This window comes from Anabrus simplex, chromosome 1 (assembly GCF_040414725.1).
Source record: "Anabrus simplex isolate iqAnaSimp1 chromosome 1, ASM4041472v1, whole genome shotgun sequence".
Classification (NCBI taxonomy): domain Eukaryota; kingdom Metazoa; phylum Arthropoda; class Insecta; order Orthoptera; family Tettigoniidae; genus Anabrus; species Anabrus simplex.
In genome coordinates, this window is record NC_090265.1 from 1120889714 (window position 1) to 1121178071 (window position 288358).

The following is a 288358-nucleotide window of genomic DNA, read 5'->3' on the forward strand; positions in this document are numbered from 1 at the left end:
AATACTAATAATAATATTGATATATTATGGGAGAGTGAAATCACTGTTCCTCTCTACCTATAAATCCCTACTACATTCCGGGATTTTGAAATGGATGGACCCCGAAATCTATCTTCAGGTAGGTGGATTCTAAGTATGATGTTTGGTTGACGTGTATGTTTTCAGTTATAAGAAATTAAACAAACAAACAATAAACAAACAAACAAACACCAAAGATGAAAAGCCTGTAGTCGGTTATTATTTCACCTGAAACAGATGACTATGAGAAAATTTCGCCTATATAATCAATGCACAGGCACACGATCGTTACTATATTCTTTATATACCAGGTGTATGCATACGTTTTTGCCGGTTGTTGTGGTGAAGAAAACACGTAATTTTCAATGGAAATTCATTTTTTTGATTATTCAAAATATTGACCATCGGCTTCTACATACTTCGCCCATCTTACAGGTAGGTTATGAATACCACGCCAGAAGAGCTGCTTGACTTTTGCGGCAAACCATTCGACGAGCCATTTTCCAACTTCGTCGAAATTGCTGAAGTGCTCTTCTGCGAGCGCGTGCCCTATTGATGGGAAGAGGTGATAGTCAGATGGCGTCAGGTTGGGGCAGTACGGCGGATGCGGAAGGATGTCCCATCCAAGCGATTTCAAAGTAACTTTCACTGGTTTTGCTGTGTGAGACGGTGCATTGTCGTGTAACAAAATCACTTTGCAATGTCTTCTGGCCCATTACGGTCGTCTTTCCAACAATGCCTGATTTAAATTAATCATTTATTTTTTGCGATAGCGCCATGGGCGCCCGCAAGGGGGGGGGGGGCAAGGGGGGGGGGCGCTTGCCCCCCCCCTGGAATTCTAAAAAGTTTATGTTCAATTGTTTAATATCATACCAGATTATTTCATAAACTGAACTTACTGACAGTCATCTAGCATCTGTTATATTCGCAAATTTCTGTAAACAATTTAATGTTGCTGACGTTATAGTGGTATTTATATTCAAGAAAATTGTTAATGTGCCCCCCCCCCCCCTTGGAAAAATTCTGCGGGCGCCCATGGATAGCGCTATGCATTAACGGTTTCGTTGGGCTTCAAGAGTTCATAATACACAATACCGCTCTGGTCCCACCAGGCCAAGCGATTTGGCTTTGGTATTGAAAGATCGGCTTCGCCAGGTGAGAGCTATGATTTTCTCCGCTTCGGGTTTCCAAAATAAATTCATTTTTCGTCACCCGTTACAATTTGGTACAGAAATGATTTTCTTTCGTGGCGTTGAAACAGCATTTCACAAGTTACTTTGCGATTTTCCATGCGCCGTTCATTCAAATCGCGTGGGACCCATTTACCGAGTTTACTGATCTTCCCCATTGCTCGTAAACGTCTGCTGATTGTTTCTTGGGACACATTTAATGCTTGTGCCAATTACTGTTAAGTTTGAGTCCAGAGCGCTCACTGTCTATCCCATTGAAATCACCGTGTATCAACGATGGAGCGTGCTCACCATATATTTCTACCAACAAACGATGACTTTCAACAGTCTTTTCCTTTTGATTAAATAAGAAAAGCAATGCGTGCCTCATATATTCTTTTTCAGGCACAAGCGTCGACATCATCACTGAAGTATACAACACAGATGCTAGTGTTTGGCGGACTCAATTTGTGTGGACCGGGCGAGTTGGCCCTGCGGTTAGGGGCGCGCAGCTGTGAGCTCGCATCCGGGAGATAGTGGGTTCGAATCCCACTGTCGGCAGCCCTGAAGATGGTTTTCTGTGGTTTCCCATTTTTACACCAGGCAAATGCTGGGGCTGTTCCTTAATTAAGGCCACGGCCGCTTCCTTCCCATTCGTAGGCCTTTCCCGTCGCATCATTGCCATAAGACCTATCTGTGTCGGTGCGACGTAAAGCAAATAGCAATCTATGTGGGTTGGAAGGTTAATGTCAGAGGAACAAACTGACGTATGTGTCAATTTCATGCGCTGCGTACTCTTTGCTGGCGCCATCTCTTAGTGAAACAGCAAAATGCTAATGCTATACGGTACCTGGTAGGCTACAATTGGGAGATATCCCGATGGCAATGTCGACTTTCTGTGGTATATCAGGGAAATTAAATTAAAGCGTAAATTGTGTAACAATAAAAATATACAGTAAGCAACGTTACGCGACGACAAAATATTCCAAGGAATAATACGAAAACAAGAAATTTCTTGTTATCGAAACCGACTTTTAACCTATTAGGTCGTGTTACGTATATTTAGTACGTATTGAAGAGATGTTAAGTACAGAACAAAAATGGCCAACCGGACACCAGTGGGATCCGAAACCACAACCTCCCGATTTCACGTCGGTTGTTCTACCAATTGAGCTGTGGTGGCTTAGACTATCTTTGTTCTGTTGGAAAGAATCTAAGCTACAGGTCTGGTACTACTGCCATCACACTGCAGAGTGCGTTTAAGTCGCCCGTTGAGGGCCAAGTCAATGAATACTGAATTTTCACGACCGCATTGTAACCGGTTTCGATTACAATGCGGTCGTGAAAATTCAATATTCATTCAATTTCTTGTTAAAGAAAGGAGAAGGATAAAGGTATAGAACAAGAAACAAAAAATACATGACTATTTACATTTGTAGTACCTGTAGCGTAACTAAAATAGGAAGCAATCGCATAATTTCCCGTCACAGAGTCAGGTGTAGTTGTATAACCATTTTGCCAAATCTAGTAAAATACACACACTTAACAGTGTAATTTCCTAGTGTAAGGAATGCTATTCTTAGTTTCGTTCATGCGTCCACAACGTTCATAATATAGCAGCAACAGATGAGACAGAGACCAATCAATGAAAGAAACATATGTTTTTCTAACCCACACGAAAGGAGAGAATGTTCTCTGAGTACGGTACCATGTGTCATGGGGATAAATGTAAATACGTATAACTGTAGTAATAGTAGTTCCAACTCATTGAAGATCGAATAATCCGCTAATTCGTCGACAGAAATATGACATTAAGGTAAGATAAGATAATATGCTGGATATTTGAGGTCTCCAAAGGTCTAGCTACTAGCTCTAATGTGGAATAGTCAGCGTCTCAGCCTTCAATCTAGGGGGTCCCGGTTTCGATCCCCAAATGGACCAGGGTTTTTAACTGCGTCAGGTTAATTCCTCTAGCTCAGAGACTGGTTATTTGTGTTTTTCTCAATACGTACCTTTTCATGAACACACCATACTACCAACAACCAAAGAAACATAACATCTGAATATATCCCTCCACATAGGTTTAGCATCAGAAAAGGTATCTGGCCGTAAGACAGGTCCAAGTCCACACATGTGTAGTGTGTCTGTGTGTGCGCGACACAGTTCACACCTGTGATCTCACAAGAGTGTGGGGAAAGCGGCGGATAAGGTGATGTTTCTAGGTCTCCAAAGAGGTATCATAAACGAACAGTTGTTGACCGAAGGAGTGATAGGATCTAGAACAAGTGGAATGGAAACAATGTGAGAATTATGCGGATGGTGTGATAACATGTCTCATCTAATATGAATCTCGAGTAGGAACTTGGTGAATTTCATTAACACCTAATCATTTTAAAATAGATATGTCTTCAGTTGTGATGCACTGAATTTAATAACTTGTTATTAATATCCAAGTTCCGTACTCCATATAAATCACTGGAATATTGCTAAAATTCGTGGTGATTTCAGAAATGATCATTTTAACTGCATTCTTTGTCAATATAACAAATCTGAAACACCGTAAATATACTGATTTATGAATACCAAATCTGGCATAAACGTTGTCACGGCCTCGCTGATCCATACTAAATCATGTGTTTTGCATCTGTCATTGGAATGAATTGTCGTTGATAAAATGGTGTGTGGCAGAGATTGCGATCGGTCGTACGTTATCTCCGGGAATGCTGCAATGTCACGCGCAGCCTTCAACCTCGCGAAATAAAACACAACAACTCGACAGCCTCTAGGAAAGAATCCACGCATGCCATCTCCTCATATCCTCTCCAAAGCACCAGCGTTGAGTGATTTCAACTTCACTACTTTGAGGCCTATCTTCTGACTTTTCCTATAAAAGGAAATCCAGTCAATAGCTATAATTCCATGTACTTATCCGTGAAGAGTAAATCATTCTGAGAAAGCAGCATATTTACATTTTATTATTACATTTTGGTAAACAGTGATATGTGGAACATAGATACTCTACCTGACAAAAATACTGAGCGCACTCTTGCACTCCAATCTATATATATATACAATAAGAGTTTTGTCTGTACATTGCTCAGAATTTGAAAAGAATGGTATTTCTGTATCGGTCATGTCCATAGTAACAAGGAAATGCAATTTTTACCTTTCCGTAATGTCTGTCTGTCTGTCTATCTGTCTGTCTGTCTGTCTGTCTGTTTGTACACGCATCACGAGAAAACGGCTGAAGAGAATTTAATGAAAATCAGTATGTGAAGTTGGGGGATGAACCACTACAATCTAGGCTATAAATAATTTAACTCACGCTGAGTGATATGGTAGTTTAGGGGAAGGCCTAAAATTTAATTCTCGAATATTTATATTATTAGTGGTCCTATCGATAAATACTGTATAACGAAAGTTGTACAGAATTAAATTTCCGATCATTTATGTCATACATTGTTACCGTATCGGCTTAGATTACACAGATATTCATGAATTTGTATTTTTGTTACCAAATCCATATCCACACCGAGCCACGAGAAAATGGGTTAACAGAATTTAATGAAAGTCGGTATATAGAGTCGGGGAATAAGAAACTACAGTCTAAGTTATAAACAATTTTATTCATCCTGGATGAAATTGTAGTTTAGGGGAAGGCACCTAAAATTTAATTTTTAAATAGGGGACCTATGTTATTGGTCCTATCGAAAAGTACTGCATAACAAAAGTTATAGAGAATACAATTTCGACCATTTATGTTTTATTCAGTTTTACCGTATCGACTATGATAAAAGTGGTATTTCAGAGGCGAAAGGAAACTAAATGTGAAGGCCTACAATACTGAAAGCTCACAACATTGATCAACAATAACATTATATTGACCATTGATTGTTGTGATGTTCGTCTCTTATGCTGCCGCTCAACTCAGATAAATGGGATTACGGTGGTTTGAATGAGCAGTGTGCATACTCAAGGCAGAGGCTCAGGTAGTAGTAGTAGTAGTACCCGGTCTAGAATTACAATTTAGGCCTATTCCAAATTCTAGCGCTACAATTCACTAAATGACTCAAAATTCAACGCTGAACAGAGCCGTTTCTTAAGAAAAACTCCTTTCACTTTTATTAAATTCTACATTCATTTTATTCTAAATTAGCAGTGAAGAGGGGGTTTCTCCTCTGGCTTGGAGGAAAAGTTTACCTCCATATCAGATAGATTTTTCCGCCACCTGTGCCGTGAACTGAGATTTCCCGACTCGTCGAGTACTCCTAGGAAACATATTAGTAAAAGGACATATTTTTTGCCCTGGGAGTCTCTACAATTCGACACCCCCACCCGGCTGAAATAAGACGAAGTGTGTTCATGGACCATGGCTTTCTGCGGCTTGCTCATTCCAGCTTTCGAACTTTGGACTGTTAGATCGGCAGCGTAGTACTGTTCGATAAAAGTGAGAAAATGTGTGCTTTTTCATTTGATCGAGTATGTCATATGAAAACATTGCTCTTAATCGGCCATTCCTACTGACGTCTTTGTAATGACCTATGTTCATTTCAGTTGGGAAATACTAGGACGGTCTTTCTGAGGATGTAAAAAGGCAGGTTGAGAGTGAGTGTCTGCTATTATAATGAAAACTCCCCAACCTGATTGTGACTGATAGTAGGCAAGAGGGCCTACCATTACAATGAAAATTCCCTAACCCAGTCTTCATATGAGAAAAGATGTTTGGTGACTCCCCCGTCGGATTTCTATGGTAACGTTAAGTGCTATGCAATTTAATATAATTTGCTCACAACGTGTATACAGTGTAGAATTACGTAGCGAAGCACGGGTACATCAGCTAGTATAAAAATACAGCTTTAGACATTCCTTCATATTCCAAAATAGTTTTTTACTTGTACTATAATTGGCGTCAGAGCTTACGTAAATGGTTTCTTTCCCTGATCTTCAAACTCGGGACGTAATCAAAATAAGTGCCATAACAAATATCCCCCTCTTCTACAGAGCAGAATAATCTCCACGCACTCTTCAGTAGTCATCATTACTCACAATATAGATGTTTTTATTACGATTCGGGAATTTTGGGTCGCCCTGTATATCTCACTCCATGATACGGTCTTTCGTAATACAAGATTTCTTTTTTATTCTTTAACAAGCATGTATCCGAGGTTTCGCCCTCGTTTATTAATTCACCCGTTAGATGTAACCATTTATTTAAAAGCAATATATATATATATATTAACACACATCCTTTGTACATAAATTGTATGAATTACATTATTTTATTTTTAATTATATTGTTTCTTTCAATGCTTAAGATGCCGGACTGGTGGATGGTACAAATAATAATAAAACCGAATTATATACAAAACAAACTAACTTTTCATTATAGAGTTTCCGCATAAAAGTTTTTTCTCTTTTTTGAATTTGCTTATCGTCACACCGACACAGATAGGTATTACGGCGACGATGGCCAAATCAAGGAGTGGGAAGGAAACGGCAGTGGCCTTAATTAAGGCACAGCCCCAGCATTTTCCCGGTGTGAAAATGGGAAACCACGAATAACCATCTCAAGGGCTGCCGACGGTAGAGTTTGAATCCAATATTTCCCGGATGCTAGTTCACATCTGCGCGCCCCTAACCGCACGGCCAACTCGCCCGGTGTTAAACTATTTTTAGTGTCCCTCCATTTGGAGCTAAGATGTGCAGTGTGTTTGCTTTTCCAACTCTTTAACAACCCACGTACACTAAGTTACAGTTAACCATGGGAGAAGCACGGACCGGGCGAGTTGGCCGTGCGCGTAGAGGCGCGTGGTTGTGAGCTTGCATCCGGGAGATAGTAGGTTCGAATCCCACTATCGGCAGCCCTGAAGTAGGTTTTCCGTGGTTTCCCATTTTCACACCAGGCAAATGCTGGGGCTGTACCTTAATTAAGGCCACGGCCGCTTCCTTCCAACTCCTAGGCCTTCCTATCCCATCGTGGCCATAAGACCTATCTGTGTCGGTGGGACGTAAAGCCCCTAGAAAAAAAAAAAAAGGAGAAGCACGGTTTCTGAAGACCTAGTCCTATAACATAATACGATTGTACTTGTGCCTTGTTGATGCTCATAGCGAAACTCAAAAGAACGGGAAACTGCAGACGTCTAAATTGAAGCGGTATATCCGAGTGGATGATATGAATCCGAGAAATGAAAATTATTTCACCCACTTCATGATCAGTCATGATGGTGGCTTCAGTAATATTAGGCACTACAGCCCTTGAAGAGCCTTGGCTTACCAAGTGACCGCTGCTCAGCCCGAAGGCCTGCAGATTGCGAGGTGTCGTGTGGTCAGCACGACGAATCCTCTCGGCCGTTATTCTTGGCTTTCTATACCGGGGCCGCTATCTCACCGTCGGATATCTCCTCAATTCTAAAATAAATACCTGACCTGGCCGGGAATCGAACCCCTGGCCTCCAGATAAGAGGCAGGCACGCTACCCCTACACCATGGGGCCGGCTATGTACTATACATTTCCTCTAAATAAAATAATGAACTATAACATTGAGTTAGTTTAACGTTTAATTGCTGGTATGGCAACATTCACGTATTCCCTAAAATTGTAAGTGAATCAAATGAATATCGGGTAAATATGAAATAAATAAATAAATAAATAAATAAATAAATAAATAAATAAATAAATAAATAAATAAATAAATAAATAAATAAATAAATAATAATTAAAACGATTGAAAGTAATAACGAAAGCAGGTATAAAGATTCATCCAAGAATATGCCTATATGCCGTAGATTTGGCCAGACATCGTACACATACACACGGATCAACAGTTGCGGATCTTACGGCCTGAATGTGGCACCTCGTGTCGGGGACCGAAAATGGCTTCCTACGCCATGGACGTAAAATGGCTCCTAGACTAGTATTACCTATCTTGTGTACGTTTCTTAGCGACTGTGAATCTATACATTTAATCTTGGTGACATAACGATGGATTCTCATATCCCAACACACATTTTCAGCCGGTTTTACGATCATAACTCACCAACGAAAGCGAAAATTAAAACTCCAGCTTCCAGGTGCATTTGAACCCTCTTCCCATCATCTAGGCTAGGAAAACAACAGATAGGGAAGCCATCACCTGGACGACTGCCCTAAATGCAGATAAGTATTGATTGATTGATTGATTGATTGATTGATTGATTGATTGATTGATTGATCTATGTTAAAAATTTCAGATCCCTACGTGCCGTAGGTTTGGCTGGGCATTGCACACACGCACACACTATTTTATTATTATAGCAGATATATTGTCGCTGTTCGGGCAAGAGGTCATATCTCACCATGCTCTTGCTCTCCATAATTTTCCTTAAAACTGGTCACGACTCCTAGCCACATACGCATATGCAGTCCATCAGGGCAATTTTCGATGGGTTCATTTTCATATGCCAACGTGTAAAGGAAAAATGAACTCTAAGTACATCATACTGTAGGAGTGCGTAAACAAGTCGTGCAAACACACATTCCTAAATTGCGGTACGGTATACGATATATTTGTCCAATACTTATGTTATCGACCTCATTGTTGTTCTTCTGCTTCTTCTTGTTTTTGTTCCATCCCGTAATAGAATGTTGGTAATATGATGGAGTGATTCTTTTTTTCTATTTTGCGTTTTTGCGTATCAGAGTTGCCGTACCGGGGACGTCCAATCACACTCGGAGTCTCTTTCCTTTTTCTTTTTTGCTCTCTACAAATCAGTAGTATCAGACTGTATTTGGTATTTCGGCAGATGTCTCCGAAATAGGTTGATTTCCTGAGTTTTACATCTTCATAATATCTCCGGGCACAGTGGAGAAACTCCTGCTTACTCTGCCGATAGGCATGCGTAGTTAAGATATTTTGTAACATGTGTCAGCCAGCCTTAGAAAAAGTTCTAACAAACATTATACCTTAAACTTGTTCTAAAAGCACAAAAGTGCACCGTTTTATGGACAAAGTGTACCTAACCTTCCCGTGCTAACTAGCCAAGAAACCTTTATGAGCCGGGCTGAGTGTCTCAGACGGTTGAGGAACCTGGCCTTTTGACCCCAACTAGGCAGGTTCGATCATTGGTCAGTCCGGTGGTATTGAAGGTGCTCAAATACGCAAGCCTCGTGTCTGTAGATTTACTGGCACGTGAAAGAACTTGTGCGGGATTAAATTCGGCACCTCGATATGTCCGAAATCTTTAAAAATAGAGAGTGGGACGTAATGCCAAAAGCATTATTATTATTATTATTATTATTAGGAGTAAACTCGTATCCTCATTTATTGAGATGGTGCAAGACTTTTCAGGCACAACTTCAATGGAGGTGAGTAAAATATACAGTCGCTTAAATAATAAATGAGAGCATGATATAGAATGTCTCCAGTATTCACCAGGTGTATACAAAGTCTTTTCCGGTTTCACTAAGAGATGGGGTCAGTGAACAGTACGCAGCGTATGAACTTGACACATACAGTACGTCTGTTTGTTCGTCCGACATTAACCTACCAACACACACAAGTTGAGTCCGCCAAACACTAGCATCTGTATTGTATCGTTCAGTGATCATGTCGACATTTGTGCCTTAAAAAAGTACATATGGTGAACACGCTCCATCGATTAGAACATGTGAGACATGGTTTCGACAATTTAAACGTGGTGATTTCAACGTGAAAAACAATGCATGCTCTGGTAGACCACAAAAGGGCGAAGACGAGCAACTGCAGGCGTTATTGGATGATGACCCAACTTAAACTCAACAGCGATTGGCAAAAGCATTAAATGTGTCACAAGAAAAAAACCAGCAGACGTTTTGAGCAATAGGGAAGATCAGTAAACTCGCTAAATGGGTCCCACACGATTTGAATGAATGGCAAATGGATAATCGCAAAGTCACGTGTGAAATGCTGCTTCAACGCCACGGAAGATAATTTCTGTACCAAATTATGACGGATGACGAAAAACGGATTTATTTAGAAAATCCGAAGCGGAGAAAATTGTGGCTGTCACCTGGCGAAGCCGGTATTTCAACACCAAAGCCAAATCGCTTCGGCATGAAGACCATGTTATGTGTCTGGTGGGACCAGAGCGGTATTGTGTATTATGAACACTTGATGCCCGGCGAAACCGTTAATACACAACGTTATCGCCAACAAACGATTAATTTAAATCACTCATTGTTCGAAAGACGACTGGAATGGGCCAGAAGACATGGCAAAGTGATTTTGTTACACGACAATGCGCCGTCTCATCCAGCAAAATCAGTGATAGGTACCTTGAAATAGCTTGGATGAGACATCCTTCCACACCCGCCGTACTGCCCCGACTTGGTGCCATGTGACTATCGCCTCTTCACAACAATGGGTCACGCATTCGTAGAGCAGCACTTCAGCAATTTAGAAGAATTTGGAAAATGGCTCGACGAATATTTGGCGCAAAAGACAAGCCATTTTTCTGGCGTGATATTCATAACTTACCTGAAAGATGGGCAGAGCTGATGGTCAATATTTTGAATAAACAAAAAATAAATTTCCCTTGAAAATTACGTGTTTCCTGTACCACAAAAACCGGCAAAAACTTACGCACACACCTGGTAATATTTCATCAGACATAATTATAATCAAAATATAATACACCTTTATGTTGATACAAACCTTGGATACCCACAAATATTATATCTATAGGTCCAATTGTTTCTGTGAAAAGTGCACTGTGCATTCGTTATTTTCATACATTTGAAACCACATACTAACCCTCCCGCTAATCTTAAATCTCTGACCATCTTGAGAATCAAACCCGGGCCTCCGAGAATTACAACTAATTTAGTAGTTCGCGGTTTTTTGTCTAGTGGTGTACAAAAGAATCCAGAGTATAAGGCTAACATCAGCAGATTCTCTGACATTAATCTTTAAATTTTCCAAACCGAGCAAGTGATTGTGCTGTTTGGGACACGTGGTTATCAGCTTGCGTTCGGGAGATATTGGGTTCAAACTCCACTGCCGGCAGCCCTAAAGATGATTTCCCGTGGTTTCCCATTTTCACACCAGGCAAATGCTGGGTCTATACCCTTCCTTACCACTCATAGGCCTTTCTTATCCCATCGTCACCATAAAACCTCTCTGTGTCGGTGTAACCCAAAGCAAATTGTAACTAACATACATAGTGTCGACCCCAAGTAATAAAAAAAAGACGTCGAGAAAAAAATTAAGCCATTTTTCCCTTTTCGAAAATCAAATTATCATAAATATGTCCTCTCGGTCATTCTCATCCATCAGAGATTGCTAATTTGAGATGACCGCCTGCCGTAAGACATAGCCTGCGCGGTTGCTAGGTTACTTCCCTCACACACTTGATGTCGCTAATTTCGTAACGCAAATTTTTAGATAGGCTAACACCCCAGCTATTAAGACATATTCATATCCAAAAATAGAAGAAATTCGAATAGCTCATTATCTGAATTTTAGCCTTATTATTAACTTCCATAAACCGCGAAGCTCACTATGCTGAATATGAAACCATCTTCATTTGCTACTCTAGAAGGTTGGCATCGCAAAAAGTGAAAAACAATCACAGAATTTTCAAAACATTTTCTTGCTAAAATTTAATACTGATTGGAGAGTCCTGGGACGTAGAAAGTGAATTCAATTTAATCTGTAATTGGGTTCACGGATGTATGGGGCATTGGAAACGTTGTTCGCTGCGTTCTGTGTTTGTTTTATTATGAAGTAAAGAAATAAATAATACCACATTTTTTTATGATTTTTGATCTCCTCGAGAGCTCAACTTTTACGCGAAGCCCAAACTAAGGTGATGTAATTTTATTTTGAAAATACAAGAGGCATTGGCTATGATTTATTCATTGGATGTGGCATGCTGATTGAAGTGGTATGTCATATGTCTTGCCGTCTCAGATATATTCACAGTAAGACGAAGTGTTTTCAGTGCACTGTATCTTCTGGTATAGGCAAAAATTAATGTGTTATTCCCTTTGACCTGCTCCACAGCCATCCTCGGCGTCGACAATATCGGAGTGAGTCGGATAGGAACGATGCCAGTAATGTCATTCCTTATACAGCCGGTCCCTGTTTTGAACTGTGCGAACGGCCGAATTGTGTGAGAATATCAGTAGGAATGGCAGGTTATTGTGTAGTAGCGCCTTCTAATTCAATGAGGAAAGCACAGAGAAACTATTGTATCTCACCCCTAATTTCTCTTGTCTGTCGGCAGTCCTGAAGATGGTTTCCGTGGTTTCCAATTTTCACACCAGGCCTTAATTAAGGCTACGGCCGCTTTCTTCCCACTCCTAGCCGTTTCCTATCCCATAGTCGCCAAAAGTCCTATCTGTGTTGGTGAGAAGTAAAGCAAATTGCAAAAAAATAATTTCCATAGGAGGGCCTATGCCTCTTTATTGACACCTAGGTTACCTGTGACACCTGATTGTGCAACTGTTGATATTCCAACCACCCCTCTGGATTTCAACTGAACAACAAGATACGTTATCCAATAGATGTTTCCCACTTCTTATCAAGATGAAACTGCTGTTCAATCCTTTGAAGTGACCTGTTACTGCTATTTTTTATGCTTAATCATATTGTAACTAGAGCTTTTTTCTTTCATACCTGAATCGGAATAAAACGTGGGCAACTAGAAAAAGGGAAAACAACAATATTGCCGTGCAGACAATAGCAATAATAATACTAACTGGTCATCCGATCGTTACGCGTTCGTAATGTATAGAAATAGAAATAATCCCTGAAGAAAATACACACACTCAATAAGGTGCAGAATTGTTTCGGCGTGCTTTTTGATCCCAGTGCAGTGCCATCTCTCTCTATCTTGCCCTCAGCCTGTTTGGTGAGATGGAGACGTCAGCTGTTTGAATATTTAAGTCATTCACGCCACTGCTCGAGAATTTCATTTATGAAATATTACGGTCTTAACTCCGGTACGAAAGCCGGTCCGTTGCGAGGTAGCGTGAGAGAGCTCTATCGATGTGGGAAACAAACCCAGCAGTCGCTAAGTCTTCATTCAGCAGCGCGCAACTTAAAATCCACTGTATCGACTCTTGCGGCTGTCAATGTCGGAGTTGAACTATTTTCTGGAATAGAATATCCTCTGATGGAAATAAACTGACAAACACCTCGATGAAACAAAGTTTCTGAATGGATGCCATTTCGTTCAGAGGTACGGCAGCAAGAGATGTGTGGAGTATCAATGAGAAGCGGAATTAGCTGAGTACATTAGAACGGTCAAACATGAAGGTAGGTAATTTTAGTTGAAGTCTGTGGCTACTAAAGTATAGTTAACTATCAGTGAACAGCTGTAACACGATGTTAACATGTCGGTTACTGATCTAATAGTTGTAAGCAGTTGTTGCATCAGTATGTCGTAATGTTACATATATGCGTGTTCCTCAGCCATGCAATGATATAATATTAATCCATATTGCACCCTACGGGTCAGGGTAACCACAGTATTTCCCAACTAGTCAGTTATATATCTCAGGGTATTCATGCCTCCAGAAAAATGGTTAATTTTTCTATGTTTTGGTTTAACGTGTGTTCAAAGAGAAAGTAACGGTATCATACGCGGTTCAGAATTACGTAATTCAACGCTCAGTAGTAGATTTTGTGAACGTAAACTTCAGTCAACCTTTCAAAAAAAAAAAAAAAAAAAAGAAACATATCCGCATAACGAGAACCTTACTCACTAAGTACAACTACTGACTACCATTGTAAATGAAAACTCATTCCATTATATAAAAATTAATCAAGAAACACATTTATTAAACTATCAAGATTCGCGAAAGAAATGGTTAATGTCAAATATTGCTCATAATCTTCCAATTATCAACCTAATAAATAAATATTTTAATTACTGAATCAAATATTCTAGGTCAGCGCTGCCTTACTCCTAAACTAAGTTTACATATCTTAACATTTTGGGTCGCGTATTCCTGAAATGAATTGTTGCTTTGTTTCATCTTCCTATTAAAATTTACATCTGGTCACTTAAGTATATTACATCACAGTCTTCAGACCATGGTCAAAATTTGGTATACCAATAAGTTATTCCATCACTCACGGTGTTAATTATACACCCTCATCAAAAAATACAACCATAACATTGTTGAAGTTATCGGGGAAATGAACTGAATTTGAATAAAGTGTCCTGAATAGAAATATCAGTGACCTAAGTTACATTGAAAATTATCTGAGTTCGTTGGTGCAGACTATAGTGAAGAAAATGAAATATTGAATGACGCACTAAGTTTCTCGGTCCGATTGCCACTTAAATTACGGCTCCTAACTAAATATTCGCTCTAATAATATTTCAGATTAACAAAACATCGATGATATCCTACGAAAATCTCAAATAATTTCCCTACTCTAGCTAGATAATTTCTTATGTAACGTATTCCAGTTCAATATACACATAGCCAATAAGCATTTTTCATATATAGATGTGCAAATGCCTACACAAAGATATTTCAATACTACATTATCATACTAGTTGCATACAAGTTTGATCTTCCACGCAATTACCATTCATTCAGAATATGATACAATCATGTATTCATTTACCCATCACCGGTTGTTATTATTGTCAAACCACTTTCACACTTCATTAAAATATGCGTAATTTTATTGTCCATACCTTGCTATAGTTCCTTCCTGGGGCATACTTATATTCCGTAGTCGCTTTACATGTGCTCCTACATCGCACATTATATAAATCATATACGTTTTACTCCCTGTTAATCTGCGCAATATATCATTTAAAATACCATATACACTTCCATTATCTCATTATTAACCTTCAATTCAACCCATATTTAATTCATTTAACATCTATAATTACCGCGTTTAACCTCCAATATTAATTAAACACAACGATACGTATCTCTTCAATAGCGCAGAATTCGTTCCTCAAAACGCATTTTGTCATACAATCCAACATATAACCCCAAATTCAGTGTCTATTCTTTCAATATATTCACACAGCAAAGAGTATGGTAATTTAACTTAACTAATTCTAACATGCATCCCTCTGTGACGTAACTGGGTTTGACTGGTATTATATCACTCATGGATCTTTCTAACTAACCGGGATTCTTTGAAAACAGCTGTTACACTATGTCACATTTTTAAATCGTATTCCTTCATCCTTGGATAAAATAATGTAGTAAACACGTTACCATTCTGTCACGAGATATCGTCTAAAATATTTCACACTGCACTTACTTATATTCACAGCACACTTAATTATCTCACGCTTAGGCTATTCAGATCTATTGCATATACTGGTAATACTCTACATAAGAAATTATACTACTTAATACTATTACTTAGCTCGCCATTCAATATCTAGGGCCTTAGTTGCTCGTCGGTCTGGTCGTAGGCCTTGGATTGGGAATTGGGCAGGATCTCCACCACTGGTATCTCAGGTAGAGTGACCTCCTCCACACGGGTCGGGTGGTTTTAACAGCCAGGATGACATCTCCCTCCAGGTTGGTCTATGCCGATTTAGCAAGCCATCATCTGTTCAGGAACACAGTAGACAATATGCGTCGATTCTGGAAAATATGAATTCATCATGGTTCTGCGTAATATATATATATATATATATATATATATATATATTTTATAGTGATTGCTTCTTTATTTAGGCTGTCCTTGCTATTATTTCCACTAAATATATAGCTCAACCTCGAGTTCTCACGTCTCAATCAACTTCTTGTTTCCAAATGACTTTGCGTCTAAGTATTTGGACGGACTTTTCAAAGCTTCTGGATTTTATTCCCACTTTACGGTATTTCAACCATTATCTCTTCGTTTCGTTCACTATTTCCGTCCACTCAGCTTAAAATTTCACGTTAGATATTGCAAATCTTGCTTATTTTTGAGAACGATGTTCAGGATATCTTGTCCTTACCACGTCAATTTTTTAAGTCAGTTTTTTATAATAATCTGTTTGATCCTTCTTATTTTTTAAAAAACAATTCTGTCGATTCTACACCATTGTACACCGCCTTCATAGTGGTAGGTTTAAGTTAGTTATTGTAAACAAGGTTGGGTTTACAAAAAGCACAACTTCTTTATTTGCTTCACATGTAAAATTACAATATTTACACTAACAAAACTGAAAGTTATCTCGAAGCAAATTGAACTATGAATTTGGAGAAAGAGTCTGTCTTTGTACACTATATACACGTTGGAGTATTCACGTTCACTACTATTTCGGAAAGATAGTCCTTGTGACATGAAAAGTTCTTGATAGTCGAAAACTATCAGAAGCACTGACGTAAATATCTCAGAGAGTCCTTCCTTGTTGAAGTGTCTGAGTTCATTAACGTAAGTTCAATGACTGAAGAGTTCCTACTTAGCGAAATTAAGTCGATAATGGGAGCTTGCATTAGCTAGGGAATGATAGTGGCATATAATGGTAAGACTGGGCATGGACAGCGGAATAGGCAAGAGGAGCGGTGATCCGAGGTGAGACCTCTTACTGCCAGAAATTCAGTCCACCTGGCCGAAGCACATTTTCAAGAGGAGTAGCCTCCGTGCTCGACGTAGGGTGTATTCTGGAGCTGGACACCGGGGTCAGTGGGCGTCTGGACAGGCTAGGAGTTCCTTTATATAGCCCACACGACGTTCCAGGCACGCGCACTGAGGGCTGCGCGTCGAGGCTCGAAGAATAACACACTGACACGCGTGTAGCTGGCTGGCGGATCGAGAAGGAAGCGACGGACATACAACACCCTCCCCTCCTAAATACGCCGGTACGGCGTGAAACGGCGGCGGCGCTGGCGGCGGCTGCGATGCTGGGCCGGAGCTGCTGATGTCTCTGTTGTATGGTCCGGAGCTGGGACTGGGCGGAGTGGCGCTGCCGCGTCCTGAAAGGAACCCATGGTTATTAAATGGTCTAAAGCTCGTTCAGCAATAGATTTATCTGGCTTAGCAAGAGCATCAATAGCTGGACATGGGCGGTAGCGCAGACGTATCTGGTCTTGATGGCGGCAGATACGTTTCTCCGTAGTTTGTATCTCGTAGAGACGATGACCCAACGATCTGGAGATGACTCCAGATATCCAGAGTGGGTTGGACTTGAATGTCCTGGTGTAGACCTTGTCGTTGACTGAGAACTTCGGTGGTGAGGTCTGTGGCTGGGCCGGAAGAGGCTGCAACAGAGAAAGTAAAGTTCTGTGAGGTCGTCCATGGAGCTTCTGTGCAGGAGTGATATTATCAGCGCCGGCAGAGTTCTGTAGTTGCTTAAGAGTTGGAGCAATGCTTGTTCTTTAGTTAAGCCTGAAGAGACAGCTTTATTCATACTTCTCTTAAATGTTTGTACAAAGCGTTCAGCTTCACCATTAGATTGAGGGTGAAAAGGCGGTGCTAGGATATGACGAATGCCATTATATGTACAAAAGTTCTTAAAAGCAGTAGCTGTAAATTGAGGTCCGTTGTCCGAAATGAGTACTTGAGGTAAACCTTCTGTAGTAAATATTTTCTGAAGAGCACGAATGGTAGCCTCTGTCGTAGTAGTTGAATGCATATCCACTACATATGGAAAGTGCAATAGTGAATCGATGACTATTAACCACATGGAACTGAGGAAAGGACCTGCGAAATCGATGTGAACTCGTTCCCATGGAGTAGTAGCAGGAGGCCATGAAGCTAGATCAGAAGACGGGGCGTTCTGATTCATTTGACATTGTTCACAATGACGGATGAGTTTTTCGATGGCGGCATCAATACCGGGCCAGTAGCAGTGTTGACGTGCTAGTTGCTTTGTTCTGGATATACCCCAATGGCTTTGGTGTAATAATTCGAGAACCTGTTTCTGTAGGCTAAGTGGGATAACCACTCGGAAGATGGTGCCTGTTTCTAGGAGTACGACTCCAGCACGAGTCGTGAGACGATGCTGCAGACGATAAGGTGCAAGGTGGGCAGGAAGCTTGCTCTGAAGAGGCCAACCGTTGCGGATGTAAGTACGCACAGTAGCAAGTGTACTGTCCCTATCCGTAGCTTTAGCTATGCAGGTAGCATCAATAGGAAAACTGGATACAGTATCTTCAAGTTCTATGTCCAACTGAAGACATTCAGATTCCTGAGAATCGAAGGCAGTATCAGGACCAACTGGTAAGCGTGAGAGGGCATCAGCATTACAATGCTGGGATGTGGCTCGATAGACAATCTGATAGGAATAATCAGAAAGGAACATGGACCATCTTTGAAGCTTGCGGAGGGAATTCTCAGGGATCTTATTACCAGGGTGGAATAAGTGTACGAGAGGCTTATGATCAGTAATGATCAGGAAATGGTTGCCATAGAGATATTCATTGAAACGGCGAATACCAAAGATGATGGCTAAAGCTTCTTTCTCGATCTGTGAGTATCGACGTTGATGGTCATTAAGTGTTTTCGAAGCGAATGCGATGGGGCGTTCCTGTCCATGACGATCCTTCTGGGAGAGAACGGCACCGACACCGTAGTCTGAAGCGTCAGTAGCTAGCGTGATGAGCTTGTCGGGCTGAAAATGAGTGAGTTGTATAGCTTGAATTAAGGCGTTGTTGATGGTTTTCCATGCCAGTTGGCATTGCGGAGTCCACTGAAATTTAACACCTTTTTTACGCAGAGCGTTTAATGGAGCTGCCACTGTAGCGAAGCGGGGAATGAACTTATTATAGTAGTTCGCTTTGCCTATGAAGGACTGGAGCTGCTTGAGGTTCTGAGGTGCCGGTATGTTTACGATAGCTGAGACATTCTGTGCACTAGGGCGAATTCCAGTCTTATCAAGTATATGTCCTAGGTAGTGAACTTGAGGCTGAAAGAATGTACATTTAGCGAGATTTGCTCGTAGGCCATTGTCTTTCAATTTCTGGAGAAGGAGGCGTAGATTGGTTAGATGTTCCTGATGATCTTTTCCAGTAACAATAATATCATCCAGGTAGTTAGCACAACCGGGAATGGAGGCGGTGAGTTGAGCTAAATAGCGCTGAAAAATAGCCGCTGAGGATGAAACACCGAATGGGAGCCGCTGGAGCTGGAGCAGTCCGAGAGGAGTGTTGAGTGTTAGAAATTTCATAGATTCTTCGTCTAAAAGTAGCTGGAGATAGGTTTCTTTAAGATCAACTCGAGAGAAGAATTGTCCACCAGAGAGACGACGGAATAAGTCTTCTGGACGTGGAATAGGAAAGATATCTGTGTCGATGTGTGCGTTGACGGTAGATCGAAAATCTACACAAAGTCGAACATTACCATTAGGTTTCTTGATGACCACTAGTGGAGTAGCCCATTGACTAGAAGTAACTGGTACCACAATTCCAGTTTGTATCCATCTGTCTAATTCTTTCGTGACCTGGTCTTGAAGCGCTAGGGGTACTGGACGTGCTTTGAGGAAGCGAGGCTTAGCTCCGGATTTCAGCTGTATGTGAGCTGTATAGTCTTTTGCTGTTCCGAGCTGAGAGTCGAAGACTTCAGGAAACTGCTCTAGGAGAGCGGTAACGTCAGAAGGAGGATGCAATGTAGATACGATGTTAATGTTGTCATGTATCTGGAAACCAAATAAGTTAAATAGACCCATGCCCATAATGTTGGAGGCAGTGTAGTTGTTAACTACGAGAAGAGGAACGGCCTTCTGAATTCCTTTATAACTAGCCTGAAGCTTGATGTGACCTTTAATGTCAATTTTCCTTTTGTTAAATGTCACGAGCTGGATGTCAGCTGGAGAGCATGCAGGTGAACCTAAGTCATGGTATGTAGCGAGGTTAATAATAGAGACAGGTGATCCAGTGTCTAATTGAAAATCGACAGATCGATCAGAGAATGAGAGAGGAACGATGATCTTGTGAGAATTCTTGGTAGGAAGAATAAGATTGATCTGATCAACTTCCATGTCATGGCGGGGCTGTATATGCTTCCGGCGTGCTGCAGGAGTCTTAGCAGGGCGGAGCGAACTCTGACATACAGTCTGAATGTGTCCAAGTTTATTACATCGTTCACAAGTGGCTTTGAAAAAACGACAGTCACGACGTTCATGATGCTTGAAACAGCCTCGGCAGGAAGGCAGCAGATTCGAGTTGCTTTTAGAATTGGGCTTCCTTGTAAAATTACGAGAGAGACCCGTGCGAGAATGCTTGGTAGAGAGCGCCTTGTCTGCGCGGTTCACTGTAGCAGAGGCTTTGTGGGCCTAAGGCGAGACTTGAGCAACTTCGTGTGGAGAAGCTATGGCTGCGGCAGTCTTGGTAGTAAGCTCATAAACCGTAGCAATACGCTGGACGTCTTCTAAAGAAGGGTTACTCTTCTTGACAGCGTCAAAACGTATTTTGTCCTCAGGAGTATGTAAAATTACCATGTCCCGAATGAGAGAATCAGTGTAGGGTGAACCACAACCGTCCTTGGAGCATATGAACTGGCAGGGTTTAGCTAGACCACGCAATTCAGTTATCCATTCAGTATGGGTCTGATGGGGTTGCTTTCTGCTCTGAAAAAATTTATAGCGAGCAGCCACTATGTGAGGAGCTTTGGCATAGTGTTCAGTGAGACGGGCCAAGAGCTGTGCGAATGGGACCTCAGAGAGGTTTTCTTCTGGACTTAATTTACGTAGTAATTCACACGTAGCATTGCCAACCGAACTAAGAAATAGTGCTCGGCGGCGTTGATCATCTGTGACAGAATGGCAGATGAAATGCTGTTGTAAGCGGGCTAAATAAACTGACCATTCTTCCTTAGCCGGATCAAAAGCAGAGAACGGAGGAATAGCTGATGGCTGTGTAGAGACAGAAATAGCTTGAATAGCCTGAATTAAGTCTGTCTGTTGTTGTTGCATAAACTGTTGTTGTTGCTGCTGTAAGGCCTGGAATACTGTAGCGAGTTGCTCAGCTGTAGCCATTGCGAGATGCGTGCAATAAAGAGCAAGTATAGCTGTGTGTCAGAACTGGTTGGATGCGAGACCTTGACCGGTATAGCGGGAGTGAGAGAGAGAGCAAGCAAACACGCTGGACCGTGCCACACAGGGGGAGCGCACGACAGAGAGCTGTGGAATGTCGGCTGACGTTCCGGAGTGTGAAGAAGTGTAATAGCTTCACTTGAGAAAAGCGAACTGCTGTGATAGGTCGTACGGGCGCCAATGTGGAATGATGATAGTCACGTAGTATAATGTCACTGTGCCCATGAGTGGACAATATCCCGCAAGAGTTTGTTGGTCTGTTGCAAATGAGTTGATAACCGAATGGACACAGGCTTGCACTTTGTTTCGACCGAGTGGGCGACACACTGAGCACTGATTGACTTCGTCGCCAATGTATAAGTGTCTGAGGGCACAGAGTTTGCTGTATCTCGGTGTGAATGAGTGGATGACGGGGCCTATAAAGTTCGTGCTGTGTCTCGTCACCACTGAGTGTCGATTGGGGCAGATGAATTGCAAGTTTGTTATCCCGTCGCCACAGAGTTGGCGACTGGGGCCGATGAAGTGTAGTTTTTTTTACCTCGTCGCTACAGAGTTGTGTTGTAAACAAGGTTGGGTTTACAAAAAGCACAACTTCTTTATTTGCTTCACATGTAAAATTACAATATTTACACTAACAAAACTGAAAGTTATCTCGAAGCAAATTGAACTATGAATTTGGAGAAAGAGTCTGTCTTTGTACACTATATACACGTTGGAGTATTCACGTTCACTACTATTTCGGAAAGATAGTCCTTGTGACATGAAAAGTTCTTGATAGTCGAAAACTATCAGAAGCACTGACGTAAATATCTCAGAGAGTCCTTCCTTGTTGAAGTGTCTGAGTTCATTAACGTAAGTTCAATGACTGAAGAGTTCCTACTTAGCGAAACTAAGTCGATAATGGGAGCTTGCATTAGCTAGGGAATGATAGTGGTATATAATGGTAAGACTGGGCATGGACAGCGGAATAGGCAAGAGGAGCGGTGATCCGAGGTGAGACCTCTTACTGCCAGAAATTCAGTCCACCTGGCCGAAGCACATTTTCAAGAGGAGTAGTCTCCGTGCTCGACGTAGGGTGTATTCTGGAGCTGGACACCGGGGTCAGTGGGCGTCTGGACAGGCTAGGAGTTCCTTTATATAGCCCACACGACGTTCCAGGCACGCGCACTGAGGGCTGCGCGTCGAGGCTCGAAGAATAACACACTGGCACGCGTGTAGCTGGCTGGCGGATCGAGAAGGGAGCGACGGACATACAACATTAGTCATGGCCTTCTAGCATATATCAATATCGATACCCTATTACACATTTCTTTGCCTAGGCTGGCCTCTACCTTCCGTAGGCGCCATTTTTAATACGTCCAGTAAATGCATCGGGTACAATATTAAAGCCGATATTTAAATCATTCCTGGACTCAGAAGACAAGGTAATACACTCTCTGATGAAAGGCATCGTCTGTATACGTACACTAGAGCCTAAATGTCTCTATGACCGCCGCTGGTGCTATAAAAGGCCACCGAGGGCTCAATGCTAGTCCAGTGCTTCGAGATATTTGCAAAATGGGTGGAACAAGATAGCTTAGTGACTTTGAACGTTGAATGATTATATTAGTTGCCACATTAGTAATTAGTCAAGGTAATTTACGCCCTTGTTATATTGTCCGAGTCAACTATTGGGGACGTGATTGTAAACTGGAAATGGAAAAACGCAACCACGACGAAACCACGGCCTTGAAGGAGTTGCTACCGAAAAATGCATTAAATAGTGTGATAATATCATCCGCGTAATCCACAGTAATACTATTTGTGCAGCTGACACCGTGACTTTGAGCCGAAAGATACAAGGACTGGGGTTCAAGGCTCAGGCTCCCATCCAAAAACCGCACACTTTGCCGGTGAACACTAAGCGCCCCCTTCGGGAGTGTAAAGAGCGCTGCCACTGGTCTACGGACGATTGGAGCTGCACTCTTTGGAAAGACGAATCACGCCTTACTATGTTGAAGTGACTTCAATCAATCAATCAATCAATCAATCAATCAATCAATCAATCAATCAATCAATCAATCAATCAATCAATCAATCAATCAATCAATCAACGATCTGCATTTAGGGCTATCGCCCAGGTGGCAGATTCCCTATCAGTTGTTTACCTAGTTTTTTCGTAAACATTTTCAAAAAACTTGGAAATTTATCGAACATTTCCCCTGATAATTTATTCCAATCCCTTATTCCTCGTCCTGTAAATGAATATATGCCCCAATATATTCTCTTGAATTCCGACTTTATCTTCTTATTAAGATCCTTCCTACCTTTAAAAGCTGAGCTCAAGCTTATTCGTCTACCTATGTCATTCCACGCAAACTCCGTGTGTGAAGTAGGCCTAGTCAATCCATAAACATATATATATTTTGCTAGTAGCTTAACGTCATACTAACACATCAAAGGTTTTCGGCAATGCAAGGATGGGAAGGAGCTAGATGTAAGAAAAAAAATCCTGAAAGGAACAGACTCTACCAAATCCGTTCCTTTTCTTTTTTTTTGTTGTACATTCTCTTAATTAAGAATGGCTGGTTATGAAAAAGTGAATATATATATATATATATATATAAAATTCCTTGGGCAGTCAAAACTTGACAGCTAAGAGGAGAGGAAGTGCAATAGATAGAGTGCAATAAAATAAGTTCAAAACCATTGCAACATATATTAAGTCATTGAATACGGAATTTTAATATAAAATATTTTTGTACTCGTACTTGTACTTGCCTTCAAAAATAAGAACAGAGGTTACATCATCGACCCCACTGTCCGCTTTGAAAGCTATAAGTCGCAGTCCTCAGATGTCAGCCTTGAGAAGAGGAATATTTACCTATCAACGATTCCTCACTATATGGAGAAATACCAGCCAGAGGAAATCGACACAATGGGTCTGATGATTGGAGCAGGGGTAACAATTCCCGTTTTTTGCCACCAATTTTTGGAAACAGATGTCTCTGCCAGTTACAACGTTAGGCGAGATTTCCATCATAGCCTTAAGGGGCTCATTAATAATGCTAAGAAATCATTGTTACAATTAGGTTACCATCTAAATTTTTCAAGTATATTTCTCTTCTAAAAATGAATGTAATAGTATACCTTGTCTCAAGGCAGCCTGTACATGAGAGGAAGTATTTCATAAAATAAAATAAAGTGCATGCATTATTAATCAATAACATTTACAAAAAAACACACAAACAAATAAAAAAGAAGAAACGAAAAAGGATTTGATAGAATCGAATGATGTTCTCCCAGAAATGAAATATTCATTCTGTTGACTTCGAAGGATTTGTGCGAATGCCAAGTGAACGATAGGCTATAACTTATGTCAGCTTGTGTACTTACCAAATTGACATTGGTGAAACGGCTGCAGTGTAAGAGTGTTTTCCTCTCGGGCACTTCATAACTCGTTAAAGACTGAAGGATATGAGGACTTTTTAACCAGCTGCATAGTGTCTACTGTGGAAGACCAGTTCAGAGAAGATAAGCTTTGTGTGTTTCATCGTCATGATGATCCTTGTAATACAGGTAGAGCCTGTTCGTGAGTGGTATGTGGACAATAAGGTTCTAGAAATGAGCTGGTAATCCCAGAGCCATGATCTCAGTCTTATCAAACACTACTGGGATTAACTAGAACGGTGACTTTGGTTCATATCCCAATGGATCACAGCACTACTGCCACTGGACAGCAGGAAAATGTTCTTCCATTCCACAGGAGACGTTCAGTCACCTGCAAGACATTTTTTCTCACGGATTTAGTGTTGTAAAATTCAAGGGTAGGTCCATCTCGTATTAACACCCGCTACAAGACCGTACGTCTTAGGAACACTCAGAGAATTGTTTCGTGTAGCTTTCGATCATTTTTGTAAGGATATGTATAATAAAATAATAACTTAAATACGGGAGCGCTGGTATGTGGTTGAATACGTACGTGCAGCTCGCCTCAATTGGAGTTGTGCCTAAACACCTCGGTATGAGGATACGGATTTACTTTTTTACCAGTTTTATGGATTTTTTGACGATATGACTAACTCTGCGACCCGTCCGTCTCATTTATAGGATTGAGATTAATTTTTCAGAGAATAAATCGCTAGACTGTGTCATACAGCGAAATGCAGGTAAGTACGAACGAAGAGTTTAGTCCTGTTCCTCTGTTTGAGGTTTGACCACACTCCTTGCTATTCTAACTCCCAGGCTATTCGTTTGTACAGTTATTCCTTAAGAGCTTTGGTTTAAAAATGGCGTCAACACATACAATTTTCTTTGTTTTTCTTGCTAGTGTCTTTACGTCGCGCCGACACAGATAGGTCTTATGGTGACGATGGGAGAGGTGAGGCCGCCCGGTATAAAACTTTCTACCCGTATATCACATATGCAACCAATGTTATTTTATTAAATCTTTGACGATATAACTACCTCTACAACACCAGGCAAATGTTGGGGCTCTACCTCAATTAAGGCCACGGCCGCTTCCTTCCTTATCCTATCCCTTTCATATTCCTTTGTTGCAATAAGACACGTCTGTGTCAGTGCGGTGTTAAACAAATAGTAAACTGTTTCTGTACATTGTACCTTATGTATATTAACCGGTTACAATAGTTATAACTATAACCTAAAAATGTTTTGTACTCTACGGAATGAATTACGTTCTTCACTATTATACTGTATTTGAAGAGGGGTATTATTTAGAAAGTTTGTCCCCTTGGCTGATTAGTCAGCACAATGGCCTTCAAGTTCAGAGGGTTTCGGGTTCGATTCCCGGCCGGGTCGAGGATTTTGGTTGCATATAATTATTTCCTCTGGTTCGGCGGCTGGGTGTTTGTGGTCGTATTAATACATAGCTTCATCTACGTACAATACATTCTACCACCCACCACCAATCTATATATATAATAACTTATCCTGAGTGATTCATCATCGCCGAGCCAAAAATATTGGAAATAAAGAAATGAAATTATGGGGACACATTTATATTACAATTTAGGTGCTCACAAAGGGAGGATTTTTAGATATTATGTCGCACAGGGGGTGAAAAAGGGGGTGAATTTTAAAAAATGAGTGTATCTATATCTTGAAAACTGAACAGTTTAATGACTTGAAAATTGGAATTTGGAATCTCCTTTAAAAATAAAGAAAACCATACTTTTTTGTTTTGGGGCAATCCTGTTAAGGGGAGTGAAAGAAAAGTGAAAACGGGAATGAATACCTTTTACGTGGATACTTACATGTCAAAAGCTGATTATGTTACAGTCATGAAAATTGGCACATAGAATCTCCTATAAAAATAAAGAAGCACGTATTTTGTTCTTTTCGGAAAATCCACTTAAGGGACTGAAAAGAATTGAAAAAGCGGGTGAATTTTAAAATGAGTACCTGTATATCTACAGTAGCCAGCTCCGTGGTGTAAGGGTAGCGTGCCTGCCTCTTACCCGGATGCCCCGGGTTCGATTCCCGGCCAGGTCACGGATTTTTACCTAGACCTGAGGGTTGGTTCGAGGTCCACTCAGCCTACGTGATTAAAATTGAGGAGCTATCTGACGGTGAGATAGCGGCCCCGGTCTCGAAAGCCAAGAATAACGACCGAGAGGATTCGTCGTGCTGACCAGACGACACCTCGTAATCTGCAGACCTTCGGGCTGAGTAGCGGTCGCTTGGTAGGCCAAGGCCCTTCAAGGGCTGTAGTGCCATGGGTTTTTATTTTATATCTACAGTATATGTCAAAACCTTAACATGGTACCGACATGAAACTTGGTATTGGAAAGTGCTTTAACAATACGGGAACACGTATGTTTTTGTTTTCGTAAAAGACATTTACCAAGAGTGAAAAGAAGTGAAAAAAAGAGTTGAATAATTTTTTATGAGAATGCTTATACCTCAAAAACTGAGGATGTTACACACGTGAAAATTGGTAATTGGAATCTCCATTAAAAATAAAACGTGACTTATCCACCTTAGTACAGGCCACAGACGATTGGGAAAGGCCAGGAATAAAATAATATAAAATGGGTATGCTTTAAAAACATTCCTAACATAGTAAGGAGTTAAGCGGTTAAGCTGTGGCTCGTGGTTGCTTGAGTTGAAAAAATGTGATAAACTCACCAACAGTCCGGTCATGTTTACCGGCAATGTCATTAGTTAGACTATTTACCGGGCGAGTTGGCCTTGCGGTTAGGAGCGCGCAGCTGGGAAACAGTGGGTTCGAACCCCCCTGTCGGCAGCCCTTAAGATGGTTTTCCGTGGTTTCCCATTTTCACAACAGGCAAATGCTGGAGCTGTGCCTATTCCTTCCCATTCCTAGGCCTTTCCTATCCCATCGTCGCCATATGACCTATCTGGGTCGGTGCGACGTAAAGCAAATTGCAATACAAAAAATAGTTTCAGACTTAAGCAATAAACTTGGTGAATTATATGAACGTATTACGGTTAACTGAATGAGTGACATAAATGCTAATTTTCTTAGAACAAATTCTGTCATTTCCATCGAAAAATTGCAAATCGTAGATTGCACGTTTAAACCTCATATATTTACACACTGTAACAAGAACAGTTTTCTTTGAATGTGTGAATATAGGAAAAGGAAACCATGTCTGGGGGCCGATGACCTAGATATTCGGCCCCTTAAAACAACAATCATCATCATCATCATCATCATCATCATCATCATCATCATCATCATCATCATCATCATAACCATGTCTGTAAACATCGAGCGCGGTATAAATCAAACACGAATATTGAAGAAAGGATTTTTCTTGCCCTTATAGTGTCGTTTTAATACTGTTCTCCAATCAACATTTCGTTGAAAATGGTGTGAGGATAGCTTTGTAATTACAATCGAACGTGACTGCTCCTGTGCCACGCCGAGTGTGTTCGCTCCCTCTCTTGACTGTGACATGTGCTTGGCACGTTAACTGACAAACATTTCAGTGAAGCCAGACTGGGCGCTTTCTTTGGGCGTAAGCGTAACGATGTCAGTAGAAACGGAGGCATTTCCATTATTACCAAGGAAAGCTATAATTGCGGGCAATTGGAATAATAATGAAGATGAATGTAAACAGGGGAATGGATGTTAATGAAGGGTGAGGTATAGAATGAAGGAAGATGAGTATCGGTACCTGTTGAGACATATTAACATGATGGGGAGGCAATGTAAGTTAACACATGTTCTCCACAATATTTATCTTCACGGTATTCACTTCTCAGCATCTGATATTAAATAGCCTCATTTGATGAATGTGATAATTTCGGGCAGGCAAGTTATCTTCATTCCTCATTTCATGTGATTCACTCGTGCATATACAGAGTGGTACAGTTCTCCCTATTTTCCCTCGAAAATATGCAACGAACTAGGAATTAAATGCCTCTTAGTCCTATCTTACGCAACATCTTTCAGAAATTTTATGTGTAGTTTGGACGATATAGACTTCCCGCACAATGCAAAAACGGTACAAGAGACAGTGAGTGAGGCCCATCTTGAAAACACTACCATTTTATGTAGAGCTGAGTGCAATGCTCTAGTCATTTCTACGAAATGTTACTGTACTGTACAAGCCATAGCCACTCCTATAGCTACCGGTACAGAATTGTGTACCTGATTGGTCTAAGAGGCCATTTTCTTTTGATAGAAAAGGGCGGTCGCGATGTCATTGAAAACGTGATAGGTTAGGCTCAATTACAGACATGTCAAGTCACCGCCATTTTGTATAGTCTCATCACATCGAAATTGATAGAAACGTGTTTTTCACAGTATGTATAATCTATGGCACGCAAATGCTGTACAGCAGACGTGATAGCATACGCCATGTAATTACTACCGTTAGAGAGTTCAATAAAGGCATGAAATGGCGTATGGCTTTTAGTGCCGGGAGTGTCCGAGGACATGTTCGGCTCGCCAGATGCAGGTCTTTTGATTTGACACCCGTAGGTGACCTGCGCGTCGTGATGAGGATGAAATGATGATGAAGACGACACATACACCCAGCCCCCGTGCCAGCGAAATTAATCAATTAAGGTTAAAATTCCCGGCCCTGCCGGGAATCGAACCCGGGACCCCTGTGACCAAAGGCCAGCACGCTAACCATTTAGCCATGGAGCCGGACAATAAAGGCATAAAACCGGCCTATAAGGCTATAGCACATCAGTAAATTTTTCGAAGCAAGTACTTTCGCCCTCCTCTAGAATAGAGAGTTATATGGGTTGAACTTTCACGCTGGAAGTAGCTGCGCAGAATTACGCGTGGTAGATCTACCTGAATAGACTTCTTAGAGCAGTGAGGGTTCAAATCTTTACTGGGTCATGCCTTTCTTCAAATTTTTATTTCGTACTCGCTTAGGCATCCTTTACGAAGACTTGATTTTTCTGAAGTCCCATATCATATTGTAAGGAAGTTACAATAAATATTGCCACGTAAGCACCTACTATGGACAAATGCATTGTGAATATCACCTGAAACATTATGCTGGACTCATTCAACGAAATAACAGGTACATGCTCTATACGTAGGGAATGGTTGCAACTACCTGGGCTTAAAGGAGACATGATTCTTTACCACACTGTGGATTTTGCAGCAAGGTAAACCTGTCTGCACATTCGAGTTCAGAAGTTGTAACACACAAAATGAGTTTCGAAGTGATAGCCTAGATTGTTCCATTAGTATAGAGTTACGAGACTTACTGTTTGTCGCCTAGAGTGGCTGCATGGTGCTAATCGCAGCCAGCATGCTATGTGTTCCAGGGATTCAGAGTTTGAATCTATTTACGAGATTTTCAATTTTATATTATACTCGTAAAGGCATTTCGTGATTAAAATTTATCTTCCTTAAGTCTCAAAAGGATCCGCCTCTGTGGTATAGTGGTTAGTGGAATTAGCGTGTAACGGGGTCATTTCATACCATCTCCTCCGTTCAGGATGCTCCAGTGACGTCTGGAAATAACGGAGAAGCTCTTCGAAAATGCAATAGCGTAAAACCCGTATACAAGCTCACGGGCCATTGGAAATGAACTTACCGGGCGAGTTGGCCGTGCGCGTAGAGGCGCGCGGCTGTGAGCTTGCATCCGGGAGATAGTAGGTTCGAATCCCACTATCGGCAGCCCTGAAGATGGTTTTCCGTGGTTTCCCATTTTCACACCAGGCAAATGCTGGGGCTGTACCTTATTTCTTTTTTTGCTAGGGGCTTTACGTCCCTCCGACACAGATAGGTCTTATGGCGACGATGGGATAGGAAAGGCCCAGGAGTTGGAAGGAAGCGGCCGTGGCCTTAATTAAGGTACAGCCCCAGCATTTGCCTGGTGTGAAAATGGGAAACCACGGAAAGCCATCTTCAGGGCTGCCGATAGTTGGATTCGAACCTACTATCTCCCGGATGCAAGCTCACAGCCACGCGCCTCTACGCGCACGGCCAACTCGCCCGGTGTGTACCTTCACGGCCGCTTCCTTCCAACTCCTAGGCCTTTCCCATCCCATCGTCGCCATAAGACCTATCTGTGTCGGTGCGACGTAAAGCCCCTAGCAAAAAAAAAAAAAATGAACTCAACACGTATCTGTACTGCGCATATTGCACCGCCATAAATTCCACCCCAACCATCAACAACTACACCAGGAACTTCATGGACGTGACTTTCAGAAATGGATAGAATTTTCGCAATGGATATTGCAAAGAGTTGAAACTGATGTGGATTTCTTAACGGACATCCTCTTTCGTAATGAATCCAGATTTCACAACAACGGAACTGTTAATCGTCACAACCTACATTACTGGAGCGTTGAAAATCCTCACTGGATAAGGAGAGCTCGATTTCATGTACAATGTGGCGTCAACGTGTGGTTCCGCATAATAAATGACAAGATAATCGGACCATATTTATTCCATGTAAACCTCAGGAGACGACGCATCTACAATTTCTTCGTGAATACCTCCCGCTGTCATTTGAGGATGTGCCGCTTATGAAACGGGGTTCCAGCAGAATGGAGCTCGTCACACTGACAGTACGGAACCACTTGCATAGGACATATCCTGGACGACGAATTAGACGAGTGGGGTTCTGTCACATTTGCCGGCTAGATCACCTGACTCTTCTCCACTAGATTTTTAAAGGAAAGAGTCTATGAACAGGAGCCAGAGAGCCTGAAACATTTCCGGCGGCTCATCTCTGAAGCCCGCAGGCAGGTTACACCACACACGTTGCAGCAAGCAAGAACGTCCGACCTCCACCGTGCCCAGATTAGCGTTAGGGAAGGAGGTGGTCATTTTGAACATTTGCTTCATTAATCTAATGACCATACACAAGCCCATTGTACCTCTGTTGGTAATAGCTTATTTTACTGCAATGGCTCTTTTAAGAGCTACTTAAAACAAACATAGCAGCGTACCTGCAATATGAGAACTGATCATGATTAAGACTTGCCTTCAACAACGCGACTCACACGAATATTAACAGCGAAATAAAACTATTCGTCCTACATCGGACTCGAATCCTCGACTAACGAGCACCTGTTTCCTCCTCTAGCTTTCAGCACGCTCGGCTATCGCGAGTTGTCACTGAGTGCTGTTATATCCATACTACTTCTAGTCATTCAGCCATTCTATTCTCTGTGCATGCCTTTGCTGTGATCCAGAATTTTCACGACTCATTACCATCATTCGGTATTTTATCACTAATGCCAATTTGGTTCATACGAATAAACGAATTATAGGAAGCGTAGTAAGATCAGACATTGGTGTGAGTAGCCAAGGTCAATATTTTTAGGTTAGAATGTAATCTGCGGGTTGCGTAAAACTGGGTGAATAGCGGCAGCTGTACCGAGCAGTATGTAGGGTTGTAATTTTCATGGGGAACAGCGGGGGTCGGGCAACTGACTAATAACATAGGGAGCGACTAACAATGGAATAACTAAACAGTTGAAGTTTACATTATGAGTTGATCTGGGATTTCCAGGCGCTTTAGAATAAACTTTCTGACACCTAACATAGTCTCTAAAGTCATCAAGTTGGCAACAATATTACAGTTATGGCCATTTAAAGTACACTTTCACGCAGCTAAACCTAGAATTTCACCCATCTAAAATGTGACTCAACCTATTCGTATTAAAATAATTACAGTTTAATAATGCATTTAATTAGAGCTAGACATTACTATGTAGAGACGAAATAGTAATTTATAACAACAAGTGCCTTTTCACAGGTGGGAAATTAAATGCACGAGCCGTAGGTGAGTGCTTTTAATCATACGAGTAAAGAAAAGAAAACAAAACAAAACAAATAGCAATTATTGAGTCACGAATTACTATTTACATCTTTCTTTCCATCACAATGTACTTACGAAAAATGTAATAACCGGGTAAGTCAGCCCTGCGGTTAGGGGCACGCAGCTGTGCGCTTCCATTCGGGAGATAGTGAGTTCGGACCCCACTTTCTGCACCCTTGAAGTTGTTCTTCCGTGGTTTCCTGTTTTCACACCAGGTAAATGCTCGGGCTGTTACCTTAATTAAGGTCACAGCCGCTTCTTTCCCACTACTATCCCTTTCCTATCCCATCGTCGCCATAAGACCAATCTGTGTTGGTGCGACGTAAAGCAACCTGTCTGCTTGTTGTTTGTCGACCCTATAAACCGTTTCTTGATATGAAATTAGAATGAGGTGATATGAATTTATTTGGCATGTTCGTACAGCTGTGTGCCCCTCCTGAAGTCAATCTTCGTCGAGGAAATAAAATGGACGAAATAAATGATTGTCAATGAAAATTGTGTAAGGAGGTGGAAGGAATCGGCTGTGGCCTTCGAATAGGAACTGTCCCGGTGTTTAGCTGGAAGAGAAAATGGGGAAACCACAGAAAACCATTTTCAGGACAATCGATTGTGGTCTCAAACCTACGCTTGGCTCAATAGCTGCAGAGCGTTAACACGCGTGGCCACTCGGTTAAAACAACCTAACTGTATACAGAATATTTAGATACTTTTCCATTAGGCGTTGGCTGTAAGCTTTAATGATCTGCAATGTTATCAAGAATCCTATCAGTAACGCAATATATATGAATCGAATATTTCCAGAACTGTTCACTTTCGCATTCTAGGAATTAATATAAAAGGAATATTTAATATTAATAGTTCCACGAATATTAATATTCCTTAACAGTTAATATCATTTAATTGAAACAATGTACTTTGAAGATATACTGGTTTGCTTCTAAAGTAATTATATTTGCACAGTTTTCCTTTACACCTTGAAAATTTTTCTATTTTAAAATATATATAATGTCATGTGAGTAAAATGTCCGTTTGAGGTAATGGTGATAAAAGAATGTTATTATTTTATTGTCCTCATTGCCCTGCGGTTGGTGATACATTAATGACCATACCGGAATTAATGGAAGGGCTGATTAAAAACATGATGCAAGTGGCAAAATGAAGAAAAAGTATTTTGTCGTACCGGTTTATGAGTAATTTCTGAACTAAATGTGATAATAATATAATGCAAGGGATGTGCACGAAAACAAATGGAAAAAATAAATTTGAATAGTGCCCCACTAATTTAAACGAACATCAAGTACATTTTAAGAATCTTTTGTACTGTAACTTGCATTACATTTTTACAATGGCCTTGCATTATAATTGAGACTTTCCAAGAATGTATTCCTTTCTACAACCACATTACAGCAGTGTCTTTGTAAAACACCTTCCCTACGATATTCAAAACCTTCCATTTCATTGAACATAAAAAGCATATTTTTAGACCTTAAAATCTTTTAATATGGTCACAATAGTAATTTAAGACACCATAAAACCTTTTCGAAACACTCATGTTTTATATAAAGCTTGAAGACAATAGAATAGTTGTAGTTTAGTCCTATGGAGAAATGGACTTTTAGGAGGAAGTCCGAGGTATATTTATGAGTAACTTATTGTAACTGAAATAGTGTTACCAAAATCCCACAGCCACGTTTTCTTAAAAAATGTAACTAAATATCTTCTAGTAGATTACTGCCCCAGCATAGTCACTTTCTCACGCTAAGCTTCTTGTGGATGGTTTTCGCCAAAACGGTAAGTCTTCAAAATTACTACAGTTATCAGAACGATTCGCCTAAAAATGTGAAGTCTTCAAAATTACTTAAGTTATCAGAACGAAGGGTAGAAAATGTCACTTTTACGGCAATGAAGAACTGTTTGTTTAATACTTTTCGGTTACTGTCATACCTAAAACCTCGTTTTTCCCAATGCTCTTCCTATTATATTCCTTCCTATTATATTATATTCCTATTATATTCCTTAAAACTGGTCATGCCTCCCAACCACATATGGATCTGCAAATTATCAGAACAATTTTCGTTGGGTTCATTTTCCTATGAAAAAGTGTAAAGAAAAATGAACCTTTAATACATTATATTGTAGGTGTGCGTAAATTCACTTACAAACAACATCCCTACAATACGGTACGTAAGGTCTATTTTCCTTTACACCTTAGCACAGGAAAATGAACACAACACAAATTATTCTGATGGACTGCATAAAAATATGTCGTTGAGCAGCGTGACCAGTCTCAAGGAATATAATGGGTAGGAAGAGCATGGGGACATACGAGGTTTCAGAAGTAAGCTATCGATATGCTGCTGGCTCTGGTATATTATTCATTTTTGATCCATAGTAATAACTATTTCTGATCTTCAGATTGCTGTGTATGGAGCTTCTGAATGTACCATTCAAATATTCAGAATAGTATATGTAGCTCACCTCCATTGGGGGTGTGCCTGGAAAGAGCTGCACCACCTCGGGATGAGGAGGGCACGAGTTTTAGTCCGACTCGTTGGCTGAACGGTCAGCGTACTGGCCTTCGGTTCAGAGGGTCCCGGGTTTGATTCCCGGCCGGGTCGGGGATTTCAACCTTCACTGGTTAATTCCAGTGGCCCGGGGGCTGGGTGTTTGTACTGTCTCCAACATCCCTGCAACTCACACACCACACATAACACAATCCTCCACCACAATAACACGCAGTTACCTACACATGGCAGATGCCGCCCACCGTCATCGGAGGGTCTGCCTCACAAGGGCTGCACCCGGCTAGAAATAGCCACACGAAATTATTATTAAATATTCAGAAGTTGCTAATCTGTTCAACCACTAGGCAGTTTGTAACTGATGCCGAAATGGAAATATTCATTAAAATAAATCTAAACTTGTTCGAAAGTGTACTGAGTTATCATGTACTGTAGGCCTATACGTGAGCAAACGCAGGTATCAGGTAATTATAGCAACACAGACACATCTACTTGCGCAGAATAAATAGACCTAACCTAAATAGGTGATCTGAATACACGGTAAATCTTGTAGGCGTAAATGTTCCCTGTAACTTAGAATATACAGTATAATTATTTTGTCAATTTTATTTAGATCTAAATTGGTTCCCATTTTTATTATTTGGAAAATATTCCAGGTCTCTCCTAAATCTTTTGAGTACCAGCTGATTTTACATGTACCCCTGTAAAATACCAAGGTATTTCAACCAACAGAAAATATTCTTAATATCTTCAGAAATATTAAAAGCCTCTGTGGCTCAGGTGGCAGCGCCACGGTCTCTCACCGCTGGGTTCTGTGGTTCAAATACCGGTCACTCCATGTAAAATTTGTGCTGAACAAAGCGGAGACGGGACAGGTTTTTCTCCGGGTACTTAGACTTTACCTGTCATCTTTCATTCCAGAAACACACTCCAGTATCATTTCACTGCATCTCTCAGTCATTAATCATTGCCCCAAAGGAGTGTGACAGGCTTCGGCAGCCGGCACAATTCCTAACATCGCCGCTACGTCGGGACTTCATTCATTTTAATCCTGACCCAGTCGAATGACTGGAAACAGGCTGTGGATTATGATCTTGAGAAATATTAGGTGTACCTGCGTGTTGTTCTGAATGTTTCAACTGAAGAACTATTTCATGACTAAGTGCACACATTTTAACGTTATAGAAAAAATTCAAAAATTGAAAACTTGTTTTTCTGTATTCTTTTCGGTGCAAGAAGTAAGAATTATGTTCATGAGATTCTGTCAAATAACGCTGTATTTCCTGGCATTGCTTACCGATAGACGCCATTGCTTGTTTATATTCGCCATAGATATGCCTTCTATGAATGTTAAATTCTTATTCCTTCAGAACAACCCATACGGTCAAAAAAGTTAACCTGAACCTCCTAATTGATACTGAGTAATGGCACAGTTATAAATGTCTATGAATTATAATGATGGAGAAATGTCATTAGAACCAATTAGGCGATTGGTCGTATTTGGCATTCTACACCACATGTTTAGTGCAGAACAGCAGAGAAGAGTGTGTGGTACTGTTACAAAATAGCAGCTGAGATGATAATGACAAAATTGAAGAATGAAAATTTGTTACATATTCGCTGTATGATACATTTATTTCATTAGCTAATTAAATACATTTTCCCAAATTGAATGGCGAGCAAATGAAATCATGGGCGCCATATGACAGTTTGTGGGGGGGGGGGCAGACCTGGGGGTACGTAGTATTTTAAATATTTTGGAAGATAAATGGCGACTTGTATTCTGCGGTAGAATAACCCACGGTATCCCCTGCCTGTAGGTGGGGGACGGTACTAGCGCTTCGACGTAATAATGACTTTTAAATCATTTTCTTGGAAGGTAAACACCTGACTACACTAGATTTTTGCCTTTCCCTGAGAGCTAGAGGGGGGGTCGAGGCCCCACCTTGCCCCCGGGTATGGGCGCCCTTGAATGAAATCATTAATTACTATCCATTTTCATTAGTGATTGCTGAATTAATTAATTAAGTGTTCAATTCGTACAACTAAGACTGAGAGAACGTTCAAGTGACTAAAGTATGACGTGACTCTCATAGAAAACACGTGCTTTCTCATATAACCTGCTGGATTCCTCTGACAGTTTAATGAATTCGCAATATTTGAATACATATCTAGAAATAAGAAGAGGCGATATTTTACAGTAAAATCTGTTTCACTGAAGTAGTATGTGAAAGACACGGATTACTTAATGTGTGAGAGTTTAAATATGACCACCCCGGGACTCGAACCTGAATCCCCTACCCTCCAAATGATTATACAAAGGTGATCAAAGAGCTCACTTTGAATATTTATTTCTGGATTAAATATAATTGATATCATTTCAGAATGTTGGAGTGAGAGAACAAAAGCCTTCTAAATTTCTCGATACTGCGTTTATCCATTTCCTTAAGAGATGTGTCAGTTGTGATCCCTCAAGAACTGTACTGTTGAAAAGTGAAACTGCAACGCAAAGAAGGACGGTGAACCATCAGAACATGTTTATTGTGCAGTAACCCATGATACACACGGGACAGAACCGCTGCTACACGACGCGGCATTGAGAAAAAGAATTTGGATATTCGTCTGCGGTATCTCCGCCGTACTGCTTCAACGCGTGGCCAAATTTCATTCGTTGTTGCCAAAGATGTCCTGTTTCAGTCCGCTCGTCGTCTGACCTTAGACCGCACGTTTACGAAGGGGAAGAAATCCGGTGAACGCGCAGGCCAAAAAAGCAATGTAACATTGTTGTCATCCACGAACTGTACGACGCTCTATACCACATGCGTTTGCGTGTTGTTTTGTTGGTACAGGACCCCAGGATAGCCTGAAGATGACTAGTGATGTGCACTAGGCGTGAGCAGGACTGGAATCCGATTACATCCCATACTGTAACTCCAGATGCCGGGTGAGTAAGAGGGTGAATAATGCAGGATTCTCCCACCGTCAAAGGCGGAAATCTTTTCATGTGGTTGTCATGTTCTATCCGGTACGATAACTCCGTTCGCGCACACGGCGGAGAAACACAATGTCACTATTCTATATTACTTATATCTGTGCCGTCATTGGCCTGCGCCTTCATTGCCCCACCCTTCTCTACGCATATCTACAACGCGGGATCTATCAAGTGTTTGAGTTTTTAATGTCCAGCATTGGAGATCATATCCATAAAAATTTAACGTATTTATTTCATTACTCTGGTCGGCATTGATTTCTCGATTATTAATATCACTGTCATTTTGTTCAGAAATTTTCGGATATAAAGTTTGTGCTCAACTTCAGTGCTCCGTCATACCTACCATTTAAGACCAAAATCCTCACTGAGCGTCCCGCTCTGATTACAGATTATCGAGGTACTTCGCTCTCATAGTTGTGCCATGTGGAACGAATTGATTCGCAATCACACCTCTGACGTCGTAAGCCATAATGTATATCAATGTCCGACTCGTTGGCTGAACGGTCAGCGTACTGGCCTTCGGTTCAGAGGGTCCCGGGTTCGATTCCCGGCCGGGTCGGGAATTTTAACCTTAATTGGTTAATTCCAATGGCATGGGGGCTGGGTGTATGTGTTGTCTTCATCATAATTTCATCCTCATCACGACGCGCAGGTTGCCTACGGGAGTCAAATAGAAAGACCTGCACCTGGCGAGTCGAACCCGTCCAGGGATATCCCGGCACTAAAAGCCATACGACATTTCATTTCATGTATATCAGTTTTACGGAAGAACGATTTTGCCGTAACTTCTGTATTGTGGTGATCCTGCACGTCGCCATTCTGCAGACTGACGTTTAAGTTCTTGTTCATACGTCCTGGCTCAAAATTCACTCGTGACATCCATTTTGCAGAGAGCCTGCCTCACTACTGCTGTCTGATCGTTCTGTGCGTGGTTATCTGTCCAACACACCTCGTGCTGTGTCGATGTACTGTGAGTCATGCTTTTCAGGATGTATGGCCATTGTATGATAGCACCGTGCAAACGTGAGGGAAAAAAGTAGTTGCCATGATTTACAGCCCAACCCTGAGATGTGGGTTATAGAAAGGAGCTTCAAATATTTATAAATGGAACAGAAATAGACTGTCAGCATTGATGCTTTCACGGCCCGTACTTATAGACATAATTATGAGCTTTTGAGCTTATGTCGTGTCCAGAAAACAAGGAAGACGCGGAGTAAGGTTCTCTGTGAAACGTAAAGTGTTTCACCTTGTTTTCTTGACATGGAATAAGCTCAAAAGGTCCATAATTATCATGTCTAGAAATAGACTGTGTTATTTGGCCACGGTTTTCAATCAATCTCTACTGATTTGCATTTAGGGCAGTCGCCCAGGTGGCAGATTACCTATCTGTTGTTTTCCTAGCCCTTTCTTAAATAATTTCAAAGAAATTGGAAATTGATTGAACATCTCCCTTGGTAAATTATTCCAATCCCTAACTCTGCTTCCTATAAACGAGTATTTGCCCCAATTTGTCCTCTTGAATTCCAACTTTATCTTCATATTGTGATCTTTCCTACCTTTAAAGACACCACTCAAACTCGACGCGTGGCCAAATTTTATTGGCTGTTGCCAAAGGTGTCCTGTGGCAGTCCAATCGTCGTCCGACCGTAGACCGCACGTTTACGAAGGGGAAGAAATCCGGTGAACGCGCAGGCCGAAGAAGGTATGTGACATTGTGGTCATCCACGAACTGTACGACGCTGTATATCACATGTGATTGCGTGTTGCTCTGTTGGTACAGGACCCCAGGATAGTCTGAAGATGACCAGCGATGTGCACTAGGAATCCGTTGACACCCCAGATGCGGGGTAAGTAAGACGGTGCGTAATGCAGGATTCTCCCACAGTCAAAGGCGAAAACATTTTCATGTGGCTCTCATGTTCTTCTACGCAGCATAATAACTCCGTCCGCGCACACGGCGGAGAAACACAATGTCACTATTATATCATTTGGGCTCGTCAGTTGGAATGGAACCCTTAATAATCCAACCTGTGGTTGTTTCTTTTCTTTATCTGCGGCCGTAAAAACCTTCAGTTATGTTTCTGTGGCTGTGTACGGTGTCCCCCGTTGCTTTTGGGGACAAATGATTTAGGACACTAAATATACTTAACTCTTCATCATACTGGGAAGCGGAAAAGGCTAATATTACTGATATTGACTGCTTGGTAAAACTGAGATCGTTAGAGTTTCGGAAGGCATGACAGCGTCGTTCCTAAAATCACTAAGTTTGATGGCACGGCACTCCTGCATAGTGACGAAATGATTGGCAACGCCAGACTCTCCTCTCCAGAACTACTTTGTTTACTAGAATTTCCTATATTCAAAACATGAGCCATGGTATTTCCCTAGAAAGTTCTAAAGCTTACTTTTATGCTTTGACATTTTCATCCACTGATATACAAGATTTCCTTTCGTGAATAAAACATACTGGTAGGGGATTCACACGAGAGATAGCTTTCAGCATTTGGAAAGAGGATGGCTTCTAAAGATGCACTCCGACATTAAATAGGTCTGAATCTTCAAGGTAAGTCGGTATCTGTTTCCAATAAAGGCTTTTACAAGAAAATTATGAAAAATCTACCAACTAACTACTGTGTTTGTTGTGTCATACTGGGATAAAGAATAACATGGCCATTTGTCATTTGTACTTATTGCCTGTGTTAATCGTGTGAAATGGCTTTCAGTGTAGGAGCCTGCCAGCGTAAAGTAATTGGTTCCTCATTCGTGTCCTATTTTGTAGGTTTAAGGATCGAATCCTTGCACAGTCAAGTAGTTAGATAAGGGGTCAGTTCAACGGGTTCAAACCCCTCGCATTATACACAGAACATTTAATACAATGGCCATAATTAAGGAAGACAAGTAAAGAAATTGAAAACAAAATTGCTGTAAAAAAATCTCGTGTGATCACCACGACTTCGATGTGCCAATTGCAGGAATAATAATAATAATAATAATAATAATAATAATAATAATAATAATAATATGAATATGGTAATGCTGCCAATAGAGGGTGTTACAAACGTCTTACGAAGTCGGTCGCGGTTGAAATCCCGATCTGTGCATGTAGGATTTTTGAAATGAAATATATCATCCTTCTGGTTCAGAATGGATCTAAAACTGTAGGTCCAGTGACTATTATCATAGTGTTATCAGTGAAGTAAAACTGCATGCTCTCTAATGATGGTGTTGTGACAGACGAAAGACAAAAATCGAAGCGCATTGACCCTTAAAGACGTTAGCTTGCCGGGACTACTGCCCCTCGTGCCTGTAGAGTAGGGTTCAGGAGAGAACCCGTCCCAGTCGTCACTTCAGAAGTAAGAGTCCTTAGACTGACCGGAAATCTAATGCTAGCCTTCAACGTAAGAGGCAGGTACGCTGCCCGTATATCATGGTGCTGGTAACGTAACAAATAGCACTTCTCAAATAATCTCGATACATTTACGCACTCTTGAATGGAGGTAATCCTCTCCTCACAAAGGCTTACAGTGACTAATATCCACAGGAACGAAGCTGTGAGGGGCGCTCTTGATGTACGGAACCTCTTGCCCCAGACTACATAAATCGTACTCGCAGTAAAGCGCGTTTTTACAACCAGGAGGCTAGCCAGCTCTAAGCCTAGTTGAGCTTCAACAGCTACATTACAAGTTTCCACTCGCTCTGAACTGCTTGACAACTATCAATAGCAAATTGTGACTCTCAGACCACGTGAAGTAACAACTTTGTTAAGTCCTCTTAATACGGCAAGCTTTGTCGAAAAATGACCACATTTCTTTTTATGTTTCTACATTCGAGATTTTAGCTGTTAATTCAGTGGCCAGTTACACAGGGAGTAAGTCTGGTGTGTATTGTGTTGAAATCGTTTTATTTATCGTAATTCAGTTCTCTGCTACATTATGAAAGAATTACTCCCTGTTTCTAAGTTTAAAACCTACAAGCATTCTCCATTAATGACATGTCTTTTAAGGTATACGCCCTATCGTAACTGGACATCGAATTCTCGAATTTTAGGCTAAATGTCCATATTTTTCTATGGGACTAAGCTAGTTAAATGCCTTCATGATTTATACAAAGTACTGTCGGTTGATGCGGATTGGGTAGTATCTAAAATACCCATTTTACCTATTGTGAACTTAAATATATGTATTTTTGTTTGCTTCTGTTTTCATGCAAAAAATAAATGGACAATTTTGAAAACAATACAGTGGGTTTGTTTCAAAGACTTGTAAGTGTTCTGTTATAGGAGTGAAGAATTCATAGAAAGTGGCAGTTGTATTGAAGGACTTAGTAAAGAAGAGTGGTAAAAGTTCTAATCAAAAACATTCGTTAAAAAGTACTTATAGTACGAGTATGCTTAGAATGGTATACTTACTTGCTCTGAGCTTGCATGCGGGAGATGGTGGGTTCGAGCCCCACTGTCGGCAGCCCTGAAGGTAATTTTCCGTGGTTTCCCATTTTCACACCAGGCAAATGCTGGTATGAATGTATGTATGTATGTATGTATGTATGTATGTATGTATGTATGTATGTATGTATGTATGTATGTTCAGTCCATCAGCGATTCCGCTGGTGGGATCCTCAACAGCTCTGCCATCAGCTGTCATAGCTGCCCTAGGCATCACTGAAGAGGCGTACTAGGGAAACGAGGACTGAGGTAGTTTCCCGTTGCTTTCCTCACCGAGCCAGAGTTGCTATTACATATCAGTCTGCCAAGCCCACTGAAATGCATACATCAACCGAACCTATGAGCAACATTTTCACACCATTCGTAACAGGGACTGGCTGCATAAGGAATGGCATTACTAGCATCGCTCATACTTCAGTCACTTTCATATTGTCAAAGCCAAGGATAAGACAGAGACAAATCTATGAAAGTAACAAAATTGATCTAGCCTATACCAGAAGATATAGTGCACTGTAAACACTAGGTCCTGCCAGCAAAGGCATGCAAATGCTGCGGCTGTTCCTTAATTATGGCCACGGCCGATTCCTTCCCACTCCTAGGCCTCTCCTATCCGATCATCGCCATAAGACCCATCTGTGTCGGTGTGACATAAAGCAAGTTGCAAAAAAATTACCATACATTTTACAGTTGTTTCCATACATACATTATTTCCTCCTCCTCATTTTCTCCATTTATTGTCGGCACTTGATGTGGAGTTGGCATAGTTTTATGGTCGGATGCCCTTCATGACGCCGACCCTATGTCAAGGAATGTACTTTTTCTGCTGTTTACAATTTGCTTTACGTCGCATTACGGCGACGAGGGGATATGAAAGGGCTAGATATAGCCCCAGCGTTTGCCTGGTGTGAAAATGGGAATCCACGGAAAACTATCTACAGGGCTGGCGACACTGGGGTTCGAACCCACTATCTTCCGAATGCAAACAGATATGAAGAAATGTATTTACTATTGCGTGTTTTTATGGTGGTTGATAGTATGGCGTGCTGTGTGCATATGAAGAGATGTACATTAACAACCATTCCCCGAGCTGCAGGAATTAACGATACGCAGTTAATATCGACGGCCCCGCCGAGAATCGAACCCGGCCACCTATGAACCAAAAGCCATTTATCTGACCTTTCTACCAATTTTTTCATACATATATCTTGTACTATAGTTTAATCATCCCTTCAATTTATTGCTAAAATAATTGTTTAAGTGTAATATTGACATAAATATTTCGCCACTAAGCGAAATGGTTACGCATTTAGGGTCTAGTAGCTGTGAATTTGCTTTAGGAGAATAGTAGATTCGAATCCCACCGTCTGCAGCCCTGAAGTTAAGATGGGTATTCATCGTTTCCAAAATTTCCTCACGAAACAAATTCTGAGGATGTATCTCAGTAAAGGCCACAGCTGCTACTTTCCCAATTTTAGCTTTATACCATTCTTGCGTCGTCGAAAACTTTCGACGTTGAACCAGTATCAAATACATTACCAAACACAGAGCAATGGAGTGGGTAGAAACACATTTAAGGTGCCTTTAAACTATATTTTAGTGCCTATTTGACAATGTTTTAGAGTCAATCTTAGGGACTCATCATCCGACGTTACTATAACTTCTCATAGTTTTCGAATTCAGTCTTGTTCAGATTGTATGTCCATATTTAATTATTTAAAATGCTTTAAAGAAAGGTAATTATGCGTGGTCCGGATATTAAGTTCATTCACTGGCTTTTCACAATTACTGTAGTGCACTATAACGGATAACTTGTGCCACGAGATGGCACCGCGTCACGTCTTCTCTCGTCTCAGCAAGAGACAGTTAAGTGTATGCAGTATAAATAGAATTACAGCCTCTGTTGTGAGGGGTAATTGAATACGAGTTGCGAAATTCCAGAATGTCACAGTTTGAGTAACGGGCAAACAACTACATCTGGCATACATTAGACAAATCTTCAACGGAACTTTTCAGATAATCAAACAAGTGTAAGGCAAAGAACCCCTGGATTGTAGTGCTTTGCTTAAAGGGCATGAGTGTTTTGCACAGAAAAGAAACATAATGAGTGTCGGTCAAAGGTGGTCCAAACTGAATGGAAGATCGAAGAAGTTGCAACGTTTGTTTATGTCAAACGCTCCCAATTGGCACATGATCTCGCTGCAGTAGCGTCACCAGTAGGTGGTGATGGCGATTATTATTATTATTATTATTATTTTAAGAGGTGGTTTTCCGTGGTCTCCCATTTTCACACCAGGCAAATGCTGGGGTTGTACCTTAATTACGGCCACGGCAGCTTCCTTCCCATTCCTAGGCCTTTCCTGTCCCGTCGTCGCCATAAGACCTATCTGTGTCGGTGCGACGTAAAACAAATAGAAAAAAAAAAGAGGAAGTACAACTGGGGAACCGTCCTCTCAGTATCAGTAGAAATTAACCAGGCACTTGGGTTGTTCTATGTGATAACCTGAACATGTTGCACGTTACCCAGGCTACTGTCTTCAAATATGTTCCTTTCATTTTTTTTTTTTTTTTTTTTTTTTGCAAGTTGCTTTACGTCACACCGACACAGTTAGGTCTTATGGCGACAATGGGACAGGAAAAGGCTAGGATTGGGAAGGAAGCGCCCGTGGCCTTATTTAAGGTACAGCCCCAGCATTTTCCTGGTGTGAAAATGGGAAACCACGGAAAACCAACTTCAGGGCTGCCGACAGTGGGGCTCGAACCTACTATCTCCCGAATACTGGATACTGGCCGCACTTAAGCGACGGCAGCTATCGAGCTCGGTCTTCAAATATGTGTGAAGTGTTTTGTGACAATATGTACAAGGAAATTAATGCAAGAATAGGGACAGCCACTGAAGCGTTTAACATATAGTGTATAAAAAAGTGCCTATGACATACTAAGATTTATTGTACAAACAATGTTATCCACCAGTTCTGAAATACGTAATAGGAGCATGGACGTGGATATTTACAGAACGACGGTACAGCAAGATCCAGGCTGAAGATTTGAAATTTATCAAACATGATGGGGGTTAAATCAGAAAAGACAAAATTCGGATTGATAAAGATAGTTTCTACTTGTTCAATATCGCAATAACACATCGAAGGTTTTCGGTGACGGCTGAGATTGGGAAGGTAGCGGTCGTGGCCTTAATTAATGTACAACAGCAGTATTTGCCTGGTGTGCAATTGAGAAACCACGAAAAACCATCTGGAGGGCTGTCGACGGTGGGATTTCAACCCACTACCTCTATCACTATACTCAGGGAAATGGGGTGGCCTAGGGAGCGGTGAAAAGGGAAGAGGGAACCGGAAGTCAAGTAGGGATGAGATAAAAATGTTAGTGCTGAACTGTAGAAGTATTGTAAAATAAGGAATAGGATTACGTCATTTAATACTGTAGATACGTACTTACCAGATATTGTAACAGGAGTTGAATCATGGCTCAGGAATTATATAATTGATGCAGAGATATTCTCACGGAACTGAAGTGTGTATCGTAGAGATAGGATAGGAATGATGGGAGGGGGAGTATTCATTCTCGTGAAAGAAGAATTTGTAAGCTATGAAAAGTTGAAGATGACAAACATGAAATTCTAGGTGTAAGGCTCATCTCGAAAGATGCAACTTGATGTCTTTGGAGTGTACAGAGCGGGAAAGGGGAAGCGCTGACGGTGATTCAGAATTATTTCATGAGGTAATCAGCTATGTGGAAAACGATAAGGAAAGGAACCTCATTGTAGCGGGTGATCTCAATTTACCAAATGTCAATTGCTAGTTGCTTTACGTCGCACCGACATAGATAGATCTTGTGGCGACGATGGGACGGGAAAGGCCTAGGAGTTGGAAGGAAGCGGCCGTGGCTTTAATTAACGTACAGCCCCAGCATTTTCCTGGTGTGAAAATGGGAAACCACGGAAAGCCATCTTCAGGGCTGCCGACAGTGGGGCTCTAACCCACGATCTCCCGGATGCAAGCTCATAGCCGCGCGCCTCTACGCGCACGGCCAACTCGCCCGGTCAAATGTCAGTTGGGAAGGTAATGCGAACGACAGGAAGCATGCCCAACAAATGGCAAATAAGTTAATATGGGAAGGGCATCTGATTCAGAAAGTGATGGATCCAACTAGAGGGAAGAATATACTGGATGTGGTGCTGGTAAAACCAGATGAGCTCTATAGAGAAACCGAAGTAATAGATGGTATTAGTGATCACGAAGCTGTTTTTGGGTTGTTAAAAATAAATGTGAAAGAGAGGAAGGTATTAAAACTAGGACTACTAGGCAGTACCATATGGCTGATAAAACAGGCATGAGGGAGATTTAAAAAAATAACTATTATCAGTGGAAAACGGTAAATGAAAACGTAAGCAGACTCTGGGATGGGTTTAAAGCAATTGTTGAGAAATATGAAGATAGGTTTGTACCTTTAAAGGTGGTAAGGAATGGTAAAGAGGGAGGTGCATATTGGAAAGAAATAGTTAGAAATGGCTGTGGAAGTAAGGAGAAATTGAAGGAAATTACTACGAAATTGAATCTAGAAAAGAAGTCAGCTAAGGATAACATGATGGCAAGCATAATTGGCGGTTATACAAATTTTAATGAAAAATGGAAGATTATGTATAGGTACCTTAAGGCAGAAACAGATTACGAGAAGGATATTCCAGGAATCATTAATGTACAAGGGGAGCGTGTATGCGAAGATCTTCAAAACGCAGAAGTATTCAGTCATCAGTATGTAAAGATTATTGGTTAGAAGGATAATGTCCAGATAGAAGAGGTGACTAATACTAAAGGAGTATTGAAATTTACCTATGACAACAATGACATTTAGAGTAAGATACAATAGTTGAAAACTAGAAAAGCAGGTGGAATTGATAAGGTTTCGGGGGATATACTAAAGACAATGGGTTGGCATATAGTACCATATCTGAAGTACTTATTTGATTATTGTTTGCATGAAAGAGCTATACCAAATGAAAGGAGAGTTGCTATAGTAGCCCCTGTGTATAAAGGAAAGGGTGATAGACATAAAGCTGAAAGTACAGGCCAGTCAGTTTGACATGCACTACATGTAAGCTTTGGGAAGGCATTCTTTCTGATTATATTAGACATGTTTGCGAAATTAACAACTGGTTTGATTGAAGGCAGTTTGGGTTTAGGAAAGATTATTCCACTGAAGATCAACTTGCAGGATTTCAGCAAGATACAACAGATATCCTGGATTCAGGAGGTCAAATGGACTGTATCGCAATTGACCTATCTAAAGCATTTGGTAGGGTATGCCATGGGAGACTACTGGCAAAAATGAGTGCAATTGGACTTGAGAAAATAGTGACTGAATGGGTGGATATGTTCCTAGAAAATAGAACTCAGAGAATTGGAGTAGGCGAAGCTTTATATGTCCCTGTAATAATTAAGGGGGGAATTCCTCAAGGCAGTAATATTGGACCTTTATGTTTACTTATATACAGATTGAACCCTATAAGGTCCTTCGTAGGATACCTACCTTCCTTACCTATTAGCAAATTGGCATTATATCTTTCTCTTGGGTAGTTTACGGGGTCTTCGTCACTTGCTTAGGTAAGAGGCGGTTTTCAGTAATTTAAACTATCTACTAAATGAGAGGAATCGAGTTAGAGAAATGGTTGTTTATTGACCATTGACGATGAAGTCGAAGAAACACATGAAATTTTAGCATCACTACACAAAGAACTCAGTCTTGTACGCAAAAACTAACAATAATAACTATGATGAGAGATACTGGCTTTGGAGGCCTTTACTCAACTGCCTGAGTGGCACCATTACTAGAAACCACTGTCTTAAATTAAGAGTGAAATAAAGAAAGTCTGGAGATCCCTAAGATCTGCTTCCATATGAGACTGCATGTACCATCATAATGATTCGTGATGATCCAGCCCCCGTAGCACGAGCTCTGGACTCTTGGTATAATTAAGGCAGTCCAATCGGTATGTACCACACACTGGTTATACGGCATGGACCCTTAATTAAATCGATGTAACTTGCGACTATGTCATGGACCAACATCTATCTTTGTGATTTACGTTAAAGTCATTGTGGACGATGACCGTAAGGAAAATGACGCTATAATGGCAGGTGGCCCTAATCTAAGTCACTGAGGTTGATGACCCATGACCATCCAAATTTCTAAGCTAAAGGCTGAACACAATTAAGTTATATTAGTTGATGACAAAGGTTTCCACATTAATAAATCCCCAGCACATCTGATGCTCAACAAATCAAAATTAATAACAACAAAAACAAACGCTCGCAACATTTGTGGCAATAAAGTACCTTGCCATCGGACATATCCCCTTAATCGTTACGTTAATAAGCTGAGATTTCCCAGCAAATAAAAGTAAGAATTTCACAACACACCTTCAAGTTGGTCACTTGGTTTTAATTCAATTCTCAAAATACGATTTCACTGAATTTAATAATTTAACAAATGAATTAATCTCATAATCCTAATTTAAAAAAATATCTACCCTGGGCTAATGGTTTCTTTGTAATCCCTAATCATTTTAATTACATTATTGTTTTATTGCTCGTACTTTCTTCATTGACGCTAAAAACGTTTACATTGTCATAATTACCAGTACTATTTATTTATTTCACGACGTCATTCAACAAGCTTACATTATAACTCTAACAGTTATTAAGGAACTAGCTTGGGTAAACCTAACATTAAATCCTACTATCTGCGCAAAGTAAACAAATACCTGTCACATCGCTCCGTGACACTGAAATAAAACTATGTACACCCTCAAATGATATCAGGCAACTTTACTACCGATTCTCACATTTTGACATCCCGTCAACTGGGGTTACTTTGCAACATTTTGCGTCACCTTAGCATTTCTTTATGAAACTTTCAAAGGAGTTATTTTCCTGTAAGTTGGGGTATTTAGGTAGGCAATATAGGTTACAGTGATGAATGTGTAGCTGATTTAACTGCATGCAGAGAATGGAAGTACTCTTTTTGTGGCGTAAAATTTTGGAGCAATGTATACCATAGGAGAGGGAAACTTTGCTCCACTTTAAAAACTAATTTTGTTTCCACGGCCTTCAGCGAGTTGTATCAAGTTACCCACCATAGCGTATCACATTGCTCCAAAGTATTTCAATCAGGGTATGGAAAATAAGAAACAGAGCCCATAACAACAGCATGAACCAAATTAAAAGGTATAAGATAGGATTGATTCTTGATAATGGTACTTCATATAGAAAATAATAATTAATGAGCATAAATTTATCACAATAAGAGTCATTGAAACCTAATATTATATTATCACTTTACAGACCCTTGTTCATCAAAGACAGTCAAGTTCTGGAACCGAAAATGTCCCCTCTTTTAAACCATTTTTGGCGGGTTTATTCCACCAATAATATCACCCATTTTTAGAACATCTCGCCTTTTCGGGATGGCCATTTCTAGCATTTGCAAGAACGAGACATTGCACTAGTTATTGCTCCCTTATCATTAGAGTCAGTTATTATAATTCCTGGATATAACTCATTATCATAAGAAAGGACCACGTGGACACCAACAGCTCGTTAAAATTCCCCTTACCGGGCGAGTTGGCCGTGCGCGTAGAGGCGCGCGGCTGTGAGCTTGCATCCGGAAGATAGTAGGTTCGAATCCCACTATCGGCAGCCCTGAAAATGGTTTTCCGTGGTTTCCCATTTTCACACCAGGCAAATGCTTGGGCTGTACCTTAATTAAGGCCACGGCCGCTTCCTTCCAACTCCTAGGCCTTTCCTATCACATCGTCGCCATAAGACCTATCTGTGTCGGTGCGACGTAAAGCCCATAGCAAAAAAAAATCCCCTTCTTCGATTTCCTCTTCAGCTTCGCGCAGAACTTGTGCCTGAAACTCAGCCATGCTTAAGTTTGAAGAGCTGGAGTGCAATTACATGTTATCAGTTGACTCTTCATCACTACTTGTAACAACTGTTTTTGTCTTCTTTTTAGACAGTGGTCTTAAAGAAGCAGCTCAACTTTCCTGGGTGTGACCATTTGCAGCCGCAAACTTATCAATGATATCTTCATGAACAATGCTCATTCCAGCTGGAACATCAAGTCGCTTTCTCCGTTTCTTAGCAACCATTACATCAGTAGACTTACTTACTTGACTTAATTCCTGTTGTTCCTTGTGGAACATAGGGCATCGACAAAGCATCTCTATCTGAACCTGTGCTAGCCAACCTCTTCACCTCTCTCCAGGTCTTGCCTTCTTCCATTGCCTCCATGTGTACAGATCTTCGCCACGTTTGTTTGGGCCTTCCTCTCCTCCTTTTATCCTGCGGGTTCCAAGCCAGTGCCTCTCTCTCAATGGCTCATTTCCCTTTCCTCAAAGTATGCCCTATCCATTTCCATTTCCGCCGCTTTATCTGTATGGCCATCTCGGTTTCACCCGTCCTTATCCATAGTTCATGATTGGAGATTACTTCTGGCCAGTAGATGTTTAGAATCTTCCTTAAACAGCAGTTGACAAAGGTCTGCAACTTGGAGGTAATCACTTAGTCACTTTAAAGGTAGCGGACCCAAATACATAGTAGAACAGCCTTGACATTACTTCGGAAAATACGAAGTTTGGTCCTGATAGATATTTTGTTGTCCTTCCATACCGGATAGAGCCGAACAAAGGCACCATTTGCTTTTTGTATACGTTGAGGAACATCCTGTACTGCTCCTCCATCTTTGGTAACTATACTGCCTAAATAGGTGAAACTATCCACATCCTCTATAGGTTCATCACTGAAGGCAAATGGGTCTAGTTTGTTGGTGTTCATCCTTAGAGCCTTGGTCTTCTCTGCGTTGAACGTTAGTCCCACCTTTTTTCCTTCTTTTAACCAAAACCAAACCAAACCCCATGGCACTGCAGCCCTTGAAGGGCCTTGGCCTACCAAGCGACCGCTGCTCAGCCCGAAGGCCTGCAGATTACGAGGTGTCGTGTGGTCAACACGACGAGTCCTCTCGGCCGTTATTCTTGGCTTTCTAGACCGTTTTCCTTCTTTTACCACGTCTTAAATCTTGATTGCATTTCATCATGTGCCTCAGACAGGAGACACACATCGTCAGCGAAGTCTAGGTCTTCTATACTATTATCCAATCCCTACTGGATACCACGTTTCACATTTCACGTTACATTCCGCATTACCACAGCAATCACCACCACGAACATGGTTGGCGAGAGGATAAAACCTTGACGTACTCCTGAACGTGCACGTATAGGCTAAGATACACGGTCCTCATGAATGACTCTGCATGTATAATCACGGTATGTTTCTTGAAGGGGGTTGGTAATTCGTGATGGCACTCCATACCACTTCACTTCCTTCCACATAGCTTCTCTGTTGATAGAATCAAAAGCTGTTTCGAAGTCGATGAACACTGCATAAAGGCGAGATGACCACTCAGCACACTGATCCAGAATTATCCTCAAGGTGTTTATTTGATCTACAATTCCATAAGTAGACTCTCCCCTTTTTACCTGAAGGTGTTCAAGATGATACATCCACAGCTTCCCGAAAACCTCTAGGAGAAGGGATTCTTTCCAACACCTCAGATGCATTAGAAGGATATATCCCACACTTGCAAAATCCAGAATTCAAAATTCAGTCACCTCACTGGAAATGGCTTCCATCAACTCTAAGGCCAGTCCTTACCCATTTTTATCCCAGCCACATTAAAAACTATCAGTGTGATATTTTAACTAAAAGAAATGTCGCTGTTTTCTGAAGCCTAAGAAGCGCTGACTAAATCATTGCATAATTCTGTAACGAGCGTAAAAACCAAGGTATCTGAGAATGTTCATTTCAACCATTATATTCCTTTAGTCATGCCTCTCAGCCCCGTACGGATGTGAAGTTCATCAGAAAAATTGGAGTGTTCGTTTTCGTATGCTTATGTGTACGGGAAAATGAACCTTACATACATTATACTGTAGGAGTGAGTCATGCATACAATCCTAGTGCAGGTGTACGGTACAATGTATGTAAAGTTCATTTTCCTGTACACATAAGCATATGAAAATGAACACAACGACAATTGTTCTGATGGACTGCATATCCGTACGTGGCTGAGAGGCGTCTTAAGGAAAATAATGGTTTGGAAATTAATTGTCAGATACCCGGCATTTCACGCTCGTTTTCACGCTCCATAGAAACAATACTTCATCTGAGATATAAGAAGTATTTAAGTATATATGTATATAAATATATAAATAAATATATAAATAAATCTATATATATAAAATAAGAGTTTTGTCTGTACATTGCTCAGAATTTGAAAATAATGGTATTTCTGTATCGGTCATGTCCATAGTAACATGAAAATGCACTTTTTACTTTTCCGTAATTTCTGTCTGTCTGTCTATCTGTCTGTCTGTCTGTACACGCATCACGAGAAAACGGTTGAAGGGAATTTAATGAACATCGGTATGTGAAGTCGGGGGATGAGCCTCTACAATCTAGGCTATAAATCATTTTGTTCACGCTGAGTGAAATGGTAGTTTAGGGGAAGGCCTAAAATTGAATTCTCAACTATTTATGTTATTAGTGGTCTAATGAAAATCGGTATGTGAAGTCCGGGGATGAGCCTCTACAATCTAGGCTATAAATCATTTTACTCACGCTGAGTGAAATGGTAGTTTAGGGGAAGGCCTAAAATTGAATTCTCAACTATTTATGTTATTAGTGGTCATATTTTAAAGAAAATGGGTATGCAAAGTTGGGGAATAAGTTGCTACAATCTAGGCTATCAATAATTGTATTCACGCAGAGAAAAGTGGTAGTTTAGGGGAAGGCGTAAAATTCAATTCTCAAATATTGTTGTTATTAGTAGTCCTATCTTGATGAAAATCGGTATGCAAAGTCAGGAAATAAGTCACTATAGTCTAGGCTGTAAATTATTTTATTCGCGCTGAGTGAAATGGTAGTTTAGGGGAAGGCCTAAAGTGTAATTCTCAAATATTTCTTATTAGTGGTGTAACCGATGAATGCTACATAACTAAGGTTATATAGTATTAAATTTCCTATTATTCATGTCTTATACATTGTTACCGTACTGGCTATGATCACAAAGATATTCATGAATTTGGATTTTTGTTACTAAGTACATATCAGCGCCGAGTAACGGGAAAATGGGTAAACGGTATTTAATGGAAATCGGTATGTAAAGTCGGTGAATAAGAAACTACAGTTTATGGTATAAAATATTTTACAAATCACAGAGTCGAAAGAAAATTAAATGTGAAGGCCTACAATATAGAAAGCTCATAACATTGATCAACAATAACATTACATTGACCATTGTTTGTCGTGATGTGCTTTGTGTCTTCTGTTGCCCCTCATCTCCGGTAGATAGGATTACTGCTGCGTACAGAGTATTTTTCATTTGATTTACGTTGCACCGACATAGATAGGTTTTATGGCGACAATGGGATAGGAAAGGGCTAGGAGTGCCTTAGACCTTAATTAAGGTACAGGCCCAGCATTTGACTGGTGTGAAAGTGGGAAACCACGGAATACCATCTTCAGCGCTGCCAACAATGGGGTTCGAATCCATTATCTCTCGGATGCAAGCTCACAGCTGCGCACCGCTAACCACACGGTCAACTCGCCCAGTCGTACAGTGTGTAACAGCCTGTCTGAATATTGATGGGAAGTAGCTGGGGAATTAGATAACTTTCTTCTTTAGCATGCCATTCCCCTGGTTTATAAATTTTCTGATACTACTGGTACGTAACACACTGGATCATCATAGCATTCGGGCTATTCAATCCCTACTCTGAGGCAGTGATTGGAATGAACAGTGTGCATATTTAGCGGAATAATGGCAGATGAGTGTTCATGGCAATCTGCGGCCTGGTCATCCCAGCTCTGGAACTTTGGACTGTTAGATTGGCACAGCAATCTAACCGCAGCACTGTTCGTTAAAAGTGATAAAACGCGCGGCTTTCCATTTGATCGAGTATTTTATATGATAGCATTGCTTTTAATCGCTACATTCATACTTACGTTTTTGTAATGACCTATGTTGATTTCAGTTAGGAAAACCACAAAGTCAGTCTTTCTGAGAATCCCGTAGCGAAGCACGGGTACATCAACTAGTAAATAAATATGTGAATAAATAAATAAATAAATGACTGTACTTTTGATCAACATCTTCGATATCAACTGTTCCAAAATTTAGTTGTTAATTTGTAAGAAGAAGAGGAGGAAGGGTTTGAAATAATATGCCAAGGGTGATATCTGATGAATTTCAAAAGAAAAGGCTAGGTAAACAACCGATACGGAACATGCCACCCGGTTACAGTCCAAAATGCACATCGGTGATTGATTGATTGATTGATTGATTGATTGATTGATTGATTGATTGATTGATTGATTGATTGATTGATTGATTTTAGAATAGTTCAAACATTATTGGACGTAACTGTCCAATACTTCATTGGTTGAATATTAATTGAGACGAGTTCAAGTGATGTAATTGCTGCTACAGTTTAGGTTATATGTGAGCGCTAACAACCTTGCATAACGTGAATTATATACGGTTCCATGTGTGATAGTTTGATTCAAACGTGTTTTAGTGTTAGCTCCCGGAACGAGTATTGTATTTGTCAGTTCGATCGTTCACCCCTCTTCATCGAAACATTGACATTTTATGTCATAACGTCGTCCAAGTCTAAGTCTGCCTTCCTGATTAAACGCTTCTTGCGTGGTACGAAAGTGGACAGATTACCAGGAGAACAGTACCGTCGTAAATCATGAAACAAGCATTTTTTGCTATGTGTGAAACTTCAGCAAATCTCTACATGTTTGTTAATCTAGTACATTAATCTCATGTGGGATGAATTTCCCCGCCCCGCTGGAGTAAAGCTGTTGAGCCTCCCAACATGATGCTTTGTTCAGCTTGCAATATATTACTTGGTTATTGTGTTCATTCAGCACGGCGCACTGGGTAACTAGGTTTTATCCTCGTCATGTGACCCTTTCTACTGAAGACGAGGGAACATAGGAAGGCTGGATCACTAATTGATACGTCTGAGGACACCAACCTCTCTATCTGAACACTAATCATAGCCAATTATAGAACTTGTTCGTTAATTTCAATGCACGTGTCATATATTAAACAAGAGATGCGAGATCCATTTTCCGATAAAAGGGGTTCGTTTACCGACCATCTAAATATGTTTTTTGAAACTTGTTTTAAGAGTACAATGAAGTTGTTAAACATTGATGAAGGCAGTAATGACTGTAGTATTCGTTTGCTCGTGCTTTATTTTATGACTGTGAACGGGTACACCGGCACGTGACAGCTAATTCCGTACGGGGAGTTACACAAGCTATTATTAGTTTGTACAAGGGATTAATACTGGTAACGGCAGGTATTACAGCCCATGATCACAGGGCTGGCTCGCACTATAGCAGGGAATACATCAGACAAAATGGCTGGTATATGACTCCACGAGAAGGGCTGTATTAATCCATCACTATCATACAACTGCCTTCGATCTCATCACTATGCGTAATGCTTGTGGTTGATTAATTCTTGAACTACCAACTCGTCTCATTTTACTGAAAAAGATGAAGAAAACCAATCAATCAATCAATCAATCAATCAATCAATCAATCAATCAATCAATCAATCAATCAATCAATCAATCAATCAATCAATCAATCAATCAATCAATCAATCAATCAATCAATCCAAGTGAGCAGCTTATTTTAGTTCGATGTATGCAAATAAATTTTAGGATTTAGCATATTTCCCGACTTACCGCAACTCATTTCCAAATACACACCTACCGATATTGCGTGAAAACGATCTTGTTCGCTGAAAATGTTAACAGGCTGTAGGCCTACAGTATAGCACCTAGAGCTGCAACATTCAGGGCCTGGGGATTAAAACAGGTCCGGGTGCGATTCCCGGCTCTGCCACGAAATTTGAAAAGTGGTACGAGGGCTTGAACGGGGTCCACTCAGCCTCGGGGGGTCAACTGAGTAGAGGTGGGTTTCACTCCCACCTCAGCCATCCTGGAAGTGGTTTTCCGTGGTTTCCCACTTCGCTTCCAGGCAAATGCCGGGATGGTAACTAACTTAAGGCCACGGCCGCTTCCTTCCCTCTTCCTTGTCTATCCCATCGCAACTTCCCATCCCCCGCAAGGCCCCAGTTCAGCATAGCAGGTGAGGCCGCCTGGGCGAGGTACTGGTCATCCTCCCCAGTTGTGTCCCCCGTTCCAGAGTCTGAAGCTCCAGGGCACTGCCCTTGAGGCGGTAGAGGTGGGATCCCTCGCTGAGTTCGAGGGGAAAAAACCGACCCTGGAGGGTAAAAAGATAAAGAATAAAAAGAAGAAGAATAGCTGAGAGTTGGAAAAGTTAACTCTTCGTAGAGGAAGCCTAGGCGAATACGAAATGAAAATTTAAAAAGGCATGACTGAAGAAGGGTTTGAAACCTCTCTGCACCAAGATTGTTTTAAAATTGCATGTCTCTTAGCGTTATCCGAGAAACAGCAAGGGGAGGTCTCCATACGCTGTTTCCAGTGTAAAGTGTTTGTTACGGATTTGTGATGTAACGGCAGGCTCACTTGCCTACTGCCATTCCAATCGAGTTGGGAAGTTTACATTAATATGCAGGCCCCACTGCCTACTGCGCGGTCACAATCGATTTGGGGAGTTTTCGTTACAATGGCAGCCCCCCTTTCCTACTTCCAGACATATAACATTTGAAGAGTTTTTATTATAATGGCAGGCAACTACCCTACTATCACTCGAAATTGAGTTGTGCAGTTAACATTATAATTTTAGGCCCCTTTTCCTACTGCCAGCCAGCTTACTGCCAGTCACACCAAGTTGGTGAGTTTCCATCAAAATAGCAGGCCACTATGCCTAATGCCAGTCACGTGTTAGATGAGGACATTTGTTTATAATTGCGGGCACCCTTGCCTACAGCCAAACACAATCGGGTAGGGGAGTTTCAAACAAAACTGCATGCTCCCTTGCCTTCTGCAAGTCAAATCGAGAAGTGAACTATTCATTACAATGGTAGGCTTTCCTTACCAATGCCAGGAGTTGGAGAAAGACCCCATTCCTACTGCCAGTCAAAGTCGGTGTGGGGAGTACTGATTACAATAGCAGACACACCCTTTCTCGATCGCTACAAATCTACATCAGTGAATATATATAGTTCGACATACGAAAGAATACGCGTGTTTACAATACTGCAGATCTTCATTTACAGATTAACTGCTACTAAACGTACGTCATATCGACAAAGGATTGTACCATAAGACGCCGGATTTAGTGGCCTAAATGGTTGATCCTATTATATATCTCATCTTTTCTTGGGTCAGATTGAGTTAGAATCGTTAAAAAGGGTAAAGTTTTTGTAAGATTATCTCACATTGCATTACCTTTCGGATAATTATGTGACAGCTACATACATAGCATTTGGCTCACATATGGCTACTGGGTGGGCCAATTTTCGTTTGATGATTCTATCTTTCCTATAAGTGATTGAAAGTATGAATTATGCATGTGAAAAGTCCAAATTTACTTAACATCGATTAATACAGAAAAATCAAACGTAAAAAGGATACAAATACGACAAAAAGTCATAAGACCAAGGTTGTAGATCATTCCAAATTGAACGGAGATTATGTGATAGGACTTCCCGAAGGTCTGCACCATCATTAAAATTGCCTCCATATTTTGATATTCTTCGGGGATAAAAAGTGAAAAATTTATAGATCGTGAAAGTTTTCCGTCCGTTACAGGCTAAAACGTATAATTTTCTTTTTCCTCTGGCAGACTATGCCGCAATCTGGATTTTGGGCGAGGAGGGTAGAAATTACGATTTTCAAAAAACCTAAACCAAAAGTATGCAGATGGTGATTATTAGCCCTTAAACGGGTACTGTGCGAAAATTTCGCCAAAATAGTCAATGTAGAGGCACACAGTCGTTACGATTTTATTTATATAGATAGACAAGGAAGCTTCTCCACGTACAACACCTTTTGGGCTATGTCCGCTGGACTTAACCTGCAAAACTGACCATTCATGATATCTCCCTTATTAATCCTCCTGACAAAAAATGCACATGAAAGAAAAGTTCTAGAGATGGAATTCCATCACGTTTGGTCGATTTCCAGTCTGGTTGGTCTTGTACTGTATTTATTGTGGAAGAGTAAAATCACTATTTTGGTTCCCTATAAACAACCAGTCCATTCCCGGAACATGAAATGTTATTAACCTTTAAAACCTACCTTTGGACAGGTGGATGCTTAATATAAAGTTTGGTTCGAATATCTTCAGTAGTTTTTAAGTTGTAAGAAATACGCTCTACGCGAACCGCGAATCCGATGGGATTTGTACCGAAAAGCGGTCCAAATGATATCTCCCTTATTAATCCTTGTGTCGAAATGATGCACATGAGAGAAAAAGGTTTATAAATTAATTTCCATTAAGGCAGGTAGATTTCCATTAAGTTTGGTTGTGTATATTTTGTGGGAGTGCAAAATCGCGGTTTCGGAATCGTATAAACCCCCAGTCACTTCAGGGATTTAGAAACAATATTTGCCCTAAAACCTACCCAAGGACAGGCGGATTATAAATATGAAGTTTGGTGGAAATATATGCAGTAGATTCTAGCACTCGCTTACATACGGTGTAATTCAGGAAGAAAATAATACAGTTAAGAAAGTTTAAATTAATAGAAAATGGATTATAACTGAGGACAGCTCGATAAAAACAAATAAGTAAATGCCAAGTGAATGTATTGGAAAATCAAATGCCCCTCAATAAATTATGCTGATGTGAGTTATGGATATACACTGACTGACAGAGCAAATGCAACACCAAGAAGGAGTGGTTCGAAAGGGATGAAAGTTGGGGAAAAAACAGAGACTGCACGGACGAATAACTGATGTTTATTTCAAACCGATATGCAGGTTACACAATGCGCACGGCATTGACTCAGTAGGATGTAGGACCACCGCGAGCGGCGATGCACGCAGAAACACGTCGAGGTACAGAGTCAATAAGGGTGCGGATGGTGTCCTGAGGGATGGTTCTCCATTCTCTGTCAACCATTTGCCACAGTTGGTCGTCCGTACGAGGCTGGGGCAGAGTTTGCAAACGGCGTCCAATGAGATCCCACACGTGTTCGATTGGTGAGAGATCCGGAGAGTATGCTGGCCACGGAAGCATCTGTACACCTCGTAGAGCCTGTTGGGAGATGCGAGCAGTGTGTGGGCGGGCATTATCCTGCTGAAACAGAGAATTGGGCAGCCCCTGAAGGTACGGGAGTGCCACCGGCCGCAGCACATGCTGCACGTAGCGGTGGGCATTTAACGTGCCTTGAATACGCACTAGAGGTGACGTGGAATCATACGCAATAGCGCCCCAAACCATGATGCCGCGTTGTCTAGCGGTAGGGCGCTCCACAGTTACTGCCGGATTTGACCTTTCTCCACGCCGACGCTACACTCGTCTGCGGTGACTATCACTGACAGAACAGAAGCGTGACTCATCGGAGAACACGACGTTCCGCCATTCCCTCATCCAAGTCGCTCTAGCCCGGCACCATGCCAGGCGTGCACGTCTATGCTGTGGAGTCAATGGTAGTCTTCTGAGCGGACGCCGGGAGTGCAGGCCTCCTTCAACCAATCGACGGGAAATTGTTCTGGTCGATATTGGAACAGCCAGGGTGTCTTGCACATGCTGAAGAATGGCGGTTGACGTGGCGTGCGGGGCTGCCACCGCTTGGCGGCGGATGCGCCGATCCTCGCGTGCTGACGTCACTCGGGCTGCGCCTGGACCCCTCGCACGTGCCACATGTCCCTGCGCCAACCATCTTCGCCACAGGCGCTGCACCGTGGACGCATCCCTATGGGTATCGGCTGCGATTTGACGAAGTGACCAACCTGCCCTTCTCAGCCCGATCACCATACCCCTCGTAAAGTCGTCTGTCTGCTGGAAATGCCTCCGTTGACGGCGGCCTGGCATTCTTAGCTATACACGTGTCCTGTGGCACATGACAACACGTTATACAATGACTGTCGGCTGAGAAATCACGGTACGAAGTGGGCCATTCGCCAACGCCGTGTCCCATTTATCGTTCGCTACGTGCGCAGCACAGCGGTGAATTTCACATCATGAGCATACCTCAGTGACGTCAGTCTACCCTGCAATTGGCATAAAGTTCTGACCACTCCTTCTTGGTGTTGCATTTGCTCTGTCAGTCAGTGTAATAAAGCGGTAGAAGAGGAGAAATTTAGGCGCAGTGATTCTTAGGTAAACAGATAAGAAGATGACTAATGGTGTTATTACTTAATCTATTCGAGGGCGGTTATAACCTCCAACGATATTCCGCCAATATCCCGCAGATACAGTAGGCCGATTGACGCTTCTCTTGCCTTCTACTCAAGGAACAACCACTAATTTAAAAGCAGGATGAAGAAAATGGCATTACGGTACTTCCCCGCTGGCAAGCAGTCAGAGACGTTGCCATGGTAACCTGTAGGTTCGTTGTTGGACTGTCGGTCACTCAATGCAGAGCATGATACCCGCAGAATATAGTAAATTTCTCCGTCATGTGAAGAGTAAGGAAAATTATGAACATAAGGAAAGCTGTTTATAATGATGAGATGTTTCACGTACGGTCCACGGAGTTTACAAAAAATTAATACTATAAGAGAAAATGTAGGAAAAGCGTTCTGGTTTTCCTATAAACCCTCCCGTCTATTCACAGATTTTAAAACGATATGTATATCGAAACATTCCCCGGGATGAATATACTCTAAATATGAAGTTTGGTTGAGATCTATCCAGCCGTTTCGACGAGATGGTGGAACAAACAGACAAACAAACACGAAAATTCAAAACCACCGATTCGGTCTTGAGTTGACCCAAAACGGATAAATATCTGAGAAATTGACAAAACAAAGAAATTACAGACAGTGGATCCCCTACAACTTTATTTATATAGATTTACACCATAGTACTGTAATATTTTTTATTGTTATTATTGTAATTATTTTAATATGAGATAATTCATTACATTTTTCAATACAGCTATTCCAAGTTATATACATAATTTATCCACGTTGTCATATTACTTTGTTCAAGATTTTCTGTATTTTCTTTCTCTGTAAGAAGGGCTAAGTGTACGTAATGGCAATGTATTGCGATTTCTTTTGTATGTACTGGAGATGTGTCAATTTTCCATCTTTATGCAATAGATATGTAGAGTTTGTATTTTTAATGCCTTTTTTAAAATAAATTACGAACGTTTGAATGCTCTCCTAATTAAGAATGCGAATGTTTTTTATTCACGCAGCCTGTGTACTTGCTTAATCGCCACGCGCATTTGTTTTGATCGCTTAAAATTCAAGTGGATAAAAATATGGCGGTGCAATAGTAACTCTATAATCCTCTTTCTAGCTCGTTGTTTCTAACCTATCACGTTTTCTATGATACAGCGACCATCCTTTTCTATCAAAAGAAAATGGCCTCTTTGACCAATGATGTTCGCAATTCTCTTCCGATATACTGTATGTAGGAATGGCTATGGTTTGTACAGTACAGTCACAGTTTCTGAAAAATGATTAGGATATTTTAATTACTCCGTTGTACATTAAATGGTACTTACAGTGTTTTTGAGATGGGCCTCACTGCCTCTTGTACCATTTTTGGATTGTGCGGGGAAGTCTATAACGTGCTAACTCCACATAAAATTCCTGTAAGATGTTGCGTAATATCCTCTTCCGACCCAATGTCCACGTATGTGGACAAACATGTTTTATTTTCTGACTAACAATGAAATTAGAATTTCCCTCCAATATTACTTTGAGTGTGTTCTCAAAGGATCTCTCTTTAAACTTAACTGTTTTTCAACATCTATAACCTCCTTGGTAGCACTCAGCAAGTTGGCGGAAAGTGAGGACATGGATATATCACAGGACAGCCGACTTACAGGTAAATACTTGTTAATACTTCATTTACGGGCTTGTCTGATAAACTTTTTCAGTTAGTTTCTGGTAATCAAAGACCCGAACTGACGAATAATGCAGAAATGTATTATTGTTTTTATTTGGTGTCGACTGTATGTGCTTGCAAATTATTTATCCACACACGTGGACTTTAGGTCTCTATAACAATGGCTGGGTAAGACTATTTGTCCACGCATGTGGACATTTGGTCTTACCAACAATAAATTGCTCAAGGCAATGTAGAGACCATGTTGCCATGGCACCTAATTTAACTAAATCTACATTAATCTAGAACACATAGGGGAAACTCTCATTATAACCAAACTTATTTAGTTACACAATCAATTATGTTTCTAGGTTTGCCGGTCATCTTCCTCTAGCCATGGATGTTAAAGACATGCAAAAATGCCGAAATCCTGGCTGCATAACATGCAAAATCTACTTGTGCCCTCTTAAGGGCAGGAATTGTTTTGTGCATTTTCATATGTAAAAGGGAAGAAAACTTTTAGACTGAAATAACATTTAAATATGTATTTCATTTATGTGTTCATGTCATCTGATTAAAAGAATTCAATACATTTAGAATTTATTTAAGTTGACCCAACTCTTTATTGAAGTTAAACCATTATCATACTTGAAATATTAGCGTATTTCACCATTTATTGATAAAAGTGAACAAGAGGCATAGACATAATACAGACCTAATGTCCACATTTGTGGACAAATTGTATTAGAAATGTCTGACGGTAAAAAATATAAATATTGGTACATATTGTTCATTTAGGAATATAAGAGCTCAGAAATGTGGATTTCATCATAGCTGTCCACTTGCGTGAGCGTTGGACAATCATTCCTAGCTGGTTGCATATGTTCGGGAAAATTGGGGCAGATGTACCATCCGGTATATGCTGTCCGCTTCTGTAGTGTAACGGGTAGTGCTACTGACTGCCGTCCTCGGGGGTCGGGATTCGATTCACGGTACTGCCATAGATGTATGAATGGCAGGAAGGCTGGTATGTGATTAAAATGGTACGTGCAGCTCACTTCCATGGTGGGTGTGCCTAAAACGAGCTTGGGACGAGGATACTAGTTTAATTTATCTATGAATAATTCATAATTATGTCATTGTCCAGACTGTATCTACCTATTGACGCAAAGATATCTAGCCAAAGATTCGTGAAATGGAGGCAGTGCACTTTCTACCGACACGTTATGTTTCCCAGCAGTCGTCGCATTTTTTCTTTTGGTGCACGTTTATAAAAATAATACGAGAATACCCCTTAGTTCCGTTTTCTGACACGGGGTCAGGGATAAGATGACATGAATTTATATGGCATGTTTATACGGACGGATGATCTTCTTGACGCCAGTCTCAGTTGAGGAGCTAATGAAGGTGCAATGGACGATGGTGAATGAAACTGGGTAAGGTGGTGGCTTGTGATTAGGAACTGCCCTGCGCTTGCCTGGAAGTGAAAGTGAGGAAACCACAAAAAATCATTTCTCAGGACAGCCGACGGTAGAGGTCGAACCCAGGCGTCTCCCATAACCGTAGCGTTAACATGCGAGGCCACTCCGCTCTGGTTTATAACATGTATTTGCACACACTTATGCAATGATTACTTCAGAAACTCTGATTAGCGCAACTCGCCTGGACTATCGTACTAACAATTAACGTCGCTCGTTAAGAATAACGAACCGATTCAAGTGCTCATTTGCTCATTAAATAAAGTATTGGGCCCGTGAAGTTTAATGTGTTTGTATTCTGTAGAACAATGATCTAACGAGCCCTGCAAAGCGTTCATGTGTCGACTAACGAGGTACAATCATGTCTCCTTCATTTCAATATGTATCCTTTACTTCAATGATTCCGTGTAATTATTCAGATACCAATTATCCTGCCACGTTCCCGAAATGATTTTCTGGCAGTCTAACTTGAATTTTCTATTTGTTAAATCTAACCATACTTTATTTCCATCCAATGTCTGTGTATAGCCAAACGGTTGAGCTGCACATTATCGCAATTTCAGAGCATGGAATGGTGATAATGGAATCCAAGCCGCTTCTGCTTACTTGCTTCGATCTACACAATATCATCTTCCCTATCTAACCCACCTTGGCCAACTCTTATTGTCTTACCGAACAAGTGGCTGCACGGTTCGAGTCACTTACCGAACAGCATTCGAGAGATAGTGTGTTCGAACCCCACTGTCAACAGTCCTGAAGATGGCTTTCCGTGATTTCCCATTTTCATACCAGGTGGCTTCCTTTCCACTCCTGGCTCCTTGTTATTTCATCGTCGCCATAATACCTGTCTGTGTTGGTGCGACGTAAAGCAAATTATAAAAAGAAAGCTTATTCTCTTCTTAACAGACGGCATTATAATTTGGAAAGTCGATGGAGTCTTTGACTTACTCGCTTTTCATGGCTCTTACGCCTATCAGAACTCTTCCTGTTTCTCTTCTGATTAGAATAAAGAGAGAATGGCTATCCAGTTTCTTCACCTTGAAATATTAATCTTCCAGGCTGAGTTATTTAGACGGTTGAACTGTAGCTTTCTAGAACCACGTTGGCGAGTTCGATCCCGGCTCAGTCCGGCGATATTTAAAGCTGCTCAAAATTCGTCGAACTCATGCCGGTAAGCAGCAACTCTGGCGGGACAAAATTTCGACACATCAGCGTCATTGAAAAATTTAAAAGTACCGGTAATAAGTCGGACAAAAACCGAAGAAAATGTCGTCCCCACCAACAGACTCTGAAATCAAAATTACGCTCTCCGATATTGGGTCATGATGATTTGCATTGGATATCCTAATATAAGAAGCTCGTGTACTTGGTGTATGTATAAATGTAACTTAATGTAAAGTTATGTATGTACGTATGTATGTATTGAAACCGTAGTGTGTCCTGTACAACTCATTATCAGTATTTGCATCTTTACATCACATTAAAATCATTTCAGAAGTTGCGTTATTTGCAGCTTGTTGGGCAAAAAGGGAACATCCCCGGGGCGCGATCGGCATGTAGCCAGAAACGGACCCGGGGAAGATAGCACGGAAGGCAAAAGAAAGTTGGGGTGAAACCATCCCCCACGAGAAGAGCGCTCTCTCTCGTAAGACAGCGTAAGAAATAAGACGCGAAGCAACGAACAGCCCAGAGATGTGGCTTATTTACAGGGCTCCACACTAACAGAAGAAACTGACTATTTTTCCTTCATATTTGACGAGTACCAATTTCGAATTTTGGCGCGCGAAATTTTGTGATATTCTCATACAGACACAGTAAAAATATGTAGGGCACACCAGGGAATAGAGCTGAATTTTCTGTGTATTCCAGAAAGAAAATATGGAATACTTTATTCGAGGGGCGAATTGAGGTCAGACGTCCAGTTATAATGCATTGCTAGCATGTGTGAATATACCACGTCCCCCAAGCCCAGAAATGCGCTCAAAGTGATTTCCTCCCAGAAAGGGATGGCGACTGCTGTAATTAAAGGCGGGAACTTGATTACCTAAAATTTGCCGATGGAATTGCGATTGCACTTGACTCGAGAGAAAGTGGGACCCGAGGCCCATAATACGCACCTTCTAAATGTCTTGATCTCCAGCCAATTTCCGCAATTCAGCTTGACGAAGGCTCAAACCCCAATGACGAGATTGTTGACAATATAAGGGAAGACTTGACCCACGCTGGGAAGTCTTGTGACAGCTAACAAAAGACGACGTTAATTCCGTCGCGATCGTCAACCAGACAATCCGCGGATGCATCTTGTGACCGTCGCGATCGTCAACCAGACAACCCGCGGGTGCATCTTGTGAACTGTGTATTAGGAACTTGAGCAGTGGCTAATCGAGCGTAGCCAGAGGTCTCATTTTCTATGCATAATTTAGCATACTGCTAGAAAAATTGAATAAATAAATAGCGAGAGTTGGCAATGAATAATGCCGTCATATATTACGACCCGATATCGGTCAATTAGTGGTATCAAATTCAGAGCAGTAAAAATTCGGCGGCAGAATAGCGTCGACAAAGACAATTCCGCTATTCGGAGTAAGGGTTTCCAAAGTCTTATGAGTTACCCTGATCATTCTGTTAGTGCGTGTCGCCCTTGACTAGAGTGACCTGCCTCCATAGGGGAACTCCTGTGTTAAATTCTGTGTATGTGTGTCGTTGTAGCCACAAAGGAACATGTGACGATTGCTGGAGCTGATACCTTTTGGATTGCTTTGTGGCAGTAGGACGAGCTGATCAGTATGATTGACTGTCACATACTAGGTTCGAAGGCTGATACTCTCGTCTACAGCACCGAGAGGATGATCGAGACGAACTCCACCATTGGTTGCCCGTTAAAGGAAAAAACGACCACCAAACAGATGTCGGCCAGAACGAGCCGGCATACGCAGGCTTGCCCCCAAGCTTTCGCTGGGGGCAGAAAGAAGTCATATCCATGTTTTTCCTACATAAATGGCTTCATTTGTACATAAAGTGTACATATGATTTTGTTCAGTGTATTATTTTATTTATTTGAATTCGAACAGAACGATCTTTGTTTGTCTTGGTGTCATGGTATACAATGAGTCCGGCGAATTTTGCTCATTGCTGTTTGCTTTTTTAATGTAAATATTATTCTCATGTGTTAATTACGTAGCGTAGGGACCGGTTAATTACGTGCTAAGAATAGAGTGTATTGTGTAGGCGACATCTTCTTAAATTATATGATGGTGCTCGACCGAAATAGGTGATGTTTAACTGCCAGATTTCGATTATACTCGTACTTCATTGCCAGTCAATTTATTTCGCTTATGGTTTGTTTTGTTTTTCTTTGTGTGGAGATTTTTATAGTGATAGTGTTGTTTATCCCTATGTCGCAATTCAGTAATAAATTGATGTTCGTTACGCCATTACATGATTCTTGACATTTCTTGTAGTGCTAAGCAATATTTACTTATTCCTTTTCTTCGGACGTCACCACCTCCCAAGTGCTCGGGTATGCCGAGACTCTCCCAGAGAGTAGGAGGAGGGCGGTTCGAAGTCCGTCTTCGTAGTTCGGGCCGCTCTTCGTTATAGTCTCATCCGTGGTTGTTCATCAGGTTACACTGACTCATTATTATGCTTGGGTCTCCTAGTCAAGCCCAGTAAGTGTGTTGTATGTATGTATATGCACATCTGTATATTTGATGATCTGATGATCTAAGAGCCTGAAGTATGTATGCATAGGTGTGTTTATTTGTAATTCAGTTTTACGAACATTTTTATAATTATTTTGGGAAGTGACCGGCCTTAGCAGGATAGTTTGGGTCTCTCCCGGTTTTTATTTTGAGTTGACGTGAATTATAAATGTTTTATGAATGTTACCATAAAACTTGTAAGAGTATTGTAAATGTTTTATTACAGCGTTGTTTTAACATACCAGTGCTGAAAAAAGCCTTTCATTTTTTTCAGGTACGTACCACTAATCAACTTCTGGATGAGCTGTGAAGTCTGTTTTGCCGGTACTAACGTCGTCTACGTTCCAAATCAGAATTTTTATAGATGTAATCGTATGTACTATCATCATCATGACAAATACTTTTCTGCTTATGATAAATTCTTTAATTTATATCTATAAAATCACGTTAATGACCTTGATAATACAGTTGGACCTCAATTATTTGTGAGCAGTTTAAACGTTCTTCAGATTAGCAACCGTCAGTATGAAGAGAAAAGCTCTTAATGCAATGTAAGCCGCAACTAATACTGCCACTTGGATAGTGAAACGCTCAAACGCCTAGAACGTGTTTACCAAGTTAGGAATAAAGCTCTCTTTCAGTATCGGGTATATTCTACTATGCTGGAATAAATCTTTATTTCGTATGTAAGTATTGTTATTGATATTCCCCAAGGAATCACTTACAGGTGTACGAAACAATTTATTCTTCTGCTTTATGATTTTCGTATCAACAATTTCACCCATTTTGGATGATCGTAAACACAACGTACTGAAGACAATGGAGGAGGACAACTTCAGGCAATATTTAAGTTTCATCGTCGATCACGGTCGGCAACGTGACTAATTAGTTAGTATGCTAGGTTCTGTCCAAGGGGCTTCGGGTTCGATCCCCAACCGGGTTGGAGAATTAACCCTTCATTGATTAAATCCTTTGGCTCGGGGACTGGATGTTCGTGCCATCTTCAACATTAGACTTCATCCAATGTGGGGTTCCATCCTCACAGACTTGCAGATGGTCCATGCCTGCCTAATCGAAAGACCTGCACCTGGCCTGTCGGGAGGCCACACGCAATTATTATTATTATTTTCTGACCTTTCTCCAATCATCTGGGTTGGAAACTAATGCGGATTAATCCCAATTTTACGGCCGAATACCTTTCCTGCCGCCAGTCTTATAATGGGGGATATATTCACCATCCTGTATTTCTGTAGTGATTGATAGTGTGATGCGCTGTTTGTAGATCAAGATCTGTACCAGACGATCACAAACATCCAGTCCTGGAACCGGACGAATTAACTATACGCAGTTAAAATTCTCTGATCGGCTGGGAATCGAACCCGGGCCCCTCTGAACCAAAGATTAGTACGCTGACCATTCTGCTAAAGAGCCGGACTACTATTATTATTACTATTACCCTTCACGATATTACGTAAATTGATATACTAATGCACATTTGTTCAGAGATAGCTTTAACAATCTTACGTTTCCTGTCTCCTGTAGAGAGTACTAAGTAAACTCGTATCCTCATCCCGAGGTGGTGCAGCTCACTTCAGCACACTCCCAATGAAGGTGAGCTGAATGCGCCATTTCTAGCACATACCAGGCCTCCTGCCATTCTTCAATTTCTAGCAGTACCGGGAATCGAACCTGGACCCCCGAAGACGGCAGCTAATAACACTAACCGTTGTGCTGCGGCGGCGAACGGTAGAGAGTACTGGTACGCCATAACAAAGGTTGCACTGTATTTCAAATACACCTTTGACCTTACTGTGATTCCTCGAAGGATCGTATCTCTTCCTTTTTCTCGTACAATAGTCTGAGTCTTTAGAAATATTTCCCTTTGTTAATATTTTTGTCCTTTGTCAATTGACAACCTAGCTAGTCGAATGGAGTAAAGAGGAAATGTCTCATATTTGACATACTCCTCTTCTCATATATATCACTATCACTATCAGCCATATTCAATCGTTTTTACGATGTGGCCTCTTTAAGTCCGAAGCGAGGTAGGTTTTCATGAGGTCTCTCCATCTGGGGCGGTCTTGAGCGATGTTCTGCCAATTGATCCCAGTAATCTTCCGGATGTCTTTATCCCATCTGTCCGGTGGTCTTCCCCTTGGTCTGAGATGATCTTTCGGACACCACTCAAGCACAAGCTTTGTCCACTTACCATCAGTTCTCCGAGCAACATGGCCTGCCCACTGCCATTTTAGGGTAAACACCCTTTCTAAAATGTCACTGACCTTTGTGACTGACCTGATGTAATCTGCTCTCTTCCTGCCTTTCTTCGTCAAGCCTAGCATGAACCGTTCCATAGCTCTTTGGGTTGTTCTGAGTTTTTGCTTAACAAACACGCTCAATGTCCAGGTTTCACAACCGTAAGTCAGTACGGGGAGGACACTCTGGTCAAAGACTATCTTCTTTAGGTGGGGTGGCATGTTGGATTTGAAGACTGAAGAATTTCTTCCGTAGGCTTGCCATCCTAGTTTGATACGTCGGAAGATTTCCGGTCTTCAGTCCCCTTTCATGTTTACAAGTTGCCCAAGATAGACAAATTCATTGACCTGTTGTAATGTGGTGTTTCCCACATGCAGCTTTCCTGCTGGGGCCCATTTGTTAAGCATTACTTTGGTTTTAGAAAGGTTCATGGATAGTCCCACTTTTTGACAGGCTGAGACAAGATCTTGTATTAGAGTTTGTAGTTCATCGATGTCGTTGGCCAAAAGTGTAATGTCGTCTGCAAACCTTAAATTGTTCAGCCTTTTCCCATTGATTTTGATTCCTGTGCTTTGCCAGTTGATTTTTGACATGGCCATTTCTAATACGGCTGAGAACAGCTTGGGAGATATGGGGTCACCTTGCTTAACACCTCTTTGAATGGGAAAATCCGTGGTTGGCACATTGATGTTCACGAAGGCTGAAGAGGTTTCGTAGATATGCTGGAAAACTCTTATGTAGGCAGCATCGACGCCGTGTTCAGCTAAGGCTTGCATAACAGCAGCGTGGCTCACCGAGTCAAAAGCCTTTTCAAAGTCCACAAAGGCTAGACAGAGCGGCATTTGATATTCATTACTTCTGCTGATAACTTCACGAAGGGTGAGTATATGGCCGATTGTTCCAAAACCTCGGCGGAAACCTGCTTGTTCAGTTGGTTGGGCAAAATCAAGCGTTGAACTGATTCTATTTGTCAGTACCTTGGCGAAAACCTTGTAAAGGACAGAAAGCAAGCTAATAGGACGATAGTTTCTGATGTCATGTATGTTCCCTTTTTTGTGCAGGAGAATTATCATTGCTCTGTTCCAAGATGGAGGGATGAATGCATTGTGTAGACAAGACGTGAATATTTTTGCCAAGTGGCTTAAACTTTCATCACCAGCAAGTTTGAGAACGCTAACTGAAAGGTTATCGCTACCTGCGACTGATTCTTTTTTCATACTGTTTATAGCATGTCTGATCTCAGATGGGAGAACTTCCGGGACTTGGGAAATGTTGGATAAGTCAGGCAAGGACAGGTTATCATCAGCCTTCTCGTACAACTTGCTATAAAAGTTCCTGATGAACTCAAGAAGTTCTTCCCTATCAGTAATTCGTCCGTTGTCCCCATCTAATGCAATTAATTGCTTCTTCCCGATCTGTAGCTTCCTTTTAGCAGACTTCAAACTTGTTTTTTCAGATAAGCAAGTTCTCAGAGTATCTTCGTTGAATTTCTTTACGTCGGCTTTAATTCTCTTTCTTATGGTTTTGCACAGCTTAGAGTACTGTATTTTGTCACAGTCAGACTGAATTTTCATTTCTCTCCTCCTCTTTAGCAGGTTCCTGGTATCGTCACTGAGTTTCTTATCACGAGTGTTATTCTTTTTCAACCCTCCAATTACTCCAGCCTATCCATTAGCATTTTGCCAGATTTTCACCAGTTGTGTCATGTAGGCTTTGTCGAAGGGCTTGATGGAATTTCTCTTTATTTTCTTCTAGATGTTTAAGATTTATTTGTTTCTTTTTCTCCCGCACTAGTTTAAGTCGATGTTCCCTAATGTTTAACTCGGCTCTAGCCCTTACTAGTCGGTGGTCACTACCAGTATTGAATCTGTTGAGGACTGATACATCTTTAATAATTTGAGGGATGTTACAGAGAACAAAATCGATCTCATTGGTGAATTCAAAATTGGGACTTCTCCATGTCCATTTACGCCCTGTGTGTTTATTAAAGAATGTGTTCATTATACGCATGTTGGTGTACTCGGCAAACTGGACCAATCTCTCCCCTCTCTCATTTCTCTCGTCTATCCCATAGTGTCCAATAACAGTTTCACCAGTCTTACAGGTTCCAACCCTCGCATTGAAGTCACCCATTACTATTTGAAAGTGACAGTCACTCCCCTTCTCACAGGTTTCATGTAGACTCTCATAAAAGAATTCTAACTCCTCGTCTGATTGGCTTGATGTGGGTGCATACGCTTGCACAATGTGCATTTCGTATCTCTTAGAGAGTTTTAGAACTAATCGCGCAATTCTACTTGAAGTACCTTCTAATATAGATACCTTGTTTACGAGATGTCGGTTGATTAGGAATCCTACTCCATTAAGCCCTCCTTCTGGTTCACCACAGTAATAGAATAAATGACCAGAATTCAAAAGGTAACACCCTTCTCCTTTACGGCGTACTTCAGATAGACCGATTACGCTCCAGTTGATCTTTCCAAGTTCATATTCGAGCTCTTCTAATCTGTCATTGCTTAATAGAGAACGACAGTTGTACGTGCAGAGCTGGTAGGTTTGGATTTTTCCTGTGGTTGTTTCTCTTTCACGGGACATCAAAGTAGCACCTACCCGGAGATCCGATTGTGGGGCTATTTTACCTCCGGAATGTAGGAATTTCACCTTAATGTCACTCATTGTCTTTTGACTTAAAGGATGTGAAGCATAATCACCACGCCTGCTTCATTGACGGATTGGTGATCCTCCCGCACTGATCGGCTCGCTGACCCAGCTTCCCGCTGGGATTGGTTACCCGAACCTTCCGCTGGGTTGCTCGGCTTAACGGGGACACCTCTTGTAGGTTACGTGCTTGGAGTTGGAGTGTGAGAGGCTAGAGGACTCAAACTTGCCGAGTCCTTATGTTATTGTTGCAAGATGGATTACAACGACGCATCACACTCCCATTACGCCCCCCTTCTCATATATATATATATATATATATACAAGATGGTCCACTAGCCCATTATATTTCATGAAGATACGCAACTTGTCTAACATTGATTGTCCTTAAGGTCGAAATTGCTCTGCTTACTACCAGTAAGTCAGGACTATTTGTAACATGCGCCGAGATGCAAGAATAATTCTTCAAACATACTATTTATTGCGTGCCTTTTTGACATATACACCGCTAATACTATCTGTTTAATAGGTTGTGCGAAGTGATCTGTTGTGGCACAATGTAAAATGGTTGTTGTGAAACATGAATCAGTTATGAAAATGGTTTTACATTGTGAGGTGGATGGCCATGCACTTGTTTTCTAAGAGCTAAACGCTGTATAGGAAGCGTCACCGAAGTGGCAATGTGTGGATCACTCACCCGTCAGGATAGATAACGGATGGACAGTTCGAATCAGACTCCTGCAGCCAGACCCACCGCTCAGCACTTCGAACCCACGGGCTCCGGCAGCCCAGACCGTGCAGTGCCTTTCTCTTTCTGACGCGGCAGCGTACTGGCCCACAGCACTGGGCTCATACGGCCCACCGCAGTCCACCGCACTGGGCGGGCTCCGTGGAATAACCTTGAGTAGTTCTCCACAATAACATGTGCGCTGTGCACAACGAAATGTTCGTCACACTACTATTCGGATCATTCACTCTACGAATTCCCGTGCGCTAATAACATATTTTACAGTAGGCTAATCGCATTTGGAAATTAAACGGTAGAGATTTCTCCTGCGCTGTAATAATAATAATAATAATAATAATAATAATAATAATAATAATAATAATAATAATAATAATAATAATAATAATAATTGAAAACAAACAGAAACTTTATTATAAACTAATATTAGTTTGCAATTGACACCAAGTTACAAGTAACAACTCTCATTATTGTTCCGTATTGAAGATGACGTTAGGCGTAGATATCAAGGATAATTAAATAAAAAACCACCTATTCAATACTTTCCACGTTTAATGTGGTTATTATCTACATGATTTTATGTAGACTCATTTGGTCAGGTACATGTTTCACCCATTATTTTGGGCATCTTCAGCCTGTAAACAACCTTTAGGTCAAGGTTTGGGACCTTTTTAACTAATATAAACATACTAATATATACACTATATACAACATATACATTATATACAAAATATACAAACATAAGTCAATACAGTAAAGTTTTTTGGTCCTAATCTATTTAATATGGAAAATGTCCAAAACTAAAATGGATCTTCTTTTCGGTGAAGAGGATTGCAAATCGGGGTTTATGTGACCCCTATATCATATTAAGTACTTGACGTATCGTGTCTGGTGACAGGATGTGTCGTCAACAATAAGTGGAGATTTGAACTGATTGTAGGTTGGTCAAGATTGAAAATATAAATTTAAATTGAATGTGTTTTAACTTGGCAGTTCTGGTTAACTCAAAATGTTCAAAACTAAAAATAAAATGAAACGGATCTTCTTTTTTCTTCAGAAGGGGTGATATTAAAACTGGAGCTTGTTTGACCCACAATTTTCATTTTCATGTTCTTGACGTAACTAATATTTAAATGTGTTGTCGTGTACAAGTGGAGATTCAAAAGCCGATTGTTGTAGGTAGACTGGTCAAAAACGTTGTGAATGAAACTGTTAGCGTCTTGACTTTGGGTCTCATGTAACGTCAAGGAATTGACAAGAGTACAATATTTAGCTGTTTCATAGTTTTAGGCTGCTGCTTAATTGGGAAGAGACATCCTAGACACTTGATACAGTCTTGTGTGAAAATTGTTCCCGTTGATGTGTTGCTTGGTCTTTGGGAGGGATCTTAAGAATATCTGTAATGAAGTAGAAAATAATTTTGAATTAAAAATTTTTTTGAGCACGCGTTGTGATAAAATGTATTAAATTAACACCTCTTAACTGTAAAATGACTTACTTGTTCAGTTAATACTAGATGGATCTGTCTGTTCCGGCAGCGCCTGTCTTGTCACCATTTCTACTCCTGGTGTTGTAATGGTGCGGTAATGGAGGGGCGGGGCATGGAGGGAGAGTGGGGGTAGGCTGGTCTATGGGCGTGTGTGCTGTTGCTGGAGGGGAGTTTCTAGAAGCAATATGGGCGGGTTTAACTTTTGGCATGATGGATGAAGCATTTGAGTGTGGAGATTTAAATAAATGAGGGATTTTGTTTTGATCTGAATTCACGATATTAATTAATCTAGGTGTTAATTCGTACAAAGGATTTTTAATTTCATTGACGTCGTTGAGATTTTTATTTTTATTGTAGGTTTGGTCTAAAAAGATGTGTAGGTTTTCCAGTTCATTCATTAATTTCCCTTTACCTATGCTTCTAATGATGGTAAGATCTTTCTCTATGGATGTAAAGTGATGGCCCGTTTCTCTCATATGTTGGCTCATCGCTGAGTACTTATTGTGTTTTTGAGCGTTATAATGTTCCAGATATCTCGTGTTAAAGCTGCGGCCAGTCTGTCCGATATAAGAAAAACCACATTGTGTACATGTTAGTTTATATATGCCGGACCTTGAATAATGGTTGCTATTGTGATTGACCTTGTTGTGGTTAAAAAACTGGTTTCGCCACATTTACATATAACAACCCAGCCGTCCATCAGATCGCAAATACTTTAAAGAAGCACAATATCAATATAGCCTTCAGGACAGTTAACACTAATCGAAACATGTTTTTTAACCACAACAAGGTCAATCACAATAGCAACCATTATTCAAGGTCCGGCATATATAAACTAACATGTACACAATGTGGTTTTTCTTATATCGGACAGACTGGCCGCAGCTTTAACACGAGATATCTGGAACATTATAACGCTCAAAAACACAATAAGTACTCAGCGATGAGCCAACATATGAGAGAAACGGGCCATCACTTTACATCCATAGAGAAAGATCTTACCATCATTAGAAGCATAGGTAAAGGGAAATTAATGAATGAACTGGAAAACCTACACATCTTTTTAGACCAAACCTACAATAAAAATAAAAATCTCAACGACGTCAATGAAATTAAAAATCCTTTGTACGAATTAACACCTAGATTAATTAATATCGTGAATTCAGATCAAAACAAAATCCCTCATTTATTTAAATCTCCACACTCAAATGCTTCATCCATCATGCCAAAAGTTAAACCCGCCCATATTGCTTCTAGAAACTCCCCTCCAGCAACAGCACACACGCCCATAGACCAGCCTACCCCCACTCTCCCTCCATGCCCCGCCCCTCCATTACCGCACCATTACAACACCAGGAGTAGAAATGGTGACAAGACAGGCGCTGCCGGAACAGACAGATCCATCTAGTATTAACTGAACAAGTAAGTCATTTTACAGTTAAGAGGTGTTAATTTAATACATTTTATCACAACGCGTGCTCAAAAAAATTTTTAATTCAAAATTATTTTCTACTTCATTACAGATATTCTTAAGATCCCTCCCAAAGACCAAGCAACACATCAACGGGAACAATTTTCACACAAGACTGTATCAAGTGTCTAGGATGTCTCTTCCCAATTAAGCAGCAGCCTAAAACTATGAAACAGCTAAATATTGTACTCTTGTCAATTCCTTGACGTTACATGAGACCCAAAGTCAAGACGCTAACAGTTTCATTCACAACGTTTTTGACCAGTCTACCTACAACAATCGGCTTTTGAATCTCCACTTGTACACGACAACACATTTAAATATTAGTTACGTCAAGAACATGAAAATGAAAATTGTGGGTCAAACAAGCTCCAGTTTTAATATCACCCCTTCTGAAGAAAAAAGAAGATCCGTTTCATTTTATTTTTAGTTTTGAACATTTTGAGTTAACCAGAACTGCCAAGTTAAAACACATTCAATTTAAATTTATATTTTCAATCTTGACCAACCTACAATCAGTTCAAATCTCCACTTATTGTTGACGACACATCCTGTCACCAGACACGATACGTCAAGTACTTAATATGATATAGGGGTCACATAAACCCCGATTTGCAATCCTCTTCACCGAAAAGAAGATCCATTTTAGTTTTGGACATTTTCCATATTAAATAGATTAGGACCAAAAAACTTTACTGTATTGACTTATGTTTGTATATTTTGTATATAATGTATACGTTGTATATAGTGTATATATTAGTATGTTTATATTAGTTAAAAAGGTCCCAAACCTTGACCTAAAGGTTGTTTACAGGCTGAAGATGCCCAAAATAATGGGTGAAACATGTACCTGACCAAATGAGTCTACATAAAATCATGTAGATAATAACCACATTAAACGTGGAAAGTATTGAATAGGTGGTTTTTTATTTAATTATCCTTGATATCTACGCCTATTGACACCAAGTTAACTGAAAATAAATCTAAATAACACGAAGCATATTCATAGGACTTCATTCGCGTTTACCTCAAAATAAAATATAAACAGAAATGACGTGCAATATGCCAACAATAAAAACAAACCTGAACATAGCTTTTACTTAGTGTGCGAAGTGTATTGGTCATTGTTAATGGTGGTGGAATGGAATCACTGTGAATGAAAAGAAGAGCATCAGCAATTGTCTGGTTGTAGAAGAGAATGACGGCCGCTGAACTGAAATTTCTCTCTGAAGCTGAACTTGATGCTTGCATACATATTACTTTCTTACCGATCTGGTGAAATTTTGAATAGTTTTGTCCGTTTGTTCTCCAATAGGACGCTATATCCATCTTCTTCCACTCCACAATTTTGCTTTAAATATCTTTCCAGCTCATCTGTTTGAATAGGAGCATCGTGAACGTCAATCCACGAAGAAAACTTCATTACTTTGGCGCGGAGTCTAATGACACGGAAACATTAGAATGGTCGTCATACAAGCACACCTCGTTCATCGTAGGTTCTGTATCTAATTATAAAAAGACAAAATTAGTTCGACTCCTTTAATCTATACTAATGTAACAAAGAGAGAGCACGAATTGGGTTAGTTTGTGTATATCTGGAGGATAATCTCAGAAACTACTGGACCGATTCTTAAAATCTTTTTATTAATGTAAATATACATTATCCCTGGGAAGACATGGGCTGTATTTCATTTTCAAAACAATTCGAGGTGGGAGGAGGCGGGGAAGATATATAAACAATAGGCTAATATAGGCGAAATATCGAAATTGTCGTGCAAAGACGTGACTAAGCTCATTTTAAGCCCCTTGACCCAAACAACAAATCTCGGTAAGCCCTGCGGGCCCTAAAACCGACCGTTATGGAGATATCTGCGCCACACTAACCCTGATCTCGGAATCGGATAAGGAAATGAACTGCCGTAACCATGGCAACGCCAGCTCCAGGATTCCATTGCAGCGAGATTATGCGTGTACGTTTGGGCATAGCTGCCAACCAAAATTTGTACACATAATCCCTGAGCATATGTACAATATATCTCGAAAACTTAACGTTACAGACGTGAAGTGGTATTTATAATCTCTTTTAAAAATAGAAATGTATTATTTTATTTTCGGAAAAGACACTTAAGGAGGGTGTGTGTGTGTGTGTCTGTGTGTGTGTGTGTGTGTGTGTGTGTGTGTGTGTGTGTGTGTGTGTGTGTGTGTGTGTGTGTGTGTGTGTGTGTGAAAGGACTGAAATGTGGGCTGGCGAGAATTCTTAAGATGAGCGTATCTACAGTATATCTCAAACACTTAACACGTTACAGATGTGAAAATTGATATTTTTAATATTTTAAAAATAAAAACAGGCATTATATTGTTTTTTGAAAAACCACTTAACGTGGGGGGGGGGCTGAAAATGGGGTTGAATCAATTTTTTAGGGTACTGATATCTCAAAAACTGAAGTTGCTACAGACGTAAAAATTGGTATTTAGAGTCTCCTTTAAGGATAACGAAATACGTATTCTTTTGGTTTTGGAAAATCCACTTAAGGAGGGATGAAAGGACTGAAATATTAGTTAAATTATTTGTATGAGGATACTTATATCTAAAAAACCTAAAGATGTTGCAGACGTGAAAATGGGTATTTGAAATCACCTTTAAAAATTAAAAAAACACTCATTTTGGGGGTAAAATTACCTTCGGAGGGGGGGTATCATTGAAATAGGTGTTGAATTATTTTCGTGAGGATACAAATATCTCTAGAACTGAAGATGTTACAGTCGTGATAATTGGTATTTGGCAGCTCCTTTATCAATAAACACGTATCTTTTTCGGAAAAAACACTTCACGGACTGAAAAGAATTAAAAAAACAGGTGAATTTTTAAAATGAGTACCGGTATACCTACAGTGTATGTCAAAAACTTTACATATTACAGACATGGAACTTAGTACTTGGAATGTCCTTTAAAAATAAATAAACATGTCACTCTTTTTTGTTTTCGGAAAATCCACGTAGGTGGGGGTGGAGGAAGGGCTGATAAATGGGCTGAATTCTTTTTATGCGGATACAGATATCTCAGAACCTGAAGATGGTACAGATGTGGAAATATGTATCTGCAATCTCCTTTAAAAATAAAGAAACCGTCAACTGCAAGCTTTAATACCAACCAAATACGACTTTTAAGTTTAGGATCCGGTTCAGAAGTCTTGTATTGTGCGGTTTTTAGTTCATTTGTTCCTTCTTTTTTTCTTCACGATGTTTTGCCATCGGTTCTTTTCTTTAGAATCTACAGTCCACATTCGTTTCCGATAACAGGATAGACGGAGAAGTCAAACTGAAAACCACAGCAAATTTGATCGGCTCCACTCGACCGTAATGCAACGCGCTCCGCTGACACGCAGTACACTGTACACATTGAAGTAGTCAGCCCATAGAACTACCACAGCGCTGTCCTTGGCTCACCGCGTACGAATGACAGAGCACTGGCCCAGACCGGCCCGTGCGATGACGTCACGGGTTTCTTATGTTCGAGCCTTTCAAAGCCCATTGCAGCCTACTGCCAAAGCAGCTCATGGGCTGGGCCTGTCTGCAGGACTCTGGTTCGAATCCAAGCGTACACAAATATTTTTTAATCGTTCACAGTTTCTTAGTGCAAAGAAAGACAACCGCCAAAATTAATTTATTATTTGAAACTCGAATGAATTCTTAGAGGGATCTCAGATGCGAATAACACTTGCTCATGTAGTCTACGAACAGATACCCTACAGGCTGTGAACTACCGTTCGTGTCCCGAATCACGCAATAGTTCCGTGATGACTGAGAAGCCCGGATACAAGCAAAAGAGAGAAATGTTAAAGAATCTTTTTAATGTTTTGTCTGGTGTATTTTTTTGCTAGTTGTTTTATGTCGCACCGACACAGATAGGTCTTACTATTATCCAAGCTACGCTCTCTGCATATCGGCCCGATAGACCTTAATTTTTTTAAGCCGTACCTTACACGTCGTCGCCAGTGCGTTGTGGTAAACAATCAAAGATCCCAATGGGCTGTAAAATCATCCGGTGTCCCTCAAGTGTCTGTTCTAGGGCCCTTACTGTTCGTCTTGCATGTTAATGACATATCTTCCACACTTCAGTATTGCAACTACCACTTATATGCTGATGATATGCGGATATAAAAACACACCACTACAAACAATTTACATGCAACAGTTCAGCATATTAATTCGGATATTGAAAGGCTTACCGCCTATGCTAAAAACAACCACTTACTCCTAAATCCTCGTAAAACACAAAGTATTATCATAGGAAACTCTAAATTATTATATGTAATAAGTAATATCAATCCTCCTCCAATGATAATCAATGACATTGCTGTACCGTACCTTAAAAATGTAACTAATCTTGGAATCTCCATCAATGAGAATCTGACCTGGAATGAACACGTAACAAATGTATGTAGAAAGGTTCATGCAGCTCTATATCCCCTGAAACTTCACAAGAATTCTTTTCCTCAAAAACTTAAATTCAAATTAATCCAAGAACTACTATTCCGAATTTTAGACTACTGTGATACGGTACTAGTCAATCTAAATGCTGAAAAAGCTTTGAGACTTCAGCGAGCACAAAACTCATGCATACGATATGTCTTCCAACTGCGACATAACGCTCATGTTACACCATACTACAAAACATTGGAATGGCTACGCATAAATGAAAGAAGGAATTTTCACCTAATGACACCTGTTTACCAAGTGCTCTCGACGAACACTCCTACTTACCTCTCTTCTAATTTTCGTTTCCTTTCCTCATTCCATGAAATTAGTACCCGTTCTTGTTCCTTACTTGAAATTCCTCTAAGTCGAACGAATTCCTACAATCATTCCTTTTTAGTTACCGCATCGAGACTCTGGAATACACTCCCAATGAACATTCGGCACCTTACTTCCTCTCATAAATTCAAATCTGCCTGCAGAAAGTTTTTCCTGGTAACATAAAACTGAGTTGTGTGAGTCATTGTGTGTATGTTGTGTGATTGGGTTTTCTTCATTTATTATTATTATTATTATTATTATTATTATTATTATTATTATTATTATTATTATTATTATTGTCACATTAATTGCTCTACTGATATGTAGGCCTAACTTACCGGTAGTCTTAGAATTATCTGTCTGTAGTATTATTTATTTTTAGAGTTTCTATATCATACTTTTATGTTTACATTTTTAAATTCTGTTTATAGTGGTTAAGTGTAAGAGAGGGCCGTGAGCCATAACTTCGCCACAAATGTAAGTCAGGAATAAATAAAATAAATAAACTCTCTGGTATATCGAACTTACTATCGTGCATGTATTCTTCTGGTATAACTGCAGTACATTTCAATTGGGTTTATGTTGCACCGACACAGACAGGTCTTTTGGCGACGATTGGACAGGAAACGGCTAGGAGTGGGAAGGAAGCGCTGTGGACTTAATTAAAATTTTCCCAGTGTGAAAATGGGAAACTACGGAAAAACAATTTCAGGGCTGCCAACAGTGGGATTCGAATCCACAATCTACCGAACCCAAGCTCACAGCTGCGCAAGTGCGGTACTATATTAAAGGAACTATGTATGGAGGTGTTATGGGAAGGAGTGTTGATACTCTTCATATGTAAGAAACGAATATTACTACTAAAATTATTAAATAGTAATTAATTGGTCATTTTCCGAAGTAATTTATGAAAAAACTGTAAGAATATTCGATAGGACATTGGGTGTAATAGATTGAGAAAAATATTCTAAACTCAAAATGCAATCCTTATTATTGTCTTTCACGTATGGAATGATCCAAGGTGTTTAAAAAACAGCGGTATATAGCACCTGACTTTGGTAAAATATAGCCTAGTAAACGAATAATGTTCTCCGAGATAAATAAGTTATTAATATCCTTTCACAAATGAGTCATTTGTACAGTTGGGAAATGAATCGATATCGATCTCATTAGTTGTAATACTATAATCAGTCGTCTTTATTTACATGTAACCATACCATAGAAACAATAATCAATACTATTGTTAAGCGCAGCTGGAAGAAAATCACATTTCATCTTGAATACGATGTCTTTGACGCTCCTAAAAATTATATCTGGAAGACTCGATTGCTCCACTTTCAAAAACAAAAAATAAGATGCCAAATATTGAACACAAGCTACACAAAAATATTTTGAATGCGATTTTGATATCAAGAGCAGTGTATGGAGCAGAAATGTGGGGTATCGAGGTAGACAAAAAGAATTACATGTAATAAGTAATGGATTATGTAAAATAATAATGGCTCCACCAGAATGTACAGAAAATAGAGGAGTTAGACGGGTATGCAAATATATTTAGCATTCAAGCAGATATAACTAGTAAAGTAGTAAAAGTGGTTAAGATTAAGAAGGGGTGATGGGGGGGAAATATTTAACCTAGCATACCAACACCAGATGAAACATCTAGATGATAATCATTGGCTAACGAAAGTGAAAAGCATGCTAGACAGAATACGAATGGGAGAATACTGGGAAAAAGAGATGCCCACCAAAGAGATTCATCAAGAAGGTAACGATCAGACTGAAGGAAATTGAGGAGCAGATGATTATGGCAGAATTAGAAACTAAACGATCATTATCAGAATTTTGTGAAATTATCCAAGATGTGTCAATAAGGAAATAAAGGCTTCCAAATAGAGAAATGAGACGTGTAGTGTGGGGGCTAATGGGGTATATAAAATAAGGGGCTGAGAGAAAAACTTGATGAAAATCATTTTGTACTCTGTGGAGAAGTAATGAAAGAGGCTCATCTATTGAGAGTATGTAGGGGAACTGGTGCACTTAGAATTAAATATTTTGTTGGTGAATCAAAGATAGAAAGAGTGAATGAATTCTACACAATTGCTGAACCGTTAAACAAAGAATAGATCACACCAGGACGTATAGCAAAGATTTTTGGATTTCAGGAAGTATGAAGCAAAAGGAAATGTGAAGAGATTAGCAATAATCAAAAACTTGAAAGAAACCAAGAAAAAAGTGAACGTTTTTAATCATGGTTGTATTGTTGTTATCACTGTTAATGTGAAAAATTGCATGTGAATCTGCTTAGCTTACAATCTTACTCATTTGCTGGAATTCCGAAGCTGTATGTCGAGGATTTACGGTGTCTATTGTAATCTAAGGAGAAATCTGTTCGGACTCATAACAAACAAATACTCGCGCCAGTTAATAATAAAGGTAAGATACATGTTGTCCTAGACAATAAAACACTGTTTTTGCCTAAGACAAAAATAAGTAGTTTTCTCTTTTTAAACTACAATTTAGAGAATTAGGTGGAAATAATAATTAGATGTAAGTGTAATGTTTATGGTAGTGGTAGATAAATTTAAATGTAATAAGATATGCATGCATGTATCATGTTTTTTTGCAAGTTGGTTTACGTCGCACCGGCACAGATAGGTCTTATGGCGACGATGGGACAGAAAAGGGCTAGGAGTGGGAAGGAAGCGTCCGTGGCCTTAATTAAGGTATAGCCCCAGCATTTCCCAGGTGTGAAAATTGGAAACCACGGAAAACCATGTTCAGGGCTGCCAACAGTGGGGTTCGAATCCACTATCTCCCGAATAGTGGATACTGGCCGCACTTAAGCGACTGCAGCTATCGAGCTCGGTCATGCATGTATCAGAATAATATGAATTGCAATAAATGTTTACTTTCTCCACAGTCCCAGGCGATCCGGAACTAGGGTATGGGAGTATCCTATTCTGTTCTATTCAAAAACACAATTGCACTATTCACCAGTGCACTTAGTGTATAGCCTAGTAGGCCTAATGCTTACAAAACTCATACAAATATTATATCACCGATGACAGTTAATATTACGTAGTAATTCAATAAACACTACTTGCAAATTAACTTTCTAGCCTATTTAATTTATTTATTTCTTTCTCTGTCACCTTTTCCTCACCCTGGTGGGTTCATAGCTGCTCATAGATGCTCATCCTGACGGAAAATGTGTGCCGAGAGATGTATTCTACTATTAGATGTTCTTATGATGGTTCATAGTGCGGTGTGTCGTGTGGATAGAGGGGCACTGTATGTATAAAAAAAAACACGAACACCTAGTTCCCTGTGTCAGAGAAGAGAAAGCATATGCACTGAAATTCCCCATCCCGGCCGGGAATCGAACCTAGGACTCTATGTAGTACTAGCAAAGTTTCGAGGTAATGGAATAATATGCATGATTTGTTGTGATAATAGAATGTAATATTACATAAATATCTCTGCAGTTTACTTTTCTAATTTATTACGAATTACTGATATCCATGTGCAGTGCATGAAGAATGGCGCACCACAGAGACCACAAAAGGTAGCAGTTCAGAAGCGAAGTCCTAGAGCAGGGCCTCTCAGGGTGCATGCGCGTGGTGCATGCACTGTGCACGGTGCAAAAGACGACTTGGCTTGGTTGACCAGTGTGCAGACCCCCCACTCCTCGATTTGGAGCAATAGCGCTGTCTCTCTCTTTCCCCACGCCTGTCTCGCTCGCTCCGCCTGTCTCCCTCTCCCCCACTTGCGCCGTAGCGCTCCAAATCCTGGCTGAGTTGAGCCGAGTATAGCCGAGTAGAGCCGAGCATAGCCGAGTAGCCCGGAGACGAAGCGTTGATCCGAGCCATGCCGAGCGGCAGCGATGCACAGTGCACGGAGCTCTTGCGCCTCTATCTGCACGCGTGAGATTTTGGGCGTTTGAGAGGCCCTGTCCTAGGGAGTGGTGAAGTGTTCAGGACCTCCAGGTGGTTATCGACTCTTACAGAATACGTAGTTAATCGTACTGCTATAACGTGTTGTCATAGCTGCAGATGTTGTGACAGTATTTAGTAGCCACGGAAGAAACAAACATACGGAAGTCATAGATGTCCAGTGATTGCAGGTGCTATGAGTTTTAATGTAAACACTTTCCAGGAGGGATAGTTTACTCTAAAACGGTAAGATTTTATGTTCAGACTAGATGTTATCAAGAACAAGTCATTGGTCCATGTCACCACGTTATACCAGTATGCATTCTGTAAGAGTGGTGGAAAAATACAACCACGGTACCGTTTGCCTCTTGTAAGAGACAACTAAAGGGAACTCCCAGGGACTCTTATCTTAGTAGCGTGTGTTGGTGATAACGGAGCCTTTAGGTGAACTGGAATTATTACCATTTACGTGTGCCAGTCTTCTCACTTTCAGCTTTCTTATCCAACACTTCTTGGTCAACTCTTGCCCTTCCGACACTGATGGTTCTAGGTTTTTGAGGCCTACGAAGTCTTTCATTTTCACGCCCTTCGTACCCTTCATTTTGCCAGTACCTCAATTATTCGAAGTTTCGGAATTCTTTCATTCTTCTATTGATTAGTGATAATGGAAAATTATTGTCCAGATGTACTTCCTCTTAAAACAGTAATTATCACCTAAGAAATGAATGCGTTGTATGAATATGAGTGTATAATCCTGCTTCGTTGGTGGGGTCATGTGAGGGTAGGTTACATAGGATGATAATGGATCAATTTATTGAGGGAAAAGGAGCAGAGGGAGACCAAAGTGATGGCTAGACTCCTTTATATTATTTAAGAGATGCGGAACTAAGCAAGGGCACAGCGCAGCAGATGATTGCGCAGAGAAGCTTAGTTAACTGGTAGAGCCTTACAGATTGGACGCTGAAAGACATAAGTATATAATGAACATGTATGATGTATTTACAGGATGTAAATTGAAATAACTTATTTTCGACCATACTACAAGTTAATTACAAGTGACGTCCCTTTATCTTAATAACATACATTAAAATACTTCCACTCATTAAAATACTGTTATTCCAACTACTGTATCGAGTACCTACAGTGTTTTCACCAAGCAACCATATCGAAGGAAGTATGGCGGAGTATAGTTCACTTAGAGAACGGCCAAAGAGTTTATTTTACAGCAGGAACGGCTCAACAAGTTGCCCAAAACCCACGTAACATGACATTGATGGTCTTTTTGGAGCTCTGTAAGGAAGATGAATTCACAAAGACTCTTCTATACCACGAAGTCCCACAAAATTATAAATGGGTCAATTATAAATTTACAAGAAGGGGGCGTGGTGAGGACGTAGTTGAATATCCGGACATAACAAAAGATGCTGCTTTAGGAAGAGTCTACGGTGTACATCCTTCTCAATCACAATGTTTTTATCTCAGAATATTGCTACATTACGTACGTGGTCCGACCTCATTCGAGTACCTAAAACCTTTAAATGGGGTTGTCAAAGAGACCTATCAAGCAGCTTGCCGTGACAGAGGTTTGCTAGAAAACGATGACCACTGGGAAAATACTCTGAGAGAAGCTTCGTTTTCGCAATGCTCACCAAAACTCAGAGAATTGTTTGTAGTCATTTTTATTTTGTCACCCATCGGAACCATTGAAATTATGGAAGAATTTCAAAGATGATTTGTGTGAAAATATTAGACACACAATCAGACAGTAAAATCAAGACTTGACTTTACCTTCCAGTGAAGACATTTATAACGAAGGATTGATACAAATAGAAATTAATCAATTGGAATTAAATTATAAAAGTTTAAGTGATTTTGTATTACCTTCCTCTATTCGTACACAGAATAATACTATAGACACAATGGTACGTCAGCATAATACCAATGATTTGACAGCGTTTGTCAATGAAAATGTGCCAGAATTAGTCCCAGATCAAAGACATGCTTTTCAGACTACAGTAGACTGCGTGAATAATAACAAAAGACAAATTGTTTGTACGCACCAGGAGGCACGGGGAAGACGTTTCTCGCAAATCTATTACTTGCTAAGATAAGACAATCGGGGAAGATACCGATAGCAGTTGCTTCGTCAGGAATTGCTGCAACTCTTTTACGCGATGGAAAAACTGCTCACTCTACTTTTAAACTTCCGCTATCCGTATCTCTAGATTAACGATCCACATGTTTTATCCGCAGAAATGGGCCGTTTGGTTAATTATTACAAGACGCGTCATTGATGTATGAGATGAATGCACCATGAGCCATAGAGTACAAGGCCATGGACACAACCTTAAATGATCTCAGAAACTCCGCTGAACGTCATGGGTGGCATTACTTTTGAATTTGCTGGAGATTTCCGGCAGACACTCCCCGTCGTTAACAGAGGGACGACCGGGCGAGTTGGCCGTGCGCGTAGAGGCGCGCGGCTGTGAGCTTGCATCCGGGAGATAGTAGGTTCGAATCCCACTATCGGCAGCCCTGAAGATGGTTTTCCGTGGTTGCCCATTTTCACACCAGGCAAATGCTGGGGCTGTAGCTTAATTAAGGCCACGGCCGCTTCCTTCCAACTCATAGGCCTTTCCTATCCCATCGTCGCCATAAGACCTATCTGTGTCGGTGCGACGTAAAGCCCCTAGCAAAAAAAAAAAAACAGAGGGACGCGTGCAGATATTATTAAAGCATGCTTGAAATCGTGTCCCCTATGGACATCGATTCGAAATTTGAACTTACGGACAAATATGAATGCTCATCTTTTTGGAAACACCCTTAGCAATATCCCACAACAATTGCTAAAATTTGAGAAGGATTTTTTCCCTCTCCAAATGTAAGCAGTAATTATGACGTCCTTTTGGATGAGTCTCTGGGTCGAACAGTCCATAATTTAGAAAGTTTAATAGATGCAGTATACCCTGACATCGAAAAGTCACATGAAAGCGACTTTCATTGGCTGTGTTCTAGAGCAATAGTGTCACCTATGAATGACACTGTCAACTAAATAAACAATTTGATTATACAAAAAGTACCCGGCCAGGTCAAAAAGTATACATTGATCGACACTATAACTAATATCGAAAACGCAATCCATCACCCACAGGAAATTGTAAATGCACTTAATTCCTCTGGACTGTCACCTCATGAATTAACAATAAAATTGGAGCGCCCATCATGCTTTTGAGAAATTTAAGCCCTCCTAGCATGTGCAATGGGACGAGGTTTCTTGTAAAGGAATTGAAGGAATTATAGAGACAATGATCACCGGCCCTGCAGCCGGTCAGTTAGCTCATATTCCTAATCCCCATGATCCCTACCGATTTATCTATTCCGTTTAAACGACTTAATTTTATGATGAAAACATATTTTGCTTTAACAATTCCCAGACCGGGCGAGTTGGCCGTGCGCGTAGAGGCGCGCGGCTGTGAGCTTGCATCCGGGAGATAGTAGGTTCGAATCCCACTATCGGCAGCCCTGAAAATGGTTTTCCGTGGTTTCCCATTTTCACACCAGGCAAATGCTGGGGCTGTACCTTAATTAAGGCCACGGCCGCTTCCTTCCAACTCCTAAGCCTTTCCTACCCCATCGTCGCCATAAGACCTATCTGTGTCGGTGCGACGTAAAGCAAAAAAAAAAAAAAAAAAATAAAAAAAAAAAATTAAAAAAAAACAATTCCCAGAGACAAACATTACATTTAGTAGGGACTGACCTACGAAAATAATGCTTTAGTCATGGTCAACTCTATGTTGCCCTATCACGGGTTGGAGCTCCCGAAAATTAACACCGGAATATTTTGCTACCACAAAATAAAACTACATCAAATACCGTACTGTTTAAAGGGAAGCTAATCGACAAAATGTGAAACTAATGAACCCATTTTAATAATTCTTTCACTAATAGGAAGGCATATTGTCCAAAAGTAACATAGAATACGTATAAACGTTCAATAAATTAATTTCTACAAATAGTGTATTATTTAGTATTATAAAAGTGGTTTATATCTGTTTTGTTTACGTAAGGGTCAATCACACAATAAATACAGCAGCACTTGATCTGAAACTTTGCATGAATGTATCTAGATTGCCCATCAATAACATAGACCTAATCTTATTTTGATATTTGTAATAGTTACGAAATGTCGGATCGAACACGTACATTATTTATATATATGGTACTATCTAGCGGCAGTATACTTAAACTATAATTTCAAACATGATAAATAATTTCTACGTACTTAAGTAAGTACACCAGTGATACAAATACCTAATGAAGTCAGTCACACCGATAGTATGAGTAACTAAAGCCAGTTTCTGTTAACCCGTACGAAGAACGGGTATTTCTGCTAGTATATATGTACAAATTCGAATCAGCCATTACCGAAAACCAACATTTAAAAGAATGGGTATATATGAAAACAAAATAATGTCGGTAAAATTTCGAAATATAGAAATGTGAGAACAAAGTGATGATTATATGCTTTCAACTTGCCTGATCATAAGGAATGGATTCGATTGTAAAGTTTCATTAGATAACTGGAACAAGATCAATCACCATGAAGTTAGGGAATCTGCCACCTGGGCGACTGGCCTAAATGCATATCAGTAGTGATTGATTGATTGATTGATTGATTGATTGATTGATTGATTGATTGATTGATTGATTGATTGATTGATTGATTGATTGATTGATTGAAGTTCATGAAATACAATAATTTGTAAAAAATATGCGTGCAATTAAACTGTTTCCTTTACCAGCTGTGAAGATAGCTGTTAGCTCATTCACAAAGTCTTGGAGACTGAACAGTATAAGCCATAACAAATCCCACATGAAATTATGTACGAAATGATATATAACCGAAGTGGAGACTCGAAGCCGAAACTTCTATCCACGTTTGATGAACGTTGTACGAATTTAAGAGAAGCTTTCCGATATCCAAAGACTGGAATACTGTGATATTGCTGGCAATGACTGCGCACCTAATATGCTGATGCTAGAACTGTATTTGGTAAATTTAAGAAGCTTAGAACACACTTAAAAGGGAAGCTCCTTTTTATTATAGACGTCGTTCAAGTAACAAATACGCGACAATTAACTAGTTCTTTTTCCATTAATTAAGTTATTATTTCGTGAAATAATATTTAACATCTTTGTATATCACAGGACGGAAAGACGTCGATTTGCAATGTGCGACGCAAGAAGGAGCTTGCAGCAATTTAAACCCTCAGAAGTGTTTACTTTGAAGCTCTTATTAACTTGGCACGAGGTCTATGATGGGCACTTTGGAAGCGTCAATTCAATTACTTTCTCTGTGAGGAGCAGATTGTCATCGTAATCAAAGGTTACGAATATTGAAGTCTCACATTATAGACATGCTTGTAGGATGCACGCGCTTTGCTATACTGAGTATGTAAAACAAACACGCTCACTTCTTAAATAGATGGTCAAGGGCAAGGGACTATCGTGAAACAATTCATACAGAGTACTTAACATATTAAAGACTAAATTACATTTTTACATAACGATGGCTAGTTCTAATACCACGTATCCTACAGTGCTCTTCCTATCCATTATTTTCCTTATGACACGTCACGTCTCTCCGAGCCATATATAGATATGCAGTCCAACAAAACAATGTTCGTTGCGTTCATTTTCCTATGACTGTGTAAAGGAAAATGAACCTTAAATACACTATACTGTAGTAGTCTGTAAATACGTCACGCAAACATAAATTCCTACAGTACGGTATACTAAGGGTCATTTTCTGTTATATAATACCGTAGGAAAATTAACTCGACGAAAAGTGTTCTGATGGACTGCATATCTATGGCTTTCTTTTAAAACCTCTTTATGTCCCGATGCTTTTCCTACCCATGATATTCCTTAAGACTGGTCACGCCTCCCAGCCACTATTTATATGCAGTGCATCACAGTAATTTTCGTTGCGTTAATTTTTCTTTCTAAATGTGTAAAGCAAAATGAATCTTAAATATATTCTACTGTCGGAGTGGGTAAATTCGTCACGCAAACAACATCCCTATAATACGGTATGGTAAGGTCCAGTTTCCTTTGCACATTAGCATAGGAAAATGAACACAATGAAAATTATCCTGATGGACTGCATATAAATATGTGGCTGGGAGGCGTGACCAGTCTTAAGGAAAATAATGCGTAAGAAGAGCATATTGAGATACGTGGTATTAGAACTAGGCCACCGATAATTTAATTTGACTGGGAACATATCATTTTAAAAATACGTAAATATGAACATTAAAAGAACAAAAACTAATGCATGGTACTTAGTTGGGCTATTTTACAAAGAGGATACTACTTTTTCCAAGAGAAACAATATGCATTTCACTTACTATAGAAATCGGTATGAGTGTCCATCAGTGCCAAAATGCTTTCCTGAGAACACTGTTACTCATGTTAGGAAGCAACCTTTTAGTTTATAAAAGTATTTGTGCCGTAACTTAAAAGAGAAGACTGTAAAATATACACGGGAACAACAACTAAATTTGTGTTGCTTTGGGAATTAAAGGCCTCAGGATGGTTTAAAGGCACCAACCCTTTGAGTTGTCGATGAATATAACGTCATTTCACCTAGAAAAACCGCTATGTGATATTTAATTTTGGCAAAACACTAGCACGCATTGTATACCTTGGAGTAACCCGGGGGCCCCGGGTTCCATCCCCTGCCTGGTCAGGTGTTTTTAATTGTAATGATTAATATCCCTGGCCTGGCGACTGGGTGTTTGTGTCGTCTTTAACGTTCCTTTCCTCACATTCAACACTCTACACTTCCGCAATTCCACTTACACTCAGGTTCATATCATATGGTGAAAGTAGTGGCAAAAGATCTACAGAGGTCGACGCCACGAGAAATTAATTTTCAAAAGAAAAAAAACCTTGGAGTACGTTTTAATGGACACGGGGCCTGAGTGGGTTAATAGTTACAGATTTTAAAGGACGTAGTGATGTCAAATGTTGTCCCGCGCGAGTATTTTAATGTGCCAGATGTCGACGTCACAAAGTTGTTGTCGTGGTTTTCAACCGAGATCGAATCCACTATCTTGAGAAAAGCACGACTGTGCCTGTGCCTCTTAAGGTCGGCATGATGTCGTACTGATAATTTTGAATTCACGGTAAGGTAATGACGTCCTTTTCGATGTTACTTGAACGCCGTCTGCTGCAGCAAGGCGCTGTATTGTTAAGACAAGCCGACTGGCACCATTCTGCTTCCCGCCTGTACACCACTCCACCCCGCACGGCAGCAGCGGCGATGTGAATGGCTCTAGCGAGGTTTTGTCACCAACAAAGAGAAACATCATCCATTACTTCCACGGATAAGAAGAGAAAAAATAATAAATGATAGAAAGTTGTGTTGGAAATTACAGTGAGTGGTGAGGAGGGGAGCATATTCTTACCCAGCGTACGTAGTGCATACTGTATTGAGATGCTTTGGTGTCAGAAGTGGGAAATTAATAACGGAAGTTAAGGGGTCTCACACAATGGCGAACAAACATTTTTAAAATATTGAATATCCCTGATAATACTCAAGCGTACTTCTTGACATTTCGCCATTATGTACAGTCGCTGAAAGAAAGAAAGAATGAATGAATTAGTGCATGTTATTGTATATGTTCCTCGCATGTACACTTTTCACAGAAACACTTAAATCTACAGATACATTGTTTGTTGTAGGTTTGTGTCTTACATTTTTGTAATAATGAAAATTAAGTCTGATAAAATATAAATTGCTAGAACATACAGCACTATGCACATATTTTCTTTTTTCTTGCTGCTTGCTTTACGTCGCACCGACACATATACGTCTTATGGCGACGATGGGACAGGAAAGGGCTTGGAGTGGGAAGGAAGCGGCCGTGGCCTTAATTAATGTACAGCCTCAGCATTTGCCTGGCGTGAAAATGGGAAACCACGGGAAACCATTTACAGGGCTGCCGACAGTGGGGTTCGAACCTACTATCTCCCGAATACTGGATACTGGCCGCACTTAGGCGACTGCAGCTATTAAGTTCGGTCTTTTTTTCTAGTGACAATACATTCTGTCCGCCTCTGTGGTGTAGGGGTTAGCGTGATTAGCTTGCACCCCCGGAGGCCCGGGTTCGATTCCCGGCTCTGCCACGAAATTTGAAAAGTGGTACGAGGGCTGGAACGGGGTCCACTCAGCCTCAGGAGATCAACTGAGTAGAGGTGGGTTCGATTCCCACCTCAGCCATCCCGGAAGTGGTTTTCCGTGGTTTCCCACTTCTCCTCCAGGCGAATGCCGGGATGGTACCTAACTTAACGCCACGGCCACTCCCTTCCCTCTTCCTTGCCTATCCCTTCCAATCTTCCCATCCCTCCACAAGGCCCCTGTTCAGCATAGCAGGTGAGGCCACCTGGGCGAGGTACTGGTCATACTCCCCAGTTGTATCCCCCGACCAAGAGTCTGAAGCTCCAGGACACTGCCCTTGAGGCGGTAGAGGTGGGATCCCTCGCTAAGTCAGAGGGAAAAACCGAACCTGGAGGGTAAACAGATGATGATGATGATGACAATACATTCTTATTAAGCGTTAGGCATACTATGAAAAAAGCTGATATTGTATGATGCAGTTCACTATTAACCGATTTTCAATTTGTTACTGTATTTAAAAAAACTTCCTCAAACGTAAAAAAAAAAAAAAAAAAAAAAAAAACGTTATACTTTCACTTACCTTTAAATCAGGGATATCATGCAAATAAGTAAACTCCAGCGGCTGTACCCAGTTCAGCCTATCACCGCCTTCTTTATGAGCACTATTGTTACGTCCCAGTCTTCTGTCTTCAGTGCCCTTTGGTATTTCATGGAAGGAAATAGTAAGCCAGCGGGTAGCTCCCAGCCGGAGGGCACAGTGAGACCCTCTTCCCTCTATTGTTCTCTTCGTCTGGTTTCCCTGTGCGTCTTTTGGAACATGACACGAGAATGTTCCCAATCCGGTCGAGTCTAGTCGCGAACAGTCAGTCAGTCATGGGAGTGAGACTGCAGTCGTGCTGGTTGTCTTCAGTGTCCCACTCTAGTCAGTAGTTGCGTTGGAGTGTCGGGTGTGCGATGGGTGTTTCACCAATTTGGAGCAGTGTTAATAGTCTTTGGTGTTTTAGTGGTTGTTAGCACTGTTGAGGTGTTGCAGTTCTCTGACCACTGGTTTTAGTCGTCAGTGATGAGCAGTTCACTGTGTGGAGTGTGCACTGCAATTGACTGTGCGAGTGGTGGACTTTCTCTAGAACCGAGCCAAGGAACAGTCGTGGTCTGCATTCCTGTATTTAAACCTATCTGCCTGCAGTTGTTGCGTGTGAAGTGACTGAGCGTTCAGAGCGAAAGTGAAAGGTGAAGCCTATTAATAAGTATTACAGCCCGTTCCAGGTAAACACTGCTCAGCTGGAGTCCTGCCGTGAGACACTTGTAAATAGACAGCAATTAGTAGAGTGTGACCATTCATGGTTGAATATAACTCTGTTTGTGTGCAATTTGGATCATCCTGAAATAAATTAAATCTGTTATAAAGACAATGTTTTATTCGTAAGAGTAATATGTGATAATAAAAAAGCCCGGTTATGACACTTTATAGGAACCAAAAGAAAAATCTTTAAAACTGCGTATGTGTTAGAAAATGGCCGTTCAGTAGGGTAGCTTGTACGTATAAAACTGTGACCTCAGTCTGATTAAAATAAGTCCGTTACGAACTTAATTTTGGATACTTAAGCCTCATGGATCTTCTGGTAGCAATCGGAAAGTGGAGGGAGGGCAAAATACTGTATAAACCAATACTTAGACCTGTTGGGATATTACTGAAGATAATTAGAAACATTGAAAATTTAAGGTTCAAATCATTACCAAAAAAAAAAAAACTTCGTGATAATAGTCACCGTACCTCCAGTTTTACATGACTGTTGATATCATGGCCACGGGGCCCCAGTTTTGCGTAGAACACGAACCACATGGACGTGATATTCCATTTCGTATGCTATGGCCGGTATTCGAACTGTGGCTGCCGTATTGAGAAGCTAGTAGCATTGCTCTCGGCTATCGCGCCCCCCTCAGATCATTATCAACAGTAGTGGCGAAGTTGATTCCAACGAAGTATCTCACTACGAACTCGAGTTTGGAGCAAACGTTTAGGACTAACACACAGCTTTTACCTTCGCTTCTCAAAAGTAAACCGTTTCCAGATTAACAGCCATATACTGATTACTGCGAGATTCCAATCCTAAGTCAATGGAATTCAAACTCAGAACGCCGGGCTGAGTAGCTGAAACAGTAGAGGCTGGTCCGATGTTATCTGAATCTGTTTAAATGCGCCAGCCCGCGTTGATAAGATTCGGATACGTAAAAGAACTTTTGTAGGACAATATTACGGCACTTTAGCGCCCCTGAAAACCATATGAATGTAGTTTGTGGAATTAAAAAAATAGTGTTATTATTATTATTATTATTATTATTATTATTATTATTATTATTATTATTATTATTATTATTACCGAGCTCGGTAGCGGCAGTCGTTTAAGTGCGGCGAGTATCCAGTATTCGAGAGATAGTGGGTTCGAACTCCACTGTCGGCAGCCCTGAAGATGGTTTTCCGTGGTTTCCCATTTTCATACCAGGCAAATGCTGGGGCTGTACCTTAATTAAGGCCACGGCCGCTTTGTTTCCACTCGTAGCCCTTCCCTATCCCATCATCTCCATAAAACCTACCTGTGTCGGTGTGACGTAAAGCAAATTGTAATAAAAAATATAAAAAGTCATTGTTTAAACTAAGATCACTTGGCCTGATCCTTGAGGCTAGACTAGTGAGCCGTTACCTCCATTAATAATAATAATTGTTACCGAGTTTTTGTGGTAGTTAAGCATGAAAGAAGGTGCTGGGTGGTGAATAGGTCTCAAGCTACTAAAGAGAAATTAAATTTTAAAATTTAACAAGGTTATATTTTCTTTTCAAAATTAGGTAACAACAAAAAGAACAGGTACTTAGTAGCCGAAATACAACTTGAAATGTACAATTACAGGGATTAAAGAATTTGGGCTTCGAGCCCTGAAAACACAATTCTTGAGCAACTAGCTCAACTTTACGATATACCAATTTTAACAAAAGGGGCAGAAGACCCCACTCAAACCCTGGAGCCTTTGCTCCAAATTACACAGCAAAGCCTCCTCGAGGCATACAACTCTCAGTTTTAGAAAAGAGCCACTCGCTCTTAAAGTTAAGCCTCTCCCAGGCCACACCAAACTCAACTTTCAAGTTGTCCTCAAAGGACATATACACAGGGGTAAAATACCCAACCTACTGAGGTCTATTAGGTGAGAAAAGATTAATACATGACCTCTAAAATACAACTTGAGAGGAGGCGAACTTGCACTCCTAATACACTTTGCTTTTAAAACCTAATCTGGCTCTGGGCCACTAACGCAAGGGCTAATCCCATACTACAGAGGTGACTTAGAGAAGAACACTTTACATTACATAAACGAAGAAAAGTTTGAGAAAATAAGTTCACCTCAAAACAAATGTGAGTGGGAGCTCGAGAGGGTTAGCACTCTCTATCCCAATATGTAACTTTACAAGAAAAGGAAGAGTAGTTACATTTTAGGAAAAGGTTACATGATGGAAAACGCTTCGAACCCGCCGCGAGAGTTAAACTGCCGACCTAGCAAGAAAAGAAGATATTAATAGGCCATTACCTGGTAGTAGATCGCTGCCGAGGAAAGAGGCGCTTCCCGCCTCCTGCTATGTACTTAATACACTGAAAGATGGAACAGAAGTGGCCCGGAGACCCCAAAATCAGCAGTTTATATCCTCTCGCGGAAGATTCTAGGCGTTAGGGGAAATAAAACACCCTCCCACAAAATCTTTATTGGTTCGGGAAAAGAAACCCCTACATAGAGGAAAAAGAAACACATTATTGGTGGAAAATTAATTAAAGAAATTCGGGATTGGCTAGATCCAAACTAAGGGGAAAAAGAGGGGTATACAGCCAACTTAAACAATAACAGAAAGAAATTTAACAAGAAACAAACTTTTGAAATAAAAATTTCTCCAACAAAATAGTTCTTTGATTTCGCACTAGGTTGCACTATTGTAATTCTTCAGTAGTGTCCTCTAGAAGAGAAAGTTCCCACTTCTTACTTCAAGCGAAACAAAACACATCAAAAGTGACACAGTTCAAAAACTCAAAATTTTCCACGTGGTGACATCTTCTGAGAAAGTAGAGAATTAATAGAATAGATAAAGTTCAACCTTCCTCCAGAAGAGGAGTTTCAACTGGCGCAACTTTTAAATAAACAGAGTAGAGGTGTACCGCCCGGTACAGACCTCCCCCCCCAAAAGTTCCTCCAAGGGGTAACACAGAAGAACATAAGCTTTGTTTCCAAAATAAGGTCCAAGTTTTGATGTTGATATTAAGATTAATTGCGGAAGCATTTATAAGATTTTAGTAATTTGGTTGGTTGCAATTTCAAAATTTTTGTTGTTGCCGGTGCAGTAAAGTTTTTATGTTTGTAGAATTTGTATTTCTGAAGATAAACTTTTAATACTTCAAGGTGAAGAAAAATTTTGCAATGTCCACCAAATATTGTTGTTAAATTCCCAAATGTAATTATTGCTTATGGTGACTGTCCATGTAGTTGATGTAGATTGAGTCGGATGGCCAGACCGGCCGTTGCAGCTTGCGTCCAACGAAGGCCGCTCGGACCCCTCAAGTACCCTGAGATACCGCTCGCCCGCACTATGAGGGGAGCAGAGGTGTTGAAGTACGCCGCGCCCGCGGTGAATAGATACAGGCTGCGGGCATGTAGCAGGTCGTGCGCCGCACATCAGCCTTGGCCGGGAGGTGAGCTCCGGCTCGCCGTGCACATGTCGTCCTCGCTGGAGAGGAGGGGGCCCATCCCCCTCCCCAGTCGCTGCACGGCGCTGCGCGGCTGCGGGGGCGCTGAAACATTAAAGCTAGGCGGCAGAATTGTGTTGGACAATTATTTTCTTTGAGGGTACAGGCTTGTAGAGAGAGTGAGGGGCCAGCGGCGTGCAGATATTCATGGTATTCATTAAGCCACTGTGTAGAGTGGAGCAGGAGACGGGAGCGTGGTAATGGCCGTGGCAAGAACAGGATGGCAGTTTAACGGGTCGGGGCAGGTTTTACATAAGGCTTACATCTAAAACCAAAATATTACAGAAGGGGCAGAATGCCTTAAAAGTGAAACTCAAAAAAAATATAACCTTCATATCCTTTCAAAATAATATGGAGCAAGTTAACACAGAAATTACACCGGTTTCACCTGGGACAGGTGAACTCTAAATATCCTCTCGGTGGCTGGATTACTTAGCAATAAGGTAACCGGCGTAAGAAAATCGAGAATGATACAAGGCCCATGAAATCTGGGGGCAAGCTTGCCCGCGGGAACAAAATTTTTGACCATAACCTGGTCACCTACCTTCAAAGTGGTGGGTCTCCGTCCACGATCATACCTTTCCCTAACCTTTTCATGAGACACTTTAAGATTGGCTTTAGCCTTCTTCCAAAGATCTTTAATGTTATCCGGATCTATTGTCTCGGGTAGAATGTCATTCAAAGACCAGAGGTTAGAGAGCGGCGAGTTGGGAACAAACTTAAACATTAAAGAAGCTGGAGTAAACTTGTGAGATTCATGAACCGCCGAATTCAAAGCAAAAGCTATCCAATGCAGGGACGTGTCCCACCTGGAAGGATCTTCATGATGATAGGCAATGAGTGCGGACCTGAGATTACGGTTAACCCGTTCAGCCAGAGATGGTTGAGGATAATAAGCAGATGTAGTTACATGAGAGATGGACAAGTCAAAACAGAATTTACGAAATAAATTTGATGTAAAAGCCTTAGCATTATCAGATACAATATATTGACACGGACCAAAAGAAGCAAAAATAGAATTTAGGCAAGTAATGGTGGACTGAGCGGTAGCCAGCTTAGTCGGAAATAACCAGGAAAATCTTGTAAAACCATCTACACACACAAAGATGAACTTGTTGGCATTACCCTTTGACTGGGGGAAGGGTCCCACATAATCGATATACAGGCGTTCCATGGGGCGCGACGCTTGATGAGAAGACAAAAGGCCTACTTTAGTGGACATGGTGGGTTTACTGATCAAACAAGATTTACAAGCTTTTACAAGTTCTCGAATTTCACCGTCCATACCTTTCCATATGAACATTTCACGAATCTTTTCACGAGTTTTAAAGATTCCAAGATGCCCCCCCAATGGGGTCTCATGATAGTATTTGAAGATCATAGGTACAAGAACCGCTGGAACAACAACTTTCATCAACTTATCATGCCTCGAAGGGCAACATAGAACACCATTCCTCAGAACATAAGGGACAACATGTTCCCCAGAAGAAAGGGTTTCCATTATAGGAGCCAGCGTCGGATCTTCACGTTGGTATTTCTCAATATCCCTAAAAACCATGGGAGCACCTGTTAAGATGGCATTAGCACCAGATAGTATGGACTCGGAAGGTGATGAACTATCGACCGGTTCGTGGGTCTCGACGTCGTTATGAAACATACGGCTGAGTCCATCAGCAACAACATTTTCGGTACCTCTGATATGTCGTACATCAAATTGGAAGGCAGAAATACGGATGGCCCAACGGGCTATACGACCAGTACGACGCGGCCTACCTAAGACCCAGCTTAAGGCTTGATTATCTGTCTCCAGGTCGAATTTGACATGTTCCAGATAGAGACGGAACTTTTCTAAGGCGAATAAGACTGCCAACCCTTCGAGCTCATAGATGGAATACTTGGCTTCTTGAACCGATAGAGTCCTAGATGCATAGGCGATGGGACGCCTCCCTAGTTCAGTCTCTTGAAGAAGGACTGCAGCTACAGCTGACGACGACGCGTCCGTTTGGACGATGAATTTCTTCGAGAAATCAGGCATAGCAAGTACAGGGGCATTACAGAGAGCTAATTTAAGATCTTCGAAAGCGGCTTGTTGAGAAGGTCCCCACTCGAATTTGATGCCTTTCCTACGAAGAAGGTTTAAGGGCGCCGCTCTATTAGCGAAGTTAGGAATAAACTTCCTGAAGAAATTCACCATACCAATGAATCTAGCGATACCTTTGATGTCCTTAGGAGGTTTAAAATCACGGATGGCCTGTGTTCTAGAATGATCGACTGCTACACCATCAGGTGACACAATATGCCCTAGGAATGACATAGAGGGCTTAGCAAAGGCAACCTTGGACAACTTAACAGTTAACCCAGCCTTACGAAGGCGATTGAGAACTTCTCGCAAATGATCTAGATGTTCTTCAAAGGTTTCGGAAAATACGACGACATCATCCAAATAGTGATATAAGTACTCAAATTTGATGTCGGAAAAGACCCTATCTAGTAGCCTAGTGAGCACAGCTGCCCCCGTGGGGAGCCCGAAAGGCACGCGGTTGTATTCATATAAATTCCAGTCCGTGGCAAACGCTGTAAGATGTTTAGACTCTTCGGCAAGGGGAATTTGATTATAGGCCTGATTCAAGTCCAAGATGGTGAAGAACTTGGCCTTACGAAACCATGAAAAGCAAGAATGAAGGTCGGGAAGGGGCACAGATTGCAACACCACCTTCCGATTGAGAGCCCTGTAATCAATGACAGGCCTGAAGCCTCCTTGGGGTTTCGGGACTAGAAAAATAGGCGAAGAATACGCTGACTTAGAGGGCCTAATAATACCATCCTTCAACATCTGATCGATGATTTCTTTCAGAGCCTTCATTTTAGGTGGAGATAGCCTATACGGTGGAAAACGGACAGGAATTGAATCCGTGACCTCAATTTTTTATTCAATAAGGTCAGTAACACCAAGAGTATCAGAGAACACCTCGGGAAACGACTGACACAGTTTCCGAATACTATCAGCCTGCTCCTCAGGTAGATGTCTAAGGTCTAACAACATCTCATCCTGGGTAGGCGAAATAGATGAACATGATACAGAATTACACTTTAACAAGGGAATTCTACAATTGGACGCAAATTTGAATATGCACGACCTACTCTGGAGATCGAGCACAAGACCAGTGTGAGAAATGAAGTCCGCTCCCAATATGATGGGGCAAGACAAACGCTTGGCCACAAACAATTTGATCTTCCATGTAAACTTAAAAACCCGAATTTTGACATGTATGGAACCTAGAATTTCTAATGGAGATGAATTAGCCGAAACATATTGAACAGGAGAAGAGACATAGTCAGGGAGTTTACAAACAGATTTCAATTTAGAATACCAATCAGCCGAAATAATGGAACAAACACTGCCTGAATCTAAGAGAGCTGTTATAGGCTCGTTATTTAACTCAATCTTAAGAAAAGGAACAGGTGCGGGGGTATCCGCCGCAATCCTAAGACACTCTTTAGGGCATTCAAAAGATGAATTTGAAGGCTGGTCGTTCTCTGCATTTACAACCTGTTTACTAGGGGCTAAGTCTCGGGAAGATGGATTAGTCGGCTCAGCCGACGCCACTAGTCACTTTTTATTATTGGAATAGCTGGAATTTGCACCAGAAGTTGAGCAGGAGGGGGTGCTATTTGAGTTTGGGCAATTCTTGGCGATATGTGAGAAGGCCCCACACTTAAAACAGCCTTGTGATGACCCTACTCCATTCCTTGTCCCACTTGACTTGATCAGAGGACACTTATTCCGCAGATGGTCAGGCGACCCACAAGCATAACATTTACGGGGATTGACTGGTCGGCGAGGTGGAGGCCGAGTGTTACTAAAGGAAGGCGGGGGTTCTTTCGCCACACGCAAGGAATCGGCATACCTAACTCCTTCCGCAGAGACGGCTAATGCTTCCAGTTCAGAGAAGGTTTGCGGGCACGCCGCGAAACACAAATATGACCTGTAGGGTGGTGAAATCCCTTCAACAATAGCTTGCACGATCTGATCCTCAGGGAAGTGGAGAGCAAACACCCTAGTATAAAACTTAATATCTTGGATGAAGTCTGCCAGGTTTTCATCCAAGCGCTGTACCCGATAATAGTATTTCTGAATAAGGGAGGACCTGGCCCTAGCCGGGATGAAGTTAGCTAGCAAATGGGCGTGGAAATCCTCAATAGAAGATTGCTCGGCAATGGCTCTAACTATTTTGTCAGATAGAACACCAATAGCATAAGGATAGATAATTTGCAAAATTTGACATGGGGAAAGAGAAAACACAAGGGCATGATCCTGAAATTCCACTAGAAATCTTAAAAATGAAATTACGTCACTGGTGGTGTTGACGGAAAACTTAGAGATACCTCTAAGCAACATTGCCAATGGATGAGGCAAGCTGCTGAACCCAGGTGTCATAGTCGTTAAAGGTTTCAAGGGCAAGGAAGTTAATTCAGAGCGGATGTTACTCAATGACGCACGGCGTTCAGATTCGTTGTTCGATGGGGCAGAGATAGTTTGAGCAGCAACGGTTATCCTATTGACTTCTCCCTGAGGAGGCTCTTCCTCGTTACCTACATTCACCGTGGCGGGTTGATCAGTTTTGGGAGGTGCTTCGCCGGTTAGCAATTGAGTGACCTTATTAGACAATTCAGAAATAGTTTCAAGGAGCGTATTAGCTTGCTTCCTCTGAACGTCATTCACCTTTAGAGACAATAGATCATTAACTCTATTTGCAAAGTGATACAGCCTGCCTTGCACACGCTTAATTTGATTAGGAGATGGATCGTTTTCATCAAAAAAGCTGACTACCGATGCTAGCCCAGTAATATTCTCGACAATCGTGGAAAGAGAGTCGTCAATTTCTTTCTCTCCCAAATTGGGGATGGAAATGGGCAAATCAAGGGACTCTCTAAGCTTGTTAGTGTCTATTGCAACCGTGCCTCCAGATTGAACGTTTCTGATAGTTAACTCATATATCAACTCCTCTTTGCGCAAGTAGTTAAGGAGGAGAACATCGCGAGGGCCGGGCATGATGACAGAACAATTTTGAAAAACTCAAAAAATTCCAGCAACTGAGAAAATTGTTAGAGTTCGAATCAAAGCAATGTTTAGCCGTCAAAAGGGGCTAAATTGAGACCCATTCAACCACGCTCTGCTACCACTTGTTACCGAGTTTTTGTGGTAGTTAAGCATGAAAGAAGGTGCTGGGTGGTGAATAGGTCTCAAGCTACTAAAGAGAAATTAAATTTTAAAATTTAACAAGGTTATATTTTCTTTTCAAAATTAGGTAACAACAAAAAGAACAGGTACTTAGTAGCCGAAATACAACTTGAAATGTACAATTACAGGGATTAAAGAATTTGGGCTTCGAGCCCTGAAAACACAATTCTTGAGCAACTAGCTCAACTTTACGATATACCAATTTTAACAAAAGGGGCAGAAGACCCCACTCAAACCCTGGAGCCTTTGCTCCAAATTACACAGCAAAGCCTCCTCGAGGCATACAACTCTCAGTTTTAGAAAAGAGCCACTCGCTCTTAAAGTTAAGCCTCTCCCAGGCCACACCAAACTCAACTTTCAAGTTGTCCTCAAAGGACATATACACAGGGGTAAAATACCCAACCTACTGAGGTCTATTAGGTGAGAAAAGATTAATACATGACCTCTAAAATACAACTTGAGAGGAGGCGAACTTGCACTCCTAATACACTTTGCTTTTAAAACCTAATCTGGCTCTGGGCCACTAACGCAAGGGCTAATCCCATACTACAGAGGTGACTTAGAGAAGAACACTTTACATTACATAAACGAAGAAAAGTTTGAGAAAATAAGTTCACCTCAAAACAAATGTGAGTGGGAGCTCGAGAGGGTTAGCACTCTCTATCCCAATATGTAACTTTACAAGAAAAGGAAGAGTAGTTACATTTTAGGAAAAGGTTACATGATGGAAAACGCTTCGAACCCGCCGCGAGAGTTAAACTGCCGACCTAGCAAGAAAAGAAGATATTAATAGGCCATTACCTGGTAGTAGATCGCTGCCGAGGAAAGAGGCGCTTCCCGCCTCCTGCTATGTACTTAATACACTGAAAGATGGAACAGAAGTGGCCCGGAGACCCCAAAATCAGCAGTTTATATCCTCTCGCGGAAGATTCTAGGCGTTAGGGGAAATAAAACACCCTCCCACAAAATCTTTATTGGTTCGGGAAAAGAAACCCCTACATAGAGGAAAAAGAAACACATTATTGGTGGAAAATTAATTAAAGAAATTCGGGATTGGCTAGATCCAAACTAAGGGGAAAAAGAGGGGTATACAGCCAACTTAAACAATAACAGAAAGAAATTTAACAAGAAACAAACTTTTGAAATAAAAATTTCTCCAACAAAATAGTTCTTTGATTTCGCACTAGGTTGCACTATTGTAATTCTTCAGTAGTGTCCTCTAGAAGAGAAAGTTCCCACTTCTTACTTCAAGCGAAACAAAACACATCAAAAGTGACACAGTTCAAAAACTCAAAATTTTCCACGTGGTGACATCTTCTGAGAAAGTAGAGAATTAATAGAATAGATAAAGTTCAACCTTCCTCCAGAAGAGGAGTTTCAACTGGCGCAACTTTTAAATAAACAGAGTAGAGGTGTACCGCCCGGTACAATAATAATAATAATAATAATAATAATAATAATAATAATAATAATAATAATAATAATAATAATAATAATAATAATAATAATAATAGTAATAGTGCTAGGAAAAGCAGAGTAGCTTTCTATGACAAATCGTCTGTTCATCTTCTGGCAGAACAACGACATTCGTACCACTTGGCTGACATAAACTGAGAAGGACATCGAGAACTGGGAATATCAGATCTTCAAGAGAGATGGTCTGTGTGACATGCCCCGAAAAAAGTTCATGGATTTCATGAAAAACCCCCGAAGAAAGGTACCCCTAGACAGATGAGAGAACGGAGTTACATCGGTAGAAAATGCGAGAATACTGGGCAAAGGTTAAAGCCCAACAGTTGAATAATCCTGGTCTAATTTAGGCTCATTAGGCATTATGGTCCACCTCCACTCACACACCGCGCTGGACTGTGCGTGTCTATCGTGACTCACTACTCACTGACTCACTTTCGAATTAGCTGTGTCAGTTTCGTGCTCACTCGTTACTGACTCAAGACTGACTGTCACCGAATTCGCTCTTTTTATAGGCCGGCGGAAAATTCTCACAGTACCGAGCAAGTAGCTGTGCGGTTTCACTCACGTAGTTATCAGTTTGCATTCGGGAGATAGTGGGTTCGAACCCTACTGTCGGCAGTCCTGAAAATGGATTTCCGTGGAATCCCATGTTCACATCAGGCAAATGCTGGGGCTGTACCGTAATTAAAGCCACGGCCGTTTCCTTCCCACGCCTAACCCTCTCCCATCCCATCGTCGCCATAAAACCTCTGTGTCGGTGCCACGTACAACAGATTGTTGTTGATGCTAACCACGTCCAATTCCAGGTCATTCTGTGCGCCCTCCCCATTCTTAATCCCTTCTATCTTCTTCTAAGGAGATTCCTTATCGCGATGCTCAACAGTTTACCAGGGCTATTTTTTCACCCGCGTTGTCGCCGCTCGCCGACGTTGTTGTTTATTACCCCCCCCCCCCCCCCCCCGCACACTCACAAACGCACACTCTCGGCCTAAATTGTCACTACTTCCTGGCATTTTCCCAGTTAACTAGGGTTGGCACATTGTATGGATCCATCTCCCTTTTACGACCTGATGCCTTACCTGACGCCAGCTCTACGTGCAGGGATGTATTCAATGTTATTTTATCCTGTGAGAGATTGTAGTGTGATGTGTTGAGTACGCGAGGTAAATGAATTAACCAGAAGCAGTTAAAATATCTGCCCCAGCCGTGAATCGAATGTGGGGCCATCTGTACCAAAGGCCACGACGCTAACAATTCAGGCAAGGAATCGGACACCAGATTAGTAAAATATTTAAGATAATAAATAATAATAATGTTATTTGCTTTACGTCCCACTGACTACTTTTACGGTCTTCGGAGACGCCGAGGTGCCGGAATTTAGTCCCGCAGGAGTTCTTTTACGTGCCAGTAAATCTACCGACACGAGGCTGTCGCATTTGAGCACCTTCAAATACCACCGGACTGAGCCGGGATTGAACCTGCCAAGTTGGGGTTAGAAGGCCAGCGCCTTAACCGTCTGAGCCACTCAGCCCGGCAAACATTTAAGAATAATTTCAAGGTCTTAGCTAGCAACAATATTAATGGATATTATAAACTGAATCCGACTCCTTGGTTTAATGTTAAGCGTAGTAATATTCGGTCGAGAGGGCCCTGGATTAATCAATTCCCTTGGATAGAGGACTGGGTGTTCGCACTGTCTTCGACACTCCAATAACTCATACAACTTGGTGCAGAATTCAACCAGACGACTTACTCTTACATTCCTTTGTCCCAATCCTAATTCTCCTACTGTATTACCTTCTCTTCCTTGGCCTGTCCGAGTCGTTGGCTGAATGGTCAGCGTACTGGCCTGCACCCGGCTAGAAACAGCCACACGAAATTATTATACCAGAAATAAATAAATAAATAAATAAATAAATAAATAAATAAATAAATAAATAAATAAATAAATAAATAAATAAATAAATAAATAAATAAATAAATAAATAAATAAATAAATAAATAAATAATGTATATCTGAATTAACTAAAATATATATTGCTGCTCTTAGAACCAAAGTTCTACTGCACTGTACACCGAGCAAGTGGCTGTACGGTTTGGGTCACGTAGCAATCGGCTTGCATTTGGGAGATAGTGGATTCGATCCCACTGTCGGCATTCCCGAAGATGGTGGTCGATTATTCTGTATTGACTTCCAGGTTTTCTATTGAAGTATCAGTACTTTGAGCAAATCTGTTAAAGAAACACACGGTCTTTACCCTTATTTCCTTTTATTAAAATTCTGTCTGTCACAACGACGCTATAAAATCAGTCGCCGGTGGCTGTTTGGTATAACACGCCACTTTAAACGTAATTTGGAGGTGTCGTGCGTGATGCTGTCCTCTCTTTGCAGCTGTAATCCAGGAGGGTGGCGAAGATCCCTTGGGCAGACTTGTAACCTCACATTTCTCGCCTCAGCAGTTTCGTTATAGGGAGTCGCTCCTTTCAGCTGATATCCATAGTGTCGTTCCCTCAGGCTGTTCACTTTCCCATGGTAATAAAGTCTATTCTGCCTCCTTAAGCTATTTGTGTGATCCATAAAAGATGTAGGAGATAGTAAATATATTAGGTGCTTATTTGATACTGTTCTGTGCGATAGTGCTTACCGATAGCATAGCAGATGACGAAGGAAGTGAGAACACAGAGTAAAAAGGAGGAATAATACGGTAATAAAATCTTGACCTTCCACCACTTTTCCCACACAAGGATGAGGACATTGTTTTCATCTGTGTTATGGCTGGCTGCCCTTGCTGATGCAGACCTATAGTGCAGTGGTCTGTATTTGACTATTACCTCCTTCTGTGTCCGGATCCATGGCTAAATGGTTAGCGTGGTGGCCTTTGGCCACAGGGGTCCCGGGTTCGATTACCGACAGAGTGGGGAATTTTAACCATCATTGGTTGATTTCGTTGGCACGGGGGCTGGGTGTATATGTCGTCTTCGTCATCATTTCATCCCCATCACGACGTGCAGGTCGCCTACGGGAGTCAAATCAAAAAGACCTGCACCTGGCGAGCCGAACTTGTCCTTGGACACTCCCGGCACTAAAAGCCATACGCCATTTCATTTCGTTTACCTCCTTCTGTGGTAGATGATAGGGTGGTGTGTTGTGTATAGTTGAGGAGATGTGGATTAAGAAAAATACAAGCTCCTACTGAAGGAACTAATCAGACACGGCTAAAATCCCCAAAGTTTGAGCGGTTGGAATCAGTCCCAGGACTTTCTGAATTAAAGGCCAGTATGCTGCCCACTCAGCCAAGGAGCTGGTGAGTAATAATACACGTATCATGATGTTGATAAACAGGGACTGCCTGGCCAAGTAAGTAAAGGCGTGCTCGGTTCACCTGGAAGAACGTGGGTTCGATTGCCCGACAGGAAGTCGAAAATTGTAATAAATGAGATTTCCACTTCCGGAACTACACATGGTTCTGAGGTTCACTCAGTCTAAACCAAAAAATGAGCCCTAGGTTAATTCCTGGGGGCAAAAGGCGCTAACCACTCTACCCCACCAAGTGCTGAGGTTACGGATGGTGGAGGCCTTTACTTTCCACGCTTCTCATGGCCTCCATGGCCTTTAAGGAAATGGCTTTGCATTTACTGTTGATAAACAGTTTAATGTAGAGTCAAATAAAGAAACGAAACGAAAGGCCTACTTCAGTGTTAGGATTATCACAGTAACAACTATTTTTGGCTGCATGTTCGAATAGTTAGAGGTGTCAGTGCTATCGAGATTTTTACTCATACTGTATATGTTCGTCTACAGCTTGCATTCACTGCAAATGGTAATCGTCAAACCTCGAGAAGTTTGTCTTTGCCCGTTTTATTACTCGCAGTCGTATTTATTTATTTATTTATTTATTTATTTATTTATTTATTTATTTATTTATTTATTTATTTATTTATTTATTTATGACAACGGAGTGGCCGCGCATGTTAACGTGCTCTGCACTTGGGAGACAAGTTGGTTCGAACCCCACCGTCGGCTGTCCTAAGAATGGCTTTCTGTGGTTTCCCATTTTCAGTTCCTGGTAAATTCTGGGATAGTTGTTATTCATAGGCCACAATCGATTCATTCCCATATTCTTACCCAGTTTCATTCAGCATCAGTCATCTAATCTCCATTAGCTTCTCAACTGAGGTTGGCGTCAGGAAGGACATCCGGCCGTAAAACATTCCATATAAACTAATCTCTCATCACCGATTGCACGGTTTATTCGCGGATGATTGATATTAGATGTGTCTTAGAAAACAAGCATTTGGTTTCCTTCAGTTGTCCATTGATACACATTACAATATCTATCTATAACTAGGGCACTTATTTGCATATTATCAGAAGATAAAGATTACATTACCGGGCGAGTTGGCCGTGCGCGTAGAGGCGCGCGGCTGTGTGCTTGCATCCGGGAGATAGTAGGTTCGAATCCCACTATCGGCAGCCCTGAAAATGGTTTTCCGTGGTTTCCCATTTTCACACCAGGCAAATGCTGGGGCTGTACCTTAATTAAAGCCACGGCCGCTTCCTTCCAACTCCTAGGCCTTTCCTATCCCATCGTCGCCATAAGACCTATCTGTGTCGGTGCGACGTAAAGCCCCTAGCAAAAAAAAAAAAAAAAAAGATTATCAAGATTTATTCTATTCAAAATTCATGATTGAGTTTCTGCCGTAACCAGACTTTATTTTGAGGCGTATTCTTTGGATATTTTATCCCCAGACTAGCTTCCAGTATGTCCTACGAGCCTCAACCACTCTTGGCCTATCTACAGCAATCTTATAGGCCATATTTTGACAGTTTCCCTGAGAAATGCAGATACAAACAAAAAGGAATTATCCAGGAAAAATAGGAAAGATGCTTCAAATAAGCTTCCAAACACACAAACTGTTCGTTTAGTACAACGGTAAAGCGTAAGTTAAAAACTTTATTATTCTTTTTCTTCTGCTTCTCGAACACTTTTCTCACACCCTGGTGAAGTCGCGTGTGCGACCACCGCATGCCCTTCCTGACATCAACCCTAAGTGGAGGGTTACATTTACGATTACGTGTTTCTGTGGTGGTTGGTAGTGTAATGTGTATATGAAAATGGGAGTATCATCACAAACTCAGAGCTTAGACGGTAGAGCGCTGGCCTTCTGTGCCTAACTTGGCAGGTTCAATCCTGGCTCAGTCCAGTTATTTGAAGGTGCTCAAATACGTCAGCCTCGTGTTGGTAAATTTACTGGCACGCAAAACAACCTCTGCCGGACAACATTGGGACTTAAGAATGATTATTATTATTATTATTATTATTATTATTATTATTATTATTATTATTATTATTATTATTATTATTACGCGCATGTTCTCCACAGACTGCCACCAAGCGCCGACGAATTTCTCCAGTGGTGACGCCTTCTTTCCATAGGAACTAAGTCGTATAGTACTGTCCCTGACGGTTGCTTTCCATGTTGTCTGCTCCTACGTTGACAGTATTGTTATGAAATGGCTATGACGAGTGCATTCGTTGGCCCCTGTGCGTGTGCTGCTACCAAACGGCGTAACAAGACACTAGTTACACGTCATCGCCTTCAAAAGTGAAATGTGAACATACCCGAACGTTCAAGGAATAAAGTGTAAAACAATATAGTACGCCCCTCGTAGAAAGAATTGCCAGGTCGTCTAAAAAAGCTAGACACCGCACGTGAATTCTGTTTTTCAGTTGTCTACTAAGAGTTATTCCTTTAACTTCTTTTTCCTAGGTTCTGATAACTTTTTCTAGAACAAGATTGAACAAGAGAGTTGACAGTCCATCTCCTTGTCGAACCCTTGTGTTGACATCAAAAGGCTCCTAAGAATTTAACTTTGGAAGTAGTGTCAGTTACTGTTTGTCTGATCAATTCTCTTGCTTTTCTGTCTACTTTAAATATTTCGCGTACTTTGAAGATTGTCTGTCGGTCTATGCAGTCGTATGCTTTTTGAACGTCTACGAAGATGATCATTGCTTGTCTGGTTTTGCGCATTTGTAAGATGGTTTTGAGATTGAGTATTTGTTCCGTGCATGATCTGTCCTTTCTGAAACCTGCCTGTTATTCTCCAATGAGGTTATCTGTTTGTATTTCAAGACTACTGAGTAGAACTTTGAAGAAAATTTTGTAGGTAACTGATACCAAGGAGATACCTCCATAGTTGTTGATATCAGTTTTATAACCTTTTTCTTGCAGTGTGTGAATTAGTGCACATTTGCAGTCCTCCGGAATCTTTTCTATGATCCAGATATCGCTGAGAATAGCATGAAGTTTCGAGGCAAGACTTTCACCACCAATTTTCCACATTTCGGCAATTATACCGTCATCACCTCGAGCTTCGTTATTTTTCAGCTCACTGATAATTTTGTTTGATTCCTTCTAATGTAGGTGGTTCTGAATCTGAATTTGGTGTGGGTTTTTAAATGGTGAGTTGTTCTCCAGGAGATTCACGGTTGAAAAGTTTCTGAAAATGTTTTGCTAACAGTTTGCAATTTTTTTGGTTATTTGTTTCTAGACTACCATTCGGACCTTTGAAACAGAGACTAGGTGCCTGGTAATTTGATACTTCTTCTGTAAAAGTTCTGTAAAAGTTTCGAGTGTTATCTTTCGTGAGATCCAGTTCAGTTTCTGCCAATCTCCTGTGATAATATCTGCGTTTCTCACATCTGATGAATTTTAAGGTTTGTTTCCGGATTTTAATGAATTCCTGACAAGTTTTTCCAGTTTTATGGGAATTCCAATCCCTTCAGGCTTTCGTTTTAAATTTTACGGCATTATCGCAGGTCTCATTCCACCATCTGTGTTTACGTTCAGTAGGAGGGATGCCTATACTTTTGGAAGCGTCTACAAATGCTTCGTTGATTTCTAACCAGTTAGATGAATTCTCGTTGGATATATTTGCAATAAAGGAGCCCGAGTTTTCTTTAAGATGTTCCGGGTAGATTCGCAGTTTCCTGTTTGTACTAACTTTGGGTATGTTTGTTTGAAATTTGACTTTAACTACAGATAAGTGGTGATCAGAGTCAATAACTTCTTTCATGACTTCAACATTCATAATTTCCCTTTGAATTTCTTAGAAATCGCTGCATGATCTAACTGGAATTCCCCTAAATGAAAGTTAAGGGATATCCAAGTCGTGTTCTTTCATGGTAGTTCCAGGAAATGAGTTGACATTAATTTTAAATCAAAACTCTCGCAGAAGCCAATTAATCTTTCTCCATTTATATTGGTTTTCTGGTGAGCTGGATAGAGTCCTACGCTGGTTCTGAACGTCTTTTCCTTGTCAATTTGGGCATTAAAATCTCCCAAAATGATTTTGACATGATGTATCGGAATTTTAGCTGTAGCTCTCTCTAGTTGTTCCCAGAAGTCGTCTGCTTTTTGTGGATGTTCTTGATTGTAGTTGTCTGTAGGTGCATGTCATGTGTATTGATTAGTGTATAGGCTTTGTTTCCTGACTTAATTGAGAGTAATGAAATTCTTTAAGAAGGAGACGTGAAGTTCAGTACTGAGTTTGCAAGATTTCTCCTCACTGCAAACGCGGTACGAAACTGATCTGGCTTGTTAGGGAAGGAGATTGCTGGTTTACCTCTGTAAATTCTGTCAGGATCGAAACAATTTTCATCAGCATACCACGTTTTTTGGATTGCTAGAATTTGGACGTTGAATTTATATAGCATGTTTGTTAGTTGTTTTAGCTTTCCAGTCTTAAGGGTATTGATGTTTAAGGTGCCAATGAAGTGTTTGGGCGAAGAGATTTGGGAAGCTCCGATCCATTCCCGTATAATGTTCTCGGTCTCCCAGGATCCGATGAGCGAGAAAGACTAGTATGAATACTTTTTTTTTTTTTTGCTAGGGGCTTTACGTCGCACCGACACAGATAGGTCTTATGGCGACGATGGGATGGGAAAGGCCTAGGAGTTGGAAGGAAGCGGCCGTGGCCTTAATTAAGGTACAGCCCCAGCATTTGCCTGGTGTGAAAATGGGAAACCACGGAAAACCATTTTCAGGGCTGCCGATAGTGGGATTCGAACCTACTATCTCCCGGATGCAAGCTCACAGCCGCGCGCCTCTACGCGCACGGCCAACTCGCCCGGTAGTATGAATACTAGGGCCTGGGGTAGTTGTATCCTGAACTGACGTTTTCATTATGCTATCAAGTGGAATAAAATGGTGAGATTGACCTTCGTCAACCTCATTGGTACAACTAAGGTGTTGAGCCTTAGAGGTTGCCACATGATATTTTCTGGCTGTACCTGTTTTTGGTCCGCGAGAAGTATTTCATTTCCCTCAGACCCTTCGGACAAGTCCGGTGAGCCTCCTATCCGCCACCTGTGACGCGCCCGATAGAGGAACAGGAAAATTCCCACGGGATTATTATTATTATTATTATTATTATTATTATTATTAATGGGTGGATCGAGTATCACATTAAATTTTTTTGCCGGTCCCAAGTCCGGATAAAGGAGGAGGGTTGATGTTGGGCAGGGCATCCGGTCGTAAAACTAAAAATACTACTACCAATACCAAAATGATGGGTGGATATTTCTCAAAGTAAATGTTCCAGAGTAACAGTCTTCCAATAGGATCTACGGGGAAGACGTCATGTGAGGAATTCAACGAAAGAACAGGAAGGTGAGAAAGTAGGAGTGAAGTGCAAAATCAAAATTAGAGTTGGAATTGTAAATATAGGGGCTATGAAGGGAAAAAGCAGAGAGATTGTAGATATGATGCACAGAAGGAAGGTAAATGTCCTGTACATACAGGAGACTAGGTGGAAGTGTGATAAAGCAAAAGTATTGGCAGAAGATTTTAAGTTGTTGTATAGCAGTGCGGACAAAGAGTCAAGAAATGGAGTGGGGATTACCTTGGATAAGGATCTGAAGGAGGAAGTCTGTGAAGTCTGTGAATGAAAAGCTGGTTATTGGAGGAGACTTCGTCACAGTTTTGAGTGTATATGCCCCTCAGTCAGGATGTTCTGAGGAAGAGAAGGACAAATTTTGGAAGACCCAAGTAGCGTAACAATGGAAATGCCAGACAATGAAAGGGTGATAATTGGTGGAGATTTGATAGAGTTCATGGTGGATGGAGTTACGGAGAAAGGAATGCAGAAGGGGATAGGATTGTGGAATATGCAGTAGCTTTTGACCCAACGATTGCAAATGCCATCTGCAGTCGGAGAAGAGAAAAACTTGTAACTTTTAAGAATGGAGACCATAACAGTCAGTTAGATTACTTCAGAAGGAAACACCTCAAGGAAATAAGGAACACCAAGGTCATATACAGTGAAAGTGTGGCAGCGCAACACAAACTTGTAGAGGCAGATTATGAGAAGATAGTGGGAAAAAGACGTAAATATATCAAGCAAGGAGAACAAAGAATAAAGTGGTGGAAACTGAAAGAAGAGGGGCTACGTGAAGAATTCAAGGAAAAAGTGTTAAGGGAGTGGTGGAGTATCAATAGCAGTGTTATAAAGAAAGCTGTAGAAGACGTGCTAGGTGCAACATCAGGAAAGGGACCGCCAGAAGATAAGGAGGTATGGCGATGGAATGAGGAGGTTTAGAAAGTGATAAGACTGAAGAAGCATGCTAAGAAAAAATAGGATTTGACAGGAAGACTGAGAGGCCTATAAGACTGCAAAGAAGAAGTCTAAAAGAGCTGTGGCAAAAGCGAAGGCTGAGACAGTGGAAGAGGCGTATGTAGAGCTGGAAAGAAGTCAGGATGATAGGCAACTGATAAGGATTGCTAAGACAAGAGGTAAAGCGTCTAAGGACATAACATCAGTGAAGCAGATGAAGAATGAGTTAGGTGTAGTAATGCACGATCAGGAGAAAATACTGAAAAGATGGTTGGAGTACTTTGAAAGGCTATTGAATGAGGAAAATATGAGGGAGAAGTACGTGTATGGAGAGGTAAATGAAGGAGTGACCCAAGCTATAAGTAAGGAAGAAGTGTAAAACGCAGTAAAGAAAGTGAAAAATGGAAAGGCATTTGGCGCGGATCAAATTCCAATAGAAGTATGGAAAAGCCTGGGAGAATACGGCACTGATATGCTCTGGGATTTAATTGAGAAGATGTGGGAAGGAGAAAGAATGCCACATGAGTGGAGAAGTAGTGTACTTGTTCCCATATATAAGAGAAAAGGTGATATTCAATACTGTGGCAGTCATAGAGGGATAAATCTGATGTCCCACACAATGGAGACTAGGGAAAGGATCATTGAGGCGAGGTTACGTTCAGAAACCGAAGTTTGTGAAGAACAGTTTGGACTTATACCAGGAAGAGGAACAACCGACGCAATATTTACACTAAGGCAAGTGATGGAGAGACACAGAGAGGTACAGGCTGATCTTCATATGGCTTTCATTGATCTGGAGAAGGCGTATGACAGAGTGCCCAGGCAAGAGCTATGGAGAAGTATGAGAAGTAAAGGCCTGTCTGAAGGTGTGACGACACAAGTTAGGAGCAGTGAAGGTACACCGAAGGAATTTCCAGTGAGAGTAGCACTACATCAGGGGTCTGCTATCAGCCCATATCTTTTTGACCTGTAATGGATGTGCTGGTTAAGATGTAAAGAAGGTGGCGCCATGAAGCATGGTGTTTGCCGACGATGTTGTATTCTGCGAAGTTACAAGAGAAGCTTGAAGAGTGGAGGAAAGCTCTAGAACAGGGCCTCTCAGGGTGCATGCGCGTGGTGCATGCACTGTGCACAGTGCAAAAGACGACTTCGCTTGGTTGACCAGAGTGCAGACCCCCCACTCCTCGATTTGGAGCAATAGCGCTAACTCTCTCTTTCCTCACGCCTCTCTCGCTCGCTCCGCCTGTCTCCCTCTCCCCCACTTGCGCCGTAGCGCTCCAAATCCGGGCTGAGTTGAGCCGAGTATAGCCGAGCATAGCCGAGTAGCCCAGAGACGAAGCGTTGATCCGAGCCATACCGAGCGGCACCGAGCGACACCGATGCACAGTGCACGGAGCTCTTGCGCCTCGCTCTGCACGCGTGAGATTTTGGGCGTTTGAGAGGCCCTGCTCTAGAAGAAAGAGGAATGAGGATCAGCAGGGTGAAAACAGAATATATGTGTACTAAAGGAGCACAAGATCTATGCAATAACCTGCAAGAAGAACTACCATTGGTCAGGAAGTTTAAATATCTGGGTTCATAGTACAAAGTGATGGAGGTCTGGAGGCTGAAATACAACACAGGGTAAATAATGGATGGATGAATTGGAAGAAATTGAGTGGGGTATTGTGTGATAAGAAGGTCAGTTGCAGGATGAAAGGAAAGCTCTATAAATCTGTGGTGAGACTTGCGATGCTTTATAGTGCAGAAACTTGGCCGATCACAAAATCACAAGAGAGAAAGATGGAGGTGGCAGAAATAAGAAAAGATGGATGACTGGAGTTACAAGAAAGGATAGAGTAAGGAATGATTACATCAGAGGATCAGTGAAAGTGGGACCCATAGGAAAGAAGGTTCAAGAAAGTAGACTATGATGGTATGGACATGTGCAGAGAAGAGAGGAGGACTAAGTGGGGAAAGAATTGGAAACCTGGAAATTGAATGGTCAAGGAAGGGAGGAAGACCAAAAATGAGATGGAAAGACAAGGTAGAAGGGGATCTAGGAAAAAAAGGTTGGAAGAGGGAAGAAGCATTGGTTAGACATTTATGGAATAAAATAATCCACAAAAGCAACGCTGACCCTACGTGATGTGGGAAAATTCTGAGATAAAGAAGATTATTATTATTGTATGTCCTTATTTCTCTATAAACTGCACATAAATATGAAGTAATTAAATTCATCGTGTTAGGAATGCTGCTGCTATTACTACGAGCAGAATTGTTGAGTTAGCTAATGTTGTTGGAGGGTGAGCTGTGGGAGTCCGTAATGAGGAGAGTGATTGGAAGCCTGATATGGTATGTTCCTAAGTAGGTGAAACTCACCTCTTTTAGAAATCTAGTCGAAGGGGATTGATCACTTACAATTGGTTCTAGAGGGGACATGAAAACACACTTTCAATAACAATGCCCGAACAGTTGGGTAACTCACCCTTTCTTTAAACTTGCACTTGAGTTTCTTTAGTACTGGATACTTGTTTGGCTCTTTACGTGACCAACTTAATGTCGATAAATGATCTCGAAGTTCAACCAGGAGAAATGCTTTCATTGTAAGCTTAATTCGCTACTTTTACACAAAGTGTAGATCTTATGTCTGATTATATCTGATTTGTCACCTGTGTTATATGATTTGTTTTTGGCTGTAGACATCGGCTGTTCGTCCCAACAACAAACGTCCTTCCTCATCAATTACAATAGTTTTCAGTCATAGTATTTTTATTTCTATTGTCTATCGAGGGCAGATATTTTGTAATCAGGAGGTGGATTGGGGTTAAACTGGGTTAAAAGTCAGGTTGTGAGTTTCACAAATAAAAAAAATCCCCTCAGTTTTAATTACTGCGTTGATGGGGTGAAAGTTTGTCTTGGAGATCATTGTAAGTACTTAGGTGTTAATATAAGGAAAGACCGAGCTCGATAGCTGCAGTCGCTTAAGTGCGGCCAGTATCCAGTAATCGGGAGATAGTGGGTTCGAGCCCCACTGTCGGCAGCCCTGGTTTTCCGTGGTTTCCTATTTTCACACCAGACAAATGCCGAGGCTGTACGGCCGCTTCCTTCCACTTCCTAGACCTTTCCTATCCCATCGTCGCCATAAGACTTATCTGTGTCGGTGCGACGTAAAGTAAATAGCATATATATATATATCTTTATTGGAGTAATCACATAAATGGGATTGTGAATAAAGGGTACGAATCTCTGCACGTGGTTATGAGAGTATTTAGGGGTTGTAGCAACGATGTAAAGTTGAGGGCATATAAGTCTCTGGTCAGACCCCAACTAGAGTATGGTTCCTATGTATGGGACCCTCACCAGGATTACTTGATTCAAGAAATGGAAAAAATCCAAAGAAAAGCAGCTGGATTTGTTGTGGGTGATTTCCGACAAAAGAGTAGCGTTACAAAAATATTGCAATGTTTGGGCTGGGAAGAATTGGGAGAAAGGAGAGGAGTGTCTAAGTGGTATGTTCCGAGCTATCAGTGGAGAGATGGCGTGGAATGACATTAATAGACGAATAAGTTCGAGTGGTGTCTTTAAAAGTAGGAAAGATCACAATATGAATTTAAAGTTGGAATTCAAGAAGACAAATTGGGGAAAATATTTAATAATAATAATGTTATTGGCTTAACTTCACACTAACTACTTTTACGGTTTTCAGAGACGCCGAGGTGCCGGAATTTAGTCCCGCAGGAGTTCTTTTACCGTGTTTTTGTGGTAGTTATGCGTGAAAGAAGGTGCGGGGTGGTGAATAGGTCTCAGGCTACGAAATTAAAGTGAATTTAAAATTTAACAAGGTTATATTTTCTTTTCAAAATCAAGAAATAACAAACATGGCAGGTACAGAGTAGCACGGCAACAAAAGTACAATTACAGTATTTACAGGATTTGGGCTTCGAGCCCCGCGATCACAATCCTTGAGCAATTAGCTCAGTTTTACCCCAAACACAAGTGTCAACAGAGGGGCAGAGAACCCCATTCATGCCTAGGAGCACTTGCTCCAAAATACACAGTAAGGCCTCCTTGAGGCGCGCAGAAAACAAAATTTCCAGAAAAAGAGCAACTTGCTCTCAAAATTCAGGCCTGTCAAAGGCCCCACCTAATTCCACTTTCAAGCTGTCCTTTCAGGACATATACACAGGGGTAAAATACCCAACCTACTGAGGTCTGTTAAATGACAAGAAGGTTAATTACATGACCTCTAAAATAACAATTTGAGAGGAGGCGATCTGCACTCCTAATACACTTGTTTTTAAAACCTAATCTGGCTCTAGGCCATTAATGCAAGGGCTAATCCCATACTACAGAGGTGACTTTAGAAAAGAACAATTTGCTTTACGTTAACGAAGAATAGGTTGAGAAAAATAAGTTCACCTCAAAACAATATGATTGGGAGCTCGAGAGGGTTAAGCACTCTCTATCCCGATATGCAGTTTAAAAGATGGAATAGATACAAGTTTCTTTACATTTTAAGGAAGGTTACATAATGGAAAAACTTCGGACCCGCCCCGAGAGTTAAACTGCTGAGCAAGCAAGAAAAGAAGTAATTAATCGGCCATTACCTGGTTGTTGACTGCCGCCGAAGAAAGAGGCGCTTCCCGCCCCCTGCTATGTACTTTACACACGAAAAGATGGAACAGAAGTGTCCCGGAGACCCTAAAATCAGCAGTTTATATACTCTCGCGGAAAGTTCGAGGCGTTAGGGGAATGAGAACACCCTCCCACAAACTCTTTATTGGGTAGGATACAGCAACATATTCAAGTTGGGGGAAGATACATCCGATTGGTCAGAAATTAATGAAAGAAATTCGGGATTGGCTAAATTTAAAACAAGGGGAAAGAAAGGGTTAATATTGCCAACTTAAACAATGACAGAAGGAAATTTAACAAAGAACAAACTTTTGAAATTAAATTTTCTCCGAAAGAACAGTTCTTTTTCTTCGCACTAGGGTGCACTATTGTAGTTCTTCAGTAGTGTCCTCTAGAAGAGAAAGTTCACACTTCTTACTACCGGTAAAACAAAAATACATCAAAAGTGGCACAGTTCCTAAACTCCAAACTTTCCAAGTAGTGACATCTTCCGAGAAACTTGAAAATTAATACCGTCGATAAAGTTCAGACTTCCTCCAGCAGAGGAGTTTCAATTGGCGCACATTTTAAATTAGCGGCGTGGAGGTGTACCGCCCGGTACAATAGGAAGGGGAGTTAAGGATTGTAATAACTTACCAATGGATATGTTCAATATATATACAGTTTCTTTGCAATTATTTTAGAAAAGGCTAAGAAAACAGATAGGACATCTGCCACCTGTCTGACTGCCCTAAATGCAGGTCAATATGATTGACTGATTGGTGGTGATTGTTTTATTCGTGTCAGAGGATTACAAGTTCAATTCCATACATGGTTGCATATTTGAGTTACCTTTGATCCATTCCTCTGATTTGGGCACCAGGTGCTTGTAAGTGTCCCAACACAATCTTCCTCATATACAGACAACACATCACACTATGAACCACCACAGAAACATGCAATCGTGAGTAAATCCGTCCAGTATTGGCGTTGGGAAATATATGGCGGAGTCCGCATGTGCAGCACAGTTTGCCCCCCCCCCCCCCGCGACCCTATCATGTTGTAGGAAAAGGGACGGAAGAAAATACATATGGTTTAGGGAATAATAAAAACCCAAACCTCACTTCGCCGCCACAGAATGCTAATTGCCACCATCCTTCACCCACTGCCTCACCTAATCCATAGCCTAGCTGAAGATACCTACGTCTACATCTTCCTCAATAGCTCCATCCACTGCTCCACTATCTCTGAAATTCTAAAGAAGAACAACATACCCTCCGACATTACCTCCCCATCCGCTCATTCCCCCACCTCAGACCAGGAACAAGTGGAAAATGAAACAGAACACCCTCAAGAAACTGAAGAAATCGAAGAAGAAGAAGAAGAAGAAGAAGAAGAAGAAGAAGAAGAAGAAGAAGACGACCCCTTCGAGCGTCCTTCCACTATATTCGGAAAAATACCCCTTTTCCTATTACCTCCAAATGCAACTTCATAATTATCCCACTAACCAACGCAGGACCTGTTCCCCTCACCCGCCAGTCTGTTATGCAAGCAATAGAACCAATCATTAGCCACCGCATAGCCGTCATTGAGGAGACCCACAATAACCACTTGATCATCACCCCAATCTATAATAAATCAATACCAACCATTCTCAACAAGCTCCAACACGATGACACCTCCCCCCCCCCATTCGTCTCCAACCCCGTTACCATCACTGCATCCCAAACTGACTCTATGCCTCAATCCACCCCCTCTCACTCCGCTTCTGAAATTAGTACCCAATCCACAACTCCTCCACCTACCCAGTCCATCCAAATCTAATCCAACCCCCTACCCACACTAACAGACACAGGATCTGGGTCCAGTGACCCAATCCCAAACACACTCAACAAAACCACCCAGACTGGAAGAAGGCGTAAAAACCTGCTTCCAGGCCTGCTGCACCCACCAACACACCCACACATACAAAATCACACAAATCTCCTCCCCCCTCCCTTATCATACAACGTTTTAACTGCTTAAAGCTCAACCATACCGCTGCATCCTGCACGGAAACCACCCGCTGCAATAGGTGCGGCGGCCCTCACCGCCACACTGACTGTAAGGTGCCTCGGGATCAGGCGAGGTGTGCCAACTGCCAAGGCAGTCATGCCACCTCGTTTCCTGGCTGCTCTTTCTTCAAGCGAGCAGTTAAAGCGCACTACAAGCACGCACGCCACATAAACACAAATAACCCACCACCACTCTTAAACCTTAAAATCCCTCCCCCTACCTCCAACCATAGTACCATCCCCCCTCCCCTCCAGCCCAGCCAAGCCACCACCACCCTTCTCCACCTACGTCTAAACATACTCTCCTCCCAAATTTCTCCCCTACTCCCCACCATGCCAAGCAGACAACTGATCATGTATTAACCCACCCCCCTACCATCCCCTGTCACCCATCCAGGTGGTAGCCACGTGCGTTGATGCGTTGATTTGTTTGACGATTTTCAAACAAATTCAGTGCTAAGAAGAAGAAGGTTAGGAGGGAAAGTCAGCAAGGCGATTTGCTGGGGAGGGTGCTGATTAGGGCGTGCTTGGCAGGGGATAACTGTTGATAGTTAAGCATCAACGCACGTGGCTACCACCTGGACGGGTGACCCACGCTCGTACCTGCTTGCTCATTATCACCTTGAGCCAGGAGAAATTGCTATCATTCACTACTTGTTGATCAATTGAAATTCTGAACTCAAATCCAAGGTCTCCGAAATTTAGTCGCCCCCTAAAAAAGGGGTGCAGGTCATATTCTGACCAGTTAAGACTCCCCTCAACAGGATTCCCCTCCACCCAATCCATGCGGTCTAGCCAAAATGTCATGAGATAGCACTCAAGACCTCATCGCTCGAAGGGCTAAAATCCTCAATCGGAACCGGTCATCCGGAGACTTCGTTTGAAACTTGGGGCATGGAATGTAATCGTCTGAACCTTACAGTTTTGTGTAAGTAACTAACCTGATAGTCTGAGTTACTGAGGTCAGTGGCGTATGTATCATGCATAGAGTAGTATTCAAAATTCTGCAGATCTTGATCCATCAGTACAATGTTGTTTTTATTATCCGAACACGAAGAGAACTGGCACAGTCTCTTTCTGAGCTGGTCAAAAATGAGCCAGTTCCAGGCGTGTAGTGTCCATGGATGTAATGGAAGCACCGCTTCCGTGCAAATTTTAAATACTTTATGAATTTATTAATTTACAATTTGTGTGCGATATTATGATTTCGTACTTTCTCTAGTAAATCCGCACGCTGGCTAGCGCACGAACTCTCAACCCCCATTGCAAGGTCAGCCGTCGGGTGGTAGGACGTAGGAACTCCCGAGCCCTAGGGATGTGATTCTAAAGTTACAGACAAGATGACAAAGCTGTATAGCAAAGTTGTCTTCCGTCTTGCTGTTTAGTTTTTCATTAGGTGCATTCTCAAGGTCAGTAGTATATTAAATGTGTATGATGTTATGTATAGCTTTCTATTTTTTTCTTTTTTTGCTATTTCCTTTACGTCCCAACGACACAGGTACGTCTTATGGCGACAATGGGATGGGAAAGACCTAGGAAGTGGAAAGAAGCGACCGTGGCCTTAATTAAGGTACAGCCCCGGCATTTGCCTGGTGTGAAAATGGGAAACCACGGAAAACCATATTCAGGGCTGCCGACAGTGGAGCTCGAATCCACTATCTGCCGATTACTGGATACTGGTCGCACTTAAGCGACTGCAGCTATCGAGCTCTGTGTTATGTATATCAGTGAAATTAATTTTATCTTGCGCTAGAGGTGAGTCAAGTTATCAATTTGGGTATTCCAGTACGCTGTGAACTAGAGTAGATGTAAGAAAGTTGAAAACTCACATCCCACTGAATGCAGCATAGAAGACAGCGGCCAAAAGGGATGTAAGTACGGACTGCGGCACAGGGATTACAGAAAGTAGTTCGAAGTGTTCAATTTAGAAGTACTTAAGGCTCCTTTCTTTTGTTATATTTTCATGAGAAATTGGATATTGTTGGAAATGATCCACCAAAGCTAAATCTTTCTTTGAAAACAAACCATTTCAACGAGCTCATTTATGATTATATACCGTGGCTGTTTAGCTGTAAACCATTAAATATAATGTATTGTTGGACCTACCTTTTATTTTCGGAAAGAAAGGAACGTATGTAACACTCTTGGATATGACGATTTAAATAACACTTATAAAACAGATAAGGAAGAAATCTATAAAAAAAAAAGCTACAGTTATCTGAAATAAGTGCGCGAATTGATTTTTGTTTAAGAGAGCAATACAAAAGAGGTATGTTAAAGTACAGTGAAACTACAAACAGAACAGGAAAATTATGTGTCGCTTAATAACTACTGTTTACTTTTTAGGCTCTCTGAGACTTGCTTTTAGGGGTCAAGAAGAAAGTAGTGTATCTTTGAACCGAGATATCTATGTTCAGATTTTTTAACATCTTGGTACTTTACAAATATGAACTTCGAACCGACTTGGACACTTAAGTAGTTTTTAATGGTAATTCTCTTGACATTCAGAAATATTTCACATTTTCTCTCTCTCTCTCTCTTGGATGGGTTTTGTTTCCTTAATTATTACCTTACTTATCCACGAAAAACCGGAAAGTTCATGTAGTTTATAAGAAATAAGGTAATATATAACTGTTAGATTCTTCAGTCTGCCTAACTAACTATGAGTAAATGAATTTATAAACTACCTGAAGCAGAAAACATATGGCAATAGTCTTAGATCTGAAAAAGAAACAACTTAAATTATTTCTCAGGTAAAAATGAAATGGCGTATGGCTTTCAGTGGCGGGAGTGTGCGAGGACACGTTTGGTTCGCTAGGTGCAGGTCTTTTGATTTGAATCCCGTAGGTGACCTGCAGGTGGTGATAAGGGTGAAATGATGATGAAGGCCACACATACACCCAGCCCACGTGCCAGTGAAATTAACCAATGATGGTTGAAATTCGTGACACTGCCTGGAATTGACCAAAGGACAGCACGCTAACCATTTAACCTTAGAGCCGGACATTTGTCAGCTGTAATACTGTTACCATATGTTCTCTCTTTCAGGTAGTTTATACATGTATTTACTCAAAGTTAGTTTCAGGAGACTGAAGAGCCGAAACTGAAAAAAATATTCCTTCAAATTTTACAAAAAATAAGGTAAGTAATATTTTACTTAAATGCTTTCATAATCATTCAGCAACTGTTAAAAAGCTGAAAGATTCGTACAGTTTGCATATTTGCAGGGAGATCTTTAGAATATGCCTCCAACAGCCAATATTGTTGCTTCCTTAGTACCACCCAGGGGTCACATGTAGGGCTTTTTAAGGTTTAACCTACGGACGTGAAGCAACAGTCGTTTACATCTGCTGCTTGGAAGCGAGAGTCCAACCCAGACCTTTGTTCTGTCACATGTGACTTTGTAGGCAACCCTCTACCCATGATGAGAGAAGTTTTGGGGGACTTCCCAAATAGTCAACACACACCAATCTTTCTTGAGATGGGCATCCCTATTCCCTTATTGATGCATCAGATAGATTCTTGCAACCAGCGATAATTATCAGATATTTGTAGGGCTTGTGAAATGTGTAGCGAAAAAGCACATCCCAAGAGGGTACAGGAAAGAATACGTTCCTGGATGGAGTGAACAGAGCGATGCCCTATACAAAGATTTTCTTGAAACAGGTGCCCATAAGACTGGTGATGAGCTGTTACAGAGTCTGGATGAAAATCGTAGACAGAAATGGATAGAAACAGTTAGAAACTTGGATTTCTCTCATTCAAGTAGAGAAGCCTGGAGCTTACCGAGAAAACTTGGAAGAAGCTCAACAGGAGTTAGAGAGAAGTCAACTGTCTTACCAAACAAAATAGCCTCCCATATTGTTTTAACTTAAAGGGTTACTAAAGATAAAAATCATACAAAACGGTGGAAAAAGAACCTAAGGATGCTTAAACTACATCTCCAACCTCTTCCGAGTACTCTGAAGCCTTCACGATTGATGAAGTTGACACCGCATAAAAGGACGTGAACGTTGGAATGCGAGAAGGTGGTTGACGTGCTTCTTTACCCATATACTTCAGACAGGTGTTCTTCCTAAGGAGTTTAAGAAAACTAAAATCCTTGCCATATTGAAACCTGGCAAACCAAAAGATATACCACAAAGCTACAGACCAATCGCTCTCCTTAGTTGTTACTATATACTCCTTGAAATACTACTATACAACAGAATTAGCATTGTAATTAATCAACATATTCCTATTAACCAACCTGGTTTTAGGCAGAATCGTAGCTGTTGTGACCAAGTCCTTGCACTCACAACATGCATTGAAGCAGGCTTTCAGCAACAGTTGAAAACCTCTACTGGTTTTTTTTTAATCTTTCTGCTGCTTATTGACACGGTTTGGAGAGAAGGGCTGCTGTATAAACTTCTTCCGATATTACCGTGCAAAACCACGGTACAATTAATTGAAACATGCTTAATAATAGACTATTTCAGGTTGTTCTAGGGAATAGGACTAGCAAGCTGAGAAGATTGAACACTAATAATAATGTTTAGTGTGGCGAATGGCCCAAAGTAATTACAGGATATACACATGAATTATTCCTTACCTAGTTCAGTCAAGGACAATGCGAAGCGTGATATCTATCACATTTCTCGCCACACCACAAGCACACACATTGCAGATCTGGTACGTGATACGCCTTACGTTGGCAGCAATTATGATGAAACCCGTGAACAGCAAAGCGGGTCACGGAATGTCTCAATTCGTAACCGCTATCTGTCCACTCCGTCGTTGTCATCGCATCAGTAGAGTAGAATTCTTCCCATATTTCTTCTTTCTTCCTCTTCAGTTCGTCTAAGAGGTCTCCATAGCTCGTAGTGTAAGGCAGATGCATCTGAATCCGAAGATCTTCAATAAAAAAGTTTTCTTTTGTCATTTCATATACTAAACGAGATGGACTGAATTTTGATACTTAGAAATCTTTTTAGGTAGATCGCTCTCACCTTCTCCAGCTATTTTAAGTCATGTTTGCTAAGATAGTCCCAAATGAGTTGTATTCCGTAGGTAACCACAGGTGTTATTTTAACCCCAAACAAAATCCTTGCGGTGTCAATAGAGATCTGGTTTAAATGCTTGATGCTGTTGATTGCCAACATGCCGGCTATGGTTCTCTCTCTGATGTGTTACGTGAACACTATCCCTCTGATCTGCATGGTTATTCCTAAATATTTACACTTATTGACTATGTTAATTTTGACGTCTTCGCATGCTAAGGTTTCTTTGCCTGAGGTTCTGCCTCCCCTCCTGAATATCATACCTACAGTCTTATTTCTGTTGATAGTTAATTGATTCTCTTCCGACCATTTAGTTAGTTTGTCCAGGGATTCCTGTAATTGTCCTAGATTCGGCGATAACAAAACCATGTCGTCTGCGTATATTAAGATCTTGACTTGTTCTGACGCGGTGGCTTGTACTACATCATGTGTTCCTATATTAAATAATAAAGGGCTGATAGGGTCTCCTTGAAGTACTCCTACAGTCTGCAATATGGGTTTTGATATTGATAAATTATCATTCACACTGACATAATTCTCTGATAAGATACTTCTAATTATCCGCAAGATGTAATGATCTCCTATGATGTTTTCTAACTTTTCCAATATCAGACCCCTGGTAACCGAGTCAAACGCTTTTGAAAAGTCTATGAAAACAGCATATAGCTTCCTTTTTGGTATTCTAAGTGTTCCTTCTATTTCTTCAAGAAGACATTTAATCGCATGAAGAGTCGAGCTTGCGGTCCTGAAACCGAACTGTTCCTCCGGGATACAATGCTCAGTTAGTTTTCCTAATCTTTTTTATGTTAGTTCTGTGAAAATTTTAAATAGTATGCTTTCTAATGCAATTCCACGATAAGAGTTTGGGTCATTTACTGTACTTCTCCATTTCCTTTATACAGAATTTTTAATATGGAATGTTTCCATCTGTGGGGTATAATTCCTCCAATTAGACATTTATTCACTAACTCTGATATCGGCTGTTTCAGTGTCGTCCAGCTTGCTTTGATATGCTCATAGAAAATCAAATCGTGACCAGCTGCTTTTCCGTCTTGCTTTTTTATACTCTCTTGTATTTCGGTTATTGTGAATATATCCACTTCTAAGGATTTATTTATTCTATCATTTTGCTGTCTGGTATCTCTGGATTGTAGGATACCTGTAAAATGTGTCTCGCATGATTGTATTGGTAGATGTCTTGGAAACTTGGGCTGTTTCACTTTCAAAATTTTAAATGGTTCTTTCTTTGCTAGTGATATCAGTTTTTCTTCTCTCTGATTGTAATGTCTCTTTGCCCCCTTAATTGTAGTTTTATAAATTCTTCTTTTCTCAGCGTATTCTTTTAAGTTTTCAACAGTTGGTGAATTTCTTGTTTTATGTAAACTGCGATAGCTTCCTTCTTCTTGGAGTAGCATAGTCGATTGAACCATGGCCTCGCCTTCCTTATAGGCGACTCTTGTTTTATAATCGCGTGTTTAGTGATTTCTTCTATTCTTTCCAGTGCTTTCTCTGTATTGCTGTCTTTAATTAGCTGTAATATAGCAGATATTTTGACCCCGTTGTCATTTAGCTTGTCCATATCTAGCTTTCTCGACAATGATTCCCGAGGTGCTTCTCTTTCAATTTCAGTCGTCATTGCGAATGTCATTTGCACTGGGATGTGTTTCCTTATGATTACTCCGTGCAAAGCGTTGGTTGTTTTTTACTTTTGGCTTTCAATATTACTGAATAAAACGTCTATGCAACTGCTTCCATTCGGTCCTATGTATGTCTGTTAATTTCTTTTATTGTGCAGAGTGAGTCCATCTTCCTCCAAATATTGAATAACAGTCCGCGCTTTTTCGTTCTGATATCCATCAGTTCTGCAGTTGAAATCCCCCCCTAGAATCAGAAGTTTGTTGTCATCCACTTGTGTAAGAACTGTGTAAATTTCTTGAATAATTTCGTATGACTTCCACTCTGGCTAAAAATATACGCTGATAATCCAACAAATGGTCGTTTCAACCAATAAGAGATTGTCTGTTTTACGTACTACTTAGAACGGGCACAGAGCTGGGCTTAAAAGACATGAAATTCCCCATTTAGGCCGCCCTCTATCTCCTTGATATGCAAAGTTATGCACTGCATATTTTCCTTGCACATGTAGATAAGATGTTAGGAATGTTTCCGTCAGTATCACTATGTCATATGTACTAAACAATTTTTCAGTAGCTACACTTAATACGCCATTCAACCCCTCAACATTCCATAAAATACACCTTAATTCACGAAGTTTCACTGATTGATTGAAATTTAAAACTTTAATGAGAGCTGAGTTAGTCAACTCGTATCTGTCTGACTTTCCCCTGCTATTAAAATCGAAAGCGGCGAAAAATGATGCCTTCTGGCCAGAAATTTTTGTCATCTACCTTTTCTTTTTCAGAGAAAGGTACACCAAGTTTGAATGCTTTGCTATATCCTTTGTTAGGCAAGCTTGTACATGCTATTACCTCCCCTAACTCCATTTTCCTCCAAGTAAGATCGGATGTCCTCTTCAGTCGTCGACTGCTTAAATCTCCCCACATACATCCATGCTATTCTTCCTGCCGCGGATAGCCGTCCATTGCCTCTTTTCTTTCCCAACTGTTGTATCCTCCTTTCATATCTCATCTGTCTCTCTTGCGTTTCTCCATTGATTCTTCCAGTGAATACAGCAGTATCCATTTTCCTATTTTCTAATCTGTTTTCGGATGATTCCTCTACAATGTTCTCTTCCTTTTTCTTTCTCACTTGTTGCATCTTACTTCCGTAATCTAACTGCCCCTCCGTCACTTTTCCAATGTTCCTTTCGATGTTTACAAAGCTATTCGATGCCCTATTTTCAAGATCATTTTGTGATGTTTCACTTGCCGCATTAGTGATCTGAGTGACCGATGATCTGTCCTTATCCTTATCGTCCACTCTGTGAGTCTGCGGAAATTCCTCAACTCCTATGACGGTTTTATGTAACGCTGCCGCATACGAAGCATTCTCCCTTACTTTATGTGTTAATTTCATATATTCCGCTTGTTGCACTTGAGCTTCGAGTACTAGTGTAATTTTTTCAATCAACGTCTTTCTCATGTCATCTATCTTTTCATTAAGCTCCTTATGGGTTTTCTGGTGTTCGGTAAACATTTAATTTATTTCTTTATTTTCTGGAGATGTTTCGTTCACTACAAAAACGTTTAATAGAGATCTACATCTGCTGCACATCCATAGAAGGTTTCCCTTCTTTCCCTTTAAGGCGTTGAATTCCGTTGTCAGGTGTGTGCATTCCTTGTGGTACCATGCCTTGCAATTCCCGTCACATTCTACTGCATTACTGTCCTCTTCAAATTGTTGTTTACATTGTGGGCATATCTGGTTCTCCTCTTGTTTACTCTGCATGTTGATCTGATTAATTAATTATTTGCCTTTTCTTTAATTATCTTTTATTATTTATTAATCTTTGATGACGCGATTATCCTGCTTCGAAGTTATTCCACTCCGCTTAATGTCCTGCCTGCCTTCACAGACGATAGACAGGGATCTACTTATTCCTTGATATATATTACGTCGTTGTTATTGAATAATGGCAAAGTATCGAAAACCAAAATGGCGTCATCTTATCGGCATGTATAATTTAAAAATACCTGCCTATAAACTCCTTCTTACGGCACATACTCTTATAGTAAATATACGTCGTTGAACACGCACACTTTTACAACACAAATCACCATTAAAACCTTTTGGGCACAGCAAAATTCATCTCACAATCACTTGAAAACTCACTTCCGATCAGACGTATGTCTTTTAACACCGCTCTTTTTTTATGTCGAAGATTGAATAATGGTCTCCCTCAAAGATCAGTCTTGGCTCCTTTCCTATTCAGTCTGTATGTATCAGATATGCTACCAACGAAATGTAGAAAATTTTGCTATGCTGATGATATAGTTTTAGCTTACAAGTCATAGCAACCTGAAAGAAACGGAAAACATTTTAACTCATGACCTTTCCATTCTTAGTGACTATTTTCGGATATGGAGACTCCAACCAAACACCAGCAACTTGAGGTGTGCTGCTTTCATCTAAATAAGAAAATGGCAAACTGTACTCTCCAAGTGTCTTTTAACGGTAAGGTCCTCAGACACAATAACTACCCAAAGTACTTCGGTATAACATTAGATCGGACATTCTCCTTCAGGCAACATCTAGTAAATGCAGCAGCAAAGATTAGGATTCGTAACAACTTTCTGCAGAAGTTGTGTGGTACAACCTGGAGTGCTTCTGTAACTACCTTGAGATGTTCTGCCCTTGGTTTAGTTTTCGCTGCGGCAGAATATTGTGTTCCTGCGTGGATCAAAAGCTGCCATGTGAAACTTGTGGGCACTCAACTCAACAACACAATGAGGATTATTTCAGGCGCAATAAGATCAACTCCTACCCACTGGCTTCCTGTCTTGAGCAACATCATGCCTTCTTCATTCCGTAGAGCACTGTTGAGAGAATACTCCACTCCAATATTCCTGACCTTCAGAGGAACCGGTTGAAATCTATACATCCGCCAGTTAAGTTCACTCAGAAGCTCACAGAAGACAATTTCGACCCTTATGCCCAATGGAAGGAAGAATGGATCTCAAAAACCGGTGAACATCTCTGGCCTTCCTTCCCACCTAGTTCGAGGTCTGATCTCCCAAGAAGAACTTGGACCATCCATAATAGGATTCGATGTGGTCATGGAGTATGTGCTGCGTCCCTGTATATAAATGGGGAAAGATACAATCCCCCGAGTGTGACTGTGGTGCTCCTTTTCAAACCGTCGAACACATTCTAAAGTAGTGTAGCAGTGGTTTGATTTTCTAGAGGTCATTACAGAGACTTTAGAATGGATAACAAATTTGGACATTAAGATATAATGTACTTGCTTTCCTGTTTCTCTATATGTATGTGATACGATAAATAATTAATAAATAGCTGAAAAATTACTGTGATAGTTTTAAGGATAACCGCAAATGAATTCAGTAACATGTTTTAGCTGACAGTTTCCTCTAAGTAAAATAATACGCTACAAACATGACCAGTGCATTAACTCTTATAAGATAATGAATGGCACACACACACACACGCGCGCGTGAATCGAAAATGAGTTGAATTAAAACGCTAAAGGTACTGTACGAGTAGTTCGGGAATTACAAACGATTTAGTAAAATTTAGTGGCTGTTGCGTACAATAATTTATTTCAAAGTTTGGTGAATTTATTCATTTTCAATTAAATATTTAACTAATAACATTCACACGTGGTCACATAAATCAGTCGTGTTTGACTCACGCAGTGGCTTTTTTTTTTTTTTTGTCTTCTTGCGAGTATGCTCCTATGAAAGACATACGAGGTATGTACATTGAGTTATGTGGTAATAAAACATCAACATTTTTATGTTATTTGAAGCAGTGAACAGTCCACTAAGCTACCAGAGACGTAAACATGATCATCCTGTCCGGGATTGATGAATACGAAATTTATTACATATTGTAGTAACGCACCTCCGCAAGAATAGTGACTAAGCTAAAAAATGTTCCTATTCTTGCGGAGTGACTAAGCTAAAAAAAAAAAATGTTCATCTGTGTCTGTGCGACGTAAAGCCCCTAGCAAAAAAAAAATGTTCACCGGGCGAGTTGGCCGTCCGCGTAGAGGCGAGCGGCTGTGAGCTTGCATCCGGGAGATAGTAGGTTCGAATCCCACTATCGGCAGCCCTGAAGATGGTTTTCCGTGGTTTCCCATTTTCACACCAGGCAAATGCTGGGGCTGTACCTTAATTAAGGCCACGGCCGCTTCCTTCCAACTCCTAGGCCTTTCCTATCCCATCGTCGCCATAAGACCTATCTGTGTCGGTGCGACGTAAAGCCCCTAGCAAAAAAAATGTTCAATTTTTTTCAATGTTGTTAGTTACAGCGAGGTCTGTATATAGAGGTCATGAATGTTAACGTATGGAGTGACCATCTTGAGACTCGATATGAACGCTCCCTATAGCAGTTATACTGTCTATTTTCGGATTTAAAAATGTATTTATCTACATTTACAGCTTTTAAGTTAGTTTGATACCACTCGAATGATATGATTTTTATGTTATATTCCCAGATGAGGGGTTACATGTAATAAATAGTTTTCCTATAACCTTCGAATTGAGAAATAAGGATGGGGTATCTATTTTGTCATCAATATGAACTCGAGTTTCATATATTGTGAACAGCTGCCCTAGAATACATTACAAACAGGTTATCTGACGAAATTATCATAATCACTTACATTTTTTAGCGAGAAGGCCTAATTTACTGTATATAAGCATGAATAAAGAGAACATTTTTAATATTAAATAATTACATATAGGTTAAGTCCTAACGCAATAGTATGACAATAAATGGGCTATATAGAGATTGTAGGGATGGTATTCCATTTTAGCAGTTTCCTGTTTTCCTCTTTAGTGAAGATAAGGCCCTACTTATGATGAATTTTATTGATGAGGGCGTCACACATACAAACAGACCCCGAGCCATCGGAATTAATAAATTAAATTACAATCCCCCACCCGGTCGGCAATCAAACCGGGGACCTCGTACACAAAAGTCAAGCACGCTAACCGTTTAGGCATGGAGGCAGACAAAACTTCTGTCCTCTTCCCGAAGGAGGTGGTGCAGCTCTTTTGAGTCGCACCCCAAATGGAGGTGAGCTGCATGTGTCGTTTTTTATCACACCCCAGCCCTCCTGCCATTCTTAAATCTTTCTGATCACATCCCAGCCCTCCTGCCATTCTTAAATCTCTTTGATCACATCCCAGCCCCCCTGCCATTCTTAAATTTCTTTGATCACATCCCAGCTCTCCTGCCATTCTTAAATCTCTTTGATCACATCCCAGCCCTCCTGCCATTCTTAAATTTCTTTGACCACATCCCAGCTCTCCTGCCATTCTTAAATCTCTTTGATCACATCCCAGCTCTCCTGCCATTCTTAAATCTCTTTGATCACATCCCAGCCCCCCTGCCATTCTTAAATTTCTTTGATCACATCCCAGCTCTCCTGCCATTCTTAAATCTCTTTGATCACATCCCAGCCCTCCTGCCATTCTTAAATTTCTTTGACCACATCCCAGCTCTCCTGCCATTCTTAAATCTCTTTGATCACATCCCAGCTCTCCTGCCATTCTTAAATCTCTTTGATCACATCCCAGCCCCCCTGCCATTCTTAAATTTCTTTGATCACATCCCAGCTCTCCTGCCATTCTTAAATCTCTTTGATCACATCCCAGCTCTCCTGCCACTCTTAAATTTCTTTGATCACATCCCAGCTCTCCTGCCATTCTTAAATCTCTTTGATCACATCCCAGCTCTCCTGCCATTCTTAAATCTCTTTGATCACATCCCAGCCCCCCTGCCATTCTTAAATTTCTTTGATCACATCCCAGCTCTCCTGCCATTCTTAAATCTCTTTGATCACATCCCAGCCCTCCTGCCATTCTTAAATTTCTTTGACCACATCCCAGCTCTCCTGCCATTCTTAAATCTCTTTGATCACATCCCAGCTCTCCTGCCACTCTTAAATTTCTTTGACCACATCCCAGCTCTCCTGCCATTCTTAAATCTCTTTGATCACATCCCAGCTCTCCTGCCATTCTTAAATCTCTTTGATCACATCCCAGCCCCCCTGCCATTCTTAAATTTCTTTGATCACATCCCAGCTCTCCTGCCATTCTTAAATCTCTTTGATCACATCCCAGCTCTCCTGCCACTCTTAAATTTCTTTGATCACATCCCAGCTCTCCTGCCATTCTTAAATCTCTTTGATCACATCCCAGCCCTCCTGCCATTCTTAAATCTCTTTGATCACATCCCAGCTCTCCTGCCACTCTTAAATTTCTTTGACCACATCCCAGCTCTCCTGCCATTCTTAAATCTCTTTGATCACATCCCAGCTCTCCTGCCACTCTTAAATTTCTTTGATCACATCCCAGCTCTCCTGCCATTCTTAAATCTCTGCTTACAGTATACCGAGAATCCATCCCGGACCGTAGAGGACGGCAGCTAATATCACTAATATTAGCTACAGAGGCGGACACTTGGGTGATTATTACTTCATATGTCTTTAGCAAAGTTATAGGGCCTACTAACCTCGCATAGCTGTGAATGTTCTGTTGGCTGCCACTTATCACGTCGGCAATTCTGCACCCATTTTGTCCTCCTATACTTATCTCTCCGAAATATAAATAAACTAGTCCCTTTAGATGAGTGACTTTTAGAATTTAGAGCGACATAATAACCCATTTAAACTTGAATCACATTGCATTGGATAACATTCAGACAATAGAAAGTAGTTCTAAAGTCCGCTGCCGCCAAGAATGCTGAAAGCGCCACCAGACTTGTGTATACAGACCTTGTTCTACAGTAGTCTACCGTAGCGAAGCACAGAAATGCCAAATAACACACGACTGCTACAATAGTCCACCGGCCGTATGACATCGCTCCCGCATGACAGCATACAGTACATAAGTCCACCGGCTACCCGGTACGGCTCTCTCCAGACTGCATACATCAGTCCAGCGAAGCCAAATGGTTAAGTCTGATAAAATATGAATTAGTAGTACATAACATACCATGGTCTCAGTCTAGTTCGGAAAACTATACAATACTAATTGATACTTTGTTAGGTATTGTGTTGTATACTTGTTCTTTATTGCAAAGTTATAGAGGTATCATGTGTAACAACGCTGTAATATTGTTCTTTAAATCTCTTAGTTCGTCTTTAAACAGTCTCTGAATTATTATTCAAGAATAAGTAAAGATATATATCTGGATCCTTGGCTGAATTATCAGCGTACTGCCCTTCGATTGAGAGGGTCCCGAGTTCGATTCCCAGTCTGGTCGATAATTTTAAGCACGTATGGTTAATTCCTCTGGTTCGGGAACTGGGTTTTGTATTCGTCTTATCACACTTCTATTCACATACAACACGCCACATTGCCAACCAACGCAGAAACACGCAATAGTGAATACATTTCCCCACAAAGCTTTGGCGTCAGGAAGGACAACCGCCAATAAATTCTGGCTAGATTTACTCAAGTGCCAAATCTAGGGTCAGAAAGGAGGAAGAGCAGGAGGAGGAGGAGAATTCAACGTAGGTACTAAATATTCGAAATATTACAGAAAGGTCTATGTAAAATTAACTTAAAATCATAGGACAGGTTCTAAAATACATTAATCGTAAACGAGAACTCAAAGAAATAAGTGGGTGAAAAGGTTTATTAACAATAAGCATGAGAAAAGAATGATAATCTTCCCAAATAAAAAAAAAACAATTAACAAAAATATTACGATAAAATTTGCCTTCACAATTTTAAGTAGAAACACAGGTGTCGAACGCAATTTACAATTATTACTGTGGAATACGGTGGTATTATTGTGTTTTTGACGTAGGATTCAAATACATTAAACTGCGTATGGCACGTAGCCTCGATCTGAATCGTCTCTTTACATCAAATATAATTATAGATTTGCACATCTCTGCCTGATTAAACAAATACTAACTAGTCGGTAAACAAACATAATAAACACTTGCTTGGGACCATATACCCCCCAAAAGGACACTGAATTTACAATCACGGGATCCATCTGGAACAAATTGGATAGGGAATAGAACCTCACATCCTAAAAGTCAGCACGTGCTGTAAATTCCTTGATCAGCGATGCATACAATAACAATGGACAAAAACACATCGGATAAACACACGGAAGGCCAAAATAAACAGATCCTGATAAAGAAAACAGATATATATTAGACGTCATCGTCTGGTGTCCTTGGTCTCGAACGCAAGACCTCTAGGGCTCTGGCTGTAACCTGGCATATATTACGCGGGGCGGGTAATTGTCGGCTAAGTTTAGCGACCCCATGTCAGCTGTGGAGAGAAAGTAAATGACGAAATATTTTACACGCAAGCAGAATTAACCTACCTTGGTCTGGATAACGGGTTTGTGTGTACAACCAGTTCTTTCAGTTCTGGCAGCCAACATCGAGAGCCTTTACCTTCATTGGGACAACAGACCTTTCTCCTCTAGGTTTTCAAACTTATTCTTGTCTTTCAGCACATTGTCAGAGAGGCGGGTCTCTGAGCTAAACTTGCATCTCATTATGAGACATCAAACTGTGTCCCAATATGATGCCGCAATGAGGCCTCACTTCAGCGTGTACTCAACTACATAATCCGCATCTCTCATGAGGATAACATGCTCTCTTTACGGTTCCGCACGCCTCGGATCTAGAATGCACAGGTTTGAGTCCAGGCTCTCACTTAGCCTATTCTCGCATCTAAGCCTGCTCGGGCTACTTTCACACATATCTCACTGCTGTATCACACACACATATCTTGGCTATTTCCGGCCACACATCTACCCTCTCTAGGTTCTCATCCTACACACGGCTACGGATTGGTCTGTTGCGGTATCATATAAAAGACACTCTCTGAATCACAACGGTGTAAATATTTCTCTAGTCTCGCTGCAAGCTGAAAAACACGCCCCATGCGTAATCATGCACATCCTAAAGCTGTTAACTATGCCGTCTTCGATATCTGGTTACCCATTCGAATCTTCAGAGGTATGTTGATCTCCAACTCATTTTGAATGCTTTGACATAAACATAACCCTCGCGTCCATACAAGGCACATAAGAAATCTAATTTCTAATGAATTTGTTAGAGGCACTTTGTCTCGAAGTTTGGTACGAGTGACACGCACTATACAGCCTCTCGCTCACACGGCTGTCTACGCTTTATATGATCTTCCAGTTTCCGTTGGGCTGGGTACATCCCCGCTCTCAAAAAGATGGTATTTGTATACCGGCCGTGCCTTTCCAACGGCTGTTTGAATTTAAGTAAAGAAACCTTAACATGGCTACTTGTCACTGCTATGGTGTGTATAGTGCTACATAATTCCAATCAATATTTTCCAGTGTTTTATATTCACTAAAACTTGCACTCGTGTGGAAATAACATCTCAGATTACCATCCTAGTAGGCCTGAAGTGCTCAGATTTGGCTGTGTGTTGTTGGCACTACTGGCTTTACGTGACATATTCAAACATCTCTGTCTCTGTGTCGCTTTCTTCCTTCTCTTACTGTGACTCATTTGGGAACGCTATCTACGGAGTTTTCATGAGTAAGTTCAAAGTAAAAACCGCAAGGACTGCAGCTTGCGCTGCGAGGTTCGTCTCCTCCTAAAGCACGCAGTTCGGGCTCTGCGTGGTGCTATATTCGAATATATTATTAACGTGAAATGACGATATTTGCACCGTACTATAGTGATACGGTACATTACCTTCCTGGGTACGATAAAGAAATAGCTTGCTAGGAGATATTGATGTATTATTGATCTGTGACAATTCATTTTTGACTTACAAGTAAAGATCGTATCGTATCGTAATCTGTTTACCCTCCAGGGTCGGTTTTTCCCTCGGACGCAGCGAGGGGTCCCACCTCTTCAAGGGCAGTGTCCTGGAGGTTCAGACTCTGGGTCGGGGGATACAGCTGGGGAGAATGACCAGTACCTCGCCCAGGGGGCCTCACCTGCTATGCTGAACAGGAGCCTTGTGGGGGATGGGAAGATTGGAAGGGATAGACAAGGAAGTGGGAAGGAAGCGGCCGTGGCCTTAAGTTAGGTACCATTCTGGCATTTGCCTGGAGGAGAAGTGGGAAATCACGGAAAACTACTTCCAGGATGGCTGAGGTGGGAATCGAACCAACCTCTACTCAGTTGACCTCCCGAGGCTGAGTAGACCCCGTTCCAGCCCTCGTATCACTTTTCAAATTTCGTGGCAGAGCCGGGAATCGAATCCGGGCCTCCGGGAGAGGCAGGTAATCACACTAACCACTACACCACAGAGGCGGACATTACAAGTAAAGATACGTTTCGAAAATACGGCAGACTTCTTGAACATCATTACATAATAATAATAATAATAATAATAATAATAATAATAATAATAACAATAAACGTTCAGTACAAACATAGGCCTACATATACTTTTATTATAGACTGTTGTGGTTTTCAGCTTTCAGTCTGCAAATACACCTCAGCTCTCCTCTACTTGCAACTAAAACACTGGGCTCCTCCATTTCCAAACTTCCTATCTTTAAATAATTATAAAAGTAGTCTACATTTTTCTCTTTGATCCATCTCTGCTTCTCTCCTCGTCAATAGCCGACTTCCTTATTCTCCTAAAAGACTTTCCACCTCCATTTGTCTTACATAAACCCCTCCACCGCCGCCGGCATATACGCTTAGTTTCATCTCTTTCATTCCTAACTTAGCCTTTTTCCCTTATTCCCTCCTGCCATTTCCACTTCCTTGTACCAGCAACCATTCTCACTAACTTCATGTCATCTATTTCCAACTTACGAATAAGGTATCACGAATCCACCTATCTTCCATTCCCACCCAACAAAATCTTCTTACAACCGGTCGATGTAAGGATAATATCGTGCGAGAACTCACTACCTACTTACATAATAATAATAATAATAATAATAATAATAATAATAATAATAATAATAATAATAATAATAATAGTACCGAGCCCGATAGCTGCAGTCGCTTAAGTGTGACCAGTATCCAGTATTCGGGAGATAATAGGTTCAAACCCCACTGTCGGCAGCCCTGAAAATGGTTTTCCGTGGTTTCCCATTTTCACACCAGGCAAATGCTGGGGCTGTACCTTAATTAAGGCCACGGCTGATTCTTTCCCACTCCTAGCTCTTTCCTGTCCCATCGTCGCCACAAGACCTGTCTGTGTCGGTGCGACGTAAAACAACTAGCAAAAAAATAATAATAAATAATAATAATAATAATAATAATAATAATAATAATAATAATAACACAATGAGATGTTATAACTTGTAAAACTATTCAAAAGAAATTGTGCCATCGACGAATATACATTTCTAACAGTTTTAAATCAATTAACACTAGATTTTTATGGATAATGTCGAAGATAATTTTTAATGTAATTCTAAGAATTTCACGCATAATGCAATATAATTCCGAAAACCGCTTTTGATAAATTAAATTTGTTGTGTGCTGATACTGACAGTATTCCACACCACTTAGGTATACTCCTTCTCCTCCTGCTCCTCCTCCTCTTCCTCTTCCTCTTAATCCCCCTGCACCAAGGCTTCGCAAACTTTTTCCTCACTCACAACATGGTTTGAAAATTCTCTCACCTTCCATGTCAATCGTACTCCTCAAATTTAACTGATGATATCATCATTCTTTTACGATAATTTCCTGACGACTTTTTAATCGTACTTCAGTGCTATATCTCTTAAACATCAAATGTATGTTTGATGCTGGAAAATAAAACCGTATGAAGTAGATTGTGATTAAAATAGTCGGTACTCCCGAACTGCTTTATACAGTGCAGCTGTATTTATTCCTGTTATAGGGCTTGTGCGACAAATAGTTAATTTTGAGTGTGATGACTCCGCTTGACGGCAGAAATTAAATTATTTAATAGCTTGGAATTGTGCTTTGTAGTGAAGACCGAACCCGTTTTAAAGACATGCTATTGTGCTCGTTCTCTCTGTTTATTTTTCTAGTTAATGGGATACATTCATTAGAAGCTGCCACCCACCGACACGGATCGTTTATAAAAGAGCGAACGTAGTAGACTGTCTGGACTGAGCAGCCTGGGATGTTGTGAAAAGGAGTGATTGAAGGCGGCTAAAATTTTCGTACGGTACCATACGAGCTGTCACATGAATAAAACTCACATATAGGAAGTGTAACTTCTATATAAATAAAGTAAGAGTTTTGACTGTATATTGGTCATCAATTTTAAAAATTGATATAGGTCATGTTCAGAATAAGAAGAAACTTCTATTTTTAGATGTCCATCTGTCTATCTGTACATACGCGCATTGTGGGATAAAGACAGAGCAGAAAACAATGAAAATTGATGTATTTAAGGTCAGAAGAGGGGCACTACAAACCAGTTATTCGCGCTGGTTTAAGAGGAAACTCCAAAAATGAATTCTCAAAAACTCCGTTAATACTGATCTTTGGATAAAAACTACTCTCTAAAAGGTATATTGGACGTAAAGCAAATAGCAAAAAAGAGTATAGAAATTATAATTCCGATGTCATGGGCAATAAAAATTGATCTACGACAAATAATCACTGAATTATTGACGATTTTTGATTTTATAGTCATTTTCTGCGTCACATTAATAATAATATTAATCTTACGGAAGAACCTTTTGTAAATATAAAGGAATAATAACAAATAGTGATATGCCATGCCTCATACATTTTATCGTACTGGAAAGGTTACCAGTCCAGATACCTGAATGTTTAGTCTCCCAAAGCGAACATGAGTATACATGCACATAATGCACGATTAAGGGGGGTTGACTCGCCGATTGGGTCAGCCTCTGACTGAATATTGGCGGGGAGAAGCTGGGGAATACCATTAGTTTCTTCCTTAACTTTCTCTTTAGGTGGATCATTCCAATTCTAATTACTATTGGCACTTGACATATTATGCCTTTGCTGGCGGGACCTAGTGTTTACAGTGCACTATGTCTTCTGGTATGGGCTAGAGCAATCTTGTTACTTTCATTGATCTGTCTCAGCTTTGTCCTCGGCTTTGACAAAATGAAAGTGACTGAGGTATGAGTGATGCTAGTAATGCCATTCCTTCTGCAGCCAGTCCCTGCTATGAATGGTGTGAAAATATTGCTCATAGGGTCGGTTGGTGTATGCATTTGTGGGCTTGGCAGGCTGATATGTAATAGCAACTTCTGGCTCGGTGAGGAAAGCAACGGGAAACTACCTCACTCCTCATTTCCCTAGTACACCTCTTCAGTGATGCCTAGGCCATCTATGACAGCTGATGGCGGAGCTGTTGAGGATCCAACCAGCCTTCGGGCTGAGGACTAAACATACATACATACATACATACATACATACATACATACATACATACATAAATACATACATACATACATACATACATACATACATACATACATACATACATACATACATACTTGACATATTAGTCTATCAAAATATGCGAGCAGTTCGATCCGTGCTGTGGGGACGCTGATAGGAATGAGGTGTTTACTCACTAAACGAAATACTACAGAGCAGACTTAATCTTATCTCTAGCCAAATAACCCCAGTACTGGAACTTAGGTTTGAGCGAGACCCAAAACATTGTTTGTACCGGGACTCTCCTATATAAAATACCCTTTTTACTAACAGGTTGAGCTGGGTTCCGTGGTTCAAATCCCGGTCACTCCATGTGTTGGAACAAACACGAACACCCAGTCCCAGAGCCGTGGGAATTAACCATACACGATTAAAAACTCCGGTCTGTGAGCTTGCATCCGGGAGATAGTAGGTTCGAATCCCGCTATCGGCAGCCCTGAAAATGGTTTTCCGTGGTTTCCCATTTCACACCAGGCAAATGCTGGGGCTGTACCGTAATTAAGGCCACGGCCGCTTCCTTCCAACTCCTAGGCCTTTCCTATCCCATCGTCGCCATAAGACCTATCTGTGTCGGTGCGACGTAAAGCCCCTAGCAAAAAAAAAAAACTCCGGCCCCACCGGGAATCCAACGCAGAGTCCTCTGAATCGAAGACCAGTACACTGACAATTCAGCCAAGGAGCCGGTCACTGGTGATACTACCGGGAGAGTTGGCCGTGCGGTTAGAGGGGCGCAGCTGTGAGCTCGCATCCGGGAGAGCGTGGGTTGGAGTACCACTGCCGGCAGCCCTGAAGATGGTATTCCGTGGGCAAATACTGGGGATGTACCTTGATTAAGGCCACAGTAGCTTCCTTCCCACTCCTAGGCCCTTACTATCCCATCGTCGCCAAAAGACCTATCTGTATCAGTGCGACGTAAAGCCAATTGTTAAAAAAAAACTGGTGATACTTTTTTTTGCTAGTTGTTTTACGTCGCACCGACACAGATAGGTCTTACGGCGACGATGGGAAAGGGAACGGCTAGGAGTGGGAAGGAAGCGGCCGTGGCCTTAATTAAGGTACAGCCCCAGCATTTGCCTGGTGTGAAAATGGGAAACCACGGAAAACCATTTTCAGGGCTGCCGACAGTGGGGTGATATTTAAGCTACAGTATATAGTTACATTTCTATACTTAGAATTATATGGTAATTTGTCCGGTGCCTCAGCCCGGCACATACAATTATATAAAACAGTCTTATTAAACCTATAAGCCTACATACAATTCATTTTAAAAGTTGCAAGGTTATTAAAGAAAATAATGTAAAAGAAAGTAAGTCGGACTACTTGGCTGAATGGTCAGCGTTGAGGCCTTCGGTATAGAGGGTCCTGGGTTCGATTCTCGGTGGAACTGATTTGATCGCGTAGGGTTAATTCTTCTCGCTCGGGGACTGGGTGTTTGGCCTTGTCCGTACACTCTCTTCATATTCACCCAACACACCAGACTACCAACCACCACAACAACGCAAAACAATGAATACTTCCCTTCACATAGGGTTGGCATAAGGAAGGGTATACGGCCGTAAAACAGAGCCAAATCCACACACGCAACACAGTTCGCACCCGCGAATCCACAGGTATGGGAGAGACGGTAGAAGAAGAATGAGCAAGAAAATAAGTGAGTAACATATACAGCACAACGGTCATTATACACTGAGTGGGCAAAAGTCACAGGATGGGGTGTCCCATTAGAAAATGTGACGTGCATGACCCATCAGCGTTGCGGCTAGCTGCGGCGAAGCTGAGCAGTCTGTCACAGACACCAGTGTCGTGAAGATGGCAACACGTCGCGAGTTAACCGACTTTGAACGTGAGATGATCATCGGCGCCCGGCGCATGAGTCGTAGCATTGCGGAGAGTACACGCGAATTCGGGTTTCCGAGGTCAACAGAGTCGATGGTAGATATTCAATATCGCAGAGAGAATGTTACCATCCGCGTAAACCGCCGCACGGGAAGACCACAGGTGTTTAACAATCGGACATCACGTCGCCTCCGCAGAACCATACTGGGCGCTCGACGGGCTATTGTGAATCAGATCACCACCTAGATCAGGGCCTTTCAGAGTGCATGCGCTTGGTGCATGCACTGTACACGGTGCAAAAGACGACTTCCCGTGGTTGACCAGAGTGCAGACCCCCCACTCCTCGATTTGCAGCAATAGCGCTGTCTCTCTCTTTCCCCACGCCTGTCTCGCTCGCTCCCCCTGTCTCCCTCTTCCACACTTGCTGCGTAACGCTCCAAATCCGAGCCGAATTGAGCCGAGTTGAGCCGGGCTTAGCCGAGTAGCCCAGAGACGAAGCGTTGGTCCGAGCCGTGACGAGCGGGAGCGATGCACAGTGCACGGAGCTCTTGCGCTTCGATTTGCACGCGTGAGATTTTGGGCGTTTGAGAGACCCTGACCTAGATGAATGTTGGGAGTCAGGAATCCATTTCCACCAGGACTGTAAAGAGGCACCTTGCATCGCATAGGGTTCAGCAGCCGACCACATACTTCAACGACGTGCATGGGCCCGCGAACTTCGGCAATGAACCATGGAACAGTGGCGGCGTGTTGTATGGTCCGATGAATCCCGGTTCCAGTTGTATCGAGCTGATGGACGCGTGACAGTGTGGCGTATGCCCCATGAAGCTATGTCCAGGCGGGAGGTGGCTTTCTGGTCTGGGCGACGTTCTCATGGTCGCAATTCGGCCCCATTATCCGGCTACAGGGAGTGCTGACAGGTGCACGTCCAGACCATCTGCATCCCTTTCAGGCCTTAGAATACTCTGATGGAGATGCTATGTTTCAACAGGACAATGCGCCATATCACCGCTCTGTGGTAGTGGTTGGAGGAGGACTCCGGTGAAGTTACGACCATGGATTGGCCCTCCAGATCACCCGATCTTAATCCAGTCGAGCATTTTTCTGATGCTGTCGATGCTGGTGTGCGCTCAATGATCCCCGCTCCAGCTACACAAGACCAATATTGTGAGTAGCAGTGCAAGATGCGTGCGTGGGTCCAGATCCCTCTAGAACGACTCCAACATTTTGTAGAGTCGATGCCTCACCGTATTGCTGCCCTTTTGGGGGCTCGCGAAGGAGAAACTCGTTATTAATATCACACTCAGTACCTTCCCATGACTTTTGGCCACTTAGTGCATACTTTTAACACTAGAAACCCCAGCAACGTGCAATTCCACAAAGACCACAAAGGTCAGATTGGTCCCTTACGTACTTTAATAATAATAATAATAATAATAATAATAATAATAATAATAATAATAATAATAATAATAATAATGTTATTTGTTTTACGTCCCACTAACTACTTTTACGGTTTCCGGACACGCCGAGGTGCCGCAATTTAGTCTCGCAGCAGTTATTTTACTTGCCAGTAAATCTACCGACATGAGGCGGACGTATTTGAGCACCTTCAAATGCCACCGGCCTGAGCCAGGATCGAACCTGCCAAGTTGGGGTCAGAAAGGATATGAAATGGCGTATGGCTCGCCAGGTTCAACTCTTTCGATTCGACGCCCGTATGCGACCTTCGCGTCGTGATGGGGATAAAATGGTGATGAAGATGACACATACCCCAGTACCCGTGCCATAGAAATTAAGCAATGATGATTAAAATCCTGACCTTACCGGTATTATTTGATTAGAATTCTCCTTCCTCTATGTTTAGAAACAGACATCTCTGGTTGCTGGAATTTTATTTTATTTCATTTTATTTTAGTTTTACTTTTGCCTAGTCTGTGTATGGCTTCGAATAGCTTCCCTGACGTCTTCTTCACTTGAAGCTTTCGAATAACATTATTCAATCAAGGGCTGTGATGTAGCTTCATCTTCATCATTTTTCTCACCATTATCGAAACATTTATTATCTGATACTTCATCTTGAATTTTTTGGATTCTGTAACAGTTCTTCTTCCCTGAGGAAATGTTTATTGTCGTGGTAACTAATATTTCTGGGGTTAAGAAACAAAACCTCGTATGTCACAATGCTCCTCGTAGCTATTACTTTTCTTAAGACTGGTTACGCCTCCTAGCCATGTATAGATCTGTAGTGCATCAGAAAAACGTTCGTTGTGTTTGTTTTCCTATGGTTATCCGTAAAGGACCTTACTGTACCAAACTGTGGGACATGACCTATTTACGCACTCCTACAGTGTAGTGTATTTAAGGTTCATTTAACTTCACACTTCAACATGGGAAAATGAACACAACGAACACTATTCTGATGGACTGCATATCCATATGTGGTTGAGAGGTGTGACCAGTCTTAAGGATGGTATTGGCTAGGAAGAGCATTGTGATATACGAGATTTTGCCTATTAACCCCGGATTTACTCGTTGACTCTCAATTACTAATTGAACATTTACAAAACAAAAATTCCCCTTCAGCCAATAAAATTGATTATAACTATCACTTTTGTATTCTTTCTTTCTTAATTTGTTTACGCTCCTGGATGGGTTTTTCCCTGCGACTCAGCGAGGGATCCCACCTCTACCGCCTCAAGGGCAGCGTCCTGAAGCTTCAGATTTTGGGTCGGGGATACAACTGAGGAGAATGACCAGTACCTCGCCCAGGCGGCCTCACCTGCTATGCTGAACAGGGGCCTTGTCCAGGGATGGGAACATTGGATGGGACAGGCAAGGAAGAGGGAAGGAAGCGGCCGTGGCCTTAAGTTAGGTACCATCCCGGCATTTGCCTGGAGGAGAAGTGGGAAACCACGGAAAACCAATCCAGGATGGCTGAGGTGGAAATCAAACCCATCTCTACTCATTTGACCTCCCGAGGCTAAGTGGACCTCGTTCCAGCCCTCGTACCACTTTTTCAAATTTCGTGGCAGAGCCGGAAATCGAACCCGGACCTCCGGGTGTGGCAGATAATCACACTAACCACCACACCACAGAGGCGGACTATCACTTTTGTATACTGTTCGAAATTTAAATTAACAGCAATTAATTGCTAAGTAAATCCAGTAAACTATAATACACTTGTAATATGCTTGTAAAACGGTAAAGCAAAATTAAATAAATATAGCTGAGACCAAACTGGCTCCTCAGTCCGTGTAGGTACTTCTTATACTTCAAGAACTCTTGTATGTACATTATGGTCATCAGATTCACGATAGAATCGGGACGAAGTGAAATATTAGGAAAGGAATTTTGTTTTCGAAACAGGTATATTATGCTCGGTTTGTATATCAATTAAGACGACGGTCATTTCCATCCTATTACTAGCCTTCTGTCTTTCGCCACAAGCCTACCCGACTTCGTGCGAAGTCAAATAGCGGGAGGAGAAAGAGACGCCAATTCCATTAACCCAAAATTTTAATCCAGAAAGCAAGAAATCAATGTTTCAGAACAGCTAACTTCTGGACTTCGATTTGCATGATTTTTGAAAGTGAGCATAAACAATTTGCTAAAAGGGGTGCCATATGAATTGGACAAGAATACAAAATATTAGAAATTCAGGAAGGATTAAACGTCATTACTTCGTGCAGCTTTTGCGGGTGAATGAGGTTGAAAATTTAGTTGGCAGTATCCCATTAGTCGTTTTATGCCTGCTCTACTGGCTTAAGTTGGAAGGGGATAGATAATGTTAAAGTACTGGTGTCCGTCATTTCAATACAGTGAATCCCATTTTCTCGGTCTTTAGAAGCTACATTTCTAGTTTCATTACAGTAGTCAGCCATACTTGAACTCCATTCTCCGCTTTACGTGACGATAAAGTGAAGTATTTTACGGTCCGTTTCCAGAAAGCCTTTTACTCAATATTGACCGAAGAAGGAAGAATGTCTTGGAGCGTGATTTAATGGGAGAGCGGAGACAGCAATAAATGGTGTCACACACTCATAAATGAAAATTTGAATAATTCTTCCCGCAATTACAGTATGTTACTATTAAGTGCGGCCAGTATCCAGTATTCGGGAGATAGTAGGTTCGAACCCCACTGTCGGCAGTCCTGAAAATGGTTTTCCGTGGTTTCCCATTGTCATACCAGGCAAATGCTGGGGCTGTACCTTAATCAAGGCCACGGCCGCTTCCTTCCCACTCCTAGCCCTTTCCTGTCCTATCGTCGCCATAAGACCTATCTGTGTCGGTGCGACGTAAAGCAACTAGCAAAAAAAAAAAGTATGTTACTATATTTGCAAGCATGTAGCACTCGCCCGGTGTGTACAATATCAGTAATGGAAATGTATCCAGTTACATTCGACTCACGAAGGCAAATACATATGACCTTCTTTTTCTCCTCTGTCTCTACACCCTCACTGAGGGGTCGTGGGTTCAATCTGTATTGAAAAATGTGGAACTTGGCGGTTTAACGGCTGGATGCCCTTCTTGCCTCCAACTGTATGTGGAGGAAGGTATTCAATAGTGTGTGTTTCTGTGGTGGTTGGAGGTGTGCTATGTTGTGTGTATGTGAAAAGTTATGTGTGGAGGTATTCAGAAATAGCCAATACCTAAACCAAAGGAATGATGCATACGCCGCTAAATCACCCACCCGACCGGGAATCAAACCCTTGACACTCTCGTTCAAATGTCTCGACGCTGATCATTCAGCTAAGGAGCCGGACAATATAAAGAAACAATACGCAATCGTATTTATATTTACGTATTTTAATATAACCTCATCGTCATTATATTCTAAAGGTTAAGCCTTGTCGCCGTAGCCATAGATGTCTATCTTGAGTCAGTCTTTTCAACTCAGCGTAGGTCTTGCGGTTTATCCTCAGAAACAGGTTCTTGCAATAAGACACTCTGGGCCCGTCCTCTTCCTCTTTTTCCAGCAATTCTTCCTTTAATGATGTTACCAAGGAAGCCGTGCCGCAGAATGTGACCTACATATTTTCCGTTTTTCAATTTCAGTTATCAGATTTCGTTCTTGTCTTATCTCTCTAACAATGCTCTGAATTTCAGTTCAAGTTATCCTCTGCACTCTTCTTTAGATCCATATTTCAATTGGCTCTAGTCTTTTCTTTCCTTGCGTTCCTAATGGCCAGCTTTCGCAACCATACAGAAGCACGCGCCGTACACAGGTTTTTGCAAAGACCTTCCGAGTTTGACCAGTAGATGCTTTTTTTTTTGGAAGGATCTCTTTGCCATTAATATCCTTTTCGTGACTTCTGATATGCTCTGATTATTACTCCCGATTGAGTTTCCTAAGTATCAAAATCTAAATGATTTATTTTGACTTGCTTTAGAATCGGTATTGGCCAACTATCACATTTATTAAGTTATTACATTTTTCTTCAACGGGCAAGTTGGCCATGCTGTTAGGGGCGCGCGGCTGTGAGCTTGCATTCGGGAGATAGTGTGTGAAAATGTGAAACCACGAAAAACCATCTTCAGGGCTGCCGACAGTGGGATTCGAACCCACAGCGTACCGGAAGTTATCTCGGACTGAAGTATCCTTAATAGTAAACCGACTGTGCAAGGATCCAGTTCCAAACAATTACGCAACGCAGCTAATCTGCTTTTAATTTTTATTTAATATTATAAACACAACCGAATGCAGACATGGAATTCTACTTTGAATTAATGAGGTGCAATGCCCCAGTTTCAAATTATAAAGTCTTATCTACAAAGTGTTTGACGCTTACGATGATGAATCAGACGATCGAAAATTCACTTACAAGCACTCTTAAAATTCTATAGTGTGGAAGTACTTCAGGTGCGAAAATACCCAACGTAATTGGGTAAAATTCTGCTGGTACTACTGTCGATACTATTTTACGCATGTCCATTTGTCACTTTTTTGACACTTCAAACACATGGTTAGTCGATATGCGGTGTTAGAATTGAGATATTGGGGAATTGCACAAATGCATAATTTCATTAGTGTAATTCATTTGGAGTGCGTAAGAAATGAGAAAGAAGAGTATTACTAGCGAAATTTTCCACTGGGAGCGCAGAATTGAGTATTTACATTTTCAGCATGAATTATAAAAGAATTCACAAGTCCATTGTAATGTGAGTATTATATTACAATTTAATTCGTTTTACCAAGTGTTTTAGAATTTCAGTTGGTAATATCGAGTCGTATCTGACATAGTTACGTGCGAAAATCGTAGGTAGTAATGTTCAAAGTTTCAAGTGTTAAAGTTTGGACTGTTCTGACTATGTGTCGAATTATCAGTCATTCTGTACGGCATTTTGGTGTCAATATATTATTTTAGAGGATTGCATGTGATATTTAATTGCTTTAAAACGCCTTTACGTGTTTTATATTGAGTACTGTCCGGCTCCATGGCTAAATGGTTAGCGTGCTGGCCTTTGGTCACAGGGGTCCCGGGTTCGATTCCCGGCAGGGTCGGAAATTTTAACCTTAATTGGTTAATTTCGCTGGCACGGGGGCTGGGTGTATGTGTCATCTTCATCATCATTTCATCCTCATCACGACGCGCAGGTCGCCTACGGCGTCAATTTAAAAGACCTACATCTGGCGAGCCGTACTTGTCCTCGGACACTCCCGGCACTAAAAGCCATACGCCATTTCATTTTTCATTGAGTACTTATTTTGAAATTTTGTTATTCATATGTGACGTCAAAGAACTATATGGGCGCCTTTCTTTCATATAACGCGTTACGTTATAAACGTAGCTAACATACCATTCCCTTAGTTACACTTCCAAAATATGATAAATTCCTTATTCCGTAGAAATTGAGAAATTACATGATTTTCGCACGTAGGTTTCTTTTTTGGACATGGTGGAATTCGCCCATTAGGTTACAAAAATTCTGAAACCCGTATTGGTGATGATCCGCTTCTTTACCCAACCTGTTACTGACCGTCGTGCCTCTTTAAAAATGGGTGTCTTATTCTAGATAAAAGGTACGTGATAAAATCTGTTCTGCCTGTTAACTTACGATTTTACACTATCCTGTTCATCTGTCGCGTGTGCTAAGGATGCTATTAATTCTAACACATAATGCAGTTTGCTCCTCTTTTATGTCTATTCTAGTGTGTAAACTGGTGTTAGGCTTACAACCGAAGTGCCTTGGTACTGAGAATGGTATCACGTAGTTTAAAAGATTTGACATGACAAGCTGTTGAAAATATATTTCGTAATAACTGACGGTGGTCCTCAAACCCACCTATCTCTGAAAACCAAGTGTTTATAGCTAGCGATTTATTACTCTATGATACTACTGGTATAAATTGTCTGACTCGTTGGCTGAATGGCCAGCGTAGTGGCCTTCGGTTCAAAGGGTCCAGGGTCCGATTCCCGGCCGGGTCGGGGATTTTAATTGTTCTGATTAATTCGTCCGGCTCGGGGACTGGGTTTTTGTGTCCGCCCAACACTATCCTCTCCATATTCAGTCAAAATACCACATTACCAACAACCACAGAAGCACGCAATAGTGATTACACCCCACCATATAGGGTTGGCGTTAAGAAAGGCATCCGGCCATAAAACAAGGCCAAATCCACATGCGCAAACGCAGTTCGTACCCCCGACCCCACAGGTGTGGGAAAAAGTGGTAGGAAAGGAGGAAGAATAAGAAGAAGAATACTTCTTCTTCTTCTTCTTCTTCTTAATTTGCTTACCCTCCATGGTTGGCTTTTCCCTCGGACTCTGCGAGGGATCCCACCTCTACCGCCTCAAGGCCAGTGTCCTGGAGCTTCAGACTCTGGGTCGGGGGATACAACAGGGGAGGATGACCAGTACCTCGCCCAGGCAGCCTCACCTGCTATGCCGAACAGGGGCCTTGCGGGGGGGGGGGGATGGGAAGTTTGGAAGGGATAGACAAGGAAGAGGGAAGGAAGCGGCCGTGGCCTTAAGTTAAGTACCATCCCGGTATTGGCCTGGAGGAGAAGTGGGAAACCACGGAAAAACACTTCCAGGATGGGAATTGAACCACCTCTACTCAGTTGACATCCCGGGGCTGAGTGGACCTCGTTCCAGCCCTCGTATCACTTTGCAAATTTCGTGGCAGAGCCGGGAATCGAACCCGGACCTCCGGGGGTGGCAGCTAATCACACTAACCACTACACCACAGAGGCGGACAAGAGGAAGACTACTGGTATAAATTATTTCGGAATGTGAATATTTGTAATGAGCATTTGAGCAGCACTTGATGGATATTTGGCACAGTTTTACGTCAGATGTCCTTCCTGAGTAGAGGGATATAATCAATGTAATCACTACTGCGCATTTCGGCGTTTGTTTTTATTGTGTGTAGATGAAGAGGAGCGTATTTAGATGAACACAAGCACCCGTGTGCCGAGCCACAGGAATTAATCGTACTAAGTTAAAACTTTGATCCGTCCTAGAATAGAACCCGGGGCCTTCTTAACCTAAGGCTCGTGCTCTCAGTCAAGGAGCCGAACGATATAGTTTTGTCACCGCTAAATCAAATCTACGTACATCATCTAAACCTGGATTTTAGCGCCTATTCAATACACTCAGCTAGGCCAGGGGCCACTAATCAGACAGACATCTTTAGCCGAATTTTGCTTACGGTGGGGTCGACAGTACCTTTTCGTTCTTCTGCAGCCAGCAGCACAGGGACCGCACATCCATGTAGTGACCAGACCCAATGTTTCGTAACTTCGGTGATCTCACGGGACATGGTTACGCTGTTGGTTATCATCATCAAACAGAACCAAATACCAAAACAAGGCGCTTCCATGGCATTAAAAGTATGAATCCAAACAATAAAGTATGGTTTTCAGCGATCTGTTATTCGTTTTCATACACAAATACACTGGTCATATCCGTCCTGAATAAAGTGCAGTTCAGAGATTTAGAGACTGCATCGCCATTCAAACGACTTTCACGTTTCTATTTCAACTCTATTAATTTAATCTTCAGTTGGGTGTGATTTTTGAACTTTTTAGGGGATGATCAGTATAGAATGCTGCATCTGCAAGTCGTCTTGCAGAATAATGGATTGTAATTTAATGATTCTATTCCATCTCTCTACATATGAGTTTACACAACCACGTATATATATTATATATATTAGGTGTGAAAACCGGCAATATGTAGAGTCATACAGACGTATCTCATGTTCAAATGACCCATCCCAGGTTTTTAATGACCTGAGCATTACAGACCTCTTTGAATACACTGATCATATCTGTACTTTAGCATGGTTACATTTTGGTTGTACACTAGTACAAGAAAAACTTCAGACATTCAATGCAAACATGTTTTGGTCACACGTATCACTACAAATCTGAATGGTGAATATGACCATTATCCATAACATCCCTCAAAAGCGATCTGTTGATCTGGAACTGATATTCTATGCCTTAGTCTGTAACGACCAAGCCACCAGTAGATCATTCTACTAATTCTACTAAAATTAAACTAGGACATTTTTGCTATTTGCTGTACGTCGCACCGACACAGATAGGTCTTATGACGACGATGGGACAGGAAAAGCCTAGGAATGGGAAGGAAGCGGTCGTGGCCTTAAGATACAGGCCCAGAATTTGCTTGATTTGAAAGTGGTAAACCGCGGAAAACCATCTTAAAAGCTGCCGACAGTGGGGTTCGAACCTATTATCTCCCGGATGCGAGCTCACTGCTGCGCGCCCCTAACCGCATGGCCAACTCGCCCGGTAAACTAGGACAAAAGGCAACATTTACGGGCTAGAGTAATTGACACAGAATCACTCAAAACTTCTTTATTTAATATAACTGTGAAAGTACATCTTATAATGGTACGCAACTAATAAAGAAATTCAGTTCCATGAAAAATACTTTCAGTGAAGCATTACAATTAAGGCACATTGTCTTCAGCTACGCTATTGTTAATATTATGCAGTCTTTAAAGTGAATAGTATTCATAAGGGAACCATTCATTCAGGAGTCATTATTTTGGCAAGAGAGAGAAACGCATTTATTTCTATCCTGTTGTTTCACGAGCTTGAAAATTTAGGAAGGATAGGAAATTGAGTTTATTCATTAGGGAATCTATTGTTTTGTTGTCACATTTCATATCGTCATTCATTAATCGTGTTTATACATGTACCATTTCTAATTGTAAAATTTGCCGTAGAACAGTATTACTATTTTGTTAGAGGGCGTTGTATTTACTTGTTTAATCATTCAGATAGTTCATTTGTCATACGTGTTCTGCATGAGAATATGCTTTTGGTTGAATGAAGGCTATATATATGCATGTGTGTGTGGAAGGGGGGGGTATTTAGAAATTATTTCGTTGATTTTAGGGATATATTTCGCATTATTCCATATTATAACAAGTCAGTATACTTGCAGCAAAATATTTGTGTATAGATTTAAAGAAGCGTTGGTTCGTGGTGAAGGAAAGGTAAAGCATAAGCCACAATTTCGACCCTGGTTCTTAAACTAATGTGGATTTAAATGTTCAAATAGCTTATATATATTTCTGTACCATAGTTCGTGTGACTGAAGAGAAGCAGCAATAATTCTTGCTATTTTGATAAGAGATTACAGTACTGATAACAGTACGATCAAATTGACTTCTTGTGTTTTACGTATATTAAATAAACTGACTGCTATTTTCGGTTCAGTTGGTAAGTAGTTCATATCTGGACATTCCTTGGTTCAATTGCCGGTTAGCTCATTAGATTTTAGTAGCGAGTGGCTAATGCTCTTGGCTCTGGGACTGTAACCACGTGCTGTTCCCAATATTGCTGGTGCTCACAAGCCATGATACTAATTCAGTTTCCTACACATGACAGACACCAGAGGGCCTGCTTCACAAGGGCTGCATTCGGGTGGAATAGACGCGCGAAGGGATTACAATAGGATGTTTTTTCGCAGATTGAGGTAATGGTGGCAACTAAACTGAGGGTTATTTTATCCTTAATTCTTAATTACAATTCCAACTAGTGCATCTATAAAACTGGACAGATTCGCTCATTGATCATCAGCACGTGTGCAATCAGACTCCCAATGGACGTAGCAAGTCACATATAGTATAGTTCTGCAGCGATGAGAATCTCAGATGGTTAGAGCGCTGGCTTTCGGAGTTCAAGTTGATGGGTTCGAACCAAACTCAGTCCCATGGTATACGTCCGTCTCGTGTCCGTAGATATAAGTTATGCAAACGAATTCTTGCGGAATATAATGTAGCCACCTCGCCAAACACATTATTTATTAATACTTTTATTATTATTATTATTATTATTATTATTATTATTATTATTATTATTATTATTATTATTATTATTGTTGTTGTTCCTCCAGGACCTATTAAAAACGCTAGATTCAAAACAAGAGCTGTACGGTCTCCATAACAACGTAGACACCCCTACCCTCACGCTTCTCTAGGGAACTATTGACTAAAATATTCGTGGCTATTAATCTAAGCAACAAGAAGCCCACATGGTGGACATGACCGTTAAGGCGTCGAGTCTATACGGTCTGACACCACGGTTAGGCGGTTCGAATCACTTTGGTGGAAAACATTTTCATAATAAGAACAAAACTGGGTGCCAAAAGCCTGGATTCAATTCCAAATATTTCAGCAGTGCTCATATGGAATGAGAGCATATATCGCTGTTGAGGGTAATTCATCCGTTGGATGGGAACGTTGAACCTTGAGCAGATCCCTTGGTGCTATTTGACAGGAGAAGGCTACGTATCGGCACCGGGTTTCATCCTTGCGTTATTCAGTACATTTCATTAACTCCTTTGATGATATGGTTGACGTCAGGAAGGGCATCCGGTCTACAACTTGCATTACGTCACACCCACTCATATAGGTCTTATGCCAACGATAGGATAGAAAAGGGCTATGAATGGGAAGGAAGCGGCCATGGCCTTAATTAAGGTACAGCCCCAGTATTTGCCTGGTGTGAAAATGGGAAACCACAAAGCACAATCTTCAGGACTGCGGACAGTGGGGTTCGAACCCACTATCTCCCGAATGCAAGCTCACAGCTGCGTGACCCTAACCGCACGGTCAGCTGGCAACATTTCCACAGGACGAGTTTTAGACATGCATTAAACAACCATAAAGGTCACGTGACATTTATATCCCATTAACTGTATGACATGAAAATATAATTCCATACTGAATTATCTTCACAACTGGCTTTGGGGACTTCTGATCCCATCCACGATAACTACTTTATTATGTAACTAGCTCTTGAACCCACCGTTGACGGGTTAGTTTTTATACAATTGCTGCGGTAATGCCATCGAGCGGAGATGAGTGACAGTTGACGAGGGAGAGAACTGAATTGAATTCGTTGATAATTTACATGCCACCGAGCAAGTGGCCGCGTTATATTGGTCACTAGCTAACAGCTTGCATTCAGGAGATAGTGGGCTCGAACTCCATTGTCGGCGCTCTGAAGATGGTTTTCCGTGGTTTTTCATTTTCACACTAGACAAATGTACCGTAATGAAGACCACGACCGCTTCCTTCCCAGACTTAACCTTGTTTTGTCCTATTGCCTCGCATGTATGGCGACTCGTCACAAGCTGAATGATCGGCATCCCAGTTCTTAGTCCAGAGTTAAAATCCTTAGACAGTCCGGCTCCATGTCTAAATGGTTAGCGTGCTGGCCTTTGGTCACAGGAGTCCCGGGTTCGATTCCCGATAGGGTCGGGAATTTTAACCATCAATGGTTAATTTCGCTGACACGGGGGCAGGGTGTATGTGTGGTCTTCATCATCATTTCATCCCCATCACGACGCGCAGGTCACCCACGGGTGTCAAATCAAAAGACCTGCACCTGGCGAGCCGAACATGTCCTCGGACACTCCCGGCACTAAAAGCCATACGCCATTTCATTTATCCTTAGACTGGCTGGTAATCGAACACGAGGCCTCCAGGTATGTAGATACGCTACGTCTGCACTAGTAGGCTGGCAATCTTAATAAAAAAAATCAGCAAAACATATTGTGATCTACATTAGCAGACCCCCGTGTTCAGTCGGTAGTTGTGAACCAGCCTATCAAACATGTACTACATGTAGCCCTGGCTAAGTTCCACACCAAGCTCATAACTTTCGAAGAATGCAACAGCTGTCTAACGTACACACAACACGGTAGCTTGTGGTGTGTAGAAACCTGGAACAGCGTTACTAGGAAATGCCGATATCAATTCTACCTTCACAATCTTTCCAGGGAGAAAGAGAACTCTACAAACATGCAGAGGTTGTTCAGGGATATTGGCTGAGTATTTTGGTATAAGGAATCCATGGTCACTGGTGACTCATTACTGAGTAGTTGCACTTCCTTTTTTTTAATTTTAAATCAACTACCTTTTTGATCATTTGCACCAATTCTGTGCAACTGGGCTACACTAGGGCAGCAGTCGGCCACGTTTGCTGCGGGGCGCTCTGCCACAAGTGTTAACGCATGTCAAGTGCACTGACAAGCGAGTAAAAGCAGGACACGGCCTTCACCGCCTAAGATCGCCAACCACCAAGAGGCAGTCCAGTCGAACTACTGTCTCCTTCCTTTGCATGCCGTGAATAAAATGTTCTCAAGACGTTCGTTTGCAACTCAAACTACGACCTAATATTAAAGAGCATAATAATAAAAACTAGAATGGTCACATGAATGTAATACAATCGATGTATTTCATTGATCAGGCAAGGTGTTCACTGGCATTTTGGAAGGGAAGGTATAATCAGTGGTTGAGAGAAAAACCAATGAGGTTTCAGACCACAGAGGAACTGTCAGATTTTCAGTATGCGCCAGGTAATTGAAAAATTCAGCGGGAGGAATAAACTGTTTATGTTTCGTAAACCTAAAAAGGATATGACAGAGTACCGCGGGAAAATATGTTAGATCCAAGAAAGCTCTCCATTCGGTACTTTATGTAGTCAGGTATCTTAATCGTGTGTTTTCCAAATTTAAATGAGCTTCTGTCTAACTTATTTTTTATTTTTTACAATTTGCTTTACGTCGCACCGACGCAGAAGGGTATTAGGGCGGCGATGGGATAGAGAAGGGCTGGGAGTGGGAAGGAAGCGGCCGTGGCCTTAATTAAGGTACAGTCCCAGCATTTTCCTGGCGTGAAAATGGGGAAACCACGGAAAACCATCTTCAGGGCTGCCGAAAGTGGGGTTCGAATCCACTATCTCCCGGATGCAAGCTCACAGTTGCGCGCCCCTAGCCCCCCGGCCAACTCGCGCGGTAAAGCCTCTCTAACTGTTCGCCTTCAATTATTCTCGGCCTTCCACGCTTTCTCTTTCCGTTTGGATTGAATTCTAATGCCTGTTGTACACCATCAAATATTTCTTTCAATTTAATACTTAACAAGAAAAGTTGTCAAATCTTGTCAAAGACTGCTCAACATTGCTGAAGATTTGACAAGGTTCGAGAGCATTTTGTTTTAACATGGAGGAAAGGAAAACAGCAGGTGTGGTTCTTGGACTGGGAGTCGGATATATTATTGACAAGAAGGGAAACGTGCAATAAACAAAAAATAAATCACAATTTACACGGGAAAAAAATCTTAATGTGGTTATTTTCAACATAAGTTTTGCAATGTATTTTCTGTCATAAAATCATTTGTAGTTATATTATATTGTACTTAACATTAATTAAATAAAATTGATAGCAACACAACGTAAATTAATATCTTATTATATGAGTACAGATTAGGAATTCCATAATATTAAAATAATAATAACATGCTAATATCGTCAAAAATTCATCATTGCTGACAATACATACTTACAGGTTACCGTACGGTAATATGCATAAAAGTTGGCCACTTCCTTGAGATATTTCTCTAGAAGTCTCCTCGTACTCTACGGAATCCACTGAATATAGGCAGTGATGAGCCTCGTACTTAGCAATTAATACACACACAACGCCTCTCGGTTAAGAATAAGCCATTTTTGTCGTTTTGATTTCCATCCCGGGAATACTCGAATTCCATTGGTCAATTCTGTCAAAGACCTGGCAATTCTTTGATCGATTAGAACATGTTTTAATTCACTTTGAAGACTTTTGAAGACTTCTCAAGACTTGTGAAGTATTTCAAGTAATAATAATCATAATGATTTCGTGTGAATATATCTAGGCCGGCCCCGTGGTGTAGGGGTAGCGTGCCTGCCTCTTACCCGGAGGTCCCGGGTTCGATTTCCGGCCAGGTCAGGGATTTTTACCTGCACCTGCGGGCTCGTTCGAGGTCCACTCAGCCTACGTGATTAGAATTGAGGAGCAATCTGACGGTTAGATAGCGGCCCCGGTTTAGAAAGCCAAGAATAACGGCCGAGAGGATTCGTAGTGCTGACCACACTGTACCTCGTAATCTGCAGGCTTTTGGGCTGAGCAGCAGTCGCTTGGTAGGCCAAGGCCCTTCAAGGGCTGTAGTGCCATGGGGTTTGGTTCTTTTGGTTTGGATATATCTAGCCGAGTGCAGCCCTTGTTAAAGCAGACCCCACGATGAGGGTGGGCGGCATTTGCCATGTGTACGTAACTGTGTGTTATTATGGTGAAGGATAATGTTATGTGTGGTGTGTGAGTTGCAGGGTTGTTGGGGACAGCACAAACACCCAGCCCACGAGTCACTGGAATTAACAAATGACCCGGCCGGGAATCGATCCCGGGACCCTCTGAACCGAAGGCCAGTACGCTAACCATTCAGCCAACGAGCCGGACATTTCAAATGATTTGACAAGTAAACTTGTGAAATATTGAAAATTATTGTGAAGTCTTGAATTTTATCGTGTACAAAAGGCTTAAGACCAACTTTATCAACTGCTCCGTCATGGTTTTTTTAACGTGTGTCCTATCCATCCCCACTTTCTTTTATTTATTTCTACACCAGTGAGTCTCTGGTTGATTTATTTACACAAGTTTTCGTTTTTGACCACTTTAGGCCATCTCATATTGATGGTATGCCACAGATAGCGATTCTGAACTCGTCGAGGTGGTGTGTGATAATTTAGTGACCTTCCATGATTCACAGCCGTAAAAAAGAACGGAGTTCACGTTGGTGTTGAAGAGTTGGATCTTGATTTTCTTGAGAGGTTACTCTTTTACCATATAGGGTATAGTTGAAGGAATGAGCTGCTTGATTTCCGGATCCGAGTCTTCATGTCTTCCTCTCAGCCAGCAAACTTTGTCATTGTGCAGTCTAGGTAGATAAAAGTACTAATTTTCTCTATTTGCTTGACAGATGCGGTGAAATGAAATGTCGTATGGCTTTTAGTGCCGGGATATCCTAGGACGGGTTCGACTCGCCAGGTACAGGTCTTTCTATTTGACACCCGTAGGTGACCTGCGCGTCGTGATGAGGATGAAATGATGATGAAGTCAACACATACACCCAGCCCCCGTGCCATTGGAATTAACCAATTAAGGTTAAAATCCCCGACCCGGCCGGGAATCGAACCCGGGACCCTCTGAACCGAAGGCCAGTACGCTGACCGTTCAGCCAACGAGTCGGACACAGATGCGGTGAGCTGCTTGTTTGCAGTACCATTGATTCTTATCTCCTTTTTCATTGCAGCATTTATTTTAAACCCGACAGCTACTGCTTTTTGTTCTTACTCCAACACCTTCTCCTTCATGCCTTCAAAATTCTTGGATGGTAGATAGATGGACATATGATTTATTTTAACTGGCAAAGTTATATACACGTGCCCCTGTCTTACACTTAACCAGTGAATGCATGAGTTATATAAAATAAAAAACCGAAACAAATTACTATGATACTGTGCCAACTTACTCTACATAAAATTCCTGAAATTCTACACAGTATAAAATAAATGGATATTTTGTTTAAAATTATATACAGTAATATCTACGCGTGTCTCGTAATGACCAGGAAATGTTCTCTCCGAAAACTACGACTCAAAGAAAAGAAGATCCTGAGGAGAATACTGGAACCCGTTAGAGAAGTGGAAGGCACCTACAGAATTCCGTACAACGATGAGCTATACAAACATCAGGACATCGTTACTTTTATAAGAAAAAGGCGCCTGGTCTTCTACGGGCACCTAATTTGCATGAACCCCTGCAGACTTACCGACAGGATCTTCGCTGTTGCAGTTAGAGGGAAGACATCCAGGAACAAGTGGATCTCTTTGGTCAAGTCGGATCGGAACAGCTGGGGATCACGCATGACCACAGTTTCGGGAAGCCATATATCGGGGAGTGTTTCCAACGTCACTTACGAGTAGGGAGAACACAGGAATCAGCAGACCTATGACGGAGGAAAAAAAGCTGTCTCACAGTCAGAAAATGAAGGAGAAAAGACAGAAGACCCAAGTGACGAGAAGATATGAGCCCCGTGGTCCTCAGTAGGCCCAAACGACAAAAAAGAAGAAAACTACGAATAATTAATAATAATAATAATAATAATAATAATAATAATAATCGCCGGGCTGAGTGGCTCAGACGGTTAAGGCGCTGGCCTTCTAACCCCAACTTGGCAGGTTCGATCCTGGCTCAGTCCGGTGGTATTTGATGGTGCTCAAATACGACAGCCTCGTGTCGGTAGATTTACTGGCACGTAAAAGAACTCCTGCGGGACTAAATTCCGGCACCTCGGCGTCTCCGAAGACCGTAAAAGTAGTTACTGGGACGTAAATCAAATAATAATAATAATAATAATAATAATAATAATAATAATCCAGTGTAATTGTTCCTACTCGCTGACTATCTTTTGAAACATATAAAACTGCATTTGTAATGAGAAATATGAAAATTAATATTCATTAAATAAAATGCACAATCACAGATGAAATAATAATAGTAATAAAAATGCAGATATGATCTTGTAACGGGATTTGAACCGTTACACCAGATAATAGTACTATTATTTACAGTTTTATGTTGAATAGCAGAAATTTCCACATTGAGAGAAGTTCTAGTAACCATGTTGAAACCGTGGGCAAAAAATATTAAAAAATAGGAATCAGGATATGAATTACTTAAACTGTGAACCACAGCTGAGTACTACTACTGCTCTATTGATTACTTTTAATAATAGTAACTATTGATAATTGTTACAATAACGAGAAGGAAGAAAGAGGATGATGATGATGAGGAGGAGGAGGAGGAGGAGTAGAAATAGAAATACTGTTGTCGTTCTACGGGCACATTCCATGAAGACGTTTTGAGCACACGTGTTTAAAGCTTTCGTGGTTTGATATCCCCTCTGATCTCCTGGCCACAACAGTGAAATAATTGTAGCAGGTTGAGGTGTTATGCTTAGGAATAGCGAGCAGTGTCCTATTCAGCGCTTCAGATGTCATCAGCAACGTCCAGGTCTTCGAGGAAGCTGTCTTCTTCCAACTGTATACCTCTCATTTCCCCTCCACTGCCTTCCAACATACCAAGTTTTATTAAATTCGAAAGAGCCTTTGGGAGTAATCCGGATACGGGTAGACAAACATACAGAGGTATTCTCTGAGGATTTGCTCGACACACTTGCCATGTGTCATCACTAGCTTCCTTCTAAATTGGTGAGGGTTATAATTCCAGTCAATGAATTTAAGCTCGTGGAGTATACCAAAGGAATGATTACAAGGATTTAATGAGTTAGCTATGTGGTACTTGTCATATACCTGCTGCAAGCATTCACACAGGTTATGGGTTCAATATCCATCTTTGACATTCTCAAATATTGTTTTCATGGTTTTCATTCGTATACCAGGCAAATTCAGAGGCTGTACCTACCTTACAGATACAGCTGTTACTGTCCCAGTCCTAGCCCTGAGCCGATGACCTTCGATGTTAGGCCCCTTTAAACAACAACAAGCAAGTCCTAGCCCTGTCTTATCGTGGTGTTTGTGCGGCATTGAAGTGCTAAGGATAAAATCATTTTTACAAGTTGTGTACAGTTGTGGATATACTGTTGAGAATGGTTATGCGGTATTTATTTCGTCTCATTTCATACTTTGTTGGCAAGGGAGAAGACTTTCGTGTCATTCATCATCACCCACAGCAGTCCTGGCACGTGATCTCTGGAAATACTTTCAATGCGAAATACTTTGATATTGGAACATTAAGGCCCAAATGGGTTTAACCTCTAACAAAGTGTGAAGTGACTTTTCGGAAGTGAAGATGACAAATACAGAGGTAAAACGCTGACTTAGCTCGTGGGACACTTTAATTCTATGTGAACTGACGTACTGAATTCCTGTTACTCCTGGGAGGAGCATAGGGCACACGATTCTATGCGGAATGTAGCGGAGAAACTAACCTCACGTTTATACAAACGTTTACCACAACACACTGGCGAAGGCGATATATTTTTTTTATTTTATTATTTTTGCTAGTTGCTTTACGTCGCATCGACACAGATAGGTCGACGATGGGATAGGAAAGGTCTAGGAGTGGAAAGGAAGCGGCCGTGGCCTTAATTAAGGTACAGCCCCAGTATTTGCCTGGCGTGAAAGTGGGAAACCACGGGAAACTATCTTCAGGGCTGCCGACAGTGGGGTTCGAACCCACTATCTCCCGAATACTGGATACTGGGCGCTTTAGAATTTGTGACAACACTGGAACACTGTACACATTCTGTTGTTATTGAATACTTTGTATTGTGGCAATATGTCGTGTAATTATATATTATTTGGACAATTTGCGTGCACTACCAGATCAAAATATCTGGATACGTACTGAAAACGATATACGTACTGAACCTGTGACCTACTTTCCAGTAGAAAGCATTTACACAGGTCGGGCCCATCCTTTATGAAATTATAATTCTACAGAGTTGGCCGTGCTGTTAGATTCGCGCAGCTGTGAGTTTGCATTATGGAGATGGTGGGTTCGGATCCCACCTCCGGTAGCCCTGAGGATGGTTTTCCGTGGTTCCCCATTTTCACACCAGGCAAATGTGTACCTTAATTAAGGCCACGGTTGCTTCCTTCCCACTTCTAGCCCTTTCCTATCGTCGCTATGAGACCTATCTGTGTCGGTGCGATGTAAAGCAACTTGCAAAAAATTATGCTAGCAAAAAAAAAAAAAAAAATCTTCAGAGAAATGACATTTCATTCCTCTTGAAGAGCTAATGTCAGAATTGTTCAAGATGCGAGTCATTGGCTGGCTGTATTCCTCAGATGGCAAAGATCTTGCTTTTTAATCAGTTCTAACCGACTCACTCGGGTGGTATTTGAAGGTACTCATATATGTCAGTCTAGTGACGGTAGATTTACTCGCATGTAAAGGAACTCCTGACGGACAAAATTCCTGCACCTCGGCTTCTCCGAAAATGTTTAGAGGTGTAGTGGAACGTAAAATCAATAGTGCTCTAAAGGATTGTAATCGGGGTCCTAGGCTGGTCAGTCCATTTTTTAAGCTGAAATCACCACAAACCTTTCCCGCATACGCCTTTTTCTACATCAGAGAACATTGTCATCAACCGGACTGAATGGTTCAGATGGCAGAGTGCTGGAGTTCTCAGTCTAAGACGGTGGCCAAGATTCCCACTCAGTCCGGGGTTATTTGAAGATAAATGTAGTTGATGAGATGTAAAACTATTATTAAAAATAATAAAAGTAATTATTATAAATAACTGTTTCTTAATGTCGATTGTTCAAAAGTTTATTGAACGTTGATAGGCAGATGCTTGACAACGGAACCGCATGAGCTCTCGATCAAGGTCATGGTTCTTTAGATTAGGTGATTACTACGAGCACTGCGGAACTTACGGTTCATTGCTCCACTGGATGTCTGGTAATGTTCATGAATCACTCTGTTCAGAACTCGGTGGTCGCTTCTCATTAAACGTAGCCTAACCAGCCATGGTGTTCTTGTGGTTATGACTTTATGTTCACTTTTCATAATCACGTAATTAGCAGTCGACTTGGACAACTTAAGAATGATTGAAATGTCTTTACGTTCTCTTGATTTTTTGCTGATATGTCAGCCAATAACTATTCCATGTTTGACGTCACCGAGTCCTCACCCACTCCGCTGGTACTCCTTATTAGTAAACGACACATACCAATGGTTCCTTTCAACGTAGACTTACTGTACGTTCGTTGACAACGGGTACATGGAAAGAAAAAAAATTAAGACTCATTTAGTGTTCGGGTAGAAAACGTAGGCCTATACCGAGCTCGATAGCTTCAGTCGCTTAAGTGCGGCCAGTATCCAGTATTCCGGAGATAGTAGTTTTGAACCCCACTGTCGGCAGCCTTGAAAATGGTTTTCCGTGGTTTCCGATTTTCACACCAGGCAAATGCTGGGGCTGTACCTTAATTAAGGCCACGGCCGTTTCCTTCCACTCCTAGCCCTTTTCTGGCCCATCGTCGCCATAAGACCTATCTGTGTCGGTGCGACGTAAAACAACTAGCAAAAAAAGAAGAAAGCGTATGTCGCAGAGTACTTAACGATGATGTTTAATGTCTCAATGGACAGATACAAGACAAAAAATAAGAAATTAAAATCTGAAAGGTAGATTTCGTGAAATAGGGCTTCTGAGTAAAGCAAAATTTGTGTAAAATATGTGACGCCACGCGCATAAAGTGGCGCTGTTGGATCGCGCGCTCAGTTGGAGGTTAGTTGAAACAGTGAAAACAATGTAATAAGTAAGCCTATGAAACCCTCAAAACACTGCGGCCGTTACAGTAGTGACAGCCTACCGCCAAATGTTTCTTCCTATAAATGTGGTTTTGGGGCTATCTAGGCTTCAGTTTACTATTGTACGGAATGCCCGCATATTTCTAACCAGAAATGCATTTTGGTAGGTACAGAAACATTCATATTTCGAATTTCTATGAAATCTCCTGATACTAGGTTGATGATCATGAGGTTAATGGTGGCGACGAACTGCAGCTCGACTAGCTTACTTCTCTACAATGTCAAGTTAAATGTCGGTATAGACCCGTCATATAATAGGAACGACTTGTTGACGTAATGAACTCGGGTACATAAACTCGCTTTTACTCCCAACTGCCACACGTAGATACGTGGTGACGAGTATTAGTTATTGTCTCTGACACTATTTAGCAGCCTAAACTGGAAATCAAGCTCCTGTTCAGGGTGAATGGTGAGTGGTTTTTTTGGCTTGACTATAGAGATGATACAGATGTTGATCTGAAATATTTGTTCCGAATGAGTAAATTTATAATACCAATATAAATGGTCCGTTATTGGACATTATAAATTTTCCAGCTAACTCATTCTTGTTGCCGGCGTTTCGCCCCCATGTGCTCATCAGTTGATACCTAGCACACCTACAAAGACGCTGGATAGTGCATACCGTGGAGGCCACTGAGTAGGCTAATTGTATTGACTATAGAGACTAATTAGGTCGCGTACGTGCTGATTTTAGAAATTAAAAAAAATAGTCCTAAAAGAGGATGAGTGGCCTAATTGTACTTCCCCTTAAAAATAATAACACCGGGTGAGTTGGCCGTGCGGTCAGGGACGTGCGGCTGTGAGCTTGCACCCGGGAGATAGTGGGTTAGAATCCCACTGTCGGCAACCCTGAAGATGGTTTTCCGTGGTTTCCCATTTCCACACCAGGCAAATGCTGGGGCTGTGCCTTAATTAAGGCCACGGCCGTTTCCTTCCAACTCCTAGGCCTTTCCTATCCCATCGTCGCCATAAAACCTATCTGTGTCGGTGCGACGTAAAACCCCTAGCAAAAAAGTAATAACCACCACCGTTGCCACCTGTCAGCCTCTAACGTTCACGGTGCGTTATACATGTACCACATTTCTACTGCACTATGTAATAATTACCTACGGTTCGAATACCAGATTGTGCGTATGGGATTTTTGTAAAGAAAAGTCAAGTCTCTGGGGTTTGGATTCCACGTAAAAGTAGAGGTTCCATTCCTATGATTACGATATCAACAATCACGTTTGACTGTTATCTTCATTTACCTCTTATTAGTATTCATATAGTATGGTTGCCTAGTTGTACTGCATTTCCCTTTAAAATAATAATTGCGAACGTTAGCACCTGTCAGCTTCCAACAAATTCACGTACGTCATAGGTCTACCACCACGCTACTACTGCAGTATGTAATAATTACGTAACTCGACTTCGTGTTTGTACTTTGAGGTTATACACAAAACAAAATAATATAGGTGTCAGTTTGTACAATGAGACTTCTATTGTACTTCGTTTCCTTGGAACTACTCCATGTATATCAGGGGTTTCCAAATGGCGGCCCTCGGGCCGCATGTGGCCCCCGAGAGCATTTTAATGAATAATGTGAAAAATAGTGACAAAGGAATATTTTGTTGGTCGTTCAAAAATGTATTAATTTTTATATCCGTTATAGACCCAAGTCTGAACCAGTTTGATTGTTTTCGTCGTTTATAAATATTCACTTGATCTGAATAGATTATTTTTGATATATCAAAATTTAAAATCCAAATTTCAAATAGTTATCATTTTTTACGTTCCAATAACTACTTTTGATGGTTTTCGGGGACGCCGATGTCCCGGTATTTTGTCGCGCAGGAGTTCTTTTACGTGTCAGTAAAACTACCGACACGAGGCTGACGTATTTGAGCACCTTCGGAACGATCTAACATCGAATCTCTCGAGCTGGCTTCAGAAGGCCAGCGCCTCAACCATCTGAGCCACTCAGAGCGGCTCCAAATTTCACTCTTTTATGCAATTGTAAAGTAAAGTTTTACCTAAGTAATTAAAATGATCAAACCTTTATTTCAATTGAATTATGCATATTATTTCGTAATGGTACTTATGCAGACTTTTACGAAAATTGGCCTATTATTCAAGTGCGGCCCGCGAACATGACTAAGGTTTCCAATATGGCCCTCGAGCTCTTACAAATTGGAAACCCCTGGTATATATTATCTCTATGAGTTACACGTGAGTAAAGAGATTATAGTAGTCTGTAGACTAGGGTCAAACCACTCTGGAAGTTTGGTAAGGGGAAGACTGAACAAAGGAAGGCAACTGTAAGTTTTGAATATTCCTCTACATGTCACTTGCATCCTATAATTAACTGTAGAAGTTGAAGTTTCGGCTCGTTAATCTCCGTATTCAAGGAGAGATGATGATGTGTGCGAAACGCGCCCTGTCCCCAGCGCAGCCTCTGACGTCCGTAGCAATCAATTATTAGAATTGCTGACTACTGCTACGGTTATCGATGTGGAGGAGAACAAGCAAGCAGCAAACCAAACGGAAGTATTCAACGTCCTGAATAAAGACACTTCTGCACTTCAAACTGCTATCAGCTCATCCTTCACAAAATGTAATCGATAGTCCCCGACGCTTAAGGTACACAGTCTGTACTAATTGCCACTGGCTGTAAGAACGTTCGCTCACAAGTTCTTCACAACATATTGTAGAGTAATTAACCCGATTCTCTGATTTATCAACATAATTATGCAAAAGAAATATAACAATAAAAGAGAATAATTTAACTGCTTGCATGAAGACAGCATGCGTATAACACAATTTTTAATACAATGAAACGATACAAACCCGTGGTGTAGGGGTAGCGTGGTTGCCTCTAACCCGGAGGCCCCAGGTTCGATTTCCGGCCACGCCAGGGATTTTTACCCGAACATGAGGGCTGGATCGAGGTCCACTCAGCTTACGTGATTAGAATTGAGGAGCTATCTGCCGGTGAGATAGCAGCCACGGTCTAGAAAGCCAAGAATAACGGCCGAGAGGATTCGTCGTGTTGACTACAGGACACCTCGTAATTTACAGGCCTTCGAGCTGAGCAGCGGTCGCTTGGTAGGCCAAGGCCCTTGAAGGGCTGTAGTGCTATGGAGTGGGGATACAAACATGCGTATAAAATACTTTTCTTCGACATTACTCACTTCCTTTTAGGGAAACTTTCACTTCCCCAAGAACATAGCTGTTGTGACGTGCCGGGTCACATTAATTTTAATACAAATAAATACTCACTTATTTCTCTCTCTATAAAGAATACCCCTTCCACGCCAGCCTTCAAACTTATGGCTTGAAGACAATAGTTGATAATTAATAGTAATAAGTAATGAGACTCTAGATACCCCCAGCGGTGGAGTGACAGAACACTAACCATTAAGTACACTCAAACTAGGAACTAAAGGTTCCTTAATAAGAATTTATGAAAGGACCAATTAAAATAACGTTCAGTAGAATGTTTAACGTAACTGCCTATTTACGAAAACTGAACTACTTCTTTATCTACTAAATCTGCTTACCCTCCAGGGTTGGCCTTAAGTTAGGTACAATCCCGGCATCTGCCTAGAGGAGAAGTGGGAAACCATAGAAAACCACTTGCAGGATGGCTGAGGTGGGAATCGAACCCATCTCTACTCAGTTGACCTTCCGAGGTTGAGTGGACCCCGTTCCAGCCCTCGTACCACTTTTCAAATTTCGTGGCAGAGCCTGGAATCGAACCCGGGCTTCCGGGGGTGGCAGCTAATCACACTAACCACTACACCACAGAGGCGGAAGAAAACTGAACTTACGGAAACAAAAGAAAACTGAATGAAATAAAATTTAATAAAATGAACAGTTACGCGGAGACTTGCAGTAATTTATGCCATTAGCTCACCATTTGTATATTCTGGTATCTGGACACGTTCGATGTAGGAGTTCTCGTTTGATGGTCCTCTCGTAGAGCTGTCATCATCTCTCGTAGTAAGTACCAACCCTATTTCCGATTCGTGCATTGTCCAATAGTTAGAAAACGACTTTCCTGACCTTAACACTTCCTATAATACTCATTACATAATGTAGTAATGAGAACTAATTTCAATATCAAAACCACTTTGAGTTACGTTCAAGGAGAGATTACACTTGTACTCTAAAGATATAACAAAATTATCTCCTGTTCCGGACAAGTCACTGAGTGGCTCAGACGGTTGAGGCGCTGGTCTTCTGACCCCAACTTGGCAGATTCGATCCTGGCTCAGTCCGGTGGTATTTGAAGGTGCTCAAATACATCAGCCTCGAGTCGGTAGATTTACTGGCACGTAAAAGAACTCTTGCGGGACTAAATTCCGGCACCTCGGCGTATCCGAAAACCGTAAAAGAGTAATTAGTGGGACGTAAAGCAAATAACATTATTATTATTAACGGACAAGTCAAAACCCGTCTCTCAGTAACTTTATTTCTCGTCGTTGAGATAGCCAGTTCTCAATGAGAGTAACCTTAAGTAGTGTTTTACTGAGATGTGAAGTGAACTTGTAAACTAAACGGAGAAACTTCTCTTGTTGTCTTCTCTGTCTTCTCTCGTATGGTAAGAACGACGAGAAAGACTTTCTTCCACTATCATCATGATCATCAGACGCTAAGACGTTCAGACGTTGAGATGTTAAGATGTTCACGTATGAAGACGTTAAGATGTTCTGATATTAATACTCCCCTCCTGCTATTGTCGTTGAAGTATATCGTTTCTAGTCCGGCCCCGCGGTGTAGGGGGCAACGTGTCCGCCTGTCACCCGGCGGCCCCGGGTTCGATTCCTTGCCGGGTCAAGGATTTTTAATTGTAAATGGTTAATATCCCTGGCCTGGGGACTTGGGTGTTTGTGTCGTCCTTAACGTTCCCATCCTCACATTCAACACTTTACACTTCCGCATTTTCCAAATACACGAAGGTTCGTAACATATGGAGCCAGTAGGGGCAAAAGATCTTTCTAGGTCGACGCCCCGAACAAATAGCATTTAAAAAAATATATCGGCTCTAAAATCTCCCTCCATCTCTCTTATCACATGGTTCAGTAAGATCTGGTATTCTATCCCTCCCTCTTTCCATCGCTCTATATCCATCATCTTGATTCGTATCGTTCATTCACGTAGCTTGAAAGTTCGCGGGCTTCGTAAGCATCAGGTAGCCAGATTCAAAAAGTGGGAGTTGACAAATTCTGTCTCTTCAGAATATGGAGGGGACTAAACAATTCTGCAATGTCGATGATGTTCTTTTCCTGGCAAAGGGCTAAAATTAGCATAGCGTGTCCGGTCGCCTGACCTCGGGCTACTGGAAATTTGCTGCAGGCTATAGATACGGGTGATGTTGCAATACATTACTCAAGACTTAACTCGTTCAGATTTCGTTTTTGCCGTGATACAAAGAAATGAGATGATAATGTGAACTAGGTGACTAAAAACCTTATGTATAAGCATAATAATTTAGAATGGCCTATCGTAAATTAAATACTGTACATACATATTTCTAATTAATTTCACAGTTTGGATAATTTATGTACATATTGTGATGTTCAAAACAACACAGTGTACAGGAATTAAGTTCGTGCGCTGCTGTTTTATTAATAGTGTATAACCATTTACATTGTGTTTATAATTACTACTATTTTATAACAGTTTTTATTTACCCTAAAATGATTAAAACTCATCACTTCACCGAAACTGTGGCTGCGTGATTTGGGTCAGGTAGCTGTCAGCTTGCATTCGGGAGACAGTGGGTTCGAACCCCACTGTTGGCAGCCGTGAAATCACGGCCATGGTTTATTTCTTCTCATCCGAAGGCCGTTTCTGTCATATCGTCGCCTTAAGACCTAAAGCAAGGCAGACATAAATAGATAAAAAAACATGTAAGATAAGTTAGAAACAGACTTATTCTTCACCTTTTGAAGTTATGCTTAACGATGGTTTATGATAACTGTGTCTCAGGAAGAGTGGAGTACACACGTGCGCTGTGCTTGTTGATTTACTTTTGATCAAGTCGGTCCCCCATGAAAATAAATCCACGTTAATTGTAATAATAGTAATAATAAAAATAATAATAATTGTAATCAGCTACGGCACGCAGGAATTTTGATTTCACACCATTCCAATGTTCCATTATAACCTATCGGACCACTGAGAAACCAAAACTTTGGGCGATATGTGGCTGTGTGAATTATTTTTTCTGGTAAAAACCAAATGTTTCATCACACATATTTTACATACCGATGCCGTACGATATGGAACACTGAATGGTCCTTCTTACACCCTACAAAAATCCGAGCATTTCTACTGGGTCTTTATACGTGATCGTTGGTATCTAAAGACCGACACTACCACAGATCCGTAGAGGGAGCTAATATAATAATTAAATATGCGTAATATAATCGCTGGTATTTAAACTTTTTACAAGAAACTTGGATAGGCACTCGTATCCTATGTTCGTGACTGAAGCTAGGCTAAGAGTTTTAAATATTACAGGGACCTCCTCCTGTGTTGGTAACAAATTATTATTTGATATTTTATTGTACGTTTTTTTTAAAACCTACAGAGCTTAGGCATAACCGTCTATTTCTCCTGTAGTACTTCTCAGTTACTTCGTGCTTACGGGCAATATAGTTCTATCAATACATTTGCAGCTGAAACTGCCTTCTCATTCTTCAAAAAAAAATCATCCAATATATGCTTCACGATTGAGCACACTTTCGTCCCCAAAATACTTGTAAATCTTCTTTTGATATATTGCTGAAGGAAATATCTTATTCGTTAACGGAATCCTTCTGTATCCTTGCTTATACATCGGAGTAATTTCCATTAACCAGAACTCGAACCTCTGACGTCATGGTGGAAAGCCAGCTGACCTATATTTGCGCTACTCACTCCCTCTACAAACGCAAATATTTGCTTGTGGAGGATATCAGTAATGCTTGTGACTGATTCTTGCAAGAAACTCTGGGACATTTATTATCTCCCTGTTTGAGTAAAAATAACATGTTACCGTGAAAACCATACCAAAACCCATGGCACAACTGGTCCGAAGGGCCTGGGACTACAAGCGACCGCTCTTCAGCCCGGAGGCCTGCAGATTACAAGGTGTCGTATGGTCAGCACGACGAATCCCTTCGGCCATTATTCTTGGTTTTCTAGATCGGGGCTGCCATCTCACAGTCAGATAGCTCCTCAATCGTACTCACGTAGGTTGAGTGGACCTCGAACCAGCCCTCAGATCAAGGTAAAATCCCTTACATGGCCGAGAATCGAAGCCAGGGCCTCCGGGTAAGAGGCAGGCATGCTACCCGTACACCGCAGGGCTGGCACACATTAGCATGAGGCCCTCAAATATCAGTGTTACAGCGACAGATATTTCAGGACTTACAATTGTATGTTAATAATAAGAGCTTCGGGCAATATCTGTACAAATACTTGTATCTCGTCGACGAAAATTTGAGTCTCAGCAGTACATATTGAGAAATAATTGAAGTAAAACTGTATGAATATTCATAAAATTTGGTGCTGAAAATTTATATTATATCTATTTAGCTGTGTTTAGTTATCACAAGAAACCCGTCAAAACACTGTCCTCCTGATGTGTAAAACTCTTATGATTCGATAGGAATTGAAGTTCATAAATATCTGTGAACTGATTCCAAAGCTTTTTTTTTTCCAGAAAAATTCCTACGTATAGATATTTGGATCACTGAGTGATATATTATTATTATTATTATTATTATTATTATTATTATTATTATTATTATTATTATTATTATTATTATTATTGCTGAATACGATTACGTTTGGTTAACAGATAGTAATGCCTTTGTCGGTGAGACCTAGTGTTTACATTGGACTTTTTATTCTGGTATAGGCTAGAGCTATTTTGTTACTTTAATTACTCTCTGTCTTATCCTTGGCTTTGACAATATGAAAGTGACTGAGGTATGAGCGATGCTAGTAATGCCATTACTTATGCAGTCAGTCCCTGCTATGAATGGTGTGAAAATATTGCTCATATGGTCGGAGGATACATGCATTTCAGTGGGCTTGGTGACTGTTAAGTATTAGCAACTTCTGGCTCAGTGAGGAAAGCAACCTCACTCCTTATTTCCGTAGAACAACTTTTCATTGTTACCTAGACCATCTAGGACAGGTAGTGGAGGAGATGTTGAGGATCCAACCAGCCTTCAAGCTGAGGACAACATACATAAGGCAGATAGTATTCAGTTTAATGTCAAGCGCAATAATCGAGAAGTGAAAACCCCAAATTATTCCTCTGTTAAATATAAAATAACACCATTTTACTTTTAAAAACGGTAAATAACGGGGATTTCAAATATATCTTATCATGTTACTCAATTAAAATATATTCCTGTATACAAATGAGTGAATTTTCTAAATATTGTAACTAGTTACAGTTTTCTTTTCATCCGGGTGATAGTGGGTTCGAATCCCACTGTTGGCAGCCCTGAAAATGGTTTTCCGTGGTTTCCCACTTTCACACCAGGCAAATGCTGGGGCTGTACCTTAATAAAGGCCACGGTCACTTCTTTCCAACTCCTAGGCCTTTCCTATCCCATCGTCGCCATAAGACATATCTATGTCGGTGCAACGTGAAGCCACTAGGAGAAGTTAGTTTTCCACATCAGATACCGGTAATGCAATATATTAAATTTCCCGGTAAACTGACTTTATTTCCGTTGCTGCATCGGCATCGACGAGAGAAATTGCTTTACTGAATTACCAGTAATGATATGTTACCAGACGAGGAGTGTCGTCACCCCCACGGCTCACCGGCGGTAGAATGGCCCCGCTATCGACCGACTGGCCCGGATCTGCCCGGCCGACCCTACACCGGCAACCTGCTATACGGGCAGGTCATTCCTGCATCTTCTAGTGGGGTAAGAGTCGTGCCAGTACTGCACCTCCCTCAATATTTATTATAATTCCAATTTTACGGGCATTACAAGTCTTGTCATCAGGTTGTTAGGATGAATTACACATGACTTTTGAAGTTGCAATAGAAAACAGGATGATCAAACCGATAATTGAACCAGGGTATGTGTATAGTATTTTATCCCCTTACTTTGGTATACAGGGTGAAGCGAAATTCGCGCACTCGGGTGTCGCAGCGCGACTCCTCACATGCCAGCAATAAAAAAAATGTCTCTCACAAAAGTTCGTCCTGCAAGTATATCCGGGAGAAAAAGGTTGTTGAAGAGTGGCAATCTGGCAACACTGTAACCACTTGTAGGGTAACTACCTCTGTCAGCAGATAATAGTCGTGCTGTACAGTTGGAGCAGTGGATAGAATTTTGGGTTAACATGCAGCAGGGCGAGGGGTCGATTCTGGGTTGAGGCGTATGTTTTTTATTTCGTAAATGTAGTCCAGTCCGCCTCTGTGGTGTAGGGGTTAGTGTGATTAGCTGCCACCCTCAGAGGCCCGGATTCGATTCCCGGCTATGCCACGAAAATTTGAAAAGTAGTACGAGGGCTGGAACGGGGTCCACTCAGCCTCGGAAGGTCAACTGAGTAGAGGTGGGTACGATTCCCTCCTCAGCCATCCTGGAAGTGGTTTTCCGTGGTTTCGCACTTCTACTCCAAGCAAATGCCGGGATTATATCTAACTTAAGGCCACGGCCGCTTCCTTCCCTCTTCCTTGCCTGTCCCTTCCAAACTTCCCATCCCCACACAAGGCCCCTGTTCAGCATAGCAGGTGAGGCCGACTGAGCGAGGTACTGGTCATCCTCCCCAGTTGTATCCCCAGACCCAGAGTTTGAAACTCCAGGACACTACCCTTGAGGCGGTAGAGGTGGGATCCCTCGCTGAGTCCGAGGGAAAACCCGACCCTGGAAAGAAAACGGATTACGAACGAACGAAATTTAGTCCACGTGTTATGGTATCTGGCTTCTTAATCGTCAACAGCGATTGCAGCGGGTCCTTTCGAAACCATTTGCACTTTCATACTACGATCCTAGAAATGGACGAACATTCGTTTTCATTGGTCAGCTTTGAAAGACGCCCTTTCCTCGTCGTGGGCGTGAATTTATTCGCACCACTTCATCTACTAGATACGTTACAACGTGTTCAGCGTTACTAAATTTTGTAAGTGTGGGATTCATGTGACCTAAGAAACGGCGTCTTACTGTGTTACAGTATGTAATGTCCGATGGAAATTAGCAAATAAAAAAAGCGCCTCAACCCAGGATCGAACCCTCGACCTCCTGCATACTAACAGAAAACTCTATCCACTGCATCAACTGTACATCACGACTAACTCCTGCTCACAGAGGTAGTTACCCTACATGTGGTTACAGTGTTGCCAGACTGCCACTCTTCAACGACCTTTTTCTCCCGGATATACTCGCAGGACGAACTTTTGTGAGAGACATTTTTTTTTTAATTGCTGGAATGTGAGGAGTCACACTGCGACGCCCGAGTGCGCGAATTTCGCTTCAACCTGTATAAAGAGAAAAACCTTGATTCTACAGCCCTGATGGGCCTTTGCCTACCAAGCGACCGCTGCTCATCACGAAGGCTTGTAGATTGTGAGGTGACTTGTCGACAGTGCAACGAATCCTCTCGGCCATTGTTCTTGACTTTCTAGACCGGTTACTTTGGTATATAAGAATGTTAATTATTGTTTGTTTAATTTCCGTCCTAATTAGTAATCGTCGTAACAGGCTTAGAAGTTTCGAACTTATTTTTATGATAACAGTTGAATATTGTACTGTCATAGGCAAGTTTTCGGGTTTGGAAAAGGATAGGAACGAAGTAACTGTTGGCTTGCGTTCGAAGGTTATATCAAACAATGTCAGAAACAATCCAGCATCACAGTTAATTAATCAGTTATTTTGAATTTTATAGTGGAAAAACGTCAAAAAATGTCGTTTGTTTGAAAATTTAAAAAAATATAGAAGGAGCAACCAAGTTCTTAGAAATATCTGGTTTACTCCAAAATATTACTCGTTTTCCAAAGTTTATTACAAGTTAAAACACTGGAATGCAACCCAAAAATATAGAGACATGGTCGCATATATTCAAATCATAGTGTGTACCTGAACTTTCTGGCAAAACTATACATACCTACATACATACATATCTTCATTATGAGATCACCTCTACTTCTCTTACCCTCCATGTTCGAGTCCATAATATCCTTGGGTAACTGAAAATAATATTTCTATCCATTATGTTCCTTTAAACTGGTCACGCTTCCCAGTCACATATGGATTTCCGGTCCATTAAAACATTTTTGTTTAGTTCATCTTCGTATGCTCATGAGTAAAGGGAACCGAACCTTTAATATATCATACTGTAGGACTGCGTAAATACGTCATGCAAGTTTTATTTTTTTCTCCCGTATCCCTTATCATGAACCCAATCGTTTCGAAGCTGCACTCTCCACTTGAACTACTTTGGTAACAAGGTTCTCTAGCGCTCTGCGTATGGTGATCACTATTTCTTTTCTCTTTCTCTCGGTATAATTTGATGCACTAAAACTGAATGTTCCTCTTCGCTATTCATGATAATTATATTAAGTTAGTTTCTAGCCGGAGAATCCTTGCATAGAGCCAGCCGAGCACATGTAATATGATCGTCGTTTGTCGGTGGAGGGAAATTGGGTCGACTTGCATAGTGGTAAAGCTTCACCGCTATCGTGCCACAGAGATACGATTTCCGTTGGAAATTCCCAATGACTGATACTCAGTGCTGCCTCCACACTGAGAATTAAACCCACTACATTTTATGTGTATGGCTTGTTCATTGCTGTAAATAAAAGTCCGATCTTCTTGGATCTAGTAGTACTCTATTCAGACACACAATTGGCTTAACGTCGCACAGACACAGATCGGTCTTATCGGTCGATGTGATAAGAAAGGGCTAGGAGTTGGAAGGAAACGGTCGTGGCCTTAATTGTTAAGGTACAACACCAGCATTTGTCTGGTGTGAAAATGGGAAACCACGGATAACCATCTTCAGGGCTGCCGACATTGAAATTCGTACCTACTATCTCCAGAATGCAAGTTCACAGCTGCGCGCCCCTAACCACACGGCCAACTCGCTCGGTGAAATCTGAAACAAGTAAGAAGTGTGATACTGATACGCTTTTGATCAAGGAAACGTATTACAAACAATAGAATCATATGAATTAGCAATAAGAAGAAGTTACATTTATTTGTGAATTGTAGGTGGGTTCGATCTCGACTCATTTTGGTGGGGTTTCTTTGTTGCTATTTTGCTTTACGTCGCACCGACACAGATAGGTCTTATGGCGACGATGGGATAGGAAAGGCCTAGAAAGTGGAAGGAAGCGGCCGTGGCCTTAATTATTAAGGTACAGCCCCGTCATTTGCCTGGTGTGAAAATGGGAAACCACGGAAAACCATCTTCAAGGCTGCCGACAGTGGGACTCGAACCCACTATCTCCCGATTACTGGATACTGGCCGCACTTAAGCGACTGCATCTGTCGAGCTCGGTCAGTGGTAAATGAAATGGCGTATGGCTTTTAGTGCCGGGAGTGTCCGAGGACATGTTCGGCTCGCCAGGTGCAGGTCTTTCGATTTGATACCCGTAGGCGACCTGCGCGTCGTGATGAGGATGAAACGATGATGAAGACGACACATACACCCAGCCCCCAAGCCAGAGAAATTAACCAATGATGGTTAAAATTCCCGACCCTGCCGGGAATCGAACCCGAGACCCCTGTGACCAAAGGCCAGCACGCTAACCATTTAGCTATGGAGCCGGACTCGGTCAGTGGTATTTCAAGGTGACCGTATCCCATATCGCTCTCTCATCAGGCACTCGATGGAACACTTACGGAGAAATTATTGTTGTTGCTAGCCTGTTGTCGTTATTGTTATTATTATTAATTGTATTGTACATTCCCATATATAAATTCATCCCTACATCTTACGAAAAGTGCTTGTTTGCTTCTCGAGTAGTCACAGTAGATATGAAGACAATCACGATGACTAGGTCAATATTCCACACATTTGGTAGACCATCTGTAATCCTCGAAATTTCTGACTTATAAAGATTTTGAATTCTCTAGTATTACATCTCTGTCGTAATATCTACCAATGAATTCTAAGGTGATGCCCAGAGTTAGTGTTAAACCATGTCTCATATTAGGCAGTATTATATTTATATTCGAGCAAACTTCATTGAAGTTCTAGTAACATTAAAAAGGAATTAATACGTACCCAGGTTTACACGGAACTGTTCTATTTATATGATATATATCCTGCAAAAGGACTTTCAGCGAAGCAGTTAATGCACTGTCAGTCGCATTTCACGAAGGCGCCCGCGGTAGGAAATGCAGCCAATGCACAGTATATAGAATTTTGGAAATTAATAAGCATGTATATACGATTCAGATTGCATGTAAAATTAGAATTCCAGTGGCTATAATAATGATATCAACATTCATGTTATACTACAAGTTTATTTTTAAATTAATGCATTGTACGTTGTTGGGTGTAAGACTCAGTTCATGTATCGTCATAATTTGTTACATTGATGGAGAAGTGGAAGTTGCAGGTATCAATATAACTTTAATATGCAAGATAGTGTGGATAACTGACCAATGTCGAATGGCGTTTCAATGTGGAGAAAGCTATAAAGGAGTGGAGTGGAAGAATGGGAATGAATAGGACAAAGTCACATACACATTATATGCTCCAGAAAATTGACTGTCATATTAATATTTACGAGACTAACTCATATCCTGTACATGTCAAAAATATAAGCACAGAGACATTTTTTTAACAGTTGTTTGAAATATTCACCTCCAGCATTCAACCTTTTCCATTCCATGGTCGAGTTAACTCGGAAGTCAAAACACGTCTTCCACTGTCCCAGCCACGAGTTGACGCGGATTTCAAGTATCGCACATTCTCCCTGTTTATAATTTAGTCCGACACTGGAATTAAGTTGGTCAACACACGGTGGTATCATTTTCAAATACCCTGTGAATACGACAGACGATTCGATTTCATTTACAATTCTGTGCCTTGTTCTTTCCTTCGGCAATATATTATTTTCTGTGTACCAACACGACTGACTGTGAGTAAACAAAAAATACGTCTCAAAAGATGAGAGTTTAGGTGTTTCAAGAAATGATCATGAATCTGGATTTATTAAAGATGAGTTTGTAGTTACGAATCTGTGGGAATTTATCACGTTACAGGGAAGGAGTCATGAGACAGCTGTTGTTAAAATTCCATTTTCATGATGGCAGAGTAACATTGTATAGTAAATATTTGTGAATATAAACATTTTAGACGTATTTCAACCTTTGCCAAAATCTCTGGAGAAATCACTTGGCATTGGACATGTTCATTGCGCATTGCACAAGGGTAAATAAAAATTCGAAGTGAGAAAGTTAAACACTTGTCATACAGTTTAATGAGCCCAGTAATTCCATGCTCGCATTAGTCTCAGTTGCTGGATAAAAATGTCTGTTTTCAATCTCCTATACGTCTGCATTTGAATCAAGACTGTAACCTTCCACATTTTCCTTCAGTGAAAACAAGCAGGAGGAAGGTGTGTTTGGACTGGAAGAAAGGTGGTGCAGAGGTTCCTACTTAAACTCCACGAACCTACTACGATGGCGTCGCAGGGGGAGAGGTGATACTCCCACGTGGCGCGTCCCAGGCGGCGGATAGGGGGGTCCTAAACGGCTTGCCAGCGGATTTGAGAGAAATAAAATACCTCTCGCGGACCAAACACACAACCCCCTCTAGGTGGGGGACGCAGACGAAGAATACACCCACGGTATCCCCTGCCTACCGTAAGAAGCGACTAAAAGAGGTGACCAAGGGATGATCCAATTAGAACTATGAGACTACTTGTAATTAGTAGCACCACGCAGGTAACCCCATGGGTCGCTTTTACTTGCGCGTAGTACCACTATGTTGGGTACAAAATAGGTATGTGACTAACACTATAGGTTTGCGTTGCCTGTAAATGGCGCCGCAATGTGCGAAACACCATAGGTCTGTGTTACATGTGCGAATTTCATTACCTGTGAGTAGTACCATAATGTTTGGAATACCGCGAGTCTATGCTACATTTGATTAGTACCGCAACATGACAAATATCATGGTTCTGTTTTCCTAGCGATAAGTACCATTTGATTGGCCGATGACCTGGATTTTTTACCCGTTCCGACTACATGCATCATCGATTCAGTATTGTGCTTTAGAAGCATTCCCTTGGTCAGTAATACTATTGTTTAACGCTAGTTTCTGGGAATGTGGGGCATTGCAGGTCGGATCCACTAATTGTTTTCACTTTATATCCATCCATACATTCTTCAGCCTCACGTTTTGAATTCTGGGCAGTGGAGGATTATGGAATTTTGAATTGTCATCACATTTCGTCTCATTTCGTATCATTAAATGTTAGTCCCCTTTAAACAACAAGCACCATCATCATCAACCTACTTAAACTTCATTAGAGTTTCTACAGCCATAGTAATAATAATAATAATGTGATTTGTTTTACGTCCCACTAACTACCTTTAAGGTCTTCAGAGACGCCGAGGTGCTGGAATTTGTCCCGCAGGAGTTCTTTTACGTGCCAGTAAATCTACCGACATGGGGCTGTCGTATTTGAGCACCTTCAAATACCACCGGACTGAGCCAGGATCGAACCTGCCAAGTTGGGGTCATAAGCCCAGCGCCTTAACCGTCTGAGCCACTCAGCCCGGCACAGCCATAGTAGCTCTATACTATAACAGTATTAACTTCTTCATTTACTAGTAGTTTAACATCGCACTACCTTAGATTTTTAGGTGATTATAGTAGAGAAAAAGGCTGGAAGTAGGTAGGAGGTGGACGTGGCCTTAATTAAGGTACATCCTCAGAATTTGCCAGGTATGAAAAATGCTTTCCCGTCCTTTCCCATGGTTTACCAGAGCAAGACAATCATCAAGGCTGTCATTGATGGGGTTTCAATCCACCATCCCCCGAATACGATTTTACAACTACAAGGCTCAAACCGCGCAAACAACTCGCTCGCTAACGAAACTCCTCTGGGCCAGAGCACCACTAACCTGCTATTTCCTGCGAAAATGTTAGACACAGTATTTTTTGCTGGTGACGATTTCTTTCCTTTCATACCGCTCCCTGAAGGTGTACGGCGGGCCTCTTTAGAGGGTGACGCCCTATCTCAGGCCAGGAGATGGGTAGCCGTGATTTGAAGTGAGGGGAAGGTGAGAGGAGAGGGGCCGTATCCTGTAGAAGAAACTGTCCCGACATTTGCTTTAGTGAGGAGAATGGTAAACTACGGAAAACCATTAGGCATATCAGTCAGCCGACGTGGGGACCGGCTTACCACCTTCCCTTTCAAGCTGTAACTTCTCAGTCGGGTGGAGATCTCCGATGCTTCCATTACATGCTTGGTCATTGTGTTCCGAGTTACCAGTAGTGATACTATGTTTGATTTGTGCTATGAGGGCAACACAGGACAATATTACCTTTATCTGATCATAGAACGGAGGAGTAAATAAGGGATCCACACTCTGGTGTTTCATTTCGGAACTCTGAGTGCGCACTGGCGATAGTTCTGATGTTTAAACAGTGTCACATAGACCGAGCCATAAAGGCGGGATTCCACTGAGGCAACATTTGGGCGACATGGAGCATGCGACAGTGAAGCATGCTGCAGTCGACTTTCAATTGAAGAAACACGGCACGACATGTAGCGTGCGGCTGTGTGGCATGAGGCATGTTGCCATCTGTCGAACACTCTCTGGTGCCGCATGCTTCAAAAATATGCTTGTCGAACAGTGTCGCCCGGGATCCAACAGTGTGTGGATCGGTGCTACAATTTCCGTGCGACAAGATGAAGTGGGCTATTGTGAACACTGCGAATTTAATTGGGGATTATCACAATGCTCCGGAATTGTGAAATGTAACATTGAGTGATTATAAAAACAGTAGAAAAGAAAGCATATGTTAAAGCGGCCCCCAGAAAAATATGACTGCATTGTCCACGAACTGAAGAAAATTTAAAAAACGCGTTCAGCTTTCCACCGAGACCATAAATAATTCGGAAAATGAAAACTGGTGTTGCTTCTCCATTGAGAGGAAATCTGTGGTTCGCGTATAATCTACTTACCTTTCTTCTTGACATCGATGCTCCAAACGTCAGGTTACAATGAGGAACGTGAGGTGAATTGATTTTATGCTACTGTTTTCTCTAATAAGTTAACTGCTTATGAACTTTTGTAAATAAAATTCTGATTTATTCAATGCCCACCGGGCTGAGTGGCTCAGACGGTTGAGGCGCTGGTCTTCTTACCCCAACTTGGCAGGTTCGATCCTGGCTCAGTCCGGTGGAGTTTGAAGGTGCTCAAATACGTCAGCCTCGTGTCGGTGGCACTTCAAGGAATTCCTGCGGGCCTAAATTGCGGCACCTCTGCGTCTTCGGAAACCGTAAAAGTAGATAGTGGGACGTAAATCCATTATTATTATTATTATTATTATTATTATTATTATTATTATTATTATTATTAATACTGGCAATAGTTTGCACTAGAAATAAATAAATTAGAGATAACTATTAACATAGAGTTTAATGACATCATAGTACTAACTACAACAACAACAATAAACTTGGCAGGTTCGATTCTAACTCAGTCCGGTGGTATTTGAAGGTGTTCAGTAGACCTACGTCAGCCTCGTATCGGTAGATTTACTGGCACGTAAAATAACGCCTGCTGCACTAAATTCCGGGACCTCGGCGACTCAGAAAACGGTAAAAGTAGTTAGTGGGACTTGAAGCCAATCACATTATTGTACAATAATAATAATAATAATAATAATAATAATAATAATAATAATAATAATAATAAACAAACGAACAATAATAATAGTAATAATAAATTCTACATATCAGTATATTATGGCATTTCCATGCCTATGGATTTATCGTAAACACGTCGTTTAATAGCATAACAACATATGATTCTCTTTTCTACACTGTTAACACACAAAAATTAATCTGCTTTTATTCGGATATTCTTCGCCGCTACTCTAATTACGCAGTCATCCAACATTGTTTCATCATAGTCTTTTTCTCCCTCAGTATGTCTACTTATTGCCGGCCCCGTGGTGTAGGGGTAGCGTGCCTGCCTCTTACCCAGAGGCCCCGGGCTCGATTCTCGGCCAGGTCAGGGATTTTTACTTGGGCCTGGGGGCTGGTTCGAGGTCCACTCAGCCTACGTGATTAGAATTGAGGAGCTATCTGACGGTGAGATACCGGCCCCGGTCTAGAAATCCAAGAATAACGATCGAGAGGATTCGTCGTGCTGACCACACGACACCTCATAATCTGCAGGCCTTCGGGCTGAGCAGCGGTCGCTTGGTAGGCCAAGGCCCTTCAAGGGCTGTAGTGCGATGGTATTTTTGTCTACTTATTGTCATAGTTGCCACGAGTTATCTTTCATTATCCTAGTATACCTGTATTAGAAATGTAAACTATAAGGCGGGTAAAATAATCAAAATAGGGTTAGGAAATTCTGCTTAAAACTAATACATTTTAATTTATAAAAATATCATTAAATTACAGTGAACAAGAAGTTTCTAAATCTTCCCGTACCTGTAGGCATACAGATTCTGTAATGGTACACGACCTTCATCTGACAAAGTACTCCAAAAAATCATCACTAATGGCTTTCGCCTCTTGAAATTCCGACGTGGTTTGTTTGCCTTATCGGCTTGGATAACTCCGCGCCATGCACATTTCCGGGATGATTCGTGAGATGATAGGTTGAGAAATTCGAAACAAGGAAGTATAGCTGCCACCAGCAGGTCAAAGTCGAGTGAGGAACTGTTGTCTTGGTTGCCTTGATGGAATAACGTTCGTAGTTGGCGACAAGTCTCCACAAGTGACGCATGCTACACCCGGCAACACATGTAGCATACCACATCTTTTGTGCCCGACTGACAACAAGCCGCATGCTACAAAGAGCAACATTTGTTGCCAGCCGCATGCTCGATGTCGCCCAAATGTTGCCTCAGTGGAATCCCGCCTTAAGTTATCTCACCTTTGAATCTAGAACAACAATGCTACAAGAGAGCGTGATAGCCGATTGATATAGTCGCTAGCTTCTCACAAATGCGGCAGCGGTTCGAATTCCGGGCAAGGTATATGGGACTTTTGAAAGAAGACTTAGTTCGGATTCCATATAAAATTGGACGTCCTGTGGTTATGATTACGATATCAACAGCCAATGTTAAACTATAAGCTTGCTTATGGATTTTGTAACACTACGAAGTAGAATGCATTAATTTACGCAATTGTGTGTGGTCTGATGGTGCAATTGACACATTGGCACAGCTAGTATCTCCTTGTGGAATATTAGCGTCAATGCTTCACAGTGACTAATTAATATGTAACGATGACAGCATAATGGAGACATGTGACGACGTACACTTCTTGTTGTGACACACATTCGACAGTTAAAAATCTTACCATCCTACGCTCATGTGATGATACAGCTCTTGTTATGATGCACCTTCGAAGTCAAAAATTCAACCAACCTACGCTCATGTGATGATACAGCTCTTGTTTTGTTGCACCTTCGAAGTCAAAAATTCTACCCACCTACGCTCATGTGATGATACAGCTATTGTTGTGACACACCTTCTACAGTTAAGAATTCTACGAATCTACAGTCATGTGACGATACAGTTCTTGTTATGATGCACTTTCGAAGTCAAAAATTCTACCAACCTACGCTCATGTGATGATACAGCTCTTGTTATGATGCACCTTCGAAGTCAAAAATTCTACCAACCTACGCTCATGTGATGATACAGCTCTTGTTGTGATACACCTTCTACAGTCAAAAATTCTACCAACCTACGCTCATGTGATGATACAGCTCTTGTTTTGTTGCACCTTCGAAATCAAAAATTCTACCCACCTACGCTCATGCAGCGATACAACTCTTGTTGTGATACACCTTCTACAGTTAAAAATTCTACGAATCTACAGTCATGTGACGATACAGTTCTTGTTATGATGCACCTTCGAAGTCAAAAATTCTACCAACCTACGCTCACGTGACGATGCAGCTCTTGTTGTGGCACGCTATATGTCAACGTGAGCGATGGTCGTTTTTGATGGACTTGGAAATTTCTTTCGTTCACAATCACACATTCAAAATCACTCATTTTAACTTCCTCTTTTGGAGCTTTCATTTCGATACAAGCACACATCGAAGACACTTCATTGCGGTTGGTGAAGGGCACCAGGCTGTAAAATCGTGTCACATGCTCGTATCAGGAAACGGAAGTAAGGTGTAGTCATACGTATAGATTTTATACAATTAAAGTTTTGTACACTGTTTCTTAGACAGAACCAAAATTTTCGGAGGTATTTGAAAGTTTGTGAAAACGACAGTAATCACGAATATCTCCATTATTATTATTATTATTATTATTATTATTATTATTATTATTATTATTATTATTATTATTATTATTAAACATGAACGCCACTGTACGAGTGTACAACTGTAGTAAATTTTATAGCCTAAGCACTCTCTGGATATCTCTGAACTTAAATAGCGAGTTTTGGATATCTCTGAACTTAAATAGCGAGTTTTAAGAAATGTTGTCAAGTCGTTTCCCGTGATAGACAGACAGACAGACAGACAGACAGACAGACAGACAGACAGACAGACAGACAGACAGACAGACAGACAGACAGACCTTATCTTCGACTTTTGTATACCTAATCTGAGATATACACAGAGTACGAGGCCAATATTCGAAGAGTACAAACAAAATTATTATTTTATTTATACAGTTGTGCAGTGCGTACAACACAACAATCTGAGTCTAGACGTTAGCATTACCATGCATAAATTCAGGCTCATTTTCAGACTTTTTTTTTTGCTAGGGGCTTTACGTCGCACCGACACAGATAGGTCTTATGGCGACGATAGGATATGAAAGGCCTAGGAGTTGGAAGGAAGCGGCCGTGGCCTTAATTAAGGTACAGCCCCAGCATTTGCCTGGTGTGAAAATGGGAAACCACGGAAAACCATCTTCAGGGCTGCCGATAGTGGGATTCGAACCTACTATCTCCCGGATGCAAGCTCACAGCCGCGCGCCTCTACGCGCACGGCCAACTCGTCCGGTCATTTTCAGAATTATATCAAACATTATGAAGGAAGCTAAACAGACACCTTGCCTATCCCTAGCAGTTTAATTAATTTATGTACTGAAAATAATTAGTAATATGCAATGTCTGAATTGAGAGGAAGCTACTTTCTGGGTCACTTAGCATCGAACGGTGCGTAACAAACAAAATTTAATTTGGTACCACTCATTCTGTTAAAATAGCGTAACTTAAATTGAATTACAGTTTAGTTAGACATGTAAATTACCGGTAGATCATATGCGTAATTTGTATACATTGAAGAAATATATTGTACAGTACCTGAATTTCATATTAGCAAGAATTAGTGTAGGTACATGTGAATGGGGCACATGATGAGTTCTTATATGTACGAAGGATAAGTAAGTGAATAAATGAATAAATCCATATTGAAACCCCAGTATCACCATCGAAGTGTCCTTAAGTTTTTAAGGCGAGGGAACAAAAGTGAAGACCCTTGAGGTCAAGATACCTTATCGTCGTTTAATTGTCCGGTGGCAGTCGGACGTCATTGATGAAGGATCAATGGGGGAATCATCTGTATCCTCGATCACCACGCACGTGCTTGCGATTTTTCTATGTTATTTCCTCGGGGAAGGAAAGATTGAAATGTAATTCTGAAGAAGGGAACGAAAATAAAAATTAAAGTTTCAATATTTAATGCACGGTCACAATGTACTTTCAAACCAATGACTTCTATAGTAGATTGGCAGCTCCTCTCCCATCGCCCAGTAATTTATTCTTTTCCTTCTTCTTAACGAAGTTTGGGGATCATTATGGCACATGGGTTTCTGTCTTAAGCTGCTCTTCTAAGCTGTTCTGGATTCAGACCACTTCAGTGTAGTATCTTAGGGGCCCAGGGAGTCCTTTCTGCCTTTACCTCTCTTTCCGTCGATCTTTAAAATTTGCTTTACGTCGCACCGACACAGATAAGTCTTATGTCGACGATGGGATAGGAAAGGGAAAGTGGGAGGGAAGTGACCGTGGCCTTAATTAAGGTACACTACCAGCATTTTCCTGGTGTGAAAATTGGAAACCATGGAAGATTAACTTCAGCGCTGCCGACAGTGGGGTTCGGACCCACTATCCTCCGAATGCAAGCTTACAGACACGCAATCTAAGCCGCACAGCCACTTGATCGGTACCGTGGATCTTACTTCCATTATAATCTTAGACAATCCATATCTTTCATGCCTGAGGGTGTTACCAATATATGCCTTTTTATTTTAAAACTATGCTTTTTTTGCTACTGGCACGATAGGCGACGATAGGATAGGAAAAATCTAGGAGTAGGAGGGGAGTGACCGTGGTCTTAATTAAGGAACAGCCCCAGCATTTGCCTGGTGTGAAAATGGGAAACCACAGAAAACCATCTTCAGGGGTGCCAACAGTGAGATTCGAACCCACTATCTCCCGGATGCAAGCTCACAGCCGCGCGCCCCTAACTGCACGGGTAACTCGCCCGGATTTACTGCTATGAAGCAGTAGCACCTTTCGGTTGGTCATACGTGCTAATGTATTTTCAGCATTACGTTGATATACCTACATCAAAAAGCTTCGAGTTTATACTCTGCAGCTGCTTTCGGAGTCTATGATACTACTCCCTGTAGAACAAATAATGCACTTACGAAGCCTCACTTGTACATTTAAATTGAATTGAGGATCACACAGTCATTGCTTCATTCGCATAAACTAGCTTCTAGCTCAAGCAATCCTAACATTTTAATCCGGATTCATGTTCCTAAGACAGAATTTAAAAAGCAGCCTACTTGAAAATATAATTTATTTAGGCAATCAGTGTAGGAGAATTAGACGCCGCTGACAGCTAATAACATGGCTCAATCAAAAGTTCAGAGGGGGTGGAGGCAGCCCAAACCCTTTTGTAAAAACGGGAGATTTTTACCTATTATTCAAAGAACACAAAGTATCTTTTGGACAATTATTGACTTTTATAGTGTATAGTTTTGCCGTAAAAGTATAATTTGGAAGAAACTAATGATTTCCTGTCGTGTTGAGTAAGAAGATGCAGGTCTCATAAGGTTTTACGTTGACACAAAAATCGTGTTATAAGTTGTTATTTTTAGTAGTAGTAGTTGTTGTCCCTTAGAAAAGGACACCTTTTCGAACATAGTTATCCAAAAGTACTGAGGGAATAACCACTATTGATTCGAAATTTTATCTTAGGTATTCAATTCCATTTCATCATTCATTGTAGACAAAATCTTAGAAAGTACTTAGACGAACGGATTTCTCACAGTCCTGTCTCACAGGACTACACTGACACAAACCCTCCTAGGGACAATAAAATAATGCAGTTCAAGAAACAAATTCCACACGTAAGCGGCACAAGTAACGGATGACTAATTATGTCCCTTTTCCTTGTTATAATATCACATTTATGGAAGGGAAAGGGACTTTAAGCTATAAGAACGTGCTATAGTTCATTGCCTGGAATTGCAATACGAGTCTAAAGGATACTATTTCATGAGTTGATCATGATAATGAAATCATTCTTTTGTCGAAAGCACATATTTTATTCTAGTATCATCTTTTTAAAGGACATCCTGTTTTACTGTGTTACAAAACTGGTTAAGCCATTCCACTTCTGCGTACAAATTTTGTGTGCTGAATTGTTTGGCATTTAAGCGTGCTTGAAAATGAGAGGCGAAATATCTCATTACCAGTATAAAATTCTGACACGTCTCTTTGAAGTTATGACAACTGAAAGTACATTAAGCGTAACACTATTTTGTTATAAAACACATCATGGTCGAATATTACGAGCGGCGTCCCAAAAGTAAGTTTGTAATGTGTCTCTTTTTTTTTTCTAGGGGCTTTACGTCGCACCGACACAGATAGGTCTTATGGCGACGATGGGATAGGAAAGGCCTAGGAGTTGGAAGGAAGCGGCCGTGGCCTTAATTAAGGTACAGCCCCAGCATTTGCCTGGTGTGAAAATGGGAAACCACGGAAAACCATTTCCAGGGCTGCCGAAAGTGGGATTCGAACCTACTATCTCCCGGATGCAAGCTCATAGCCGCGCGCCTCTACGCGCACGGCCAACTCGCCCGGTGTGTAAGTCTCAATTTCATGTAATAGGTCCTACACAACACACAGTTCGATGTGTTCTTTATTTCTTTTCAACGTAGACCCCATGACTGTTTAGGCATTTGTCTAACTAGGAAATTAGTTTTTCGTGTCACTCTCATAGAATGTGGTGTCCTTACCGATGTGGTAGCATTTCGCCAGTATTTTGACATCATTATCATCACTTTGATATATGTGTCATCCAAGACGTCCTTTCGGAGCCAGAAAGTGATTAACATCACTTGTGCAAAATCAAGACTATACGGCAGATATTCCAAATTATCCCACCAAAGATGTAGGAAATGTTATCTAATCACTTTAGTGATGTGTGACCGAGCGTTATCGTGGAGGAGTACAGAGTTAGTCAGCAACCCATGACGTTTTCGTTTAATGACACCTCTTACATATTTCAGTGTTTCACCTATACGGCAGCATACATTATTGGTCCTTTTCCCAAGTACCAAGCACCAACACACCTTTCTCGTCTTAATGGACGGTAGCCTTTATTATACCAGCCTATTTCACGACCTTAAATTTCTTGGTTCACGTAAAATCTGGGTGCATCCACTTCCTTTCAGTAACTAAGGTATTATGGTGAACCGTTGTCTCGTCACCAGTGATAGTACGTTCAAGAAAGTCTAGGCTGCAAATGGCATATTGTAGTCGGAATAACAGGGCATAAACCCATTCTCTGAATTGTGTGAGGCTTCAGAGAGGCGTTGCGGGACCCATCATGCACACTCTTTGTGGTATTCCAACTACTCAGCAATGCGGCTAACTGTACCACGTGACGGATCCAAGTAATGTGTTATAGGTTCATCTATATAAATAAAGTTGTAGGGGATCCGCCGTCTGTAATTTCGTTTGTTTTGCCAATTTTATCAGATATTTATCCAATTTACGTCAACTCAAGACTGTATCAGTGGTTTTTATTTTTCGTGTCTGTCTGTTTGCTCCACCATCACGGTGAAATGGCTGAATAGATCTCGACCAAACTTCATATTTAGAGTATACGCATCGTGGGGGAGGTTTTGATATTCCTCAGAGTTTTAAAATCTCTGAATAGACGGCGGTTTAGAGGAAACCCAGAACAGTTTTCTTCCATTTCCTCTTTTCTATTAATTTTCTGTAAAATCCGTGGACTATATGTGAAACTTCCCTTCATTACAAACAACTTTTAATTTGTACATAATTTCGTTTACTCTTCAGATGATGGAGAAAATTACTATTCTCTACAGGTCTCATGCTCTGCATTGAGTGTGAGACTGACAGACAACGAACCTACAGGTTACCATGGCAACGTTTCTGACTGCTTGCCAGCAGGGAAGTAACGTATTGTCATTTTCGTCATCATTCCTGTAAACTCATTGTTGTTCCTTGGATAGAAAGCAAGAATGACGTCTATCCGCCATTCTGTGGGATATTGGCGGAATACCGTTTGAGGTTACAATCGTCCTCGAATAGCAGTAGGGGTTGCTGTTAATATTTGAACAGTGCCGCGAAGTGTAGCCCATTATTTCACACTTTAAGTTGTTTTCTGGCATTTGCTGCTATAATTTTCACTGTATTTCCCTTCTACTTATTTTTTCCGGTTTAATACCTTGCCTCTGCCTCGCCTCTTCAGGCTTACTTGTTTACTTAAGAATCCCTACGCCTAAATTTCTCCTCTGTTACCGCCTTCTTATATCCGTAACTCAGCCGGCCCCGTGGTGTAGGGGTAGCGTACCTGCCTCTTACCCGGAGGTCCCGGGTTCGATTCCCGGCCAGGTCAGGGATTTTTTACCTGGACCTGAGGACTGGTTCGAGGTCCACTCAGCCTACGTGATTAGAATTGAGGAGCCATCTGACGCTGAGATAGCGGTCCCGGTCTCGAAAGCCAAGAATAATGGCCGAGAGGATTAGTCGTGCTGACCACACGACACCTCGTAATCTGCAGGCCTGAGGGCTAAGCAGCGGTCGCTTGGTAGGCCAAGGCCCTTCAAAGGTTATAGTGCATTGCGGTTTGGTTTGGTATATCCGTAACTCGTACCATCACAATTTATTGAAGGACATTTTATTTTCCAATACCTCCACTTGGTATTTACACGTATGTCCTATCCGGCTGTCTTCTGTTATTATCCTATTTTCTATTAATTTCAACTTTCTTGACTGTATTACTTTTTCCTTAATTACTCCGTATGTATACGAGTGCTAATCCCGAAACCTTGACACTTTTCTTTGGGGAAAATTTCTTACCTGTACAAATCTAAAACTTTTGGTCCCGGAAAATATCGAAATATGGTTACAGTTTTAATGACGGTACAGACGACCTTAATTCTGGGGGTAATTAATGGCTAAAAGTAAGTCGTATTACAAAACAGGTAGCACAATAGACGTTCAATTGGGAGAGATCTACAACTTTGTTCCCGTGACTTTTTGTCGTGTTTCGATTGTTGGTACGTTATTTAGTGTTGCTTTTCTCGATTATAATCAAGTCTCTCCAACTCGATTGTAACTGGCATCAGGAAAATAATGAAAACTATCTCTACTGTGAATGGCAGTTGGCAAGTGAGCCTGCCGTTATATTAGAAACTCCCGAACTCGATTGTACTTGGCAGTAGGAAATATGGCTTGCCAGTATCCTCAAAACTTCCCCAATACCTACCTTACTACGGAAATAACGGATAGTGTTCTCCCAGTTTGGTTTCTCGGATAGCAGTAAGAGACATGCAGTTTAATATAATCTTACACACTGCCTTTACAGTAATTTATGAATAAATGCGTATACAATCTAGAATATCGTAACGAAGCACGGGTACATTTGCTAGTTGATTATAATTCTCCTGTTCTCCAGTATCGCATCTTCAAAGCATGCTTTGTTATCTACTGAGCTAACTGTCGTTTTTTTTTTTCCTAGTTGCTTTACGTCGCACCGACACAGATAGGTCTTATGGCGACGATGGGACAGGGAATGGCTAGGAGTGGGAAGGAAGCGGCCGTGGCCTTAATGAAGGTACAGCCCCAGCATTTGCCTGGTGTGAAAATGGGAAACCACGGAAAACCATTTTCAGGGCTTCCGACAGTGGGGTTCGAACCTACTATCTCCCGAATACCGGATACTGGCCGCACTTAAGCGACTGCAGCTATCGAGCTCGGTGAGCTAACTGTCGTGAGTCACTGTTTTCACTTTACCGGTTCTAAATTTTGAGCTTAATTTTATTACCTCTGGCGGCTAGCCAGACTTTCGTCAAAACCTTCCTTCGTGCATGGGTTCAAAACGAAATGCCAATAACGGAAATGTGATAGAAGCATGGGGGTTTCAAGAGAACCAATAAACTCAATGTCGTGACGAAGGCTAGTAAAGTGATGGCTACCACCTACTAGAGGGTGAATTTCCGCAGCAGCTGACATCACCTTCGTGTTGAGATATCGAATATATCGAATAACAGTACGATCTTACTGTTCGAAACACTAGTCCAGTCAACACTCCATCATAACTCGACTTCACAACCACGATGGTAACGCAAAATTCTACCTACCGAGTCAATTCCAAGCAGTGTAGTCTCAAGTTTACGGATAATAAACGTCTTATAAACTTACTATTTTAATGCCCATTACAGCTCTTGGTTAATCAAGAAGCCTTGGAGATATGTTTTAATCCACAAAAGTAAATGTGGATAGCACTGAAACTGCAAACATTGTAGATTAGGTGGAAACAGCAGCTCAGTTAATTAATAAGAGTAACTCGGCTTACACTACCGAGTTGAATGCAAATAGAGACATACGCCGTGTCCACACAATGAAGGATGGTGACCGAAGAGAATAGAGCTATTAATGTGCTACCCCATGTTTTGTTGTGATAACGAGCCTGTTGTTTTATTAAAGCAGGACCTTGGGGATGAAGCGGGGAGGTTTGTGTACTATGACGCAGTAGCAAAACAATAGATACCGGAAATAGGGTCTTCGGCTTATATTGTGAACACAGTCAGCTTATTTCTGTAAGTTACAAGTATTGTCATTACGAGTTCATTTGGTGCTTTGGGATGTAATAGTCATCTGTCCCGCATTCTGAATGCAGAAGAGCTGTATAGAAACAATTTTAGTGTTCATAATGATGTTATTAGATGTCCTTAAATCCAGATTTAGAGTAAGTGACTTGTAATATTTATTTAGAGTTAATGACGAGAATGCCGCGGAAAATTCATAATCATAGTGGTCATCGTTAAGGACAGTGTCCAACTTTTTGGCTGAATGGTAAATTTACTGACCATGACTGAGATAGCCCGAGTTCGATTCCTGAATGGGCCGAGGATTTAAACAGCTTATGGGTGGGTGGTTGTACTGGCTCAGGGGCTCGATTTTTGTGTTTTTCCATCCATAACACACACACACACACACACACACACACACACACACACACGCACACACACCATACTACCATCCACCAGAGAAACACGCAAAATGAATATTTCGGAATGAACTGTTCCCCAGTCTACTAATTTTATAAAACTAAACTAAATCGCAGTATAATCAACAGCATTATTAATGCACGTAAAATTAAAATTTGAAGGAACAAACTCCTTACCCAAATATAGTGAATGAATCTTTATTTCTATGTGACCTGCGCTCGTATCATAAGTCACAGAACGTAAAGTTTTACTTTAAAGTTGATGATGGTTATATTTAGGTTGTTTGGTGTGACTCGATACCTGATTTTGGCACTAATATTGTATAATATCAGAAAAACGACTTCCATGAAACTGTTTAGTACCATTAGTAAAGTTTGTGATATAATGTATTTTCAGCTCCCTTTGAAGATATCTACCACCGGAAGGAGAAATATAAAACAAAATAATGATCAAATAAATAAATAAATAAATAAATAAATAAATAAATAAATAAATAAATAAATAAATAAATAAATAAATAAATAAATAAATAAATAAATAAAAGTCATTGTAAGTATGTGGATGGGTGGCTGGGTGGGTTTGTACCACATCTCCTCCTAAACCATTGGAGCGATTTGAACCAAATTTGATACACTTATGACTTAGTATCAGGAGACAAACCGCATCGGCGTAAGACACCCCAAACACCCTTAGGGGCAGGGGGGCGAGGGGAGTCATATATAAAAATAATCGAAAATAGTGTCGAATCCATATTTTTCGGGGTCGCTAATAATATAATTTCGTGTGGCTATTTCTAGCCGAGTCCAGCCCTTGTAAGGCAGACACTCCGAGGAGGGTGGGCGGCATCTGCCATGTGTAGGTAACTGCGTGTTATTGTGGTGGAGGTCAGTGTTAGGTGTGGTGTGTGAGTTGCAGGGATGTTGGGAACAGCATAAACACCCAGCCCCCGGGCCAATGGAATTAACCAATTAAGGTTAAAGTCCCCGACTCGGCCGGGAATCGAACCCAGGACCCTATGAACCGAAGGCCAATACGCTGACCATTCAGCCAACGAGTCGGACTTCGGGGTCGCTGAGATGAATAGTAACACGCCGCATTTTCTTAAAGTCCATGTTCAGCCCTCCTTCGTGGTGGGGGCAAGGAGGACTGAGATATAAAAATAATCGAAAATAGTGTCGAATACATACTTTTCGGAGTCTCTTAGATGCATAGTGATACCCCCGTATTTTTAAAGTCCATGTTCTGCCCCCTTTTGGGTGGGGGCAAGGGGGTGTGTGATATAAAAATAATCGTAATTAGTGTCGAATACATACTTTTCGGGGTCGCCGTGGTGAATAGTGACACTCCGGAATTTTATTATCAGGAGACAAACCACGTGGGGGTAGGACACCCCAGGAACCCTTAGGGGCGGGGGGTGAGGGGTGAGATATAAAAAAATCATCGAAAGTTGTGTCGAATCCATACGTATTGGGGTCGCTGAGATGAATAGTGAGACTCCGGATTTTTTTAAAGTCCAAGTTCATCCCCCTTTAAGGTGGGGAGCAAGGGGGGGAGTGATATATAAAAATAATCAACAATAGTGTGGAATCCACAGTTTTGGGGATCGCTGAGATGAATAGCGGCAGTCCAGATTTTTTAGTATTATGAGACAAACCACGTGGGGGTAAGACACCCCAGATGCCCTTAGGTGCGGGGGATGTGGGGAGCGAGAGACCTGAGATATAAAAATCATCAAAAGTATTGTCGAATCCATAATTTTTATAAGTCCAATTTCATTCCATTTTGGCATAGACGGGATAAAACAGAATTGTTTTAAACATGACCGATATAATGGACGTAGCCTATGTATGTTCCATAGTAGCTTTCAACCAAAATTGATGCAAGTATTACTTACTATGTGCAGAAAGTACTGTTTAGGATAAGACATCCCTGAAATCTATAGAGGAGAGTTGATTTATATACGTAACTAAAATCGAACAGTAATAGTTTTCGGGATTACTGGAGCGATTCACCCCAAACCTGGTACATTTATGACACTATCAGGAGATAAACTGCGTGGGGCGATGACAAATTAGCACCCGTAGGTGTAAGTGTTAGAGAGGGTAAGATATAAAACTAATCGAAAATAGCGTCACATCCAAGGTTTTCGGAGTCGCTGAAATGAATAGTAACACTCCGATTGTCGTTTAAGTCCAAGTTGATCCCCGATTGCCAGGCGGGTGAGGAGTCAAGAGCAGAAAATATCCAAGTGACCGAGATTAAGGATGTTTTTTGTACGTTCCAGTATAACTTTCAGCGGAACTTGGTACAAATATTACCTACTACCTGAAAAAGTGTTGGGGGAAAGACACCCCTAGAAGCATTAGATAGGGGGATGAAATATGACTAAAAATGACCGATATTAGTGTTGAATCCATACGTTTTGGGACTACGGAAGCGATTTCAAACAAACTTGGTCACTTATGACTTATTATCAGTGGACAAACTGCGTGGAGGTATGACAACCCCAGCACACCTACGAGGGAGTGAGATGTAGAAATAATCGAAAATAGTGTCGAATCCATTCTTTTCGGGGTCGTTGAGATGAATAGTAACACTCTATTTTTTTGAAGTCGAATATCTGCCTCCTTTCGCATAGCGGTGAGAATAAGTGAAAAACAAAATTTCGAAAATGACCGAGAGAATGGACGTATGTGTGTACATTGGACCTACTGTTTGGAGAAAAGTACCTTAGGGGCAAGAGATTCCTAGCCTCTAAAGTAGGGGCGAAATGTACAAATTAACCGAAAACGACCAATATTTGTGTACAATCCATAGTTTTCGGAGTCGTTGAGATGAGCTGTGACATTCTGGATGCCCTTTAAGATTAAGTTCAGTGCTAATCGGCAGGCGGGTGAGAACTGGCAAAGAAAATACAATGTCCAAAGGGACAGTGTTCAAGGACGTATGTGTGTATGTTCTAGCATACCTCACAATCAAACATGGAGTCCATGGAAACCAGTTGCTACAAAGAAAGTTGATCCATATACAGCGTCACTAATAGTAAAGGGAGCTTCAATATAGGCTATTCATAGGCTTGAAGAATAGTAAAGTAAATACCTAATAAAATTGTGAAAAACAATCTTTGTGTAGCTTGACTATAGTTTCCTTCTATTAGACTATGATGTGCTCATGTGACAGTTACTCCTGAAGCAAGGAGAATGGTGGTATTAAGAAGGGGAATTTGGAGGGGATTAAAGGGTTGAATTCCTAAAGGGGTCAAAGTCTCCCTAATTCGATACTAGGAGAGAGACTTCTGTGAAAAAAAGCTCAGAAGAAGGAGATAAAGAAAATTACTTCAGAGATAATAAATAAGATTATACCTCATCGTAATCCCTTACTTACTGGTAAAGTATGAAGGCCCTGATATGTTCCCTCTCGTGTAATATCACGTCATCATTGAATTATAGTTAGAGTAATTAAAGTTAAACCTAAAAATAAAAGGGAATTGTCGTACTGGTGGAATCACTTAATTATTCCTATATTAGTTGTTATAGCTCCAATAGCACCAGTTAGGGGTCAAGGTCTTGGGTTAACTAAATGATAAGGGTGGTTTGAATGTGTTACCATAGTTTACTTCTCTAGAATAAAGGGTGGCCAATGTATCAAAGACGTATGATTGAATGATGGCTACAGCTGATTCCAACATTATTAAAAGTATTTGGGCGATAAGTAGAATAGATAGTGTAGAAAGAATTAAGGAAGGCCCAGTATTTCCTAAAAGAGTTAAAAGAAGATGACCTGCAATTATATTGGCAGCTAAGCGAATAGCTAATGTGCCTGGGCGAATAATATTTCTAATAGTTTCAATACAAACCATGAAAGGTATAAGGATAGGAGGGGTACCCTGAGGGATTATGTGGGCAAATATGTGAGTAGTATGGTTGATTCATCCATATAGTATGAAAGATAATCATAAGGGTAAGGATAATGTGAATGTCAATACAAGATGGCTAGAGCTAGTGAATATATAGGGGAATAACCCTAGGAAATTATTAAATAAAATAAGTGAGAATAATGAAATGAAGATGAAGGTTCTTCCACTATGGCTGGTTGGTCCAATTAAAGTTTTAAATTCAGTATGAAGGGTGTTAGTAATTGAAACCCAAGTAATTGTAAGACGTGAGGGGCTGACGTGCAAAAATAAGGAAAATAACCAATATTAATGTCGAAATCCATTGTTTATGTGTCGCTGATACGTACTGTGACGCTCGGGATAGCGTTAAAGTATACGTTCATCCTCCATTGAGGCAGAATCTGAGAAGGGCTTAGAAGTAAATAGTATAAAATGACCGAGATCAGTGTTTACTCGATAATTAAGTAATCTAAAACTTGAAATCAGATACATCTAAATAACTCTGAAACTACATAATAGGTCGTAAACTCAACATCTCAAAAAGAATTCTATAAGCATTCACTTCACACTTAACTGGTAATACAAATATTAAAGGGAAACAATCAAAAACTACCCGGGTAACGCCGGGTACTACAGCTAGTAAATAAATAAATAAATAAATAAATAAATAAATAAATAAATAAATAAATAAATAAATAAATATTGTATCTGGATTAAAACCACTTTGTATTAGTGATTCTAATGAAGAAAGCCGAGCCTTCTACCAAGTTTCGTTAGCTATCAGGACAAAACATGTGAAGGTCTGCTTCTGACAGCAAACATAAGATATTCCTTGAGGAACATGGAAGTCGCGACCATATTATCCACGTCCCACTACAATCTGGCCTCAGGGATCATTGCGCTGTGTATTTCTGGAATACGTACAGGTCTTCATGTATTTGAACATGAGACATATTACATGGCATGCTTTCGTAATAAGCAATGGTTTCTAGACCGCAAACACACACATTTTACGGGTAATTGTGACCAATCACGTCGGCAGATGTAGTGTAGGCTTCAGCAGAGGACGGGTGGCCACGGTTCTAGCGTTGCTCTACACCTCTGCACTCGGGAGACGGCGAGGGGCTAGACCCACTGTCCGCTGTACTGAGAACGGCTTTCCGAAGATTTCCATTCTCCTGCACTACCACGGTCACCAAAAACCTCACTTTCTTGATACATCACTTTCACCGCTTCAAATCTCCCCAGGCTGAGAGAGGGCGTTACTCTCTAAGAGGCCCACCATACCCCTTCAGGATACAGAATGCTGTAGTTAGATATTAGTCCATTACGCGACAACTAATTATATCCGGGCTCATGTTGAGGTAATCAGTTTTTCCTTCTCTATGAACGAGGAATCATTACTTGAAAATGCTATTTGCTTTACGTCGCACCGACACAGGTATGTCTTACGGCGACGATGGATAGGAAGGGCCTAGGAATTGGAAGGAAGCGGCCGTGGCCTTAATTAAGGTACAGCCCCGGCATTTGCCTGGTGTGAAAATGGGAAACAGCGGAAAACCATCTTCAGGGCTGCCGACAGTGGGGCTCGAACCCACTTGAAGATGTGCCAACTTTTCTTTTTTGCATAAGCTTAGGTACATCAGAAAACTGAAATGTTTTATTAGAAGCTTACAGCGTCCTTACATGTGATGGTAAGTGTTATTTTGAGGTTTTCTCAAAAGGAACATGAAAATGAATGATATAACTTCACGCATTACCCTTATTTGTTCGTTGGTGACCCGGACACTGCCCTCTCATAGACCATTTCTACTAAATCCTGAACAGAGATTTACCTGCAGAAGGATGGCCAACTCCTTTGTCTTACTTCTCTAGTCTACAGTACGTGGGTTACATATCCAGGTGATGACCCTGTCCAACGTTAGTTGACCTAAATTCAGACGTCTCCTGAAATCCAGTGTTCATGGCTACGTCGTTGGCGTGGTTACTGTATGCAAAAATGTTACATGAATGTGACTGCTGTAAAAATAATCCCTGGTTCGCTTTCCAGCACCACACACTGATCTGAAATGGGCTTTACTAGTCATTGCCAAGTAGGGAGCGTTTTGACCACGAGTGATTATTAAGAATAGTCCAACCATGCGGCTGCTTTATCCCACCCACTCAATGCGTTGTGCTTCGCGGACAATTTGCGACTCATTCTATGTTAAGATCCATCGTGACAACCTTGCGACACACTGTTCTATCGCCAAAGAAGGAAAATGTCAGCCGCTAAACTGATGATCAATGAGGCCTAGTACGCTATGATTTTCCTGTGCTTCATTCTGTATATTGCTTCTCTCCTTTGTTTGATTTATTTATTTTCTTTTTTAGTCTTGATCTCTACACATCAAGGAACACCTGCGTGCTCGCGCACTTTCCAGCGACCAATGAATTTTCCATTTTCACCTGTCTACTGAGGAAGAGCAGACCATTCATGTGCTGGCCTGGTCGAATTCGTTGCATGTTGTCAGTCACGTCAACATGTCTAAGTGTCCCATCGCACTGTTTAACTAGGCACTCATCGTCGCACTGATTCAAGAAGGTGTAACGCAGACTGCAACAAACATTCAGTGTCGGATCGTCCGAGGACAGGTCGTCCTCGCTCCACAACAGCATCTGAAGACCGCTTTGTTATCACAAGCGCGGCAAGGCGCCCGATAGCCAGCGCCACAGAATTCTGGGCTGACCTGTGATGGGCTTCAGCTGTACGAGTTTTCACCCAGGTCATCAGGATGCGAGGGCCTTACACTTGAAGAGGCCCCTCCCTCGTGTCCCCTCCTACAACACCACAGAGATTCGCCAGATGTGGGCCGAACCACACAGTGAATGGGGAATGCAGAGTGGCGTTTTATTCTGTTCACGGACGAAACCAGGATCGCCTTCCATACCGAAAGTCGTCACACAAGGGTCTCTAGACCAGGAGGCGTAAGAAAGCTCGTGCCAAGGTACGACATGTCCAAGAAATGACGTATTCCAAGGAAGGTCAGTCATGTTTTGGGGTGGGATAATGCAGGGACGCCGAACGCCGCTCGTGTCTTTTGACGGCACAATAACGGGTGAGGTGAAGTGCTGTGACCATTTATGCGTCTGTTCCGTGAAGGAATCGGCTATAAATTCTTTCTTTTGGACCACAACGGAAGAAGACGTTGAGCGGGGGTGGTACAAACGTTCCTCCAGGAGTCCGACATTGCCTTAATACAACAGCCTGCGATGTTGCCGGACGTGAACTATATCGAATATGCATGGGATATGCTGAAGCGTGCTATGGTTCAGCGTCCAGACCCCTCCATAACCTGCCAAGATGTCAATGAGGCCGCCGAAGCAGAGTGGGATCGCGTGCCTCAAGATGACTTGGACAACTTGATCTATGGTATGCCATGGCGAGTGCGAGCCCTGCTGGACGTCCGTGGAGGCCACGTTTCTTACTGAAATATCACAGTATGGCAAAATGCAAGCACTGCCCATCCCTGCGTAACGGGTCTGATTTCTTTCTGTATGTCTTTTGTAATTTTCTTTTCAGACATGAATATATTATTCATAATAATGCAGTCTGTTTTGTAATGGCCTTGCCCAAATTCCCATATATATATATTTAATTTATGTTTATTATTTTTTTGTTCTGTTTTGTTTCTGACATTGCTTGTGCTTACTTATGCCAGGTCGTTTTCATGTTTCCGATCCGATCACCATTTGTCAACTTTGTAGTCTCTCGAACCGACGATATTAAGTGTCCATGGCCTAAGTATTACTTAGATGTTATGCCCTTCGTGTATTTCCCCTTCCCTTTACTGACATTATCGAAGTTTTTGACCTTTTCCATATTCTCCTCTGGTAAGTATTAATATTCAGAGAAAATTTGTATTTCATTCTATCTCATAATAGCTCGTCCACCCACATTTCTCAAGAAGTTACTTTTTCCTTTTCCTTCAATATCGTTGAACTTAAGAATCACATTATTTTAGTACCTTTCTGAAAGTAGCTGTTATATGTCATTGTTCCACTTTGCTTTGATCAATGTGGTGGTATTGAAATTAATAGCAGATGTGAACTCACAATCTTACGTGATCGCTAGTGTTGCAGAACATGTTTAGTTGTTGCTAACATAACAAAAATCTTAACATTCTTAATTGCAGGTTTTATGCCATTCCTATTTTTTTGTTTGTACTGGAAATCCTTTTTCGTATGAAGACTGAAAAAACTGGTTTTAGAAGACACCAATGAAGACAATACTTATGTTTAAAATTAACTCATTTCTGAATATCGGTCTTACTAATTCTCTGGTTCTCTATACAACGAATCACCACGGAGAGTTTCTCTGTTGCTTGTCTTATGATCTTATTTTGCACATGCGGTGGCCGAGCCGTTATGATTAACCTTCCACAAAACACGCCTCAAAGAATGAAATTTTCATAATCGAAGATAGAGAATGGCCCTTTGGATATTTCAACAGTGAGGGATGTTGTGCATACAGTAGGACAATAAAAAATGACCATACCTACCATCTGTCACGTGTTCATAATGCTTTAAAAAGGAGGATGTACTTGTACATGTCTCATTCTGCCCTCAACAGACTTGTTTCTAACCGACGAGAGCTATTCTCAGGGTTTTATTGTCCTTAGGGTGTCGTGTATCCCTATAATTACCTTGTTTCCAAACGTGAATGCGATCTTGAACGGAATGCTCTTTTGCAAATTAATATTTATAAACATGAAGTACATAATCTAACCGGTTAATTAGCTGAATGGTCAGCATTGAGGCCTTCGGTTCAGAGGGTCCCGGATTCGATTCCCGGCCAGGTCGAGGATTTTAATCGCATATGGTTAATTCGTCTTGCTCGGGAACTGGGTGTTATTGTTTGTTGCAACACTTTCCTCCTCATATTCAGATAACTCACTACACTACCAACCACCACAGAAAAACACAATGTTGATTACGTCCCTCCAGATAAGGTTGGCGTGAGGAAGGGCATCCGGTCGTGAAACAGAGCCAAATTCACATGTGCAACACAAGTTGCACTCGCGATCCCACAAGTGTAGGAAATTCGGAAGAAGAAGAAGAATAAAATAAGAGGGAAATTAAATGCATAATCTGTATTCCATTCTTGTTGAAACTTATCAAGTATCTTTTATTAATGCACGAATTCACAGTCCGGCGTGACTACTGACTACATGAACTATTGTGCCTCTACGTCAAGTATATAGAATGATCACAACCAACAGCAACACAACACACCTTGTTCAGGAAGATATACTTCCCCTGACAGAGGTAGCAAAGATACAGATATTTGGTCACGAAAGTAAGCGGAATCGCTGAAGAACTGATTATCGATTTATCAGTCTCACGTCTGAACGCATTCTGTGATGAGTACATGTAAGTGGACATTGTGAAAATGTGATCATTTTTCATTGGTTACCTCATAGGCTATACAGTAGGCTAAATGTTGTTCAATTGAAACATAAACAGAGCTTGAAATGCTGAAAATAACTGAGGTAAGACTAACAAATAGCAGGACTGCGTGATTTGTTGTTTGTAGGAACAACTCAGGCCGTGCCCAGTCTGAGATACAAGTCTTCTAAGTAGAGGGAAGTAGTTGAAGCAAAATCGTGCTTAATGGTTACTTCCAAATGAATACAATGTCGCACTGTGTGCTTCTGCTCCTCGGTAATGCACGGCAGCATGCTTCCAACGCAACAATGGACATGGGTACTGTTCTCGTCCCGATGTTATAGACCACCCACCTTACAGTCAATATCACACCCCTTGAAACAATTAAATCTTTGGTCTGATGAAGAAAGCTCTGAAGGGTAAGCGTTGCACCAACGATCGCGCATTTCTTGATGTTATTTATTTACTTATTTAGCGCATGGCTTTACAGATACAATACATGCGTACAGGATTGTGAATAGCAAACTATATGTTTATGTCCAGATTGTTTGTATAACTAAACGTCTCTGGAAACGCATTGTCAAAGTCACTGACGTCGCCACTATATACTTTCTTTCTGGACACTCGGTGGTGATATGCTGGATGGTCTACACAGAGACACCACAATCACAGTTAGGTTTAGAATTTTTTTTTTTCCATTTGTAGCGGAAATCTGAACAGTTACCATGGCCCGATCGTATCCTGTCAAGAAAAGACCAGGTTTTACGAGGAAGCTGAAATCCAGGTGGCAGTGAGGAACCAATTTGCGGCAGAGTTGAGTCAGGCCTAGTATCTTATCTTCCCTGCTATTCTTTAGTTATATTGAAGTTGGTATTCTTCAATTCTCTTCCAGTTCTTATTGCTGGATTTCGAGACCTGATACGATTCATAAGGACATCAGCGTTGCCGCCATGTACTGGTAAATGGGGATTTTTCATTACTTTCTTGAACTAACTGCGTCGAAGATCTCTCTCCTGATGTTGTTGAAGAGTGCTTCAACCAGTAACCAGTGTCTTTCGTTGTGGCGCGATACAGACAAACTTGCTCAGCGTTTGGATAGGGGCCTAAATGGTGCGCATGATAATTTGCTGGCTCTCTTAAAATTAATAATCTTTCATTTTGATATATGATATGTTGTCCAATACAATATAGGCTAGTATAAGTTTCTAGACACCAGTTGATCAGCCATTACTGAATGGCAATTAGCACTCCTTGCTTTCTTGTTGTTTTACGTGGTGGATTACTTTCTTGAGAGTCGTTTTTAGCACAAAATCATACCTGTACATTTTTCTGAATGCAATTCAGCCACTAGTGTACAGATTCAGTAAGAAACGAAGTTATGTGTTGGGAGTGATACATACCTACAAGGTTAATGTTCTCAAAACAGCCTCGAGATATTAGGGAAGTTGAGGAGGGATCGGTAATTAACTGGTTAAATTTAGTGAGTGGTGTGTGAGGAGGAAAAAGTTGAGGGTAAGGGAGGCAGCACTTCCTGTCATATCCGCAGTGCTGTGCTGGCTTGAGGGTGGTTTGCGGGTTAGTTTAACAAGCCTCTACCAAGTTGGCGCGACATAGGAAGCAAAAAAACTGTCAGAAGTTTGGTAACAGTGCGTCAACTCTGCTGTCTTCTTCCAGCTTTGTTACTAGAACTTCCTCTCAGGCCATAGCAAGAGTGGGGAATGGAACATATTTTAGTTTAATGTGTTTCTTCGCGTCAAGAATCCTCGTAGAACTTTAGACTATTTAAGACCCCATGGCGTAGTTACTTGAAAATAATGCACACACCTTTGTGTTATGAGTATGGCGAGGATTTATAGGCACTAAATATACCCAAAATATGCAGAGAAATATGCACTTAAAAATCCCAGAATAGGAACTAAGAACAAACCCGAATATACCATCTCCTTAGCATTTAAAGTTACTGAGCATAGGTCAAGCATGCCACTTCCTTCTCAGCTAAAGGTTTTACTCCAAGGAACAAGTGGTCACCAAAATCAGGAAAAGGTAAAAGTAATAATGATTATTTTTATTATCTAGCTATATATATATGGAAATGTCGTATGGCTTTTAGTGCCGGGATATCCCGGGACGGGTTCGGCTCGCCAGGTGCAGGTCTTTCTATTTGACTCCCGTAGGTGACCTGCGCGTCGTGATGAGGATGAAATGATGATGAAGACAACACATACACCCAGCCCCCGTGGTGCCATTGCAATTAACCAATTAAGGTTAAAATCCCCGACCCGACCGGGAATCGAACCCGGGACCCTCTGAACCGAAGGCCAGTACGCTGACCGTTCAGCCAACGAATCGGACTGTTTATATATTAAAAGAGTTTAATAAACGTAAGTTGGGCAAATCCGTCTGTCCGTTCTTCTGGACTGATTTACTTTATTTTTGTTTTATTTTCTCCAGAATTAAATACCGGTGAATCAGTCAAGTTCGAGTAACCATAAAATCAAATAATTTAATGATCACTCCAATAATTTCAGACGAAATACATTCTGTACAGGTTGCTAAGCGAATATCACTTTCATTAATGTTGTGATATATGTGATTTTTCGTCCCTAGTAATGTCATTGCATGCAGTCATGTTTGATTACTACCTGTCAAGTCAGGGAGTATATACCTCCTATCATCACGAACCAAACCAAACCAAACCCCATGGCGCTACAGCCCCGAAGGGCCTTAGCCTACCAAGCGACCGCTGCTCAGCCCTAAGGCCTGCAGATTATACTAGGTGTCGTGTGGTCAGTACGACGAATCCTCTCCGCCGTTATTCTTGGTTTCTAGACCGGGGCCGCTATCTGACCGTCAGACAGCTCCTCAATTGTAATCTCCTAGACTGAGTGGACCTGGAACCATCCCTCAGATGCAGGTAAAAATCCCTGATCTGGCCGGGAATCGAAGCCGGGGTCCCCAGGTAAGAGGCAGGTACGCTACCCCTACACCACGGGGCCGGCCCTGTTAACACAAACGAATATTGTTACCTGCTAGATACTTTTTTATTCTCTTCCAAATATATTGAACAGTTGACAAAGAGTTCCTAATATCTTACTTGCTGCTAAGAAAAAAAGTCTACGTACAAACAGACTCCTTCATGACATACTTCTTATACATTATCTGGGAATACCTATCGAAGGATAAGGCCGTGTATCTTGAAAAAGTTCTCTGCCTGGCAAAAATGCTCCTTTGAGACTAACCTATGAGCTCACAAGACAACCGTTCTATATAGAAGAACTGCGATTGCCTTCTACAAACTTTACATCAATAAAAAAGCGAATGTATGGATAGATTTTTACCAGACACACGGCATGATAACGTCAGAATGCACGAATTCTGATTACGAACCGCGGCATATGACAATATGACTACGACAGGCATATCAAGGAGAGTTATATGACCTAATTAGAACGAATGCTGCGGGGCAGCGCGGATCCTCTAGATTAATTATTAATATTAATATTAATAATAATGAAATTATTAATTAATAATACAATTGAAGATACTGCTATCTCTTCCATACACTAATTAATTCAACAGGACACATCAAATGAATCTTAGTCAGCACATGTTACATTGGACAACCAGATACTGTTCCAAATTTTGAGCAGTAAAACTCTCCGTGTTGTCGGCTAGTATAAGTTAAATTGAGAAAATGACATTGCCACTTCACATGAGGTCAGGTGGCGGTTTGTAAGTGCAACTAGCTGTGCTGGGGTGAAACATGGTGGTGGTGCTACGTCATTCCCTTCGAGAACAGCAGCAATGACGAAAACATCCTTCAACCCAAGATTCCTCTGCATTAAACTTTGAAATTTGGTACTGATCTCATCTCCTATCACTCCATTAAGATTACCTATGGTCGCTTTCACCACACGAACAATCTCTGCAGCCTTCAGAAGAGGTCTCGTTCAGCTGCTTTACTGTGGAAGGTAGGTGTTCAGACTTGGAAGAATGTATATGAGACCACTGAAAATCTAGGGGTTGGCCAGTGCAGGGTGCAGATTCGAGTTCAGCTCTCCCCGATCAGAATCAGAGGGAATAAATAACTCTGTTTTCCTTTTAATCACATTTAAGTGCCTGTTTTTGGTAGCTACCTGCAAAGAATGCCGGCTTTCAGGGGCTATCTGGTAAAGAAAACTAACAAAATGGAGATGGGTGGAAAAATACGAGTTATAAACTTAATATATGTCGTTTTAGGCACTTAACATGTAAATATATTCACAATAGATATTAATGCACGAAATAGGCATTTATCTGTATGTATTTATATGTATTTCTTTCAAAACTCGGCTTAAACAGATTTTTAGACTTATGAGCCTATAATTTGGGTTGAGGATAAAAATAAACATTTATGACGAAATACTCGCCTTAGTTTTGAAGTTTGTAAATGAGTTGAGATCATCATCATCATTTTTGACAATATTACGATCTTAAAGTATGTTCATCTGCCATAGTCTGACACCCAAGTATCCTGGTATTGACTTGACACTTCGTAATGTTTACATTAATTAATATTACCTGTAAATATACTGACAATGATTTATACTAATTAAGCCCTATTAAGTGTAAATTACTGAACTTGGACTCAAACATGCAGCCATGAGCATAGGAGACGAATGGATAACCAGATATTCTACAAGCACAGTTTCAAATGTATGAAAGAAGAGAACTAATCGAATTGCGAAATGAAGTTATTTCTTGAATAGGACCTGATAATTTCGTTCGCAGTATAATATGAATACGACCTGAACATCATTGTATAAATATTCCTTTCCTTCACTTTTTCCCAATTTATAGGGTTGGGTGTTTGTTGTGTATTTTTTCCGCTTTTACGGTCAGATGCCTTTCATAACGCCAGTCCTATGGTTTTTGAAGCCAGGAATGGCATGCTAAAGAAGAGAGAGAAATCTAACTCTCTAGCTACCAGACATCTGTGGTTTGGTTCTAAAAGGGCCAATGCCAAAAACGTTTTTGTCCTATGACCATTTGAAGTTTTGCTTATATATACATACTAGCTGATGTACCCGTGCTTCGCTACGGAATTCTCAGAAAGGCCGTCTTTGTGGTTTTCCCAACTGAAGTCAACATATGTTATTACAATGTCGTCATTAGGAATGTAGCGATTAAAAGCAATGTTATCATATAAAATACTCGATCAAATTAATTACCACACATTTTCCCACTTTAACAAAGAGTACTACGGTGCCGATCTAATAGTCCGAAGTACCAGTGCTGGAATGACCAGGCCACAGGTAGACGCGAACACTCCTCTGCCATTATTCCGTTAAATGCGCACACTGCTCATTCAAATCAGTGCTTTAGAGTAGGGATTGAATAGTTGGAATTATATTATGAACCGGTATGTTACGTACTAGTAGTATCAGAAATTTTATGAACCAGAGGAATGGCATGCTAAATAAGAGAGAGAGAGAGAGAGAGAGAGAGAGAGAGATCTAACTCCCTAGCTACATCCCGCCAATATTCAGGCGGGCTGTTACACTCGGTACGCAGCAGTAATCTCATCTATCGGAGATGACTGGCAGCAGAAGACACAAAGCACATCACATCACAACAAACAAAGCTCTCAGCTGCGCGCCCCTAACCGCACGGCCATCCCGCTCGGTATACTTATAATTGTCCAGCTGCTTTTTCAACAACTGTTTTTCTATGTCTTTTTCTATGTGGAAGTCGGTATTTAAACTCAATTTAAACTTAATTTTTCTATCATTCTAAAATTTCTCAGGTCCTTAATCTTTATCGGTTATTGTTGACACATTTTATGAGCTTTCTATATTGTAGGCCTTCATATTTAGTTTTCTTCGGACTTTGTGATATTACGGCATTTTATAAAATTATTTATAACTTAGACTGTAGTTCCTTATTCCCCGACTTCACATACCGATTTTCATTAAATTATCTTTACCCATTCTCTCGTGACTCGGCTATGATATGGACTCAGCAACAAAAATCCAAATTCATGAATATCTCTCTTACCATAGCCGGTAAGATAAGAATGTATAAGACGTAAATGATCGGAAATTTAATACTGCATAACTTACTACATAACTGAAGTATTTATCGATAGGACCACTAATAACATAAATATTTGAGAATTAAAGGCCTTCGCCTTAACTACCATTTCACTCAACGCGGATGAAATTATTTATGGCCTATATTGTAGCGACTTATTCCTCGACTTTACATACCGATTTTAATTCAATTTTCTTCAGCCGTTTTTTTTTCATGATGCGCGTGCATACATACAGACAGAAAGGCAGAAATTAAGGATAATTAAAATATGCATTTACTTGTTACTGTGGACGCGACCGATACATAAATACTATTTTTTAAATTCTGAGCAATTTACAGACAAAACTCTTATTTTATATATATCTGGATTTCACAATTTGCTTTACCACGCACCGACACAGATATGTTTTATGGGATAGGAAAGGCCTGGGAGTGGGAAGAAAGCGGCCCTGGCCTTAAGATACAGACCTAGCATTTGCCTAGTGTGCACATGGAAATCCACGGAAAAACATCTTCAGGGCTGCCGACAGTGGGGTTCGTACCCACTATCTCCCGGATGCAAGCTCACACCTGCGCGTCCCTAACCACACAGCCAACTTGCCTGGTTTGCTTATAATTATCCAGCTGTATTTTTCAACAACCAAATTTAAACAAGTTTACATTTTCGTTGTGGAAGTCAGTATTTAAACTCAATTTAAACTCAACTTTTCTATCGTTTTCTTTAACATTTATCAGGTTTCTAACATTTGTCGGTGTTATAATATTATTGGCGAGGACTTATTTAATTAAGCATTAACTGTCCGTTTAATACTTTTCAGAGATATTGGCCCTTTTAACACATTGTAAGCTAGGATATAATGCGTTTGTATCTGTTACTATCTCAATTTCGATTAAAAAAGTGACATTGGCCCTTTTAGAACGAAGAAAGCCGCAGATATTCACTATTTCCTGTTCCTGTGATGTTTGGTGGAGGATGGTGTGTTGTATATACAGTAGATCAATGAAAGTGTATTAAGACGAACACAAAGGCTCAATCGCCGAGACAGAGGAATTAACCGTTCGCATTTAAATTCCCTGACACAGTCTAGAATTGGACCCGGGGCCCTCTGAACTGAATTCCAGTGCACATATCACTCAGCATAGGAGCCGGAAGAAACCAGATGAAATATTTATCATATTATAGTAAGGTAGTTAGGACAAATCTCTAGGATGGAAAGTCAGGATCCAGTTAGGAAGCCGACACTCTAGAAGCCTGAAGGTAAAGAACGAGTTGGAAAAGAACGATATCGTCACTGGCTTCTCACCAAAGATGGCCGCTGTTCGAATCCCGACTAATGTATGTGCAATCTTGAAAATAGAAAGTCATGAACAATCATCATTATTAGCTCGACTGCCCTGTGTGGGCCCGGGTCTTATTCAAAAGATTTCTCCGTTCTTCACTACTGTATGTAGAGTTAAGTTCCTTCAATTTCAAATTCCCAGAATCTGTTCATCTTGCCTCACATATTCATCCCACTTCAGCACAGATCCTTTATTTTAGTTCCTTATGGCATGGTAATGAATATACCGGGCGAGTTGGCCGTGCGGTTAGGGGCGCACTGCTGTGAGCTTGCATCCGGGAGATAGTGGGTTCGAACCCCACTGTCGGCAGCCCTGAAGATGGTTTTCCGTGGTTTCCTCATTTTCATACCAGGTAAATGCTGGGACTGTACCTTAATTAAGGCCACGGCCGCTTCCTTTTCACTCACTCCTAGACCTTTCCAATCCTATCGTCGCCATAAGACCCATCTGTGTCGGTGCGACTTAAAACAAATAATTGTGAGTTGTAATGAATATCTTCTTGACCAGTCTGTTGTCGTTCGTACGTAGAAGTTCCCAACGAATTTCATCTTTCTGACTTTAATGGCTGGAATGGTACCTGGCCCATGAAACAAATGTTCACAACTACTTCTTTTCATCCCATGTTGTTCAATTTGCCCATAAATGTCCCTTGACATTTTCCTCTCAGATGAACTCAGCTGTATCAGGTTTTGACAATACCTTGTCTCAGTCTCTTAGTTGTATGGGTTGTTAAACGGGACTTCAAATGTTTTCTCAGACTACTAATCACATGCATTCTCAGAAAATTTTCGCTTCTGAATTTCAGTATTGATATTATTTTTAATTTACTTCTGATTCAAGGTAGGTGAAACTATGTACAACTTCAAACTTGTACTAACCCATTTCTCTATGTCTAGATCTATTCATAGAATCAATTTTGGTTACGGGCATTTTCTTCGTCTTAGCTTCATTAATTGATTTTTACGTGGTTTCCAATTTTCACACTAGGAAAATGTACCTTAATTATCGCCACAGCTGCTTCATTACCACTTCTGGCTTTTTTCAATCCTTTCGTTGCCATAAGACCTATCTGTACCGGTGAGACGTGAAGCAATATTTAAAAAGAAAATCTTAGCAGCTACTCTATATTTCATAGACGACATGCATACATAACTGACCCAACATAGATATTATAAATTCATAATGCACATAGCCCCTATTCTAATGAAATAGCTTAATACACTTCGGAAACATTTGCGTGTCGATTAGGGCAACAATTGAATGCCATTTGTTTCCACCTGGCGATGAAGCTTAGACTCTGAAGCAATAATTCTCTCTACCTTCCTGTCTGTTGCTTCTAACTTAGGAATATGATGTCTTCAATCACCTAACTTTCACTTCCGTACAACAAAGTCGGTCTGAAAACAGACTGCTGTAAGGATAATTTCATCTGAGGACTTGTTTCTTTCGTACAGAACACCACTGGTTATAACGGGAACGTCACTGCAGCAACACTGTTACACCTAGATCACATTTAATATAACACTATCCAGGAAGAATGTATATCCTGAACACCTGTAATGTTGAAAGTGGTAATGTATGCCAGAAAAATAACACTAGGAACACATCAGTTCATACTTGAGGAGATGCCACTTTGTACGTAGCATCTCTGAAGTCTTCCACAGGCATCAGACGTGGCGATATCTTAGACTATCTCAGAGTACGATGTAAATGTTATGTAAATGTTCTTCCTTGAGGGGGATATAGGTCAAGTAGAGAGCCAGGAAATTTCACTAGCTAAAAGCGTCGACACTACTACTTGTTGGCAAGAGGCCAGCTTCAGTGGAGAAACTACACACTCGATACCTTGCTTCTGGGAGTTCAGATAATGCAATTTAAAAGTATGGGGTTGGCACGAGAATCAAATCCATCTCCTTAGAGATTATGGGATGCCATCTCGTCAACTCTGTTATGCCTGATATCTTGAACAGAATATATAATAACCAGATATACTTTGCAACAATCAGAGTAATTCATCTAAGTAAATATTTCTCTCAAATTAAGGCTTTCACTATCTACGGTAGATATAATGTATTTTTATTTAAATGCTACAAGGCTGAGTGGCTCAGACGGTTGAGGCGCTGGCCTTCTGACCCCAACATGGCAGGTTCAATCTTGGCTCAGTTCGGTGGTTATTTGATGGACCGGGCGAGTTGGCCGTTTGGTTAGAGGCGCGCGGCTGTGAGTTTGCATCCGGGAGATAGTGGTCTCGAATCCCACTGTCGGTAGCCCTGAAGATGGTTTTCCGTGGTTTCCTATTTTCACACCAGGAAAATGCTGCGGCTGTACCTTATTTAAGGCCACGGCCACTTTCTTCCAACACCTAGGCCTTTCCTCTCCCATCGTCGCCATAAGACTTATCTGTGTCGGTGCGATGTAAAGCCACTAGCAAGAAAATATTATATGGTGCTCAAATACATAAGCCTCGTGTCGGTAGATTCACTGGCACGTAAAAGAACTCCTGTGGGACCAAATTCCGGTTCCTTATTTTCTCCGAAAACTATAAAAGCTAGTTAGTAGGACGTAAAGCAAATAACATTATTATTTAATTGCTGAATATATTGGAGTTAATTTCAGTCGTGTTATTCATCATCCACATTTATAACTCCGTACAATTTACAGTCTTCATTCCATATCTTTGTCCCCAGAATATAATCAATTTCGGGCAGACAGCTTCTTCTCTACGGAGGTAGAAATTGGTAGTCACCTCGTAGTGGCTGCTATGAGATTGTTCAGTCTACGAGTCTTTTTGCTAGTGTCCTAAATTCGGGGTTATCCAGAAAGCTTTGAGGATCTGAAGGCAGCTACACCTGCAGTACAACCTAGAAGTTCACATACAGAATTTAAAATTAAAATTGAAACACTAGGAAAGTTTCCAAGAAACTTAATGTACAGAGCAACAGACATGCAGTAGTGTACATACGCATTGCCTATCTTAATTTTGGTCTATTTATGATTGTCATGCCAGCATTATAAAGTAAATAAAGGAAAAATGAATCTTACGTGATCTTTAGAGCATGATTTGTGCCAATCGACATATACAAAATTTGTATCCATCAAGAAATGGCAAGAGGCGGACTTCAGAGCGTACAATTCAGTAATTTCTCAACCGTTTTGGGCACTGCATCACGCCAGTGCAAATAAGATATACTTCGTTAAGTGCCATACCAATCTTCAAGATGCCACTAATTTATTTATACACCCATTTGCAAATAACTGCGCACCACGAAGGAACCATCGCAAAGGCACGCATGTAGGAACTGGTACAGGACATGGTAGCATAAAGAAAATATTAGAATTATTGTGCCTCACCAAGCATTCATTCAGTCGAGGGTAACAAGCACTGCAAGATGCATTTTGAACGATTTTGCACCATCCGCAGCACTGAGACAGATGGCGATACGGTCGGGAATTGGGGCATACAGACATCGGGTGTTCTTCTGAGGAAGATTCTGACTCATCTGGCGCAACCAACCCCCCCCCCCCCCGCCAAACGTAAAATCTACCGTAGTTTCCACTGACCGAAATTGCCGCCCAATCTGGTCCCAAACGGTCACTATGGGTTAAATGTTGCCATGACGAAGGCTGGCTACGTGCTGTTTGAGGCCGGGCATTATCCTACAGAGATATGGTATTGTTGTCTTGCACCAGGAATGGGAGCACACAATTTCCTTGACGTATCGTCGCGCCTTCAGGGTTTCTTTAATAACCATCAATAGAAAGCGGCAATCGTAGGAAATGCCACTCCATCTCCATTTTTCGTTGGGACGGTGTAGCACTCTAAAAACAATCGTGGATCACTGCGCTGATCAGGATGGCTCCAGATTCCAGAACTGTGAGCTATCGCTGGTCGCTCTTGGAAGATACTCAACGGTGCTCGGCAATGCTCAGGTCATAATAGTAGACTCTTAAGGGTCGCCGGTACTGGACTTGGTACTGGTGATCACAGGTGTATCTCCAGCTGCCGTGGCATGTCCTCGGATGGTGAGCAGAGACGCCTGTGGAGTGCTTACAGCCTGTTGCTCGATGAAAGCATCCTTGCTGCTCGTAGTCCACCAGGGTCTTCCCGAGCCTTTCAACGCACGTACCCTCAAGTTCCCACAGAGTTCGATACCACCGCACGGCGTAGTCCAAATGATGGACAATGCACCTAAACGTCGAACCTGTCTGAGTTAAAACTGGTCAAAGTCTTGTCGAATCTGCTATCGGGGTATGCTGCTTGTTCACTTATCTGAGCTCTGTGGCTAACCCGCTACTAAGGCCTTATTCTGTGTCTTGCATCTACGAATGAGGGAGGGATATGTACGTACCCCAGTGGCACTTTCAAGCAAACAATCACCACTAAACGCAAATGAGGCTCGTGTCAGCTTATCATGATACTGTGTAGCAACCTTCGCTGTACTCCTTCATCTATTGCGTAATCAATCAATCGACTTGCAATTTAGTCTGGGACTTATTCAGGTTACTTATATCTTCATAGCCTTTATTTTTACGAACTTAAATTAGGAAGCTCTGTAGAAAGAACTTGCTGATTATTTTCCTGCTTTGCAGACAGCTGCAGTGGTGGCTTTTAATACATGAGAATCGTATCCTCGTGTCCTCCAATTTCTACTGTTACTATTTCTACTGTACCGATAAATTTGAGCTCGTATTTTTTTTTGGACAGGGATAACTTCCTCACCTTTAACTATACGGCAATACTATCTGTCTACAATTTCCGGTAAAGTGAACAGCGAGTCCACCCAGCAAGACGTAGATCACCTCTCGCTGTGTTACGTTCAACGTAGGCCTACTCTTCTCTTGATACTTCTGGCATTATATTTTAAACATTATGCATCAATGAGAAGTCGAGCAATGTAAACAATTTACGTTAAGTTGAAGACACACTTACCACTGGCCATAGTTCATAAGTATAGTATTAGGTTTCATATTTTAACTTTTATTGTATATTACCTATAACATTAGAAATAAGAAATGGAAATGTTATGTAAGTGCGCAGAAATGCCTGTTGAAGAATGAATCAAATAATTAAATAAATAAATAAATAAATAAATAAATAAATAAATAAATAAATAAATAAATAAATAAATAAATAAATAAATAAATAAATGAATAAATGAATAAATAAATAAATAAATAAATAAATAAATGAATAAATAAATAAATAAATAGCGTGACTACTTTCCCCGAAGATGTTACTGTAACGGAAATACTGTTTTTTAAATCTTTTCGAGATTAACGAGGAAGTTTTTCCCGATCCAATGCGTAGGTCTAACAATAAACTACCGTGAGTACAGTGTTTTGAACTAAATTTGATGTCGATTTGCGAGTAGTATATGTGCAGTCCAGTTACTTTCACATGCAACCGGTTTGTAGGTTTCATGTCTTCGATATTCGAGATACATGTCCGGGTGTTCAGATCCAAGACAAATTGTCTAGCGTGCTGACTCGTGGTTCAATGGATCCCGGCTTCGATTACCGGCCGTCAGGAATTTTAACCTTCATTGGTTAATACCGACAGCTCGGGGGTTGGGTGTGTACAGCCTTCAATATTAGAATTCATCATGGAGAGAGGCACATCTTTACAGACGCGCAGGTCGCCTATAAGGTGTTAACTTGAATGTCCTGCACCAGAACTCTCCAGATGCCACACGCAATTATTCTTACTGTTATTATCACAATGTTGTGCCCAACGAAGGAATACGATTTTAGCAGATGCATTTGCTTTCTTTCCTTCCTATAATCCCTTCATACTCTCGCCATGATTTTTCTTCCGTTCTTACGTCTTTGCAGTGTTGGTTTTACCTTGGGTTTTTCAGCAAAATGATTTTTGTTACAGCACTCCTATGCATACTGAGCCAAAGACTTTTCTTAGGAATTTCCTTTCTTGATTATCCACATTTTTGGTTACTGATATATCCCGATGTTCAGAGTTTCTGATGCGTATAACGCTTCAGTTTTAATTACCGTGTTATAGTGTTTTAACTTAGTGTTCATAGATATTGATGTTTTGTTTCATTTTATGACGTGTGGCCTCCGAAGGAGCCTGGTGCAGATCTTTCGAGTTGACGCCGTATAGATGACCTGCGCGTCTGTGGTGAATTCTAGTGATGAAAGCAGCACATACTGTAAAACCAGCCCATGAGCCTTCAGAATTAACCAATGAAGATTAAAATTTCCGTCCTGGCCGGGAATCGAACCTGGGACCCCTGTAACAGAGACGAGCACCATAACCATTTAGCCATGGAGCCGGACAATTTTGATGTAGTCTCTGTTCTATGTGATTCTATAGGCTTTTCGTAATTTAGCAATTTGTTTCACGATTTACTCCGAATGGTTGGATGATTTTCCATAAGCATTTGAAATTATCTACGTGAGGGATTCTGCGAAACTGAGTTAGCAGAGCTTATGTGTCTAGGTATCGAGAAGATTCTTCCATGTATCGGCTTTTCTAATATGAGATCTGGAGTCCAGTTTTAGGTGCAATTTGCCGGGATGAGTGGCTCAGACGGTTGAAGCGCTGGCCCACGGACTCCAACTTGCCAGGTTCGATCCAGGCTCAGGCCGGTGGTATTTGAAGGTGCTGAAATATGTCAGCCTCGTATCGGTAGATTTCCTGGCACGTAAAAGAACTCCTGCGGGATTAAATTCCGGCACTTCTCCAAAACCGTATAAGTAGTTGGTGGGACGTAAAGTGAATGACATTATTATTATTATTATTATTATTATTATTATTATTATTATTATTATTATTATTATATGCAATTGTACGAATTTTATCCAGGGACAGAATTGCTTCCGCCTATTGTTGGATAAAATTACCAGATTACCTGCGAAGGCCGATTATTTGATATGAATTTTATCGTAAACTAGCTTGCCGATATTAATCCCATTTGTTTCCCTTTCCTAGATTCAGACTACTTTCTCTAGAACAAGATTGAACAATAATAGAGATCGCCTTGCCTGCTCCCTGTTGTAATATCAAAAGGTTCAGAAATTTCCCCTAAAAACTTAATGTTCGAGGCAGTGTCAGTCAGTGTCAGTCTGATCAAATTTCTTTTGTCATATCTTTTCTAAATAATTCTTATATTATGTAAAAAAAAGTATTTGTCTATCTAGGGAATCATATGTCTTTTGAAATATATACAAAAAATGTCACAGTTTGTCTGGTTTTACGTATTTTTAAAATGGTTTTGAGATTACAAATTTGTTCTACACACGATCTTACTTGTCTGAAATCTGACACCAGAGCACTGCTCACAAGAGTTGAGAAGCAGGCAGACCACCTAATAGGTGAATATCAGGCAGGTTTCAGACAAAGAAGATCACTATAGTAATTAAAATCAAATGTATCCCCTTTCTTGTGTAAAGTGTTTATTAATGCACACTTCCACTTGTTAGAAACTTTTCCTGTAAACTAAATACCTTCAATAATGGTGTGAATTTGCTGAGCTAGTTTAACACCACCTAACTGGAAGTCTTGTTGAATCTTGTTGGTATTTTTACTTTTCGTACGTGCGCTCCTCACTGTGTAGTATATTCGCAGTTCGTGCTCGTTGGCTTTTGTAAATGTTCCAGTATTCCTCTCTTTTGGTCGTGTAGTACGTTGTCCACGTATGTTGACGATCCATAAAGTCTTCTTCGCAACTTTTCGTTCCCCAAGGCGTGTTTCTTCCTCTCTCTTAACCGCTGGTACTTCTTTCGCAGCTTAAACCATTTGCCTTTCTGCAAGTCCACTGGCCGGGTGCTTTCTTTGAATTCATTCTCTTATATTTTATATGTATTATTATTATTATTATTGCCGGGCTGAGTGGCTCAGACGGTTAAGGCGCTGGGCTTATGACCCCAACTTGGCAGGTTCGATCCTGGCTCAGTCCGGTGGTATTTCAAGGTGCTCAAATACGTCAGCCTCGTGTCGGTAGATGTACTGGCACGTAAAAGAACTCCTGCGGGACTAAATTCCGGCACCTCGGCGTCTCCGAAAACCGTAAAAGAGTAGTTAGTGGGACGTAAAACAAATAACATTATTTATTATTATTATTATTATTATTATTATTATTATTATTATTATTATTATTATTATTATTATTATTATTATTATTATTATTATTATTGGAGAATGTATGGCTTACCCTTACATCAATTTTAGATTCAAAACTGCCTGCAACTTCTTTGTTGGATGTTGAACACCTTCCATCGATATTTTAAAAATCATAAGCAGCTTGAACTCTTTTGCGTTTCTTGATTGAGAGTGGTGCGGTTTTAGTTTTTTTTTTTTTTTTTTGTCCTTCGGGGAGACTTGGTACTAGTTAACATATAAGTAGGATAGTCACGGAACACTAATGAAATAGAACCTTTTCCAGTCTACTAATTATGCCTACAGATGAATAATCATCTTACTGAGCAAGTTGGCCGTGCGGATAGGGGTGCGCAGCCGTGAGCTTGCATTCGGGAGATTGTGGGTTTGAACCCTACTGTCGGCATCATTGAAGATTGTTTTCTGTAGTCTTCCATTTTCACACACGCAAATGTGGAGGCTGTACATTCATTAAGGCCACGGTCGCTTCCTTCTCACTCCTCGCCTTTTGCCCTTTCCTATCCCATCGTCGCCATAAAACCTATCGGTATTAGTGTGACGTAAAGCAACTTCAAAAAAAAATCTTTTAAAATAAAGACTACAGAAGAAGCAGAATTTCTGTTTTGAGCAAAGTTATTGCGAAAATTCGCTTTGTCTACAGGAATTTCGTGAAATGATGATATCCCTTTGCTTTTGATTTCTGTTTGTAATATAAGAAGGTACAGAACACAACAACATTACATATTCGGGGCTTTCTAAACACAATTTAAAAATCCAAATCACTAATATACACCAAAAAATAAAACGAGATAGCATCTATCAGCTCTCCATAACAAACAATTTATTATGAACCCATTAGCAGCAGTAAAATAATACATCTGAAACTGTAAATACGATAAATACGGTGCACTGCTTTCTGCCAGCACCCAAGTAGCATTATGGAAGAACTTCTCAATTGCCGTACTGCTCCATGCTATGCTTCACAAGTGATTGTCAATGCCGGTAAAGCGATCAGCTAGAATGACGCATCAAGTCAGTCGTGCTTTAATATATTATTTATAATAATCCATGATCCTGCGTGGTGACCATGTTCTTTAAGGTGTCCACCGTGGACGATAGCAAGTTTGTGTCCGGTTAGCTGAAATAGTTTTGCCTTCAGAATGTTGCCCGGGAAGGTCGAAGAGATAGTGGTATACAATTTATAATCACTGAATTGCTTGCCGAAATCCTAAGGTCAGTTTCCAAAATTTACACAGGGTTCATACGAAATGAGGACATATTAAGTTTTTGATGATGATTAGTCCGTCGGATGGGGACATTAAGCCTTGCAGACCCAGTGGTGTTATTCGACAGGAGTAGGATATGTGCCATCAACACACTAATTAAAACTGAGGGGCTTTTCCTCCGGGTGAAACTTACAGTCTGACTTTTCACCCCATTTATCAACATACCATCGTCTGCTGTAAATCTCACAACTTCGTCGTGATGTTTTTTAAGCTGATCACAATTCCGTAGTTTATATTGAACCCTTGAACTATGGGTTCAATATATTACTCTTCACAGTATAAAGTCATTCACAAAAAACCTTTTCATGCTATCCGTCTGTACCGACCATGCAGTATTTATTTAATAATTGACTTTGCAGCTTAGTAATTTGTGATTCTCACACATGTAGTAAGCAGTTACGTCTCCCAATGGATATTATGGACAGAATAAGAAAATGCTGACTGGACACCGGTGGGAGCACAAGCCTCCACGTTCTAACCTTGCGCCGGATACTCTCCCGATTAAGCTAAAGTGGCCTCGGTCATGTTTGTTCCAGCGGTAGTCATCTGCGATCGTATAAGCTGAATACTCACTTCAATTTGTCCCACAGTGGGCGACTAGCGCGCACTATACTGTTTTTCTAGCCTTAGTGCCAGATCTATAGCTCAGATCCCTGCCAACCGAACAAATATAACAGCTAAACTTGTAGAGCATCTGACACGAAATTGTAAGGTTGTAGCTTTGGTTCCCACCGATCAGCTTGCTATTTTTGTTATCTATCTTCGGCATCTATTACACATTCTTGACAAGACCTAATAAGCTGAAAGTCTAGTTTTTTATGCAATTATGTTTTTGTTCCTTTGCTCGTCAAAATTCACCTTTCGAAGGCAAGTAAAGCAGCATGAAATAAGTTACATTGTCCCTATAGATTGAAGTCGAAATGACAGGGGATATTGTACGAGGCGGTCGGAGAACGCACACGAATATTTCATGATTTTAGCAGAAAAGTCGTGAAGAATAATGACGTGTGTTTCCTATCTATTACAAAAACAGCTTTTCTGACATACGTTTCCTTGTGCGAAAGCAGGGAATAAAAGGAGGTAAGAAAAATCCTCTCTCGAGTTCTTGGAAACACAAATATTTTCTTTCGGAAATGAAGCGAAAATATTTAGCCTCCGTAAAACATTCATCCTTGAACATTTCCCGCTTTACCAGTAACTTCATATGAGGTTATTTTATTATCAATTTTGGTTCTCTGTATAGAAACGAAGTAATATTGAGCAAATTCTCATTGTAATAGGAAGATTCAAAAGCAAGCCACTTTTTAATTGTATCTATATAAATCGTAAAGACCATGTGTCTGTACATTGACAATTTTGGCGAAATTTCCCTACAGTTAACAGTTTCAGGTGTAATAATAACCATCTGCATATTTTTTACCCTTGGTGTCTGTTTGTCTATAACTTGAAAACTACTGCATATATTTCTACCAAACTTCATATTTAGAATCCACCTATACTTGGGTAGGTTTTAGGGTCAATATTGTGTCTAAATACCTGAACTAACTGGGGGTTTATACGAAACCGAAACTGTAATTTTGTACTCCCACAAAATGAACACAAGCAAACTTAATGGAAAATTACCTGCCTTAATGGAAATCAATTGCTAAACATTTTATTTCTCTCATATGCATCATTTCGATACGAGGATTAATAAGCGAGATGTCATTAACGGACCGGACTTAACTCAAGAGCGGAAAGCGTATTTCTTATAACTTGAAAACTACTGAAGATATTTCAATCCAACTTAGCATCCACCTGTTCGATGGTAGGTTTTAAGGTCCATACTATTTCAAATTCCCGGAATGGACTGGGGGTTTTCTAGGGAACCCAAACAGTGATTTTACTCTCCCACAATATTTATGAGACCAACCTGACTGGAAATCGACCAAACTTTGTGGAAATCCATATCTAAAACTTTTTCCTCATGAGTATTTTTTCGACAGGAGGGAGATATTATGAACGGTCGGTTTTGCAGGCTAAGTTCAGCTGACATAGCCCAAAAGGTTTTGCTTGGTGCGAATTCCTTATCTATACATGCAATTTAAAAAAAATTCAGTGCATTTACAGTAATTTACTTCGATATCCGTATACAATGTAGAATACCGTAGCGAAGCACGGGTACCTTTGCCAGGTATTAAAAATCTCAAATTAGGAAATATATCTGTAGTTTGAAATGGGAAATGTATGTCTAACCTTCCGACAAGGGCTCTGGCTTCATTCAAGTTCTCTCTGTAAGTATCGGAAGCTAGTCGTAGTATAAAATAAAATGAACAGGATAGCACTAAAATTACCACAGATTAGGACGTATTTAGTCCAAACCAACAAACACCGAAAGCTTAAACTCTAGCTATAGTACTATTAATACTGGAGCACGCTTTATTTAATTTGAATCTTTTATGTTTGCAGTTTACAAGGAGTGACGTAATTGTTAGAGAATTTGGAAACGAACACGTTAAACAAATTCAAATATAATATGTGATATTTTCAATATTTTCATCGTGTTTCAAAGCTATTGTTAAATAGCGATCCAGATAGCTATGTTCGCTAAAACGTTAATTAGACATGAGACGTTTGACATTTAAGTTGCTATGAATTACTGAAACTAAAATTAATCACACTTTTTCACGGTTAAACGAAGGATAAATGCCAAATCATGATTATGTCATGATAAATTGTTACTTAAAATATTTCATCAGCCCTCGCAAACGGATGAATTATGTGTTTCTTCACTGTCACCTTGCAACGTATCTTCACAACCATTCCAAGTGAAATTCACTCGCCGTCTGATATATGAAAATACAGTGTCCATTAACATTGGCTATACGCATACATTAGCCACCTTAGGGCTTCAACTATTTGACAACTAACTCACATACTGCACCCATCGAATTGACCGCCTAAAGGGTGCAATACCATACACGAAATTCCTTCCGAGGAAACATTATTATTTCGGGATGGAAAGGAGGAGAATACGTAGGGATATATACAAGGAGCATTTAAAACTCAACAAGTGGATCGCGCACTAATCAAAAACTTTATCTTGTGTGTTTTATTTATCACATGAAACTAATCGAGATGGTACATAATGTTAAAAATGTATTAAAAATCTCAAATTAGGAAATATATCTGTAGTTTGAAATGGGAAATGTATGTCTAACCTTCCGACAAGGGCTCTGGCTTCATTCAAGTTCTCTCTGTAAGTATCGGAAGCTAGTCGTAGTATAAAATAAAATGAACAGGATAGCACTAAAATTACCACAGATTAGGACGTATTTAGTCCAAAAACTTTATCTTGTGTGTTTTATTTATCACATGAAACTAATCGAGATGGTACATAATGTTAAAAATGTAATCCACCCATCAAAATGAGGTTCATCTACGTACCCTACGGTTGTTCAGATTAGCTACAATAAACACATGCCAGGTTACAGTGAGACATTACCTAGTAAACAGATAAACTAATATGAAATCTTTTGTTTCTGAAAGTGGTTTATAATACTGTCACAATACATATCAATCGCTTAATGTATCAGATGCATACTGGCCTACCTGGATATAACTTGACTAAAAGTCCGGAGTCCTGCTTAAAAAAATATAACGTAAGAACGTCCTCAAATCAGAACCACAGGTTCAATAAGATATGTTGTAATTAACGTTGCTCGTACCATAACGACCATATCTCTGTAGTTCTCGATCAGTAAATGGCTCACTAAGTATTACTGCTATTAGATCTGCAGTTTATTTGTATGGCTTTTTCTTGGACGCTAGCATGTATTTATTTATTTATTTATTTATTTATTTATTTATTTATTTCGGGCTTAGTAGCTCAAACGGTTGATGCGCTGGATTTCTGACCCCAATTTATTTATTTATTTATTTATTTATTTATTCCAACTACAGCAAGGAAATGGTGCGCCAGTCATACAAAAATTGAATAAGATAGAAGAACTCAGTAAAAATACATACTTAAAACAAGAAATAGCATCATGACCCAAGTAAATGTTAACTGGGGGTTACATCAATGATGCCAAAGTTCAAGTACACACACTTTACCCTGAAATGAGTATAATAGTTCAGGCTGGAACAAAACACATATAACCGAGCTCGATAGCCGCAGTCGCTTAAGTGCGGCCAGTATCCAGTAATCGGGAGATAGTGGGTTCGAGCCCCACTGTCGGCAGCCCTGAAGATGGTTTTCCGTGGTTTCCCATTTCCACACCAGGAAAATACCGGGGCTGTACCATAATTAAGGCCACGGCCGCTTCCTTCCAATTCCTAGCCCTTTCTTATCCCATCGTCGCCATAAGACCTATCTGTCACGGTGCAACGTAAAGGAAATAGCAAAAAAACCCGCATATACAGGGAGAACATTTTTTAACTGTACTACGCTACTTGAGCTCACAACATGATTCAAATGGGTTAAATTGTACACAGGAGACATATTATACTTTTTAAACTTTGCGAAACGAGACAATTTATAGCTGTGCTATAATAATTATAGATAAATGGCAGACTTAAACAATGTTCAGGGGTTCAAAATGAATATTCAAAAAGTAATATACTACTGATCGTGCTATAGACTGGTAAATAATGTAATGCTAATTTTAGTTAAACGTACGATAACTATAATTATTTCAATCAGATGTCGGAACTGATATAATGAAGATTTATTTTCTAACTAACCAAAAAGTTATTTGTTGGATGTCATCACAACCTGATTTATAAACAGCTTCTTTGGACTACTGTTGAGTTTACAGATCCAATCAACTGTACACCATTCGTTTGTCAGCAAAAGAAACTGTAATAAGATAACTCATACTTTTCCATCACTTCCCACCCACTTAAAATTTACAATGAAAGTGCACGAACGCAGTCATTGTGTAACACAACTCATAGCTGACGTAATTCAAGCCTAGCCTTTAGTTTCGTGAACAATTATTGCCTTTAGTGCGATCTGCGAACAAGAGAAGCTATTAATCTTTAAAAGGGCATTTCAAACTCTCTTAGAAGTGAATCATAAAAGATTCAGAAAGAATAGAGGAAAAAAGAAACTTGTAACAGAATGCTTTCTTTAGAAGACCAAAGATGGAAGGGAACATTACTCTAGAGATTATAACAGAGGGAATTATGTGCAAAAGGCTTAAAATGCTCTCCGCGGAGCTCCTGGTGGAGTAGCACAGCAAATTCTTCAGCTGTAAAAGCACGGCACTTCATACTCCTAACAAATAAATTAACTGTTTATCACTTACAAGATCGGATACGGAAATGAAAACCCCACACACCTGTAAAAGAGATAGATCGTCTCGATTTCCATAATACTTCGCTCTGTCCTGCATAGCGTTACATACGTGTTGCAATGTGAAATGACTTTGTGGTAACAATATATTAGCTCATTAACCCGTTAGCTTCCCCTGTGGGTCACTAGTGACTTGTCGGTCTCTGAATCCGAAGATGTGAGGTTGAAACCCGCTAGAGTTAGTCAGAATTTTGAAGAGTGGAAGACCGAGCTCGATAGCTGCAGTCGCTAAAGTGCGGTCAGTATCCAGTATTCGGGAGATAATAGGTTCGAACCCCACTGTCGGCCGCCCTAAAATGGTTTTCCGTGGTTTCCCATTTTCACACCAGGCAAATGCTGGGGCTGTACCTTAATTAAGTCCATGGCCGCTTCCTCCCCACTCCTAGCCCTTCCCTGTCCCATCGTCACCATATCACCTATCTGTGTCGGTGCGACGTAAAGCAACTAGCAAGAAAAAAAATAAATGGAAAAAATCCATTCGGAACTCCAAGTCTATGACGTCGGTTTGTAAAAGTCCTCAGGTGACTGATCTAGTGTTTTATCAGACGACATTAGCTGAAGCGCTCAAGCACAGGCCACCGTACAGAGAACTGCTTCTCGGTTGTCTGACAGAGTGAAATATAACGTCAAAATTTACAAGCAGGTTCAGCCTAAAGGACGTCAAATAATGTAGGCCTACCCAAACTTGTTAACCGGGCCCATACGATTAATATGATTATTACTATTATTATTATTATTATTATTATTATTATTATTATTATTATTATTATTATTATTATTATTATTATTATTATTTACCAATTAAATATAGCTGTCCTGTATTAAGAAAAGTGGTTTAATTTCAACAATAACAATTATTTCATTTTTTCTTTCGTACGGTATACGGTAAAATAAACGACACTGAAATTATCGCTATCTCTTATCCACCTTTCTCTAGCAACGAATCATACAAAGGACACGAGGAAAGTTTTGCAATGTGAGTAAACGCTTTAGTTCTTATCAAAATAATTTCCACCACACTCAACACACTTCTCCATACGTCGAAACTAGTCACTGAACCAACTCTGCCACTTTTCTTCGGTTACATTTTCACACTCTTGATCCCATGCTGCAAGAAGCTCCTCGTCGCATGAAAAACTCCGCCCTTTCAGCTTCATCTTCACTTCTGGGAATAGTGCGAAGTCACATGGGGCAAGATCAGGACTGTATGGAGGGTGATCAAGCACAGTCAACCCTGATCTGGCAAGAAATTCCATTGTTACATTAGCACGATGTGCTGGAGCATTGCCGTGATGCAAGAGCCAAGTGTTGAGCCGTGACCTTAGACGGAGCTGCTTGAGAGCCTGGATGACCTGAGGCAGACAAGTCTCACTGTACCACTTCGGAGTAACTGTCCTTTGTGTTTCTAGCACAACTTGAGTCAGGATGCCCCGTTTTGTGAAGAATACTGCAATCATCCTTTTCTTCACTGAACTTGACATTCGCACAGTCACAGGAGTACCCTCATATTCAAACAGCCACACCTTGTTCTGGGATTTTGTTGGGACATCGTAATAATAAAGCCAAGTTTCGTCACCTGTAACGATGCTATTGACGTTACGCGAAGTCCCATTTTCAAACTGTTTTAGCAAACTTCCGGCACCATTTCACTCGATGTGCCCTTTGTTCCTCTGAAAGTGAATGGGGCACCGAAAGGGAACAAACCTTTCTAACATGGAGATGGTCGTGTAGAACTGAATGAATAGCTGGTGCAGGGATGTGGGGGGGTCTCTTCTACCTGCCGTTATGTCAACCGCCTCTCTTTCTGCAACATTTTCCTCACAGCGTCAATGTTTTCCTCAGTCACTGATTCAGACGGTCGCCCAGAACGAGGATCGTCTTCAACCCCAAAATCTCCCCTCTGGAACACTTCGTACCAGAGGAAAATTGTTGTCCGATGTGGACAGTCTTTCTCCAGCACAGGAGTCATTTCCTCCAGGCACTGGTCAACAGTTAATCCACGAGCAAAATTGTAGCGGATAATTGCGCGATATTCACCTTTAGACCACACTGACATCTTAACTTGCTTTCAATCCCTCTATTTGGTAATAACTGATGGTACCTTGTAGTCTGCTAGAAAATCATCTATCTCTCTCAAGAAAGCTTTAGGTGTTCTTTAATCATTTCCCGTAAATTTCCGTGGTTTTTCCTCGTTACTCCGCAAGATATTATAAATAAGAACGTTACTGTCAGAATGGGCCGAGTTTACTTGACGTTAAACAAAAGGAGCGGTTTAATTCTTCTTCTTGCTAGTTGCTTTACGTCGCACCGACACAGATAGGTCTTATGACGACGATGGGACAGGAAAGGGCTAGAAGTGGGAAGGAAGCGGCCGTGGCCTTAATTAAGGTACAGCCCCAGCATTTGCCTGGTGTAAAAATGGGAAACCACGTAAAACCATTTTCAGGGCTGCCGACAGTGGGGTTCGAACCTACTATCTCCCGAATACTGGATACTGGCCGCACTTAAGCGACTGCAGCTATCGAGCTCGGTGAGCGGTTTAATAAGGAGGTACCAAATAATAGAACAATGTTATCTGTCGTTGACAAATTACATCAAATGGGATCAAACTTCTGTAAATGAAAACAACGGGGCGTCCAAGAACCGTCACCGCACTTCGAAAAATGAAGGTAAGGTAGGTAAGGGTTATTCTGCCCGAAGGCAGGTCCGAACCTCCGCAGAGATGTTCCTCAGCCGGAGTTTACGTGCGGTAGGGTGGCCAGTTACTTTCCGCTCCTCCATTCCCTTACCCCCCACCAACAGCGCGTGGCAACCCATCCAACTCCTGGCCACGCCCAATGTTGCTTAACTTCGGAGATCTCACGGGATCCGGTGTTTCAACACAGCTACGGCCATTGGCTCGAAAAATGAAGATATCGGCTAAATAAAGAGAAGGGCCCTGAAGGGCGTGGAAATAAAAGGCCCCTAGGACTCGACACCTAATATCATCGGAGTCGTAAAACAACAAGCTTTGATCAAGGAGGTCGGATAGGACAGACAAAAGTGAGGAGCCTGGCACAAGTGGAAGCAATGAAAGGACTCAGCCAAGCCCTCATGGTCGCCAACCCACACTCAAAAGTTAAGAGCTCCAGGACGCCCTCTTAGTCGCTTCTTACGAAGCGTAGGGATACCGGGATGTTATTCTACTGCCTCCAACCACAGGGGGCTAAGGATAACAGCCGAGACCATACACCGGGCTGACAACACATTACCTCGTTATCAGCAGGCCTTTGAGGTGCTTAGATAATATCGCTTGAAATTCCATCAGGACTGTTCTGCCATGAGTTCTTTATTATTTTCCATTTTTACGGTTGGCTTTACGTCCCAACTGACGCAGATGGGATAGGAAAGGCCTAGGAGTGGGAAGGAAGCGGCCGTAGCATTACTTAAGGTACAGTTCTAGCATTCGCCTGGTGTGAAAATGTGAAATCACGGAAAATCACCTTCGGGGCTGCCGACAGTGGGGTTCCAATCCACTATCTCCCGGATGCAAGCTCATAGCTGCGCGCCTCAAACTGCACGACCAACTCGCCCGGTATAATAATAATAATAATAATAATAATAATAATAATAATAATAATAATAATAATAATAATAATAATTAATAGGAAATATTTATCACTGCAACTGGTAAGTTACATTTTTGCTGTGTAGGGACGTCAGTCAACTACTATATTTCTTCTACCATCCATCACTATAAACTAATTATCTTAATTATCCAACGAATAATGAACATCATATTGCACTATATCGGTCATTGCTACAGGAAACTTTAGTGATGAATGCGCCATGTTCTATGGAGCAGACGGTAGAGAGCTGGGCTCCAGACCCCAAGTTGGCGGGTTCGATCCCGGCTCTACCCGGTGATTTTTGAAGGTACTGAAATACACCACCTTTGTGTCGGTAAATTTATTTGAACGTAAAATAACTCCTTTGGGTCAAAATTTTCGCACCTTGGCCTCTACGAAAATCGTAATAGTGGTTAATGGGACGTAAAACCTTCAACAGTATTATCATTAACGAATGCACAAAACCTGTAATATAATCTATGCTTCTTCTTCTTCTTCTTAATCCCTTTACCCTCCAGGGTCGATTTTTCCCTCGGACTCAGCGAGGGATCCCACCTCCACCGCCTCAAGGGCAGTTTCCTGGAGTTTCAGACTCTGGGTCGGGGGATACTACTGGAGAGGATGACCAGTACCCCGTCCAGGAGGCCTCACCTGCTATGCTGAATAGGGGACTTGTGGTGGGATGGGAAGATTGGAAGGGACAGATAAGGAAGAGGGAAGGAACCGGCCTTGGCCTTAAGTTAGATACCTTACCGGCATTTGCCTGGAGGAGAATTGGGAAACCATGGAAAACCACTTCCAGGATCGCTGAAGAGGGAATCGAACTTCCCTCTACTCAGTTGACCTCCCTGGGCTGAGTGGACCCCGCTCCAACCCTCGTACCACTTTTCAGATTTCGTGGCAGAGCCGGGAATCGAACCCGGGGTGGCAGCTAATCATACTAACCACTACACTACTGAGGCGGACTTATCTATGCTCAGTTCCAAAAAATTTGAACGTTACTGTTTGTTACCATGATCTTCTTATTTTCCAGATATCGTGTGTGCTGGCACTCTGAAAGACTGATTCCTGATGTTCTACCGCTATAATATTAATTAGGCCCATACTTTTTACCCCGAAACGAAGAACCAGATGGCGTATTTTCGTGAGATGGATCTCTCGGTTTGGGTCGCGTAGTTGTGAACTTTAATTCAGGATATCGAAGTTACCAAATTTGGCTCAGAATACCAGCGCTTGTACCCTCTGAAACACTCAGACCGGCTCTCCAGAGCTGAAACTAAATCTGTTGCCCACGATTCTACAGCAACGTTCACTACTATCGAATATAATTGTACAAATCTATCTGTAGTTTTATGTATGGCAAATGTATATGTAAAATTTCACATGTCTCAAAGTAGTGTGACATAGAATTTACTGGTATAATTTCAGTATCATGTATACTCAACCTACTAAACTGCTGGAATAGACATGAAAACCTTGAAATGTTGGTTAAAAGGCGGACGTATGTGACAAGACTGGTAACATATTGCCACGTCCTAAATCTGTCATCGCAACTGGAACTAGTTGTAACGTTCAGTATTCCACGCGAATACAAACACGGCTGTGTTCGCTCGATTTATTTAGAAGTTTGAATTCTACGTCGTGACATGAATTATTAGCAGAGGATTTAGAAGGTCCAGAAGGTTTTATCGAAGTTTTCTGTAAGTTTGGCAAGAGTAAAAGTTCGGACAGACACTTTCTGTGGCTCAGACGTTTCAACTGACAACGTTCGATGATATCGTAGAGAATACAGCAGGTGTGTGATTGATGTGATACTTATACTGTAGGACCCAAATGAAAGGTCTTATATAATCACGATGAGCTGTAAAGAATTTCTACGTCCTATGCCTATTTCAATTTGTCACTCGAAAATATATCAGCACCGAGAAACACATGTAGGAACGTTCTAGGCCGCTTTATCCCATGTTTTCAAACCCGTATTTTAACACTGAATAGCCTTAAAGTGTAATATCACGTTCTGTATAGAAGTAAACGGAACTGTATGTACGTTGAGCATACAAACGATAGGCTGTTTGGATCTTCAACAGTTCCGCTATAAGCTGTTGTAGGTACCATAGGCGTCACTGAAGAGACACACAAGGGAAATGAGGGGTGTAGTTACTCGTTGCTTTCCTCATCGAGGCAGAAGTTACTACTGCATATCTGTCAACCAAGTCCACTCAAATGCATACCCCAATCGATCTTATGAGTGCCACCTTCATATCATTCATCACAGGGAGTGACTGAATGAGGAATGGCGTTACTAGCATCGTTGATACCTCAGTCACTTTCATATTGTCAAATCTAAGGATGTGACTGACACATTTGTTTTAGCTCAGAAGCAGTGTAAACATACAAGGGTATTATTTTGTGCAGCAGAAAAATTCTCTGAGGGATGTATAGGGTTTAGAAAACACATATACTTAAGAATGAAAGATATTTGGGAAATTAATGTAGCACAAGTGTTAAATAAATCTGCAGGAAATAAAATCTAAGATTTCTTATTGAATGCATTTTGACCCGGGTGAGTTGTCTGCTGTCATGTAGCTGTTAGCTTGCGTTCTGGAAATGGTGGACTCCAAACCCAGTGTCGACAACACTGAAGATAGATTTCCGCGGCATCCTGTTTTCACACCAGGGAGTTGTTTGGCCTATTCTTGAATTAGTCACAGTCATTTCCTTCCTGTCCTAGACCTGTCCTATCCTATCGTCACCATAAGGCTTTTCTGAGTCCATAAGACGTAAATCAAAGCAATGGGAAGGACGCGATGGGTCTTGTTCATCTCTTTAGCACGGTCCATTGTATTTGTAATATTTATAGCTGAACATTTTAGCAAATGCTCATTGAGATTTGTACGTTTGGTGAAGTGCAGGGTACTGGTAGTTTGAAATAATACATTAAAACTAATATTTTCAACTTCTTTTTTTGTAAAGGTTTTTAAAATGTAGAGAATTTTTGAATCCGTTACTAATAGACAGAATAATGTTATCTGTACAATTCTTATTATGATAAAGGGTATCCTATGAAGTACATGTTAATGTTTCACACGTCTATACGTATCTCTTCGTTATCCTAGACCCACTCAATGCACCCACTTGAAAATGTGTAGGAATTTATATAGAGACACCAGTTTCTTGCTTATCTTGGCTGATGAACATGGGTATATATTTGAAAGTTCCTGCAAGTATTTTTAAAATTTATTTCTCAATAAAATTAAAATTCAAAATTGCAATGTGAATCGTGAAAACTATACATTTAAATACCTTCCACTCCTCACTTCATCTGTTCAGACTTCTTTCTCCGTTGCTTTTTCCCTGTGTGGGCGTATGTACTCACCATTGCGTGTTTCTATGATGGCTGGTAGTGTGTCACGTGTATATGAAAAGGAGTGTGTTGGGACAAATACGAACACCTAGTCAGAGGTATTAACTATACATGGCTAAAATCCCCGACCCAGCCTGGATTCTAACTCGGGAAACTCGGACCTGACAGAATTAACGCTGGCCATTCAGTCATGGAGTAAGATCTCCATCTGCTCTAGTAACTGCTATTTACAAATCACTGGCGTAGCCTCCATACCAGGGTGGTCCTCCAGCCCCGTACTATCTACGTATAAGTGTGCATTAATGACGAATGGGTTGTCTAATAGCTGCTTTACAAAGGAGTGATACAACGTGCTGTATTTCCGATGTAAACACTAGCAGTTGTTTTACTACTCACGTTCTGTAACAGGGTGCACCTATAAACACGCCAAAAATGCAGGAAGTAAAGTTTAATAACTCATTAATTTACACTCGTACAGACATTCCACTCTACCAAAAACTTGTTTGTATGTGTATGTGCATTGAACGATACATCACTGAGATCGATAGCTGCAGTCGCTTAAGTAAGGCCAGTATCCAATATTCGGGAGTTAGTGGGTTCGAACCCCACTGTCGGCAGCCCTGAAGATGGTTTTCCGTGGTTTCCCATTTTCACACCAGGCAAATGCTGGGGCTGTACCTTAATTAAGGCCACGGCCGCTTCCTTCCCACTCCTAGCCCCGCCCTGTCCCATCGTCGCCATAAGACCTATCTGTGTCGGTGCGCCGTAAAGCAACTAGCAAGAAAAAAAAAGATACATAATACCTTAAATGCAAATCATCTCAGCGAAATACTTACATAGAAGGTAGGTGGCTATTTAGAAAATCCTATGCATACCGTCCGCGATCTTCGGCTGCATTCCGACCAGATTCTCCACGGATTAAAATTATGTCTGCGTATTCGCCGTTGTTGAACACACCAGAAATTATCGATATGTTGACAGCGACTGTAGTGCTAATATACCAAATACCATCCTACTACTAAGTGTTCGAGAACGAGGCTTACTAACTCAAGGGGGCGCATTTGACGGGTAGCGCTGAGGAACATACAGCGAGCGGCTGTCAGGTTGTTCTCACTTCATATTCTGACGGAAGTAGTACCCTGAAAATCAGTAAGTGGGCATCCCATTCATCATTAGTACATGTGGGCACATATAAGTAGAAGGTACGGGGCTAGTGAGTCATCTGGTGTGTAGTTGAAACAGAACATTTACACGATACCTACTGAAAAATGTATTTATACATAATTTCAGAAATAACAAACGGATATATAATTCAAAAGTATACTAATACTTTTCAGTAATCACGATGCTCTAACCATCTACAAATGAACATCATCATGACGAGCAAGATGTTCAAGAAATATTTAAAGCACCATGAAGTATAAATATTGCTGTGTATTTTGATGGATTGATTCCGTCAAGCCAGGAATTAAAACTAAATTGTCAGTAAATTTTCAGGCACCCCTTGTGGGTGAGAGACGCAGACGAACAATACACCCACGGTATCCCCTGCCTGTCGTAAGGGGCGACTAAAAGGGGCGACCAAGGGATGATCGAATTAGAACCATGAGACTACTTGTAATTAGTACCACCACGTGGTGAACACCATGGGTCGCTTTTACTTGCGAGTTGTACAACATGTTAAGTACAAAATAGATTTGTGATTAGTAGCAACAGAGTGCGCTGTCGGCTTTTACAGTACCTGTGATTAGTACCACTGTATGAGCGACACCATGGTTCTGACTTGCCTATGTGCGAATGTCATTACCTGTGAGTAGTACCTTAATGTGTGGAATACCGCGAGTCTACGCAACATAACAAATACCATGGTTCTACTTTCTTAGCGATAAGTACCATTATGAGGGGCCGATGACTTGGATTTTGGACCCATTTTAGACTACAAAATATCATCGATTCAGTATTGTGCTATAGAAGTAGTCCCTTGGTCAGTAAAACCATTGTTTTACGTCATTTTCTGTGAATGTGGGGCATTGCGGGTCGGATCTACTAAACTGTTTTAAATTGATATCCATCCATTCATTCTTCGTCCTCACGTTTTGAATTCTGATCAGTGGAATATTTTGGACTTTTAATTTGTCATTACATTTCGTCTCATTTCCTACCATTAGGGGCCGATGACCAAGATGTTAGTCCCATGTAAATAACAAGCATCAGTATCATCAAATTTTCAGGTAGCTGTCAAAGGAGAAATGAAATAGTTTCAGCTATACGTTACTTGACGTGAACTTGAACGAGGAAAAGCTTTTATGTCCAATATCATTAGTGCACTTAAACATAAAATACAGTACAGTGTAATTTTACCTCTCATATACAGTAATGCAAATTGTAGCATTAGAAATATTTGAGTTATCTGTGAATTTGTATGTGATTGCCTTGAAACTATTATTGTGCTACTTTACTTGTAAGGGGGTATTTTATAAATTTTTGGTGAATTTCTGAGTGTCTATGTTGTAATTATGCAATTATCTCATAAATCATAACATTTATCTTCAGCCTAATAGTACTATGAAATGCCTTTCCTTTGCATGATAGAATATCGTCGGAATGTCCTTCAGCGGGCTTGTCTTTCATAAAGCATGTCAGTAGTGGCGATTGGGAATTATATGTAAGACGGTTGGAGGCAAAACATGTACAGACAACAAAAATTATCTGGGTTTCTTAAAAATTAAAGAAAATAAAGGAATGAATTATCTTATCAGACAACAGGGCTTTTACATTTCTTTATTTTTTAATATAATTTATAGTTTCAGGCGGCTAAAAGGCAATAAAATGTCATGTTTTCTCTCCCACCCCATCGATGAGTTGATGTAATATGTTAGAGGACTATAGGAACACTTGCTTGAATCAATAACAATTGATCAAGATCAAGAAGCAAGAAATCCAGTGCGAAAATATATTCATCAACAAGGTCCACTTTTTATTCATTACAGCAGTGAAACGTTTCTTTTAAAGAAAATGATAGCATATCAACTCTAGCAATCAGTGAATCAAAGTAGATAGTAAAATCCGATGACTTACATGTCGTTCTGACGGAAACATCTGATGAACATAGCGCTCTGAATAAAATCCGTAAGTTTGAGCAAGCCTCGGAAACCCACAGAAATACAACTATAAGTGCATGACAGTAAAAGATTGATGCGGAAATTTAGAAGTATAAAGCCATTATTTCCCTTACTAAGGTATACATAATGATATTTGTTGAAGATATATTGCAAAGTAGGAAAATACCTACTCAAATAAAGTGCATTAAAATTTAAATATACATACAAATATTATTCGACTTGTGAATGTCAAAGCTGTAGAATGCTCTCCAGCATTCAGCCACAAATCACACAAATGCAAGTCCTGCATTAAACATTTATTTCTAACCAGGTACGAATAAAATGTAGAATGCAAAATACTGGTATGAATAAGTAAGGAAGGGAGGACGGAAGCAGTATTCAGATGAGGGAATCACAAACGAATTTCACTCACAGACTGATCCAAAACTCTTGAGTGTAAACATATATCATGGGTTACAAGTTTGCTGCTTACTCTTGTGTGCCTTTATGAAAAGCCGCACTTCAATACAAACACAAATGTTGATTAGCGGGATACAATATTTCATATTGAGGAAAATTCTAAAATGTTGTGCATTATGCAAAGTACAGAATATTAAAATTCTGGAGGTTCTCAGACTATTCCCATATTCTTTCCACATTCCCTCAAAATCGCTGTTTGGATAGAAGACAATATTAAATCCTAGTGCAAATATCTTCATCCGTTTTCAAATCACAAATAAATGTATTCCCAGAAGTAAAATAGTACTGTTCATAAAATCGAAAATCATGAAGAAATGTCGGAGTTTTTCTATCGACAAAGAGCTACCCTCGTTTTACACAGGATTATATTGTCATTTCATCTGAGTCCACAGACGATCTGGATAAATTGTTGTGTGGTATGGATACAGACTTGCGGATGAAAATAAACAAATCCAAAACAAAATTAATGTAGTGCAGTTGAACGAAGTCATGTGATGCAGGTAATATTAGATTAGGATATGAAGTTTTAAAGAAGGTAGATGGATATTGTTACTTGTGCAATAGAATAACTAATATGGGAAAAGTAAGGACATAACATGGAGACTAGCACAAGCAAGGAAGGCCTCTTTTGAGACAAGAAATTTGCTCGCATTGAACATTGATATAGGAAATAGAAAGGCGTTTCTGAAGATTTTCGTCTGGAGCGTGGTATTGTGTGGAAGTGAAACATGGACGCTAATTAGCTCAGACCGAGCTCGATAGCTGCAGTCGCTTAAGTGCGGCCAGTATCCAGTATTCGGGAGATAGTAGGTTCGAACCCCACTGTCGGCAGCCCTGAAAATGGTTTTCCGTGGTTTCCCATTTTCACACCAGGCAAATGCTGGGGCTGTACCTTAATTAAGGCCACGGCCGCTTCCTTCCCACTCCTAGCCCTTTCCCGTCCCATCGTCGCCGTAAGACCTATCTGTGTCGGTGCGACGTAAAACAACTAGCAACAACAACAATTAGCTCAGAAAAAAAGAAGCTTGAAATGTGGTGTTACAGAAGAATACCAAAGGTGAGATGAATAGTTCGAATTGGCGAGAGGAGGATGATGTGGAAATATTTGACCAGAAGAAGAGATAGAATTTCACCCAGGAATTGTTCAGTTGGTTTCGAGGGAAGTGTAGGTGGTATAAACGACAGGGTTAGATCAAGATATGAATATGACAAACAGATTGGAGTAGATGTAGGAAGTCGTAGTTATCTAATATCTATATAAATAAAGTTGTAGGGGGTCCGCTGTCTGTAATTTCTTTTGTTTTTGCCAATTTTTCAGGTATTTATTCGTTTTAGGTCAACTCTAGACCGATTCGGAGGTTTTTACTTTTCCTGTCTGTTTGTTTGTCTGTTCCACCATCACGTCAAAACGGGTGGATAGATCTCAACCAATCTTTAGAGTATACTCACCCCGGGGAAGGTTTCAATATGCATGTCATTTTAAAAATTTGAATAAACCACATCGGTTTTCCTACATTTTCTCTTGTATTATTGATTTCCTGTAAACTCCGTGGACCGTACGTGAAACGTCTCTTCATTATAAACAACGTTCGTTGTGTTCATAATTTTCCTTACTCTTCAAATGACGGAGAAATTTACTATTTTCTGCGGGTATCATGCTCTGCATTGAGTGACCGACAGAGCGACAACGAACCTACAGGTTACCATGGCAACGTCTCTGACTGCATGCCAGCAGGGAAGTAACGTATTGCCATTTTCCTCATCATGCATTTAAATTCGTGTTTGTTCCTTGGATATAAGGTAAGAAGAGCCGTCAATCGCCCTATCTGCGGGATATTGGCGGAATATCGTTTGAGGTTATAACCGTCCTCGAATAGATTAAGTAATAACACCATTAGTCATCTTCTTCTCTGTTTACCTAAGAATCACTGCGCCTAAATTTCTCCTCTGTTACCGCTTCTTATATCCATAACTCATACCAGCATAATTTATTGAGGGACATTTTATTATCCAATACATACACGTGGCATTTACGTATTTGTCGTTACCTCAGTATAATCCATTCTCTATTAATTTCCACTTTCTTAACTCTATTATTTTCTTCCTTAATTACCCCGTATGTACGCGAGTGCTAGAATCTACTGGATATATTTTCACATTTAGAATCCACCTGTCCTTGCGTAGGATTTAGGGCAAATACTGTTTCTAAATCCCTGAACTGACTGGGGGTTTATACGAAACCGAAACCGTGATTTCGCACTCCCACAAAATATACGCAACCAAACTTAATGCAAATCTACCTGCCTTAATGTAAATTAATTTATAAATTTTCTTTCTCATGTACATCATTTCGATACCAGAATTAATAAGGGAGATATCATTAACGGACCGTTTTTCGCCACAAGTCCCATCGGACTTAACTCAAGAGCGGGTGCGTGTAAAGCGTATTTCTTACAACTTGAAAACTACTGAAGATATTCGAACCAAACTTTAGATTTAGCATCCACCTGTCCAAAGGTAATTTTTAAAGGACAATGATATTTCATGTACCCGGAATGAACTGGCGTTTATAGGGAACCGAAATGGTGATTTTACTCTTCCACAATATATACAGAACAAGACCAACCTGACTGTAAATCGACCAAACATGATTGAATTCAATCTCTAAAACTGTATTTTCATGTGCATTTTTTCGTCAGAAGGATTAATAATGGAGATATCATGAATGTTCAGTTATAACCTTCCCCGACGAATACCGAAATAGAATACCGAAATATGGAGGCAATTTTAATCATGGTGCAGACCTTCCGGAAGTCCAGCGGACATAGCCCAATAGGTGTTGTACGTGGAGCAGATTCCTTATCGATCTATATTAATAAAATCGTAACGACTGGGTACCTGTACATTGACTATTTTGGCGAAATTTTCGCACAGCTATCCGTTTAAGGGATAATAATGACCTTCTGCATATTTTTTGGTTTAGTTTCCTGAAAGTCCCAATTCTTACCCTCATCGCCCAAAATCCAGATTGCGGCATAATCTGCCAGACGAAAAAGATAATTGAAATTTGACAAAATGGTACGTTTTAGCCTGTAACAGACGGAAAACGTCTAAGATCGTTAAATTTTTCACTTTTTATCCCCGAAGAATACCGAAATATGGAGGCAATTTTAATGATGGTGCAGACCTTCGGGAAGTCCTATCACTTAACGGATTGCACAATCTCCGTTCAATTTGGAATGATCTACAACCTTGGTCTTATGACTTTTTGTCGTATCTGTATCCCTTTTGCGTTTGATTTTTGTCTATTTCTCGATGTTAAGTAAATTTGGACTTTTCACATGCATAATTCATACTTTAAATCACTTATAAGAAAGATAGAATCATCAAACCCTACACGAAAATTGGCCCACCTAGTAGCCATATGTGAGCCAAATGCCATGTATGTAGCTGTCACATAATTATCTGAAAAGTAATGCAATGTGAGATAATCGTACAAAAATTTCACCCTATTCAACGTTTCTAACTCAGTCTGACCCATGAATAGATGAGATATCATACGACCAGCCACTTTGGTCGCTAAATCCGACGTCTTATGGTACAATCCTTTGTCGATATGGCGTACCGTTTAGCAGCAGTTAATCTGTAAGTGAAGGTCTGCAATATTTTAAGCATGCATATACTTTCGTATTTCGATCTATATATATTCACTGATGTCGTCTTGTAGCGATCGAGAAAGGGTGTGTCTGCTATTGTAATCAATACTCCCCACACAGACTTTGACTGGCAGCAGGAATGGGGTCCTTCTCCAACACCTGTATAACTGGCATTAGTAAGGAAGGCCTACCATTGTAATGAATAATTCACTTCTCGATTTGACGTGCAGAAGGCAAGGGAACATGCACTGTTGTTTAAAAGTCCCCTACCCGATTGTGTTTGGCTGTAGGCAAGTGTGCCCGCCCTTATAAACAAATGTATCCATCTAAAATGTGACTGGTATTCGGCATGGTGGCCTGCTATGTTGATGGAAACTCACCAACTTGGTGTGACTGGTAGTAAGCTGGCTGGCTGTAGGAAAAGGGGCCTGTCATTATAATTATAACTGCACAACTCGATTCCGACTGATAGTAGGGAAGTTGTCTGCCATTCTAATGAAAACTTCCAAATTGTAATCTGTCTGGAAGTAGGAAAGGGGGCGAAAACTCCCGAAATCGATTGTGACCGCGCAGTAGGCGATGGGGTCTGCACTTATAATGAAAACTTCCCAACTCGATTGTGAATGGCAGTAGGCAAGTTAGCCTTCCGTTATCATCACAAATCCTTAACAAGCACTTTACATTGGAAACACCGTATTGGGAACCTCCCTATGCTGTTTCTCGGATAAGGCTAAGAGACATGCCATTTTAAAACAATCCTATTTACTGCATGTACAGTATTTACTTCGATATTCGAATACAATGTAGAATACCGTAGCGAAGCACGAGTACATTTGCTAGTGTAGTAATAAAAAGGTTAGTACGGGATAGGAAGCTGCATCAAACCATTCTATTGACTGACGATCCGAAATAGCTCATGTTGCCATATTTGCACGGAAATGCTCTGGTTCCTGTACAGTGAGTTAGGAAAATACGATCAAAATCGAATAATAATTTACAAGGTCATACAGCTAGTATAGAGAGGGAATGCTTCTTTCAAAAATGCCAATGACCCAACAGTCGCGAAGGGTCATGGTCTGCTAAGCGACCACTGCTCACCCCGAAGGCCTGCAGATTACGAGATGTGGTCAGCACGACGAACCCTCTCTGTCATTATTCGTGGCTTTCTAGATCGGGGCCACTATCTCATCCTCAGATATCTCTTCAATTGTAATCAGTAAAGCCAGGATTTGTATGCAGTGACAGGTTAGACTGCAAACTAATTTGGTTAGCAGGAGTGTCGGCCACCCGCTATTGGATAGTGTAGCAAGAGTAACATAAATTACAGGGGTTGTGATGGGCCGTACCCCTAATGCTTATGCAAACCTGGTAGTTTAATCGTTGGGAAGGTAGACTATACTTGCCACTCGCCTGAGTAAATTTGCATTCTAACCTATTAATTCATAAAAATCCGGTCTCTAGTAATCAGTAATCACGTAGGCTAAGTGACCTCGAACCATCCCTCGGATTTAGGTAAAAGTCACCGGCATGGCCGTGAATCGTACCCGCGGGATCGGCTAGGTAATAATTTTAGTAAAATAAAATTGAGATTTATGAAAGGTAACTAAAAGAAAGCATACAACCAAGAAACATCTAGAGTTTAGGGAGTTGAAAGGGTGAAATACCAAAATATTAACCAGAAATGAGAATAAAAAACTACAGTTATTCACATTTGTGAATTTGTTAGGAGATAAATACTTCAGTTTTGGTACAATATCGCGATTCGATTTTATTCTTCACCTCCTTATAATTATTATTACTTTATTGTTATTATTAAATATCCTATTTTAACGTTAATATATGGTCAGCAGAACTTTCAGTCTCAGTTGGACCAATATTACTGAAAACACCACCCACTGTCACTTAATTGCAGGTATTCGCTCCGAGATATATTGTTGGAACCTTTACTTGGCAATAAACTTCAGTATGAGGTGCAGGAATTTTAATATGGAAAATGTTCTTTGAAAAAGCTGTAGAATAAATGTACGATATGTTACTAAATTTTATCACGGACTCCAACAATTTTTGACCCTTTAGATACATCCACTTATTTGCATCATGTAGCTGTCTAAACGATTTCTGGTAGTCTTTTCCATTCTATCAAAACTACGAGCTTATTGGAATGGGAATATAATCATGATACGACGATGGGTTCCGTTTTATTCCGTAGATATCCTTAAATATATTGCTATAGTAACGAAAATTCAAACCAGGGTGGAATTTGAATGTTTTTCTAGATGCACCGAAGACAATTTACGAAGCAGAAGAATGTCGTTCTACTGAGTGCATCAGAAAGAACACATCTACACAGCGAAGAAGAGCATCCATAAAATGCTTATACACTCCTTGTGACGTAAGTGACGCTAGAACTTAAAGCCGCTGCATTCTTGCTACAACACCGCGGAGGGGTCTTAATACATAAAATGAATCGGCATCGTCTACAACTCAGTCGAATTTAAAGAAATGCTCCGTGTATCTGTCAACATATCTTTTTTACATTATCTGTTCATCGGAACAAATATATATAAGTGTTATATATATACATTTGTATTCTTCTCCTTCCTGACATATCAACAATTGTGGTTGGCATTACGTGAGGATTTGGCCTTTTTTTAAATGCCAAATGCCGTTCCTGCTCCAACCCTAACCATGGCGTGCTTCTGTGGTAGTTGTTAATGTAGTGTGCTGTATTTTGTGTATTTTATAAAGATGTATGTATTACAAGGAACATATACGCGCAGTCTCCGAACCCGAGGTAAAATCATCAGTCCGAATGGAAATCGTTCAGCCTGAGAGCCGGACTATTCTCTCATCCCTCAGATTAGCTCGGCAAATTCTGAGAGGTCACTGGAGTCACCGTAGATCGTTTTGGGTTCCGGCTGGGATTGGAAAAAATAATTACCTTGAAAGGCTAGTCTCCAATAGTGGATTGATAACCACTTGGATTCATTAGATGAGAAGGATTTAATATCACATCGAAAGATAGAAAATACAATAATTTCAATTTAAATGAAAGTTCAAGCGGAAGGTGTTCATACGCTCGCAGAACATACTTTGAAACATATCTTAAAACAAGTCTGCCCTTACAGCGTACTCAGGTCGTGTTCCTACCTTGCGTGCCATGTGCTGGTTTGGCTCGATGTCGAAGGGCGTGGATAATGGAAATGTTAGCAGTACAGTCATCTTGCCGGCTTGTCAGCCAATATGTTTTCGGAGAGGTTTCACGACTGAAACCTGACTTCCATTTCTTTATCAGACATTCCTCATGTTCGGCTGAGATTGTTCCCCATTACTTCCAAATTCCGCAATACCTGGTTCGAGGATATATTTCTACAATACCGAAATTAGCACGAGTTTTATAAAAACACTTCAACAGCAATATCCTCGACCGCACAGGAAAACTGTTAAAGTTCTTTCAGTAGGACTATTCTGTTTTTCTGTGAATCCGAGTGTTTCTTTCCCTTTGGACATGAAAACTGCATAACTTATCTATTAACGATAAGCTACAGCGAATGTGATTATGTCGTTGCAAAGAAGAACTTTTGAACTACAATATGACACCAAAATAAATTTGTGACATTACCCGTCAAAACAAGATGGTCGCCAATTTAGACCCCATTTTGTCAGTACCGCACTCGACAGTAACTTCGGAACCGCCAGTCTTATTCCAAAAGAAATTGTCGTTTGGAAGCCTATATAATACCCCATAATACGACTTAAAAATAATTTCACTTCATGAATCCATTTGCGATTAACGTCTCTGAAAAGATATTTTGTGAAATTTTCGAAAACTCATGTCCAACATTAAGACACAATAGAGCAAGTGGATCATCAGGCTCCAAAATTAAGCGTGCAGCGATAAGAAGTATAGATTTAACATTCACTAGAAACATTCTTGTAATCGGTAAACCTTACGTGTCATACTTCTCATATCATTACCATGTATTTAATGAACGTTTGCTGAAATAGTGTAAGTTAAAGCAAAGAAACAGTAACTGAATGTATACAGAAATAAGAGAAATATATATATTACACCCTACCGGGCTTCGAATGGATGACCCACGCATAAGAATGCCTCCACGTAACGGGGTAAACCCCACGGATGAGATTTGATTGAAGAGCGGGTCGAATTGCTTAACGAGCTTCGAACCGCTCCCCTTCCTACTTTCTGTGCCGGCCCGGCAGCCTGAGCACTTGGGGAAGTGGTACGTTCAAAGAAAAACAAAAACAACAAATACTTAAGATGGAGCCTTATGTCTATAATATGAAAGTAGGATCTCTGGGTTCAAATGCCTATTGGATACTGCTTAACACTGCTACAAATGACAAGAATCATAAAATAGGGGTTACGAATATGAATTTATTCAAAACATGACAATTTAAAGAAGCTGATACAGCTCTCTATACAATGACTCTCCACATATGGGAGGAAAAGAAAATAATAATCACTTTAAAAAAAATACGAATCGCCCATGGGCGTCGCCTGCATAACGGCATGATTGAGGTTTTGCGACTTGCTATCGTTCAATTGTCCTCATTAATTCATACCGTCCATGGAATTTTGTACATTATTCTGTCGATCACACCGTGAGATGATCTGATGTCCCTATACACAAATATTACTAGCTGTTCTAAGCACGAACATAACCGGGGCCTACACTACATAATATCATATTAAAAGACACATTTGCATAATGCACAACAAACACAAATACCATTTTTGCTAAACCCCGGACTACTCATCTATCACCAAGACCACACAACGTGCACATAGGTTCTGTTTGAACTCAAAAATATGTGCACATAATTACGAAACATACACAGATATATGGATATATACACTTCATGCACAAAGGAGAACCATTCCTAGAAAAGAAACAGCATGGTTATCACTGTCTCCGGCCCAAAGCGCAAGCTTGGAGCAGCTCGCTCAAGGGCGCCACCATAATCCGGAGTCGAACTGGCAGACTCCCGACCGAGAGGTACTGTGGGTTTCTGTAGATCCCGAGAATAGCTACAATCTCATATCGCCGGATATCGGGGGGATCCCTACTCATTTATTAAATACCTTTAAAAGAAGTTACCGTGATATTATCATTATACAAGTATTCTTAGCTAAGCCATTTAACCCAAACAAAAGAACGCGGGCAGACCAGGCTCCAAGCCCTAACACAATGGGATACGGGACCCTTTGTCACGAGGGCGAGAGCTAGACATTCACAAAAAAAAGAAAGCCGGCCATTCACTTCGCACGGCCATCCAGATTCTTCTCTCCCTCAAACGTTCACCCTCTCGTCTCGGGGACACATCCTTGGCCCATTTCATTTGCTTATTTATATTATCGTGGAATTCCCATAAAATACTCTTTTTATTCACTCCCTTCTCAGTATTATCACTGAGACTGTGGGCACGATCACTTCTCAATCATCTCATCGTAAATTCCTATTCGGCCTTCTCACTACGTCTCATATCGCGTATCTTCTTCCCTTGGGCCTATGGCTCTCATGGCTCCTCGTTCATACCACATAAATACACTTATATTTAAACCTTCTGACCAAAGATTAAGGACTCCCGCCTCTGGGCCTTACCCCGGCTATAGATTAAAAGAAAACACTCCAAACCATTATGGCCAATTAATCAAAAATCACGGGAGACTTGCACATGGTTCCTCACACTTATCTAAATCACACAATATGTACCTCTCCCGGTCGGGATCTTCTTCTTTCTTGCAGTCCATGCACTGATTATATCTGTAAGCTAGGCATGCATTGTCTGACTGACCCATGAGTTTCCCTGGCATATTTGACAACCTCGTGGGACAGTGACTACCAATATTTCGACATGTTTCCCTGCTTGCCAGCACTATTTTTCCAACCGCCCCTACGGGAAACTCAAATATTCTCCTAACCTTGTTCCCATATTTGCTAGGACATTCTACATATTACTAAAAATATAACCCTCACGATAAGATAATCATTAAGAAAGAAATATGAGTCGTCCGGGAATTTAGCTCCCTTGAATTTTACTTCAACATTATAAAAATCAATAAAATTTCCATCTAGGACATGCATTAACTTACAACATTTTGATATTTACAAAAGAGCGCTACTCCTATCCCCGGGTTATGTCATGCTTAGAAATTAAATTTGGACATCACTCATCTGTTTGGTGGCCGTTGTTTATCCTTCCACGGGAGACCCATGGTGAAGTTCTTAGTACTCCATGACCACTCGGTAGGTGGCGGGCGTGCAGTCCTTCATCCCTGGTCCATACAAGTCCGACATCCTGGGGAACTCGTCACAGCTGAAATCTTACAGTAATCCAAGTGGGTAACACTTTTACACTCGTCACACGTCCTCTATTTCAGAGTTTACACCCACGAATAAGACGGTCTTTCAAACCACGACGGGCGCGTTCACAGTAAGAATCGGGTGGCTCACGAGACTCGAGCCCCTGATTCAAAGTAACACTTTGGGTGATACCTAATTATGAATTTCACTGACTCATTAAACCGGCAGTTTCTCAGCCGTATTCTGCTACTTGTTGGTAAATTATGCTCGCGGTTTTTACTAGTTTGACACGCAGCACAGAAACAATACCTAGGCTCGTTTGGCCTCCCGTTCACTACACAAAGGCTTTTGGACACAATAACACTTCTTTGTACGCGGTCAGGGGTTTCTGACTGTAACTGGAGCACCGCGGGACACGGTGTCCGTCTCACGACCCGTGAAAGAACAACTGTCTCTCCAATGGCCTGCTCGGCCTATATTATCTTGCCCGCCGGAAGCTTGGGGGCGTCAACGTTCACGGTTCATTAAGAACAAGAGCTCCTTTCACACCAAGAATTTACGATATTGAAAAATTGCATCTTGTAGCCCTCTGTCTCCTCTTTCATTTGAGCCAGGCGTGCTGGACCTACGATCAGCAGTTTTTATGTAATTTGTTTCCCGCCTTTGATTAATTCATTAGCGTCCCTCGGGAGGTGGAGTTAACTTTGAGCGCGACTCTTGGCTTGGGTGACGCCGCTGTATCCACATGTGTTAGCGATATGTTACATCTTGACAGCTGGTGACCTCATTTCTTCCCCTGCATAAGTTATTACATATTTTTAGTCTGGGGAACGCAGAAAATTCCGCTCTATTCAATGGTGTGTCTCACATAATTTTCCTATGTCTGGATTAAAATATCATTCCATTGTTTACGCGCCAAAGTCCGACGTTGGCACCCGTGACACGTGCATAAAAAACCGGAAGTTCCTTATGTTCGTTTGGAACTCTGGGAAGCTAAGCCCCACCTCGGGGCGTATCTGACTACTCCAGCATCGCGTCCCCTTCTATCTCTCTCTGCAAGTTGAGAGCGTATTTCCGCGGGGGCTTGGCTGTTGCTTTGTCTTTCCTTTGTCTGGCAAGTGCTCTTTTCGCGGGTTCCATTCTGGCATGACGCCGCTCGATCCCCTTCGCCCATACTGCTACCAATGACGCGACCTTTAGGAGTAATTTTAATGGAGTATAAAGGCCCATATTATTCCCATGAGCTGTACAGGACACTGTACGGTTTCAATATGTACGATGAAATAAATAAATAAATAAATAAATAAATAAATAAATAAATAAATAAATAAATAAATAAATAAATAAATAAATAAATAAATAAATAAATAAATAAATAAATAAAGAATTGGCGATATTAAAATATTTTATATTTCACGCTTTTAAATTTAATGACAGTATTGGAAGGAGTGGGGGTAGCCAGGATCGGTCGATGGGGTCCTTCTCATCCACTGAGTCCGAGTGAGTCTCAATCCGCCAATGGAGCCTGGACTGGAGTACACTCTGGCTTTCAAGCTAATATATACAGGCCTACACTAACGTTTGTTCTCCAATCCTACCGGTCGAGTTGGCCGTGCGGTTAGGGGCGCGCGGCTGTGAGCTTGCATCCGGGAGATAGTGGATTCAAATCCCACTGTCGGCAGTCCTGAAGATGGTTTTCCGTGGTTTCCCAGTTTCACACCAGGCAAATGCTGGGGCTGTACCTTAATTAAGGCTACGGGTAAATCAACTAGAAACATAAAATGTTCTTCAATCCCAGCTGGAACCCATATCGAGCTAGGGTGACTCCCGTGACCCCATAAGTTGCTGAGATAACACGAAGGATGAGGATGATAGAACCCAATCGTGCGCGCATGCATGGCTTGTCAATATTAAGACAATGACAAGTAAATTAGGTTGATATTCTGACTGCAGTACACTACAAAATCTTTCATTAAAAACAGAAGAAGAACAATACGATCAAGGTTATCAGTTTTACAGCGAATGGTATATTCAGTATATGATACAAAATCCAACTTTCGAAATTTCTTAGAAAATAAATTCAACAGATCTGTTGGTTCTACAGTTATGTCTCTGAATGTTTATTTTGTTTATTGCCAGTGTGCTGTCAGTTAGTTTATTTTATTGTTTTGTAACATTTCCATGGTGGTGGTTCTAACTCCCATTATGCCACTGGTCGACTGTGTCAGAAAGACACTGTATCCGCCGATTAGTTTGGCTATATGAAAATCACGAAGTCCCACTAACGTGCTTGTTTAGGAGACTTAACCCTAAGCAACTCTGTGTGGTTGATTAACTGTATCGTGAAGCCTTGTTCTAAACACAGAACACATAGTACACTCCAAACGTTAAACAACCAACGTCCCATCTCAGGTCACAGTATTCTCTGTTTTGGTGAAAATAATGAATGTATGTGCAGTTTAGCAAAGTGTTCTTAGTGTAATATACTGTAAATATTCTTACAGGTGAAGCTTCCACGGTGTGAAGAATTATTTAGTCTAATTTCCGGGCTGAACTGTGATCCGTAAATTAAACTAAATAATACTGTAAATATTATTTTACTTTTGACGAAGGCTGTCAACGGAGATTTTGTATCGGTGCAATTTACCACAAACACACCTGCTTACACCCGCCGGCTGTGACTGACAGGATTGTTCAGAGATCTCTTGCTTGTTCGGCTGAGGAATGTGACCACCGGAAACGCAGTGCCTGCTAGTTAGACTGAAACGTAGCGATATGTATCATCCTAAAAAGATTGGGCCATAACTTCCAGAGCACATGGAACGTTAATTCGAGAACGAGAGTTCGGTAAATTATATTTTAACTTAAAGGACAATCATCGAGGATAGATGATGCCATGTCTGAAGGTCTGCAGCAAAAATCTGAGCCATAGATCGTTATTATTAACTTAATTACATTAGTTTAAAAATCAAACATGATGACTTCGATGATGCTGTTTCTGCTTAGAAAGACCATCGAGAAACGCCATTCAGTACTTAAACTCACTGAGGACTTAGGACGATAATGGGTATGGCACCTATTTATAGTAGGCTAAAAATTGTTTTGGAAGTAATCGAAACATCTATTGAAACGTCCTGAGTGAAACGTGTTGTTTAATCATGAGCTCCGAACACACTTTATTACGAAGTTATTGTTAATGCTGCCGGCCTGAGTGGCCTCTGGCCTTCTGACCCCAGCTTGGCAGGTTAGATCCTGGCTCAGTCTGGTGGTATTTGAAGGTGCTCAAATACGTCAGCCGCGTGTCGGTAGATTAACTGACATGTAAATGAACTTCTGCGGTACTAAATTCCGGTACCTCGTTGTCTCCGAAAACCGTACAAGTAGTTAGTGGAACGTAAAGCAGTTAACATTATTAATATTATTATGTTTAATGCTGAGGCGGGAGGTAGAAGGAAAGTTGAATGGGACGTCTGGAGTTGGTGTCACCATGGTTACAGCTGGCCGTTCCTTGATAGGTTTCCAATAGCAGCAGTTTTTTTTTAATATCCCGGAAATTATTAATTTCTGGGCCTCTAAAGTGTTGATTTTGGAGGGACAAACCGTCTCTCAGTGAGGTGGGTAAACTGAGCTGTGTCTGATCCTTCTACGACAACTAGGATATTTAGCCTCTTTTATGTTTTCTTGTTTTGTGACCCCTTACAACATGGAGTTAAATTTTCAATTTGATCAGCCCGTCCGAGTGCCTCATGCACCTCGGTGTAAATTTTAGTACTGATCAGTGGAAGCGTTTAGCTGTGGATAACGAACAAAAATAAACTTACATTTGATTTTATAGATGTACAGTAGATTGTATTACTCGATTAAATACATGCTTCGCTTTCATACAACTACGATAATATTATTTTGTAGTTATAAACCGTAACGGGACGTCTCGTTAAGTTTATTTCCTAATAATATCGGCTCGACTAGCAATAGCCAACGGCCGTAACACCGGATTTCGTGAAATCTCCGAAGTTAAGGAACATTGGGCGTGGTCGAGATTTGCATGGGTTGCCACGCGCTTTTTGTTGGGGGGTAACGTAACGGGGAGCGGAAAGGAACTGGCCCCCCTACCGTACGTAAACTCCGGCTCAGGCACACCTCTGTGGAGGTTCCGACCTGCCTGCGGGCAGAATACACCCTTACCTTACTAGCAATTGCTAAACAAGTGCGTTGATGACGATGAACCCTTACATCAGCTGCATTGTAAAGGTTAAAGAGGAAGAATGAAGAATTAATATGTCAAACGTTAGATACGTTACAGAACTACAGATACATAGCAGGGCTTGGGCAACTGCACGATAATGACGACTACTACTACAGGATATCGTCAACTTCTGCAACAAAATAAGAAGAGCAAGTTCCTTTCTTTTCTCTGTTGTCTTCTTCTTCCCTTTTGCTCCCTTCTCTCGTCTGAGTATAGAAGCAATTAAGATGTATCGAGACACACACCGTCCATCTGGACGTCATCTGTCAAGGCTCTTTGTGCAACAAAGGAAAAAGCTCATAATAGATCGCCCAATCTGCAGAAAGTTTAGAAGGAACAATCCGGCATAAAATAAACCTCCACGTTATCTTCACCGCTCATACTACTCTTATATTCAATTATGCAGTTTTATATGTCGATTGCGCCCAACGAAATTATAAGAGTATGTTTTTATTATTAGAGAGACTGAATTCTGTAGAAATTTGATGAATTTACTGTCTATATTTTGAGAATGTTGAGTGCTTGGAGAAGGTAGATATTAAGATCTGATATGCTTTTGTTTGCGTGGATATACAAAAACACTGTACTATTTAAATTTAAGACATCTTAGCCTCACGTTTTTGTTCTTATCATGAACAAAAATTTCTTTAGATAAATCGGACTATGACTGGTCAATCAAAATTGAAATTTTACAGCATTTTGTTGATTGAATTTTTTCATTGTCATTGTTTAACTAATGATCACAGCATTACAATCCCCGTGCTAATTTTCTTCATTTTCTTAAATGTTATTGTATATATCACTATTCTATACCAAATAAAATGTCAGAGGAACATGTTTGTAATGTTTTTGAAGTTATTTTGCTTCTTCCACAAATGGCAAAAATTTAGGGGAAAATATAACTATTTCAAGAGTTGGCTATCGTGTCCCTGTCATTAGATGAGGCAGCGTAGCCGGATTTGGACGAACTAGTTTTACTTTCCTTCCTTAGTAACGTACAGGTAAAGGGAGTTGATCTAGGACCGCACCCTCTCAAACAGGAATAAACAAATTTTAGCTGCTACAGTAAACACATATTTAATAACGGAAGAGGTGAGGGATATGGGGAAAAACTTTTTTGAGTTTTTAAAATGGAAAATTATAGGTATGAGTTAGAGTAGGAAATCTCACAGAGTATTTTCAGCGAGGGTGAGGGTGTACGAGACCTGTATGAAGAACACAATACAAAATTTAGAGAAGGTAATGAAGTGTGGATAATTAGTTCCCCTCTCCCGTACCCACCCTCCCACCCTGCCGGTGGATATCCCATATCAAGATATTCCAATGAAGTCAGACTGATGACCAGATTGTCTAAAATATCGAGCTCGATAGCTGCAGTCGCTTAAGTGCAGCCAGTATCCAGTATTCGGGAGATAGTGGGTTCGAACCCCTCCGAAGATAGTTTTCCGTTTTTTCCCATTTTCACACCAGGCAAATGATGGGACTGTACCTTCAAGCCATGACCGCTTCCTTCCCACTCCTAGTCTTTACCTATCCCATCGTCGCCGCAAGACCTGTCTGTGTCTGTCGAATATATATATACAAGTTTTCTTTATTACACTTCACTTCGTATAAAGAGAAAAACATAGTGATGTCAAAAAAGATACAAAGAATTCATACAGAGAGAAAGTAAAGGGATCGTTAATCCTCCACATCCTCCCCACCCTGGTCGATCTCCAATGGTACGACCAGCTGTACCGGTCGGGTGATCTCCGTTCCATCGCTGAGTCGGAGGACGAGAGTCCTCGCCTTCCCGTCACGGCCAGGTCTCACTCCAGTGATGCGAGCTCGTTGCCATATGTGACGTGCACGCAGATCGTCTTGAAGCAGGACGACATCCCCCTTCCGGCACTTCGTCGATCTTCTGTCTGGTTGCCGCACTTCGTGGAAACTTCTTAGGGCGAGAAGATACTCGTTCTTCCACCTCTTCCAGAAGTCGTCTTGCATCTTTGCCCTGAGTCTTGCTTCTTTTCTCAGATCTGTATAGACGCTAGGTTCTGGACCGTTGGGTAATGTTGTTAATCCCGGGTTTCGGTACCAATTTGAGTCGTGTGTATATATATATACACAAGTTTTCTTATTACACTTCACATCGTACAAAGAGAAAAACATAGTGATGTCAAAGAAGATACAAAGAATTCATACAGAGAGAAAATAAAGGCATCATTAATCCTCCACAGTGTCAGTGCGACGTAAACTAACTTGTAAAAAGAATTTGAAAAATGTATAAAAGGAATCACAAGACTTCACTTCTTGTCTTAAGAAAGGAATTTTTGAAGACGGTGCGTGTTTCAAAAATGACCGTTTCTCGAAGATTTGGAGAGAGTGGACTGTATTCTTAGGTGCTGGCCAAAGTTCATAGGAAAAGTTAAATAATTTTGCACTGTTATATACGATTTTCACCATTAGTAACTGCAAATGCTGCAGGCGTGCAGCGAAGTAAACATGTATTTGTTTCAAGAAAAGTATTGTAATTTAACTGATCACAGTTTCCCTTCGGTATGGTACTGAAAATATTTACACCAATGACAAGTCTTGGAATTAGTCAACTTCTTTGCCTTTGGTTTAAGATAAATGAAATATGTTCCAGAGGTGTTAGCCTCGACCACAGCAAATATGGCTGTATAATTTTCTCCCCAGTGTAGTCAGAAAGACCACCTTTCATTAAAATAATGTCATAAGATACAGTGTGTTCAAAAACTCTTATAGGGCTGTGTATTATTAATTCCAAGATAACAGCAATGCTTGACTATTAAGGGAGGATGGCTAGCCAAAGTGGTGAATATGTGTTCGTTGCTACCTGAAGAGCGTTTCACTCAGCCTACAACAAAAATGAGTAACAGGTTAATTTTTGAGGGTAAAGGTGGTCAGGTATAGAACTAATCGCTCTGCTCTACTTACCTCCGAGGTTATGCATAGTGGAATCCTTTACCTTCCAATCTTTCAAGGACCTTCATAGTCTGAATGGAGATGGCTTTCTTTGCTTGTGGTTCGATATTATATGTATACACTCCTAAATTACAATACAAACAAATAAATAACGCAACCGTGAGGCGTAGAATCCCATCAGTGCATTGACCTATCAAGGCGACTCCTGCACAGCCAGATGACCTGCAGATACTGGAGTGCCGCGTGGTCAACGTAATGATAATCTTGGCCTTACTGGTTGGCTTGCTTAACGGAATCCGCTGGCTCTCGTACTCGACAGGTTGAGTGAACGCCGTTGCACCACTTAGTCCAGGATTCAAATCCCTGAACTGGCCAGGAATTTAACAAAGGGCCCTTAGGTAAGATGTAGACACATTACCGCTCCACCACACGGCTAGCTGAATAATTCTTATAATAAGTGTTATTTTTAACGTCTTTTAAATTACTGAAGATTTTACGGTTTTAAAGTACGGAAAATCAATCACACGAAGCTGGGTCATTTTAACACAGTCAACTGCGATCCGATTTAGTCAGGATCGCATCTTAGAAACAGACAAAGAAGAAGTAACTAACTGCATCACTGAAACAAAAACCGTAAGCTTGTAGTGTGGAAAATCGGAGAAATATCTATCAAACTATCTATAGGCTATACTTCCAAGTGAGTAGGTGTAACAGGTATGTGAAGTCATCGCTATCTCCTTACGGTGAAGGCGATTGCAGATAAACATTCAGTCACCGGATATGAGACTTGAGACATGGAGAGTCAAGTTCCCTTGTTCTTCTTCTTATTATTATTAGTATTATTAAAATACGTTCATTTTGGAGATGCCCCGGTGTTAATGTTTATTACAGTAGTAGATTATATGAAAACACTACATAACAACAATAAAAATAACAAAAGGCATATATGAAAATAAAACATTACAATAAATAGCCTATATAAAAAAGAAGTTACACGGTAACAAAATAAGAGGACTGTTAAAGCAAACATGTAACTAAGAAGTAAATATACATGAAAATGAAATATTATTTATGAGTAGTGTAACATATTACAATCAACTGGATATAATTTCACTATTTATTCACAATTTACCAAACGTAAATTAATGTGGTTGCACAGGAATTCATCCAAGAGTTACAAAATATAACAAAAAGTACTCTATTACTTATTTGTTTTGTATACAACACATCAATTTAGCTGCCGTTGAGACGACAGAATAACCACGATGAAGCGAGGAAGATGGTCATTACATCTCCCGAACAGAACACGCACACGTTCCTACGCGACTCAGGCATACATCAGTTCAGTCAGGTTAAGACACCGAGGCTCAGCAGCTGGACTTGGTCTGGTCTGCTAGTCTTCTCATCTTCCACCACGACTACGCTGCGCCTGATGCTACCTGCCAGCCCAGCTAACCGAGACGCTTTTTCTCCAGTGTCTGTGCCTGCTCCATCAGGCGCTGGCTCAGTTCTAGGAGTGTTAGCCAGACGGAACGAGCTGCAGATGAGAGATTTTTCCAGAGGACAGATCTTATATAAATCGTAAAATCTAGAGTTCTAGACCTTAACTGCAGTACTGGAGGAGAACGTGACACCCAGAACGCCCCGGTGCAACAAACTGCTCAATGCTCAAAGGAACCAACTACCAGCCAGAACGACAGCACTAATTCAACTGGCATTTGTTTCCACTTGTTTGACAGAGGGGAGAAGAAATATTACAGCATAATAATAATAATAATAATTAGATATAAATCGGATAAGTAGTTCAGGTGTCATGTCCCACTGTATGTATCGTGGTTTATGACCACAATCTTCATAGAGACTTACTTTCTTTCCCCTCATCTCGTATTGGTCGTTACAAAGAGCTGCAAGTCTGTTAGGGCCTTTCCGAATAGTGAACTTCAGTAGTTACCGTGCTCTATATCTGAGCATCTTGGCTGACCAACTTCCTCAAATTCCATAGAGAAAATCAGCGCTACTCGGGAAGCAAACATAATTTACACCCCGCAGAACTCCCATTCTGAATGGAGACACAAATCCAATAACGACGGCGAAATGCTGCTTCCTACGCCTGTGTAATTATACGACTGTCTCACCTGTCTGCAGAGGTTGGATACATTTGTCTTCACCGTAGTAGCTGTTACCACAATTAAGACATAAAGTAAAGAAGTTGAATTACATTAGGTTGATAAGTTAATTCAGACGGAACAAGATAGGCATAATACTGTATTTCTTTAGTTCGATATCTACTTATGCTACTTTGTTTAAAGAGCAAGCAGTGCTACATGGACAGCGTGAAATGTAGACAGAACTTCCTTTAATACAGCATTTCGTGTCTCAGTTTTCCGTACCGCATACCTTTTACAGCATTTGAAAAATACCCGAAATATGCACTGGTTCTTCACCTTCGGAAGACTGGTATCTATGACTATCAATGTGTTAAGTCATCAGCTCAGAGACTGGTTGGATTCTTAAATAGGTTTCTTGCCACAGGACAGAGCAAAATATAGCTTCCACTGAGATCTGAATCTTATTAATGGCTGTGATAGTGCTGAAGCTGATGTTGAGTAATGATATTCAGAACACAGATAGTGTGTCTGTATGTTACGACAGGTTTTACTTATGGCCTACTTGTGCTTCAATAGCAAACTTTAGCCCATTGAGGAAAGCAATGGCAAACTATCTCACTCCCCTTCTCGTTGAGAAGGCCTCATTTTGTCACCAATATCGGTTATTTTCTGGCTTCCCTTTAACTCCATAACCCTTGGTGGTGCTATTTAAGGAGCCAACCAGCCTCTGGACTGATGATCCAACAGACAGAAAAACACTACTGAAGGTAACACAGTTATAAGAAAACTGTAGAATGATGATTGCGGTGGTGTGTTAAAGAAGATGATGACTGAGGTGGTTTGTCATTGCTTTTCTCACTCTGCCATAATATGTTACTGAAGCAGAGTTCTTCAATCGTGAAATTACCAACGTTTTGCCCCAGTGTGGCAGTGGACTCATAAGTTGGATTGTCACACTTTTCCAAGACGCTGATGACTTGTGCGCCATTCAGACACCAGTGTAAGCCTCCTATGTAGGACGGAATACTACGGGCATATGCACAATGCAGGTGTTTTCACGATTGAAGAAATATACTTTAATATTCACAATCGATGTGATTAAATTACAAGTTTCCTTCTGAGAAAGTTTTTGTTAGAAACTATTTTGTTACGTAAAACCATAGAGCGGGACTAGGTTACAAAGGTCGGTGCCCTGTTTTTATGTCAGGAAGTGTCCGACTCGTTAGCTGAACGGTCAGCGTACTGGCCTGCGGTTCAGAGGGTCCCGGGTTTGATTCCCGGCCGGGTCGGGGATTTTAACCTTAATTGGTTAATTCCAATGGCACGGGGGCTGGGTGTATGTGTTGTCTTCATCATAATTTCATCCTCATCATGACGCGCAGGTCGCCTACGGGTGTCAAGTTGAAAGACCTGCACCTGGCGAGCCGAACCCGTCCTGGGATATCCCGGCACTAAAAGCCATACGACATTTCAGCACAACTGACCCTGTGAGTGCCACCTTTCAAAACAGCTAGATCACTGGTCCATGAACCTACTACGCTGGCGTAGCAGGGGCAGAGGTGATACTCCCACGTGGCGCGTCCCAGGTGGCGGTAGGTGTGTCCTAACCGGCTTGCCGGCGGACTTGAGGGAAATAAAATAGCTCTCGCAGACCAAACACACAACGCAGACGAAGAATACACCCACGGTATCCCCTGCCTGTCGTAATAGGCGACTAAAAGTGGCGTTCAAGGGATGATTGTATTAGAACCATGAAATTACTTGTGATTAGTATCACCACGCGGGGAATACCATGGGTCGCTTTTACTTGCGCATAGTACCACTCTGTTAGGTACCCAAATAGGTTTATGATTATTAGAACACAGGAGCACCGTGCGGTCAGCCCCCACTTAGAGTGCACTGTCGGCTTTTACAGTACCTGTGATTAGTACCACTATGTGAGAGACACCATGGTTCTAGCTTGCCTATGATCAGTAGCCGCTATATGAGGAACACCACGGGATAGTACGAGTTCCTGTAGTTAATACACTTATGTGATGAACACCATAGGTTGGCGTTACCTGTAAATGGCTCCACAATGTGCAAGACACCATAGGTCTGTATTACATGTGTGAATTTCATTACCTTTGAGTAGTATCATGAAGTGTGGAGTACCGCGAGTCTACGCTACTTTTGATTAGTACCGCACCGTGACAAATACCATGGTACTATTTTCCTAGCGATAAGTCCATTATGAGGGACCAATGACTTGGATTTTGGACCCCTTTAGACTGCAAGCATCATCGATTCAGTATTGTTCTTTAAAAGCAGTACCTAGGTCAGTAATACTATTGTTTTACGTCAGTTTCTGTGAATGTGAGGCATTGCGGATCGGATCCATTGATTGTTTTAAATTCATATCCATCCATTCATTCTTCGCCCTCACGTTTTGAATTCTGGTCAGTGAAGGATTTTGGACTTTTAATTTGTCATTATATTCCGTTTCCTTTCGTACCATTAGGGGCCGATGACCTAGACGTTAGGCCCCTTTAAACAAAAAGCATCATCATCATCATCATCATCATCATCATCAGATCACTGGTGGCTAAGACTTGCGTCCTCCACGTCCTGCTAGGAGCGCAACCAAGTCCGGGCTACGCTCGGCGTCGTCCGCAACTGTGCTGTTGCGAGGCCCAACTGTTAAAATTTCCCCTCCACATCCCGCCAGCTCTGCGCCCGCCGCGCAAGGCAGGAACGCGAGACTCGCAAGTCATTTTCTGAATGCCATTAGGCCATTACTCATCAGTGTTGCCAACTTAGCTTTCTCCCGCTAAATCTTATTTAATCCAACGTTTAGCGGCAAAAGAACAATATTCCCGCTGTAGCTTTCCCCCGCTAAATCTAGCTTATTTCATCCAACGTGCCTCATGTGATGTGGCGTTGTGGTTCACCCAATGTGAACGAAGACTTACTTTCTCTCTATCTATGTTCCCTTCTTGTATGATGTGGAAGCAACAGTGAAATTAGCTTTGATCACATATTCATGGTACCTGACTCACCACTGATCCAGTGGGAGGATTGAATATGCCTTTATGATGTAATATTACGACATCCCTTCTTGTCCTTCAGTTTTACTATCGCTCGATGACCTCACAAAACTTCCTTACTTGTGCGAGGGCCCTCACTTTCATCTATCATATCGCACCACCCTTGGTCAACTCTTGTTCTTTTCCGACCCCGTCGGTATTAGATCACGAGGTCTAGGGAGTCTTTCACTTTCCCGCCCTTCGTACCAGTTGTCCTTGTTTGGCGATACCTTAATGTTTCGAAGTGTTGAACCTCTTCCATTTTTCTCTCTGATTAGCTTTAATAGAGAATGGTTGCCCAGCTGTACATCCTCTTAAAACAATAATCACCATCTCCACCTGTCAAGACTAGCTCAGTGTATATAATTAAATGTCCAGGGTTTGTGGTTATAGTAGTTTGCTAATTTAGCAGAATAAATGTAATTTCATTCCCTACCCGGTGAGCAGTGCTATAAATATTTGGCTTATTTTTTAACTTTTTCTAGCTTATATTTATGATGATATAGCTTATTATACGAAAACTGTGTTTTCAACAGTGTTACTCATTAATCAGCATAACCTATACCTCAGCCGCTTCTTCACCAGAGGTGCTCACGCTGGGGCTTTCGTCCCGCAGGCACATAGCATATAAGGGAGCGGGTGAGCGATCAGTGTGTGCCTCGTTGTTGCTTGAGTTTAAATGATCTGATAAACTCATCAAAAATCCAGTCTTGTGCACTAGAAATAACATTACTTGGATTATTTATCTGAACACTTACTGCATATCTGCTTGCTATTACATTTATAGTGCTGTTGAACTTGGATAGTAAATATGTATGTCTTCACTAGTTGTGAAACTCACTCGCTATCTAGAGGCTAACTATTTTCAATGGACGTCTGATGATAATTCAGGGAAAGTCGCATAGCATACAACACTGTGCAAAATCAAGCATTACGTTTTACTGAATGAATAGCAGGAATTTTACTTTTCCTAGTGGAAATGTTGCTATATCCGTCCAAGGAATTGTAAATTGTAGCTTACATGCTTTTTTTTTTTTTTTTTTTTGCTAGTTGTTTTACGTCGCGCCGACACAGATAGGTCTTATGGCGACGATGGGACAGGGAAGGGCTGGGAGTGGGAAGGAAGCGGCCGTGGCCTTAATTAAGGTACAGCCCCAGCATTTGCCTGGTGTGAAAATGGGAAACCACGGAAAACCATTTTCAGGGCTGCCGACAGTGGGGTTCGAACCTACTATCTCCCGAATACTGGATACTGGCCGCACTTAAGCGACTGCAGCTATCGAGCTCGGTCTTACATGCTTCAATCCCGCATATTTTTTCATAGTAACTTGAAACTTTTAACGTGTCAGTTTTCTTTGAATGTGTAAATACAGGAAAGTAATATTAATATCGAGCGCACTGTAAATCAAATCCGAATATTTCTTGCGATTAAAGTATCATTTTGTGTACTGTACTCCAACCAACATTTTGTTGAATGGTGCGAGAAGAGCTTCGTAGTAACTGCTCCTGTCCCGTGTAGAGTGTGTTTGCTCTCTCGCTTGATTGTGACATAAGCTGCCCGCATTTCAGACAGGCGAGCCCGGCCGCGCTGGGCTAGCCTCAGTGGGCGCCCAACTGAGCAACTCTAAACCATAACCACAACCATAAATGCTACTGATATTTCGGTTGAAGCCTGTGCGGAGACATAGATGAAAAAATACTGCATCTATACTAACGATTGATGGAAATAGCTCTATAGGAACATTCAAGTGCTGTCATTATTGATTGTTAACTATAATTTGTACTTTTATTAAAGTCATACGGGCCGGGCTGAGTGGCTCAGACGGTTAAGGCGCTGGCCTTCTAACCCCAACTTGGCAGGTTCGATCCTGGCTCAGTCCTGTGGTATTTGAAGGTGCTCAAATACGACAGCCCCGTGTCGGTAGATTTACTGGCACGTAAAAGAACTCCTGCGGGACTAAATTCCGGCACCTCGGCGTCTCCGAAGACCTTAAAAAGTAGTTAGTGGGACGTAAAGCAAATAACATTATTATTAAAGTCATACGGCATGGAATAAGAAGGTTTAGAGAGGTGTTAGGTTAATACCAATGAAACGATTCAAATAGTCTGAAAACAGTGTTAGCAATAGACATTCGTCGAATTCTCCTCGAAAAAGATATTGCTCGTGTTATTATTATTATTATTATTATTATTATTATTATTATTATTATTATTATTATTATTATTATTATTATTATTATTTCTTGTTGCTCTTTTTCTAGCCCGATAAAGGTTGTGGGTTTAATACATATGAAAAATACGTGAACGTGGCCTAGGTTTACGGTCTCATGCCCCCCCCCCCCGACACCAAACTTAGGTGGACGGATGTATCCAACAATATATTACAATTTGCTTAACCTGACACAGAGACGTCTTATGGTGACGGTGGGATAGGACTAGGAATAAAGAATTAGCGTCCGTGGCTTTAATTCAGGTACAACCCCAACAAATAGGAAACCACGGAAACCCGTCTTCAGGGCTGCCTGCAGTGGGGTTCGAAACCACTATCTCCCGAATGCAAGCTGATAGCTACGTGACCCAAACCGCAGAGCCACTTGCTCGGTTTTGGTTAGTTACGTGAAATTATTACAATGTATCACATTAAAATGTTGTCCTGCTACTTAATTTAAATATGAGGCTCTTTTGATGACATCAGATATATTTATGTTGTTAGCATAGGTGACCCAAGAGTCCGAAATTTTGGCATTAATCATCTTTTCATTCTTCCTGCTTTCGATGGTTATATAGCTATACTCTTGATACTGCAATATAGTGCTTGTGAATTTCAAAATGTTTGTATGGCTACGATAAAAGTAGGCATTGAAATTGGAGTGAAGTTCCTTTTCCAGACATCAGTATTTTCGTATCCGCATAATTCGGGAGGAAGTACAGCGTCCTTGGAGATGTAACCGCAACAAATGTCGTCACAAAGTACAGTAAATTTGTCACCATATTTAGGAGACTATGAAGTCGTGTGTGAATCGTCCATCTTGTTTTTTTTTCGAAAAGGAAAATGCAAAGAAATATATTAAACAATTCCCTTATTGGAACACACTACATAACAATAATTTTGTTGGTTTTTACGTCCCAATAACTACCTTTACGGTTTTCAGGGACGCCTAAATGCCGGAATTTAATCCCACATATGATATTTTATGTGCCAGTAAATCTACCAACACGAGGCTGACGTATTTGAGCATCTCCAAATAGGCCTAACACCGGGCAGAAGCAGGATCGAACCTGCCAAGTTGGGGTCAGAAGGCCAGCGCCTTAACCGTCTGAGCCGCTCTGCCCGGCAGCCTACATAACATCTGTGTGTGTGGTAGTTAGTAAACACCGTCATAGTTGTCTAAAATAACGTTTTTCTTCTTAGCAGATATTGATTCAATTACGTCATTAAATGAATGGAAATCGTCATCCCTTTGTTAGAAATATTTCACGTGATATATTGCAGATTTTAAAGAACGACAAACAATCCCTTCCCTGCCACACCTAAAGGAGTGTACATGTACAGCTGTGATAATCAACTCCAGATTGTCTATCACGTAGATGAATGGAAGGGACTGACTGCATACAGAAGTGCTCTTTGTAAAATTAAATGGAAGAGATTTCATTCAATCACACACACACATAATCACTGAAAGGCGCACAGATATATTTTCTGAGAGATGAGAGGATGCTGGAATACGCTTGCTACAACCATCTACATGTAATTATAGCTCGTTGATTATTGTCGTTCTACTCTTGGATTTGAATAAAATACAGTGATATAGAACGCTAAAAGAAAGAACTACATTAAATATTTTCTGGAGTGACCGTACAAATCCTTGAACCAATCCAACGTTCGGATAATATTTCCATGTCAATTAGACTAGAGAATCTTAATCAATCTTAACTCTTTAGTTATTTCATTGTATACGATTTATGTTGCACAGGTTCGTTAATAGATACTCTCATGTTCATTAAAAACAGAACACCTTGAAAGACTAGAGATGGGAAGTTCATATTCACAGCACATGTTCATTAGTATGTTCTTTTTTTTTTTTTTTGCTAGTTGCTTTAGGTCGCACCGACACAGATAAGTCTTATGGCGATGATGGGACAGGGAAGGGCTAGGAGTGGGAAGGAAGCGGCCGTGGCCTTAATTAAGGTACAGCCCCAGCATTTGCCTGGTGTGAAAATGGGAAACCACGGAAAACCATCTTAAGGGCTGCCGATAGTGGGGTTCGAACCTACTATCTCCCGAATACTGGATACTGGCCGCACTTAAGCGACTGCAGCTATCGAGCTCGGTTTAGTATGTTCTGCAAAAACGTTTAGAATTTCAGTCACCTAGGCTCAGGATGTGTCCTGTTGCCTTGTAGGCACTGGGTCCTCCATGGGCACTGATAACTTGTTCCATGAGTGATAACATCGACGCGTATAAGACAATGTCGTCCTGCAGCATTCACCTGGTTCCACAGTTCATCTTTGGTAGATGGCATTGGGTCACAGCGCCGCACCCGTCGGTTCACAATATCCCACACAATTTCCATTGGCGACAAGTCCGCTGATCGGGCGGGCCAGGACAACAGTCTGCCATGCTGTGACAACAAGGAGGCACCTGTTCGTGCAGCAACATGTGAACGCGCATTGTCCTGCTGTAATATGGCGTCTGGGGTGTCGTGCAGAAAGTAGTGTATACCTACGGGTCCCACGATGCCATTCACGTAGGTCAAACTAGTCACAGTCCCCTGTGTGATTTATGGTTTTACCCAACAGCAGCCCACACCTTAGGGCCTTGAGTTGGCGCTGTGTGTCTTGTGCGAATGCAGTCAATGTGATGCCTCTTCTCCTCTCTGTGGCGAACCAAAATGCGGCCATCATTTTCAAACAAACAATGCTGCAATTCCTGTCCCCAGTGAAGTCGTTCCATACACCATTGCAGTCTAGCGTGTTAATTCACATTAGTCAAAGTTGGGCGGAGAAGTGGACGACGCGCCGGTAACCCAGATCGTAATGAACGGCGACAGACTGCCACTCCTGATAGTGTATTATGTGTTTCACTGTTTCACTGTTGCGCGAGAGTCGAGGAGGACGCAGATCTGTCCTGCAATGCCGTTCGGATGAGGTATCGATCTTCACGAGGGTTGTCTGGGTGGTGCGACCAGAACCATCTCGTCGTGTGTTACGGCCCCCTGTGAACCATTCTGTACGCACACGTTGCACTGCCGACACACTTCGTCTCACACGAGCAGCAATATCCCGGATGGATGCATGACGTTCTCGCTTTCACACTCGCTCATTTGACGGCACGGATCTGGCATACGTCTGCAAGGCCTCCTGTACGTCTGCTTAAGTCACACTGATCGATTACTTTCGGTTTACTGTATAGAGACAACGAGAGCCTCAGGTATATGTTACCTGTCTGTGGTGGCGCACCGAGATATCGATGTGGACCTTGAACCTGAGGGCCGACATGGTTCAAATGCTAATCATTTCTTCAGAACATACCAATGCACGTGTCCTATGAATATAAACTTCCTTTCTGCAGTCTTTCAAGGTATTCTGGCTGTTATAGCCTAAACATGAGTGTCACAAGAAGTTCAATCACAAGAAGAGATTATTTTCATGAACACTATTTGTTACGGATGTAATTTTATTATTATTACTGGACTTCTTCTTAGTTTATTAGAGTCGAAACTCGATGTAAATTTTGGCTTAGTTTTATGGCCAGATGTCCTTCCCGATGCTAACCCTCTGTAGAGGGGTGTATTCCCTGTTGTAAATTTTTGTAGTGTTATATTTAGAGGAAGATAATTGCATTAAGATAAACACAAACACCGAGTCCCTGAACAGTAGGAATCAACCACATGCAGTTGAAATGCGCGTCCCGACCAGGAATCGAACCTGGGGCACAATGATCTGAAGGTCAGTACACAGAGCCGGACTTCTTACGGATGTAATGTTTCAGGTTATTTCAATAGGCTTTCCATGAATGGTTTCTTCGGTGTAGATGGAATGTTACTCTTTTGGAGAATTTGTGATTAAACAAACGGTCGCTTTGACTGTCATACTGCTCATTCATAACTCTGCCATAAAAGGGCTCTTAAATTATTGTGGATACAGTTCCTGAAACTAATAACACTACAACACTCGTTCAGATCTGTTCCAGTGTTCCAAAGTTCATAAGTAGGCATATGTTTAAGATAACTGAAGTTTCGATGGAGGTATTAAGGGATTATTATGACGTAATATATAACAAGCCGTATTCCAAGTTCATAGGCTAGTACTTAAAAGTACCGGGCGAGTTGGCCGTGCGGTTAGGGCCGCGCAGCTGTGAGCTTGCATACGGGAGATAGTGGGTTCGAACCCCACTGTCGGCAGCCCCGAAGATGGTTTTCCTTGGTTTCCTTCCCATTCCTAGCCCTTTCCTATCACATCGTGGCCATAAGACCTATCTGTGTCGGTGCGTCGTAAAGCAAAATCGTACATTGTACAGTACATAAAAGTGTATTGTATACTTCAATTTTCTGCTCTAATGTTAACATGCGGAAAGCCTCCCGTGATTACACAGAAATTACTAAAAATGAGCTTTATCTGGTCATATATTGCGTGAGGATTAGTCAAGATTTATTGAAATTTCTGTAGTATACAATTGTGGGGTTTTGTAATGTAGTTTCACCGAGCGAGTTGGCCGTGTGGTTAGGGGCGCGCAGCTGTGAGCTTGCATCTGGGCGATAGTGGTTTCGAACTCCACTGTCCACAGCCCTGAAGATGGATTTCTGTGGTTTCCCATTTTCACAATAGGAAAATGCTGGGGCTGTACCTCAGTGAAGGCCACGGCCGGTTCCTTTCCACCCTTAGCCCTTTCCTATCACATCGTCGCCATAAGACATATCTGTTTCGATGCGACGTAAAGTAAGTTGAAATTGACACCGAATGAAATTCTAAATACGAACTCTCTCCCCATTTTGGTAATGACCATAATAGGCTTATTTCGTAAACGCTGTACCGTAGGGCATACATTCACAAGGGCCTTTTTGTTTTGTGTTGTGTGTTACTTACCTCATATTTGAGAACAGCCTGAAAAATGAACAGTGAGGAGAGAGAAAATAATTTAAAATTGTCCCCAAATGGGGAGGCTCCATGTATTGGACTCGCATATTACAGGCTAATTAGTTAATTTGCTCAGTGTTGCTTAATAGCCCGGACTAATAGTATCACATTTAATTACCAGATAATATCCAGTCTTCCTTAATAACCACAGCTTCTATTTGTCTAGCTCTACGTGATAACGTTCAATATATTACAAGAATATAATTCATTTTCCTTGGCAGCCGTCTATCAAGCACAATTAACTATGTACTGTGAAACCACCTATCTATCATAATTTATGTACATAGATGTAGAAAAGAAAACCCACGCGGCAGTTATCCCCGTGCTGTGGATTTCAGTTATATTTTTTCCTGTCTTACTCTTTAGCACTTATTTGTTCAATCCACAATTTCGCAGTCCTATAACGTTCCGATAGTAACAAACACAGGTTAGGACAATTTTTTGTAGCTAATGTTATCATCGGAACTCGTTCTGACAGCTCCCTTTTATTGATAAAATGAATAGGCCTATAATGATGAGAGACTGTGTAACTCATGGCTTCAATGACCAATCCGGTATAAGAATATCAGGAATATCAACCGATCAACAGCTATCTAATACCACATTGTTGTCGTTTTCCTGTTATCACGATAATTTTATCGCATCTACGTGCAATTGTTTTTACGTAAATTAATAATAATAACGTCTTGTGGCCTTCGAAGAGGCCTGGCGCAGGTCTTTCGTGTTGACACCATATGGACGACCTGCGTGTCAGTGCGGACGTGGCCTTACCTGTGATGAATTCGAATTATGGAGACGGCACAAACACCCAGCCCTCGAGCTATTGGAATTAATCAATGAAGTTTAAAGTCCCTGACTCAGGAGGGAATCGAACCAAGGTCCCTCTTGACAAAGCACGCTAGTAATGTAGCCATGCAGTCGGACATGTAAATTCTTGAGAATGGTGCAATGAAACATCTTCAATATTAACATACTGCACCCGTCCATTGCCCGGGGATATTGAAGGTTCTTGGGTGTTGTAATAAGCCTCGGCCAGAAAGCAGCGGTGACGCATAAGTCTCCACCCAGGGCATGGACGTTCAACAAGTATTTATGCGGTTCGACTAACATTTGACGCAAGATACTTATGATCATAATAATGATATTATCCACTAGACTATGCAAGGCTAAATGTATCTCATTTAAATAAGAAGATGAATGTTAGTTTCTTGGAAGGATTTTTTCCAGTTTAATGAAATCAAATTTAAGTTAATACAATGATAAATACATCATAGGATGATTGGATAATAGCTAAAAATACGAAACGAAAGTCTCTGTTGGCTAATATTTATAACCCATCATTATCAAAATCTTAATTGAATTGAAACATAAACTTGATGGAAACGAATACGGAACTTGCTGAAGGCAATTCATCGTTAATTGTCACTAATCGTCCACCCACCATGAATAAAAGAATGGAATAAAATTTTAACATCGAATTCAGTTCACCTGCTTTTATCATAAATTATCCAAGATTTCATCTTCAAAGCCCTACACTTCATCCGTTATCTCATAAATCGTCTAATTGCTAACCAACTTGAGTTCCCTAATGGTGACCAGTTGTCAGTATGACTACCCATAAAGTGCGATCATACAGTATAAAATACGTAATAATTGGATCTCATAATGACATAATTCAATCAACAACAACATGTCCCAGGAATCCGCATCAGCTAGCTAAAAAAATATAATATCTAGCTGATACAAATAATCAATGATCTAAAAAAAATGATTAACAGCATCTGCTTCCACCGGCACTGTCCTCCTGAAAGAAAAATCTTGAAAGCACACTATCTACAAGAAACATACTATAAGCAACTACGCAAGAATACAACCTACTACCAGGTGACAATAATTTGATTGGTATGACCTACTACTATACACAAATTACGCTTATTAAATGTTGAAGACTTCTTGTTAGTGACCATTCCTTCAAAATTAATGGTATCTGAACCGTACCATGTCACGAAAACAGTGTTTCGATGACCATACATCAATCCCTACTCCTGACCTTCGGACATATTACACAGTAGAAAATAATGACAACATAACTGCTTGCCTATTCTGGGTTCCTAATTTGTATGACGAACGCTTAAGTATATTTCTTAACCGTAAGTTCATTGAAATCTCGAAGAATTATTTACCACACTCATCATGTCTATATCTCAACGAACCACTTTATCATAACAGCATTAATTCATCATAAAACATTTTATCGGCGACCCTATCCTTACTATTCACCATATTCAAGCACACCATACATATTCACACTTTACTTACCTAAGAAAATTCACAAGCATTTATCCGAAGAATTTTATCATCACCAATGTATCACAATCAACGCAACACTAATATCACGAAATATTCGCGACTACACAATGAACACACATGGCATTATTACGCAAGAAGACCTTCTACAAATAAATATTAAATTACATCACCTCACAAAGTATTTGTGCGTATTAGTACGATTCATAAGTGAGGACAACGCCTTCTTACATTCACCGTAAAACGTGAAGAAAATTCCTGGTAACTCACGGTAAGACACGCATTTACAAGCTAAATCTTGCGTATGACAGATGATCTCGACGTTATAACATCAGTCTTAACCGTAATCACAAGTAATTGGGCACTAGTGACAATCGCATTAGGTCACTCAAGTTGTTTAAAATTTATGTCACTTCATCATGAAGAAAAATACACTCTACTCTACCGCTATGCAACTACAAGAAGATAGGGTAAAGAAAATGAAATCTTGGTACTTATCGGTGAAGATTATGTGACACCGCTCTCAGTCCTTCGCTCCATTGATCAATAGTTTTGGCACTCGCTTCGGCATCCTCTCCCGGGCCTGTTAGGACATTTTTGAGTCCATGGACCTGAAACTTAGGAAAGCAAAATTAACACAGTGACACAGGCGTTTTACAATATCTCACAATTATTCTCGAAAACTCTCCTTATTCAGTATTAGAATCTCAGATCGCTATTCGATACGGTAATATTATCTTTTATAACGTCCTCTAATACTTCTTCTTAAGTCCTGCTAACGTAGACGTTCCCTTTAAAGACGTGCGAATTACTATCAGTTCAACCTTCAATCTCAGTTTTTATGCGATACAATTTTTCATAAGACAAAAGTTTATTAAAATTGTTATTATAATAATATTGGTCTGCATTTCATACGCTAGGCTCAACTCGCTGACTTGTAACCTCTCTTCCACCTGTTTTTGACAGTTAGAAAGTGAATTCCAAGATAATGTCATCCCATCTGATTGGAAAGGTGCACAAAGGAACACTTCACCATTTGTCCTCATGACGCATGTAATTGATCTATCCTCTTCAGCGCCTTCTTGATCATCCAACATGTAGCATCAAGTCATGGCCTCCTCTGCGTCATCGCTGGACCTGAATACCATATGATCGACTTGCTTCTTAATGCTGTTGAGAATGTAAACTTATTTTGCCAACTTCTGCGCACATCTAAGATAATATTTTGTGACTGTAAGCGTCCGGTGACCACGGGGTTCTGAGCTTAGGAATTTCGTTCCTCATTTTATATCCATCCAATTTCCTGTTAGAATGGGCGAGTTATTCCGGGTATTTGACACAACTGGACGTATTTCTGACTAATTCCTGTTAATCATTTCTTTAGCATAACCTTCAATGGCTCAACAGCTGACTCACTTGCCATTGAACGGTTATAATACATATGACCACAGATCGCGCAGTCAGATGTAACTGTGTCATTTTGAAAAACCGACAGCAGAGTTCCTGGGAGGCTGTGGTCCAATGAATTTAAATGCAAAAATGTGGAAAATTTTGTTGTACCTACACGTAATGAATACATGTGTATTTGTTGTATATTTGTTCACTTTACATCATTCCTTATTTATTTTGAGTAAATAGTCAAAATAAATACAAAACAATTACAACAAGAGCTCTCTCTAGACAAATTCTGGAGTTCTAGTTATATTCTTTTTAATTCTTTTTTACGATGTTCTTTACGTCGCACCGACACAGATAGATCTTATGCTGAAGATGGGCGATGGTATAGGCCTAGGATTGTGAAGGTAGTGGCCTGGCCTTAATTAAAATACTATCCCAGCATTTGCGTGGTGGAAAATGGGGAAACCACGTAAAACCGTCTTCAGGACTGCCGACACTGGGAGGAAGTAATCTTTACCCACTTGAACAGGGAGTAGGCACAAACTCCATGCCCAGAACGCATCTTATTCAGTGTACTCAACGTTTTCCTTGAAAGTTCAGCCCCCGAGGAACTAAAATCTTTTATGGTGCTGAGGGTCGGTTTTTGATGTCCAATCTTAATTATTTAAGAAGCCTTTCTCGGGGACAGTCGAGAATTCTTCTGAGGACGCAGAGTACAGTTTTCTGCGAAACGTTAAGAATTTCACCTTGTTTTCTTGACACGGCACAAGCCCAAAAGCCTATACAATAACATAAGATATAGATACGGAACATTTCAGCGTGCTAAGTAAATCATTCACAAGGCTTTGCCTTATGGGATGTTTGAGATATTTTCTTCTACTTGTACTTTTCATATTTTTTTTCCTGTGGCTATTTCTAGCCGAGTGCAGCCCTTGTAAGGCAGACCCTCCGAAGAGGGTGGGCGGCATCTGCCATGTGTATGTAACTGCGTGTTATTGTGGTGGAGGGTAGTGTTGTGTATGGTGTGTGAGTTGCAGGGATGTTGGGGACAGCACAAAACCCAGCCCCCGGGCCATTGGAATTAACCAATGAAAGTTAAAATCCCCGACCCGGCCTGGAATCGAACCCGGGACCCTCTGAACCGAAGACCAGGACGCTGACCATTCAGCCACCGAGTCGGACACTTTTCATGGTGTAACGCTTGCAATGCTACACTAAATTTATATACTACTGTTTGTATTGTTTACTAGGTGAGATGTGGAGTGAGGTCGTTTGCCACTGCTTTCCTCATTGAGCTAGAAAGTGCTATTACTCTCTAAGTAACACCTTTCACTACGCTCAGACGCACCAGTCGTGCTTTGAATATCATTACTCAGCACCTCACATGCCTCAGTAGCTACAGCCATAAATGAGAGTGAGATTTCAGTGGAAGCTACATGTTGCTCTGGTCTGTGCCAAGTGACGGCTGAAAAAATACCGCGTCTATCAAGAAATTTGCAACAGCCGGTTATTGTCTGAAGTAAGAGAGCTAAAGTAAAAGCATTTGTAATAAAATAAAACGTAAAAAAGTGAAAATAAAAAATTAAAAAAATAAAAATTAATAAAAATAAATATTAAAATAAAATAAAATGGCTAACTATTAAGTATGCAGAATTTTGGTCCAAGAGGGCCCAGGTTCAGTTCCCAGCTGGGACAGGGATATTCATCTTTATTAGTTATTTTCTGTGGCTCTGGGACTGGCTGTGTGTGCTTTTTTTCTCCATTAGCCATTAGCCTTCATCCATCCTCGCAGACATGCAAGTCGCCCATAGGTGTCTACTCGAAAGGTCTGCACCAGGTCTCTCCGGAGGGCAGACACCTTGGAAAATATTCAGTATACTGTATTTTTTTCACCGGTTATATTAATAAGGCTGATTAATTTCTCGAGAACGTTGCCAATTGCAGCGATCGAATCCATTATAATTTTAATGACCGAGGTACATCATCATTTGCACGACCACAAACGTCACGTGATCTGGTAGCTAGGGTATATTTGCGTGGAGCTATGTGCTCTCGTCAAAATATCGTTGTCACATTAATGAAATAAAGAGACAGATGGCACACAGTTACGGTTGGCCCATTTTTCACCGTCAGGCGTTTAATATTTCTGTCTACGCCTTTGGATTCATCTGCGCAGCGTAGCGAGGACATCGTGATAAATAGAGACTGCCATGGTTTTACTGGTGGAGAGGAAGGTATAAAAAGGCAAATGTGTCGAGATTTTGGATTTGTTTATAAAATATTTTGTTAAAGATGGAATTTGAAAGGAATATTAGAAGCATTTTATTTTCAGTATTATTGTCATTCCTTTTTCCTTTTTGCAGGCTAATGAGTGCTTATTTATTATATGTTTATTTATCGTATGGAAAGTAAAACATGAGGTAAAAGTAAAAAATTAACTATAAACATATTTACAAAGTAACTTCACAATTACAAGCTACTGTGGATAAGACACATGACAATTCACAGCTAAATATCCAAAGCATCTATCGATGCAAGTGAAGCTGGCAAAGCACTGAGGAATTCTGTCCATTTCCCACGATAGGCTTGTAAGTTGCACTCACGCACAATATGTTGGATTGTCTTTGCAAGGGCACCACAATCACACTGGGAAGATGTAATCTTTACTCACTTAAACAGGGAGTAGGCACAGACTCCATCCCCAGAACGGATCTTATTCAGCGTACTCAACGTTTTCCTTGAAAGTTCAGCCCCCGAGGAACTAAATTCTTTCATGATGCTGAGGGTCGGTTTTTGATGTCCAATCTTCCTTCCACTGTGCAGTTGGGCTAAAACTGCTTGCAGATGGCATCTGGGCACACCGCATAGGTGCAGATCTTGATTGAAGCCGATTCATTTTAACGGCAGGAATATCAACAGGCAGCGTGGAGTTCCTTAGAATATTATTATATTACCTAATAAGCGCTTGTGTCCTGCAAAAGGAAGGTGGCGTGATATTACTGAGCGCAGCAAGCCGGTAGGAAGGTGTGGATCCTATTAAATCTGACATCATTCTCATTGTGTTTTTCAACTGGGTGTCAACAAGCTTCACATGACTACTGTTGAGCCATACTGGACAACAAAATTCAGCTGCAGAGAAGACTAGGTTCAGTGCAGAATACCTCAATGTTGAAGCAGAGGCACTTCAAGTTGTTCCACAAAGCCTCTGTAAGATGTCCTTATGGCTCTCTATTTTCACTGCAGTGTCTGAAAGGTGCCGCTTAAAGGAGAGTGTCCGGTCAAGCACTACACCCAGATACTTAGGACACCTGTTATGTCCGAGAACTTTTTCTTCCAAAGGTATTTGGAGAGTACATTGGGCCATTTTGTGATTTAAGTGGAAGCAAGACACTTCAGTTTTGCTTACGCTTGGTGAAGTCTCCACTTCTTAAAGTAGTTCCCAAGGTTTGCTAGGTCTTTGACGAGTACTTTCTCCGTACGTGTTCTGCGTATCTGTACTTGTTCTACGGGTCTATTCGAGGTACCCATAATGAATTAATAGTGGCGCTCACGTTTCCTGCTGTCTTCTAGCCCGTAAAAAAACACATCTCGTTACACTGCCCCGGTTTAGGGAAAGGGACCGATGTCTTTCAGAATTGTAGTAAATGTGAAGGGATGCATAAAACTGGATCGCGAGGAGCTGGTGGAACACCCGGTATATAGCTGTGTACTAACGTCTTCATGGCGATGAGACAATAACTTCGCTGACAGAAACCAATTTTTTAAAGTACAAAAGTCGTGGCCGTGAGAGGTTCATTGTATTTTTCTTGTAAAGAAGGCATAAAAATCGATAACTGGCACCAATTTCAGCTGTTGAATCCTTCTCATTTTCTCAATATCGCTGTGAATGTCAGACAAAATTAATATTATTATATATATCTCAACCAAACTTCACATTTAGAGTTGACCTATACAAGGCTAAGATATAAGGCTTCACACTGTTTCAAAATCCCTAAATAGAATGGGGTTTATAGGAAAACTGAAACCATGATTTAACTCTCCAACAAAATATCCAAAACCAACCTTAAAGGAAATCTATTTCTAAAACTCTCTTCTTTTGTACATTTTTCCGATAAGAGGACTAATAAGAGAGAAATGATTAAGGGAATATTAGCGGAGATAACCTAAAGGCAGTTGAGCGTAGTACTAATTTCTTAGAACTGGAAAACTACTGGATATATTTAAACTTAACCTCATATTTATAATCCACCTCTCCGAAGGTTTCACAGCATTTTAAAATACCAACATTAACTGGGTGTTTATAGAAAGAGCTAAGCAGTGAATTTACTCTCATATAAGATATCCAAGGCCGAGCTTAACGGAAATATACCATCATTAACTGACATTTAGTTCTAAAATGTTTTTCCATGTTCACTTTTTCGATACAAGGAATAATAAGGCAGCTACTACCAACGGAATATTTAACAGTCGAAGTCCAATCAGTCCTAGCCCAGCATCTGGTACGCGTAGTGCTTATTTGTTATAAACGGAAAACTACTGGACGTATTTCAACGTAACTTCATATTTAGAACCTCTGTCTCCAAAGATATTTTCTTTTGTGTTCATACCGTACAGTATCCTGTTTTAATCTCGGCTACCTCAGGGTAGAAGCGCGTGGTACGTCCGGATGTGGAAATAAAATCTCTACTTACTAAAGTATGTATTCAATAATAGTTTCATTTGAAATACGTACATATAAATATAGTGAATGTAAACGCCGGTTATCGGGTAGAACAGATTTGTTAAACCAAATACATGAATTAAAATCATACTAAATAAAAAATATAAAAAAACAATTAACCAACCAATGGTTGGTCAAAGAAAATTTGTATGAATTTACAATATTAACAAACGTTTACAATCAAGAAGCGGGTGACAAATCCGAGACAATAGATAAACATGTTTAAATGGAATACGTTTGAATTACATTTACTCTCGTTATGTTGACTGCCTCTTAGTTCCCTAGTTCTTTGTTCGAAGGCTGGATTTAAAGCAGTTCATGAGATGCGATAGTAATATCCGATACACTAGTGATTGGCCTAATTCACATGTGTACACTCCGATCGCTCGGATACAAATAAATAAAACACTTGTTCAGGACTGCGTCTAAATTACCCATCAAAAATAACACAGATTCTAATTATATGGGTCCGTTCCCACGAGCAGTGGATAAGGACAGAACCTTACTTCCCAAAATTAGCCATCGGTCTAAGTCTCCCCGTTAATCAATGAAGGACAACACCACAACACAGAAATAAATATACTGGGCACACAAATTAAAACCACAATATAAATATATACATCACACTTGCAAAATAAAGCACACTCAGAATATGCACTGAAGTTGATAGAGGCGTCGGTTCTCGATCCTAACATATCCAAGCTCGGAAGATTGCATGTCCCACATAGACACAACATTTCAGTATAAGTTGACACGACAGGGAATATCATCTGGTTAGCAACAAACTTCTAAATAACTGGGCTTAGCAGGTAACGGTATCGTTTGTAAATCCTTACACTTCATTCTTCGCCTTCAGCATACAGCTGATTCAAGGGACCCTTACTACCTGGGAGAGCAATTATCACGTCGGAAACTGGCCGACCTCCTCAGCGCTTCATAATTGCACGAAATTCTCACTGACAAAATATACACATTCTCTCGCATAACACAGGCTGGCTAACCAATTCATATAATGATAGCTCCCAAACGTACCACCATGACTTTCTTCGTCTGTCACATGTTATCTCAACCCCTTAAACATTTATCGGAATTTCTATGGCCTTATATATGAATGATCCTCGGTTCAACGACCGCCACATTCATGAATTTGCCTGCCATCGTACTCAAAGATCCTCATCTACTCTCGACGTTGACAGATCTCCCGTTGCGTTTCTTCGCACCTGAAATTCATGCATCATGCACAGAAACATCCTAACACATGCTGTCTATAGTCTAATCCGTTCAATATTGTGACGCTGATAGCTTGCAGCCCTTTAGATAGTATGAAGAATCTGCACAAACAACTCTATCTAAAATCACACACTGGAATAAAATGCTAATAACTAATACACACACCTATATCTATCTATTCTGTCTCTCATTCCTATCCAATTTATATAAAACACTTAGCTCGGTGCCTTGACATGAAGACAGCCATAAACGTATTTAATTTTACTTAAAATGCACAAAACAAATGCCACTCTGTTTTACATTTAAAGATTAATTTACTTGTTTAATAATAACCTAACTAGTGCATCAAAGTATTACTTAACATGCTTATAGAAAAAGACCTAACTTAGCTGCGACTTCTTCACCAGTGACGACTCACATGACCGCTATGTCATGCGTGCCTAGCCCACGATGACGGTAAACAGCACATGGATGAAGCTCCTGTGCTTGACTCCTGAATTCTCCATGGTTGTCACCTGCTTGACGTCGGTCGTATCTGGAACTGTTGAGTTACGTCAGAAACATCTACTTCATCGCTTAGCGTGTTTGTACACACGATTACAACCTTAGTATTTGGCTACTCTCAGCTCAGAAATGAGTCCCATCAGTGCAGCACAAATTTAAGGGAGCCAGCCCGGTTGCAATCCGCCCTTGGCAGTGGTTATATTTTAAGTGACTCACACACGTTAACCACACAATTCGCGCATGCGTTAAAACTACAATGTTTTACATCGTCACTAGCTCATGTGAGACATCTCACGGCGAATGTACTTTAGTCTAACAAACATTTCACTAAGAAGTATGTCTAGTCAGCTCGCGAATCACGCCATGCCGCACTTGGCGTTTCAGCGGGTCAATAATACAATGAGACCGTGAGTACGCGACTGACTGAGATTCAAAGAGCGAATTTCAAGTGAGTGTCAAGTGAGCATCAACTAAGAATCGACTGAGAGCCCTTCCTTTCTCGCCGAAGAATTTCTAACCTCTAGAGGACGCTAGCTTCGAGGGAGAGTCCCGTCTAACAAACAGTTTTCCTTTGTAAGAGCCAGCCAGATATCAACGACCGCTCTTATAAATACACACATCCCTCAATTCACAACAATTAAATAATATTATCGACATTTGACACTCGATAATTCTGATCTTAATTATGTGTGGTGTCAGATCTGTGGAATTGAGCATAGTGGCGGATTAATTAATTGAAAGTCAGATAATTCAGGTCCTGGGAAGGAGAAGTTTGTCAACCTGTGACAATTGTTCTGTACATACCCTCGTTTAAATCTCACCCCACTCCAGGTTGCTTCGCTTGGGTAAGCCAACATCGTAGGAGTCTACATGACTGAAATCACGGCTTACGGCTCAATTCCAACTCGAAGAATTCATACCTTCCGGAGAGATACGGGGATCTGATGGCGTATGGCACGGCCATCCAGTGTTCCTTCCTTCACTCACGGCCACTATATGCCACACGAAATAATATTATGCCACAGTGTTATTATAAATAAATTGAAGAATATTAGATATGGTTCAATGGACTGGGAGTTAATAGGAAGGGAAGATCAGTGATTTTACTCTCCCACAATACAGCCACCGATCAAGTGGCCATGCTGTTTGGGCCAGGTAGCTGTCGGCATTCATTCCGAAGATAGTAGGTTCTAACCCTGCTGTCGGCAGACAGGAAGATGTTTTTTCCGTGGTTTCCGACTTTCACACCGGGAAAACGTTGGGGCTGTACTTCAATTGGTGCCACGGTCTCTTCGTTCCCACCACTAGACCTTTCTTATCCCATCGTCGCTGTAGGACCTGTCAATGTCAGTGCAACGTTAAAAATGGTATATATCTAAGTCCTACCTAAATGGATACCTGCCGAACTTAATGGAAATCTATTTCTAAATCATTTTTCTGCGTACCCTTTTCAACATTGGGAATAATAAGGGAGATATTATTAACGGAATTTTTTACAGTCTAAGTCCTAAAGGATATTGCCCAGCAGTGGGTGCGCGTAATCCTGATTTCTTACAAATTGAAAACTGCTCAGATTTTTTCCCTACTTCTTTGGTTTCGGCTTTTATTCACCGTACTTTTCGAAGGCGTAGTGTTGGAGTGTGGACGCCTAAACCGGCCGTTGACTGAATGGTAAATCCACGTGGCTCCCCCCATATTTCATGGAAATGCTGAAATAGTACCTCATTTTAAGAACAAAAGGACCTCCCTACTTTCAGCCGTTTCCTATAACATCGTCGCCGTAAGACTTGTCTGACACCCTAATAATTACATCTGCATACACTTCCACATATACGACAATAACGTAGGTTGCCTATCATTTTCCGTTTGCAGTTTCCCACCAGGCTGTTCTTCGCTATGGCTAACAAGTAACAGGGTCACACTCCGAGTGTAGCAGGACATGATCTCAGGTAGAGCTTCTTCTATCAAGGCTAACTGCACATCGCAGCAATTCACTCTTCCTTTGTCGTGTACAAAGAAGCATACGATTAAAAGACTGGCTTCAAGTATCTATTAGTATGTTTTATGTATTACTTAGTATGTCAGCAACGAAGGTTAAATTCCATAACCCGGTCGGGAATACAACCCCAGGAACCCACTACACAACCGGCTAAACATTATATTTCTGAGACATCTCTCCTAAAATTACTTTAGTTTACAACCGAATGAAGGGAGTATCAATATACTGTATATTATTTGTATTAACCCACCGTGGATGGGGGCGGTAAGATACATGCACCATCAAAATGAATTAAAATACTTTTACGAAATATATGATCATATGGTCTCTTCTGTTTGAACAAAACCAGTTACATCTAAGAGCCACTTTAGAGACGAGAAAGCCATACGACCTATCTGTGTCGGTGCGACGTAAAGCAAAATAGCAATAGAGACGAGAAAGAAGGCGCAGTTCGTTATAAGTAATGTTATAAGCATCCACGGCTGGCATGGGATAAGGGATTCAACGTGTAGCAAGAAGTTCACGGTCTCGCCGGTGATGGCAGCTGTAGACAAATAGTTATTATCGCATACAAAACAAATTCTTCACAAGGATATATCATAGACTCTACCATAATGTTTGGTATACATCAATCAATCCGAAGAAATTAGTGCAGAGAAGAAGAACATCTATGAATCTACTGTTGAATATTTCAAAGGAAAGTATCACCTGACAGATATATCAGTCACCGGTTTGATGACTGGAGCGAGAGGCACCATTCCTGAAGTTTATGAAGCAGTTCGGACATCCAAAATCCTCCACCACTACCATTGCAATTAGCGTACTAAATTTGCTCAACTCCATTTATAGGAACCACGGATATGGACCTGAAAAAATCACTTGGTTCCTTCCTTCTTCAATTAACGATTTATAAAATGAGTAGGTCCATGTCAAAGCGAAACTTGTCTTTGTAAATGCTTTAGGAATTATGTAATATAAAAAATTCAAAAATGTGCAAATGTTCAAATCAAGTGATTTATCGATGCATTTATTGATGCACAAACGTACATCATTTGGAACAGTTCACAAATACTTATCGTCCGGACATCCTCCAAGTACGACTGTCCTATTTCTACGGCTGTTACGCAGCCGGAATCAAAAGGTGATCATTTTTAAGCGCTCTTGGCAGTAGAACGTGTAGATCGTCAGAGTTCAACTGGACGTTCTTTTAGGAGGATAGAACTATGCACAGTACGAACTACTAGTTCGTCTCTGGTGTTTACTTTCTCGTCGTATACTTCGCTTTCCATCCGTCCTCAAAGATAACAATCTACTCGAGAAGGAACTGTAAATAAATAAACACATCACTATGTCTTTAATTTTTTTTTTTTTTCAATTTGTTCTTATGTGTGACATACAAGTAGCTGTAATTCAACGCGTGATGCAAATTGGGCACATTTTTATGTGAATATTCGCCCTGAAATACGTACCATAGACGAAAGAGATAAGGAATCTATTACAATACCGCAATTATCATTAAGTTATAAGTAGTTGACGACCTTTCTCTTCGTATTTTGGTCTCGACGTAATTTTGTGCTCTCTGTATGTGGTGCGGCAACAGTGCACAGAGGTTATAATCACTATTATGCAGGCTCGCTCATATAAACTCTATCGATGTAATGAGCTCATGATGAAACGAAGTTTAACCAGACTAATTAAGCTTCCTACCAACATGTATTTTTTTCAAAATTTGACGGTTGAAAGAGTGTAATTAACTGAATTGAGCAAATAGGATCCTTTGTGGAGTGACAGCTGAGTGTGACATATCAACATACACAAGGTGCCCACTCTCGGTGATGACCACGTGCTGCCAGACGTACATCACAGTAACATTCCTTATTGTGAATATGGACGAAATATTATCAAGTAAAATACTCGATAAAAATAGAAAAGCGTTTAGTGCTCGGTATCCCCTGCCTGTCGTAAGAGATGACTAAAACCTAGCTATATCTGACGCTGCTTTCATTTATTTTTATCAGGCTCCTCACTTTCCGCTTTATTATCTGAACACATTTGAACAATTTTTGTTCTCAATCAATCAAATCAATCAATCAATCAATCAATCAATCAATCAATCAATCAATCAATCAATCAATCAATCAATCAATCAATCAATCAATCAATCAATCAATCAATCTATCTATCTATCTATCTATCTATCTATCTATCTATCTATCTATCTATCTATCTATCTATCTATCTATCTATCTATCTATCTATCTATCTATCTATCTATCTATCTATCTATCTATCTATCTATCTATCTATCTATCTATCTATCTATCTATCTATCTATCTATCTATCTATCTATCTATCTATCTATCTATCTATCTATCTATCTATCTATCTATCTATCTATCTATCTATCTATCTATCTATCTATCTATCTATCTATCTATCTATCTATCTATCTATCTATCTATCTATCTATCTATCTATCTATCTATCTATCTATCTATCTATCTATCTATCTATCTATCTATCTATCTATCTATCTATCTATCTATCTATCGTACCGGGTGAGTTGGCCGTGCGGTCAGGGACACACAGCTGTGAGCTTGAATCCGGGAGATATTGGGTTCGAACGCCACTGTCGGCAGCCCTGAAGATGATTTTCCATCGTTTCCCATTTTCACATCAGCCAAATGCTGAGGCTGTACCTTAATTAAGGCCTCGGCCGCTTCCTTCCCACTCCTAGGCCTTTCCTATCCTGTTGTCGCTTTAAGACCTACCTGTGTCAGTGCGACGTGAAACGAATTGTAAAAAAACTGTTATCGTTTTAGTGACGCCGAAGTGCCAATGTTTTGCCCTGTTGATTATCAGTAACTGTAATGATTAATTAAAGTAAGTTTATTTATAGAAATTTTTCATTACTGCAGCAAGATGTGCTTACTTTTATTAACGGATTTGTTACATCATATCACACCCATGCCAAACTTCTATTTGTAGTTCTTTCCCGTAAATAAGTTAACAAATGTATTATTCTACTTTCAGGTGAGGACAATCCCTTCTGGCTGGTACAAGTGGCAGCAAGTAAGCATTAAATACATTTCATAATACTATTATCATTCTCACCAGTCGATTATAAAGGTATGAAAACCAAGCAGTTAATTAGACTAACTTATCATTATTTTGATATACATTCTTTGAACAGAAGTTATCTTCCTTCAAGGTGCTCATTATTTTAATTGTTCTGGTTACTGCATATTTGAAACACATGTTACCAAAATCTAATATTAACTGTGAATAGCATTGCCTTTTTGGACATCTGCTGGCAATTACGGGTCTGCCAAAATTAGTGAAAGCTTGTGTTTATATACCAATATATACTACGTATTTTTAAGAATGTACACCATCAACCGATTAATGAATGAAATCTAAATTTATTATTATTATTATTATTATTATTATTATTATTATTATTATTATTATTATTATTATTATTACTATTACTATGATTATTACTATTATTATTATTATTATTATTATTATTATTATTATTATTATGTCTTTATTTAAGTGGGTGACTCAGGCTATAAAGTCTAAGATTCCGCCAAACCATGGCTTATATGTGCGTACAGTTTAACAATATGTTACACGTACTACACACACATATATGAAAATAATCTGTTAGATAAAAACAATCTGTTAGATAAGAAAATAATATGTTAGATAAGAGGGTGTCTGTCTGTATATTATTTTGTGGGGTAGCAGCAACGAATGATAGCTACGACGCTGGTTTAGTTTAAGCCAATTGAGCTGATGGAATGCAGGCGCTACATAATGACATTTAAGGGGTTATCACTTAATCTGCCGTTGAATCAACTGCTTTCTGACCTTGAAAGGCAGTAAATCTTTCATTTTTTTTAAGTGAGTGAAGGGAGAAGAGTACTCGTTGGCATTTGGCGGTTATGTATTCTGTCCAGGCACGGATTTTGTCCAGTATTAATTCTAAATAATTTTGTTTTTAAAAGTGATGATGATTCCATTTAACGTTATTGGGTGGATATTTGCGTTCGTTAAGTGATAATGGGTCTTGTATGTACCTATCATTATAGCTTGAGGTTTCATTTTACGTATAGCTTCGTGAACACAAAAATACTTTCATGTGAACATAGGCCTGTAAATCATCTGCGTAGGAGCATTATTTACAGTTTTCTATATTTGATGAAATATCGTTAATATAAAGGGGAATGAAGAGATGAGAAATTATAGAATCCCGAGGCGTCCGTGTCTCAAATCGCTTCCCTGAGGGTGTTCTTTCCGCGATGTGGACATTGCAGTGAATTTCATTGTTTAATAGAAAAGAACACCATTTAGGCTCCTAAGATGACATACGTTTCTGTACTGCTTTTGAAAATGTATTTTCACAGAGAAAGTAAATATAACCATTGCCAATGTTTAATTTCGTTATTTTGCCAGATTTAGTAAGGTATCGAGCCATAAAGCATCCCTTTAAATTCACCTTAAAGTCGCACGTTATCAATTCATTTTCTAACGCTTCATGTTGATTTTGTCTACTTTTCCTGTTAATCAGAAAATAGGGGTATACGTGCAGATATTTAGCTAGTCGGTAAAGAAAAATACATCTCAGAACATATGCTGTGTCCTTTTTACATTATCCTATTAGTTTCCCCATGAATGAGCCGAATAATTCAGAGCCTAATACGTTTTGAATGGCCGTAGTAGGAAACGCCGGTTATGTCATACTGTCCTCGTGAGTAGAGTACAGTAGCCGAGTATAGAGGTTGTTGAACCTGTTTGTTATCGAAGGCCAACATATGTTGCTGTGCCTCCCCCTAGCCGCTGGACAAGTAGGAGTGGTAGAAACTAGTGATGGGCGATATTTCACGAACTGTGATTTTTTCACTGATATCAAGAAATCACGAGTAACGACTGTTACTTTCTACGCTATAACTGTGATCAGTCGTGATTTCACTTCAAGTGATCATCGTGCGCCCTCTTAACTGCATATACAGAACTAGAATGTTGTTACCTAAACTGTGACTGTGATCGATGTTGTGATCAGTCGTGATATCACGACATGTGCTGCCGCAACGGTATCCATGCGAAGCGATGCGTTCAAGGAAGCAGCATCGCCATGATCACCAACAGTAAGGACATTTGTTGATTTAATTTTTTAAGGACGTCAACATATCGTTCAGTATATAATGTATTTGGAGGAATTGAGCACATTCCTCCCGAATATATTGCGCCGTTCCCGCGTCCAGGCGTGGACACAAGAGATCCTGACTAGCTCTAAATTCAAATAATCCGGTGACCAAGTTTTACGGGTGTGAGTTCCGTAATGGAAAAACGTCCAGGTAATGGTAGTCTCTAACTAACGCAGAAAGACGTCTCTAACTCGTAACTAGTTAGATACCATACTCTTATCAGCTCTTAGAGAAATTGCCGTCGATTGAAACAACTACAGTCTTACCACTAATTCTTATTCTAAGAACACAGAGAAAGAATGTTTAGGTTTCACCATTCCATATTTTTTAAAATATATATTAACTCAAACATTCAAGAAAATTATCTCAAACTTTGCCAATAAAATTTTTTTAAGTGAGTGACTCACTGTCATCCCTATAGTCTATATCCGTCAACAACATTTCAGAAAAATTACGTCTTCCGAATTCATCCTAAATAAATGTCTTCTCGGATTACACTATTTCCTTTCATAAGTCCATTGATCTCAAAATTATAAATTATTAGAATAAATACTATGTAACATCTGGGAAACTTTTGAAAAAGACATGTTTTCCTTCGCATACAACTCACGAAGTTGGGCGACAATAAAATAAATTAATGTGAATGCAGTTAATTGTATTTACATGTGCCGTACTGGCAAGAAAATAAACATTAAAATCAAGTATACCAAGAATATAGGATGCATCCTCAAAGAAGAAAAATAAAAAAAAATTGTATTAGTTACTATTTACAATATTCCTAGCGATACTCTCTTGAGAAAATAAAGAAACGCTTGTAGAATTGCCAAGTTAATGTTCAGTTCAGGATTGGAGTTCAAGTTGTCTGAATCAATTATTCTTGGAATAAGTAGGCCTATTAGATTCTGTTAGTTACCACCTATTCCTTACTCTTTAAACTGCCGCATTACTTAATTTTCACTGACTGTTTGTCTGGATGCAGGTTTAAAAATTCTCAATAAAAGCTATCACAAAGTTCTTCTTCCATTGATCTGACAAGTACTCTCTTGTATGTTTTACAGTTTAAAATATTCACTTCCGCATACTTAGTTGCCTCTTAGTTGCTCATATTTCCCTGTGTCACACACCATAAGCTAAGCTACGTCCATTGTAAGTCGTAATCACCCTTCAAGTAACGTTATTGTAAGATTTAATTTATGAACTTAAGGTAATGTGGCCTTAGCTTATTGATATTAGACTACGTGCGTATGAGGTTGCAAGAAACGTCACCACACATATCATACATAGTTATCATAACACATACTACCAATGGAAAATCTACTTGATCAGATGACACTATCTCCGACTAAAAAAAAAATAATTCTCTTTTGAAAATCTATGTCACCAGTGATTAGCCTAGTAGGTTGAATTTTGTCCAGAATAATGTTATACACAGTGAGAGTTTTCAAGATCATCCTAAATAAATCAGTGAAGGCTCAAATCTCATCTTGCGTACATATATGATTCTCTAGGTAATCCTAACATGGACAAAAACATTGCACTACACGTCTCGAGATCATATCCTGAGCTAAGTAAAATGCGTAGGATCCAGAACTATTACAAGGAATTGGCGAGAATTCAGTGACACTCTCAGAAACATCATTTGCAATCACGAGATCTCACTTCGCACAACTATGACTATTTCTCTCTCGAAGAAAACAATAAATACAACCATCATAAATCATTAAAAACCTTACATCATATCTATAACGCGTTAAATATACTCACATTTCATATATAACAACTCTTTCACTTCATCATATGTAAATCACTCCCTTAACTTGCACATCAACGTGCCGTGACATTCATAAAATGCCTACATTACTTACTACTGTCATAGTGCTAGACTTAACATGAACTCGGAGTAGTCTACTGCCTTATTCCTTCATAAAACACTTCCAATATACGATCTCGAACTGATTGACATTGATTAAATTAGGACACACAGGTATTAATGCCAACTTCACTCTTTACTCTTCACTGATAATAATAATAACTCTAGCTATCTCTCCTCACATATCACTGGAAAACATTACGATCGGAAAATCACTTGGTGACCACGCCTACAAATGGAATTGACATTTCCTTTGGATGAGTACTTACTTCCAATCATCTCAGCTAGACGTTTATCTACGCACTGTCTTCGCACAAAACATCAACATCAACAAACATCAACATACAATAAAGGAAATAATATACTCTTACTTACGAAAACGACTTGGATAATGGACTTAGCTTTGCTCAAGATTGTCTCGGTGTTTCCTCATCTCCGGTCATCTGAGATTAGGATCTCGTCATCTGGTTCCTCCACAAGTGGTCGGGTACATCGTAGCTTCTCAACACTGATTACGGGTCATCCGGGACAGCCAACATCGTATCGCCTCATCAGGATCCAAGTAGCGTTGCCTTGCTTCTTTACCGACTCATGGTTGAAACTCGAGCGTATGAAACAGAACAATAATAAAATATTTGATTCATGGCTGACATCTTTCAATTAATATATCTCTTGTGTTGCTCAAGTGGTATAGATTTCGTTAGGGTACAGTTGATCCAACAAACTAGTTCCAAATCGACTAAGATAGATGTTCTGTATATATTCCAATTTGAAAATAAATCTCTTTCCGCTATCTTTTTATTGGCGTAAATGCACTCAACAACTGATCAGTAGGTGTCCTTCAACATTAAACAGAATCGGGAAAATTTTATTGAGGCCCTGCGCCACTCCGTGACGTAGTTCTACTGTAGTCTATTTATCTCTTCTTTTTACGTATTTAATCTCCCGCGCGGCGTTTAAATCTTGATATCAGCAGATTGGCGTGTAGTCGCGAATTATCTTTCGTTTCCAATTTATAGTATTTAGCTCGGCTGGATAATCCCTTTCGAATCTAGTCTTGCGTCTTCTTAACACATCGAAGTCAGATTATATAATAAGTGATGAGCATTTTTTTTTTGAATAATGGTTTTAAATAATGTCCATTTGTCATTTTTTTCTGCGCCTTCTATACGCGGTTATTTCCGTAACCGACCGACGAAAAGACTTACATTTCGGCCCGTACTGACGTTAAATGCATTTTATTTGACATTTTGATGGCAGAGACTCCATCTTTGTTACTACAGCTCTTATAAAGAACTGTGAAACGGCACAATATTAACAACTGAAACACCTATAATCCTCGGCATCGCTTGCAATATCAGTTTCAGGAAATTGTCAGCTGACTCGCAGTGTGGTATTATTTTTAAGCGCGCGTTCAAAAAAATCGTGATACACGGGAGTCTCCTAGAATAGTAACAAACATGTAGTATTTTGGAATGCCCGGGGGCATATTGTCACTGAAGCTCAGTATTAGGAGCAAGTTGACTGAAATGGCGTTTTCTAGAAAAAGGAAGAACAGTGACCTGTAGCAGTCCTTTAAAGAAGTGGATGAAAATTTCACAATATGTAATATGAGCAAACAGAAATTGTCTTAAACAGAAGTACTTCAAATCTGAATAAACATTTGGAATGCGAGCACCTCTTACTTGCTTTGCCAGAAAGCAGTAGTCAACAATCGGCATGTATCTGATGATACAGACCTGGGATTTTAGACTCTAAAAAATGTTTTAGGCACCTAAAATGGCTTTTTAAACAAGTAAATAGGTTTTTAAAAGAGAATATAGGCACTTCAAATATGCTTTAAAAATAGGCAGAAAATCGACTTTAAAATATGACAATATAGACCTACACTGTAATGTGATATTTTTTTTAACGTTAAGTACAGTAATGTGGTATAGGCTACCCTTTCTAAATAGGAATAGTTGCAAAATGAAGGCATAATTAAACAGGCGTTTATTACAAACAGCTATGGATTAGGAAACAAAAAAATTTTCATCAGTACTGTACTAAAATTAAATTAAATGCGTAGTACAGGTATGCGTATTTATTTGTGAGGAACATTCCTACTGCACTTTTCAGTCGTAGTTTGCTTTACAGCACATAACAATAATCTTCTCCAAATTTTCCACAGTCAGGCTGCGTCTTTTGTCTGTTAAAACAATTTTTAAAGCAGAAAAAATGTGCTCTACACTCACAGATGTTGGAGGGGCATAGCAAAATTTACCTACATTTTTCAGTTCAATTTCACTAGGTAGGTCTACTTTTCCCCATCCATTACCTGATATATCCTTTCCTGCACTGAATTAACTAGATTCTTCTGCAATACACTAGCCCACCTGTCTTTTATTTTATCCCTTACTTTACCCCTAGTACTTTGTATAATATTCTCAGCTTCCTCAATTACAAAATATATCTGTTTGAGACTCTACTTTTTTTCCTATTTTTGTAATGATTGACTGGAAGAAATGAAAAATTTGCCTGAATATATGCAATGTCTCTCTGAACACTGGAATAATCCTTTAGCAGATCTTTGCCCATACGACACACATGCAGAGTTGTCTGTTAAAGGCATATTGTCTATCACAGATGTTCGATATAATACAGGGCAGCTTCCATTGAGGAACCCCAACGGCTGTGGTGGAAAAGAATAGAGTGGAATTTCTCTCAGAAGATTGCTATTCTTGATGGAAGCTTACAGAACACTCTCTTCGTTGTTGAAATCAGATTATTTACTGCAGGCAACTTGGCCCTAACTATTTCTGTGAGTCTGTGCAAGGCATGGGCCATGCAAGTAACATGGACATTAAAGAAGGGTAGAAAGTTTTAATGAGAGGTAGAGTAGCAATCATGTAGGAAGCAGCATTGGAGACAAGGAGAAGGTCTTTATAATCATCAACACTCCCAGGATACAACAACTGGAACCCCTTGTTGATGATGTACACAATGCTTTGCTCTATTTTCTGAAGCTGCTTAGAACAAAGGAGAGCAGTAAATGCCAATTGGGTTCCAGTTTTCCTACTATAAGATTAGCAACGTACCTGCCCACAGAGTTGCTGGTTTTGTCCACATACAACCCTATGAAAGGACTTCCAAATATCCTCTGTGACTGGCAAAATTACCTCCTATATCTAAGTAGTTTTTCTTTAATGTAGATGTTGAAAGTATGTGTTGTTGGTGTATTTCTGTAAACAAATCTCTGAAAACATGACTATGCACAGAATTCCAGGGGATATTTTCAGCAACTAGGGCTCTAAACATATGAGCATAGAAACTACTGTGGATTGTGGGAGGTATACTTTGTGTGAGCAGAGTCTGTCCAGTGTTACTTTTCATGGTTGATTTTGCTTTGTGACTAGCACTATCAGCATGCTCTTGTGAAATCTAAAACACAATAATGTGATGAAAATTAGACTAAGATAAGGAATAAATAATGAATAAAATTTGTAATTTTGAATTATTTCATTTAAACCACTACTACTCTAAAGTTAATTAAGAACAAGAACACTCCAGGCCTCGAAAGGTCTTGGCTTTCATTTACAGCTGCTGCGCAGCTCTAGGCTTGAAGATATTAGATAGCCGTGTGGTCAGCACGTCACATCCCTCAAGTGTATTGCCGTGCCTCTTAGACCGCTCCTCACTGTAGCTTCCCAATTGCCCTCACGCAGCTGGGTCAACGCCTTTCCATACCATATATTTTTCTAAATTACTGCCGGTACTGGTATCTAGGGAAAGGTGCACTGGTATCGTTAACCTTACATTAGGTGGCTGGGAATAGTCATTCATCATTATATTTTTCACTTGTGCCAGATAAATGTGTAGAATTTCATTTCCTAGCACATACCAAATAATCGGTTACAGTATAAAACACGACTGTTACCAATGTTGATCCTATTTTTTCCTTGACCGAGCTCGATAGCTGCAGTCGCTTAAGTGCGGCCAGTATCCAGTATTCGGGAGATAGTAGGTTCGAACCCCACTGTCGGCAGCCCTGAAAATGGTTTTCCGTGGTTTCCCATTTTCACACCAGGCAAATGCTGGGGCTGTACCTTAATTAAGGCCACGGCCGCTTCCTTCCCACTCCTAGCCCTTTCCTGTCCCATCGTCGCCGTAAGACCTATCTGTGTCGGTGCGACGTAAAACAACTAGCAAAAAAAAAACAACATTTTTTTCCTTGACATATTGGTTGAACTTCGGCATGTCTACAAGAAACGAATGTAAATAATAAAATGATTATGTTTGTACGCCTAGAAGTAAATTGGCAACGACCGTGTCTGTAATGCAACCAAAATGTAGGCTGTTTATTAAATGCAAACCCTTAGGTGGCTGATTTTCTTATAAATGTTTACACAGAGATAGCCTAGTCACAATAACAAGGCATTCTCTTGATCAAAAGC